The 288358-nt window shown below is 38.9% G+C and overlaps 3 protein-coding genes across 3 annotated transcripts in view; 1 reads left to right on the top strand and 2 right to left on the bottom strand.

Moving 5' to 3' along the window:
• LOC103161026 (transmembrane protein 64) overlaps positions 1-6269 on the bottom strand; it is a 21364-nt gene extending 15095 nt beyond the window's left edge. The window contains exon 1 of the mRNA XM_027403557.2: positions 5309-6269. Coding sequence (XP_027259358.1) covers positions 5309-6100 — 792 coding nt within the window. The 5' untranslated portion in view covers positions 6101-6269. The remainder of the gene's footprint in view (positions 1-5308) is intronic.
• A 99323-nt stretch (positions 6270-105592) lies between these two features.
• On the top strand, positions 105593-260198 carry LOC100751097 (N-terminal EF-hand calcium-binding protein 1). The gene is made up of 13 exons (XM_027403556.2): positions 105593-105691; positions 113219-113243; positions 139235-139343; positions 172041-172066; positions 179143-179240; positions 218165-218301; positions 232280-232401; positions 235608-235684; positions 243038-243091; positions 247707-247819; positions 254271-254348; positions 255692-255783; positions 259314-260198. The coding sequence occupies exons 1-13, from the start codon at positions 105593-105595 to the stop codon at positions 259340-259342; spliced, it is 1059 nt and encodes a 352-aa protein (XP_027259357.1). The 3' UTR covers positions 259343-260198.
• Positions 260199-262586: 2388 nt separating this feature from the next.
• CUNH8orf88 (chromosome unknown C8orf88 homolog) lies at positions 262587-280876 on the bottom strand. The gene is made up of 5 exons (XM_035439971.1): positions 280777-280876; positions 275529-275602; positions 271695-271770; positions 265622-265728; positions 262587-262997 (listed from the first exon to the last, which is right to left on the bottom strand). The coding sequence occupies exons 1-5, from the start codon at positions 280853-280855 to the stop codon at positions 262974-262976; spliced, it is 360 nt and encodes a 119-aa protein (XP_035295862.1). The 5' UTR covers positions 280856-280876; the 3' UTR covers positions 262587-262973.
• Positions 280877-288358: the final 7482 nt, after the last annotated feature.

Below are 288358 nucleotides of genomic sequence, written 5' to 3'. Positions count from 1 at the left end.
CACATATATGATGCACAAATGCTCCAAACTGAGTTTTATAGAATGTCCATGTGCATGAAATACTATGCACCAAACACACTGTGGTATAATTTGCTGACCCCTGGTCTGACAACTAACTCAGCTCTGCAGAGCCCTGTGCAACACATGACAGGTACAAGATGCTTGATGTGCAGGGTTCATAAGGACAGCAGACCTCAGAGAAAGCCAGTCCTTCTTGCACCAACACTTAAACAGGCACTAGCTAGGGGCAAGTTATTTTACCACTTTGTGCTTCAATGGTCTCAGCTCTAAGATGAAAACTAATGTGAATATGAAAAAAAGTAATGTGTACATGAGAGAATGGTGCCCAGTATTTCATATAGACAATGGAGAAATTGCTGAAACTTTACAAATAAGCTCCCATGTCCTAATTTTTGGATGTGGAGACCAGAAAGAAATAGCAAATAATGAGCAAACCATAGCATATCAGAGCTTTGTAGCAGATATTATTAAACAGGATTTACAACACAATGTCTCAAAAGAGTAACTATAACTTCCTCAGGATGACTAAGTGAATGTCAGAGCCAAGTCTGATTTAAGACTGGGACATCTGTCCTTTTCGAAACACTACCTCTTAAGGTGGACATGTCTCCAACAACTACTGTGATGGAAAACTAAGGGATATGGTGTATGTAAATCTGCTCTGTATGTGGGAAGTGGCACACAGCATGCAAGACAATCATGTACACTACAGTTTATGCTTTTTTTTATATTTAAGGTTAATGAGAATAAATTTCCCATGTACATGTGTTTGAGAGGAAGAATTTAAAGGAGTTTTTGACTTTTAGGAGCTCCAGTGGTTTTACATCAGGTGTCTTTGGTTTGGAAATACTATCATGAATTTCATTACTCATACAACCCACGATCATGGAGACTTTTGGAATCAAAAACATCTTTTAATGGAAGTAACCTTGAAATACAGGTCTCCAAAGCGGTCTCAGAGTGGATATTGCACAAACAGTTCAATGTTAATTAACTACAGGGTGAGACAGTCAGAATAGATTTCTCAAAGCATTTCTTCTAGATTTTCCTCAAGAATGCTATCTCCTATACTTATTAGCAACAGTCCCTTTCTCTTCTATACCTATTAGCAACAGTCTCATTCTCTCCTATACCTATTAGCAACAGTCCCTCTTTACTGATCTGAGTTCCTTTCGACTGGAAAACGAGAAAAGTAAAACCTGAGGTTTCTAGTAGAGGTAGGATTTCACTCGCTAAATTTAAATAGTGTCTACATCTAAGGGTGCCAAGGATTAAATAAATGAAGACATCAAAAGGTGCATAGCAACTAACTAACTGTAGATGGTAAAGAGAGGAATTAGTCCAAGGGTAGATCAAATTCATCCTTGGAGAAAAGGAAACTTACTGAGGAATCCACAAATAGCAATAACCAGATCACATTTGTACTACAGTTACTTTTTAGATAAAGATAGGAGAGTGTAAGTCTGAAGCAGGAAGCAGAGACACCTGGTTGAGGCAGAGGTTTCTGAATCAGAGCAGAGGTTGGACGGAAGCATCAGGAGGCAAAACCCAAAGGACTTAGACAGTTATGCCTGGGGGTGTGGAAGGTGTGCCATGTACCAGAGGTATTAAGATTTCACTCAGTGTTCCATAAATCTCTCCTACCACCACATCCGTCACTCCTGTAAAGTTAGTTATTAGCGCGCAACTCATTTCTCAGGGAAATGAGATCAACTACAATGGACACTTGGACGTCCAGAATTAATTCACTATTCTCAGCAACCATGTGCAAGGCAATGCAACTTGTATTTGGACCTAGTTATTCTTCAAAGTCCTGGTACAGCTATCATAAGGCTGGTCAAAATTTATGCTCATAGTTCACACTGTGAAGGGCTGAGTATCTGGGAATCTCAATGTGAATTCTAGTTTAGAATCAGATGTGGCAAACTCAGCCGTCCAGTCCCTTTAAAAGTCAAGTCAAAACTGGGTATGGGGACTCATGCAATGTGACTTGCTCATATCCATGACCATGCAACTTGTTCAGTCTAGGAAAAAGTAAAATCCACTACAAGAGACACTTTAAAGTACAAAATCCAGTTCCATATCCACAGCAACCAAGTGCAAGGTAATGGCTTTGCCAGACCAAACCCCAAAATCAAAACAATGTAAGGCTGTTGGTCCGCTCTCCCCAAAATGTAGTTCCTTCTATACCTGTATAAAGCAGAAGAAGTAAACCTTTCTTTTTAGCCTACTAAGAAATGGAGGTTGTCACTGCAGCCTAATTAGCCTAATATGAACAATCTAGTAAGAAAAGCATACAGTCATCTCAGATGTATGTCCAGTCAGGAACCTTACTTAGGAACAGGCAAACTGTTAAGTGCAGCTGAGACCTATAGATAGAAGATTTCACCAAAGAGCCTACGAGGAGGGAGACGTTTCACCTGTTTCCAAGAAGAAATGAGGGAAAGAAAAAGTAAATACAGACTTTAGGAATAATATTTCTAGCCAGGCATTGGTGGAGCATTCCCTTAATCCCAGCACTCGGGAGGCAGAGGCAGGAAGATCTCTGTGAGTTAGAGGCCAGCCTGGTCTCCAGAGCGAGTGCCAGGATAGACTCCAAAGCTACAAAGAGAAGAGAAACCCTGTCTCGAAAAACCAAAAAAAAAAAAATAATAATAATATTTCTTATATCTTAAGCACTGATACTATGAAGTGCTAGAATTTTGAATGTCAAATGTTATGTGTCACTTGCTAATCTCTTCCTAGCACATGAGGAGAATTAAAGAATCATGGTAAATAACTGAAAGCAAAGGGAGCCCCTTTTTGTATTCTATATACTCAACTTTTACAATTGGCTTCTGCCTCTATAATATAACAAGCTTGACCACCAACAATTGTATGTATCAGGTAAAATAATGCCTTCAAAGCATGGCTTAATAGACACTCAAGACTCTGTAGCATGTTATAAATGAGGAAGCATGGAATTCATACAGCAGGAAGCAAGCAAAGACTATTTTCAAAACCTGTGCTTTGCATGACCTTTATACCTAACTTCCTCTTTGAGCTAAATATTTTATTCGTGGTCATCAAGTAAATGAGAAGATAGCTTCAACTGGAGTGGGAAGGGTTACTTTCCAAGGATCAATAAGGAGAAAAGTAGAAAACAAAAGAAGTATGCCTGGGTAGATATGATGCATATGAAGCCAAGAGGGTGGAGGCGGAATGAAGTTCTAGAAGGCAAAAGGGAAATTGGGGTTAAAGCCAACATCACCCTATCCTTTGTATGTCTGAGCAAACACCACAAAAGGCCTCTCCCTAGAAACCAGCTTAGATGGTACAGATTGACAGACCTTGTGTAGTGGCTTCCAGACCCATCCATTGTGCGTGTTTGTGTTTGAGAATTTTATAGTAGCATGCATCACAACAGCTGATTGCATTTAAACTGAAGCTCTGCCTCTGGCAGTGACTCTTCAAGCTCCAGGATAAGTGAGGCTTTGTTTCTTTCTTCCTTCTTCCCTCTTTTCTTTTTTTCTTCCTTCCTTTCTGAAATGGTAATACCATCTTCGATAGAAATTTGTCTTTTCTCCTGATTCAGTAATGCCAAAACTACATATTGAGTAATCTTAAACTATTTCTAGTAGTAAAGTACTTCTAACAAATTTAATATGTAAGAGACATTAGGACAGGAAAAAGTAAAATATCTTCCTCAATATCCATGACTTTATTAGGGACTACATATTCCATAGAAAAACAGAGAGGGTCACAGGTTGAGGCTCTATCTAGATCATAGTTCAAAGTTTGACTCCACCACTTACTGCCAGGTGACCAGACAGTAACAGAAAAAAAAAAAAAAAAAAAAAAAAAAAAAGAGACAAAATTCAACTTGTGTTTCCAAGCCAGACTTTGTTGCATATACTTATCTTATGTAATCCCAGTGGTCTATCACACACGGTCCAATACTCTCCTCATTTACAAACAGAGATGGAGGTACAGAAAGAATAGACAACATAGCCCACGTGAGCAGACAAGATAGCAGTACTGTAGAATACCAGCCCAGTGTTCTCATCTCTTGTAGGCAAAACTATTAGATGTGTACAGTCACTTCTACGAGCTGAGGAACGGCAGATACCAGAAAGAGCCTAGACTAGCAGTTAGCACATTCTGTGTAGATAAGGAAGATGTAGGGTGTGCTGGAGATTGAGCAAACTATCAGAACGAAACTATACATGATCCTGAGATCCAGTCAGTTTTTAAAGTCTTGTATAAAAGGTTGATGAAAATCTATGTTCACAGTTCACATTGTGGAATGGTAAAAGTTGAAAGGCAGAGGCCAAATCATTGCTGGATCTCAATACTTCATGCAGTTCCCTTTTAGTTGAAGGGTTGAGTACCTGGGAATCTCAGGTGTGAACTCTAACTCAGAATCACCAAACATGGGAAAGTCAGTCTCTTTATGTAGAAGTAAGTCAAAGCTGGATATGGGGATTCACACTTCTACCCCAGCTCTCCTCAACTAAGGAGGTGGAGGCAGGAGAATCACAGCCAGTCTGAGGCCAGCCTGAGCTAGAGTTACACTCTTTCTCAAGACAAAACAAAGTCAGACAGGTTTAATAACTTGTTCTAAGCCATAAAGTTTCCCATCAAGTGGTCACTACCTCACACCAGGTGTGCAGAACGTATGACCACAAGGGCAAGAGTCTTTAGATGCAGTAAGAAAAGTGGATGTTCATTTTGTTTTACCCACCCGAATGACTTCAAAATAAATTCTAGAGAAAGACAAACAGGATACTTAGCTTTTACATAGTATTACAGCAAATTATAAATCTAGGAAACTCCAAGAACTGGAGTCTACTTCTGTCTCCTCCACTGTTAAAACAAAAGCAGCCCTCAGCCCCCATGTAATCAGATAAGTGAATCAAAACCCGGATGCATTTATGCAGGGCAGAGAGTAAGCTAGGGAAGTCAAGTGATAAAGCCTTATTGCCCAAGAGCTGCCAAAGCTGCTTCAGACGTGCAAAGGCCAAGGAACACTTACCTTTGTGAGATCCCCCGACCCAAGTTTAAAGGATACTTCATTTATCAAACTCAAACACAAACGCACGCAGCCAGAGAAATAGTTCTTTATCGGGTCTTCCAAGGGGCTGTGTTATATGCATTTGTAGGATAAATTTCTCAGGGTACCAAAAAAAAAAAAATGACAATGACTCCTCTGCTGGGTACATATTTAGTGGAGCAGCTCCCAGGGTGGTCACAAGGCTGCTAAAAGGCAGATTTCGGGAAAGGGGCAGGCCAAAGGGACCCCACTTACCGAAAACACTGCATTCTGAAGCCCAAAAGGTATGGGAGTCAGCCGGGCCAGCGCCACCACCTTCAGGCCGCTTCCTCCCTCCACGACACGGATAACGGCACTCAGTTTGTCACTGCTTTGGATCCTGGCGGCCACCCAGGCGGTGAGGAGCCGCTTGCAAACCACATGAGCGATGAAGGTGCCGATGAGGACGCCCACTACCATGAGCCCCATGCCTAGCACGAAGCCATACAGGTAGCCGGCCGCCACATTGAGCACGATGTAGCCCCAGCCGCAGGGGAAGGAGACCACGATGAAGCCCACGACGAAAAGCAGGACACCGAGCAGTGAGTCGAGGCTCTCCACCCAGAGCAGGAGGTGCTGCAGATAGCGGCGGACCAGGGCCAGGGAAGCGAAGCACAGGGCGGCCAGCACGCACACCAGCACGAGGCTCCGGCACCAACAGGTGCTGCCGAGGCAGCAGCACCGCCAGTTTCTCACCTCGGCCACCCCGACCACCACGCAGCCGCTCCCGGGGCCGCCCACCAACGCCCCGGCAGGCGCCGGCAAGTCCGAGGCCGCGGGCGGACCGTGGCGCTCCAAATAGGCGCCGAGCAGGGCGCCCGAGGCCGCCGCCGCCGCAGCAGCAGCCGCGCTGGCCCCGCCCCCGCGGGGAAGGCGGTCCTCGGGGCAGTCCCCGCCCGCCGTTCGCTCCGGTGCCCAGCGACCCGGCTGCTCCGCGACTCCCCGCCGATCCGAGTGCTGCAAGGCCCGGGGCAGGGTGTGGAGCAGGCTCCCGCCGGGACTCCGCATGCCTGGGCCTCAGCCGGCCAGTGTCTGCGCTCCCGCCGCGTTCGCCCACCAGCGGCCTTCCATGGCACCCCGCACGCCCAGCCTCAGCTCCCTACGTCCGCTCGCGGCGAGGGAACGGCCGGGGAAGGGCGGCGACTGGAGGTGGCGAAGCGGTCCCGCCGGGAGTCGGGCGACTCTGGACCCCGCGCCCGCAGAGCCCGCCCCTTTGGGCCCGAGGGGCGGGGCGCGCGCAGAGGGGCGGAGCCGTAGCTGGATGGCCGGCCACGCCTCCGTGACGCGTGTCCCGGGCCGCGATGAGTGGCGCGGTATCCAGGTCTCTGGGGCAACGGAGGCCTCCGGCTGCCCGGGCAGATGAATGGGGCGGAGGGAGGCCACGGGAAGCGGAAAGGGGACCCTGGACTGCGCGCTCCCCGCTCCCACGAGCGCGCGCGTGCTTGCGTGTCAAAGACCCTTGGCCGCAGCTGCTGGCACCTCTTGCCGAGTGCCTTCCTAGCGGTTTCCGAAGTGACCTCTCCAGTGAGCTGGCAGTGCTGTCGCTCACATCCGAGGCTGTCTGGCGATTTAAGGGGAGAACTTCTTGTTCAGTTTAGAGGGTAGAAGTGCCTTCCCAGAGAGCAAGGTCTCCCAATGTGCTCTAGACAACTGGACAGTTTAGGAGCCCAGGGAATTGATTGTGAAGTGTCACTCTTCAGAGAATGCCCCCTTCTCAGCCCCTAGTTCTTTACTGAGTGCCAAGCACTGTGCTAGGGACAGTGGAAACGATCCCTAGAAAAGGGATCCTTTTACGGAGGGGGGGGGGGTTCTCTGCCTATAGGCTGATGGCTGACGCAATGCTAAAACAAGGTAAGAAGTCAAGGATACTATCTAGAGTTCTTATTTGAGGTAGTAGATAGATGGGGATCCACTGATTAAAGGGAAGTATTACAACTGTGCAAAAAAAAAAAATGAGGGTTGATGCATGAGAGTTGAGCTGCCCATAATACCATCCAAATGTGGCATTCTAGTAGATGGTTGAAAAATACGGATATGGCATTGACATGAGTTATCACTCCTAGAAATGTTGACATTGACATACAGGCAGCAATTAAAACCATGGTTATGGGTGAGTGAGAATGGTAGTAGGTGTGCCAAATATTCTGTTTTCTTCTCTGTACAAGGTAGGCTGTCATGTCTATCCAGACCTTATGTTTGGGCCAATCTTCACGACATTTTGCCAGTGAATTGTGACTATCTTCTGGATGCTGATGAAAACTTTCCAAAATCCTTTCACTCTGTACCATGTCAATTATTAGTGTTGCAGAGACTGAGCTCTGTGAATCTTCATCTTGGGAAGGAAGATGGTGAAGAATAGAATCCCAATTACCTCGTAATGGAAACGTAGAGTGAGGAGAACAACCACTGATGTGAGAGTCTTATTACAAGGGCAGGTCTTTTTCATTTCCGACTGGTGTGAATAAGAGCAGGTCTAAAAAACGAAACTTTGAGACATTATTATGCTTCTTAGACCCTTGTGAGAAGAATCTGGAAGAATGCCTCAATATCATTTAATAATAATAATAGTATTACTATTGTTAGGAACCCCTACTTCCCACTGTGTTTCTGCTCTATCCCTGACTTACTCTCGCACCACCAACTCCATAAATTAGTCTTGAGTCAGTCTTCAGTTCCATTGCAGAAGACTATAATCCAGACACAGATCCCCTAGTTCTGAGCCAGCCCATGGTCTACCAGCCAGCCTGCATGGGCAATCTTGGATCATGAGTTCTTCCCTATCTACACAGTGCTGTGCCTATCCAAGATATTATCTGTCTCCAGGCTCCATAGTGCTTTGGCCACTGCAGTGTAAACTGCAATGGGGCATCTCCACTCTTGTCCCACTGTAATTTACTTTTCATAGAATTGTGAAAATTATATTTTACAACTGGAAATGAGGCATGCCTTGATCCACACACAGCAGCCCATCATGATCAGCCTAACCCCCTTATGAAAATACATCAAATCTTCACCTGACCTACAAAGGGGTTTGTGATGTCACCTTCTGCTGCCACTCCTACCTCATCACCCTTTGCCCTTTCACACACTAGCACCCTGGCCTCCTCTCTCACTCTCTTGTGTGGGCAAGTTTCCTCCTTCAGATTGTTCTCATTCTATTCCTGTGGTTCTCTCTTGGGTGAACAATCTTCCATTGTCTCTTAGAAAGCCCAGTCCCCGCCTTTTTTTAATTAATGTTAAGCTCTACTGGCGTCTACTCAGAGATTACATCCCTAATGACTTTTATATGAAGAACAAGTCTGCCTCCCAAAGACTTGGTTACTGCCTACATTCCTCCTAGCACAACCCCTACCTCACATTGCTTTGTGTGTTTAATTGTTCACCATCTGTCTCCCCCAAGTGAAGACACTGTGAAAGCTACCATTGTTACTGTCTTGTGATCCCCAATAACCCAGCTTTCAAGAATACCTGATAGAATTCGTGTCTTTAATGAGTTAATTTATTTTGTTTGTTTATCGCCATTGTTAACATCCAAAGGAATGTGTTTCGTTGTGGAATTTTAATAATGTGTTCTTATTTGCCACCTCCTATTATCGTCTGCCCCGTGACCCACTCATAATAGTCACCTTCCCTGTGACCCCTTAATAATTCTCTCTTGCATTCATATAACAATTCATATATTTTATAAGCATCTCTTCCACCCCTCACTGCTTCCCTCAGACTTGTTAACTGCCTAGTTTCAACACACACACACACACACACACACACACACACACACACACACACACACATTTTCATTTGTCAGTACATGCAGTATTTGTCTTTGAGTCTGGTTTGTTTTGCTTTACACAATGTGTTCCATCTTTCTTTTTGTGTGTTTTTTGCAATATCATAACTTCAGTTTTTGTTAGAGCTGAATAAAATTCCCTCCATATCCATACATATCCATCACATATGTATCACATCTTCTTTAGCCATTAATTTGCTGGTAAATATCCAAGGTGGTTCTATTTCTTAGCAGCCACAAACATGACTATGCAAATACCTTAAGGTCCTTTGGGTATGTACACCCAGGAATTTTTTAGGTTTTTTGTTTCTAGTATAAAGTTTTTTGGTTGGTTGTGTTTTTTGTTTGGTTTGGGGTTTGTTGTTGTTTGTTTTGCTTTGATTTGTGTTTATTTTTGGAGACCCTCCTTTCTGATTTCCATATTGACTTACAGCACTCTAGTAGCTCGCCTACCAGCAGTGAGTAAGGAGTCCATAAGGTTCCTCTTCCTACATCCTCACCAGCACTTGTTCCCCATTTCCTTGATGGTCGCCATTCTGCCTGCAGTGAAAGGAACTCTCACAGTGTTCTACTTTACATTTCATGAATGGCAAAGGAATTTATTGGCCACTTGTACTTCTTCCTTGGAGAATTGTCCATTCAAATCATTAATTCACTTATTGATCAAAAGATTTGGGGATGTTTAATTTTTCCGTTCTTTATATGTTCTAGAGATTAACCTTTGTTAATGAAATTTGGCAAAGAAATTTTTTCCTATTATGTAGGATTTCTTTTCATTCTGGTAACTGTTTTCTTTTCTATGTAGCAGCTTTTTACATTTTGCATAATCCCATTGTCAGTTCTTAGAGTTATTTCCTGTGTTTATGGGGTCCTTTTCAGAAAGTTCTGGCCTGTGGTTATATATTCAGATGTTTTTCCCTAGCAGTTTCAAAGCTTCTGATATTATGCGAAGATCTTTGATCCATTTTGAACTGATTTTTCTTCTGGGTAAGAAATATGGATATAATTTCATATTCAGTTTTCTTGACATCATTTATTGAAGAAGTTGTCATTTTTCCAATGTATGTTCTTGACACTTTTATTAAAACTAGGTAGATACAGCTGTGTATGTGTGTGCTTGCTTATAGGACCTCTATTCTGTTTTTTTTCAGCATATCTGGTGTGTTTTAATTGCCATCTGTCTACATCATAATTTGCTGTATTATTAGTTAGGTAGATATTGTGATACTCTCACTGGCAAATGGAACACATCGCCACACCACAGTACCAGCTAAGAAGTTTTTTGAAAACCTCTACCCATGCAAAACCTAGATTCATGGTTCAATAAAGAAACATATCTCAAGGCAATCAAAATATGAAGCAAAATTGATATTATTGAGGATAGAAAGGTTCTCCCAGACAGAAAGAGTAAGCACACCCAATAGGACAAGTATGGGCTTCTCTAAGAAAAAGTTACATTTGGCTTTTATACAATGGGTATATGTTCTAGGATATTTGATTGCACTGTGAAACTGAAGACTGTGTTAATAAAATCAGTTTTGGATCAGGTGGAAAAGCTAGCAACTAGTTGACAGGAATTAGTCATAGAGAGTATGGAGGAGCCAGGAAGATGGATAGAGAGACATTTAGGAAGGTGTAGAGGGGGACTTGGATTTCCATGGGCTTTGGGGCTTGGGCTGGCTGAAGAGACACTCATCATAATGAATAAAAGTCCATAATGAATGATAGGCTTATTTATTCATTCACTCATCCATAGGAATAGAGTCCTATTTTTGTTTTGACTCTCCTCTTCTACCAGGCCACACAGAGGCAACTTCTGATCTGCCATTTATGCAGAAGTGACATAGTAACTATTTTACATGCACCAAGGAGAAGTGAGCAGTGTGCTAGTCTGCTGCCAATTCTCTGCTGATGCTCCCAAGACAGCCAACCCTAGTTTGAAGTCAGTATCCATACAGGTTTGAGTAGTGATCAGCATCAGCACAGGATAGGATAAGAGGGGTGAAATACGTGTCTTCCTAATCAGTTTTCTCTGTGATTTGGCACTGGCTGTGTTCCTACCTGGATAGAATTCCTATTTCCTAAGTCTCTAGGTTTTCCCCAACTCTGGTCATAATTTCCTGGTGTTTCACCATTTCCATGTGATACTTCTTGATTGGCTTGTTGTATTTGTCAGGAGTTTCCATAGGAACAAAACCAATGGATATACAATTATGAATGTATCATATTAGTGTATGTAATTATGTAATTAGAGGTTAACTAGTCCTTGCCTGTGTGCCAGTGAAGACTAGAGAGAAAGGGACAGCAGTAGTTGCTCAGTCCAAGGAATTCTCCAAACAAGATGAATCAAATGATGCAGATCTAATCCAAGGGTTCTCAAATCTCATGTACTCATGGAAAAACAGCATCAAGGATAATACAAGTGAAAACAACATCAAAAACTCACCAACAGCAGACGATGAACCAGCATGAGTTCCTCCCTCTTTCTCCCCTTGTGGTACTTGCCAAATTCAGGGTGAGTCTTCCTCTTTTGTCTCCCCAACATGCCACTCTTCTCTGTAAACACCTTCATACCCCAAACATACCCCAAAATGTGCTTTACCAATTTTCTAGAGATCATTCAATCCACTCAAGCTAACAAAATAAAACTGTAAAGCTATACTGTTGTTTCTGTTCCAGGCAGAAAGCCCAGCTGACACAGAGAGGCAAATCAGAGGTGGACCAGTTCAGTACAGTCTGCACTTGTTTTTAATGTAACCTATCCAAGGCCACATAGGCAAAGTGGTAGAATCAGATTTCACAGTATAAATGAATTCAATGATTAAGAGGAATCAAGAGAACTTTTGTATACTAGAAATACAAGGAAAAGAGGGGAAAGAAAGGAGGGAAGGTCAATATTGCCCAAGGCAGCAAAAGACCATGATGAGAAAAGAACCAACGGGGATCTCTTAAAAGTATAAGAAGTGGGCATGAAGAAATAAATTTCAATAACTTTTCATAATCTTTAGGGAAGGGAAGGGAGCTAGAATTGAATGCAGAGCAAGAATTATATGGCTATTAAGGTACTCCAGTGTCCTTATAAATTTGGGTTATGGATCACAAGAGAGGAAGTAAGGGCTGAATGAGTTGAGAAGAAAATGGAAGAGAGTGGAAATAAGATATGGGGGAAGATTACAGGAGACAAGTCATCTCCTCTGAGAGTCACAGGAGAGCTGTTTCTCCTATTTTTCATTCTATATAACCCAGATGGACTGTCATTTGAGGTTTTATTTGACTGTGGTTGGGAGTTTACATGTAGTTTTGACTCTCCTTTGATGGGCTGGGGCAGTTCTCATAAACTTTCTTGAACATTAAGGAGAGCTAATTTATGCTCCCAGCCTTTTCACATGTCAGCCATACAACAGGCAAAGCTTTTCAAGTTCCTTGTAATATAGATGGAAGAACATTGTTAACTAACTTTGTTTTAAATGCCAAATGGTAGGTGCTATTAAAAACAAATTGAATGGCAAATTACGATGCACACTCCAGAGTATCTATAATTGTGGTTTTCTATATGCTGTATTTTCTATATACTTCCATAAAGATAGGTAAATTCACAATAATTTTGATGAGTGGATATTGGAACTCTTGATATCAGTTCACTATGCTTTGGTGTTCCTTAGCAAATCATCTCTCAAGTGGAATTTGGTGTCCCTTTGCTTTGGCTGATGGTCTGATGTGTATTTGCCTTCCTCTGCTGCCCTTTAAAATATTTGATTTGAGGAGATTTTAGGATTCTGAACTCAAATTAGGACTTGGTTTATTTTGCTAAAGGGTTCCAGAAGCCTCGAATTGTTTGCTCACCTTTTTATCAAGTAAACATATATATCAGACAAGACTGCAGCCAAGTGAGTATAAAGCTCTCCATCAACTGGTGGCTTTGTAGACTGGGGACATGGCTTGTTTGACAGGAGGCTTGCCTAGCATACACAAAGCACTGCCTTGATCCCCAGCAGCTCATAAACCAGGGCTGGCAGGGCATGTATAATCACAGCTCTTGAGGGATAAGAGCCAGAAGTTCAAGGTCTTACTTAGGTATATAGTAAGTAGAAAGCCAGTGTGGGATACATGAGACACAACACACACACACACACACACACACACACACACACACACACACGGATTTGGGATGACAGTATTATTCTTCAGTGGTTCTAGTGAGGAAAATAGTTTGGATGCATTTTATAGAAGACAAGTACCTTTCTTTTTAGGCTTACTGAAGCTATATAATTTAAATAAGTAAAAATATACCTGGATACTGCATAAAATTGCCTTTTCCCATTACCCACTAATTCTTTCTAAATGATGGATTTTCAGCTTATTTGTTCAACAGGAATATATTGAGGATATATGCGTGGCACACTCCTCTAAGAGCAGAAGGGTAGATTAAAGGCACATCTACCATTGGGGAATGCAATCCAATTATAAGAAAGAGAACAATAACTCCATCGAAAAGTCTGTGTGACAAGAGCATCAGAGTACCATTTAAGGGCTTAGGTAGCAGGCATATGGAGAATGTGCTGATAGGGTGCCTGTCTCAAATGGAGTTCCTTGGTCATTCTTAACTAGATACTTCAAACTGAAGGCTTTCTTCAGCACTTGAGCTGATTGGGAAAGCAGCCAACTTCAACTGTTTCTTCTCCTGTGGCCAAAAATACTGCAGTTTTATCCAGGCTTGACCTGGCATGATTATTTGCATGTCTGCCCATACTTGAGTAAGCACATAATTTTCTGAGTGTCTCCGGCCTCTTACACCTCACCCACTACACCTCACCATATATTTGTTTGGCCCTGAAGAAGAAGAATGTGAGGCGAGGACAGATTCACATCTGCCAAGTAAATGTTTACCTAATTGTTCACAATGAGAGAATGAAAACATACAGGCTTGACTGTGTGGATGGAACTTCTAGTCCAGAGTGGGCATATGACTTGATGTTTGCAGATGCTGTACTCTAAGCTCTGAGGGAAAGGTATTCCAGGATTCCAAAACTGTCGATCACTTATAATGAATGAAAATGCCAAATCTTTTATTTCTGTTATTATACAAGATCATGTACACAGGTACTGTTTGGTCTAACTTCCACACTAATGTTATATACTATATTAAGAAGACAAATGAACAGAGAATTCTTTTAAGTTCTTGTTTAAAGATGTACAAAAAGGAAAACTCAGAATATCCTATTTCCAATAAGACATTGTTTCCTAGTGTAGAAAAGACCGGTGTATAAAACTTCCACAAGACTAACGTATCACTATTTAAATAAAAATCTCTTTACTTTCATTTTGTATTTTTATTTCTATGTGTGTATGATGTGTGTGTGTCCCAACTGCTGGGACTAAAAGACATGCACAACCATTGCCTGGCTAAAAACTCTTCTACAAAGTAACAAATAATATCCAAGAGTAAAAAGTTTAAGAACTGGAACTTGAATTTACATTTATTTCAAAATTTTCAGTTTATTAGGTATTAATTTGGGAATTAATATTTACTGTTGACCTTTAGGTGTAATGTGATTAATTGACTGATAGTCAAACTATGCCCTCAATTGAGGAAGGGGAATTTTCTCTGGAAGATGATTTATCTCAGTGGGAAAACAAATGGGAAGAGAGTGGTAATAAGCAAAAATAACAGATGGAGTACCTACCACGATCCCAGGTCAGGCCTCAGGCCTCAATCTCCCATTGTGTTATATACTACATAAGGATTTAAGATTGACTGTGGGATCTGACCACACCATTGAAGAGTAGAGTACATTGTTCAGGCATAGAAAGTACCAGGTCATGTATGCACAAAAGGGCAAGACAAACTTGAGATGTGATGGGATATTCTGAGTAGATGCAGAGTATATCCTCGAGCCTGGAGCACAGGAGCAGCACCAATGTACATTTGATACACAAACTTGAGTGTGTATCACAGTTCCATGGGGAGCTTTTAAAAGCACACTTCACTGAACCTCATCTCCAGGGACCTTCATTTTGCAGGTCTGTGGCTGGGGAAAGTGGTGAAGAATTTGCATTTCTCACAAATTCCCAAGGGATGCAGGTGCAGCTGGTCCTTGAAGTACATTTTAAGAAACACTCCTCGGTTTTTGGATTTTATCCTACAGTAGTTAGTAGTACATGCAAATTTTGCAATCTGAGAAATAGATGAATAGATTTGAATTTAGATAATTTACTGGACACTAAGGATGAGAACCAGGGAAGGAAACTTCCTAGTGGATTATTCCACTTGTCCAGAAGAAAGAGTAAACGAATCTGATCCATTTGAGGAAATATAAAACTAGACTTATCTTTGCTCAATGGACTGAGATTCAGGATATGTAAGTCAAATAAATGCCTTTCTCCCAAATTTGCTTTTCTCCATCTTGTTTCATCACTGCAGCCTGACTAAGACAGTACAGAAAAAGAGCTATTTTTAAAGGTAGTGAATATCAAATGCAGCATTCAATTTTAAAAATCAAGAATATATCTTGTAGACTATGAAGATGAGCAGTGCTGTAATCAAATACACAATTGATACTGCTTTTTCCTAAGCTGTATTTAATCTTCAAGAGCTATTAAAGGAGAGCTCAAGTTTTAGGAAGTTATCATTTACTGTTATTTCTTCTCCAATACTAGTAGCATTTGAAGCTGCATTCACCTAGCTAGAGATGCTACTGCCCAGGCTCACCCAGAGCTAAAGAAGATATGCAAATGTGTTCTCACCAATATGCTAATGCTGCTGAGGTGATGTGTGCAACTCCAACCCACTGTGTTGAAAAAGAACCACCTGTTCTTTGCCATTTTTCTCGTTACTAAGCCAGGATACTGATGTGGTGGAGTTTTCTTGATATCTAGTTCTTTGGGTTTTTTATATATGCTCACTAGTAGCACTCTATCAGATGTGTGGTTAGTAAAAATCTTTTTCCATTTTGTAGGCCACTACTTTTTCTGAATAATGGTGTCCATACGAGTTTCCCAACCTCTGTTATTAGGACTGTAGCACACATATCAAAAGCTTCAAAGCTAATATCCACATATAAAACATGCTCTGTTTGTCTTTTTGTCTGGGTTACCTCACTCAGGGTGGTTGTTTCTAGCTCCGTCCATTTATTTGCAAACTTTATAATTTTAGTTTTCTTAACAGCTTAATAATATTCCACATGTAAACGTATCACATTTTCATCATCCATTTCTCAACTGAGGGACATCTAGGCTATTTCCAATTCCTGGCTATTAAGACTAGAGTGGTAAGGAACATGGATAAGCAAGTATCTCTGTGGTAGGTCAGGTACATGGCCAAGTGGTACAGCTGGATCTTGAGTTAGACTATTCCCAGCTTTTCAGTTTCATGAGGTCCCATTTATTAATTATTGATTTTAGTGCCTATGCTAATAATGTTCTCTTTAGAAAGTTGTTTCCTGTGTCAATGCATTGAAGGCTATTTTCCATTTTCTCTTCTATCAGGTTTGGCGTATCTAGTTTTTTGTTGAAGTCTTTGATCCATTTGCACTTGAATTTTGTTCAGCGTAATAGTATGAGTCTGTTTCCACTCCTCTACATGCAACCATCCAGTTTGACCAGCACCATTTGTTGAAGATGCTATTGTTTCCTAGTGTATATTTTCATTTTTTTAAATCAGTTGTTCAACAGGTTTCAGTGAGGAAATCTACAGGACCTCCTGTAGTAGTTCAGTACTTACCTTGCATAGGTGTGGACTCTGGGAGCCCATTCCACATAGAGGAATACTCCCTGAGCCAAGACACATGGGGGTGGGGGTTAGGCCCTATCCCAAAGGATACAATAGACTCTGATGACAACCTATGGAAGGCCTCACCATCCAGGGGGAGCAGAAAGTATATGTGATAGGTAGAGTTTTAGTGGGGGGGGGTGGTAGGGGAGGAGGGGAGGGAGAAGGAACTGGGTTTGTCATGTAAAACAATCTTGTTTCTAATTCAAATAAAAAATCTGCAAAAAAAAATCAGTTGTTCATCAGAATATAGACTAGGTCTAGGTCTTCAAGTTGACTCTGTTCATCAGCACATCTGCTTTTATGTTAATACCATGCTGTTTTTATTACTATAGCTCTGTAGTATGACTTGAAGGCTGGGATGGTGATACTTCTAGTAGTTATTTTTATTATTCAGAATTGTCTTGGGTATTTTGGGTTTTTGTGTTTCCATATAAAGTTGAAGATTGGTTTTTAAATTTCTGTGAAATTTTGATGGAGATTGCATTGAATCTGATTTTCCCTGATTTTCAGAGTCTCCATTGAAAACTCAGACTGTATTTTAATGGGCCTGCCTTTATATGTGACTTAGTATTTTTTTACAGCCTTTAATACCTTTCTTTTTTTCTGTACATTTAGTGTTTTGATTATTATGTGATACAGAGAATTTCTTTTCTGGTCTATATGATTTTTGTACCTTGATAGGCATCTCTTTCTTTAGGTTGGGGAAATTTTCTTCTGAGATTTTCTTTTGAAATATTTTCTGTGCTTTGACCTTGCCTTCTGTGTCTTGACTGATTCTCTTTTTCTTCCCCTATTGTTATATTATTTACACATTTGTTTCTTTTAATATCTCAGATGTCCTGGATGTTTTAAATATTTAACATTTTCTCGGACTGGGTTATCCATTCTTTTCTTTGTCTTCAATGCCTGAAGTTCACTCTTTTATGTCTCACACTCTGTTGGTGAGATTTACCTCTGAAGTTTTTTGTTTGACTTCCTAAATCTTTCACTTCCAGTTTTATTTCAGATTGGGGTTTCCTTTGGTGATTCTATTTAATTCTACTTTCTTAACATGAATTGTTTTCATTATTTCATTCTACTTTTTGTTTGTGTTTTCAAAGACTTCATTAAGGAATTTATTCTTGTCCTCTCCAAGGTCTTTGAACATAGTCATGGCTATTTTGAAGTCCTCGTCATATGCTTCCACTCAATTGATTCTCTCAGAGCCTTTTGCTGGCTTCAGGAAGAGGCATATTGGCTGGACAGTTCATGTTAGTGTTTTTGCAATGGGATGTAGGAATCTGGAGTTATGAGGTTTGGGTTGTTCCTCAGTGTAGAAAGCTGGTCTCATCTTTGTTGGCTGGAGGTTCTATTCTTTGGTTGTTGTTGCCAACTGTGGATCATAGTAAAGAATGGTGGTGTGTATCTTTGCCTTTCAGCCCAGTGTGACCACTGGGGCGGGGTTCCCTAGTAGAATGTGTTCCTTTGGATTGGGGGATGACACAAAGGAATTAGGATGGGCTATAAAGGTAGGCTGAGAAGGGTCCCTGGGAAAGTACTGGGGCAATCCTAGGTCTGAACCAAAAGGTGCGTTCTCAGGAAATGGAGTGGATTGGAGGGAAGAGTTCTTACAGACAGACAGGCTGTATGCAGCAGGACTAAAAGAAAGTCTGGAGAGAACAGAATCCTTGTCTTATTTTAAATGGAAATTCCTGTTTCTATATTCTACTTATCTTCTGACTTCAAGTTTTTGAGACTTGATTTTGTAAAAATCAGGGTGATCGCTTTTCTGTTGTCAAATTATCATGTCATGTTTGTTCTTACAAGGCTGCCTTACAAATATTATGTAAACATTTACAAAGGAGCAGATCCCCAGATAAACCCAGATCCTGTTTGGTCGATGTAGACATTTCAACTGTTGAAGGGCTATGTCTGTCATAGGTCAACCAACTTATACCTTGTGCCTGTCAGCTGGGATCAGCTCAGTGGTTTGCTTATTTGACAGGTTTTAGGTAGATGTTAAAGAACAAAAATAATTTGGAATTAAACCAAAATGTGTCACAGATACAGAAAAATGTGTTATAAAGAATAAAAGGAAACAGTTTTAACACTTCAGACTTGAGGGTGGCCATCTGCTTTTAGTCGCTGTATAGCTTGCCTTCTTTTAAGCCTATCTATATATGTGACTGAAGAAACTCCCTGTGGCATCAGGCCCATTCATACTTCACAAAGCAAGTTTATCTGGGTATTTTTTGAGGAGCTACTAAGCAAGCAAACATAGCAGTCAGAAGATAGGAGAAAAGTTCAGCCTAGAGATCAAATTTTGAAAGTGCCAGTGATATAATGAGTCACTAACCCATTGGAAGTTGGATGAGATTTGCTATGGAGAAAGAACACAAGCTATGTGTGTAGCTCATTGGCAATGTACTTGCCTAGTATACACTGGGTCCTCTAGATAGTCCCTGCTAGCAGGAAAACAAATAGGAGTGCAGCATCTTTTCCAGCTCTCTAAAAGCCATGCTCCTTTGAACAAATGCAAGACTCTCTCTCCTCCCTATCATTATGGAAATTTTTAACCATTGCTATGTTTCCCCCCTCTCTGTATTTCTCTATCCCTTTTCTCCATCCCTCTTCCACTCTCTAACAAGGTGTTTCTGTAAGCACTTATTACACTGCATGACTCCCCTGCATCCTTAATTCTGAACATAAAATATATACACTTACCCTGCACATGCCCTTAGGCCATTCAATGCCAACGAACACTGGCTGGAACCCATCTTTGATGAAAGACTATTTATTGCACGTTAAGAAAGTGTTTTTCCTGTATATACAAAAGTTTCAGTTTTAGATAAACAGTGCTTGAATATTGAAAAAAGACAATAGTTTTATACCACCATCCCTTGGCATCTATTATATAAGTATTATGTTTAGAATTTTTATCTTATTTTAAAGCTTGATGATTGAGTTGCTGAATTGGACATCATAAAAAAGTATTAAATGATTGTTGTTTGGAATTAAGATAATTTCTGAAGAGTTCCCAAACATAACTGTTATATTTTGCAAAGCAAACTTATAAAAGGTGATATTATTACACTGATGATGACAACACAAAAATATTGATCAACTCTGAGAAATTTTGAAAAAGATCTATTTCTTCCAGTATCAAATATTCTGGCAAGATTTAATTATGAAAAATAAAAAAGAACATCTTTTTTCAGTATGCAAATATTCTTTTATTGCTAATAATCGTTGAATTATACATACATATCAAAGAATTGCTTTAAAATAAAATTCTCTATGGTTTTTAATCAGTAAGTGTTTCATATGTGTTTAAATATGTTTATTCCCATGGTTGTATAAATGTTTCTTAGATAAAAGGAGTCACCTTAAAATAAGTGTAAGAAACCCTGATCCAAAATTGAAAATCAAAAATTTTGGCTTTATTTTCAAGTTATAGTCATATGCAGCATAATGAATTGTCAATGGTAGACTACCCAGGCAACAATGGCTTCCAAAGATTATAATGAAACAGACACATTTTTGTTCCCAAGTGACTGTGTTGAACAACTAATGATTCATGTGTCTGTGGTGATGCTTGAGTCAACACAGCTGCTGCATGGACAGTTATATAAGTAGAGCTCACACAATTATATACAGTACACTGCACTTGGTGATAATAAATAACAGTGTTCCTCACTGGTGTACTTACTGTATTGTACTGTCGAATAAGCATCTTAGCATGTGTTTGTTCTGCCAATAAGAGTTTTCTGTAAATCAGTATGGAGCAACCTCATTCTCTGTTTTCTGTATTGCCAAGTCCCTGCACAGTTTGGGTCCTGGAACCCTGACTCAACGTGAGTGAAGAAAGCACAGACAGACACACAGACACAAAACAGCTTTCTGATGGTCTGACCTCTCTGATGGAGAAGCTGCAGCACCCCAGGAGCTCTGTGTGTTTCTCATATACAGTTGAACATGGAGGTAAGGTTATTACATACAGATAACAAGGAAGAGGGGTTATTGTATACAGCTGATCAATGACTTGGGTAATCTCATCCTGAGTAGGCTCTGCAGGGGGGCAGTCTTCAGGCTGTAAACTTCTGGGAGGAGAAAAAGTGATGGTGAACATTTTCCTTTCATATTGTCAAGAGTTCACACTGGGACCTCATGGAGGTTTGTCATCCCTTTTGAGCCTCAACAGGCCAAGGTTGCCATTCCCATGGGGCTGAGGCACTGATGTCCCTGACATAGCTGTGTTCATGTCAACAATACACATCCACTCAGGACTTCACTCACTCCTTACACTGTATCTCCTGACCATGTCAAGAGGTCACACTGAGTGTTATACCACACCTGTATATCATTTAGACTTGTGCAAGGACACTATGTTGAAGACAGTCTGAGTTGTCTAATACCGCAAAGTAATACAGATGTTAAGCAACATGAGGCTGTACTCAACTTTAATGTGCACTTTAAACTATGCATGCAAAACCTCTAATGAATAATAAAGAGTACCGGGTGATCATGGGAACTCTATGAAGGGAAGATTCATTGCTGGTCCACCCCACTTACTGGTTGGTTCAGACTATCAAATAAAGGTATATAGGTGGAGATCTCTGAGACTCAGACAATCAGAATTTATATGATACCCTTGCTAGAAAGAGATAATACTTCTGTGCAATGGGAAGTCTTTATGTTTATTACAATCTGGTATATTACCATTCATGGCAGAACTTGAGTGCCTTGACTACAGTATGATTCATGGCAGATATATGATGCTCCTATGGTGGTTTGAAAGAAAATGGCCCCCAAAGGGAGTGGCACTATCAGGAAGTGTTGCCTTGTTGGAGTAGGTGTGGTCTTCTTGGAGGAAGTGTGTCACTGTGGGGGTGAGCTATGAGGTCTTTTTCTCAGGCATCACTCACTGTGACACTCAGTCAACTTCTTGCTGCCTTCTGATCAAGACACGGCTAGCACCAACCACATCTGCCTGCACATTGACATGCTCCCTGTCATGATGGTAAATGGGCTGAACCTGTGAAATCATAAGCCATTACCTCAATTAAATGTTTTCCTTGTGAGAGTTGCATGGTCATGGTGTCTCTTCACAGCAATAAGGAATCCTAAGACACTACTGGTGTTCATATCACTTGTCTCTGCATTTGGTTTTCTGGAAGTGGGAACCTAGTAAATCAGGTGAATAGCAGCAAGACCAGTGGTGTGAAGATGGACAGTCTTTGGTTCATGGTCAGGATGTTTTGTCCTCCACAACTCTTTTGTAAGTATCTTTTTTTCTGTTGTGTGCTGTACTGTTTACAGTGAAGGCCAGGGCTTTCCCTGATGCCTATATTAGTAAAATAGATTCTACAATGAAACAGCATTTTTGCTTTAAACGCGTGCGCGCGCGCACACACACCCACACCCACCCACCCCCCCCCCACACACACACAGGTCAAAGGACACCCTTGGGTGTTGTTTCTCAGTGGCTACCTTTGTTCTTGAGACAAGGTCCCTCACCAAGTAGGCCAGGCTGGCTGATCAGCCCTAGATACTTGTTTGTCTCTGTTTCTTCAGTGCTAGGGTTACAAATGAAAGCCACCATCCCAAGATTTTTCATAGGACCCAAGGGCACCAAACTCAGGACTGTGTCCTTTCCAAAAACAGTCATACCCTCAACCCTTAACCCTTTAGTCCTAAATTTTTATGCTTTTTTTCATAAACTTGTAAAGACTAAAATACTATTTTTCTCTTTTTCTTTTTTATTCTCTTATACAATACATACCAATCTCAGACTCCCATCTTTCCCAGATCCACTGCTCCTCTGTTTCCCTTCAGATAAGAGCTGGCCTCCCCTGGGATATCAACTGAACACAGCATAACAAGATGCAATGAGACTAAGCATAAACTTTTATATAAAGGCTGAGTAAGGCAACCCAATAGGAGGAAAAGGGTCCAAAAAGCAGGCAACAGAGTTAGAGATAGCCTCTACTCCACTGTAAGGAGTCCCACAATAAAACAAGCTAAAGAACTACAGCATGCACTCAGAGGGCCTAGGGTAGACCAATGCAGAAGCTGTGGTTGCTGCTTCAGTCTCTGTGAGCTCCTATGAGTCCTGCTGTGGCTGTGTTCTCCTGGTGTCCTAGACCCCTGTGGCTCCAACAAGCTCCTAAAATCCTTCCTACCCATCTTCTTCAGGGTTCTCTGAGCTCTGCCTACAATTTGACTGTGGGTCTCTGCATCTGCTCCCAACAGTTGTTGGATGAAGCCTCTTTGGATGATTGAGTAGGCTTTGATCGATGAGTACAACAGAATATCATTCAGAAACATTTCATTGGCTTTTCTTTTCTTTTTTGTCATGTTTGGTTCTTCCCTAGGTGTCTGAGTCATCCAGGCAGTATCAGACATGGGTTCTCTATTGTGTTATGGGCCTCAAGTTAAACCAGTCATTGTCTGGCCACCATTGTCCCAGTACATCTTGCAGGCAGACAAGTATGGGTCATAGGTTTTGTGGCCGGGTTGGTGTCACAGTCCCATCACTGGGAACCTTGCCTGGTTTCAGAAGACCACATCAGATCTCATCAAAAATATTATTGAACAGTGTTTTTCCCACGAGTATTAAGAATATTTCTTTACTTACCTATTTCCTCCCTTAATGCCTCTGAGAGATACAGTCTAACAAAGCGACTGAGCAGGAAAGAAAATAACAACAGTAAAAACTTTATTAGCTGGGAGTTGGCTTCTAGCCACAGTACAGAGCTCTAGTTAAAATGGCTGATCATATGAAAGACTTTTTTTTTTATGTTGAGTCTATTGGCCTCCGGCTAAAGGGCTAGCTTTTAGGATCCATCTGTCATCCTCTATTTAATTTTTCTCTGTGACTCCAGCAAGACCCTTAAGAAATGCAAAGAAAAGTCCATCATAGGAAACCTCTTTGGTTCTCCTGTGTTTGGATGAAGAGGCTAAGGTTGTGTTCCAAACTCAGCCAAGGGGTGGGAAGGAAGGAAGATCAGCATTTGGCCCCAGACTCTATCTACCCATGCTACCAGTTGGTTGCTGGGAAGCAGGGAAGGAAGCAAGCTTGTGGTGACCTATGCTTTGACCCAGATAATTAACCCCTGAGTTAGTGTGATCAAGTGATGCCGGAAACATACATGAACACAGTATATCTTTCCACAATGTCAGAATTTATTGAATAACAACAAATTTACAAGTTTAGCACTTTGCTCTAAAATCTGCTTACCTTGGCATCTTGTCCAAGGCAAATACAAATTCTTTATTTTAATTTTATTTATGAATATTCTCATACTATACTTCACTTAGAACACAACACACACATGCACACACACACACACACACACACACACACACACACACACACACACACGTATGCGTCACAGAATGAATACAATTTAAAAGGTATACACTAAAGTTCAAGAGGTTTCAGAAGTAGGCTGAGAAAAACTTTGTATAGATAAGGCACCGAGCCAGACCAGCTCTGGGAGGGACCTGCTGATGGAGTTATTATTGGAGGAGCCATTGGAGTCAGGTTTGAGAGCAAAGCTGCAGAATTCAGCTGTGTCATGAAAAGGCTGGAATCAGTTCAGAGCAGGTCATGGGACAGGTACAGGCAAGTGAACAGGTGGACAGATAGGCAGTTGAGAGCTACATCAGAAGCAGGGAACCTAGCCTGAGCCCAGGATCCTCATTCCTTGCTGCACCAACCCCCTTTCAGATGACAGGTTGGTGAGGGGCTATTTCATTGCTGTAGTAGGTGTCCATTATTTTCTGGCATCCAGGGAAGGGTACAACATCATTCCCTTGGTCTGGGTGCCTGATAACTTCTTGGCACTGGTTTCTCTGATTTTACTCATGTGCCCCTACAGTCTCAGTTCTAGCCAATTAATGTATAAGGAGCCTTCATTTTCTCAGGAATAAGTCAATTACCATTGTGTGCTGGACAGATGGTGAACCCAGGAGCTGTAGTCATCCATCTCTCTGAAAATGAAGTCAAAACTGCTTTGAAAATGGAGTTTCCTAAGGCAAGGCACAACATGATAAAATGCTGCTTTGTGAAATGTGGAGTAACAGAGTTGGACATGGACTGGCCTTGACCTTGATGCTAAGAGAACTCCCAACCACCCTCCCTAGAATGGGGATGTATGTGAATGTGGGGATCCACGTTTAAAAGAGCAGCAAAACACTTCAGATATTTGAGTGCACTCCCAAAGGAAAATGATATCTGATTTCTTAAATAGTCAGTGGGAAGAAAGCTTTGTTGAGACCTCTGAGTCCTTGAAAAGCAGTCAGTCCTTTGATTTCTCCAGACCAGTGCAAAGTTGGCCTGCACACACATTCTTCACCACAGGCCCCTGGCACTAAAGCAGAGGCCTAGGGAGCTCAGCTGACTGACAGTCTCTCCAACACTCCTCCCCTCTGTCCTTGGCCCAAAGCCCTAGTGAAAGGAAAGCAGACCTTTTGACTCCTCCTTAGGCCTGACTTTAGGTTTTTGCTTTTGGAATCTCACTGCTTTCATACTGACTGGAATGGAGATGGATCAAGTTTTAAATGGTTTCCATCAAAAGACATAAGCAAAACCTCTGTTCTCATTTAGGCTTAGAATTGACACGTGTTACAGTCTTAGGACATTTGACCTAAGTTTGTTGGGGACACAGGGGATGTTTCAATACAGAAACTGTGTGATGAGATAAGGTACAGCCAAATCAAGATTCCTGTGAAGTAGTTCCACGGTGCCAAAGGTTCACTTGCCTAGCCCCTTCTCTGTGGCCTTCCTCAGCATTCCGGGTTCTCCTCTGAGACACACATAGCCATTAATCACTCTTCAGCAGCTATCTCCTTACTAGATTGGCAGCTCTGCTAGATCCCAAGCATTCCTGTCTGGTTTAGAACTTAACTCAGTAGTTTTTTCTTCTTGGATGACATTTGATCTACCCCGGACTGGAACCTTTGTTCAAAACTTAGTCAGAGCACCTTCAATTCTCCTAAGGCCTAGTGTTCAGGCAGAATACACTCTAGAAATACTCAGTTTTATTTACTAATCATTCTGAGTGATGTGGAACATTCTTTTACTGGAAAATGGAAAGAATACAAAAATGTGTTAAAATACAACTTAGTGTCTCTTTTAAAAAGATGTCCCTTTTCATGTTGTTGCTTAATTAACCATATCAGACAAATAGGTTCTTTAGAAGTCAAAGAAATCCAAATTTGAATTTTTTCTGAGAAAAGTTTATTAATGTAAATACAGAATTCACTTCAGTTTTTCCAATAAGCATCTAAATAGAATTTGTTTCCATGACAGGGTGCTTGCATGGAGGAAGGCTAACATTTAGAGGAGGGAAAATGGGAAATTCAGAGGCAAATTAGTACATTTTTACAAAGAATTAGAGACAGGAGGACAAAAACTGAGGAATGAGTGAAATAGTCTTGTTACAGCATTTTAGTCACATGGGTCACAGTATGACTTTCAAAGTGCTAATCAGATGCTTAAGATCTTAACACTGACTCAGGAAGCCCTCTAAGCTTTCACTTATTCTATTCCTTATCCATGAGGCTTGAACTTTCCACACTAGAGATGCAGAGATGACTATTTCTTTCAGGGAACACCAAGTCAACAAGAGAAGACAGATAGCCATGGTCCTTAATGACAAACCATGTTTGGAAAGGAGTACAATAACTTTTTCACAGTCTCACCATCAAATGTTAACATGGCATGTCAGACTCCCTTTTCAAAACTGGTGTTGGTGGTTGATATGATTTTAATGTGATTCCCTATGTGTTGGGGTCTTTGTCCCTAGGACATTGGGACAGAGAGGTATTGGGAGAGAGAGGTCAACAGGAGAAGAATGTATCAAAATTCCCAGTATGATTGATAGTATTGTCACAGGAGTGTGTGCATCCTGACCAGAACAGTCTGTTCTAAAAACCTCTCTGTGTTTTCTTACCCTCTGTCAGTTGTGACATATGAAGTAGGTCCTGCCCAGAATTGAGCCCTCAAACTTAAACTTTCAAGCTTCAGGAATTGGATGAATAAATCTCAATTATTTATAAATTGGTCTCGGATATTCTGTTATAACAGCATACAACAGAACACTACAGTTATATTTACAATAAAATATGCATTCTATTGCAAAACTGCATAATAAAACAAATATTGATTTGCTTATATTTTATTTAAAAGTCAATGCATATATTCTCCCAGAGTTAGCATTTCATAGCTTTTATGTTAGAGCAAATTCGGAAGCATGGGAAGCCCTGAATTTGAAAGTTAAGTTCTGGCTTTATAATATTGTTAAGTAGTAACTTCCTTGATGTGGCCCCTGGCATTTTTAGAGTCTGGAGTATTACATGAAGTACACAAGCAGCAGACCAGTGCTACTGAAGATAGTTGTAGTACTAAATACTACATAGGTGCCTCTGTATATGTGAATAATCACATGGTGACTATTTTGTATCCAAAGTTCTGGATACTTCAAAATCTTCTTATCACTGTCAGCTAGTTAGGATTTCAACTGAGCAAAAAAGAGTCTAGGCAAAGGCCACTCCTAGAGATACCATTTATGGTTTCAATTTGGCAGATAATCAGAAGTGAATACCCCGAGACAGGTAGACATCCAGGAGCAAAATCATGAGGTATCTTTTATGTCATATTAAGGAAATCAGATTTTGTAGTGAACACAATGTTCTCTGTACAGTTTATATTTTTCAACCTAGTAGAGACTTGGACACAGATCCTGATGTCTAATTAAGTATTTTTATGGTTTGGGTATGAAATGTACCCCCAACTCATGTCTTGGTTTTCAATATAGTGATATTTAAAGATAGACCCTCTGGTAGGTTTTTGAATCATAGGGTGCCAACTTCATCAACAGATTGATCCATTGATGAATTTATAATTTAATTGGCTAATGAAAATTAATAAAGACTTTAGAAGGTAGTAGGTCACTAGGTGGTGTGTGTGCCCTGAAGGTTGTATTTTGTCTGGCCCCTTCTTCACATATGCTGTGTGCTTCCTGGGAAGAACAATGGGCCAAACATTCCAGGTAGATTCTGTCGGTGACAGGTGAAGATGGGGAAGGACGATGGCATGATTCTCCCCAGGGGCCCTAAGCAATTTCAGAGTGAAATAGGATATTTTTCTAAAGATTGTCTTTTGATACAATGATGTTCCTAGAAGAATCAGAAACAAATAGTTAAACAAAAGTATTATAGAGTGTTCACTGAATGATTTCTCATTGATGTCTGGTATTCAAGTTCACTGCCTCCAGTTTGTTAAGTTCAGAAAAACCATTCTGTCACTGGCATGACAGATCATGCCACTGTCAGTGGCATCCCTGTCAGAGATGAGGAATAACAGAGAAGGGAGTATGCATGAGCTATAGATGGAAAAGCTATGAAAGCAATTGATTTGAACACAACTTATGTATAGGATTGAATGAGTGGTTTGAAGAAGTAGAGAAAATAAAAAATGATTTCCAGTGACTGGGCATATTAATGTCCTTTTTAAGGTGGAAGATGATTAGTTTAGTTATCAATAGAACTTAATGGATACATCTATATGAATCCACTGAGTGCATATCTAGGCAAATATTATGTTCAGATAAACATTTATATTAGATTGTAATTTGAGATTCATCATGTATTGGTAATTTAAGTGCTTCCTCAAAGAGTGAAGACACTTCTTAAGGACATAAACCAGTGAGGGTTGTCATAGAAATCCCAATGAAAGGAGATTTTAAATATATAAAGAGTAAGGATGAGTATTAATCATTGTTGAGGGGTGGGAAAAGAAATGGGTGACTGAATAATCACTTGATTTTTGAATTAGTAAGAGCACTTTCCGGTAATGGAGATGACGGAAGTCAGTTTCAGTGGGCTGAAGAATAGAGAATGAAGACATGAATCTCTATGTCTTTTATGGGCCTGGCTTCCAAACAAAGATTGTGCTGTAGACAGTAGAGTGGGGGTCAAAGGAAGTGAGAGTCTCTTTAAGATGGAAAGATACAGTCATGTTTATCTGTGGAGATAAAGAGAGGAAAACCTCCCAGAAAAGGAAATGAGGAACATGAAAGCAGCTGAAATTAGTGTCAGAGAGACAACAAGATCATCTTCGGACCAAAGGAAGACTGCTGGAGAATTGGGCTCTAGAGATGCACTGGCATCTGCTGGCGGGATTACAGTCAAATATTGGATCTCCTCATTCTTGCTGTTAGGAAAGAGGATGTGCCAGGCTATCTCTGCCACCTCAATCACATCACCTCAGTAGAAATGGAACAAATGGCATGTTTTGTAAATTAGATTAGAATATTTGAACATAGTTGGCTGAGTCTCAACTATCCCTCATTTTGGGAACAATCTGCCAGCACAGAACAAGCATTTTGTTCCTCCAAGGGCAAGCTCTGTCCACCCACACAGAAAGGTTTACTTTGGTCCAACACTGCTGTGAATTTGACTGTGTCTGTCCTATTCTGAAACTTGGTATTATTATGCTGTTGGGGCAGACACACACAGCCTCTAACCTGGCTTATATTAGTTATAGAGATGATGTTTTCCTTTCTTTCTGTCATTCTTTTGTTTCTCTGCTAGATCCATACAGGATGAGAGAAATGTCAGTGTATGTCAAATCATTATTATTCAAATGTAGCACTGATTTCTTGAGCATGGAAGATTAATAGTGGGGCCCCCAGATCTCCACAGACATGAAGAGATTATTCATCAGACCCTTTGAACCAAGAAAATGACCACAAGTGATGAGTGGAAATTCTACCTCACTGGCCTCAAAGTAAGTTGCTTTCTCTTTTTCTCCTGTGTATGAGATCATAGCTCTGGCTACACAGAGGAGGGCTGAGTTCCAGGGTTTCCAGAGCAGAAATATGGATGGAATCTGAATTGTTGAAAGTCATGATAGAGAAGTCAGGACCCCTGAGCTACCTGTGTGTCATGACAGAGAGAACTCTTTATTTTACCTAAGCCATTGTGCACTTGGAGCTCCTTATTATAGAAATATAGTCTCTATTTGAGAAGCAAAGATCAAGTTGGCTTAATGTTAGATACTCAATATTATAAACCTAACAGGTAGATGGAATTTCACTAACTAAACTTTCCAGCTTAAACACTAGACTTACAGGGTAGAGGCAATATATTATTTCTTAGATAAATGAATGGTGCCATTTGTAATATAAAAAACATGACTACCATAGGCATATTTATTAATTCATTCCAAAGGTGGTGAGAGAGGCTCAGGAATGCTAAATAAATACAGGCTTGCCGTATTTTGTTATGTGAACCATACAGTTATCACATACATCAAGAAAACTTAACTGAGCAAGTTTTACAGGCTTTTCAGGAGGAAAGGACATAACAACTCTAAAGTCATCGTGCACTTGGTGTGTCTGGACTAAGGAGAGCAGGGTACCTGGTGCATAGTGTGCTAAAGAGCTGGCATGGCAAGTGAACTTGTAGAGATGGCAACAGTAGAATGAGATAAATCCTTATGAGTCTTATTCCAGACATGATGGGCAGCAATCACAAATATGAATGGCATGAACAAAGCTGACTTTTTACAGTGCTGTCCCATGCCAAAATGGAAGCAAGAAGACAAGAAGGCAGAGTTACTTAAGATCCATAGCAAAGCAAGCAAACCTCACAGTCCTTTTGAACAATTTGGGGATTTTGAAAACAAGCCCCTTAATCATCAGCAAAAATAAACATATTAGATGAAACTAAAAGAACACATTAAAACATCAAAGATTTTCTTTCATATGGAACTCATTAGCCAGAACATTTCTTCAATCTCAGGCTCTGATACTGCCCCTGGCTGTTCCAGACATGCCTTTGTTGTTAGAGAGTGAACGTCTTGTTTCAACTCAACCACACAGAGCAGGGGCAATCAAGTGCATCTGCTTGCTTTCGGGAATTAGTTGGCAAACCAAATATCTAGGTTTAAGTCAGTCAGATTAAGTGCTGGCCAGGATTTTTGGATTAGTGCTTTCAAAGTTGCTGCAAACAGCAGCCATCATTTCAAGTTGTTTGGACAGAGACTTGGGCAGCTTCTTGGTCCTCACAAGACATCTGGCAGTGAGGATACAGCCAATTCCCAGATGGGAGAGCATTCTGTTAGTTGATCCAATGTGCTGGAAGAAAGGAGATAACAAAATTGGCAAGTGATTAGCAAGGAAAGAAAGTACAGGAAACTAGAGTAGATGAGAAACTGGAGCAGGTGAATATGCCCTAAAAGAGTATTCCAAAATGGATAGTTAATAGTTTTCCCCCAATAGATTTAGTCTCCTCTCTTTACCCTTTACATCTTCTGTGAGTTGGCTGGTTCCTTTGGTATGTGAACTCTCCCTACTAGATGATGTTGCAGCAGTGTCAGAAGAGAACCACTGAGGAAGTTGGAGATCCTCCCAGTAATTTGAAAAGAACTGCCATGCAAGCCAAACCAGTAACTTTAAGATGAGGGAGAACTGTCTTATATTTGTGTTCTGACAGTCTCTGGAATAGGAAGGTGTACATATTATTTAGCTATAAAGTCCGTGTGTGTGTGTGTGTGTGTGTGTGTGTGTGTGTGTGTGTGTGTGTGTGTGTGTGTGTGTGTGTGTGTACATGCACACACGCAAGTGCCCACACATGCATTCATGTTTGGTAGCAAAGTTTGTTATCAGTTACAAATGAAGGCAGTCAAGGAGTGTCAAGGTTGTAGAAAAGAAGAGTGTGTTGCTGAGGTGATTCTTTATAGAACTGAAGAGACCACTTACCAAACATGAAAGAATTACTGAAGGCCTCAAGTGTCCAGGTGACACGAGCAAATACAAAAACACAGTAATACAAGCTATGCTGTTTTTTATAAACATTCTCCCACAGCGTCCTGCAGTCTTGCTTAATAAGGCAAGAGAAAGTAGATGTTTGTTGCTACAGTTTCAACCTGAAAAGTTCCTCATAGGCTGTTTTGAATTCTTTGTTGTCACTAGTGACATTGTTCTAAGGTTGAGGCCTGGATGATGAAAGCAGGTGAGTAGGGTTGGGACTCAGAATATAGCTCTCTGTGTCTCCTTCCTTCTCTGCCACAAGAACTCCCTGCCTTAGATGGAACCATCCCTACAATCACACCTTCCCAGAATAATGAACCGATGGATTGTGGCCTTCCAAGACATAAGGGAAGAATGACACTGGTGTGTGTGTGTTCAGAGCTAGAGGCAAAGCAGCTTAGACTAGGCAGCATGGAGATGAGATCAGAGAATTACAGGTATCAGTTGGCTTCATCACTGAGATCATGGTACGAAAGAACAGGTGGAGTGAGAGCAAGGGGGGGGCGGGTATTATGGAAGGACCAGTCATCTGCACATGCATGTTCACCTATTCAAGAAGGACTGGGTAAGATTTGATTTATCTGAAGGCTCTTCTCTTTCTGGTTTGTTTAAAAGTCAGAAAATGTCTCCAATCCTTCACACTAACAAAAACTTGTCATTTAATAGTTACTATTTTTATGAGCATGGCCTCATTTGATATCCCCACAGATGAGATTTTCCATACCACAGAATCACACATAATCTGAGTGACAGACCAGATATTTATATCCAGTAACATAACTTCAGCCCCTTCCTTCCCTAATTAGTACATTAATTATAATTAGTCTAAGTATTTTAGTTTTCTTCTATTATAGACTAGAACTATTGAATATTACAAACGCAAACTGTGATCTTCAAAATTATTGTGTTAACTTTCAACCACTGTAGCAAAGGGCCTGAGATAAATCAACTTATCAAGAGGAAAGGTTGCTTTTGGCTCAGGGTTTCAAGGCTTTCCATCCATGGTGACTTAGTCTTATTACTTAGGTCTAGGGTCTTGGTAGAAAGTGTATGTTGAGTAAAACTGTCATCCATGGTGCCAAGAAACAGAGAAGGGAAGCATGCAGTATGCCTTCAATAATTTAACTTATTTCCATCAGGCCCTGTCTCAGTTCCTTTTTTGTGCTCCAAAGAGACAACATGACCAAGGCAAGAATGGTGGGACCAGGCTGAACAGAAAACTCCATCTACAAAATGACAACCATACTTGGAGCAAGAATCTCCGTGTAAAACCTGACAAATGCTTAAAAAGGGATTTTAAAAACAAAGAACAAAGTCAAGCATGGCTTCTTGATAGCAGCGTTTTCTCAGGTGGGCTCTGTTTGCTAGAGACAAACAGAGGTGTGGCTCCTTTAAGAGAGGCTTCCTGATTCAGCATTAGTGGCATAAACCTCAGCTCTTTTAAGAGGCCAGGCTACCAAACAACTAAACGGTGTTTATGAGCAGCCAGTGGCTTGCTTCTTGATGGTAACGTGAACCTGGAAACTCTGCCATGAAACTTAGACTCTCAGAAAGCCAAGGAATAGAGCAGGACCAGCCACCGCTTTAATATTAGCCATGCAGATTAAAGACTTGTGTGGCTAGAAAAAGATATAGATATACAGTATTCAGATGAAGAAAAACCTCTAAATGTTTTACACTGTGTTAAAAAAAAAATACACGTAGGCTTGGAAGAGAAAAGAAAAAGGACAAAGTCCTTAAAATAGAGTAGCTCTGTATGGTGGCACTTTATTCCCAGCACTCCAAAGGCAGAGGCAAGCAGATCTCTATGAATTCAAGGCCAGCCTGGTTTACAGAGAGAGTTCAATGAAGAAAAGGAAAGAAAGAAACAGAGTAATAAAAAAGCCAGATGGAAAATACACAGAGAGTCTAGATACTGTATGTTATTGTGTTGTCTTTGAATTGTTTAACTGCTTAGGAAAGAGCAATAGCTGCTAAAAGACATTTGATTATAAATGTTGCTGGATTAATTCAATTTAGATATTTTAAAACTGCCTTGACTTCAAAATTTAAGTCTAAGGACATGTTACTTTGGAAAAGAGATTCTGTTTTGTTTCCACAGAAAATGAAAAGCTGTGGATTCCTTCCAGACTAATATGGTTTGATCAAACAAGACCCCCTGAAGCAGTGGCCCAGGTAATCCAACATCCAAAACAGCTGAAACAATGCAGCCTCAGACTACTACAGCCAGGATTTGGACAGGTTTCTGGGTTTTCTCTGAATCCCCTTAGGATTTACAGCACCCCCAAACAGCAGGAAGCAGTTTGGAGAATTCCCAAGTATTGTTTTTAAATGTTTGTTTTAATTTAAACAGGGTTAGTTATAAATGGTTAGTGATCACAGTCAATCTCCTAAGGAAAAAAGATGAATATGATATAAAAATGAATACTTTGTATTGGTATGGGTTTTGACTTATTGATACAAATTTGAGGTCAGTTTTATTATAGGTATATTTCTATTCTTGTTTAGATATTGTGTTTATACACCTCATTTAATTAAATATAGATGATATATAGTCACTTAAAACTTATAGTTATAATATTTAGGTTTTCTAGATATACAGATATATATTTGAGATGGATATATATTCTTCAAAACATTTTAAAGACCTTCAGAATATGGCATTTAAGATGGTTTATTAGGGTTTTCATGACAGTGAGACACAACTGCTTCTGGCAACACCAGTTATGTCAGAGAGGAAGATGGGCATCGAAGAAACTTGTTATGGAGTTTGCCTTCAACATGGCAGAAATAGCCATTTGGTCAAGAAACTGCAGTTGCCTGGATTGTTTGACTGTATGCTGTACAAACTGGAGATGTAGGACCCACAGGAGCAAGATTGCTAAATTTGCCAAAACAAGATGGGATGGTCCTTCGGGGGTCCTGCTTCATGAAAGAGTCTACCAGATATTCTGCAGTACATAGAGAAAAATGACTGGCAAACTGCCAATACAGGCAGTACAGTTTCAAATTTCCTGCTTCACTGAGAAGTCTGCCAGACTGAAGGCTGAAGATGAATGTCTCAAAATTATAGAAGAACTTTGGATGACTTTCCAGGCAGCGAGATTTCTCTGTCAATTCTAGAATTTATATGTTTTCTTTCTGAGGTTTTTGATGCAGTTGAAGACAGATAGTTATGGGTTATAGTTTTCCTTAGTTATGATAAAAGATAAGATACATATAAACCTTTAGACTCACAAAGATAAGATAGATGATAGAATATTTTCTATTAATTTTGCCAAATGTTAGTGGACTAAATGTTGTTAACTATAATTCTTGCTTGATAGCGGTTTTATTGTATATAATTTTACTATGTTAAATTTAAAATCTTTCTATTTAGACAGAAAAGAGGAGATGATAGGGGATGTTCTTCTGTGTATATGTTTCTCTTATTCGCTAATGAATAAAACACTGAATGGCCAGTAGCCAGGCAGTAAGAATTGGTGGGGTTTCCAGACCAGGAGAATTCTGTGAAGAGGAAGGAGAGAAGCCACCAGAGAGATGCCATGTAGCAGCCAAAAGGAGTAACATGCTGGAGCATTATAGGTAAGCCACAGCCTCATGGCAATACATAGTTTAATAGAAATGGGTTAATAATTAAAAAAGCTAGCCAATAAGAAGTCTGAGTCATTGGTCTAATAGTTTCTAATTAATATAAATCTCTGTGTGTTTTTTGGGGGCTAAATGGTTGTCGGACCAGGCAGGAAAGAAACTGTCTACAGAAGACTTTATTGAGGGCTTCCAGCTTCAGAGGATTAGTACATGATCATAATGGGGTTGGGGAGATCATGGCAGCAGGAAGGCAGGCATGGCATTGGAGCAGTAGCCAAGAGCTTTCATCTTATCAACAAGTGGCAGAGAGAACTAACTGGGCCTGGCATGGGCTTTTGAAACATCAAAGACCACCCCCAGTGACACACTTCCCTCAACAAGGCCATATCTGCCAATCCTTCCAAAACAGTTCCACTAACTGGGGACCAAGCATTCAAACATATGATTCTATGGGGCCAGTCTCCTTCAAGTCATCACAGGGCCTACCTCCTAGAGGTTCCACCACCACCTAATAGCACTGTCAAAGAGTGACCAAGCCTCCTAGCATATGGTCTTTAAGATACAAATCTCATTAGTACACACAGCATCCTTCACAGTTAAAACACAGGAATGAGCTATGAGTCCCAATTTACGTCTTCCCAACAACCTTGTATTACATACCTATAACATGTCAGCACACAGCCCCAACCTCTTACACACTATAAATTGTGAGTTTGTACTACTATCATCAAATGACACAGCAAGGAAAACATAAATTAGAAATTTATAATACTGGAGCTTATAATTAAGGTGACACATAAGATTTTGAGTTATTGTTCAGGAAAGGGCAAAATACATTTGTTGTTACAAAGATATTTAAATAAAACTCAAAATAATGTCCTAGGTTTTAAAAAAATAAGAAACCAACAGAAAACTTCTCATTAGTTAATCCATGAAATTATTTATTAAGACTTGATTTTTTTAGAACAGTTTTGTCCTAATAGCAAATTTACATTGCTGGGATTTTTCATATGTGCAGATTTTTACAGCCTACCATGACCAATATCCCTCACCAGGGGAGTGCATCTTTTACAGTTCGCTAATGCATGGACAGACAATACCCACTGTTCAGAGTCTACTGTTGTACTTCCCCTAAGTGCTGTGTGTTATATGGGCATGTGTGCCATGGCACATATCTGTCATTAAGTATAATTTTTACTGTCCCCCAAATATTCTATTCTCCCCTTGCTCCAATCTTGATCTTTTACCATCCCCATAGTTTTGCCTTATCTAGAATGTCACAGTCAAAGGTCATTCCTACAATATGGGACCTCTTCACTTCAGGTTGAATTCTCTCACTTAGTAACATATTTTAAGTTTTCTTCATGTTCTTTTCATAGGTTAATACTTCATATCAATTTAGTATTCAAAATATTCCATTATCTGTATCTATCACCATTTATCCATTCACCTGCAAAAGACATCTTTGTTACTTTAAATTTTGACAATTGTGAATAAAGTTGCTGTGAGTTTTTGTATGAACATATTTCAGCATCTTTGGGTAAATACGAAGGAATGCAGTTACTGGATCATATGGCAATAATAATCTCTAAGCAATTTAGGCATCATTAACACCTGCTATAGTATGTTACAAAAACTCTAGGAGACTACACCCTGCTTCTTCGTGTTGTAACCTTCACAAGAAGTGGAAAACCTTTGAATGTATACCCAGTGTTTCTGGCCTATGGAAACTAGGATGCCAGGTGAGGCTATGGGATCTCCTCTATGAATAATTAAGGGAAGACAGAAAAGAGGTACTTCTTGAGTTACTTTCATGCCTAAGTTTTGGGTCATCACTATTAGGTTGACTCTAAATGTCCTCCTCACCTGACAAAATTAGGTGATGCCAGGTTTTGTTTTATACAAACAGTACCATGTGGGGAACAGGTGAATTCCATGGTAGCATGGAGGCTTGGCACAAACTGTGCAGAGGAGGGAAATTGTTTCAAATAGAGTAAAAGGCAAGAATGGGGAAATCATTTTGCCAAACTTAAAGATGGGAATTCATTTGGAGATATAAAATAGGAATGTGCTTATATTGGCTGTATTGAATAGATATTGTAGTATGCTGTAGTACAATGATTAGACTTGGTGAAAGAAGAAAAGAATTACAAGTTGAGGCTCAGTAGTCTGTGAAGACAGAAAAAAATTACAGTTTTGTTTTTCTATTTGATTTTGTTGAAAGAGAGAAACAGGGTCTCACTCAATTTTTAAAATTAAATTCAAATTTTAGGAAATCTCTGAATGCTTGGGCAGAGTGATCTAAACAAAATGTGTTCATGTTTTTATTAGACTATCAAATAATGGTCTTCTGTCATCCAAATAAAATGGATAAGCTAGAAGCCACTGCATGTAAAAGAAATTTAAGGGTTACACCTCTGGTCCCATTTAGTGAGGGTTTCTTCATCCTTTGCCAAAGCGCTCTTGAGCACGGTGTAAGGTGTCAGCAGTCACACTCAGTGTCTCTATTGGAGACCAACTTTTATTTAAGTGAGGACAGTGACCTTTATCCAGTAGAAAATAAATGGGATGGAAGACAAAAGTAATTCTGGAGCCAAATTATACAGGAGGTGTATACTGAAACAAAGACAACCCTTTCTTCATTAACCCTTCAGACTGTAGTTCTCTTCAAAAGGAATCCTAGAAGAGCCTGGAGTCTTTGGGGGACAATTCCCGATGTTATGGGAACTGGTCCTGGGTCAGTATGCTTAGATTGAGAAGGTTTAGACGTGCTTTTTGTTTCTCTAACTTGACAAACTTAGTGAGAGTTTTAACACACGTAGCTGTTGTATTACTATTTACTGTTTCAGTGAGCAAGTAAGGAACATGTCTTTCTCTTCTAAGATTCTGACCTTATGTATGCACTTCCCTTTATAAATTTGTGTCTTTTGACTGTATTTTGCTATTTAATACCCACTATATAATTAATAGTTCCCAATATTCCTACAGCTATGCTTTTATATTAAAAGACTTCATAATATTTTTATTTGTATGCTATAGTTGAATAAAACTACTATGTAATGTCAGACACTCAGATTCTTTTTTCCCTTCCTTGGTGGAAAAGACAGAATATAATCAATTATATAATCCTTCACACCTATGTAATTATTTCATTTAAGCTTATTCTGCATTGCTTTTGAATGGAGATGTCAGAAGTAATTGGTTTGCATCAACTTCCCACATTTGAATAACTCTGAAATGATAGCTGAAAACAATCTTTCTTTTCAATTTAAACAAGAAAGTTCTTCTTCATTAGGTAACAACTAAACAAAGAAGGAGCTAAATTTGATCACTGGTGTGGTTTTGTCTGCTGTTCTGTCCCCTCAAACAAATCTCTAATTTTAGCTAAATCAGTACTATATTCTATTTTCTCCCTTTGAGAGTGTCTATTTTAGGTGTTGTGATGGCTTGCTTTGTTAGTACATATCAAATTATATGAAACATTAATTTTTAAAATTGGCATGGTCATAAATGGACCCTGACTAACATAGAGGGCTTCTTAATGCAAAGGGAAAGGGCTACCAAATCCCTGCCTCCCTCCACCACAGACCTCCCTAGCAAAGGCTTTGTGGTAAAAGAACCAAGCCAACATCCCTACTCTTGATTTTCCACTCTCATTCTCCTTCTTGCTCAATGTAGAACATCATGAAAGGTGGATATTCTTTGTTAGGACACAGTAGCTATGCTATGGGACAATGTCGGCCATCATATGGGAATTCTTAAACATGAGCACTTCAATATGTACTTCATGTCTATAAGGTGGGATTCTATCTAAACACTCCACTGGTCAAGGTAGTTTCTTCACATATGGATCCTCTAGCTGCTCTAGAATCCTCTAGGGCATTAGAGTCCCTTGTCCAGTCATGATAACATTCCCAGACTTAGGATCCTTCTGTCTGAATGGACCTGTTTCTGAGAAGCTCAAACCTCTGTTGTATAAGAATTGTGAGCATATTTCCCACTGGGATCATTACCCTGAAGATACAGGAGAATAGAGGCCAATTACCGTGCCCTTACTCAGAAGTATGAACTTGAAAGTAGAACACAGAAATTAGAATAAAGGTATGTTCAGTTCATACGTACCAGTGTGATATTATTTTTAGATGACAACAAACAGTTGGCATAAGCCAGTGATTAGACTACAAATTGCGCAGATTCTTTTTTTAATCTTCACAGTAAATTAGGGGGCTACTATCTTCATGCCAGTGTAACTCATGAGAAAAGTGAGAGATAGGAAATTAACTAACTTACCAGTCACACATATGGCAAAGAGTAGAACTAGAATCCAGGCTCAAGCCCATAATTTTAATCATTTTTGCACTCATGTTTTTTCCTAATTTGGGGAACATAATAAGGATTTTTAATAAATGGATGAATGGACAATGAACAAAGTGAATGAAGGAAACATTTCATGGGAGTCAAAACCATGAAGGAGGGCAGGCCTTCCATGAGCTGAAATTGACTAGGTTAATCAGGAAAAATTTCTTGTAGAGACAGAAACATATTTTAAGTGCCATTTTTAGTTTTAAATTGGGATTTTAAAAACTGTTTGAAAGGTTGTGAGAGGAAAGGATTATGCATGTGAATATAAAATATATAAATATATTGATGGAAATAAGGAAATGAGAAGTCCTAAACACATGTTTGAATAGAAAGTGCAGAGGCAGAAGGAAAGGGCTTGGGTATCTATTGTTTGGATACGTTCTTTAAGTGTAGTGCAAAAAGCAATAAGGAGTCAGTGGGTAAGGATAGCATTTTTTAAAAACAATAATGAAAGGGTTGTTGAACTTTTTATTATTGTTATTTTTAACTTAGCTGCAGCCTTTTGCACTGGTCAGGATGTAGAGAGGACCAAAATCAGGAAGTTGGAACAAGGAGGTTTCATTAGCCCACAGTCTGGGGGAAGTGATCAACCACAATGCAGAGCAGGAGGAAACCACCAACAGACTATTCCAGGGAAAGAAGGCGTCCTCCTCATTCAAAAGCTGTGTGGGATATGAAAAGAACAGAAGCATAATTAGCTTCTCTTCCTGGCTTTTATGATTCTCCCTTTTCATTTTATTTTCCTTCTTTTTATTACTAGACAAGAATTAGTTATTAATTCTTCTCAAGTAAGTATGAGGCAAAGAAAATTTTAAATGTGAATATTGTGGAATCTCAGATATCATGCAACCGAGGAGGAAATAACAGAAAGTTCAATGTCATGGTTTCTAAATATTAAAACATCATTTAGTATATTGGAACACATAAGAGTACAAGACTCTGTAATTTCATCATGCCAAGATTACCAGTGGCACATGCTTGTTTTCACAGAGCTCAGAGCAGGTGGTCAAGATAGACGTGAGAGTGATTTTAAAATAAAAAAGCTTGTAGGGGAGACCAAAAGAAATTTAAAATTTTTTCCTTGAGCCCAAGAACTGGATGCCTAGCAATAGTGCAAATAAGAAATAATTTTTAAAAATCAGAGTTCTGCCCTGAATTTTACTTTATGTACAAACACCATTAGATATTCTGATTCCAAAAAATAAAGAGGTGCAAATAAGTTAAATGACACATACTGACATTAACTTAAAAAACTATGAGTAGTGAACTTTTTGCTAAATAATGTTTCTTTACACTTAGGTGACATACCTGAGCCATGCATTTAGGAAATTGGTTTGAGATAATAAGGTATCCAAGATTTTTTGTTAACAACTCAGGTGTCTTTTATACCAATGACAAATTCAGTTGTAATTTTAAGTGGAAGAATGACATGATTCCCCTTTAGGGAATGAAGTTCTCCTGTGGTTCTTTCTCAGCCAGCTGTGGCCTCATATTTACCTTCCCCCTTCGCACAGTGAGAGCTCTGAAGTAGGAAGAACCAATTGAGACTAGAGTTCAGTCACATAGCACATAGAAAACCTCCATGAGAATTGTCTCAATGTCTCTCTTGCTTTGAGATTCCACTCCTATGGAAGCTATCAAATAACTCTCCTCTTCCAGAAAACTTTCCCCAGCTGTGTCAATAAAATTCCTGCCCCTCTCTTGCAAAATTTCCTCATATAAAATTCCAAATTTGTCTACATGCCACAAAAACAAAGTGGCACCAAGCCACCCACTGTCCCTGAAGCATGAGATAGCAGAGGTCCTACTTGTCAGGTATTAGAATGTGTGAATAACAATAAAAAACTAAGGGAAGATGTTCTTTTCTTCCCTCAGGCATAAGGAACAGAGTGAAGTATCCCTCTCATTTGTCCTTGCCCCATTCTGTGATCACTATTCCTTTCCTGGCCATATTCATTTCAGTCTTTGTCCTTCATGGCTGCATGTAAGGTCACATACCAAGCTATTTGCAACATTGATTTATATGGAAAATATTAGTCTGCAAGCTGTCTGATTACCCAAGAAGCTAACAGGTGCTGTGGAAAATAAGATCTTAGCTTTATAGGACACAATTCCAAGAACAAGTTTAACTAGGGGCCAGTGTTTTTTACAGGTTGGCCTTTTTATTATATTATTGAAATGTTTATTCAGCTGATAGTCAGGAGACACTTCAGCCCAGTGGGCTGCTTTGGGACAAGCTTTGATGTGTAGGGACTCTGGAATGAAAGAAAAGGAAGTCATTTAGTTTTGTTGTGGTGCCAGTTATCTGATACACCAAATCCCACTAAAATATTGTGTACAGTGATAAGCGCAGGGTGGAGTGTGTGAGGAAGAATCAGCACTTTGGAGTGCTTCCTCTCTGATGTTACAGAAGAATGAGTTTATCTTTAGAATATGAACATTAGAGGTATAACAAAAATGACATGAAGTCATGTCACATACAAAACAGTTCAAGCAAATTTAGTAGCCATGTTCAAATGTGAAGTTGTTTGTTAATGGCTTCTGTTCAAATAAGTAAATTAGGGAAAATCACTTAAAAGTTAAAATGCATTATCTTTCACAAAAGCAATCTATGACTTAGTCAACATTGCTATTTTTGGAAAAGAACTTTCTTGCCCTGATTGTTTAAGATTTGATCCTAAGAAGGAAACCAGTTCCCACCAGGCTGTAGACACAGGACGAGAATCTATTTGCTGTGTTTAAGAGCAGGTCATGCTTGGCATGCAACAGGCTCATAACAAATACTTGTTGAATAAGTAATGTGAAGCTAATAGTAGATGTGACCCCTCATCTGAAGGACTCTGCAAAATCATGATGATGTTGGTGGTGGTAAGTAGCTATAATTTATCCAATTCCTACTTTATATTAGAGACTGAACTGTAATTTATAGCACTTACATGACCTTCACAGTGCACTTCTCTTAGAAAATATAATTACTAAAAGCTTTTTACAGAGGAAAATGGACTTAACGAATTCAACTCCATTTTAAGAGTAGTGTGACTTCAAGGTCCTGTATTTTTACTGCCCTCACGATGAGCATATTTTATATGAACACTGTGAACAAAGAATGAAGTTGAGGACAGTGGGTTGGGTTGAGAAGAATATGTAACTTGTGCTGTTACAGACACAGTTAAAGTTCAAAAATAAGTAAGTAAGCTGCAGACAATGTGGGGACAGTTTGCCAAATAGTTTCTCTAGAAAAATCAATGCTACATATTCTGGAGGGGGAAAAGGGGCCTGAACTACAGATTTTGGAAGATGCTTCATGGGTAAAGAAAGCTAAGACTGGGCACTGAAACATGAACAGGATATGAAGATGAAAAATGGATGCCAGCTGGAAAGCAGGGACATGTACCCTGTGTAGGAAACAGAGGAGATTCTGTGGCTGCTGGTCTAGGGGACAGTGCCCACCTAAGACAGTCTTTGCTGATAGTGTCCCTTAAACAATAAAGTGCTGAATTAAAAAGGTTAAAACTATCCCATGACAAGCACACATTCTTAAAATAGCATTTAACTGAAAATGATCCTTTTGTGTTCCATCTTAAAGTCTCTTCTCACCATGAACATTTCAGTTATGTTTTTCTTTCTTTTTTTGGTAATTCACATATTTATTTCCATAAAATTGGGAAACAATTTTTAAAAAGAGATGACTAATGGATCATCAAATACTTAGTTTGAAAGTTAGTATATTTCTAAAATTTAACATCCGAAGGTTAGGAATTGTTTCCTTCTGTCTTCTTGAAGTAAATTTAAATATAAGATATTTTATTTAGTTATAATCTATCTTACAAAATTAATCCAACTTATTTAACTTCTTTTCTCAGACTTTCTATACTTTCTCAACTTTCTATGTTGTATTCTAATGTTATCAACATCTCTTTGCTCAAATATTAATTTTTCTCTTAGTTTCTTTCATAAAATCATATTGGCCATGGTGTTTTTTCTTTTTCCAAGAAGTAATTTTTTATTAGTTCAAATTAGAAACTAGCCTGCATCACATGTCAATCCCTTCTCGATCCCCTCCTTCTCCACCCCCACCAGACCCTCAACCCACCACCCACTGCCCAAGGAGGGTAAGGCCCTCCATGGGGGGTCCCCAAAGTCTGTCATATCATCCTGAGCAGGGCCTAGGCCCTCCCCCATGTGTCCAGGCTGTGAGAGCATCCCTCCACCTGGAATGGGCTCACAAAGTGATTTCTTAGGCCAGGAATAAATACTGAGCTACTACCAGAAGCCCTATAGAGTGTTGAGGCCTCCTCATTGACATCTACATTTAGGGGTCTGGATCAGTCCCATGCTGGCCTCCCAGACATCAATCTGGGGTCCATATGCTCCCCGCTGTTCGGGTCAGCTGATTCTGTGGGTTTTACCAGCCAGGTCTTGACCTCTTTGCTCTTCACTCCTCCCTCTCTGCAACTTAGTTCCAGAGTTCGGTTTAGTGTTTAGCTGTGGGTGTCTGCCTTTGCTTCCAACAGTCACTGGATGAAGGCTCTAGGATGGCATATAAGGTAGTCATCAGTCTCATTCTAGGGGAAGGACATTTAGGGTAGCCTCTTCACTATTGTTTAGATTGTCATTTGGTGTCATCCTTGTAGATCTCTGGAAATCTCGTTAGTGCTAGATCTCTCCTCAAACCTATAATGTCTCCCTCTGTTATGATACCTCTCATCCTGCTCTGTAGGGAGCTGCAGAAAACCGCACCCAAAAGATGGCGCCGGTTTCCACCTTCCGCCAGCCCGACGGCGAGCGCTCTCTGTGGTAAACAACTCCAAATAAGGTAAAGGTCATGTATCCTCTTAATTCTGCTTGGAGACAACCTATCCTGACGCGCCATGTAGGGTTAGGTGATTGGTAGATGTAGACTATATCAAGCCCCGTCTCCCTCGGCCCGGGGCCGCCGCCGCCGCCGCCATTATACACTGTACAAAGCAAAGAGGTTCCCGATTAAACTGTGTTTGAAGAAGATTCCTCGGTGTGGCGTCTTTCTTGCTGGTCAAGGGTGGACGCCGCACTGCTCTCCTATATTCTTCCCCTGAATCAACCTTCCTGCTCTACCATTTTCTCCTCTCCCCTCCTCTTCTCCCCCTCTCACTCTCCCAGCTCCCTCTCCCCTACCCTCATGCTCCCAATTAGCTCAGGAGATCCTGTCCCCTTCCCTTTCTCTGGGGTCCATGCATTTTTCTCTTCGAGTCCTCCTTGTTTCCTAGTTACTTTGGTGATGTGAATTATAGGCTGGTAATCCTTTGCTCTATGTCTAAAATTCATATATGAGTGAGTACATACAATGTTTGTCTTTTTGTGACTGGGTTACCTCAATCAGGATGGTTTTTTTCTAGTTCTATCCATTTGCCTGTGAATTTCAAGATTCCATTGCTTTTTTTCCCACTGAGTAGTAGTCCATTGTGTAAATGTACCACATTTTCTCTATCCATTCTTCAGTTGAGGGGCATCTAGGTTGCTTCCAGGTTCTGGCTATTACAAACAATGCTGCTATGAACATAGTTGAACATATGTCCTTATGACTGTGCATTCTCTGGGTATATGCCTGAGAGAGGAATTGCTGGATCTTGAGGTAGGCTGATTCCCATTTTCCTGAGAAACTGCCATACTGATTTCCAAAGTGGTCTTACAAGTTTGCACTCCCACAACCAATAGAGGAATGTTTTCTCCACATCCTCTCCAGCATAGACTGTCATTGGTGTTTTTGATTTTAGCCATTTTGGCTGGTGCAAGATGGCATCTCAGAGTTGTTTTGAGTTGCATTTACCTGATGGCTAAGGATTTTGAGCACATTCTTAAGTGTCTTTCCACCATTTTAGATTCCTCTGTTGAGAATTCTCTATTTAGTTCTGCACCCCACTTTTTAATTTCATTGTTTGGTGTTTTGGTGGCTAGCTTCTTGAGTTCATTGTCTTCTTTCTGTGGATAAATTAAATAACTTGGGTTAATTTTTCTGTATAATTGGTATGGACTTTATCCATCTTAAGATTGATTCCAGATCCCAGTGGCAAAAGGGACCTGCTTCAGACACTGATTGAGAGCCTGCACAGCTGTGTCAGAGGACACAGCTTCACAGCTATCTGTGGCTTGCACTGTTTTTCTATGAAGGTTCCATTATAGGGGTCCCACAAGTGAATTCTAGGACTTGCCCCAAATTTAATACTTCCATTTGCAAAATAATTCAATCTCTATTTGTATGATTAATTTTAGAGGGTTTTAAAATACGATATCAGCTGTGTTTCAATGACTTCCTTCACATTATTTTGTTCATGAGAGTATTCAGATCACTGCCTGTTTTGTACAAAATATCAAGCAGGTCCACGTTGGCTCATCTTTTCTCCAAATACATTCAATAATCAATTTTGGTGTTCCCAGCTTCCACCTCTACACTAGCACACACATTTTCAAGATTGTGTTTATAAAAACAATGAATTGTTTTGACGCATGCATAGAGGTTTGCTCTGGATGGGGAGAACTCTGTTAAGGGGTTGGGTCCATGAATCTGTTCTAGGAAAGCTTGCCAGTGTAGGGAGACAGTGATGAGGATCTCTGTAGTCCAAACATGGAGCAGCTTAGAATGAAAGTGGTCACAGTGACAGAAAACAGGCATCTTCTAGACCATGGTTCTCCACCTGAGGGTTGCAGCCCTTTATGGTTGCATATCTGATATCCTTCATAACAGATATTTACATTATGATTCATAACAATAGAAAAATTGCAGTTACAGTGTAGCAATGGCATAATCTTATGGCTGAGGGTCATCACTACATGAGGGTCGCAGCATTAGCAAGGTTGAGAACCACTGCTCTAGACCAAGAACAGAGCTGACAGCATTTGTTTTGGACTTGTTTCTTTTCAACTTGAGTTTGGAGACCTGAAAAAAACAACCACTCCAGAGTACAAATATAAAATTGAAGGTCTTTCCTTCCTAAAGAAAACACTTGTAGAAATGTCAGTTTGGTGGAATGTCTGGATTTACCATCCAAGTATCTACAAACAGATAATAATTTGTCACAGGAGAGGATCTGGACAACAGGTGTACCAAGTTAGAGCAGATGCCCTGAGGTGGCTGTCTCTGCAGCCAGCTCTGCCTCTCATAGGCTGTGAAGGTGACCTTGAACAGACAATCCGAGTTCTCCACACTGAGTATCATTAAATGCTCACAGATGTGCACTGGATGCAGTGACAGCCTACAGAGAGATGATGCCTTGGAATCAAGAAGCAGTTGGATGCTTCTCCAGTGGTGGGAGGGGTGCAGTGCATGAGAATATCAGACAGTAGACTCTGTCCCCTGGGAGCTAATGCCTTAAAGACAGTAGAAATAAGAGTAGCACAGGAATTGGAAATAACACCATTCTAGACTCACTATTCCATTCTCTTTCAGTTCCTTCCCACTCTGAGCTACAGCTCAGCACAGAATTTATTCTGTAAATGGTATCCCTGAATAGAGCACTGAGATTCTCTGATTGAAGTGGGAGTGGTGCCTGCGGGTCAAGCAAGAGTCTGGGCATTTGTCTCCTCCCTTGGCCTCTGCACACTGACTTTCACCTGTAGACATCTATCTTCCTGGAAGCTCTTGGTAGAACTCCCATGGGTAGGCCACATAACAGAGCCACATTCACTCTGCCTATGGTGTGACAAGCTGAAACCTATTGTATTTGAGCCTACTGTAACCTGTAAGAAATCTGAGTACTGACGAGAGCGTTTGAAGGGCAAATTTTGATGTCAGGTTTTTTGTTGGGGGGTATTATTGTAAGGTGTGCTACTTTTGTTTATATTGCATTTGTTTAACTTGTGAAGCTGTGTTTGTTACTGTGCCTGTCTAAAACACCTGATTGGTCTGATAAAGAGCAGAATGGCAAATAGTTAGGCAGGAGAAAGAAATAGGCTGGGCTGGCAGGCAGAGAGGATAAATATCACGAGAAATCTGGAGAGAGGGTGATCTGGGAATGAGAGAGGAAGGCAAAGAACTTCAGGGCCAGCCACCCAGCCACCCAGCCACCCAGCCACCCAGGTACCCAACCACCCAGCCACCCAGCTACACAGCCAGACATAGAGTAAGAAGGAAAGAATAGGTATGCAGGAATAGGGAAAGATAAAAGCTAGGCAGCCAAGGATAGATAGGATAATTTAGTTTTTTAAAAAGCTGACAAGACAATAAGGAGGCCTCTGTACTCCAGGGAGCCTCTGGTGGTGGATTAGTATTTTTCCCTCGTGCAAGAAGGGACTTTGAGAGCCCATCCCACATGAAGGGTTACACTCTGGCCCTGGACACATGAGGAAGGGCCCAGGACCAGCACAGGAAGATTTGGTAGACTTTGCAGAGCCTCCGTTGAGGGCCCTACCCTGCCTGAGGAGTGGTGGGTGGATGGGGTGGGGGGTAGACTGGGGAGAAGGGGAGGAAGGATAGGGGTGAGGGGAGAGAGAGGGAGAAGGGACTTACATGTGAAACAAACTTGTTCCCTAACTAGAACTAATAAATAAATTAAAAAATAAATAAAAAAGCTGACAAGAACAAGCCAAGCTAACGCCAGGCATTCGTAAGTAAAAATAAGCCTCCATGTGTGATTTATTTGGAAGCTGGGTGGAGGGCCCCCAAAACTCAAAAGACTGAAGAGCCAAAAGAGTAAAACCTCACACAAGTTTTCAGCTTGAAAGTTCTGCAGCCAGAAACTTCTTCCTATCTCCCCATCAGCAAAGGAATGAGTTTTAACTGATATAGTTTTTGACATTAATATTATGGCTCATCATGGATGTTCATGTAATTAAATGGATTTATTATTCCAGAACATTAGACAGCTGACAGTGAAGATCCTAGGGATAAATGCTCAGACAGCCGGAAAACTCTGGGAGTTCATCTTTAATGGTGTATTAAAACTTTTTCTCTTACCTAGTACAAAGAAAACAAATTCAAATTTTGAGTAATATGAATTTTAGCTACCTGCCAACAGGATTTCTATAGCCATTTTGAACATTAAACTCGGTTGTTGTTTACCCTCTGTGACTGCTACTCTTCTCAATTCTCCATACACAATGTTTCCCTCTGTTAAAAAATATAACAATGCAACTAATTAGTTTGCCTTTTAAGATCCATTCTGGCTTTTATATTCTGATCTTCGGAGAACTGAAATAAGACCACAAATTACTTTAATGAAGGACATTCAATTCTGCTGTACCAACTTCCTGTAATTTTCTGAGATCTAGACATCATGTTTCGGAACTGATAGAGAAGTTCAAAGCTATTCCTAGAAAAGTGAATCCATTTATAACTTGTAAATTTGGGGAGTAATTTGCTTTAATTACCCAGTTATGCTTCCCAAATATTTGAGTGGATAGCAACCACTCATCCTACCAATTAAAAAATTCCCAGAACCTACCCTCTAATAATCTGCTTTTCACAGATATCGGTTAGGGACCATAGTTCTGTCTATAAAAGAACTACTTGGATGGCTCTGATGCAGTCTCTCCACAGATTAAACTCAAAGAGATGCTGCAGCAGAGGGTAGACTTATGTCTCAGAATTTTTTCTGAGAACATTTAGTAGGTTTCCATGCAGTGGATAAGCCATGGGAAGTTTCCAATTCTCCCAGCACCCACGTGCTTACAGAAATGGAGAGATGAACAATGCTGGATACCAGGTTTTCACATTCAGATGGAAGCAAAGTGCACTTGAATCTGGAAATAAGGAATGAAAAACCCTTCCAGTTTGCCAGCTGTGCTGTCCTGTATGTTTGGGTTATCCTGCAGTCTTTCCTGATCATGACATCTTGTCTGTCTTCAGAGGATTGTTCACTCAGTTTTTAGAATCACAAACTTCTGTTTACAACAAATAATCAACTCTGAAGCCCAGAGTTCAGATATGACCTCTGAAAATCTGCCTTTTCAGACAACACCATACAACAGGTTTATCAAACACAATACAAACTAGCAAGTCTCCCTAATTTAATCATAGAAAAAATCTTTTCATCATAGGATCTTCTCTCAATATGTACTAGAAATGTCCCTCCTAAAGACACTGAAGAAAACAACCATTTGGATTTGAAACACCTTTATGAATTCAAGGAGTTGTCTTGTAATACACTAATAGAGACTTATTCAAGGAACAGTTAATTTTACAGGAAATCATAATAACTAGAAATTGGATAAGGTCCACCATTTTTCTGGGAGCTTTACCTGGTCAGGAATTCTGACATGGCTTCTGATTAGTGAAGTGGTGCTGAAGCCAGATGTTAGCAGAAACTTTAGGTGCGAGGCCTGAAGTTAGCATCTCTCAACTCAAAGACTTGAATAGTCAGCATATACCATCTTGAATTTCTAATATTCCATCCTTTTTGTTTTCTTTGGTCTTTTCAATATGTTTTGTTTCAGCTACCAAATACCACATTCAATACCTTGTATTTCATACCTGTGTTTCATGCCCACCACAGTACGTGTGGGCGGAGGGAAGAACACAAAGTGACAGTATGGTTCTATATACAATGGTAGTATTGATTTTTTGTATCAAGAAGCCTGTCTCTAAATCCTTTCTGAAACAAGTTCCCAGGTTGCTTTAAGAAAAACCATTTGCTTAAAATTCATCAATAATACAAAAAGCTCAGGAGGTGAATGGATATGGATATGAGAACAGGGTTTTCAATTCTTTCATTAGAACTTGGAACAATTATCCAATTTATAAAAATAAATCTTTGAAAACGATTAAAAGCAAATCCGGCAATGTTCTATTTGGAGTTGCGATTCTGAACAGGAACTTGTAGTACCTGGACTGGGAACAGTAACTTCTGTGAATGTGGCTTCAGAATTCATTTGGTTCCCAGGAGAGATACGGATCAGATATTTTCAACTCATCAAAGAGAAGTGGGTAAGCACCTGCCTAGCATGTGCAAGGCCCCAGGCCATGTCTATAATCACAAGCTATGTCCAAATTGGATCAAGGTGTCAGAGGCCAAGTAAAATTCCTTTTTTGACAAGAAGACATCGAAGGAGTGGAAAGGACATGAACAAGTTCAGGTCATAAATTGTGCTACCATTCCAAAAATTTCACTATGCTCCCTCTAAGATTATAATCCTATCCACTGTGTCTTACACAAACACTTACTTTAGGGGGGGTACACCTCCCCATTCTATTTTTATTAGGGCATGTCCAGTGACATATTTTAGTTATTAGAATACAACAGACATGCAAGAGATTTTTGAGTAGAGATTTAAGAGCAATCATCTAGTTTTAACGTGCTTATACAGTGGCATATGCCAAAGAGGAACTGTACTCAGGCTGGATTCTAGAATCAGACCTTGAAAATTTTCCATAGCTGATTTGGAGCATGAATGTGAAGTATGTCTTTGTTATTATAGCACTATGTTTGGGGAGATGCTTTCTACTTGGTAACAACTCAACAAAGGCTGACTGAGATGAAGTGGTAAGCTGAGTGGCTAGGCTTGCTGTGGGAAACCTCAAACTGAGAAAACAGGTAGCAAAGCAAACATGTTAGGTAGGTGGCTACTGTGAGCATCTTACCTCCAGGTGACTTGGTCTCTGCTCTCGGCCACTGAGTTCACACAGGTGAACATTTGCAGCTCAGAGTACGTTTTGCCCTCTGGCTGACAGCTGCTATGAGCATGTCCTTGAATTTCACAAGCAAGCCCTTGTGTAAAAGTAGACATATAAAGATTAATGGGAATGGTTTAGTAGGCTTACAGGTACCACATTTGACAATTGCCCCTCTTGTAAAAGAACTGATGAGAGCTGCAGGCTTAGAAACAAGTGGGGCTTTGATAGACATCAAACAACGATTGTAATGAACCAGACAGGAATAGTAAGGCTTTGTAAACCATTTCATATCTTTCACAATCATTCAACTACATCACTGTACCACTAATTGTAGATGTAAACAACATAAATGAATAATAGAGACTCTGTTCAAAGGAAACTTTAAAAATAAAACAATTGCCTGGATGGGCTCATCCTGTGAATTGCAGAACTTGTATGACTGTATGAATTGTATGTATTTGATGACTCTTGAATTTTGTTGTAGTCAAAAGTAAGGTATTTGTACATACTTCATCTAGAGAACTTACAAATGGCCAGCCTAACTTATGCAACCATCTAATTAGCCCAAAGAACTATTTAGAAAGTTCAATGGCAAATGCTGCATCATCAAACCCAGACATTTTGGATTCTGGGAAACTGCAAACTTAATGCACTGGTCTCATGGGAGACATTGGGTCTAAGCAAGTCAGGAAAGTGATTATGTGTCAATCAACCTATGAAACAGACACCACAGCAAGGAAACATTCCCTGCATTTCGATTCTTTTTTTCTTTTTTTTTAAAATTTATTTATTAGTTCTAGTTAGGGAACAAGCTTGTTTCACATGTAAGTCCTTTCTCCCTCTCCCTCCTCTCACCCCCATCCCTCCTCCCCAATACCCAGCCTATCCCCCACTCCATCCACCCACCACTCCTCAGGCAGGGTAGGGCCCTCAACGGGGGCTCTGCAAAGTCTACCAAATCTTCCTGTGCTGGTCCTGGGCCCTTCCCCATGTGTCCAGGGCCAGAGTGTAACCCTTCATGTGGGATGGGCTCTCAAAGACCCTTCTTGCACCAGGGAAAAATACTAATCCACTACCAGAGGCTCCCTGGAGTGCAGAGGCCTCCTTATTGACATCCATGTTCAGGGATCTGGATCAGTCTTGTACTGGCCTCCCTGACAGCATCTGGGGTCGATGTGCTCTCCCTTGTTCAGGCCAACTGTTCCTGTGGGTTTCTCCAACCTGGTACAGACTCCTTCGCTCTTCATTCCTCCCTCTCTTCAACTAAGTTCCCTATTTCAGCTCAATGTATATCTGTGGATGTCTGTCTCTGCTTCCATTAGCCACTAGATGAGGGCTCTAGGATGGCATAAAGAGAAGTCATCAATCTCATTTTAGGGGAAGGGCTTTTAGGTTATCCTCTCCATCATTGCCTGGATTGTCAGTTCGTGTCATCCTTGTAGGTCTCTGGAGATCTCCCTGGTTCCAGATCTCTTCTCAGACCTATAGTGGCTCCCTCTGATATGGTATCACTCATCCTGCTCTCTCTCCTCTATTCTTCCCCCAACTCAATATTTCTGCCCCTCCATTTCCTCTCCTGTACTCCTCTTCTCTTGCTCTTATTGTAGCAGCTCCCTCTCCCCTACCCTCATGCTCCCAATTAGTTCAGGAGTTCATGCCACTTCCATTCCTGGGGACCATTTATCCCTTAGAGTCCTTCATGTTTCCTAGTTTCATTGGTGAAGAGGATTATAGGCTGGTAATCCTTTGCTCTATGTCTAAAATTCATATATGAGTGAGTACATACCATGTTTGTCTTTTTGTGACTGGATTACCTCACTCAGGATGGTTTCTTCTAGTTGCATCCATTTGCCTGCGAATTTCAAGATTCCATTGCTTTTTTCTGCTGAGTAGTACTCCATTGTATAAATGTACCACATTTTCTCAATCCATTCTTCAGTTGAGGGGTATCTAGGTTGCTTCCAGGTTCTGGCTATTACAAACAATGCTGCTATGAACGTGGTTGAACACATGTCCTTGTTGTATGAACAGGCACTATTTGGGTATACACCCAAGAGAGGAATGGCTGGATCTTGAGGTAGATTGATTCCCATTTTTCTGAGCAACCGCCATACTGATTTCCAGAGTGGTGTTACAAGATCGCACTCCCACCAGCAATGGAGGAGTGTTCCTTTTTCTCCACATCCTCTCCAGCAAAGGTTGTCATTGGTATTTTTTATTTTAGCCATCCGGACAGGTGTGAGGTGGTATCTCAGAGTTGTTTTGAGTTGCATTTCTTTGATGGCCAATGATTTTGAGCACTTTCTTAAGTGCCTTTCAGCCATTTCAGATTCCTCTGTTGAGAATTCTCTATTTAGTTCTGCACCCCACTTTTTAATTTCATTGTTTGGTGTTTTGGTGGCTAGCTTCTTGAGCTCCTTATATATTTTGGAAATCAGTCCTCTGTCAGATGTGGGATCAGTGAAGATCTTTTCCCATTCTGTGGGGGGTCATTTTGTCCTACTGACTGTTTCCTTTGCCTTGCAGAAGCTTCTCAGTTTCAGGAGGTCCTATTTATTAATTACAGACCTCAATGTCTGTGCTACTGGCATAATGTTCAGGAAGCGGTCTCCTGTGCCAATTTGTTCAAGGGTAATTCCCACTTTCTCTTCTAGAAGATTCAGTGTGGCTGGATTTATGCTGAGATCTTTGATCCATTTGCAGTTAAGTTTTGTGCATGGTGACAGGTATGGATCTATCTGCAATTTTTTGCATGTCCGAATCCCATTGTACCAGCACCATTTGTTGAAGATGCTATTTTTTCCCATTGTATAGATTTAGCACCTTTGTCAAAAATAAAGTATTCATAGGTGTGTGGGTAAATATCAGGGTTTTCAATTCGATTCCATTGGTCTATCTGTCTACTTTTGTGCCAATACCAAGCTGTTTTCAGAACTATGGCTCTATAGTAGAGCTTGAAGTCAGGGATGGTGATGCCTCCAGAAGATCCTTTATTGTAAAGAGTTGTTTTGGCTATCTTGGGTTTTTTATTTTTCCATATAAAGTTGAGTATTGTTCTTTCAATGTCTGTGAAAAACTGTGTTGGGATTTTGATGGGGATTTTTTCTTTTAGGAAAATATTTTTGTTGTTCTTTGAATATTCTTTATGTTTTTTAAAGTAAATGTTAAATGAGTTTAAAAATTTTTGTTTCTTTTGTTTTTCAATACAGGGTTTCTCTGTAGCTTTGGAGCCTGTACTGGCACTCACTCTGTAGACCAGGCTGGCCTCAAATTTACAGAGATCTGCCTGCCTCTGCCTCTAGGACCAAAGTGCACTACTGCTTGGCTAATTTTTTTTAAATTATTTAAATGCACAAACAGTTGAATGACAACTTCTCAATAGTATTGAATATGAGTTTTATGAATTTTTCCTAAAGAATGCTAGCTAATCTTAGATTTAAACTTAGAGTGAGATATCAGATGACCTGAGAAGATTTTTGACATTGTAAAGCAAACTATAGGCTGCAGAATGTTTATTTATTCTTAAGACTTTAATTGCACATTTACAAAGAGTGCCATCATTATGATTTGCTGTCCTCAGATCCGGTAATGATAAACAAGAGGCCCCTGATTCCTTGCTGTGGGATGCAGGCATATTGAGATCCTCTGAACCATTTCTAAAAGCAGCCCTGGGATAAACTAGAAAGAATGCCTAATTCAGGACCAGAATTCCCACAGGAGTGTGCACCTCTAGTTTGCTTACTAGATTTTCTTATCTTCCAATGACCAAAGATGTGCTTTTAATTATATGTATACAAAAAGTTACACCTTGTACTCATTCTAAGTTTCTGAATAGAAAATAGGACATCACTTTTTAACACATGTTACAAGCAAACTATGTTTGTTGTTTCAAAGAAACATAGTACCTTGGTGATAAAAGGATTATTTGCTAAAGTCATATTTTGGGCCTGAGGTTTCTTCTCTATTAAAATTTTTGCCAAAGTTTGTGGGGGCCACTGGCAGTGGGACAAGCTATCCCTAATCAATGAACTGGCTTTTTGGAGCCCCTTTCCTATGGAGAGACACCTTGCTCAGCGTAGACTGGGGAATGGGGTGGTCATGCCTGAATGTGGTGATGGGCCAGAATTCTTTGACTCCCCATGGGAAGCCTTACCCTCTCTGAGGAGCAGATGTGATGTGAGATGAGAGGAAGCTGGGGAGAGTAGGAAGAGGGGAGGGAGGGGCAACTGGAATTAGTATATAAAAAGAAATCTTTTTCCAACAGGATAGACATGCACCCTGAATTCTACTGCCTTTCCTGTGCTCTTAATTCCTGATGCTACAACTTTGCTAGTGTTACCTCAGAGTACAGTGAAAATAAAGAGCTCATTTGCTGAGATACAATATTCAAAATTTGACATATGACCTAGGATTGTTTCTTTCTGCTATAGATGAATTATACTCAAATTAACAACAGATTCTGAAATAGATAACAGAGACAGATATAATATAACATACCTATCAGTATATATTTAATTTAAAAAGCTTTTTAGCTATTAATATAAATGCTTTAACTCTTGTTCAGGAAGGAAAATCCCCTTTTTTGCATTTAATCTATGAGAAAATCAGGAAAATAAGGAAGCATAGCAAAACCTGGAGTCAGGTAGGTTAGGTCTGCTTGCTGGTTTTGCTATGCACTGTCTCTATGAGCTTTCCCTAGACAACCATCATCTCTGATCTTCATTCTCCTCCCTCATATCATAGCAAAACAATCCACCATGCTGACTAAACCAGTCTATGTGGAATATTTTACAAAATGTTAAGCTTACAGTATTGAGAGAGAGAGAATGTCCATTATAGCACCTTGACAGAGTTTAACAGATACCATTCTTGAACTATCAACTTATTTTGTTTTCCTATGAGAATGTAATCATTTTATATTACTTTCATGTCTCTCCCAACCATATACTCATATACTTGTGGTAGTATATTCCTATTACAGTGCAATAAAATCTGGGAATAGAGAAAAGTCATATTGATTAAATAAAATTTCTTTACTATCTCAAGTCCTAACATTGAAATGTAAATGAGCTTTGTATTATACCACTTAAAGAAGTTTTTATTTCCACGTTAATTTAAATATCACTCTTAAGTGTTGCCTTGATTTCATAAATACAAGCACAGATGCAAATGTTTTCCTTGTATCTGCAGCATAGGCATAATCAAAGCACATTATTGATTTGCTTTTTCACATTGGGATAATTTTTTATATTAGTACCATATATCCACTGTATAAAAATGGCAAATACAGTATAAGTAGAAATAAAGATTATCCATGCAGCTGTATTTGCATTTAGGTATAGACTCACAGATATTTTAGTACTATAACTTTTTCTTATGTTTAATATAAATCATGTCTATTTCTCAATCAAATAAGTAATAAAATTTTTGCTGCATTGTATTTAGTGTTTACACATGTCATAATTTATGTAAAAACATGCATTTATTGAGTGTTCTGTTTATACAGTTACTTCTATTTTTATACAATGAGATTATTGGCATCCAACTTTATGGATGTGTTTTCTTAGTTTAAATTCCTATATGTAGAATTTAGCCTGACTCCAGGACTACATAATTTACCACTATTTTTTGTGTACAGCTTTATTGAAATTTGTCCACTAGAAGCCATTTTCTTTCTGTCTAGTTACAATGAAGGATAAAGAATTGCCTCTATGTGATTTAGTGAATGGGAAGAGGCAGAATAACAAAGACCACTTCAGATAGAGAAAGACTGGAGGAACATCTGAAGTCACAAAGAAGTAGGACAGCTAAAAGTGCAGTGATGCTATAGTTGTGTGATTGAGAAATGAGTTCAACACTCTTGTTTCCCAATGGGTCAAACTATTTGTAGAGGTTAGGGGTCCAGCCTTGCTAGAGGAAAACTTCACTGGGAGCAGGTTTGGAGATTAAATGGCTTCACCCCACTTCCATTCTCTACCCCACTTCATTCTTGTATTTGAAGATATGAGCTCTTAGCTTCATATGCTTTCTGCCATACCAAATGCTTCCAGATACGTCTCCTTGTCATGATGAACTCATCCCTCTGGAATAGTACACCAAAAAAAAAAAATGTTCTTTCTATAAGTTGTTTGGTCATGGTGTTTAATCAGAGTAACACTGAAGCTGCCACTAGAAAGTGGGTTGTTGCTATAAAGAACTTGACCATGTTGGGTTTTTTGTTTGTTTGTTTGTTTGTTTTGGGGTTTTTTTGGAGGAATGTAGAAAACGGAGTTTGAACTAGAAAATCAGTGATTGCAGCGTGCAGGGCTTAATAGACTGTCCTTGTAGGAACCTTAAAGAAAGGAATGCTGAGAAAAAAATCAGACTGTAGAAGCCCAGCTAAAGAGGCTTCAGGGGAAACAAGAACTTCAACAGCAACTGAATTATAGATCATTCCTGTTATTTTGGCAAAAAATCTGGCTCTTTCCTGCCCCTTTCCTGAAGTTACATTTGAAAGGAATGTACTAATTTCTTTGCTGGAGGAAATTTGGCAGTTGAGCGCTCTTTCGTGTAGATTCTGGGTCTTCTGTAAAAGCATTGTGTGTTTTTTACTGCTTATCCATCTCTCCAGTTCCCAGATGTGTGTGTGTGTGTGTGTGTGTGTGTGTGTGTGTGTGTGTGTGTGTGTGTGTGTGTGTGTGTTGAGATCTCACTGATCCATTTGCCCCTGCTTTCTCAGAGTGCTGGAAATTTTTATATTCCTATTCTTAGGCTTCTTCTTCCTTGGAACTTGGTCTTCATTTTTGTAAGCCAAACCTTTTATTTTTTTTAATCTAAGCTGCCAGATTCATTCTTACCAGATACCTGCAATGTGTAATTATCAGGTGAATAGTGTGGAGACAAGCAGACAGCGCTCTTGTCCTTTTCTTATAGCAGCCCATCTCCCAGGCATTTGCTAACAGATACTTTTTGAGCTTCCATGCTGTGTCACATGTCACAGGGTTATCACCAAAGAAGCATGGGGAGTCAGGTATGGTATCTCTTATGAAATAGGCCCCATTATGGTAGAGTGAGTACAGGGTCAGGAGGTGGAAGAAAGAGACATACAGCCAGGCGTTGGTGGCTCACGCCTTTAATCCCAGCACTCAGGAGGCAGAGGCAGGCAGATCTCTGTGAGTTCGAGGCCAGCCTGGTCTTCAGAGCGAGTTCCAGGATAGGCTCCAAAGTTACACAGAGAAACCCTGTCTCAACAAACAAAACAAAACAAAACAAAAAACAAGAAAGAGACATAAAGGTTCAGGAGTTGGGGAGAGAGAGAGAGATCTGAAGAGGTGAAGTTGCTAAGGAACAGGCTAACATGAATAGCCTGGCTGCATCCTGAGCTCAAGATGATGTTCAGGCCTGAGCTATTAGCCATGAGCCAAGTCTTGATCGGAGGCCATGAAGTAGCCCAGGGGACCCGAGATGAAGTCTATAGCCCCTGTTGCCACTGAAGGTGGAACAGGGGCCTGTAGTGTGGGCTATCACCTGGAGCCATGTTAGTATCCAAGGGCCACACTGACACAGGGGCCGTGCTGATCTGAGTGGCCAGCACTTTTCTTGGACCATGATAACATCTGGGCCTCGGCTATTGTTGAGTTCCATAACTGGGTCGGTGATTCTACCACAGTTGGGGTCTGTGTTAATGTCTAATGGCCCATGTTGCCACCAAAGGTCACACAGATGCACAGGGTCTAAACTGCAACCTGAGATTATGTTGGTGTCTCAGGAATGTCACATGGAGCCATGGTGTTTCCAGGGCCAGGGCTGCTGCAGAGGGTCATGTCTGGGTCCATGGCCCTGCCACAGTGAGGGTATGAATTGATATCCATGGCTCCTGATTCTGGAGATCTGTACCTGAGGCCTTGTTGGTATTGAGGGACACACTACCACAGGGGTCATGTGTATTTGAATGGCTAGCACTGCCACCTGGGGCCATAGTGGCATCCCATCCAACCCAGGCTGCTTCCTAAGACCATGTCTGGGTTCGTGGGCCTAACACAGCCTGGGTATATGTTTATGTCTGTAGCCCATATTGCCATCAAAGGCCACACAGATGCCATGGATCTAGGCCACAACCTATGGCCATGTGGGTGCCTAAGGGCCATGCCAATGCCAGGGCTAAGCTGATCTTAATGGCCAGCACTGTTGCCCAGAACCATGGTGTTGTCTGAGCTAAGGCTCTTGCTGAGGGCCATAGGGTCTGTGACCTACAGCAGCCAGGGTCTGAGTTGATGTTCATAGCTCCTGTTGGCATCAAGGGTAGATGCCCAGGGTGTGGTCAGCCACCCAAGACCATGTTGGTATCTGAGAGCCATGCTTCTGTTAAAGTCATACTGATCCAGGGAGCCTGTGCTTCTGGGGCCATGAAGACTCCGGGCCAGTGTTGCTGCTGAGGGCCATGTCTGGGTCCATGGCCCTGCAGTAGCTGGAGTCTAGAGTGATATTCCATGACTCCTGTCACCACAAAGGGTTCTGTGAATACCCAGGGTCTGGTCAGCCACCTGAAACCATGTTGGTGTCCAAGGGCCATTTTGCTGCCAGGACCATACTGATCTAGGTGGCCTGTGCTGCCACTGGAGCCATGGGGACATCTGGACCTGTGTTGCTGCTGAAGCCCATAGTCCTGCTGCAGCTGGGGTTTGTGTTGATGTCTATGACCCTTATTACCACTAGGAATCATAGCCCATGGTTGTATGTGTTGGAATCTAAGGGCCATGCTAAACTGGCCAGGCCCCTCACCAGCCCTGACATTTGCTGCACACTATAGCAGAAGAGCTAGTCCCACACACTCAAGAAAGATGGCCCCACTTTTCACCTCAGGTTTGTACCTCACCTGGGCAGAACACTAGAGCTGTAATTGGGAGAGAGAATCTCAATTCAGTGGGGCTGGCCCACTGAATTGGGCCAAGTATGGTGCAAGTGTGAGTGAACCAGACCAGAGAGCCTGAGAGGAGGAAGACTGGCCCCACTCCTTGCTGCAGGATGCTTTGGGTAGGCTGCCAGAGGCAGTGCTGGGGAGTGATGTTTGGTGGGGACAATGGGGGGAAGCTTGCAGGCTGACCAGTCCATCTGCCACCCAGGCCCAGGACTGAGGCTGTGAGTGGGCCCACCCCAACATCCACTTCATCTATGAACTGTTACAGCTTGAGAAGGGGATGAACCAACAGATCCAAAACTACAGAGTCCCCATGACACAGGACAAAAGCGGTATGTACTGGGGGAGCCTCTGTGAATTTGAGAGGAATTGGGGAAGGCATGGTGTAGGAAGCACAGCTTAGATTAAGCACTGGAAAAACCAAGATTGTCATCACAGGGGACCATTTTCTTCACCTAAGAAAAGGGATGAAGCCTGGTCACCTTGAATGTCAGTGAAAGTGGTCCAACACCAAGTGATCCTTTGCTGTCCTATTAGGAGCCAGCCTCCACCTGAATCTCCCAATATCCTGATTGTTGAGGCCCTAATCCTGAGCTTTGTCTCTGTGAATAGAACCCACCCCTATGGAAGAGGCCCCATGTACTCTGCATCCTCCATCAATAGAATCCATCCTTATGCTTATTACAAATTCTTCCTCTAGGCTCTAGCCCTGAGTTCTGTTTATCAGCCAATGGAATTCATTCTTATTGCAAAGGTCACAGGGACTTTGCTAGGGATTTTCTATGTAGCCTTGCTTAAAAGTTTCCAAAGTTTTAGTGTGTTTAAGTGTGTAAAAAGAATAAACCATGAGGTCAGACTCTGAAAGTTTTTTTGATGCAATGCCTGCAAAGATGGTACCACCTTGTTTGATTCTTCACCTCACATTGATCTTCTCCAGATAGCTTGTGGGGTTCCTGACTGTAGTGCCTTTCTCTGTCCTATCAGCCAGTCCTCAAATTATGACACAGAGACTTCTTATTAGTTATGAAAGCTCATCTTGTAGCTTAAACTTGTTTCTAACAAGCTCTTATAACTTAAATTAACCCATTTTTATTAATTTATGTGCTGCTGTTAGGCTCATGGCTTGTTGCATCACCCCCTATATGGCATGCTTCCTCGGAGTCTCCTCACAACTCCGCCCTTCTTCTTCCCAGCATCTTTTGTGCCTGGAAATTGTGCCAAGTTATCAGCCATTTAGCTTTTTATTGAAGCAATCAGAGTGGCACTTCTCCACAGTGTATGAAAAGATTATTCTACAATACCCGGTAGCATGGGAGTGGTGGAGGAGGGAGAAGGACTGGTAGACAAGACATGATACGACCCTCAAAGAACTCTTAAAAGAAAAGCAATCAGGCTGTCTGTGCTGGGTCTTGACAGAATTTATAGGCTTTCTGGATGAATATAATCTTTCAGTAGTATAGAATGATATCTCTAGTATACCATTTATCTGCTTTATCTTATTACTATAACCGTGCCTTTCTTAGACTTAATATTTCCCCACAATTCTTGAATATAATATCTATGTTTTTATAGTTAAACTGTTTCTTTTTAATAATCACGTATTTAGCCATTGTTCTTATTTTGTCCAAACAATCTCTACTTCTTTTCTGACCACCATTTTTTTTGTACTCCTATTTTTCTCCTTGTTTGAATTTTATTCACAGCCCCTTATTTTCAGCTATTATTGTTTATTATAATAAGTTCCCTTAACTCTCAGTATCTGTTTTAAATGAGTATTATAGCTCATCCCTATACTATAAGTATTTGCCAAACCATGCTTCATTTTGAGAAATTATTGTTTTATTTTTAACTTTTACATGTTTTAATGTTGGATATGGCATTGTTATCTTTTATGCTTTAAATAGCCTGTGTCTAAAATATCATTGGATGCATGTTGTTATATTGCCTGTTGTTTCTTTCCAGGTTTTGATAACATTGTTTTGTCTCTCTGTGTACCTAATCTTTAAAATTCAGTGCCAGCTGCTGCATTTGAAAAATTACTAAGGCAATTTGAGGTCTAAAATAAAGTTATCTTTTTCCAAAATAAAATTTACATTTGTGTCTGCCAGACAGCTGAGGCAAAAGGACTATTACCTAACCTTAATCCAATTGTATTGAAGTGATTTTAGAAGGAGCCTCAATCCTGATAAGGCCTAGGTTTTTCTGTACATGCTAACTCTTCACCCACAGCCATTGGGAACTTCAGTATAAATCCTGGGGCAGGGGCACCTCTCCTTGGACAGCTCTGTGTGCAAGAGTTCATCATCTTAAACTTACATTGTTGCTGGGAGCTCAGTTTACTTCATCAGCTGGTGAACTACTGCTGATGAACTAATGTTCCTAGAGGGGTAAAATACTGCTTGCTATACTGGATTTTTTTCTCTAGGAACCTTGCCTTTGTAGTTCTCTGCTCATATATTTTAAAACAATAACTTACAAAGGTTTTCTAGTAGTTCTTATCTGTAAAATTAGTTCAAATAACTTAACTGACAAAGCAAAGTACATATACATATTTTCATAATTTAAAATTGGTTTATATGTCTCCCTAGGTTATATTTTATAATTAATTTTATAACTGCCTAAGCTTATAGAATTATTAGTTTAATTTTTAGCTTTGAAATATGATTCTTTGTAAAGGTCATACATAGTATCCTTATTAGATTTTTGTTTTTGTTTTTTTCTGTTTACTGTTTTTTTCTCAATTTGGCACAACTGGGAAGAAGAATCTCAACTGAGAAAATTCCACCATTATTCTGGCCTGTATGCAAGGCAGTGGGGGGGTATTTCCTTGAGTAATGTGTGATATAGGAGTGTCCAGCCACTGTGGGCAGTGCCTCCCGTAGGATGCATAAACAAGGAAGCTGAATATGAGCAGACCTGAGTGGAGCATCCCCAGGTCTCTGCTTCAGTTCCTGCCTTCACATTCTTGCTTAAGTTTCCTCAGCAATGAACTATTTTGTGGAAATTAAGATGAAATAAAGCTTTACATATCACAGCAACAGAAAAAACTAAGACATAGGTTCAACAAATTATTATACATTGACTATGCAATACAATTATCAATAAGATAAAGAATTTTAAGAAAAATGTCCTACTTAAAAATGTTATAAATATTTTCAACAATGCTTTTTGTCATCCAGTAGAATACAGCCCTCTTGATTTCCATGGTAGACACACAGAAACTGAAGGCTATTTGTGTTGCATACAAAGCAGTGACACTACATTTATCTCAACACATTTAGTAATACCAAGTATAGTATAGATCTTTCTAGGAGACAGCAAAATAAGAATAATCAGTAATTAATTAACTGGTGAAGAATTAAAGTAAGCATGCATTATGAATAATTCAAGGAAATGAAAAAATGATTATATTATTCAAAAACATGTTCCCAAAAAATTAAGATATGACAGTTTGCATAGTATAACATGAACCATTTTGAGGTACTTGAGAAGTAAAAATTAAATAAACAAATATATTTTTAAAAACATTCTATAAAAAGATAAATTGATTTGAATACCCAATAAAAGACAAAGGAAACAATGAAACAAATTTACAATTCACATACAAGTCCTTGATGTAAGTTTCTGATAACTCTTTGGAGGCAGTCATGTATTAGACATTAAATTTCTTTAGTGTCAAAGCAAAGAACAAAGTAAATTCAGTTTCAAAATTCACAGTACCACAATTATTTTTAATTTGCCAACAAACCAACAGTTTAGGAGATGCACAGATAAGAAAAAATACCTGGTGTGGGTACTTATTCAGAAGCCACTTATACATGAATATATATGTAAAAATAAGACTAATTTATTCTTGAGCAAAAACAATAAGATACATGTGGTACAGAAAGTAAGTGCTAATGGACCCTGAAAACAAGCACATGACTATTTTGAGGTATTGATTGAGCAGATGCTCTCTGCCAGGTAGCACATGAAGCTAAATATTTCTGGTCTGGTGAGAAATACACAAGTAATCTTACAATAGTGTGACATCATAACAGAACTGCATAGATGGAATCATGTGACAATAAGAGGCCCATCTCTTCTCCCAATGTAGAAACTAAGCAATCTTAGCATATGCGCAACATTTCCCCAGAGCTTCAGGAGGACTGAACACAAAAGGAAGGAAGTCTATCAATAACAAGATGAGGAAATACAGATTGAGAAGGATTAGGAGGTAAGACTACAGTGAATGATCAAGACAAAATGATGTCCCACTTAGATGTTACCATATAGCTAATGGGAGCTGTTGGATGACTGACAGGAAGATAGTGATTAAACTACTTAGATTTTAGAAGGATCACTGTAGGGAGTTGAATTATAAATTGTTAACCCAAAAAGTAGATACAAGCATTAAAGATGGTATTGTAAAAGCCTAGGAATAAGGAGTACCTGAGTCAAAGTACTTTAAGAATAAAAAGATTAAATTTAGAAATATTTAGGAATCCTTTGAAAAGACTTAATGAGTGATTAGGTATCAAATGTGATGGAAACAAAAGTTATGGAATACAGTCAGGAAGGATGTCACTGGCCACATTGGAGCTTCTGAGGACCTGTTTCCTCAGCATTTGAATGTGTTTTATTTGCTGTGAGATGGGTATGTTAAGACAGGGCTGCCCAGAAAAGAGATACCATAATAGAGTGAGCCAATGTAAGTTTAAAGAAAAATCTGGCACTAGGGAAATGTCCAGAGTTCTACAAATCTGACCCCAACTAACAATCTAAGCATTAGTGGAGAGGCTACCTGAAATGCCCTTCTCTGATAATGAGATTGATGACTACCTTAAGTGCCATCCTAGAGCCTTCATCCAGTAGCTGAGGAAAGCAGAAGCAGACACCCACAACTAAACACTGAGCTGAACTCTGTAATTCAGTTGCAGAGAGGGAGGAGTGATGAGCAAAGGGGTCAAGACCAGGCTGGAGAAACCCACAGAAACAGCTGACTCGAACAAGGGAGAGCTCATGGACCCCAGAGCTCATGGACCCCAGTCCTATGCTGGGAAACAAGCATAGGACTGTCCCAGACCCTCTGAATGTGGATGTCAGTTTAGAGGTCTGCTTAATCTATGGGGCCTCTGGTAGTGGGTCAGTATTTATCCCTAGTACACAAATGGACTTTGGGAGCCCATTCCACATAGAGGGATACTCCTTCAGCCTAGACACACAGGGGAGGGTCTAGGCTCTGCTCCAAATGATATGACAGACTTTTAAGATTCCCCCATGGAATGCCTCACCATCCTTGTGGAGCGGATAGGGGGTGGGGTAGGGGGGTCGGTGAGGCGGGGCAGGAGAGGAAGGGAGGGAGAGGGAACTGGGATTGACATGTGAAACAAGCTTGTTTCTAATTTAAAATTAAAAAGAAAAGAAAAAAGACAGGGTTACCCAGTGGGCAGTGAGATAGAAAGGCCAGAGAAGCAAACGGTGATATATTAATGAAAATAAAATTAAAGGAGGACATGACCACTCTGAAGGAGTTGAATTTTTTTTTTTTTTTTTTTTTTTTTAGATGTAAGGGAGAACATGGGCAGAGACATCTGGAAGAGTCCAGAGTGAACATGACTGGCATACTGAGCCAGGCCATGGAGGAGAGAGGAGAGAGCAGGAGCCAAGAGCAGTAGCAAAGATGGACCCAGAAGGACCAGCGTGGCCAAAAAGGCTGGGTTATGCGTGGAAGTGTAACAGGAAGAAGAGAAGCCCAGCCCAGGCCGTGGGCTGGAGACTTTAGGGTAGTGAGCAGGGTTTGCCAGCCAGGATGACTCTAATAGGTACTGAGGGATGCTGGGAGAACTTGGTGGCCAGGGTCCGCTTTGATATGTTAATAGGCACCTCAGTTAGCCACTTGTCCCAGGTTTGAGACCTGACAATCTGAACCAAAGAAATTGGAACGATTACCAGGGAGTTTCACTAGTGACTAGATAAACTTGGATAAGAAGAGAATGTAAAAGGCTAAAGACAGATTATGGATAGTCAATGTAAAACAGTCAGAAGGGTGGTTGAAGAAACATTGAAAAGAAAGGCTAGGGATGGGTGGCCAGAGTGAAATTAATTCCTGTTTTTTAAATCTATTATTATTAAGTGCTTTCTATTGAAAAATGTTCCACAAAGTTGAATTTTTTGATTATTTCCTAAAGGTTCCAAAAACTACAGATAGTTAAAATAAGAGTAGTATGTTTGACTTGTTTTATTTCTTCAAAAAACTATCTGGTGACCCCATATATATTTGGAGCCAATTACAAAATAATTGTAGCCTTTTTGTAGCATGTCATATTGTGGTACATATTGTGAAAGAAATGTATAATCTGCAGAAAATGTCAGCACAGAATGCCAAGTGGGGTGCATGGAATAAACCACAACATGGTGTGTGAATGCAAATGAAATCACTTCTACTCCCTGCCAAGTGCTCAGAGGCTCCATTATGTGAGTGGACTAATTATAAGTATGAAAAGCAATGATGCTAAAGAAACATCCAATCCATAGAGTTGAACCAAAGAGAAGAGGAAGCTTCATGAGACTCAAGAAGTAGACAAGCTACCCTGTCTGGGAAAGCTGAAATAAGATTCCGAGGAGGCTCCCTCCCTAAGGTAATAAAGCAGTAATTAAGTGTTAGGAAGTCTTTCCAATCAGCCAAGCTTCCTGGAGGAGACTCTTCAGCATGCTGATCTGTCTGTACATTCTGCAGAAATTTTGGGACTGGAGAGTCTCATGTTTCATGAGTAGTGACACATGGTGGGTAATATTTTGCACTATGCACCTGCACTTGAGTCACCCATGCCCCTGTAGGGTAACTGCAATCTGGTAAGTAAGCCAAAAACACTCAGTGGTTCTTCAGGTACTTGGCTGAAACATTTGCTTCTATTGTCATTGGTTCTGTGTCTGGAGTGCAAATTTCCCCAGGAAAAGTCCCACACAGCATTATTTCGGTTGAATTCACACACACGTACATAGGTCTTATTTCTTTTTCTAATTACTGAAGAGCAATGTCAAACCCTCAGTTCAATTAAGTCACTTATTATCCTGTTTAACAAATAATTAGTAAGCATCAATACCATACTTGCAATATATATTTTAAGATAGTTCAAAGTTTAGTTTTTATTTTATGGAGACAAGATGTAACTGAAAATAGTATTTTCACAGAAAAAGGATAGAAAAATAAATGCATAATATGTTTATACCATTTTCCACCAATAGACCCAGGGCTCTGAAGCACAGTGTAGCTGTTTACTGGTTTACTTACCAATGAGTATCATATATTCTCTGGAATATCAAAGGAGCAACTACCATCTTATGAATCCTTTGAAGTTTTTAATTTTTAATTTTTTGTGTATTTGAATTACAAACAAGATTGAATTACATGACAATCCCAGTTCCCTTCTCCCTCCCTTCCTCCTCTACCACCCCCCCAACTAAAATCCTACCTATCATATGTCCTTTCTTCTAATCTACACCTGACTCAAAATTTCTGCTTCCTCATGACCTCAGGATCCTTCCTTTTCTTCCATTCTCACTCTCCTAGCTCCATCCCCCCTCTTCCCATGTTCTCAATTTGCTCAGGGGATGGTGACCCTTTCTACTTCTCCAGGGGACAAAGTTTGTCTCTTGTTGGGTCTTCCTTGTTTACTAGTTTCTTTGGCAGTATGGATTGTAGGACGGTAATCACTTACACTATGTCTAAAATGCACAGATGAGATAGTACATATCATGTTTGTCTTTTTGTGATTGGGTTACCTCGCTCAGAATGGTTTCTTCGAGTTCCATCCATTTTCCTGAAAATTTCAAGTTCCCATTGTTTTTTTCTACTGAGTAGTACTCCATTGTGTAAATGTACCACAATTTCTCCATCCATTCTTCTGTTGAGGTGCATCTAGGCTGCTTCCAGTTTCTGGCTATTACAGATAGTGCTGCTATGAACATCGTTGAACAGATGTCTTTGTTGTATGAATGTGCTTCTTTTGGGTATATGCCTAGGAGTGGAATTGCTGGATCATGTAGTAGACTCATTCCAATTTTCTTGAGGAGTCGCCATAATGATTTCCAAAGGGGCTGTACAAGTTGGCACTCCCACCAGAAGTGGAGGAGTGTTCCTCTTTCTCCACATCTTCTCCAGCATAAACTTTCATTGGTGTTTTTGATTTTAGCCATTCTGATAGGAGTAAGATGGTATCTCAGAGTTTTTTGATTTGCATTTCGCTGATGGCTAAGGATGTTGAACAGTTTCTTATGTGTCTTTCAGCCATTTTAGATTCCTCTATTGAGAATTGCCTATTTAGTTCTGTACCCCATTTTTTAATTGGATTGTTTGGTGAACAGCTTCTTGAGTTCTTTGTATATTTTGGAGATCAGCCCTCTGTCAGATGTGGAGTTGGTGAATATCTTTTCCCAGTCTGTGGGCTGCCATTTTGTCTTGCTGACTGTGTCCTTTGCCTTTCAGAAGCTTCTCAGTTTCAGGAGGTCCCATTGATTAATTGTTGATCTCAGTGTCTGTGCTACTGGTGTTAGGTTCAGGAAGCAGTCTCCTGTACCAATTAATTCAAGGGTATTTTCCACTTTATCATCTAATAGGTTCAGTATGGCTGGGTTTATATTGAGGTCTTTGATCCATTTTGTGCAGGGCAAAAGGTGTGGGTCTTTCTGTAGTCTTCTACATGTCCACATCCAGTTATGCCAGCACCATTTTTTGAAGATATTCTGTTTGTTCGAGCATATAAATTTGCATTTTTTTTATCAAAAATTGGGTATTCACAGGTGTGGGGGTTAATATCAGGATTTTCAATTCTATTCCATTGGTCTACCTGTCTATTTTTGTGCCAATACCAAGCTGTTTTCAGGACAATAGCTCTGTAATAGAGCTTGAAGTCAGGGGAGGTGATGCCTCCAAAAGTTCCTCTTTTGTACAGGGTTGTTTTGGCTATCCTGGGTCTTTTGTTTCTCCATATAAAGTTGAGAATTGTTCTTTGAAGGTCAGTGAAGAATTGTGTTGGGATGTTGATGGGGACTGCATTGAACCTGTAGATTGCTTTTGGCAAGATTGCCATTTTTACTATGTTGATCCTATCTATCCAAGAGCATGGGAGATCTTCCCATTTTCTGGTATCTTCTTTAATTTCTTTCTTCAGAGACTCAAAATTCTTACGGTACAGGTCTTTCACTTTTTTGGTTAGTGTTACTCCAAGGTATTTTATGTTGTTTGTGGAAATTGTAAAGGGTGATGTTTCTCTGATTTCTTTCTCCACCAATGTGTCATCCATATATAGTAGGGCTACAGATTTTTTTGGTTAATCTTGTATCCTGCCACTTTGCTGAAGATGTTTATCAGCTGTAGGAGTTCTCTGGTAGAGTTTTTCTGGTCAGTAATGTAGACTATAATATCATCTGCAAATAGTGAGAGTTTGACTTCTTCCTTTCTGATTTGTATTCCCTTGATCTCCTTTTGTTGTCGTATTGCTCTAGCTAGAACTTCAAGGACAATATTGAAGAGGTATGGAGAGAGAGTGGACAGCCTTGTCTTGTTCCTAATTTTAGAGGAATTGCATTGAGTGTCTTTCCATTTAATTTGATGTTGGCTGTCGTATTGCTGTGTATTGCTTTTATTATGTTGAAGTATGTTCCTGTTATCCCTGATTTCTCCAAGACCTTTATCATGAAAGGCTGTTGGATTTTGTCAAATGCTTTTTCGGCATCTAGTGAGATGATCATGTGATTTTTTTCCTCAGTCTGTTTATATGGTGGATTACATTGATGGATTTTCATATGCTGAACTATCCTTGCATCCCTGGGATGAAGCCTACTTGATCAGGATGAATGATTTCTCTGATGTGTTTTTGGATTCGATTTGGCAATATTTTATTGAGAATTTTTGCATCAATGTTCATGAGGGATATTGGTCTGTAGTTCTCTTTCTTAGTTGTGTCTTTGTGTGGCTTGGGTATCAAGGTTATTGAAGCCTCATCAAAAGAGTTTGGTAATGACCCTTCTGCTTCTATTTTGTGGATTACTTTGAGGAGAATTGGTATTAGTTGTGCTTTCAATTTCTGGTAGAATTCTGCACTGAAGTCATCTGGCCCTGGGCTTTTTTTGGTTGGGAGACTTCTAATGACTGCTTCAATTTCATTATAGGTTATAGGTCTATTTAAGTTACCTATCTGTTCTTGATTTAATTTTGGTAAGTGAAATCTGTCCAGAAAATTGTCCATTTCCTTTAGATTTTCAAATTTTGAGGAATATAGGTTTTCAAAGTATGACCTGATGATTCTCTGGATTTCCTCTGTGTCTGTTGTTATGACCCCCTTTTCATTCCTGATTTTATTAATTTGCATGTTCACTCTTTGTTGTTTGGTAAGTTTGGACAAAGGTTTGTCTATCTTGTTGATTTTCTCAAAGAACCAACTTTTTGTTATATTGATTTTTTGTATTGTTCTCCTAGTTTCCATTTTATTGATTTCAGCCCTCAATTTGATTATTTCCTGGTGTCTGCTTCTCCAAAGTGTATTGGCTTCTTTGTTTTCTAAAGCTTTCAGTTGTGCTGTTAATTCTCTAGGGTGATTTTTCTCCTGTTTCTTCATGTGGGCACTTAGCGCTATGAACTTGCCTCTTAGCATTGCTTTCAAAGTGTTCCATAGGTTTTGATATGTTGTGTCTGCATTCTCATTGAATTCTAGGAAATCTTTAATTTCTTTTTTGTTTCTTCCTGGACCCATGAATTGTGCAATTGGGTGTTACTTAATTTCCATGAGTTTGTAGGTTTTTTTGTAGTTCTTGTTGTTGTTGAATTCTAATTTTAAAGCATGGTGGTCTGATAAGACACAGGGGTTATTTCAATTTTTTGTACCTGTTGAGGTTTGCTATGTTGCCAAGTATATGTTCGATTTTGGAGAAGGCTCCATGTGGAGATGAGAAGAAGGTAAATTGTTTTGTATTTGGGTGGAATGTTCTATATATATATACATATCTGTTAAGTGCAATTGTGCCATAACTTCTATTAGTTCTTTTGTTTCTTTGTTGAGTTTCTGTCTGGTGTTCCTGTCCAGTGGTGAGAGTGGGGTGTTGAAATCTCCCACTATAAGTCTGTGCAGTTTTATGTGTGATTTGAGTTTTAGTAATGTTTCTTTTACAAACGAGGATGCCTTTATATTTGGGGCATAAATGTTCAGAATTGAGACTTCATCATGATGATTACTCCTGTGATGAGTAGGAAATGACTTTCTTCATCTCTTTTGACTGATTTTAGTTTAAAGTACAATTTGTTGGATATTAGGATTTCTACCCCCGCTTGTTTCTTGGGTCCATTTGATTGGAAGATCTTTCCCCAACCTTTAATTCTTAAGTACCGTCTGTCTTTGAAGTTGAGGTGAGTTTCTTGTATGCAGCAGAAGGAAGGATTCTGTCTTCTTATCCATTCTGCTAATCTGTGTCTTTAAGACCATTAATGTTGATGGATATTAATGACCATTCATTATTGTTCGTTCTTGTTTGTTTTTGATTTGGTGATGGTGGAGATTCTGTCCCTTTTTCCTTTTGGCTGTTGGTAAGTTGGGATTATCTATTGCTTATGTTTTTCTGGTTGTAGTTAACTTCCTTGGGTTACAGTTCCTTCCAGTACTTTCTGCAGGGCTGGATTGGTGGATATGTATTGTTCGATTCTGGTTCTGTCATGGAATATTTTGTTTTCTCCATCTATGATGATTGAAAGCTTTGCTGGGTATAGTATTCTGGACTGGCATCCATGGTCTCTTAGTGTAGGTAGAATATCTATCCAGGACCTTCTGGTTTTCAGAATTTCCATGGAAAAGTCAGGTGTGATTCTGATAGGTTTGCCTTATAGGTTACTTGACCTTTTTCCTTTGCTGCTCTTAATATTATCTCTTTGTTGTCTATGTTGGGTATTTTGATTATTATGTGGCAAGGAGACCTTTTTTTGGTTCAGTCAATTTGGTGTTCTGTAGGCTTCTTGTATTTTCTTTGGCATGTCTTTCTTTAGGTTGGGAAAGTTTTCTTCTATGATTTTGTTGAATATGTTTTCTGGGCCTTTGTGTTGGATTTCTTCACCTTCTTCTATACCTAATATTCTTAGGCTTGGTCCTTTCAAGGTATCCCATATTTCCTGGATATTTTGTGATAGGGATTTGTTGGACTTAAGATTTTCTTTGGTTGATGAATCTATTTCCTGCTCGTGTGTCTTCAACTCCTGAGATTCTCTCTTCCATCTCTTGTATTCTGTTGGTTATGCTTACATTTGTAGTTCCTGATTGTTTACCCAGCTTTTCTAATTCCAGCATTCCCTCAGATTGTGCTTTCTTTATTGTTTGTATTTCAGTTTTTAGGTCTTGAACTGTTTCCTTAAGAGATTTGTTGATATCTTGTATTTTTTGGTTTGTTTTTACTTCCATTTCTTTAAGGGATTTTCTTATGTCTTCTTTGAAGTCCTCTATCATTTTCATGAAGATGCTTTTAATGTCGTTCTCTTCTGGTTCATCTGCATCATGATGTTCAGGTCTTGCTGGTGTATGGTAGCAATATTGGTCCCTCTCACCCTTGTTTCCTTTCATCCATGTAACTCTTCAATACACACCAAGATACTATTCACCAAGAAGGAATGCAACTCAAGCACTCATTCCAGAGACATCTGCTGTTTGGGACTTTTGGTCTCCAAAATGATGAACTAATTAAATCTCTTCTATATTAGTGCTCAGTCACATTATTCAATGTAATAACTAAAATGGATTTAGACACTCATTTTACTTAAACCTACTTAGCCTCTGTTTCACTTTACTCTTTATATTCACTAAGTCGTTGATTCAGACTGTTAGTTCAAGACATAGTATGTTACATGCATTGAGGTAGTTTTGGGGTTCTAGCCAAAATTTGGTATCCACTCTGATACTAAGGAGAGCTGATGGTGTTTAAGCTGGTGAGAAGATACTAATAAATTGAAAAATACATGCCAAAATTAATGTAGAATGACAACTATTCCATCTGAGGCAGCAGGGAATGCTAGTAACAGGTGAAATACTTCAGCATTTCAAGGGAGTCAGGCTCTAGGTACAGAGGGAGATGATTCACTGAGCATGTTTCTAGGTTTTGAGCAGCAGAAATGAAATGTTGAGGTGTTGTCTATATGTGCATAAACTTTGATTTTGAAAACCATCCCCAGGAAATAAGAGTGATCTTCTATTTTGGTTAGAAAACTGAAACTTCAATATTTTGTCTTCTTAAACTCCCACAGTGTCCTTACACAATCTTGCCACTTTTGAAGAACTGTTTGTCACAGGTCTGTGATGCCTTTTCCGTTGCTCACTAGACAAGACAATTTTACTGTGCTAAATTACATGCTGTGTGTTAGAGTGTATGTAGTCACAGATTTTGTTTAAAATACAATGAAATATGGATTTTAAATTATCAAAGGACAACTATTTTATTTTCTTTCTTAGAAAAAATATCAGCTTATCTTTTCCTAAACTAACATATTTCCTTATACCCTTAGTGCATGGTCAATGATGTATAACAATATAGGATTTTAAAAGTTCAAAAGCAAGGAGTTTAAGGTAACTAATAAAGACAGGAGTCATAATTTTCAATGAGGAGGTGAATGAGAAGATAAACTCGCTAAGGAAGATCACAAAGTAAGTTAGTCATTGATCTGGTATTCTAATGAAGGTTTTAATTCCAAGCCCTGTGCATGTCTATAATGTACCTAAATCAGTATTTAGAACTGCATTAATATTTTCTGTTAGACTTATGGCTTGTTCATTAAAGGATTTTCTCCACTCTGTTAGACTTTGGCAAGATTTTCTGATGCTCTATCTGGTTAAGTTATAGTTATTTTTACAAGATAAGAAAGTATAAGTTTCCACCTTATGTGTTTACTCTGTATTTGATATGAAAAGAAATACTAGACTCATAAAGGGAAAAAGCAAGCTAACTGAGACAGCATTAAAGCACATACAGGCAATGCTAGGCAGCTTCAGCTAGGTGAATTATATTTAGACCAGAAGGTGGCATGAGAGTTATAGTAATGGGAGATTATTCACAATGGCTGTGACCTACCTTAAAGGATTGTATTGGAAACCAGGGTCTGTGTTCTTAGACATAATTCTCTGTTAGTCTAAGAAAAATAAGCATTATTTAAGATCAACTTTGAACTACTATATCAACTGCCACTCTCCTTTAGCAATGTATAATGGGCATTTTGAGTTAAAATGGTTTCATATGCCCACTGAGTGGCAGAGAAGGGCTCTGTTGAAACACGTGGCATGATTTACTTCATTATTCCCTTCCTAATAGATAAATAAACTGTGTCCAATGTTTTACTTGGATACAGAGGTTTTTAAGAAACATATATATATTCTACAAACAGAAAGTTTTAAAAATTGGAGTTTTGAAATCCTTTTTATTTATTATCAAATGTCCCTTTATGAAGACTTTACTTACTTTCTTTCACTGGTATACAAATGCAACCCTTTCTCAACCTCTGCATCAGCCTTACATTTTAAACTTTACCCTGGATATTAGTCCTTTTTTTAAATTAGTGTAATAAAACACCTGCATAAAACTCTATAAGTCAAAGTGCATTCACCAGCTCATAATTCTGGAGATTCAAATGCAATGACAAAGTGACATCTAGGCTCTGATGAGGGCCTCTTGGCTAATGGCCAGATCACAAATGAGAAGAGACTGAACACCACCAGACAGCAGGGGAGTCAGGCCGCAGCTTCATTCTCCCTATTAGCAACTTGTTCTGAGCTCTGAGGGCAGCACTTTTAGTGAGCTGAGGACCACCCAGTAGGCAGTACCCCTTAAAGGTTCTACCACCTTCTATATGGACACACGCAGGATCATATGAATCCTTGGTGGATACATTGCTAAATCATGTCTAAACCTGATAACAATTTCTAAAATATAATCTGCTAAGAAGTTTCTTACACAATTCTCATCTTTATGGGAAGACACAAAATTGGAAACGAGTATTCTTATTAAAGGTAATTGGAAGCTTTCTTTATACTCATTGATGGGGATTTTTGTTAAATAAAACAACAAATCTAGTGTCCTGACCATGTGTGCTAAATTCATCAATAATAATAGCTCCATCATCTAGCACTTTCTGAGTGCTTATCCTAAACCAGACTTGATCCTTCAATTTCTACTTAATTTTTTCATATGCATTTTAAAGCTATCATGCACATGATGGACTTCCTTATTACAATTTCATACATGTATGTCATTAAATTTTTCTCCTAGTTACTAGACTGGAACATTTTTCTAAAATTTCTCACATAATTTTGCCTACTAATGCTTACTGATTTCTTGATATCTCTGAGAATATACCTCTACAGAAAGAAATTTTCCATGTATTATAGTAACCTTTCTTAGCTCAAGTGCAAGCATTTCAACATTTAGTCCCAACTTTGTGTTGCTATCTTGGGAAGTCTTTGATATGTGCGGTCTAGCTGGAGGATGGGGCTCACTAGAAGGTGGGTCTTATGGGCCGTATCCCAGGCCCTGTACAAGAGGAATCTCTCTTGTCCACTGAGAAGTGAGCAAGTCACTGTATATTCCTGTAGCCATGTGGCCACCTACTACCCTGCCTTCCAGCCATAATGGACTGAGTGTCCTCAAACTGTAAGCCAAAAGAAATACCCCTCCCTTATATTGCTTTTTGTCAGGCATTTTGTTATAGTGGTGAGAAATGTAGTTAATACATTGTGGTGATATTTTGTTTTTGATCTAACAAAATAAAGCTTGCCTGAAGATCAGAGAATCAGAGCAGCCAGCCACTAGTTCTTATCATTACCGCAGAACAAAAGGGTGATCCTGGCTCTCGGAATTCTCAGACTGAATGCAATGAGCTCCTTTCTCCTCCTGCTTTACATTCCTCCCTACATCCATCCATACCACTCCTGTCTCCACCTCTTTAGTGCTGGGATTAAATGCATGTGACTATCAAGTACTGAGATTAAAGGTGTGAACCATCACCACCTCTCTCTGTTCCTCTTTTAGACTGGATCAATCTCGTGTAGCCCAGGGTGGCCTTGAACTCAAAGAGATCCATCTGCCTCTGCCTCCCAAGAACTGGGATTAAAGGTGTGTGCACTATTGCCTGGCCTCTATGGCTAACTAGTGGCTTAACTCTTCATTCTGATCTTTCAGCAAGCTTTAGGTGCTAGATCACAAACAAAATATCACCACAATACATTATATATTTAGGTTTTGCTTTCATGCAATAAAGGTAAGATATGTTAAAGATCATGTTTATACTTAGTTTAGTATTCAAAGCAATGTGGATATTTTCACAATTAAAGGCCAATTTGATCAGTTTTTATGTCTGGGAAAGACAACTTTATGACTTAAATGCTTGGAGAATTCTTAGAGTCCTTACATGACATGTAAGTCAGCAAAAGTCAAGGTACTAGTAAATCCAAGTTCAAGGCAAGCCTGAACTAGGTAGAAGACCTTGTCTCAAAGGAGAAATCTCTGAGACTGTAGCTTGGTGGTAGAACAATTGTATAACATACACCTGACACTAGGGTACGGGTACTATGAGACAGGGAGAAATCACCCCAGATACTGAATTTGCTAAGATCTTGATCTTGGACCTTTGAACTGTAACTATGAAAAATTAATTTCTCTTTGTTGTGATATTATACATCAGATTATGGCAGACTAAGTTAATGTCTAATAAAATCAGATTTCATATTTGGTAGGTCAGGATCCAATTATTTAGAATAGTGTTCCATATCTGCAGTTGAAATTCCTTATTCACAGAATCAAAGTCTTTGGGGCCAGCTTTCCTGTCCATAGTAAAGAAAAGTTCATTTAATGCCTACAGAGTCAGATTCCACACCTCAAAAACCAGTTTTCTATGAATGGAAACCCATCTCCAAACCTGAAGGTAGCTGAAGGCTGTGTTGTCTTGTTCCATGCTATAAAATCCAAGTCTATTCTTCAGAAGCAAGCAGAGAAACTACACTTATGCTGGAGGAGGGACAAATGATTCATTGCTAGAATTAGGAGATGTGTTATAGTTGCCACATTGAGACAACATTGCAACAGAAGTAACTCAAGAGCAGATGAAAAGTTTGGAGGCCTGTTGGGAGTTTTGTACAATAGAACATTAAAACATGTCTCCAATGAATAAAGTAGAGTTGAAAGTTGGAGACAAATAATATTTTTGCCTTACATCTCTGATAATTCTTGTTCAACTTAAGTACTGAGTGTTAACAAGAAGGCAGGTGCTTTGCTAAACCTGATTGTACATTTGATGGGGAATGTACTTCTTTGTATGTTTATCTTGTTGGTTATTGAATAAAATATTGTTTGGCCAATGAAACAGCAAGTTAGACAGGACTAGGAGTCAAAGAGGATTCTGGGAAGTGTAGTAGAGAAGTGGTGTTCAGGCAGGAAGTGACATAGTAAGGAGACTCATATTTAAAGAAGGAGAAACAGGAAGCGTCCTTCTTTTTCCCCTCTGCTCCAGTGGCATAATGCTATCCACCGGCAAGGAGGGATGCCAATAAGACGTCCGATAAGTCTTATAAAATATATAGATTTATGATAATTAAGACTGAGCTAGCAGATGAGGAATCCTAGTCATTGGCCAAGCAGCTTTGAACCTAATACAAGTCTCTCTGTGTATTAATTTGGGTCCTAACTTGGGCAGGTGGCTGGCGTAAAGAGCACACGTGGCTGTGGGGCTCGGGCAGCTTTTGGCAGAAAGATTTATGTAACATACATTATTTGATTTAATTTCATGAGCTGTGTCTTATTTGGTACATGAAATTTTTGCAAAGACTCCTGGAAGGTATATAAGTAAGGATATTAACTTCTACATTCTACAAGTTTTAAATGATAGAAGACTATGTCTGTATTGTTGAATGGACCCCAAATGAGAAGTTTGTGCAAACTGCTTGACTCTCTAACTAGATTCAAGTTGCCTCGGTGATCTACCATTACCCACAAAGTCTACATTTTGAACTGCAAAGTAATCTTAGTGGCATAAAAAGTAATGGCATGTCTAAGTATTCCTTATATAAATAAAAAAGCCAAGTTGTATTTAACTTCGGAGGTATGAATTTATAGCATGAACACAATGTGATATTTATAATTAGCTTGAGCAAAGAAATTTCATCCCTGAAGCCTTTTAAGAAATTAACTAATTAATCTTTACCATATCCTTTAGAGAGAGATAACTGTAGCCTTTCCGCCAAGAGCCTCTGTCAAGGGATTTTGAATGCTTTATGAATATTATATATGGTGATAAGCAGGCTCCAGGCATTTCAGATACACACTAGCTGACATTGGGGATATTAGAATTCATTCATGCATTGTGCAAATGTTTATTTAGTGTCATTACTGGAAATCTGTAATCATGGAGCTGATGCCCCAGGAGAAGAGACTGCCTCTGCCTGACTGAATGCAGTGGACTGTATAAGCAGGGAGGTCTTTAGGAAATACTGCTAATCCTTCTTGACTCCTTTACCCAGATACACAGTTTGTCTTATAAGGGCCATTTCTCCAAGTAAAAGGAGACACTTGGCTGCCTTGAAATTGTCACATAGCCCTCTCTCTGCAGTCCCGTATTCTCAAAATAGTGACACTTTCCGCTGTAAATCTTCCCATCATCTTCAGTCCTGCTCTAGCCTTCGCAAAGAATGAAGAATCTCACCAGACTCACTGGATTCTGAAAGGTTTTCTGGTACAAAGCACTAATTATTTGTTGAAAATCATGCTTGTGCCTTGTCTTTGCTGACATTCCCTAGTCTTCAAGGGGACATTTGTGCAAATGATTCATAAAGGGAATGCTCAGGTGATTTTAGCCTGTGATCATCTGGTTCAGGTGTTAGACAGAAGACAGAGGGTGTGGCAGAACAAAGTGATTCACTTACTTCATGTAACCACAAAGCAAAATCAAGCAAAGGAAGGGTCTGGGAGCAAGATGTGTCACCCGTGGGCATGCATCAATGGTATATTTCCTTCAAATAGACTGCACCTCCAGTTTTCCATCACCTCACAATAACCCCCTCAAATTGAATCCACTGGTAGATTATCCATTGGTAATTTTAAAAGTCCTCTGATCCAATCACACTTCAATGATCAAATTTATCAAAACTGCAACATGTGAATTTATATTAAAGAGCTTTATATACAGCCATAGCATAGATGTTACCTAGTATATGTCCACATATGTCAGTTATTGGGCTTGACTTACTTCCAATGAGAGACCATGTCCACATCAAGGCATCTACAGAAGGGGCTTACGTTTCTTTCTTTGGCAAAGCTTACTAGCAGTCAACAACTACAGTGCCTGAAGCAAGTTAAAGTGGTATGACAAGGGGCATTTAGGTACAGAATCAAGACTTCTATGGCTGACCTTGCACCACTTAAATGCCCTTGCTTCTTACACTGTTTCCAAGACATATACACAACTCATTCTGGTCTGTATTTAATCATAATTTGTGGGTAAACTTTCAATCAGAAAATCAGTAAGACAAACTTCAGCGTTGCTACTGCTATTGATCCCATAGAAGCAACTAAAACACACTGTCACTTTCTTCATCTACTATTGTTATTTTTCCCTCAGTGACGTTTTTAGCTGGTTTGCCTGCTGTTAAGTTTAGCCCCCCAACCTTAATGCTTCTGACCCTATAATCCCCTGGCCTCTACCAAGCCACTGTATCTACCATTTCAAATACAACTGAATGTGAAACTATGAATAGAGGTTTCCCTGGATGTGTATCTGAAGTGTACTTCTTTCTACTTCTGTTATAAGATATTAATCTTGTTTCCTCTTGATGATCTACATAGTATCTCCCTTTTGTCTGTTCTTTTATTAGAAGAATGATCCCAAAGTCAGCAGGTAGCAGCAATAGATTTATAATTAGTAAGACTTTTACTGACTCCACTGGTGGAAATTCTCCCTTTCTGGGGACTGGAATCATTATTCTATATAGCTTAATGTTACCAAGATGGAAAATATGAATTCCTAAGAAAGTCATTTACATTGACTGTTATTGGGGTTATTTTCACTTCTGTTCCTTAGTTCGTAAACTCATGTGCTCTATTATTGGGTACACAGTGTCATGTAAAGAACCTCAAAATACTGGATATAACATGTCTTGAAGAACAACATCTTACGCCAACAGGGTACTTTACAAACTGATATATTTCAGGAGTCCTGACGCCTGTCATCGTATGCCTCCTGCTGTGCTGCCTTGGCTCTGGGTCTTGTGATCCTAGGCCTTACTGGTTGAGGGATTGCAGTAAGCACAGGTAACCCCTACTTCTATCCTTGGACAAACTGCCATCCTTTCTAGGGTGGAAAACTTGCATGTACTTAATCTACTGCAAACTCTCCTCTTCACCCTTGAAAGGAGACACAAATACCAGGAGCTCAAAAAATGACTCTTTCTTATTACTTGAATATTTAGTGCAGCATTAAGCAGTTCAGGCTAAGGGAAGAGGCGCTTGTGCTTTCAGTTCATGCATACCCGCTATTCTATTTTTGAAGTTTTTAATATTTTTGCATTTATTTAGAGAGGGAAAGGATTGTGTGTGCATGCGTGTGTGTGTGTGTGTGTGTGTGTGTGTGTGTGTGTGTGTGTGTGTGTGTGTGTGTGTGTGTGTGTGTTGCATGCTCTTGCTGTGGCATGGAATTTAGAGGACAACTTATAGGAGTTTGTCCTTTCCTTCCACCATGTAGGTCATGAATATCAAAACCAAATGGCAAATGTATTTATCCACTGGACAATCTCACTAGCCCAGGAAGTTTAATTGCTATGCCTTTGACCTAGTGTATAAATATGAAAGTGGACAAGAACAGAATCCGAAGAAATCAATGGTAACTACACTAATTGTTATCATAGAACCTTCATCCAGCAAATGATGGAAGCAGATGCAGAATTCCATAGCCAAGCACTTCCTAGAGTCCAGCTGATGAGAGGGAGGAGGAATTATATGAGCAAGGGGGTTCCAGATCATAATAGGGAAAACCCACAGAGACAGCTCACAAGAGCTAGTAGGAATTCATGGACTCTGAACAGACAGCATGGACCAAACTAGGCTCTTTGAACATAAGCGACAGTTGGGTGGCTTGGTCTGTTTGTGGGTCCCCTGGCTGTGAGACCAGGATTTATTTGTGGTGCCTAAATTGGCTTTTTGGAGCCCATTCCCTATGGAGGGATACCTTGCTCAGCCTTGGTGCAGGGGACAGGGCCTTGGTCCTGCTTCAACTTGACAGGCCAGGCTTAGTTGGCTCCCCATGGGAGGTCTTACCTTCTCTGGGGAGTCAATGGGGGATGGGAAGTAAGGTGGGGGGAAAGAGGAGGAGAGGAAGGAAGAACTGTGATTGGTATGTAAAATGAGTAAAACAATTAATATAAAAACAAAAAAGAAGAAATCAAGGCTTTCTCATTTGTTGATGTCTTATCTTCAGTAGGTACTTTTATCCTTCAGTTTATTCTGTCCTCCGAAGTACCCCCAGTGAGATAAATAGAAATAGAAGGGAAGGGACCACTTTTGGCATGTCTCATGTTTTTGAGAGTATCGCCAATCCTTCTATTGGCTCATGTGATATTGCCTTTGGTTTTTTTTCCCCCTTTGTCCTCAAATGTCTTTCTTTTTTTTTTTTTTTCTTTTCTTTTTTTTCCAACTTTTTTTATTTGAATTAGAAACAGGACTGTTTTACATGACAATACCAGTTCCCTTCTCCCACCCATCCTCCCCTACTGCCCCCACTCCCAAGTAAAACCCTATCTGTCACATGTCCTTTCTGCTCCCCCTGGATGGTGAGGCCTTCCATAGGGTGTCATCAGTGTCTATTGTATCCTTTGGGATAGGGCCTAGGCCCACCTCCGTGTGTCTTGGCTCAGGGAGTATTCCTCTATATGGAATGGGCTCCCAAAGTCCACACCTATGCTAGGGAAAAGTACTGGACTTCTACAGGAGGTTCCATAGCTTTCTGAGGTTTCCTCACAGAAACCCATGTTCCTGGGATCTGGATCAGTCCCATGCTGGTATTCCAGCTATCAGACTGGGAAGCAAGAGTTCCCAAATGTTCAGGTCTGCTGTTCCTGTGGGTTTCACCAGCCTGGTCTGGACCTCTATGCTCTTCACTCCTCCTTTTCTGCATCTGGGTTCCAGTTCAGTTCGGTGATTAGTTGTGGGTGTCTGCTTCTACTTCCACGAGCTGCTGGATGAAGGATATAGAATGGCACATAAGTCAGTCATCAATCTTATAATCAGGGGAGTGCATTTAAGGTAGCCTCTTCTCCGTTGCTTAGATTGTTAGCAGGTGTCATCTTTGTAGATCTCCAGACATTTCCCTAGTGCCTAATTTCTCTGTAAACCAAAAATGTCTCCCTCTACTCTGATATCTCCATTCTTGTTATCATCTATTGTTCCCCTGACTCAAACTTTCTGCTCCCTCATGTCCTCCGCACCCCTCCTCTTCTCCCCTTCTCATTCTCTTAGCTCCCTCTCCCCTCTTCCCATGCTCCCAATTTGCTCAGCAGATCTTAAAACTCTCCCCTTCTCCAGGGGACCATGTATGTTTCTCTTAGGGTCCTCCTTGTTTATTAGCTTCTTTGGCAGTGTGGATTATAGGCTGGTAATCCTTTACTCTATGTCTCAAATCCACATATGAGTGAGTACATACCATGTTTGTCTTTTTGTGATTGGGTTACCTCGCTCAGAATGGTTTCTTCTAGATCCATCCATTTTCCTGCAAATTTCAAGATTCCATTGTTTTTTTCCGCTGAGTTGTAGTCCATTGTGTAAATGTACCACATTTTCTCTATCCATTCTGCAGTTAAGGGGCATCTAGGCTGCTTCTAGTTTCTGTCTATTACAAATAGAGCTGCTATGAACATCATTGAACAGATGTCCTTGTTGTATGAATATGCTTCTTTTGGGTATATGCCTAAGAGTGGAATTGCTGGATCATGTGGTAGACTCATTCCCATTTTTTTTGAGGAGTCGCCATACTGATTTCCAAAGGGGCTGCACAAATTGGCACTCCCACCAGCAGTGGAGAAGTGTTCCTATTTCTCCACATCCTCTCCAACATTAACTGTCATTGGTGTTTTTGATTTTGAACATTCTGAGAGGAGTAAGATGGTATCTCAGAGTTGTTTTGATTTGCATTTCCCTGATGGCTAAGGATGTTGAACAGTTTCTTATGTGTCTTTCAGCCATTTTAGATTCCTCTATTGAAAATTGCCTATTTAGTTCTGTACCCCACTTTTTAATTGGGTTGTTTGTTGTTTTGGAAACTAGCTTCTTGAGTTCTTTGTATATTTTGGAGATCAGCCCTCTGTCAGATGTGGGGTTGGTGAATATCTTTTCCCAGTCTGTGGGCTGCCATTTTGTCTTGCTGACTGTGTCTTTTGCCTTTCAGAAGCTTCTCAGTTTCAGGAGGTCCCATTTATTAATTGTCGACCTCAGTGTCTGTGCTACTGATGTAATGTTCAGGATGCAGTCTCCTGTACCAATTAATTCAAGGGTATTTCCCAATTTGTCTTCTAATAGGTTCAGTGTAGCTGGATTTATGTTGAGATCTTTGATCCATTTTGACTTAAGTTTTGTAAAAGGTGATAGGCTTGGGACTAACTGCAGTCTTCTACATGTCTGCAACAGTTATGCCAGCACCATTTGTTGAAGATGTTCTTTTTGTTCCGGCATATAAATTTGGATTGTTTATCAAAAGTGAGGTGTTCATAGGTGTGTGGGTTAAAATCAGGGTTTTCAATTCTATTCCATGGTCTACCTGTCTATTTTTGTGCCAATACCAAGATGTTTTCAGGACAATAGCTCTGTAACAGAGCTTAAAGTTAGGGACGGTGATGCCTCCAAATGTTCCTCTTTTGTACAGGGTTGTTTTGGCTATCCTGGGTCTTTTGTTTCTCCATATAAAGTTGAGAATTGTTCTTTGAAGGTCAGTGAAAAATTGTGTTGGGATGTTGATGGGGATTGCATTGAACCTGTAGATTGCTTTTGGCAAGATTGCCATTTTTACTATGTTGATCCTACCTATCCAAGAGCATGGGAGATCTTTCCATTTTCTGGTATCTTCTTAAATTTCTTTCTTTAGAGACTCAAAATTCTTATGGTACAGGTCTTTCACTTTTTTGGTTAGTGTTACTCCAAGGTATTTTATGTTGTTTGTGGAAATTGTAAAGGGTGATGTTTCTCTGATTTCTTTCTCCACCAATGTGTCATCCATATATAGTAGGGCTACAGATTTTTTTTTTGGTTAATCTTGTATCCTTCCACTTTGCTGAAGGTGTTTATCAGCTGTAGGAGTTCCCTGGTAGAGTTTTTTTGGGTCACTTATGTAAACTATCATATCATCTACAAATAGTGAGAGTTTGACTTCTTCCTTTCTGATTTGTATTCCCTTGATCTCCTTTTGTTGTTTGATTGCTCTAGCTAGAACTTCAAGGACAATATTGAAGAGATATGGAGAAAGTGGACTGCCTTGTCTTGTTCCTGATTTTAGAAGAATTGCATTGAATTTCTCTCCATTTAATTTGATGTTGGCTGTCAGCTTGCTGTATATTACTTTTATTATGTTGAGTTATGTTCCTGTTATCCCTGATTTCTCCAGGATCTTTATCATGAAAGGGTATTGGATTTTGTCAAATGCTTTTTCGGCATCTAGTGAGATGATCATGTGATTTTTTTCCTCAGTCTATTTATATGGTGGATTACATTGATGGATTTTCATATGCTGAACCATCCTTGCATCCCTGGGATGAAGCCTACTTGATCGGGATGAATGATTTCTCTGATGTGTTCTTGGATTCGATTTGACAATATTTTATTGAGAATTTTTACATCAATGTTCATGAGGGATATTGGTCTGTAGTTCTCTTTCTTAGTTGTGTCTTTGTGTGGCTTGGGTATCAAGGTTATTGTAGCCTCATAAAAAGAGTTTGGCAATGTCCCTTCTGCTTCTATTGTGTGGAACAATTTGAGGAGTATTGGTATTAGCACTTCTTTGAATTTCTGGTAGAATTCTGCAGTGAATCCATCTGGCCCAAGGCTTTTTTCGGTTGGGAGACTTTTGATGACTGCTTCTATTTCCTTAGAGGTTATAGGTCTGTTTAAGTTGCTTATCTGTTTTTGATTCAGTTTTGGTAAGTGATAACTGTCCATTTCTTTAAATTTTCAAATTTTGTGCAGTACAGGTTTTAAAAGTATGACCTGAAGATTCTCTGGATTTCCTCAGTGTCCGTTGTTATGTCCCCCTTTTCATTTCTGATTTTGTTAATTTGCATGATTTCTCTCTGCCTTTTGGTTAATTTGGATAAGGGTTTGTCTATTTTTTTGATTTTCTCCAAGAACCAACTCTTTTGTTATATTGATTTTTTGAATTGTTTTCTTTGTTTTGACTTTATTGATTTCTGCCCTCAGTTTGATTATTTCCTGGTGTCTGCTCCAACGGGGTGAATTTGCTTCCATTTTTTCTAGAGCTTTCAACTGTGATGTCAACTCTCTGGTGTGGGTATTCTCTAGTTTCTTCATGTGACCACTTAGAGCTATGAACTTTCCTGTTAGTACTGCTTTCAAAGTGTCCCATAAGTTTGGGTATGTTGTGCCAACATTTCACTGAATTCTAGGAAATCTTTAATTTATTTCTTTATTTCTTCATTGACTCGTGAATGTTGCAATTACATGTTCAATTTCCCTGAGTTGCTAGATTTTCTGCACTTTGATTTGCTTTTGATTTCTAACTTTAAAGCATGGTGGTCTGGTAAGACACAAGGGATTATTCCAATTTTTTTGTACCTGTTGAGGTTTGCTATGTTGCCGAGAATGTGGTCGATTAATGAGAAGGTTCCATATGATGCTGAAAAGAAGGTATATTCTTTTGTGTTTGGATAGAAAGTTCTATAAATGTCTGTCGATCACAATTAGGTCATAACTTCTGTTAGTTCCTTTGTCTCTTTGTTAAGTTTCTGTCTGGTGTTCCTGTCCAGTGGTGAGAGTGGGGTGTTGAAGTCTCTCACTAAAACTGTGTGAGGCCTTATTTGTGATTTGAGTTTTAATAATGTTTCTTTTATGAATGTTGGTGCCTTTGTATTGGGGGCATAGATGTTTAAAATTGAGACTTCTTCATGATGGATTTTTCCTGTGATGAGTATGAAATGACCTTCTTCATCTCTTTTGATTGATTTTAGTTTGAAGTCTAACTTGTTAGATACTAGGATAGCTACCCCAGCTGGTTTCTTGGGTCCATTTGATTGGAGTATCTAATCCCAACGCTTTACTCTGAGGTAATGTCTGTGCTTGAATGAGAGGTGTGTTTCTTGTATGCAGCAGAAGGATGGATTCTGTCTTCGTATCCAATCTTTTAGCCTGTGTCTTTTTATGGGCAAGTTAAGACCATTAATATTGAGGGAAATTAAGGTCCATTGAGTATTTATTCTTGTTTGTTTTTGATTTGTTGTTGGTACTGGTATTGTATGTGGATTTACCCTGCCTTTTTGGGGGTGTTTGTAGAGTGGAATTATCTATTGCCTATGTTTATGCGAGTGTAGTTAATTCCCTTAGGTTGGAGTTTTCCTTCCTGTACTTTCTGTAGGGTTGGATTAGTGGTTACATATTGTTTAAATCTGTTTTTGTCATGGAATATCTTGTTTTCTGTTTTTATAGTGATTGAAAGCTTTGCTGGGTATAGTAGTCTGGGCTGGCATCCATGTTCTCTCAGAGTTGGTAGAATATCTATCCAGGTCCTTCTGGCTTTCAGAGTTTTCATGGAGAAGTCTGGTGCAATTCTAATAGGTTTGCCTTTATATGTTACTTGGCCTTTTCCCCTTGCTGCTCTTAATATTTTTCTTTATTCTGTACGTTTGGTGTTTTAATTATTATGTGACGAGGGGACTTTCTTTTGTGGTCCACTCTATTTGGCATTCTGTAGGCTTCTTGTGCTTTGATTGGCATGTCTTTCTTTAGGTTGGGAAAGTTTTCTTCTATGATTTTGTTGAATATGTTTTCTGCACCTTTGAGTTGTGTTTCTTCACTGTCTTCTATACCTATTATCCTTAGGTTTGGTCTGTTCATGGTGTCCCATATTTCCTGGATATTTTGTGTTATGGATTTGTTGGACTTCAGATTTTCTTTGCTTGACGAGTTTATTTTCTCTAATTTGTCTTCAGTGTCTGAGATTCTGTCTTCCATCTCTTGTATTTTGTTGGATATGCTTGCATCTATGGTTCCTGATTGTTTACTTAGCTTTTCCACTTCCAGCATTCCCTCAGTTTGTGTTTTCTTTATTGTCTGTAATTCAGTTTTCAGGTCCTGAACTGTCCCTTCATCTGTTTAATTGTATTTTCTTGGCTTTTTTTGGCTTTCCTTGATTTCTTGTCTTTTCTTCCATTTCTCTGAAAGATTTTCTGATTTCCTCTCTTAGGTTTTCTATCATCTGCATGAAGTTGTTTTTAAGGTTGCTCTCTTCTGTTTCATCTGTGTTGGGATGTTCATGTCTTGCTGGTGTAGAGTCCCTAGACTCTGGTGGTGTCATATTGGTTTTCCTTTGTTGGATGTGTTCTTATATTGTCGTCTTCCCATCTCTTCTTCCAGTTGGTAGTTGATGTCACTTCCTTTCCTGGTGTGTATGGGTCCGGTGTTCTCTTCAGGTGTGTGCAATTGACTTTGATAGTCTGATGGGTTTCAAGTTGGGTGTGGGCAGTCTGAGGCACTGGCTCTCCAGGTGGGTGAGAGCAGCACTGGCTAAGAGATGTCTGAAGACTCTGGGTTGCTTGGTCCTCAGGGGTCGAGAGGTCCTGTCGCAGACCCTTGGGCAGGAGTTCCCAGAGTGGACAGGTGGAAGTTGGGCCCAAGTCAGGGGCTGAAGCAGCTCACCTCTGCACTCTGTGCACTCTGTGTGGGCCGGAATAGCTCAGCGATCTCAGCAGAGTTAGGATTCCAGGTTCCTCAGGGACTGATTCACTTGCTTTGTTTTTTTATATTTTATTTGAGAATTTCATGTATGAGTACTGTATTTATATAATTTACCTCTTTTCTCTTCTCCCTCCAACTTTTCTCATTATCCTAACTCCATCTCAGAATCATAGAATCTTAATTTTTAATTATTAATGTTTTATATACACACATACATGTATATACTCTGAGTCCCTTTAGTGTCACTAATATGTGTATCTAAGGCTCACCACTTGACACTAGATAACCTATCAAAGATATTTTCCCTGAAGAAAACTGATTCTCCCTCTCTCAGCTGCCGTTAATTGCCTATAACTCTCTATCTGGGGTGGGACCTTGTGAGATTTCCTCAGCCACATTGGAATGTCAACTGGTGTTATTATTTTGCAGGTTTGGTTGAGATGTAGTATGTGCAACTTCCCTGTCCTGTCTAGAAGACACTACCTCACAGATGTCCTGGTTCTCTGGCCCACACAATCTTTCTGTTCCCTCTTCTGTGATAGTCTTTGAGCCTTAGATATAGGGGTTGTGTTTTAGATGTATCAACTGATCTTGGGAACCTCACTGTCAATTATCTGCATTTTGACCAGTTGTGGTTTTCTGTGATGATCTCTGACTTCTGCAAAAAGAAACTCCTTTGATGAGATACACTTATCTGTGGGTTTAAGAATACATGTTCCAAATGTAGTTAGATTATTTTGGTTTAAAAAAGCAGTAGTAGGAAATTCTCCCCTAGTGTCCATGGCCTCATCAGCCAAGGCTAGGATGACATCACCAGGCATAAATTCCTTACTACTGAATGGCCTCAAGTACAATTAGATGGCTGGTTTTTTACCCCCAAGGCAAAACTGCCATTATTGCAAAGCCACCCATCGTTGTGATTCATAGACTATGGCTGTGCAGAGTTACTGGTTTTTCTCTCCCTTGGCAGGTTATATGGCACCTTTGAATATTATGAGAGATAGTCCTCAGGGAGGAAGCTTCCAGTCAGATCCAGCTTGATTCCTTCAAGTCCTATGTCTCAAGTATGTGGTGTTTTCAGCAGTAGGGTCTTGTCTTTGGTGACTAAGTGTCAACCAAAGGCCATAGCAATAAACTATATTACTTTGTGAGTCTCTTGGATTTCCCCAACCAATAACTTGAAAGGATATTTCTCATACCTTACACTGGGGTTTTGTTACATGGTTTATGGTTTGGGACGTGGTGGGGCAGCATTATTACCCAAGTGGTATATTTTTAATTTAAAATGGAAGTGTTCTCAAATTCCACTTAGCCTTTCTTGTCCTAGTAACACTTCTTCCATGGGCAAAGGGGAAAATATGTGAAAATTCTTTCAGCCATGAAATATGACTCTTTTTATTTTATTCTCAGGAATTGGAAAAATTGGGAGTACATGAGTCTATAAAGCCACAGCTCAACCGTGTGACTTTGCAACACAGTTCTCTGTTTATTTTCTGACCATCATTCATTGCATGTACAGTGTCAGTGGAGGAAATGTGATCAGTATAGAGGCTCCCTGTGTCAGAGCCAATGTCAAATAGCCTTCAAAACATATGAGCTCTTTTGTTTATGCCATAAGTATCTGCTGGTCTCCTTGGGAGTAGGACTACTACTTTCTATGGTATAGTTGAATTCTTTATTCTAGAGGATTTAGCCTTTCTTTTAATTAATGGGTGTGAGAATCATATCAGGTATAATAACTAGACTTGTTTTTTTTTTTCATTTGCAGCAGTGTGTGTGTGTGTGTGTGTGTGTGTGTGTGTGTGTGTGTGTGTGTCCTGTTGGCTAGATAGATGACATACACATTGTTCTGAATCTTTTGCAATCTAATTGGTTTGGTAGCCTTTAGTACTTTATCATCTCACCTCCTTAAAGTAGCACTTCAAACCAAGCATTGGCTTCCAGTACAACAGAGCTCTATTATATCATGTGTAGCATCCTAATTTCCCCAGGCAGGTTATTAAGCTTTCAAATCTACTCCACACAGCACTGGAATCAGGAGATCGGCTCTGGGACATCAGGTTCCCTTGATCAGGCTGTGTTATAGCTCTCCAGCTGCAGTGAGAGTTGGTGCTGGCTTTCCTTTCAGAGGATTACCATAGGCACAGGAAGCACTTGCCTACATTTCTTGTCCTCTGGCCTCATAATCAATGATTGGCTGTTATGGCAGCTTAATTTATGGGTCAATATCTATAGGGCTCACTGGAAAGGTTACAAAGGAAGGATGTGGTTGCATTGAAGAGAAGTTTTAGGGGTTCTGTCTGAAAAAAAAATGACCAACTGAATGCAGGATAATTTGTCAATATGGGGAACTCTTCCAATCGGCATATACAATGTCCTTGCAAAGGTCCTCAGGGCCAAACTAATGAGCTTCTGAGATGGAGTTAGGGGTTTGGAGAGAGCAGTGACCTACACTGACTCCAGTAGACATGACAGAATCACCATGGCTGGGGTTCATCTGTCTAAGATCAAGTCTTTTAAGCATTACACAAATTGCAGATTATTGAAATTTCTCTCAATTTCTTTCTGAAAAAATTAAGGATAATATCTGCCTCATAGTTGATGAATGTTCCATGAGTTCTGAGAAGTATAGTTTCTCAAGTGGTCTCCAACAGAAAGTCTCTAGTGAAAATATTAATTGCTAATAATTTTATCGCTATTGGTATATGCTGGTAGTCTCTGACTCTTGCCTCATTCAAGACTACACTGAGTTACTCAACTGGCAAGTTGGACCAAATTGCTCTCCTACCTCAACCCTACTTCACAATAGTCTCCCCTGACATGGACTGCTCCATGTTCCAGGGATGCCAAGAAGTGGAAGAAAGTTACTGTCTTCAACTCTCAAATTCTGGCCCCTCTGATCTGCTGTTCCTTCTATTCAGTCTTCCTGGTAGGAGGTGGCCTCTTACCTGGGAATGTTAGCAAGGAGTGTTTGGAATTGATATGCTTAGACTCTTCACTGATCCCCCAAAGGCATTTCTATTGAATGCATCAACAGCCGTGGTACTATCAGGAGATGGTGGATTCTTCCAGAGGAGAGTCTAGTAGAGAAACTCAGGACACAGGGAGCATGCCCTTGAGGGAATCTGTGGAGGAAGGGTATAGTCCTGACCTCTTCTTCCTGTCACTGTTCTTCTTGTCAATTGTGAGGCAATTCTTCCACTAACACTTCTGTCACAATGCACTGTGCTGCCAAAGACAGCAGGAACAAATGTCTAGGGAACCAAATCTTTGAAACTGGGAGCCAGTTGGTTTTCTCAATATTTTCTTACAGTGACAGAAAACTAACACCAAAATAGCTTCTGAGTCTGTCTTCAAAACGACTGTCATTTTATTTCTTCAATTTTGGTATTTTGGGATATATTTTTATTGTATAACCATCTTTATTTACAAATAAGTATCATTTTAAACATGATTTATTCCTGTCACAGAAGATGATAAATTTCAACATTTCAAACTGCAAGTATAGTTATTGATGTTTTATGTAGGCAAATCAAATTTTCTTTAGAATTACTGACAATATTTACTGATAAGAATTTTATTGGGGATATTGACAAAAGCATGGGAATTTCAATAATCATAATAAGTTGCAAAATTGATTCACATATCTGGGACAGTTTTTGGGTAGGGGACTGACTGTGAGCTGGAGATGCAATGATGATGCAAACCACAAATGAATATCAAGAGGGAGAGAGCAATTAAATACACTGGTGGAAGGATGTAGTTAGAAAAGTCTAAGAAAGGGAGAGAGCAGAGATAATGTGAGGTCTGTAGTAACTGACTTGAAGCAGAGATAAAATGGCTATGTAGGTAATGTTGGGCATACCTACAAATGTGTTTCAGCTTTGTAGCTTCAGAGTAAATTCTCTCTCTCCCTTGTATATATTCATAAAATATATATTTAACATATACATTATATATGATGTATGTATATATCCATTTGAGTTTAGATTGCAGTGGACCTAACAGAGTATGGCACACCCAGAAAGGGAAATTATCTTTTCTTAATTATGAAGAATACATTGCATTATTATTGAAACATCTCTCTTCGTGTGAAATAAGTTTCTAATATTTCAGATATTTAATAGTTCCCAGTCATTATATTTTTATACATAAGAAAATGTTTAACCAGGATGTAGTGGAAAATGCCTTTAATCCCATCACTCAGAAGACAGAGGCAGGCAGACCTCTGTGAGTTTGAGGCCAGCCTGGTCTACAAAGCAAATTCCAGGACAGCCAAGACTGTTACAGAGAGAAAAGAAACCCTGTCTTGAAAAACCAAGAAGATAAAAGAAAGAAAGGAGTGGGGAGAGAGAGAAAGAAAGGAAATGTTTATAAAGCAAACCATTTTAAATATTGCATTAAGATGAAATAGATAAACATATTTTTTTCATCTCATGACAAACATACTTTGGATTTCTTCTAGACACAACACACACTCACCCTGCAGGCAATCACATTCTCTTTACATAATTACTTATATCACTCTAGAAATATTGATTTTTTAAAATTAAATTTGAATTTATAAAAGTTTATTGACTTCATCCTCTATTCCTGGAAATTCCTTAAAAACATGGACTCCATAAACCACATTTAAATCAATGTGCAGTATGTGTCTGTGTGAGATCCAACTGGTATTCTCCAAATTCTTCTGGTTTTGTTGCCTTTCAGAATCTTGCTCAGTGGAGTTCAATAAAGGGCAGCAGCCACTTTTGCTAGTAGCCAATCTTCTGTCCTGAGGACCATCTCAGATTCCACAAAGGCAACAGTAAGTGGGAACAACTTGACAACGGAGCTACAGTGCAGATCAGATTCAAGGATCCATGGAGCTCCTGCCACCTGAAATACTTCTGGGCACACAGGGAGTACAGACCTGGGACTATGTGGTGGAGACAGGATCTGTCTTTCACAGGCTGTCTGGATAGTGAACCAATAGCACAACCTAAAACACAGGAAATGCTAATATGGGGAGAGCAGAACAGTGAAGGGAAATTGAGCAAGGATAGACACAGAATGGAAAAGAAACGACGGGAGAATTTTCTTTTACTTTCTCCACTGGAGAGCCACAGGCATACAAATAGCCAACAGGAGAAGGTTGAAGCAATGATCAGCTATATTTCATTGTAAATTTTGTAGCAATCTAGATAGTATTTTTCTCTCCTTCCTTTCCCATCTATACTCTTTCCCCTAAGTTTGTTGTTCTGGGACTACATTTACCATCTTAAGTTGCCCATGTAAACCTTGACTCAGAATCTACATCTTAAGTAAACTGGTTAAGATGACATCTTTGTGAAGTTGTCTATCATCTTCTTAGAAAGAGTTCTAGAAATCGCACTGTTCAGACAAAGGGTCTGCACATTTTAACATCAACACAAAGGGCTACACTAACTTCCTTAGACATTAATTTATCTCCTTCCCATTGACAGGAAGGAGATAAATTTATTTTTGTTGCTGTGAAATAAATTCTTCTTCATCATCATCTCTGTGTGCTCTCTGTTGCATCTGAGTTCAGTTGGGTTGAGGACATCACAATATTTTTATGTAGATATGAAAATGGGCAGTAGATAGTTATGCATAGAACTTGTGGGAAAGGGGAAGAGGGTGATCAACTATGCTCTGCATGTTGGTGGGAGTGTCAGGGCAGAGGACTGTCTGAAAAGAAAATGATAACTAAGTGATTGGCAGACTGGTTAAGGAAGATATGTGTTTCAGGCAGTCCTTATGAAGGGCAGCCTCCCAGGAGCATGGGGGAGTAAGTCAAATTTAGGAATCTGCACATAATGACAAATACCACATTTTTGCCATTATTTTTGTGCAAGTCACCATGCTTAAATTCAAAGTCTTGCAGGTACTATTTAACAGTATCCTCACCTAAACATCACATACTAGGTAACATTCTCATTTCTATTTGGGAGTTGATAAAACTAGACGCTAATTAACATACCTTGGTATTATCCAAAGACAGTAAGCCAGGCTGGGACTGGAGCCCAGCTCTTTAGGGTGTCATTTGACTTTATCACCCAAATGGACTACTGAAATTCTTGGTGGCCAGAATATTGCGTTTGGGAAGGAGATAGGCAGATAATGACAAAGACAATGCACTGAAGTAATTTTTCTTTTTCAGACTCTGATGAGCCTCTGGGAATTTTAAGTAGGTGTGTGTATGCTTAGATTTTGTTTAATGATTATTTTCTTTCTTAAAATAACAGAGGAAATTTCATCCAAGTAGGAAATAATTCAAACACATTTTTCTGTCTTTCAGAGTATTCAAAATATGGGATAGAAATCCAAATACCTCATATGTTCTCTCTCTCTCTCTCTCTCTCTCTCTCTCTCTCTCTCTCTCTCTCTCTCTCTCTTTGGATGCTTTTTACTCTTTACTCTTTGGAGGCCCACCACCCAGCCCCCAAATATATCACACACAGAGGCTTATTCTTACTTATAAATTCCTTGTCTTAGTTTGGCTTGTTTCTAGCAAGCTTTTCTTAAATTATCCCATCCACCTTTGCCTCTGGGATCCTATCTTTCTCTATTCCCTATGCCTTTCTTTAATTCTTACTCTGTGGCTTGATGTATAGATCGGTGGCTAGCCCCTGGAGTAGTCCTCTTCTCCTTTTCTCCACCCTAGATCTTTTCCTTCCAGATCTCTCCTCCTATTAATTCTCTCTGACTGCCAGTCCCACCTATCCTTTCTCCTGCCTTGCTATTGGCCATTCAGCTCTCTGTTAGACCAATCAGGTGTTTTAGACAGGCAAAGTAACACAACTTCACAGAGTTAAACAAATGCAGCATAAAAGAATGCAGCACATCTTTGCATCATTAAACAAATGTTCTATAGCATAAACAAATGTAACACATGTAAAATAACATTCTAAAACTCTCTCTCTCTCTCCTCTTTTTCTTGGGTGATTTTCTTCTTTTTTTTCTTATCTCATACATTACATCCCCACCAGTTTCCTCTCCCTCCAGTCTTCCCAGTCATTTCTGCCACCTCCCCTCTCCCTCAGATCAACTCTTCTATTTCCCCTCATACAAAAAAAGAGGTCTCCAAGGGATATCAACCAAGCACAGAATAACAAGTTACAATAAGACTAAGCACAAACCCTCATACCAAGGCTAGGTGAGGCAACCCAGTAGGAAAAAAAAATGTTCCCAAGAAAAAGAGTCAGAGACACCCCCACTCCCATTGTTAGGAGCCTGACAAGAACACCCAGCCACACAACTATACGGTATTTGCAGAGACCTAGCTCAGACCCATATAGGGTCCATGTTTTGTCACTTCAGTTTGTCTGATCCCCCATGAGCCCTGTTTAGTTGTTTCTGTGGTCCATATTCTTGTGGTATCCTGACCCCTCTGGATCATGCAATCCTTTTCCCCACCTCTTCTGTGATGTTCCCGGGCTCCACTTTGTGTTTGGCTGTGGGTCTCTGCATCTGTTTCCGTCAGTTGCTGGATGTCACCTCTCCAATGACATTTGGGCTAGGCACAGATCTATGAGTATAACAAAATAATAATTAGTACTCATTTCATTTAATTTTTTCCAGTTTTGTTTGGTTCTATTTTGGGTCTCTGGGCTGTCCAGGCTCTAGTTCCTAGACAACCTGGCAAGGTCAAGCATACATTATCTCTCCTGATGTGAGTCTCAAGTTGGACCAATCATTGGATGGGCACTCCCACAAGTTCTTCTGTTCCACCTTTACCCCCAACACTTCTTGGAGGCAAGACAAAGATTGTAGTTCAAAGGTTTTGTGGCTTGATTGGTGTCCAAGTCCCACTTCTAGAATCCTTGCTTGGTTGTAGAAGTTTAAGCTCCATAATAGAAGATGTTTAGGCTCCATATCCCTGTTTACTAGAATCTTTGCTAGTGTCACTCTCAAAGATTCTAGGGAGTTTCTACTGAACTAGGTTTCTACATCAGTCCCCAAATTAGAGTCTCCTATCCCACTACTCTCCCTTCACCAGCACCCCTGCCTGGTCCCTCCTCTTCCCATCCCCACCTACCCAAGTATTGTCACCCTTCCTAATGTGTCCAAAAGAGAAACCCAGGAATAATCTTAGATTATTTCTTCTACCCTTCCTCTGCTCTATCTTCATTCTTATCCAATCATTTGCAAGCATTTTCTTTGGACTCCACCTTGTCCTTTCCACTGAACAGTTGGGCCCTTCCTTATTCCTCCTGTATATCCCCTAGCTTCCTTTGAGTCAGACAGAAAACTCTATGATCCTCTCTGGCCAGCTTAATGTGGACTTTGCCCTCCAAACCAAGGTCTGACTCCACTGGCAGTCTTGGAGCAACAAAATAAATAAATCTCCCTCAACAGAGAAATTATGGTATTTTTTAGATGTTCTCAACTCAAAATGGTTAAGAAATATCTATAAAGAGATGTGCAGCAGCCAAGGTGAAAATCAAAATCCGTAGTCATCAGCCTACAAACCAGTAGACCTTGTTGCCTTAGATAATACTAACCTATAGAAAAGAGTAATAATGAGAGGTGAACCAGGACCACAATTCAGAGAACAACTTTTAGAAGACTATAATAACTAGAGAATTCCATGAAGAAGGCTGAGAAAAACAGAATTGTATTTAAAAAAAAAAGCCAGGCTCAGGGTTCAAGAAAGAGGGAACAATCATTAGTGTTTAGAATCATAATCAACACTGTCACTGTCTCAGTGACCAACACTGCTTCTTCATTCCATTGTGCAAACACTGCAGTGTAAGTTTCATGTGAAGATGCTTTGTCTTCACAAGGTTGGGACTGTCAATGACAATCTTTGTTGAGCACATTCCTCTTGTCTGAACCCTACACACTTAATGCCTCATTATTGCATTTACAAATGAGGAAGCCTGCCCAGTGTATTACTGACTTCTCATTGCTGTGACAAAATACCTCACAGAATAACATAAGGGAAGATTCATTTTGGTTTTGGAAATTTCACTGTGTGGCAGTTCTGTGACACATCAGAGCAGCTCAATTCATGGTGGACCAAGAGTATCAAGTGTGCCCATGATGCTGAAAATCAGGGAAGAAGGCTAGAATCAGGGATCAGTTAAACAGTTAAAGTCCGCTTCTGGTCACTACTTTTGTCAGCCAGACCTCACCGTCTAAAGGTTCCAGGACCACCAGAATAGTGCCACAAGCTGGGGACTGACCATTCAGAGCAACAAGGCTTGGGGGGGCAGGATTTCAGACTCAAACTGCAGTACCCATAGAGAAGTAAAATAAAGAAGAGTGTTCTCAACATAGCAGCATACAGAGTTAATGCTTAGAATTCTGGGATTTACTAAAGTAGAAGCAACCACTGAACAAGCCAACAAAATGTGAGCTTTAAATCTATTCACATAGTGGCAGGAAAGAAAACTTTATCCCCAGGACGAAATGGCTTATAACAGAGTAGTCTTCATTAGTTAATGCTTTAAAATGCTCATGGTACTTAGAGCTCCCAAGTCCTACTCTTGTCTTGTTGTTTACAGCTGCCCAGAGCAGGCACTGGGGGATGCCATGCCTTTCCCAGTCTTGTCTCTACCCTCACTACAACCATCCAGCAGTACTGTTGTATTACTGCGTTGAAATTATCTACTCCAAAAGTGTTCCTCTAACTTGTGGGTTTTGACAAGTACCAGCTTTTACCATTCTTCATCCATAGCTGTCAGCTGCCTGGAATAAAATGGGTATTCAATGTGTATTTGAATAGAACCAATTTTCCTACATTTTTAAATTTGCGGTTTAAGCTATGGCTCACTTTAGCAAGGGAAATTTAGACAGGGTTTATTATTCAGAGTTTAAATAGCAAAAATACTAAGTGACCAATTAAATATATCCAAAATATATATGAAATACCATAATGAAACTCTTAATTGTATTCATTCATTTGGTGTACATGCTCGTATGGGGGTGTGCATGTGTCTAGGTGTCTTCCTTATTCACTCTCTGCCTTAGTTTGGTTTGGGACAGGGAATTGTGCTAAGCTGATTCCAAGGATCTCCTAGTCTCTATTCCTCCTTGGAAATGGAACTATAGACTGCTGCTATGCCCAGCTTTGTTATGTGAGCCCTGGGGGATCTGAACAAAGTCCCCATGCTTGTGTAATAGACCCTTTACTAAGTCACCTGCATAGCCCATGTACAATTTTGCACAATTTTATTTTGTGCAATTAATGTACTCTATTAAAATGCTGCAAAAAAGCACAGCTGAGGGGCTGGAGAGAGGGCTCAGAGTTTGAGAGCATGAATTGCTTTTGCTAAGTTGTTGGGTTTTTTTGTTGGTTTTCAACACCCATGTCAGGAGACTCACAATCACCTGTAACTCCAGATCCAGGGAACCAACATCTTCTTTGTTCTCCATAGGCACTGCACTCATATGTATCCCCCAGACATACATGTAATTAAAATCTCTTTAAATAAAATCTTAATAAAAAAAACCTAAGTGACAAAAGTGAAATGAATAGAAAGTTTAGGAAAGGGACTAGGTTTTCTCAGGAAGTCTGTAGAGAGGATTGCTCAGAGGACAACTTAGAGACTGGACCGCTGAATTCATCGTTCCTGCTCTTTCTTTATGTCTTACATGAACAACTTCTTTGAATTAATTTTTCAGTTAGAATATAAAGCGTTGGGCTTTACTATGCACTTTCTCACATATGCATCATTATTCTTTGTCATCCTTCTCTCCCTTGCACTCCTCCAGCCCCTCTATTTTCTTGTTGCAGTTCCTCCTTCCCTGTAAATAGTCCTCTTTTCCACATTCATGCCACACGTATTCCATTCTCATCTCCCGTAAGATAGACCACTTCCTTCCATGTCATACACCTCACAACATTCACAAGCATATGCACACACCACACACACATACACACACACTACATACCACACACACCACACACACAGACACACACACACACTACACACCATACACCACACACATACTCACCCACCCACACACTCCATACCACACACACCCCCACACACACCACATACACACACCACACACACATATACACACACACCACAAATGCACACACACACACTGCACACCATATACCACACACACAAAAAAAATTCAGACTCCTGCTTTTCTGAGTCTGCTTTATTAAATCCTATTGTGTATATGCACCAGAGTTTCTTTATCCTACCATCAATCGATGAAAATCTGTTACATAGTTATTTGAATAGTTCATCAATGAACCTGAGTGTGCAAATATCTCCACGGCATGTTGGCTCAGAGTCTTTTCAATATATACTTAGCCTGTTTTTGCTGGGCTCATAATGCAATGGAATCAATCCTATTAGTCAAATCTTGGGGTTATTTCCTGCGATACTTAGGTAATTTTCAGAAAATCTCACTATGCTTCTATCTCAAAATGATTTCTGTGGGCAGTTTCAAAGTTTTAGGTTTTCTATTACATTCTTTGCTCAATTTTTACATTTTTGTTTATTTGCTTTTCATTAGTTTAAATCCAGGAGGGCTACAGTATCACATGGATTCTGTGGCTAATGACCTTTGTGGGAGGTCGCTTTGGAAGGAATTTGGCGTGAATGGATGCCTCAGTTTCCAAGGACCCTAGTTACCTTCCCCCAGATTATTTTGGTTTTGTTTGGTTTGCCTCTGTAAATCACTGTGTGGTTTCTTGTTTATTTGTTTGGTTTTTATTGTGTTTTGTTTGTTTGATTTTGCTTTATACATATAACACCTCTCCTGTCTAAGTAGATCTCAGGCATAAATATCTTCAATTTTAAGAATTGGGTGTTTTATTGTCCCCCGGAGAAGGGGTAAGGGTCATGATCCCCTGAGCAAATTGAGAGCATGGGAAGAGGGAGGAGGGAGCTACGAGAATGAGAAGGGAAGAAGAGGAAGGATGCAGAGGTTATGAGGGAGCAGAAAGTTTGAGTCAGGTGTAGATTAGAAGAAAGGATATGTGATAGTTAGGGTTTTAGTTGGGGGGTGGTAGGGGAGGGAGGGAGGCAGAAAGGAACTGGGATTGTCATGTAATTCAATCTTGTTTGTAATTCAAATAAAAATGATTTAAAAAAAGAATTGGGTCTTTTCTTTAGTTCTGGAGACCTCACTTACCCCAAAAATGCTCTTACAACACAACCTTCTAGACATATTTGCCTTTTAGAAGTCTTGCACCCAACAGGCTTCTCCAAGTGCCAAGATGGCAGAAAGAGCTATTCAAGTTTTGAATGGATGTTTGTTCACAATGAGAGATGCAGACTAGGTGTCTGTACCTCCATGCATCTATTTTGGGGTGTTCTGCTCGGTTTCATCAGTGTACACTTCTGTTTTGGGGCTGTACTACTATGTTTTTCTTAAGCATATATAAAAGTTATGAGACATGTTCAGTGTTGTTTTCTGCTTCTAACTGAATTGGCTGTTCAAGGCATTGTACTTCCCCATGAGTTTTAGAGTTGTTTTTCTTACTCTATGAATAATGTCATTGGAATTTTGACAAGGATTTCACTAAATCTATAGCCTGCATTCAGTAATGCATTCATTTTTTAAAATAATATTAAGTCTACTGATCTAGGAACATAGGAGTTCTTTCTTTGAGTATCTTCAATTTCTTTATTCATCATTTTAAAGTTTTTATTATAAGTAGATGTATTACCAGATATTTTATTTTGTTAAGCTATTATGGAATAATATTAACAATTCCTTAGCTAAAGCAGCCAACAAACAAACAAAAAAGAAGACTCAAGTTAATAAAATCGGGAGCTAAGGGGTGTATGCAAGGAAGAAGATTCAATTGAAATACAAAGGATCATCAGGAAATACTTTTAAAACACATATTCCAAAAATACAGAAATATTTTTAATTGAATAAATTCCTAAATGCAGGACTCACCAAAATTAAATTAAGAGGAGATGAAATAACTTAAACAGGCCTATAACAATCAGCAAGGTTAAAGCAATGGAAAATAAAAACAAAACAAAACAAAACAAAATCCAACCTCCCAATAAAGTAAAGCAGAGGACCAGTTAGAGTCACTGTTCAATTCAACACTGTGGTGGTTAAAAAGAAAATGGACCCCAAATGGAGTGGCACTATTAGGAGGTCTGGTCTTGTCTAAGTGTGTCACTATGGGGGTAGGCTTTGAGGTTTCATATGCTCAGGATATTGCCCAGGATGTCAGTAGACTTCCTGTTGCTTGCAAGCCAAAATGTAGAACTCTCAGCTCTAGCACCACATCTGCCTGAATGCTGCCATGCTCCTTGTCATGATGATAATGGACTGAACCTCTGAAATTGTAAGCTAGCCACCTCAATTAAATGTTTCCTTTATAGAAGTTGCCTTGGTCATGGTGTCTCCTCACAGCAATAAACACTTTAACTAAGAAACTCACCGAGGTTAACATCAATGTTCCTCAAACTGTTGCACAAATTAAAAAGGAAGGAACACTATCAAATACACTCTATTAGGCCAGTATTACCTTGATATCAAACAACAAGGAAAGAAAACTGTAGACCAATTTCCATGGTCAACATGGATGCAAAATTTCTCAATTAAGTTGTTTCAAACTGAATGAAACTAAGACTGTACAACATGCTCAAGTCAGTAAATATAGCATATACATGGACTCAGGGACAGGCCTGAGATGGTCATGTCAAGGAAAGGTCTTCATCAGAGTTAAGAAACCCTCCATGTTAAAAGCTCTGAAGAAACTAGGTATGTATTTCAGCACAAGAAAGATTGTATATGAGAAGCTATAGACCATATTATTCAAATTGTCTAAAACATTGAGAACATTTCCCCTAATAATAGCTAATATTAGGAACAAGATAGAGTGCCCATTCTCTCTACTCTTATTCAATACAGTGTTTGAAGTCTTAGATAGAGAAATAACACAAGATAAAGAAATGATAAGAATACAAAAAGGAAGAGAAGTCAAGTTATCCCTATTTGTAGATGGCATGATCATATATTCATAAGATCCTGATTCTTTTCCCAGAAACTCTTAGGTCTTATAAATAACTTAAGTAGCAGGATACTAAATCAGCACAGTAAAATCTGTGGGTTTTCTAAATACCAGTAATTCAATTGCCAGGAAAGAAATCAGGGGAAATCTTATTCACAAAATTCCTTCTTTAAACTGATTTAGTCGTCTGCAGGGCTCTTCCAGCACTGTGGACCCTACACACTTACTTCTGTGTAATCACTGTAATCAATAAATGTATTTTCCTACATGATATAAGGATTTAAGCGCCCTATGTTCTGAACCTACATTTCAATCTTTGCTCTAGATTCAGTCAGTGGAATCATCTTCTATTGTACAGAAGATGTGAGCCCTGCCTGTTTTCAGAATACACACCCTGAATTTAGGTCCCCAGATAAAAAGTGGGTTTGGATCTGAGGTTGCCAAAGCAACAGAATGTCCATTACCCAGACTAGAAGGATCCTGAGTCATTGCTCTAAAGGATAGCACTCCCTAGATTTAACGTATAAATAAAATAGATCCTGGCATTCTAAAATGGTTTAGATAATAGTTCCTCCATGAGGCAGAGATGGATTGAAATTCAATATGCTTGTACATGGCCATCATCTGCTGAAATGCTCCAAATATCTTCGTGTCAGTCTTATAGCAAGTCTGAGAGCTATAATCTAAAACTGCATTTCTTCCTCCTTTGTGTTCTTTCTTCTGAGGCCTTCACTACAGATAACTTGGAAAGAAGATACATTTCCTCCCTCCAGTCAGCTGTCTGCTGTTTGCAACTGATACTATGCACAGCAGTATAGCATCTGTGTTTCAGGAGAACGATGTGTGAAAACAGTTTTCAAAATGCTCGCTGTCTAGATAAAAAGAAAACTAAAAATATGTTTGGTTACCACTCTGTACAGCCTATTGAATTTGGCTGTGAATGAGAGTCTAATTGTCATCCATTCCTAGTGGAACATTCCATGAACATCACACCCATCATAAAAATAAGTCAGCTGCAGCATAATATAATTCATGTAGAAAGCATTAAAAGAAATAACGACCAACAGCTTGTTTAATAATTTACATGTCTTCTTTTAAAATCAAATGTGTGTGTGCATGTGTGTACGTGTGTGTGTGTGTGTGTGTGTGTGTGTGTGTGTGTGTGTGTGTATGTGTATGTTTGTGTGTTGTTTATGTTCAGGCACATGTGCTGTGAACTCCCTGTAGAGGTCAGAGGACAATTGTGAAATCTATTCTTTCCTCCACTCTACATGAATTATGGGGTTAAAGTCAGTCAGGATTTCATGGAAAGTCCCTTTACTGGATGAGCCACCACCCTAGCCCTATGTTTCCTATGCTTTTGATTTTATTTTATGTGTATGAGTGTTCTGTCTGAATGTACGCATGTACATCATGTGGGTAACTGGAGTTATGGACAATTTTGAGTCATCTTTTGGGTGCTTGGATCTGAACCCAGGTCCTCTCAAGAGCAGTTAAGGGCTCTTAGCCACTAAGTCATCTCTCCAGCCTGCCTATGTTCCTTCTTGATAGACCCTTAAGAGAAATAAAGAGAGCTTCAGGTAAATAAAATGTCATGCCTTGTAAGTAAAGGGAACAGGGATGTACAGAAGTGTTACAGCTAGCACTCTAGTTTTGGACAATGGTGACGGATTACTTTCCTGTTTTTCAGTAATAATCAAAGAAATTTTCTTTATCACCCATGCTTGTTACCATGGAATTAGCATATGCATATTATCACACTCACAAGACCGCATTTGAGGGCAGAGAAACCCATGCAACTTAGAGAGCCTGGTCTTAGGCTTCATTTATTGACCAAAAAGTAAGCAACAAATATGATGTTTTGTAAACTCAATAACATTCATCATCAGTATCCCACTTGCTTCTGTGTGGTGTGAATGAACAGGATTTTTTTGTTTGTTTGTTTTTGAAGGGTTGGCTAGACCTTTTAATGATTTTCAGTTTCTTTTTGATATGCAATTATCAAAGGAAAGAATCTATTCCAGTTGTTCAGCTGAGGAAATTTGCAGTTAATAAGGCATAAATACAGAAAGATGCAAGATTAGCAGTCCTCAAAGCACAGCTCCAATCAATATCTCCCCTAATAACGTCTCATGTTTCTGACCCTAGACTTAATGAAGCCCAGTGATGTATTCCTGAACCTCACAGTTCTGAGTTCACTAGTGTCTGCCTCATTTTGGCAGCTCTTCCTCTTTAGGGGATTATTAATCTGGGGCTCATCAGGATTACTGGAGAAGTATATATATATATACTTCTCGAGAGAGAGAGAGAGAGAGAGAGAGAGAGAGAGAGAGAGAGAGAGAGAGAGAGAGAACCACATGCTAGAGGAACTTGAATCTAAATGTGAAGCACAGGCCTTAATTTATGTTTTGATTTTGTGGAATGGGTACTTTTTTTATTTGCTACCTACCTCAGGCTGATACCCAAAAGTTAATTGTAAAATGCAATGAACAGTTCCTTGTGCTTCCAATTTCTGTGGGGAACAGCACTTACCATCTTGAAATTCATCTGTATATCTTCGATGGCTGGGATTTGGGATGGGATTACTAGGTGTGTCTCATGGAGCTGGAACTGGGGTAATCTGGAGGTGTCCTTACTGATCATTCTGATATTAATAATTAGGCTGGGGTGATGCCGAGGCCCTGCTCAGTTGGATCTCTCATTCAGACACTTAGGTACACATTCCTTTCCAGACAGCTTGGGCTTTCCTAGAGCATGGCACCTCAAAATGACCAAGTTTCCTCTGTAGATGTTCTAACTCCTGGAACAAATAAATACTCCATTGGAAAGGTGCAGCTGTACCGTTTCTGCACCCTGCCTCAGAAGCAGAATCTTTGAGGTCCAGGAATGAAGAGAACCCAAAAGAAAAATGACAATACATCTGTGGTGACATTTTGAAGTTCACACATACTCAGAGTGATTCCAACATGCAGCCAGAGTTGAGACCAGCTAAACTCATTCTTTGTAAACACTAAATACAGAGCAGGGCCGGAGTTGGGCTTTCTCTCTATATTTTGTCGGTGATGTGCCTGGCTTGCCTCACCCTACACCTGATAATGCCACTAAGGGTACGCATCAGAACTATGAGCTAGGTACCACCACGATAATTATTTTACCGATCAGTAAAACTGAAGTTTAGAGGTTTAGCCGTTCGCTAAACTAAGGCAGGTTGGGGCAGACCTCCAAACCCAGTACCTTAATTCGGAACTGAACTATTCATCCCTTCCTGAGAGGAATCCAGGAAATGGGGTGCGGGATGGGAGATGGGGGATGGGGTGGGAGTGTTCAAACAGAGTCCAGCTTCCACCACTTAGATTCCTTCTTTCTACTCCTGACTACACTCCCCGCCCCCCACCCACCCCGGTCACCCCAGCTTCTGACAGCTTCCCTTGCCTGTTCAGGACAAAGCCTTGTCTGTCTTGTCTGTTCTGTAAAGTGTCTTGTGGTGGGCAGGGTCCGAGAGGGTTACCTCTGGCTTGAAGCTAAGGGCGTGCCAGAGCCGGGAAATGCTCACAGGCAAGGGGAGCTACGTTGTTGCTAAGTGCAGGAAGGAGTCTGATCCCCAGTGAGGCGCAGTCAGCTCATGGGAAGGGGGCGGCGAGAGCCAGTGTGCTGAAGCCCAAGGGCGGGAGAGGGAGGAGAGTCCGCGCTGAGTGGAGGGAGGCGCGCGCCGAGCGAACACCCACTCGCATCGGAGCGCCAGGAGGCAGCTGCTGAGACAGCGCCAGGTCGGAGCCGCTGCATCCCGCCCAGTCCATCTCCGTCCGTCGGTTTAGGGGCTCCAGAGGATGGAGGATTCCCGGGAGACGTCTCCGTCCTCCAACAACTCCTCCGAAGAGCTCAGCTCTGCCCTGCAGCTGTCCAAGGGCATGTCCATCTTCCTCGACGTAAGTGTAGACGACTGAGTTAGGTGGGCGCCTTAGGTATCAGCCTTGTGAGAGAGGAGGGGTCGGGCGCAGCCTCTGGCTGCTGGTGTTGTGCTCTTAGACCTCCAAGCAAGCTATCTCCTGTCTGTTGTCCCCTGAGCCGACTCTAGACGAATGTCAGAGGAAGGACTGCCACCCAACTTGTAAAAAGAGCTGTCCCAGACTTGCAGCTTTGATTGCAAGCGTTAAGGAGACCAAAAAGTTCGACTCTCCATCAGCCTGGGCTTCTGCAGGGATAGAGTGGAAACAGGAGTCTCCATTGGTCAGTATAGGACTTGATTCCCGGCTCATCCCTGCTGCCGGGTTTGCTGATAGGCACCCCCACTTGTGCTGATGGAAGCCTTAGAAATTGTGATGCCCCTCCAGCCTCTCCCAGCTGCTCCAAAACAATTTCTTTGCACATGTTTGCTTTTCCACGGTAGCCACGGTCTCTTTTATGCTGATGATTCTTTTCCTTTTAGTGCCCCCCTCCCTTCCCTATTATTCTTGTCCCCTGAGCCTAAATTGTAATTGCTGTCATTGCCTTCTCTTTCAGTGTTTGACTGTTTCCCCCTTTGTCCCATTCCTTGCTTGGGAATTTTCTTCCTTCCTCCGCATCTCTAACATGACCATTTCTCTCTTTCTGTGCTATTTTTCTGCCCCCTGTGCTGTGATTTCTCTCTATATAGCAGTTTTAGGTCTTATTTGCTCCTCGATTCTGCTTTGCTTTTTCCTGTTTCATTTCTGTTTTTCACCCTGCTGCCTTGTTAGGTTCCCTGGCTTTCCTGTCCCTGGGTTGCATGCCTTCTGGGCTTTGGCTCTCCCCTCTGCTGCTCACTTGTCAAATTCACTCTGTTCCTGCAGGTAGTGTCTGGCTCAGTGGGGGCAGTCTAGCGGCTGCTTATTTAGCATGTGGGATAATGGACAAAGTACACGACAGAGCTCTATTTGACCCTGCCCTTGCCCTCTCCAAGCCATGGGCGAGAGACCAAAAACACTTGATAGTGCAAAATGAAAATATGAGGAATCAAATACTAGCATCATAAGGGCCAGTCAGAGATTTTGAAGATAATGGGTGGGGACAGAGAGGGGCAAGGAGTCCTCACTTTGTCTTGAATAACCTAGATTTTTTTTTTTATTGGTAGAGAAATACGTAACGATAATTAAAACTAGTGTAAGACACTTAACCGAAGGTTCAATCCCAGCTCCTGGCAGCCTTCTCCCTTCATCACCATGCAGTTCCAACACAAGATTTGGGCTTTGGGGATCAGCCATTTTCTTCCCTCGAAAATACAAATATCTGGTTTCCACTCTTTATGGCACCAAATTGTTACAGTTTATTTTTCTTGAAAAAACAAGAAAGAACTTCACATAGGTTGAGTCAATGCTTGAATTAGCTAGTATTATTTCTTCATGCCCTGCCATTCAGGACCTAGCCCTTGAGGAACTAAGCTGGATGAATGTAAAAACAAGACATGGGAAGGCAATCTCTAGGATCAGGAGGAAGTCAGAGTGTTATGAGGAGGAAAACTAATCAGACAAGAAGTGAATTCTGAGCTCAAGTGGGACCCACCCATTTGGGCCTGATTTCTGCTCTGTCCTCCACCAACACTGAGTGCTGCTTCGTGATTTTTTTTTTATCTTAGGTATCTAACAAATCCTGGTGACACTCTGGTGAGGAATGAATTGAAACTGTGTAAGAGGGGAGTCAGCTACCCTGACAGAATCACCATTTTCAGCTCAAGTCTTTAACTCCAGTTTTCTAATAAACAGGGTAAGGGCCCTGTCCTGAAGGAACTTTCATCTTTGGACAGAGCTCCCTGGCCTTCTTAAGTCTATTTCCAGAACTGAAAAAAAAAGCTCACTTGATTCCATAGGAGAGGCATGGACATGCTTGTTTTTCAGTGAAATGTAGTTCCTCCCCCCCCAAAAAAAAAAAACAAAAAAAGATTAACTGCAGTTGGATTTTTTTCTTGGAGAGAAAAATATGTTGTTTACACATTTCTGAGTTATTTTGTGAAGAAATCTAACACTCTGGTGAATTGTGTGACATGAAAAAGGATTGGTTATTTAGGGATCTCTGAATTATTCATTTCTGGATCATGTTGCTTTTAGCAAAAACAAAATGTGAGACATAAATACATCACTTGATTTGATTAGGTTTAGTATATTCTAGTAGCATTGCTAAGAATGATTGCTGTCTGAATTCTACTGAGATCACAAAGAAAAGGTGGTAGACACTATCTGTGCTAGAAGAGAAAGATATGACGCCACTGGAGGACTTCCGCACCTCACAGACTAATTTCCAAATTTGAGGGGAACTGAATCCTAGAATTTATATTCAAGTATCATTGACAGTCAATCTTCAGACTTATTAGAGAAATTACTTAAACATCATCTGAGGTATTGTTGATGATACGATTACACTTGGCAAGCTGCTTAGAAACTACAGATAAATGGTTGGCATAAACATGAAAATCAGATTTCTTAAGTCATTGTCTTTCATTTCATTTTTCAAATCTTATACTCAGCAGTAGCCATGAGTCTTATACTTAGCATCTAAGGTTGTTGTCATTATGGGATCTTGGTCTTGAAAGCAAAGGGAAAAAGGACACCTGCCATATACATTTGAAGTACTATGATATGTTAGTGTTTCATGTTAAATTCATAAACAGCTGTAGCTAAATTTGCAAACTAATAAGGAACTGCATAAATATAATCTGTATTGTTTTCTCCAAAGTGGCAGAATTTCATATCATTTTAAACTACTTCTGAATACCTAGTGAGGGTGAGACTTCTAAGACCTCTGTGGTGTGCTAGTACCCAAACACACCGGCACGGTACTGCTGGGCATATTTACACCGTGCACATCTGACAGGCATGGGACAGGACCAGAACTGACTCCAGTGTACAGCAACAGAGAAGGATCAGAAGGCTGACAGTTACTTTTCTTTTTGACTACTGTACTATACCTCCCCAAGTCCCCTTATTCCAGATAATGGAGAGTAAAGCCACATTTAAAATGTGAGCCCCTGGAGCAATTGGTGCTCTTGATTACACTGTCACTGTGCAGCGGGGAGAATCTTCTGCTCCTGACACAAGAGAAATTCCAAAAGGAATGAGTTGCATCTCCACTCTTCCAGTGGCACTGTCTTCAAATAGATTCCCTTTGACTCTTCTTTCCAGTGCTGGACACCTGGCCCAGAGCCTTGTGCATGCTAGGCAGTGTTGCACCTCTGAGCCACCCTCCATCTTTCATGACTTTTAATTGAGAAGTAAGAAGGCCTTCTCCATTTTTCTGGTGAAGTGGGATTGGATCTGGAAGTTCAGTGTATAAACCATGCAAGGCTCGTGGCCTGACAGAAGTTGATAAAAAAAAAAGAGTAATAGCTTCTCCTTCTAAACAGTGTTTGATTCTGAGGCTTGGCACATACTTGTTTGTGTAAGAGATATCATGGATGCATTGTCAGAGCACACAGGCTTTTCTGAGACCATGATCCTGTGACTGAATTCTACTGTAGCCACATGTCTCCTGCCTTGCCCAGTCACACATGCACACTGGATTACTTGAATGAGATTTCCCATTTTGGAAAATGCCAAGTGATAGCTAGATAAGCATGGCCTTTTCCATGCTTTTCCACATAGGATTTACCCTGGGCAAAACTGAGAAGAATGGAATAGAATGTACTAACTACATTTTAGTCCTGTGTTTCCCAGGGCCAACTTCCCTGCAACCTGAGGGCAACCAGTGGTGTGGTATCAAATGCTCTACTGTGCGCCCAGGTCTGTGCATTGTCACTCATCCCCTAACTCTTTATTTCCATACATCCTATTGATGCTTTGTATGAGCTCCCGTTTCCTACTGAACATTCCAGTTTCCTGGATCCTGTCAATTGACTGAGACCTCATCGTATCTTGAATCCTTGAATCTTAACCTGCATCCCGATCTGAGTCACTTGTCAATTCATTGAATGGTGACTTTTTTTGTGCTTTCGAGATAACATTTATGTCTAAAGTCTCTCCTCAATAACTTAAAGTGAGAAATAAGGAATTTTACTTATGGGCATCGAAGACTACCTTTGGAGGTTAAAAAAAAAAGGAATCTGTATAATAATCCTTAAGTTATAGCAAAGTGCAGTATCACTTGGATTCACATTTCCTGCCTGAACATATTTAAATTTATTTACTATGCCTCCAGTGAGAGCAGCTATTAAGATTAGCTGACTGTGGTAACACTGCATACTGAACTCCATTCTCATCTACAGTGCATTTTTTTCTTATTACTTTGTGAGCTCTGAGGCAAAATTTGCGGGAGAAGCAGTTCTATCCATACTTAATTACAAGAGTTTAATAACATGAGCTACTGTCTTAATTTCATCTCTGAGAGTCTGGATGCTACCTCTGGTTGTTATCTATGCAATGAAATAATGGAAGTCCTGGGTCCAACTCCTTGATGTGTGGTTGTTTCTGTTCTAGTCATTTCACACTCCTGAGGGCACAATAGGATTCAAAAGTCAAACCTTAGGGTCAATCAAAGATAAGAGATGTGCTTCCTGCTTCCCTGACTTGTCTGTAGCTTTTCAAGTTTGGAAGACAGGAAACAGCTGTCTGCTGCAAGAACTGATCATTGACATCTCCACGAGCAACTACTCCAAGCAGTAAAAAGAGTGTGTGTCAGTCTCCTATAAACATAGTTCTTTCTATGAAATCCTCTTGAAGTAATTCAGTTTATTCAATGAAATGGAGGCGCAGTTTACATCTGACAAAGTGGCACCCATCTATTGCTGGGAAAGTTCCATGGACCAGATTCGTTAGAAATAATATTGGTATTTTGTAATAGAAAACGTCTTAGTGAAGATTAGATTTATCTATATTTCACTCCCGTGAAGTCAGAAGAATGGAGGATTCTTTTCCTATGATAGAATGATGAAAAATTTAAAAGTACTAATAAAATAGTAGTAGAAAGAAAGCTGTGTTTTAAACTGTTCACCAGAAGTGCCAATCTAAAAGCAAGGATAATTCTGGTTGTTTAACTATAATGGAAGCTTACTCAGGGAAAACAAGATCCTCAAGGCTCTTTCCTTATAGTTAAGTTTGCATCTCAATAGTAGATGGTCTTTCTCTGTAGGTGTGTGTGAGATGCATTATGTCATCCAGTTGCTTTTCTGTGGGTACCTACATCACATGAGTTAATTTAAGTGCTCCAAATAGAAGGAAACATCCAAAAGCTGTTTAAGGTTTGACTGTATAACAGTGTATTGGCCCTTGTAACAAAAAGCTGGGGTTGTCTCCTTGGGGACTAGCCAGGGGCTCAGAGAGTGCCACTGGTTTTTCTGACCCTCTATACAGCTTTCAGAAGTGTTGATTTGTTTCAAGTTATAAATTATATTAATTGCAGAAAAGGGCCATAGCAAATACTACAGATGAGGTAGCTTGCATGTAGGAATTCATGAGAATTCAGAGTTGTGAGGCGAGAAGGGCATAGTGAATGTGTTGGTAGGAAATGTTTTCTCTGGAGACTACAGAGTGGTGCTGCTTTGTGCCACTATTCTAACTTTTGATGGCAGCCATTGGCCCCCATCATTCTAGAATTCCAGCACCTTGCTCTGTCATGAGCCTTCTTCCATGTCTGTATCTCTGAATCTCTGTCTCTTCATAAGGTCTTACATCAGGGCCCATGCCTCATGAAGGACCCAATTCCAAATAAGGTCACATCAACAGGTACTAAAATACTAGAATTTCAACACCTGTTTTCAGGGGGACAAAACACAAAAACAAAAAACAAAACAAAACAAACCAGTTCAACCCATAACATATATGATAACACAATGTCCAAGGGCAGCACCTTGCTTATATCATTCCAGGTTCAAATCCAGAAGCAAGCATTGAGTATCTTTCTTCTAACAGCTCAAGCATGGACTGTTATTCATTAGCATTAAGGTGCTCCCGACCTATCAATGGCAATGGCAGAGAGATGTAATACTCTGTCAGGCCTCATGCTTCACCTGACCCTTAAGCATAGAAACCAAGAGTAAAGACTAGTTTCCCAGGAAATAATTGGAAATCATTAACACTGAATAATGGATACCAGTTAGCCAAATAATCACTGTACATCGAAACACCTTAAAGAGGGTCCAAGATAACATTATTATATCCAAGTAAGACATAGTATAGATATGTGGGCTCCTATTTGCCAATCACTTACTGTTTTTCTTTTCTGTTTTTATTTCCTATTTTATTGAGATGACAATTCTTACATTAAAGTGCATACATTTAAGATATAAATGTGTTGGATTTTAACATATGAAGTGTGGGGGTCCCTGCAAGGATCATGGCTGGCAGCAAAACGATCTGCAGAGAGGCAAGAATGGAATCTCGGTTCAGCATGGCTTAGTTAGCCAAGGTGGTTTAACATCAGGCCAGCTTATTTTGGACATATTTAAGTACAGTGCAATTTCCGTGGTAACAGTTATCCCAATCCCATGTACATAATAAACCTTAAGGTGTGACTACAACAAAACTCTTTTGCAAAGTACCCATGACCGCTACCACAAAGATGGTTTCTATAACTTAAGGGCTGAGGCTCTGGTGTGGTGTCTGACAGAGATAGCATGGAGTTGAGCTGACTGTAAAGTACAAGTGACACCTCCCCAAAGGTCAATTCTATTGACTGAGCATTAAAGAAAAGGTCTAGGAGGGAGAGTCTGGGATAAACATTCTGGGGATTTGGGTGAGGTCTGGCTCTACAGATAGCAGAGGTCACCAGTTTGCTAACACCCACTCCCAGCCTTCTGGTAAGAAAAGAGCTATACATCTCCTCCACTGAGGTGACAACTTTTTTGTGATTAACACTCCTTGTTCCTCTAGTGTTAATCTGTGAGTACTTGTGCCCTCTACAGTGAAACAATTACAATTGAGATAATTTGATATTTATATTGTCCTCAACAGTTTTCTTATACACTTTTATAATCCATAGCTCTCAGCCTTGACAGATTTGATCTACTTTCTGTCACTAAATGTTATTATGCTTCTAAAAACTGTATACACCCACACTTATACCTAGGTATTTTTGTATTTTATACCTAGGTTTTCTATTCAGCCTGATTGTTTTTAGATACATCCAAATTTTGACAGGCAAAATCTATTTGATAGCTGATTATTTTTAAATTGCCCACTAGTTCTTTATTGTACTAAGGACACACTTGGTTCACCAGTTTACCTATTGATAGACATTTAGGCTGTTTCCAGGTAGGGGATATTTTAAAAAGAAGTTCTCAGTTGGAAAACATTCATTTACCATTGGGGTTTCATTTGTTTAATAATAGACTAATTATGTATGTAAATATAACATTCATTTCAATATTTAGGGTAAAAAGATGTCCTTTTTCCCCACTGCCAATCCTGGGGATTGAACCTAGGGCCTAACATATGCTAGGCAAGTCTTTAGCACTGAGCTACACTCCAGCACAGCAAAAAAAAAAATTATTATTTTTCTTCTTTTCTTTCCAGATACTGAGGAGAGCAGACAAAAATGGTAAGACCAAAATTCCATATTTTCTATTTATTAATTCATTATATTTTAGATTATCTTATAAAGAAACACAAAGTAGTGGAAAGTCCTAGAAATTGACCTATAAAATATTATTTTAGCAATAGTTACCATTATCATCAAGTTTTTGGCTCCAGATACTCATGAAAAGCTGGCAGATGAATTCAAATTTGACAGCAAGGTGTAATTTATGCCTTTGAAGTGAGGAATCCTGTCACACATGGGCTGTGACTTCTCCCTTTAATGCTTGAAAAAAATCTAGCAATAGCCTCTTTGATTCATTGGGTTTATTGAGCTGTGCATTTTGTCTGTAGTATGTCTTAGAGTTCTAAGCTAGAAAGTGTTTTGAATGTAAATATGTTTGGTCCCAGCTTCTAAGCGCACTAATTTCACAGTGGCCTAAGGAGTTCCAAAGGCTCTGTGGAATGGCTTCCTGGACACAGTACAACTTATTCTTCTATCTGAGGCATGGGAAACTCTTGTCCACAGAGACAGAGAAGTGAGAGGCAGCAAACCAAAAATAAAAATCTGCCCTGAAAATTTGGAGGTGGCTCCACAAAATCCAATTATGAATTCATCAGTATCTTTTACTCCTAGTTTCTGCTAGAAGTTTCCTTCCACAGAATCAGGGCTGTGCTTCACTACAGTTATATTATTGATAAGAGTGGCTTGACAATTTTAGGATACAAAGACTTCTTTCCAATTCTGGAAATCTCATTTTTTTATCTGCACGGAAAGATTGCAATCAGATATGACCATTGAGACTTGTTATTTGGTTTGTCCTTGAGCACTCAGGTCCAGGAGAGCATTCTGACACTGTACGCCTTACTCCCCAACACCTAATTGTCCATCCGGGGAACTCTGAGAAAGGATCCTGAATCTGGAAATATAAACCTCTGTCTGACCACCACAATATTTCCTTTCAGATTATGCTGCAGCCATTGTTAGATTACCAATTCAGGGGCACCCTTTATTCACTGTATCATTTCATTACTCTTGAGCACAGAAGTGAGGATGCTTTCAGATCTGATCCTTTAGCCCTGTGCCTAGTATCTAGCCACAGTAGTGTTGGGTTAGGACAGCACACGGGTCTTTATGTAGCCTCTGTATGTTTCAGCACCTGCTTTCTGTTCTGACAGACCTGGCCCCTCACACCTGAACCTCCTTGTTCTTTCAGGTTGTGCCTTTGTTTCCTTGGCTCTCAAGACTGATCAAGTCCTAATAATTACCTCTGTATCTATCACCCTGCTTTCTATCAAAACTACCATACTCCACTATCGTAGTAAAATCCAGTCATCACCACCCATATTCATGACAAAAACCATCTGACAATTCACATGAATGAATTTAGCGGCTGATCGTAACCCCATATTTTATGCTATGCAGAGTAGTCACCTGATCCACCGGCTCCAAAACCCCCTTAATACGATTGCCCACAATGCCCCCTTAATGTGATTGCCAACAACCCCCCCTTAATGTGATTGCCAGTCCCCTCCCCAATGGGATTCATTTCTGTTTCCTACAACCTTTCCTAATGTTTGGTTATACCACATGATCAAAACCATCCTCTCCCTGCTCTTACCTCTCACCCTCTTTGCCTGCATTTACCCTGCAGTCCTCTGAAATATATAGTTTCCTGAGCATTTGTCCTTTAGCCCAACTCCATGATACAATCCTGTCTTAACCATGGCTTATTATGATGTTCCACTCTTGGGAGCTTGAGAATGTCCACATCTTGCATACAGTCTTGCTGAAAAGGCATCCTGTTTCAGAAGTCTTCCCTATGCTGCAGGGCCACACCCTCTCTCTGACTAATTCTTCCACATTTACAATCATTACAGTGAAGAGTTGAAGTTGAACCCAAAAGATTCTAGTTCCCTTAGTCAAACTTGCTTTTCTAGGGCAGAAATCTGTCTTCTGCATTGACACTATGCCCACCAAGTACGTTTACACTAGTGGATATTTGTTTAATAAGTTACTAGTAAAGATACTCTGCTTATGATATATTGCTTTGATCTGTCCACTCCTCTCTGCCTTCTCTCTACCTTATTCTTCACTCTGACCTGTAGTGTAAAGTTGGGAGATGCTTGGAGTCTAGCAGGTCTTGGCTTAAATCACAGTTATTTTACTGTATGACTGCATGGATGCCAGGATCCACTGTAAGTAATACATGAGATGATGTAAAATATTTGGGGTAGTGCCTCATAACACTAGCAACTTAATTTCCAAGTTATGAATTCTTTTAGTGTCATGATACCTTGGCTACATGAAGCAACTGATGACATTTCAGTAATGTCTCCTGCAGCAGGAGTTGGTGGGGAGGAAACATAAGGCTATTTGCCACTCATGCTGAATTGAGAAAGAAAGTAGAGGGGGCTGACCTAGTGCAAATAAGAAGATAAAAAGTAGCTATCTTTCTGAACCATATGATTATTGTACTCTATTGTTGCAAATCAGCAGCATTGTGTGTGTTTGCTCTCTTGGTAACAGACTCTCATGTGATGGAGACCCTTGTGGAGAGTTTAAATGGTGCTGAAATAGTCAAAGAAACAAGAGAGCAGAATGAGAGGTAGCTGCCGGAGGACAGAATTAGCATCTGGACTCTATCTGACATAAAAGAGAAGCTGCAGGACGAAAGGGAGAAAGCACATGATTAAGGATTAGCTGTAATAATGGCATCTTGGAGAGAGAGTTTTTTGGTTTGGCTGTTGTTTTTAAATCACAGGCTAGGATTCTAAGCAGAAAGATAGACTTGAAAATAGTGCTGCTTAGGGGAGACGCCAGTGCTTTGATCTCCAAAGCCCGAAATTAAACCCAGAAATGCAGAGCTCTAGAGAAGCTTCCCTACACAGGGCCTGAATGACAATGGAAATAGTACATGGTCATTTTTCAAATTTGTAAAAAATATTTCACTTGTAATTTTTATTTAAGGATATTTAATTGGCAAACTAGGATTGTGTGTATTAATAGTATGTAACATGACGCTGGGGTGTATGTATTCATTGTTCAATGGTTACCACCAAATTGATTAACACATTCATCATCACTCATAGGTACTACACAGCAGGTTTCCAGAACTTGCTTTTTTTATGACTGGAAGTTTATATCCTTCTAACAATATCACCTCATTTCTCTTACACCCAGCACTTGGCAACTGCCACTCCACTCTGTGTTTCTATGGGTTTGACATTTTTCAGATTCTACATTTAACTAAGATCATACGGTGTTTATTGCTCTGTGTCTGGGCCAAAAGATTTTCTTTAGCTTAGTGAAAGGCAAAATGAAAAGGCTCCCAGTGGTGAATAGTGACATCCAACTCCTCTTGTTGATATACACTTGCTTAGATCCACTGCTGTGCATGTCAGCAAATAGTTAGGGTGGATAAATGGTGTTTGTGACCTCTGTGTAATGGCTAACCTCTGACTGAACTGGCCTGTGGCTTTCAGGCCAGTTTGAACTCCTCTGGCTTTTAGTTACTCTAGTGTGTGAGGGCAGAGCTGTCTGAGGTCCATGAGTCTGAGAAAAGTGCCTGCCATGACATAGGTGCTCAATAAATAATTATGAATATTGTAAGAAGGACATCATCAACAATTTGACCTTGAAATTGAAACATATGAATATATGTAATCAAACTTTACCCTGCTATGTAACTATTTTTACCAATTATTAATAATGACTAAAATTTACAGTTGAATATTATGACCTAGGACTGACCCTAAGTTCTTAATATGCATTGCCTTGAATCAATCTGAAAAGTCCCCAGAGTAGACAGTTTAAAGTCATTGGAAAAATAGAATTTGAGAAAATGAGCTCCAGTGCCCTGCCTCTTCATCTGTCCAGTTTCATGATATTGAGCAAGTCTTTCACCTTCCCTGTGTTTCATCATCTGTGAAATGGGTTAATGACAGTATTCTCTTACAAAGCTGTCATGAGAACTAAGTGAGATCATGCTTTTGAAGCATTTTACTTTTTATTACTGTATATTACCTATGCACAATAATGGATATCATTATGATACTTCATAATGAATAATATATTCGTACACACAACCTCTCCTCTCTCACTAATCCTTCATCTATCTCTTCCCAGTTTTCCCCTCCTCTTCTTTCCTGCCTTTTTCTTCTTCATCTTTTGCTTTAGGTGGTCTAATTAGTTTCATTAGGATTGCACACAGGAGCACTCTTTTGTGAAGAAAAGGGTTTTCCCCTCACCAGTTATTAACTGCTTACACATTCTCAAAAAGGTGAGAAGCCCCACCCTTCCCAATTCCATGACAGGGTATTGGCAGGTCCAATCATATGCAGACCTTGTATGTGTTGTCACTCCTGCTGTGAGGTCAGGAGTACAGTGGATGTATAACCTTCCAGTGTCAGAGTTCTATATTGCTCCTGCCATCTTCTTTGATTATTTTCATTGTTCTTTCCACTTCTTCTGCAATGTTCCCTGACCTTGGAGAGGAGTAGGGTAGAGGAGGAACATAATGTAGGTGTCTCGTTTATGAGTGGGCTTCAAAAGTCATTTATTCTCAGTACTTTGACCTGTTAAGAGTCACTGCTGACAAAAAAATACAAAGGTGCTTCTTGGACCAAAGTTGACAGTAAAACTCTTTTATATGTATAATATCGTTATTTGGAATGTAATTTGACAGACATATCATGTCCATTCAGCAACACAACAATAGTAGCTTCCTTACTGAGGCCTGTGCCTCCCACCCAGCTGCAGGCTGCTGATCTGTTTTCAGTACCATATGTGAAACTTTTCACGTAAAGCAGGCATCAGTGATAGGCTACCTCCATAATAGACTTGCCACTGTTTCACCCATCAGCTCATCTTGCTTGCCTCAGTGCTGTTTCATGCCAGGTCCATAGCTTAGTAAGGATACTAACAACAATTCACCCCCAGTAGTGCAGCATTAATTTCAATCTAGGTAATAGTAGCTCAGATTTGTAGCTCAGCTTTGTTTCTTTTATTAATGGAGCAAATGAAGCTAGAAGGGATAGATGACTGCCTTTGAGTTGCATTTTATGCTAACAGCAGAATGAGCATAGTGAATCAAGACTTTTCTTACTCAAAATTGACTTTTTCTGGTATATGTACATATGCATTTGAATATATTTAATGTGTGAACACATGACTTTTAGTTGTAGCTGTACCTCAAGTCTACAAAGGTCTGGTATTCTGATTTTGCAATACATAATAGTCACATTTATTTAATGTGTTAACTATTTGTTTGGGAAGCTGAAAAAGATATAAATGTATGTCTGGCAAATCTCCAGAAGATAGCATTAGCTAAGAAAAATCCTGGGCAAGCATTCACATACTATTTGTATATTTTCACAACTACACTGGATTATAGTCAGTGAATATTGAATTGATTATGTGACAATTAGTAAAAAAAAAAATCCTTTCAAATTCATCACCCAAAGCTTGGTTTATTCGATCCTCTCATAAAAATAAGATAAGTAGAGACTAAAACAAAGGTTCAGTAGGTAGGACTTCTTTACAGAGAGGTTTTCACATATTACCCTCAGAGCCTTAGAGACAAATCTACTGTCTTTGTAATGAGGCTGTTCTTTAATGTGAGCTTCACAGACAGTTATCCTTCAACCCTAAGGAGACCCCAAACCCTTTCTACTAGTAATCAGGGATGTAGCCCCAAATAAAATGGAAAGATTGAGATGTATGCCCAGAAATTAGTATTAGCACAAGGTGGATTTCTATTTGATATTTTGCCACTCATTTCTTAAGACGGATGTGAAACAGAATAAGACAACTTACCAGATGGGCTCTCTAATAACCCTGTAGCCCTGATTTTTCTTAAGTATAATGGAAAGTCAACTAGACACCTACCACCCTGGAAACCAAAGCCACATCTATTAGCAATGAGTCACTTAATCTGTGCCCTAAGAAGGACCCTGTTAGGAGTGGCTCACAGTACTGAGAGTGTGGGAAGAACTCAAGAGTGCAGATTCTGACTCTAATGATTTATTTTTAGCAAAATAGGGGAAAACAAATTGTCTATTTCCATAGTACCTTTTTTCCTGATATGTAAAGCAGTTTCACACTCACAAGTGTGTTACTTTTCTTCCAGAAGTAGAAATCATGAAAATTCTCATCTTCACATAGAAAGGCTTATCAGAGATCACAGAACAAAGTCTAGATTCAAACTTCTGAGCCCAATAAATGGCCACTAAAAGTTTGAAAGTCAGGACAGCAGGCCCTGGAATATACAAAGCATAGCATTTACCCCCAAACCTGAATCCAACCATATATGTACATGCAGTTTACCTTTAGTCATTTCCTCCATTCCTACTAGATCCCAGGTATAGTGAGATACCCACCCTGCCCTGTAGTGCTGACCATGCCCGCTTGGGTGTGGTCACAAATGAGGACATTGATGGGGAGTGAGTTTAGGTCCGGGGTCCGGGCAGGTGGCTCTCTCTTGTGTCCGGTGGGGTCACAAAGAGAAGCATTTGCAGATCCTTAGAGTGGGAACCTGTGGCGGCCAATCTGCTTCTTATGTAAGTGACTTCTTCCTGAAATAAATTAACCTGTATTTGAACCTAGTCCCATGAATCATTATCTGTGCCTCCACACACAGGGATGTAGCCATTGGCTCTATTCCTCTTAGACCCCAGGGATGTGGCCATTGGCTCTATTCCTCTTAGATCCCAGGGATGTGGCCATTGGCTCTATTCCTCTTAGATCCCAGGGATGTGGTCATTGGCTCTATTCCTCCTAGATCCCAGAGGGATGCAGCCTGGTGTTAAGCTCATGACATACAAATTAACTGGATTCCAGTCTCTGTCCCACTTTCTTATGTGACCTGGATAGCTTACTTAGCAAAGGTAGTGGCTCTACTATATGCATGTGAAAGCCTGACATAATACTTAGAAGCTGTCAGGATGGTGTCTGAACCTTAGGAAGTCTTTAGTAAATGCTACCTAATTTTTGTCTTTATCCTTAGCCCTGTTCTTATTCTTGGGACTGTCCATCTCAACATCTTACCTACTCTCCATCTGATGGGGGTAGTTATCACCACAGCACACAGAGGTTCTGTCAAAGATGACCTTATCACCACAGAGCTGCTGTGATAAATTGGCCTGCTTTTGCCCTGGCCATAGGTTTTCCTATTGTTTGAAAACCAATAATCTTACTTTAAGTTGAGTGCTGGCAATGGTGTGTTACACATTTTAAAAAGCTGGATATTTTTATTGTAGTTGTTGTTCCATATTGAAAACTAAAAGAAAAAAAACCACTGAATTGACCTTTATTTGTAGCTTTTGAAAGAACTAAAGGAATATGTGATGTGTCACATGTGTAAGACTTTCCTTTTCATTAACAAATGTATGCCATGCAATTTCTTAATGGTGTCAAACTAGCCTGTGTTCAATGTATTTCTTTAAAGGTAATGATACCTTTTCATAATATGAGTCTACATTTTGCATATGCAGATCTTTTAAGAATTATTATTAAAGGGCTAGAGAGATGGCTCAACCATTAAAAGCTAGGCTCACAGCCAAAAATATAAAAAAAAATGGTTATTAAAGCTGATGAGAGATGTGTGTAGTTAGGGTTTAGAGTGAAAGTTCTTGAGTGCTAGTCTCAGGCTTCCATCTCTTCTTCCTTTTTACGTTCATTCATTCATTCAGTTGCTACTGTGCATTGGTCCTGTCTGCCACCCTATATAGGCACTAAATTCAATTCAATAAAACACAAAAACACACAGAGAGAGACGGCCATGGGGGGAGAGGAGAGGAGAGAGACAGACAGACAGAGACAGAGACAGAGACAGAGACAGAGACAGAGACTGACAGACAGACATACAGAGAGAGAAACACCAGGGAACAGAACAGAATTTAGTTGAAATAAAGTTCTTTTTTTCCAGTGAAGAAATAAAGGTTTTTCTTAGGGCAGAGAAGACAGATACAACAGGAGGCATACAGAAGAACAGGAAGAAAAGGCTGTCTGCAAAGCAAGGGTGGGAGGCACTGAGCTCAACTTTTCCTTGTGGTCTGGGGATTTTTAAAGTCTCTGAGGGGTGGGTCCCCCATAATTTAGGGTTGGTCACTTTGGAGAAAGACTGGATAGTTCCCAACTGTTATGTAGACATGCTCTGATCCAGCCTTGAACTTGTTGAGCCAGTCCTCAAGCAGGGGCCTATTGACAGGAGATGATGGCCACAAGGTCTTTGTTTTAAACTGTCAGACTCTTATCTCAGATTAGGAGGCTGAGGGAGAAGCCCACCATCTTGTAAATTCACCACCTTTATTACCTAATTCTGTCCACTCTCCTTGTCTGTCTGCCTACCAAAAATCTAACCCCCATCCCCCCCAGAGGTCATCCTAACTCCTGTTAGTTAGTTGGGGCACAGACTTCTCTAACTGCCTAACAGGACAAGGGATGAGTTAGAAAGAGTAGCAGTTTGAGTGACTCAGGCCAGTCTGCATAAGAGACCATAAAAACAAATGCGTAACAGATTTCAAAGATACAGAACATTATGATGGCCATTAGATGACAGTGCACATCCTTGGAGCATGCCGTTCCAGTGAGATACCCAGCTGTGAAGTTCACAGGTTTGGGGAACTTATTCACCAAGTGGTGTCACTGAGTCATTGCTGGACAATCACATATATATATATATGACCTGATGGGATTATATTTCTCCTTTATATTGTTAATTAGATCTTTATGTCTGATATTGGTTTCAGCAAATGGACTCTAGAGTTTAATCAGGTTTGGCCCATAGTGTCAACTCCCACTGGACATTACACCTGATCCATGGGCAGAGGCTTCTGCTGCTGGGAAGGCAGTGCCAATGTGACAGCTACTTCAACTGACTTCTACAGTTTCTAGACATTTGATCCCTAGGCAGGAGTCAGGTGACAAACAGTTGATTGAACAGTTAAAGTTCATATTTTGGAGGGGAAAATCAGTTTAAGCTAGACATGGATTATACGTTAGAATGAATGCCATGGTAGAAGTCTTCACTGGGGGCCATTCTGGAGTAATCTTTCTGTTTGTGTGTTCAAAATCCTACATTTGCTACTCATTGTCCACAGGATAAAGCAAAAGCTCTTTAGTAGGGCATTGCCTACCTACCTATCTACCTACCCCCATTTGTGTCTTTAGGACAGGAAACTCCAGATAACCCATTTCTCTGCTTATGTATAAGCAAAGCTTTGTCTGCTTGAAATTACTTTCAGGCAATTGGTTTCTAATAAAGTCTATCCTTCCCATTCACCTTTCTCTGAATTCTGTTTGGCAGATTATGCTGGACAGTTTTATGCCAACTTGACACAAGCTAGAGTTATCTGAAAGGAGGGAATCTCAATTGAGAAAATGCCTCCATGTAAATCATTTTCTTAATTAGGGGTTGATGGGAGAGGGCCAGTCTATTGTGGATGGTGCCATCCCTTGGTTGGTAGTCCTGGGTCCTATAAGAAAGCAGACTAAGCCATGGGGAGCAAACCAGTAAGCAGCACCCCCCCTGCATTATCTCCTGTCTCCAGGTTCTGAGTTACTGTCCTGACTTCCTCCAATGACAGACTTATGATCTGGAGGTGTAAGTCAAATAAACACTTTCCTCCCTAATTTATTTTGGTCATTGTGTTTTATCACAGCAATGGCAACCCTAAAACAGCAGAAGAATTTTTTTCTTCTCTTTTTTTAAAATTTAAATTAGAAACAATATTATTTTACATATCAATCCCAGTTCCCTCACCCTCCCATCCTCCCATGCCCCCCACCAACCTCCATCCCATCCCTCTTCTGCTCCATCAAAAGGGTGAGGCCTTCCATGAGGGATCATCAAGGTTTGTCACATCATTTGGGGCAGGGCCTAGGCTGAGAGAGTATCCCTCTATGGGGAATGGGCTCCCAAAATCCACTCCTACACTAGGGATAAATACCGTTTCACTACCAGAGGCCCCAAGGACTACCCAGGCCTCCTAACTGACACACACATTCAGGGGGCAAGGTTCTGTCCTATGCTGCTTTCCTAGCTGTCATTCTGAGGTCCATGAGCCTCCCCCTTGTTCAGGTCAGCTGTTACTGTGGGTTTCCCCAGCTTGGTCTTCACCGCTTTGCTCATCACTCCTCTCTCTCTGCAACTGGATTCCAGAGTTCTGCTCAGTGCTTAGCTGTGCGTCTCTTCTTCTGCCTCCATCAGCTACTGGATAAAGGCTCTAAGATGTCACATAAGGTGACATCATTATTGGAGAAGGGCATTTAAGGTAGCCTCTCCACTATTGCTTAGATTCTTAGTTGGGATCATCCTTGTAGATCTCTGGACATGTCCCTAGTGCCAGATTTGTCTTTAAATCTATAATGGCTCCCTCTATTAAGGTATCTCTTTTCTTGCTCTACTTTATTCTTCCACCAACTCGATCTTCCTGGTCCCTCATGTCCTCCTCATCCCTCCTCTTCTCCCCTTCTCATTCTCCTCACTCCCTCTCCCCCACTCCCACCTGTGCTCCCAATTGGCTCAAGAGAACTTGTCCCTTTTGCCTTCTGGGAGGGACTATGTATGTCTCTTTTAGGGTTCTCCTTGTTTCCTAGCTTCTCTGGAGGTGTGGGTGGTAGGCTGGTAATCCTTTGCTCTATGTCTAATATCTGTATATGAGTGAGTACATACCATGTTTGTATTTCTGTGACTGGGATTTTCTTTATCCATTCTTCAGTTGAGGGGCATGTGGGTTGCTTCCAGGTTCTGGCTATTACAAATAATGCTGCTTTGAACAGATGTCCTTGGGGTATGAATGTGTATCCTTTGGGTATATGCTTCAGAGTGGAATTACTGTATCTTGAGGTAGACCGATTCCCATTTTCCTGAGGAACTGCCATATTGATTTCTGTACAAGTAACTGTACAAGTTTGCACCCCCACCAGCAGTGGAGGAGTGGTCTCCTTTCTCCACATCCTCTCCAGCATAAACTGTCATTGGTATTTTTGATTTTAGCCATTCTGATAGGTGTAAGATGGTATCTCAGAGTTGTTTTGATTTGCATTTCCCTGATGGCTAAGAATGTTGAGCACTTTCTTAAGTGTCTTTCTCCATTTTAGATTCCTCTATTGAGAATTCTCATTTAGTCTGTACCCCACTTTTTAATTGGATTATTTGGTGTTTTGGTAACTAGCTTCTTGAGTTCTTTGTATATTTTGGAAATCAGCTCTCTTTCAGATGTGGGGTTGGTGAAGGAAATATTTTTAAATAAGGGTCAATTTGTCAAATCCTTTTGATACCATAAACATAGATAGTTATACCCATATGCTTTGCTCATGGGAATGTTGAAGTTGAAATCACATGAAGATACCATAACTAAGAAATGTAAACTTAGTAAATATAATACTTTACCCAACTGTCTTATAGTCTTCCATCTTTAGCATCATATACCTAATATACTTGTGACATTGTACAGATAGTCTATGAATGTGTTCCTTTGGCCTCTATGAAGTTATATAGTTATGTAAAAGTTTATATGTGTGTATAAAGTTCTATAAACATTGTATGTAAAGTTATATTATGTATAAAGTTATGTAAATGTGTACATATAAAGTTATATATGTGTATATATACATAATGTGTGTGCATATATATACAGTTATATTCCATTTTAAAACAGAGATTTTACAACTCATCATGCTTAGTAACATATGTACTCCAGATTTGTGGTAGTTATGTCATGAACATCATGAAATAGTTGGGATTCTATGAAGGGAAATAAGGCTGATTTTGCCCAAGTTGATGAAGAAAATTCAATTCATCCTATTGAGGGTTTAGGATAACAAGTGATTCCAGGGAAGTGAAGAAGCCAGAGCTGTCATAAAAGTTGAGAATAAGGAAGAAAAATTCTCAGGTTGTAAAAGTATATATTGGACTGTTCCCACACTGATGTCTAAAACTTAACATCTGATCTAGCTGCCTGCCCTGCTCCTCAGAAGCCTCTCATGTGTGAGGATGGAGCCACCAAACATCATTGAGTCCAGCCAGAAGCTTCAACTTCTTCTATGTTCCCCCTCTTCTAGTAACTATGCCTGAAGTTCATTCACAGGCCTGTCAGTTTCACTCTCACTACCCAATCACTTCTGTCTCCACACGTCCCATGCTAGTCCAGTGCCTCTGCAATCTTCTACTTAGCGCACCAGAAAACCCACCAGTGATGGGTAAAATCTTTTACCACCAAATCAGTGGTAAAAGAGCAGTGATGACAAAGTGAATGTAACACTTTTGACTTATAATTAGCAAAGAATTATTAATTAATTAAAAGGTTAGTGATAAAGAGGAAGGAGTTCAACAGCACATACTTGTGCTTGGCAGTTGGAGTGGCAAGCACATTTCTGTTTTCTGGTTTGGGTACCCAGGTTGGTCATGAGAGCCTCAATAAGAGCTTAGTTCTCTGCAATATTCGCATCACTTTTATTTATGAAAGTTTCTACAAACATTTGTGATGTTTCTGTGTTTCTCCTGATATTCTAAATCTAAATTATAAATGGCTTTATAAAACTCAGAAATTTAATAGTCTGTATATTACCAAGTTTTATATAATCTTGAGAATATTAGTTCAGGCATCAAATAAAATTGTTGTACTAATAATAGCATATAAATTAATAAAGCATTTCTTCATACAAGATGTTAGACAATCTTCATGCGATTCCACAGAGGTACCTAACTAGGGTACCTCATTTGCTACAAGTCATCTCTGCAGAGTGTTGCTATGTTCAGAGTAGAAATGTTGATCTTCTATAACAGACAAATAATAGAGAGTAATTCAAAGTAATTTAAAAACAAAAGACAGAAAGTGTGGAATTATCCTGACTAATACCATGTTTGAAGATACATGGTATAATGGAAATATGGACCTACAAAGATCAAATGTTAACCATGAGTTTTCTGTTTTTTCATTTGCATATCCAACACACATTTTGATCCAGGTTCTTTGTGTGACAGAGAGTAACCTAGTTTTTTGAGAATACAAAGAAAAAGTGGTAGCATAGGCCTTTAATCCAAGCACTTGGAAAGCAGAGGCAGGTGGATCTCTGTGAGTTCCAGGCCAACCTGGTCTACAGAGTGAGTTCCAGGACAACCTCCAAAGCTGCAGAGAACCCTGTCTTGAAAAACAAAAACCAAAACAAACAAACAAAAGAACAAAAAGGATATATAAACTTTAGGATACCCTTATTAGACTGTGATGTTGGAGAATTAATCTCTCTGAGTTTATTTCCTTGCTTTTTAGGTAGAAATCATAAGACTTAATTTGTGGGGTAATTGGAAAGAATAAGAAAGGTAAATCACCATGGTTGGTGTTTAATATTGTGAATAATCAAAACACATTGGCTTCCTTCATTAATTCCCTGCAGGTCCTAAAGATACGATTCAGCAGTTGTAGATTCACCATGAGAAGTAGACTAGACCAATACTGAGCCCCTGGTAGACTTCATAGTCATAGGGCTCACTATGTATTTGTGAAATGAAAGGGATGCCCCCTTAATTTTGTACATGGATTTGAGAAAATTTAGATAATCAATAAACCTTTAGTGGTGTGAGAAATGGATAACTGCTGGATGATGGTGCCCTGTGGGAACTAAGTGTCTTATTGTGAGTGAGTCATAAGCATGTGGAAGACTGAATAACAATGTCTTCAATAACGCAAAAGATCCAGAAGCCAAGTGACTAATAAGCCTCGGGTTATAAAATTTCAGAGAAGAAAGGTCCCCAAGTATAGAGTGGCCTAGGAGGGCTTATGTAATAATTGTTCTGCACTAATTCTCCGAGGAAGGGTAAAGGTTCAGAAAACCGAAGAAGAAGAAGAATGGATATTCAATTAGGACGAATTCAGTTTAAATTTTTAAAAAATTTGAATATTTTAACTAAAGTTGGGAAATTGCCAGTTTTTAACATTGAGACACCCAGGAACTAGTATAGCTTCAGGCTCTGCCATATCCAAGTGTTCAGAAACTATTCTGTCTCTCTTTATCTCTTCTTCCCAGTTGCGGTTTTCCTCTGACTAGTCTTCTGGTAGGAAGGCTTTCTTAGCAGCAGTGGCAAGCAAGCTCCTGAACTGTGTGCCACCAGTTAAGTAAGACAGAAAGGAGAAGACTTTGTCCTATGATGACATTGTAAAAATCTGGACATTTTCTCTGATTGGCCAACCAGTCACATGTCCACATGTGACACCACCACACATAAACATCACACACCCCACACACAAATATCACACATACTTGACACACCACACACACAACACAACACACATCATACATGCATATCACATACACACCACACACACACACACCCTCCACACACACACATCTCTCTCTCTCTCTCTCTCTCTCTCTCTCTCTCTCTCTCTCTCTCTCTCTCTCTCTCTCAAGCGCGCGCACACACACACACACACACACACACACACACACACACACACACACACACACCACATATACATCACATACTCACAGCCCCCCACACACCATACACTCACACTCGCACATAACGAGGCAGGTTGTATAAAGCTTCATTCTAGTGAGAGAGTCCTAGTGATCTCCCATGTGAAAATCACTGTCTTGGCCAAAGAAGGGAGGATGGCTTCTGATAAAAAAAATGACAGTTTTTCTTCTCTTAAAGAAAAGACAGAACTGAGTAACTATGGATGAAGATGAGGTGGGTGTTGGAGGTAGGCAAGCTGTGGACTGAACTGTGGACTGAACCCTCCTGTTTTATGTCTGTATGAAAATATTTTTCACTTGTGAGTAAAATTTGCCTATAAATGGAGTATACTTTACGCTGTTAATTTTGAGTCTATGTCCTCTACAAATAATTAAATGTTCCTCTAACAAATGCTTTACTTGTCATTGTCTGAAAGCCTCAGTAACTGGGGTTGTATTTGGTTTCTTCTAATGTCACATAAAACATTATTGTTAGTTCTCAATAGAAGTGACATTAAATGTCTTCTTATTTTTCCAGTAATTTACACTCATTCTCTCAGTTTAGTTTTTAATATTCCCAGCACAATTGCAAAATAATTAAAGTATTCTTATGTAACAGATACATTTCCTGGTAAGTGTCTAAATATTTGTTAGCTTTTCTCATTTGCTTTTCGTTGCTATGATAAACACCAAGAGCAACTTGGGAAGGAAAGGGTTTATTTTATCTCACACTTTCAGGTTGTAGTCAGGGAAGTCAGATAGGAACTGGAGCAGGATCAGAGGCAAGGACCATGGAGGAATATTTGCTTACTTCCTCTTTTGGTCTCTGCTAGATTTCTTATATAGCCCATGCCTACCTGCTTATGGGTGACACCATCCTCATTGGGCTGGGCCCTCCCACATCAATCAAGAAAATTCCCCACAGACATGCCCACTGGCTAATTTGATGAGGCAACCCTTAATTAAACACTTTTCAGCTGACTCTAACCGTGTGAAGGTGACAGCCACTTAAAATTAACTAGGACAGGACATCTTGAACACATAAGGACCCACGTTTAATCCTCAGAACCCATGTAAAAAAGATCTGGGCATGGAGATTTATGCTTATAATTCCACCAGTGGGAGGCAGAGAAAGGTATAGTTTCTTGGGTCTCAAGAACCACAGAGCCTAGCCTATTTGTTGAGTTTCACACCAGGGAGACATGTCATATCAAGTATGTCATACCATGTCATATAAGTAAGGTTAATATTGGAGACATGATGTCCAACATACTTGACCCCCCTCCCCCTCCATGCAATTCTTTACATCGTAGCTGGAAAACATGTTTTAAAAATTCACGATACCAATACTATGTAGAAAGTTCCCATGTACTCAACACCTAACTTCTCATACTACTACTAACTTACATTACTATGACATATCTGTTATAACTAATGAACCAGAGTTAATACATTTTTAGCTAGAGACCATGCTTCATTCTGACTTCTTTAGTTTCTTCCCATCCCATCCCAGGAAGTTAGCCTGATGGGGGAGTGACCTTTTGTATGCTGTGAACATATGTTTCTCTTATTGTTTTAATAAAATGCTGATTGGCCAGTAGTCAGACAGGAAGTATAGGTGAAGCTACCAGACTAGGAGAAATCCGAGAAGAGGAAGGCAGAGAGAAGCCACTGGAGAGACACCATGTAGCTACTGGGACGATAGGATGCTTACTTTACTATATGGTAAAGTAAGGCCATATAGAAATACATAGATTAATAGCTATGGATTAACAATTAGGAGAGAGCTAGCCAGTAAGAAACTGAGCCATTGACCAAAGAATTTATCATTAATATAAGCCTTTGTGTGTTTATTTGGGGCTAAATGGCTTTGGGACCAGATGGAATAGAAACTCTGTCTTCAGTAGCCTATTCCATTCAGGTACCCTTAAGCTTCTCTTAGCTGGAAGTTTATCCGACTTTCCTTGATAGTGGTAATCTTAATAGTTTATGGAATACTCAGTCTGATGTTTTGGAAGAAGCCCTCCCTTGGGATTTGACCATGACTGGATGAGTGTTTGTTAGGGGTAAGAGGGTCCACAGGGCACAGTACCATCATGTCATTTCAAGACGTTACCTTATGCTTTGGATTATGATCCAAAGATACTGAATTTATTTCACTGTTATTCTATTGAAATTACTTCTGCTTTATTCACTGGATCCTTTGTGCTGTATTTTTTGTAGTTGTTCTTTCTCATCTTTTATGCACTTTGTAGTTTTAATCAGTATTTTGTATAATTTTATGAATTTCTATTTTATCTCGTCCTTTAACAAATCTATTGTATTGTATTTCTTTTCTCACAATTTTATTGAGATCATAAATATTTTAAACTAATGTAAGTTTACAATATGCATTTTTGTTTATTTTTGACTCTTAAGACACTTACATATAATGTGTTTTGACTAACTCCACTCTATATCCCACCCACTGTTCCCTCCCTTCTGACGCCTACTATTTTTTCTCCCCTCCTCTCTTATTCTTTGGGTGGTCATACTTTTTTGGTTTTGTTTTTTGTTTTTTGAGACAGGGTTTCTCTGTTTAGCTTTGGAGACCAGGCTGGCCTCGAACTCACAGAGATCTGCCTAACTCTGCCTCCCGAGTGCTGGCATAAAGGCATGTACCACCACCACCCAGCTGGTCTTACATTTTTAAGCAACGCATCCACTATACCCCCTCATAGGTAACACGGGTGTCTTTTAACCAGCATGTCCAATTCTTCCTGATGCTCCTTATGAAACTGATGCAATTCATTTCACTTATCAATCTGCTGTGGTCATGGACATGCTTTAGGTATCATGCTTCATGCGGTCATCCCTGAGCATCATTCAGAACAAGAAGTATAAGACATTGTGTTTCACTCCCATTGTTTCTTTCTCTGACCCTGCTTTCCGTGGATCCAAGTTTATTACTAATCTTTCTTTCCTTCTCTCTAAAGAACATATCTGGCAGGGCAGTTCCAGTGGCAATGAATTTGCTTTTTTAATTTAATTTAATTTAATTTAATTTATTTTTTTGCTTATGAAAAATCTTGATTTCACTTTCACTGTTGAAGCATAGTGCACTGAATATAAAATCCTATGTCATGGTGTTTTCCTTAAACACTTTAAATATTTCCATACATACTATTTTACTACTTCTCTGGTTTCTAGTAAGTCCATTATTCTGTATTCTCACCCATGGTTTTCAATTAATGTTTATCTTGCTGCTTTCTCCAAGATAAACTTCCTCCTTGTCCTTGGCATTCTTCAGTTTCAGTCTGATATGCTTCCATATGAATTGCATGTGAGATGGATATTCTCTGATCTTCTCGGAGACCCTGCAAAGCATAATCAGTCCTTTTGGTGTGACTCAGCAGTTCTCTCCAGATGTTCACTTTGTACCACAGATTCTACTGTTGTTGTTGATGGGTGATCATGTTTTGTTGTTTTGATTTGGATAAACTACAATATTTAAAGCTTTCAAAACTGTTCAACTCACACACGAATGGAAATCTTTAAAAAATTACAGAACTGTTTCCAGTGATCAGAAAAGTAGATTTAAATTTCCAGGGAGGAAGTACAAGGCAGAGCTCAGGTTCCATTTGTTGGTGTGTTTGTGGCTGTGACCTGGAGGAGACATTGAACAACTATGTGAAGAACTAGCTGGCTTTCCTACTTTCTTTCTCTCTTTGTCCTCTTCTCCCCAGCCTCCATCCTTATTTTTTTATGTTTGGAAAAAAAGCAGCAGTTTTGGTTATTTAGGAAAATAAATTAAGATGTCATTACATAGCCATTTGCAAGTGTTTCCATCTCTGGCATGTGGGGGGAGAGTAATCATGGAATGCCTACCCCTTATATTGTTTTTTACATTTTGAAACATTTCACAATTCAAAATTTATCCATCTTACCCTTAAACATAATTGTAAACTTCTGCACAGAATTCCATGCTACAAGCAATTTTCCTCCTCAAAATCTGATAGCATTTTGCCATTGTCTCTTTGATCCAGATGTTGCTGTTAGTTTGAATTGATTTAGATTATTCTACTTAGTGTATATTATCTCCCGAACCCCTAGAAAACTTTAAAGTCTTCCAGTAAGTACTTTTTGAAGAAAAACAAAAAATAAGAATTAAAAATCACATGAATGGTCTCTGTTTATTGTGCTATGTTAAATTTGCCTCTTCCATTACTGAGGGCTAGTGTGTGCTAGGTTCTGCATGAAGAATTCTCTCCTGGCCTCACATTAATCCTCACAATGGTCCAGCATTTCTGAAACTTGGAACTGAAAATATCTTCCTTCTGAAGTCTGTTCTGGACTCTTGGATTTTCCACTGCTGTCCTTCCTGGGGTGACAGACTCAGTTCTGGAACCCCAATTATTTTGTGTTGGTAATTCCTAAACACACATCTGAAGCTTCTATCTCCATTTGCCTTCCTGGAACCACATGAACCTTTTACTGATGCGTCTACTCCATCCATGGGTAACTTAATGGCAGAAAACAACTTTTGGAGTCTCCTATTGTTTTTGTCCAGTGTCTACCTTTGTCTATCATTTAATGACTGGCAATGTGACATCCATCTCTTTCTATGTTCTGCAAATCACCTATAACCACTGAGTTATTTCTTTTCTCACCTTAAGTGTTCTGTAGTACATGTTCTCAGTCTTTCCCAAACAGATTACAAAAAAAAAAAAAACCTGTGCTTCTGTGTTTTCACTGTCATCACCAAAGTCTTGTCATCTTTGATTTTTTTTGTCCTGGCATTGTGCAACATCCTAACAGGTCTTCACACCTGTGGTGCACCTTTTAGCTCCATTCCCTTTACTGCAAATGTATCTGGCTTTCTAAAATATGGCAGACTCTCAAATGCTCTTGGCATGAATGCAAATCCATTTGCCATGATCTTTATGGCATTTTCTATTTTCCCCTCTCTGTATCTAACTCTGTGTTCTCCTTCCCTTCAGACAGATACTCTGAGCATTCTGGTTTCTCTTTGTAGGTTCCTTGGCTCTTCATCAGAGTAGTTCCCTTTCTAAATGCTTCACATCCTTCTTCCTCCCTGGGATTGTCCTTGTCATAAGATGGCTGCTATTCATTTGTTATACCTCTTGTCATAGGATCCATAAGGGCTTGTCTATATTCTTAGCACAAAACACTGTGTCTGTCACAAAGTAGGATCTTGATAAATAGTGGATCAAGTGGAATGAATGAAGGTGCTCTGCTAATAAGTAGCAATTCAAGTTTAAAACTCAAGATAACCTTTAAGACTGTTCTCTCTCAATGCAGTAATTTACCAAGACAAGAATAGTATTAATTGATGAATTAAAAGCTATGGGCAAGAGTAAATGTTCCCAATGTTAAAACCTTAGAAATGCAAGTGAAATATAAGGTTAACTGTAATATCCCCTCAGGTTTCTCAATATTTTTAAAAAAATCTTCAAAATAAAGACTAAACAGTGACTATTCATATACCATAATGTTTTCTGTAAAATAAATAAAAATGTGAACTTGGGGTATTTCTTTCATAATAGAAATAAAGAGATACAAGAATTTTTTCCTATAGATTTTTTTCCTAAGAAATCATAGACACAATTTCTTATTTTTTATAATTGTAACTAGACCAATTTTGAATTAGAAACAAGATTCTTTTACATGTCAATCCCAGTTCCCGCTCCCTCCCCTCCTTCCTGCCCTCCCCCATCCCAACCCCTTTCTGCTCCCCAGGGACGGTGAGGCCTTCCATGAGGGATCTTCAAAGTCTGTTGTATCATTTAGAGCAGGGACTAAACCCTGCCCCATTTTTCTAGGCTGAGAGAGTATCCCTCTATGTGGAGTGGGCTCCCAAACTCCATTTGTGTACTAGGGATAAATATTGATCCCCTATCAGAGGCCCTGTAGATTGCCCAGACCTTCAAACTGACATCCTGGTTCAGGGGGTCTGGGACAGTCCTATGCTGGTTTCCCAGCTATCAGTCTGGGGTCCATGAGCAACCCCTAGTTCAGGTCAGCTGTTTCTGTGGGTTTCTCCAGCCTGGTCTTGACTCCTTTGCTTATCACTCCTCCCTCTCTGCAACTGGATTCCAGAGTTCAGCTCAGTGTTTAGCTATGGGTGTCTGCTTCTGCTTTCCTCAGCTACTGGATGAAGGCTCTAGGATGGCACTTAAGGTAGTCATCAATCTCATTATCAGAGAAGGGCATTTAAGGTAGCCTCTCTCTCCACTATTGCTTAGATTGTTGGTTGGGGTCAGACTTGTAGATCTCTGGACATTTCCCTAGTGCCAGATTTCTCTTTAAACCTATAATGGCTCCCTCTATTATGTTATCTCTTTTCTTGCTCTCCTCTATTCTTCCCCTGACTAAATCTTCCTGCTTTCTCATGTCCTCTTCTCCCCTTCTCTTTCTTCTATATCCCTCTCTTTTTCCTCCATGCTCCCAATTAGCTCAGGAGATCTTGTCCCTTTCTCCTTCTCCAGGGGACCATGTATGTTTCACTTATATCAACACAATTTTTTTAATTAAACAAAGTATTTTAAATAGAAAACAAAGAATGGGGAATTCACAGTATATACATTTTAAACTGCTTTGCTTCTTTAGATATGTGAATATAATATTTACTTAGTGATACAAAACTATGTTTAAATGCAATGATATGTAAAAGTAGGAACACTTTTAAAAGTCTGTGTTCTTAGCAACAACACTCTACTGCCTTCCACTCAAAAGAGTTACTGCAATTTGGACTACAAGGCCAAAATAATATAAACTAAGGCAGAATTCTCCCTCTATACAAGGGTTTTACAGGGAGTAGGGGAAGGGGATGAGGGAGCTGAGAGGATGAGGGAGAGGAGTGTTAACAAAAATCAGGGGTGGGAATGATGGGCCCAGTATATGAAAGGAGATATTTCTAAGTAAAGCTGTTTCAAGAAACAAGATACTAAACAAGAACCCCAGTGCCAGATGTAGGAATCCTCCATAGGAGTTTGTTGGTCAGGATAGCCCCCAGAGCCCTCAAAATACAAGCTTTTGCTTTTTTGGCATGGCTGTCTACTATAACTCTATTGTTGAAGATATCACATGTCATGGATGCAAGGAATTGAGGAAATTATCCAGAATTGAGGTACTAGCTAACTTCCAAAGTATCAGAAAGTACTATGTAGGCTTCTAGTATTACCCAGGAAAAAACTCTATAAACTGCAACACAAATCTACTGGGCAAAAATGTACCTACTTGTACAGTGATGGCAGACCATTGTAGGGGTAACCAGCTACTCTTGACTTAGATACAAGCCTTGCTCCACAGAAGAATCCTATGCCGGGTGCCGTAAGCTAGGCTTAAAAAATCTATGTGTTACACACTCCTACACCCATAGATAAATGCATCAGTCAACCCTCATTAGAGAAGCTTCTTCTTGCAGTAGATAGGAATTAACATGGAGACCCACAACCGGAAAATGTGCAGAGAGTAAGGGACTTTGGAACTACCAGTTCTAAAGAACATGGCTTCATCAACTTCCCACTCTTGCCCTCATGGCTCAGGGAGCTATGAGGAAGAGGTGACAAGGCCTGTGATAATCAGAGGTTATGGGTGACTCCAATGAAACAGTGTATACCAGAAACAACGAAACTGTACATATGAACTCACGGACATTACACAGGCACAAGACAGATGGGTCATAGCACTGAGGGGGAAATGGACTTAGGGTGTGACCCCTAACCCAGAAGCTATTTGCAAACAATACCCATTGACAAAGGGAAAATCAGTTTTGTCCTATGGATAACACACACATGTGTGCCACCACCCACCACCACCAACAACAACAACAAAATACCCAAGAAACAACAACAAAACCCTCTACATTTTTTGAGGAGTTTTTGTTTTATTTTGTTTTGATATTTTGTTTTATTTTCATTTTTCTGTGTGGGTAGGGGTAAAGAGGTTCTATGAAGAGTTGGGGGAGGAGAAAGTATGATCAAAATATATTGCATAAGAAACTTTAATAAGTAAAGACATCCTTAGAGTTTCCTAGAACATATGAAGGAAATTACTGTTGATTGTTAGCTAAGTAGACAAAATGTCAATGTACCTTTTAAATATCTGTTTATACTCTTACACTAAGGCTATTCACAACCCTAATAAGAGAAGCATATTTGCAGTGAATGCATAGACTCATGGCCAGCCAAGATGCTGAGAATAGAAAGAGGGCTTGGCCCTAAGCAAGTCATTTATCCTAATCCTTGTGAGCCTCAGGGAACAATGCAGAAGATGGGGATGAAAGGCGTGTAAGAGCTGAAAGCTAGGGAAGGGCAAGCATAATTCCATCCTCTAGACACAGTATTCACAATGTGTTCATAACTCCAAGCAGTTGATATTACATGCACAAGACAATGCTCAACTGTCAGTCATGGACTGGGGAGGGGTTTCAGGGGTTGTATTACTTACTGCTGAATTGTGAGCCGCTGACAGCCTGCCTTCAGTTGAGTAACCACTGGTGTACTCACCACACTCAGTTGGATAGTTCCAATCCCAAAGTTACACAGAAAGCCCTGGCAAAAACCCAGAGGAACACAAACAAATGCGAAGACATAAACATGGGAAAGAAATTACCCAGAAGGAGTTTTGCAGGGAAGAGAGAATGATGGGAAACAGTAGGAGTGAGAACAATCAGAATTCATTATATACATGTGTGAAGATGCCAAAGAACAAATTCAATTAAAAAATAAAATGTGGGTGGGAGTGGCACATGCCTCTTATCCCAGCACTCAGCAGGCAGAGGTAGAGTCAGGCGGATCTCTGTGAGTTCAAGGCCAGCCTGATCTACAAAGCTACACAGAGAAACCCTGTCTCGAAACCGTCCCCCAAAAATAAAAGAATAAAAATGCATGAAGCTTAGAATGTCAAAATGTTCAGGACAAACTGAGATAAAGACCACAATTTTGAAAGAAAAGTTAAAAAGCCTGTGTACATTGGGGATAAAAGTGAAGCTTTGTCATTGAAGGAAGGTGGGTCTCAGAAGGCATGCCTGTTATGTGAGCCAAACCAATTTAAGCCAAGTTCTTAATGTTTTGTTCCATTTCAAAAGAATATTTCAGTAAGAATACTGAAGTTGAAATAAAATATATTAATCAAAATATAATTGTCATATTAATACTGAATCGCAGAAGGGGATTTTTCACCCTTTCTATTTAGCTTTTGTTTAACATTTTAGTACTAGTCCAGAACTAGTTGAAAGAAATTCTTTGCAATTGATTGTTTTGCAATGTGGCAGCCTGTCATGAAGACTTTCAAGAATCCTGCATGTGATAAAAACAGCTTTCAGCAAGTACTTTCCACTCTTCAAACCATTTGCCAATAGATTTTTTGTCTTTTTCTTTCTTTTGGTCTTTTTTTTTTTAAATCAGGGTACTTGCTGGCCAAAGCCTTTATTTTATATAATGTGCATTACTACTTGAAATCGTTTCCCTTAGTTGTAATGAAGCATACCTCAGAGGCCTGCCCCACCCATCGGAAGCACAGGAAACCAGTTCCAAGGCCTGGTTCAACTCACCTGAGAATATTAATGGTTCACCATAGGAAACATCCCATAATCAGTTTGTAAGGTTGTGTTTACTGCACAGCACAGTGGCAATGAAGAAAGTAGTATGTTCATTTATAGTTCCTCCTCTTTAATTAATCTGTTTGTTAGTTTGCTTGGTTATAGGCAGGGCCTTACGTTGTAGCTATAGAATCCAGGTTTTTCTGCCCTAACCTCCTGAGTGCTGGCCTTGCAGTGTACACCACTACAGCTGACGCTAGACCTAGTTTATGAACAATTTCTCCATCTAGTGGCTTATTTATTTCCTTATCAAAATGAGAAGTTTCACACTGAGCTCTATAATAGGCTCTATGGGGCTGAATTCCCATAACTCACTGAAAACCAAGCATGGATTAGACAATAGAGAAGCTAGTACATTGGCCTTCTCACTGCAGCTACTCTGGGATTGCCTGGCTGAGAGTGACTGGCCCAGGAGGTCACTCAGGTCAAGGAATCTCTGCAAACTTGATCCAGGTCTAGATTTTTTAATAACTCAGATACGTCATCTCTCTGCTAACTGTTAGCAAGAGTGAAGTGGATAAATAAAAAAGCAAAATGAAATGAAAATGAAAATCTCTGTATTTCACAAACCAGGATCTTTAAAAATACCCCAGACTTTAAGTCTTTACTGAAGAATTGAGTAATTCAGGCCTGATGTGTCTTTTAGAGTAAGACCTCCTGGGTGTAATGCAAGGAGAAGCTATTGAGGCTGTTAAAAACCATCCATCTTGCCGGTCCATGGTCTGGGCTCTTGTACAATTCTGATGCTTGGGTAGCACCCAGGAACCAGCATTTAGACAGTACTTCTGGCTTTCTGGGACCATCTGTTGGAAAAGTACTCTAAATAATCTTGATCAAATAGTCCTATTAAATCAGACTTTTTACTCAATGATAGTACTCTATGTTGTTTCTTCCAGTATTGCTGGTTGATCTATTTGAGGAGTTTTTCGATCCTGGGCAACTTCTTTCTCTGATCTTAGTTGCTGTGTTATAAATGCAAAGGCTTATTCCATCACTTAGAGTCATTTAGCAGTTTCTCTGAAAAGTCTGACAAATGACTGAATAGAAAATGATGCTCCCTCTCCCTTGATGCCTTCAGATTTGTTGTTACTGTACCCTGCATAGATATTTTGCATGTTGATATGTGTATTTTTCCATCTATGCTTATCCAGAGCTTTTATTCAAAGTCAAGTATAAATGATACTAACCCTGCTCTTGGAAGTGAAAAGAGTCTATCACCCAAATTCCCACATATTTAAAATGCATCTCTCTCTTACTGAATTTACTGCTACCAGCTGTGCAAAAATACTTATGCTTATGCCTGTACATTTTACCTTTTATTAGACTCTGATTGTGTTTTGCTGTTGTGTCTCATATACGAAAAATGTGTTTGGCTTTAAAAGCACTCACTAGTTTAATGGGAACAACAATAAACACAGTTTGTTGCATTATAGTAACTCATATCCTTGTGTATATATTAATTCACAGCATATTTGTTAGGCATCTAGTACTTGTCCTGTGGTCTGCTAGATTCTGTGTAGGCTTGGTGTCATGAAAGTGAAATGTCTGCTTGGCCCTTCATTTTGCTGTACAGATTATTTTCTATAGCTAGGTAAATGTTTCCTTAAATGTTAAATTTTTGTGGTGGCAATAAACCAACCAAAAAGACTCAAAACCAGGAAGATATACATCAGTGCATTTATTGGTGTTCTTTATCCAGTGAAGAAATATTATGTTTTTCTTTTTAATGCTTCAAACTTTTCTGCCTTTTTCTTTCTTTCTTTCTTTCTTTCTTTCTTTCTTTCCTTCCTTCCTTCCTTCCATCCTTCCTTCCTTCCTTCCTTTCTCTCTTTCTTTCTTAATGTCTATGTGTCATGCATAAATAAACAAGCACAGACACTAGGACTAAGTTTTGAAAACCAAGAGTAGACCAGCACATGGGTTGAAGTGATTTGCTTCTCTTCTGTTTCAGATGATGGGAAATTGTCCTTTGAGGAATTTAAAGCATATTTTGCAGATGGAGTTCTCAGTGGAGAAGAACTACATGAGCTCTTCCACACCATTGACACTCACAATACCAAGTAAGGAATATTTCTTACCAGTGGACTCTGTAAATGAGGTGGAGAAGAGTGTGAATGAGTCACTCAAAGACATGTAGAGGGTACATTCTGTAAAGGTTAATTCTGAAATATCCTTTACTAAAAATGCAAATGATCTAAAAATTCAATATCTTTCAAATAAAACTTCTATATTAGTTTTATGTTGTACCCTCTTCATAGAATATAAAAACAAAGGATACATGATAAATAGACCATCATTAATAAATAAGTAAAATCTTGTTGTCCATCTTTGGCATAATCTAAAATTTCTTTGTTTGAAAATTGCCCATCTGGGTATTATATTGGTATGTTGAGAAGAAATTATTGAAGTTATAAACTGAAAATCATTGCTACTTGAGAGCTACAGGTAATGTAAGGCACAGTATAGCTCTGTAAAGTTGATATATAGGGTGCTCCATTAACATCATTTATTTGGCATATGGGCCTCTCTTTTGGAGTAGGAACATTCTGTTCATATTTCCCCATGCTGAAAATATAAGGTAATGATAAGGTAATGAGGACTTTAGGATGTAGATCAACAGAAATATACTGCTTGTTTAAGGTTTCTGAACCAAATCATATTATTTTTCACAGTAACAATTATAGAAGTCTAATACAAAAGATCATGGATTCACACATGCCTGGAGACCTGCCACGATGCCTGCTGCCTGAACAATCACATTTTGCTTTAGGCAAAGCACTGACATGGTTCCAGGCAGTAAGCCAGTCTGCTAAGACAATGCTCTGCAGCTCTGTCTATGAACAAACATTTTCTTGAGGCAAACTATTTAAAAATTTAAAAGATTAAATTCACTTTACTCCAGTGGTTGAATATTTTTAAAACAATCAGTTAGTAAGTTTCTACAATTCAACAAGACTTTTAAGTTGCCTTGGCAATGCCTTCAGTATTTTGTTGTCAGAAATAGTATTAGACTCGGTAACTGATAATTTCATTATATTATCAAAAATTCTGTGTTTGATGTATTCATAGTACACTTGGGAATTGCAAAGAATGGATAGGTCAGTGTTTCTCAAGAACTGGAATATGATAAGAAAATAGAAACTGATTAGGTAAAGAAATGCAGGTAAGTGGGGAGAACATTTCAATTTAGAAAAGTTGTGGTTCAGGGGGTGGGCCTAGGCACTATCCCAAAGGACATGACAGACTCTGAAGACCCCCTAAAGAAGGCCTTACCCTCCCTGGGGAGCAGAAAAGATATGGGATATGTGGGGTGTTATTGGGGGGGCAAGGAGGAGGGAAGGCAGAGGGAACTGGCATTGACATGTAGAATAATCTTGTTTCTAATTGAAATAAAAAATGGAGAGAAAGAAAACAAAGAAAAGTTGTGGTCCAATGAATATATAGGAGACAGAGATTGGATTTGGTGTATTTTTTCGCCTTTTTTTCAGAGGGAGGGAGGACATAAGAGTTGGGGGACTGGGCCTCAAAAGACTGGAAAGGTAGTGTGATTGAGTGATTGGGGTGAATTTCCCAAATAATCAATATAAATATTATGTTGGAAATAAAATAGATATACACAAAATAAAAAAGAAAAGGCATGGAGAAAGTTCCGTATGCATGAGATGAGGGAGAGTCACTCTGCTGAAGTATTAACTATACAGTTAAACATGTAGGGGCATTAACAGAGTAAAGAACGGTCTGGATGAGAAATTATTTGTATTCTGAGTTTTTAAAAGTACTTCAACTTTATGCAAGGCAAAAGTGACATGGGCAAGAACTCCAGCAACATCTTCTAGGTCACTTTATTCTATTGAGGGACCAGCTAAAATGACAGAGGTGGAGGAAGACTGCACATCTTAGGTAAACCTTAAATGGATCCTGAGGAAATAGAACCTCCATGCACAGAAGGAAACCATTGGGAGAGAGGATGCTGAGGAGGCAGAAGCTCCCCTTGTATCTTGGGTATCCTGGTGGAAGTTGGTATACTAACACTCCATCAAGCATACTGATGAGTTCCTCCTTATTATGTCAAGTTTTAAAAGTATCTGGATTTGGAACATTTATTGAGATTTCTAGTTTTAGAATCTGGTGTCATGAATATTTTTCAATGCATATTTACTCAAGTTAAGGAGAAAGTTTTCCCTTGGTTTTATGTGTTTGATTTTGCCATTTTATTTACATTTTTCATAGTTCATATTACTTTGTATGCATCTAAGATTACTTGGTACCCAAAACTGAGATGTGTAATGATTTGGACAAGTCCAAAGAAATGTATATTACTATTGCTTGCTATCATATGCATTAGCAACAACCATGTTTTCTACCATAATTATAATCAAGTTAAAATTAAAAATATTAGAGACCTCTGAATTTATTCATGAAATTCCTCCTTAAAACAGGTTGTCAGTGTCAAGCTTTGATCTTTTGCAAAGATTAATTCAACCTTCAACATAGACATTCCAGAGATTTATTTTAAGCTTTAAAAAGAATACTTTTATATTTCCTGATCCAAGTTTGTGTTCTATATGTCAATTAGTTTTCATTTTCTAATCACTTTCTTGGGGCATAGGTTATCTTCCCAAATACTGATGCTGCCCAACAACCAAAGCTGATCTACTTTAACCATGAGCACAGCCTGAACCACAAGAAGCCAATTAATATTGGTGGGGTGGAACCAAGCCAATTAACTCTCTCCATTTACAGCAGCTCCCTGATCCTTCTCCCTTTCAATGTCTGGTAGTTGAATATTTACTTGCCCATAAGAGCAGTCTTTTAATTATCAGCCAGGTGTTGGTGGCTCACTCCTTTAATCCCAGCACTTGGGAGGCAGGCAGATCTTTGTAAGTTCAAGGCCAGCCTGGTCTACAGAGTGAGTTCCAGGACAGCCTCCAAATCAATACAGAGAAACCTTGTCTCAGAAAACCAAAAAAAGTTTAAATTCAGAGAGAAGTTTAATTATAACTTATATCTAAAGTACAGTAAAATTAATGTGTATTAAGTATCAAAGTCAGGTAAATTATTTCTTATAAAAGGGATGCCCTAGTTGAGAGAATTTTTTAATTCATTTTCAAGTCAACCTATTTACCACTGGCCCTTGTTTTTAAGGAAAGTGCCTCACATTCAACTCTATGATATAACATAAGCTTGAGCTCAGTGCTCAGAAAAAGCTCATGCTAAGGTGAATCCCACACAGCATTCTGTTTGCTTGGTGCTGTGTGAGACTTCAAGTATGGTGAATGGTTTCCCAGAAGTTGCATTCCTCATGCACCTATCATTTTGCTCAATGTAGAGATTTTAAAAGTGAAAAGAACCCTCAGTGGAAGAAGAGAAATGTGAAGGCATCATATGTTCAACTCTCTATCACTTTTTATTAATATTTTTAATTGATAGGGTTTTTATGAGGTATGAATACTCTGAATGTTTTTCTTTCTGGATTATTGTTGCATAGAGTGATTCATGGAGTATATAAAAACTGATATTTGAATTAGATTGTCTGATCAAGTGAAGATGGTAAAATTAAAAGCATTGTTAACAAAAAATGGCATTACTGAATACTAACTTCTAAAAGGAACAGTGAACAAGCTAGTATTTCAAAATAAATTAAAATTTTCTCTTCCATCTTATTAAAACCTATAATTTCAATCTCCATAATTAACTACCTTCTTTGTCGAATCTTTCTTCTTTAAGAAAAGAAAAAAATGTACTCCCCTAATGATTTCTGTTAGCCTTCTTTAATACAACCCTCTCAGCCTCAGTATATGTTTTCTAGTCACATGCTTGTTCTCTCACCTTGTCAGAAAATAAGACTTATTCAGAAAAGAATAAAGAATATTGACAATGCTATGGATACTTAAGTTTGATATAAAATAATTCTAACAGAAACTAAATCTATAGTTAGGTTCTCAGAAATGAGGGCTAGCACCCCAATGATAAACAGGAATAGAGGTAAGATTGTGAGGTCAGGGAGAGACTTTCACAGCTCACAGAGTACTTTCACTCACTAGAAAGCCAGCATAGCTGGATTTTGCCATCAGTTGGATGAAAATGAGAAAATTTAGCATAAATCCTTGAGGTATTAGTCATAGCAGAAGCATGGGAGAAAGTCTCCCTAGAGACCTAAAGCAATTCTGCCAGTGAACTGCACTTAGGAGCACCAGATTGTCAGGGTAGACCAAATGGTAGACCAGATGGAAGTTTTGCTCATGATGCAGAAAGTGAACACAAAGAAAAGTAACACAAAGAAAGGCTCTCAGAAAGGGGCTCATGACTAGAAACTCATACGTTCAAATAGAAGATTCTTTGTTCCAGACTAAAATAGTTTTTTGGATGCTGAGCACTGATATTTCAACCCTGTGCTTGTTAACTCACTGATGCTCACCAGAGTGACAGAAATATCACCAAGTACTAAAATGAGTTAGCTCTGGAAACGAAAACACTCTTTCCTATACTAAACTGATTTTTCTCTTTCTTTCTCTCTCTCTGATTTCCACTTAGTGTGCTCCTTAGGGCCATCCAGAATATGAATATTTTATGACATGTCTCTACAAAATTGGAAAGCAGTTTTTATGAACCAATGATGAGATTAAAATCCCATAATAATTAGAGAGTAATTATATCAATGGGTTTGTTTCAGATGGCAGAGTTATGCTTTTTCTGAAATAGAAAAAGTTCTTTAGCCTATATTTATGCATGATGTTAATTCCTAAAGTATGATGAGTTGGTTGATAATGTTACTGTCTTGAGTTAGTAATGACACTGCTTAAAGGGAGACATTTGTTGTGAGGAGCAAGAAAAGAAGGTGGAGGTCAATATCATGAGGTAAACACTGGGCCATTCATTCTGAAGTATATGCAATATAGTTGTGCATGGTACTGTGGTTAGAAAGTTCATTGTTATTGTAATTACAACTGAAACCAATCTCCTTGTTAGTGTAGCCTATATCACCTTCAACCAGAATTGAGGGTGTAGGAGGAACAACCACAAATTTAGTAGAGTCCACAATCCCAGATGTTAGTTACAAGTATTGGGGTGGCTAAAAGTACATTAGCAAGAAGCCAGAAAGTGGAAGGTGGTAGAGCTATGTGCCAAAGGAACAAATGATCATGAAAGTCCATAATAGAGTGGTCATCCTGGGCAAGCCAGGGTTGAGTTTCAATATTTAAGACCTTGCCTAGGGAGTCTTGGCAGAACAATATTCATAACTCAAAGTGGCCAAGAGAAGCCAGCATCAAACACAGTCTGTTTCTGTGCATGACTAAGGCTTACCTGTAGAAACTAGGTAAAGAGTTAATCCTGTGTCCATACCCAAAGAGGTTTTGAGACAGCAGCTGTGTGAACTGCTTTTAAGAGATATGGTATTTAGAATGCTTTGGGTGCAGAATGGAGTCAAAGGATTCTCAAGGTTGTGGAGCTAGGGAAAATCATTTTTTGAACAGATATTCCTCAATTTCTCCCTTGTTCAACTTGGAAAAAAAGTCACAATAAGGAAAATGATAGTATTTAAAAAAGGACTTCATTGTTTGTGAGTGACAGAAGCCTAATTTAAAATAACTTAAGGAAAGTATAATCTTGCTCATGTGCTAGATGAACCCAAAGGTGACTTTTAAGCCTGTGGGCACCAGGTACTGGAATGGGGTACTAGGACTTACCGATCATTATCTACCTCTTCCTTTATCTCTATCAGCTCTTCTCTCAGAAGGACGGAGAGGTCAGGATGGCTATAAGACAGATTGGAAAACTATCAGAGACTGCTGTTCTTTACCAACAGCTATAGGAAAATCCTGGTTTCCAATTATTAACCTACTTTGATATCATGAACGTATGTCAACAATTTATCATTGTTTCAGGGTGAAAAGAATGTGAACTGAAACCAGGATACTGCATCTGAATATAGGCATATACATTCTGGGCAGATACAACTTGGGTATCCTACAGATCAAAGAATTGCTTACTTGGCCTCAAAAATCTTCATCATCTCATAATTTAGAGAAATAACCCCCCACCCCTTTGAAGAGCAAAAGATTCTTAGAGAAGTTAAAAATTCTAACCATGGGGTCAGCTGAAAACCTGAAGTTGCTTATCCTGAAGTCAGGAAAATCTCTGTGCTCTAACAGGCATCCTGGTCTCAATAAGGTACCATGGCCCTGCCCTTCCCACTACTCCTTAATTTCATACCAGTTTAATTCCTTGAGAATTTAAAGAGTAGAAAGAGTTATGTTCATGTTGATAGAAACACTACTTCATTATATCATTTGCAGGCATGCTTTTGCCCACAGAAGCTGAAAGCCACAGCTCATTTTAATTTATTATTAAATCTCCAGTTATTTGTTCAATTTGTCCTGAGGCTAACCCATGACAACAGATTTCTTTATTATTTATCCTTTTTTATTTTAGTTTTTCAAACTAGGTTTTCTCTGTGTAGCTCTGGCTGTCCCAGAACTCATTCTGTAGACCACATTGGCTTCAAACTCACAGATACCTGCCTACCCCTGCCTCCCTGAGTTCTGGGATTAAAGGCATGTGCCACCATGCTCGGCTCTACATCCTTTATTAAGATTTGTTTTCCCTTCGGTAATTGCTAAGCTTAATTACTTAACTGGAGCATCATTGTCTCTAACAAAGAAATGAAGAAAAATAAATATATGCATTTTTGAGAGTTGGTTTGAAAACTCTGTTCTTTCTTGTGAAGGTGTTTTATCAATATTATCTTGATTTCTTCCTAAATCAAGTCATTACATAGCCTCTAATGTGGATAGGGACAGAGGTATCCCCAACCTACATGGGAGAGTATGAAATTAATAAACCAAATTCTACTTTACAATCAAAAAGATTATCATACCTTGGGAGACTTACAACAGATATAATTTTAAGACAATTTTATGTGAAAATGATTTATCCTTAGTTATAATTTGAGAAATAAATTGGCTCTAATTTTCTCTGAAAAAGATGGTAGTGAAGTCAAATTTCGTGTCAAGGCATCTCACTTATTTCTTAAAAAATTAATTTCTAAGGGAAATGTGTAATTAATAACTGAATAGGATACTCAGTTATTAGACAGCTACAATCTAGGCACTTACTTGTAACATTTTGCTTAATCTCCACAAAAACTTTATAAGAATGCATTACAATTCACAGCCTGCAGTTAACACTGACAGTTAACTGATGTGCCAAAGTTGCTTGAATAGCTTGTACAGAGGCATAGGATTTCCCAATGTCTAGTTAAAAACAAAACTTAAATCTCTTCTTTGTCATGCCATCTCAAGACCATTTCTTATTTTAGCTATTTTGGATATCAGAAATGAAAATATTTCAAGGCCTTTCTTAAAAATTGCTTTAAATGCTTTATTCTGATGAGAAAAGATGGCTAGTTCCCCAGCCATAGAATATATTTGGATGTACAGTATAGAGGCAATTATTTTAATTACTGCCTTTATCTCTTCTCTTTTAATGTCTATTGTGTTGGGTTTTTAAAGTGTGGGAGTTGCTACACTGTAGAAAAGTTATTCCTTTCTTTTTCTGTGGACATTAATTCCATTCTTCTCCCATTTTCCCTCCTTCATACCTGGAAGTCAGCTTCTACTTTTAGCCTTCTCACCGCCTCCTTTGCTCACAATAGCTTTGCTTTATTTTCTCATTGTTCTTCAGAATGTTCAGAGTTTCACTATTTTCTTAAATCTTCTGTATTAGAGGCTGCAATTTCAAAATTTTTCAGTATTTTGATATCGCCTTCTGGTTGTCATCTACTTTTCCCCACGAAAAACTTGAACTTTCCCTTAGCCTTAACTGAACTACCTCATTGAGAAGATGAGAAGCCATGGGCAGGGACCAATGGTGTAATGAAGTCAATTACTACTCAAAATAAAGTTTTCTAGGGTAAATTATTTATACCTAAGTATAATCTTCTTTCTACCTTTACTATTACCGACCAAGTGGATGAAATAAATTCAGTAAAAGTGGAACAGCAATCTCTTTAAAGTACCTTGTACTCACCTCTTGTATTGTTTCTTCCCACATACCCAATGCACCAACAAAATTTGCTCTGATAAAGTCTTTACCACTACAACCATCTCAATACAAAGTTTCTATATTTAAATCACATTATGCTTTTAAAAATTGTTATCTAGGCAGGAGTTATTTTAATAACCTGAAATCACTATTTTTGAAGTGAAAAGTTTTCAAAACAAAATTCTTTGGAAAACATTTCTCCAAGTGTCTGAGACTCTCTACATTCAAATCTCTGAGGCGATGTCATGAGTAGTGAGGTCTTAGAAAGGTGATTCTGTCAGAAACCTTTTTGAATGGGATGAGAGCCTTTATAAGAAATACCCTAGGGGGCTTGTTACCCCTTCCAAACTGCTGGTGTATTGATCTTGCACTTCAAAGCCTCAAGAAATAGGATAATAAATTTCTGTCTTTTATTAATTATTCAGACCAGCATATTCTTTTAGATCACTGAGAAAGAACAAGTCACCCATGATTAAGAGAATAAAAATAGCATGGCTGTGGTAAAATGAACTGAAACAATACAGAAAATCTCAGGTCAGAGCATAGAACACCTGGAACACTGTCACTTTGACATAATCACAGTAGTGTGTACTTAAATTGACTTCCAATTATATATTCTAGTTGATAATGGAAAACCACTTTCTTTTGTCTTTCTTTTCTTCTCCTATTTACTCTTATTGTACTCCATAGCCAATCTTTACCACCTAAAATATATATATATATATATATATATATATATATATATATATATATATCTTGAAAGTATATTCCCAGCAAGTTTATATTGTTACATACACCTGGTCATATTTCATGAAATTTTATTCTTAAAGTTTTGTTTTCAGATTATGTTTTCTGTTTTGCATTCTCATGGAAACATATACTTTTCTCTGCAATAACTATCTATATCAATTGCAATTTTAGATCAATTGTACTCATTCATTGTTTAATGCTCTCTTCCCCACGTCTGAGCTTCCTGAAGGCATACGTCGTGACTACTTTGCTTTTCATTGATTTTTTTCTAGCATAATATTCAGCACATATTGTGAGTTCAAAAAATATTTGAGATGAGAAGGAAAATACATTCCTGCTCTCTTGTGTCTCCTGCTGTGCCCTTTGCTTGAGCACCCTTGCTTCTCCATGTAGTAAAGTTGTCAGTCATAAAGTCCACCAAACACACTATGCAGCACCACCACAATGTGTAAAAGACTCACAAAATCACCAGCATCAGGCTTGAATCACTTCATTGTCTAGTGTTGGAATGTTGACATATTTTCTTCATTGGATCTTAATTTCTTTGCCAAGAGAGGGAAGCCAAAATAAGAACCCATTTTTACAAAACTTATTAACAGTATATAAATAGCTGCCCAAAATAACAATAAAATGAAGATAATTAAGATGTATTCATTAACCTTCCCAGCTTTCTTGAATCATCTTTCTTTAAAGTCTTACAATTATAATTTATGCCTTCTTAAAGCACCATCTAATTATATAATGTCTTTTAAAATAATTGTTTCATTAGCTTATTAATTTTATCTCCAAATCTAATTATTATCTCTGAAACAAGAACCATTGTTTTCTATTTCTTGTAATCACTGTGCTAAACTTATAGTTGATTGATTGACACATAAACATAATATATTGATTAGATGTAAGATATTTTCTCATAGGTATATTTATGACAATTTAAGCATGTATACCCTGTAGATTGTATAAAAGGAGTCTATCTTATAAATTCTTTAATTGGCTCTTTTATTTGGAGCCCAGTACAGGATTAATTTGGCTTAAGCCTGAATGAAAATTAGTTTCAAAGGATGTTTCTCTTAAAAATAATACTCTATTCTTGTGAATTAAAACCTTGAAATATTATTTAAAATATAAATGTGAATTAATTCCTTATTCTAACAGACACAGATATGTACAAATGAATAATTTATTTTTCCAATATTAATGGTTCTTCATTTATATGTAAAAATGGTTTCTATTGCTTAGGAAGAAGTGCTTACTTCATAGAATATTATACTCTTCTCTGGCCTTAAAAGGTTTCTCAGTAAGAAGAAGTTAGACTAAATAACAAAAGCTTTTAGCACTCATCTCAAAATCTAATGGGATGAAAGCTGAGCACAAGCCTCAGATGAACATTATTGTTCTTATCTCATTCACTAATGGCTTTGGGGGTTTAATTTTATTTTTATGATTTCCAAGGATTCTATTTTTAATCAACTTTAGATTAAACATAGTGATTCAGCATAATTAGAAATCTACCTCTATCAGACCATCAGGTTTGAGGATTTGCACAACTAATTTTCTCTATCTTCCCATCCTGTATATATATATATACTTGAGACCACAATGAAGAATGTCCTTTGGCTGAGTTTTTTTTTTCCTTTTCATTGTGAAAATTCAGACTTTCCATTTTGATAACAGTTATTCTTGCTGAGTTTGCAAATTCCATGAAATTATTTATTCCCTACTAATTCATTTATTTATTCAGAAAGTACTTATTCATCACCTATAATGGATAACACATGCCATGTGTTATATATCAGTAATTACTTCATATTTACGGGAAGCTGACATATTCAAGGATGGGAATTTTTTCTAAATAACTCACAGGAGACTGACTTTTGTTACAGCATATCTTCTACTTCCTATGACTGAGAAGTCAAGGCAAGACACCCTTAATATTTCCACCCATGTTTGACTTTAACCCACAATCTTCACAGTGTTTGATTTTGATGATAAAATATAAAATTTACCATGGCTGTGAATTACTTCCTTATAAAGAATTACTACATTCAAATAACCTGTCCTTTAAAATTTTTATTGTCTGGAAGTTATTTACAGGCAAGTAACTGTTAAGGAATGTTTTCAGGCAGCCAGAGATACTTGTATAATGCATTGATCTCAGGGAGGTCACCTGTCTTACTGTGTTCAAAGGTCAGTTCTTTGAGGAAAGACTAGAAACAGGGAAATAGAATTTACTTGAAAAATAATCAAACTTTCCTATGAACTAGTAAATAAACAGAGAGAATTACTATTTATCATCCTTTTACATCTGTTCAAAACTATAAATAAGAATAGTAAAACTGTGTATAGTATATTTAATTCCCTCCTGTAACACACCCAATCCTTTTCCACTTCATGGTAAGAAATTGTATGTGTATGGAAATTATATGTGTGTTTGTTTAAATGAAAAAAGTCAAAGAGGTGTCCAGAATCAAATTTGTTGCTTGTTATTTAATCTAATTCCTGTGAATTTCTACTTGTGTTCTGCATTCTTAGTCTTGGATTTGAGGCCGTTATATTGTATATTTCAATTTTCTCCTATTGTCCATTAATTGTACCTATACCTTGAATGATTAACAAAAAGGCATAGAGATAATGTATTTAAAAAGGTTATCTCCAGAGAGATATATTCCAATGAAAAGACTAGGGTATGTTGCCTACCTTCCCTGAGCAAACACAGGAGTGCATTCAACATTGCCCATGTTTGTATAGATAAAGGACCATCTACCGGAGCATGGGTAACCTCATCCTTGAAGAAAATTGGCCCTGCCTCTTCTATCCACTATCAGTTGTCAGTAGCTCATCATATAGCACTGGGACTTTGAGCTCTTTCCCCTCCTCTAGCATTTTGTCTGGCTTGATCTTATTGGTCTTGTGCATGTTGCCACAGCCGCTGTGAATTCACATGTGCAAATACCATGTTGTGTCTTGGAAACCCTGCTTCACTATAGTCATCTATCTTCTGTGTCTCTTATAATCTTTCTTCTGCCTTTTCCATTATGGTTTCTGAGTCTAGGGAAAAGCTATGATTCAGATATTGAATCATATCTGTTTTTGAATCAAACTTGTTTTTGTGGGATTTTCTTCATTCCATTCTATTGTATTTTTTTTCTGTGAAATGAAAAAAGTAATCTGAATCTTAAAGCCTGAGGCAGGAATAGTCTTTCCACGGGAACAGACCACACAGAAAATGTTTGCCTGATTTATTATTTACAATCATCGAAACAAATAAACACATTTTTAATTTAAAAAAATTATTTTTCATTTTACATACCAACTCCAGTTCCCCCTCCTTCCCCTTCTCCCATTCCCTGCCATCCTTCCCATCCCACAAATTTTTTAACCTAAGAAACATTAATCCTGGACATCTACTACAAAATATCATAAACATCGCTGTTTTCATTTTTGTGGGAACTGAAAAATAATGGTTAAATTGTTGTATAAAACTTTCATGTCTTTGTGCAAACATCAAAGAACCATTATTTGTTTATCTTCCTTTTAGCTCACAAGTCATCAGTGTTTTGTGAATCCTGCTATAGAAAAACTAGTTTGATGTTATAAGCGTGTACCTAAAAGGCCCAGTAAAAATTCTACAGGATTCCTGAGAGAAGACTAAGGGGATTAAGGAAATAAGAAACATTTAATTTGAACTCAAGGTTCTCCTTTGTCTAACACAATCATGAAATCAGATCTGTCTTGCCCATCGAAACAGAGCTTGCCATATTTCATCAATGAGTTGCTGGGTGTTTATTAAGTGCTATGTGTTTTGTTTAGTCCTAGGAATGTAGGATGTTACCCTTTAGCAGAGAAAGTAGGCATATAAAATGGTTTCTCAAAACAACATCCCAGAATGGAGAAGGAGAATTGGACACAAAGTGCCACTCCTAACTTGCAAGCTACATGCAATTGATGTCTTCTGGAAAGGAGAAAGTCAGTTTTCTCTAATGGAGTGATACTGAGTATATCAACCACACTTCAGGGAAAGCCCTGTGCCAAGGAATAGTTGACCAATACAAAATGCACTCCATGGTTTTTTTCTGCATTTTTTGTTGTTTTTTTTTTTTGGTTTAGTTTTTTTGTCTTATTAGTTTTTGTTTGTTTAATTTACATTTTTGTTTGAGAAAGAGAGAGGGAGGGAGAACATGAAGTTAGGTAGATGAGTAGGTGGGGTGTGTTGGGGGTGAGAAGTTGGAAAGAGGAAAGAATAAGACCAAAATATATCAAATTTTTATTAAAACAAAACAAAAATGGTTTCTTATAACATGGCAACATAAAAATGCAGTGTTTTAAACAGGGTTGGTACACTGATCCGGTCTAAAGAGTCTTCAAAATCTCAGCCTCATGGCCGAGTTCTCATGGCGTATTAACAAAGAAAGTCAGAGAAATGGGTGTGGCAGAAGATGGGAGGAGCCTTCAGTCAAATAGAAAGGCACATGTGAAAGCCCTTGGATGAAAGAATGTAGCATGTTGAAGATGGGACATGAGGCATGTCTGAAGCATCAAGTTCAAAATGATGAGAGATGCTTGGCAGGCAAACCTTGGTTGTGGAAGAGTTTAGGAACCAGCATGACATACAGATTTCTATCCTTTGTTCAATGCAGAGACAGGTGAGAGTCTCAAACCTAAAGCTGGCTGGAATGAAAGTCAGCTATACCAAACTAAAGAGATTTGATGAAATCTGCTAAGTCTTGGGGTAGCATACCAGTTGAGCTTCCTGAGGCTGTGCTTGGTCAAATGCTGTCTGTAGCACTCTCTTGAAGGACCTATACCCCTTGTCTTCCTGGGTTAGTTTAAACATTTCTGATCTAGAAAGATCATTATAATCATCCTGGATTGCAAAAAATGTTAATGGTTAGTATTTATGGATTATTTACAATGTTCAGGTCTAAGCAGTTTTTACTCATTAATCTTGAAAGCCAGGTGTGGTGGTTCATACCTTTAATCTCAGCACATGGGAGGCAGAGGCAGACAGATCTCTGTGAGTTCAAGGCCATTCTGGTCTACATATGGAATTTCAGGCCAGCCAGAGATACATAGTGAGAAACTGTATCAAAAAAAATTAATTCATTCTTGAAAGCACATTCCTGGTGGATCCCATTTTGTATAGGAGGAAACTGTGAGTCACAATGAAGTGGAAAACTATCCCAAAGTCCCATCATATTCTGCACAACTGCTCAGTGAATCTGCCTTGCACACTGCCCTGTTGTCTGGCAGAGCAGCAATCTCCATTCTGTTTCTGGCCAAGAAAACTTTCCAATGCTTTACTCTCTTTGAATATTAAGTGGAGCTAATAATATGTTCTGGAAGGAAAATTGTGAAAACTTAGGAACAAATGTTAAGCAGTTTATTCTACCAGCCAAGGAAGGTGCTACATAAATAGATGAAGTTTGTTTAACTAGAGTCAGTAGTACTTGTAAATACAGAACTACATGGTATGTGGATTAATTAATTGCTTAGTGTTGCCTCCTGAGTTCAGGACAAGGGAAAGTGTGTGCTATGAAATCAAGCCATTGACTTAGTTCTGCACACTAACTCCCCTTTTCGGGATATGGATGATATTTGGGAGTTCACAGCTATGTCTAATCAATAGAAATCTAATGTTTCAAGAGGTATTATAAAGGACAATAGCCCAGTGGTGGTCGCAAATGCCTTTAATCCCAGCACTTGGGAGGCAGAGGCAGGTGGATCTCTGTGAGCTTGAGACCACCCTGGTCTACAAGAGCTAGTTCCAGGACAGCCTCCAAACCCTGTCTCGAAACTGCCCCCCCCCAAAAAAAGAACAATAAAAATAAAACTGTCCAACAACCTAGCTTAAGCAGAGAACCCTGTAGGATTAATCTCTTCTTTTACAAAGAACTTTACATATGAGAGGCAGTTGACAGACATTGACGCCACCACCACTCCCATTATGTCATTGGGATGCAACAATTTCTTGTAAAATGGGCTTTCTTCAAGAACATAGATTTGCATAGTAGAGAGGTAGATGGGATTAGAATAATGTTGGAGAATACTTAAACTATTTCACTCAACTCCTTTGAAATGGGAGTTAAGAACTTGTTTTCCTGTTTGAGACTCTGCCTCCCTGTCTACTCCTAGTGTTTGATTGAGCGACAATGTGACAGCCTGAGACTTATTTTCAAGGACATCATGGGAGGAAAGTAGCTGAGCATGCTGGCTTTCAGTCTTGGGAGAAAAGATCTTTTCTGGTTGTTAGTGGGGAGTGAGAAGGTCTGAGAATGGAGAAAAGAATTCTGAATCTGGGTGGTGGAGGTCTGCCTGCCTGAGCAGGGAGCTGTGGTAGTGTACAGTCAGGAGTGCCTGTGTTCCCATGAGTTAGACAGGGAGTTCTACACACCGATTCCAACCCATTAAAAGGTTTATTGATCTCCAACTTCAAAGGACAACCTTGTCCTGGGGCTTAAAGTTGTATTTAATACAAAATCTATATGTGTAACAAATAAATGTGATGTTCTTTGTTTTTGAACATTTCCTTGCTTCTCATCCCTAAGAGAGAAGTACAGGAGGGAAGGGGAGATTGGTTTAGCTACACCTTAACATCATGGAAAATAGAGGAAAACTCTCAGCAGCCCTCAAGGGACTGTGTGGGAAGGCTTACTGGTTGCTGTTCCCTGTTTGTTTTCTGGGGGCTGGAACAGCTTGTCTCCTAGAGCTTTTTGCTCATCAAATAAGTACTGGGCTTTCTCTTCTCTGTGGACTGTGGACACCTTTTAACCATACCCAGAGGCTTTTCCAACACAAGGAATTTCCCATAACACCAAATAGTGCAAAGACAAAATTGCCGTTTAGGTGGCCAGAGGATTTTTCATTGTCTGTCTTGATAGATCCTGGGACATTTACCCATTTTGTTTTTATGAATTGTTTGGTATTCGAGTTTTTTTAAAGTGAGCATAAATGATTGTGAGCAGTTATTGTAGATGCCAGGAAAGTAGCCTTGGCAGTGGGGAATAAAGGTCTGCATTCTGAAAAGTGTGCCTTGCTGTTCAGTGCCCCTCCACTGTCATTTCTTTGATGGATGTGATTATTAATTCTGTTCCCCTTGATATCCAATAGGGATGTGGGCAAACACTTTCCTTAGCAAAGAGGGGTCTCTTCACACTTTCTCCTTTTATCCTTTACTTTAAGTTCCAAAACAGCTGTGTGGAGCAAGATCATAAACAAGAGATTTTTCAATATTGCTTAGCATGTAGCAGAGAAATGTGTTTGCTGATTTCTCACAGGCCCAGCCGTGTGTTATAGAACTGGCTGTTACATGCTTCAACACTGTGCTGAGACATGGGCAGAGGGCTAGACCACAGGGATAGTGTCCACACTGAACTCTGGGATTGGCTTCATTTCACTTAACCAAGTATCTGTTTAACCCTGTCATTAGTTTTCAGCTAGGAAGGACCAGATGTGAAATCCAGGACCTGTGCACAGCACTGCCAACTTCTAAGATGAATACTTGCTTTGTGGTTTTAGGTAACTGACTGTAATAATTAGCTTTAATTGTCAACTGAACACAACTGGGAAAAGGGAACTTCCCCTGAGGAATTGCCTCCATTAGGTAGCTTGTGAGCATGCCTGTGGGGGCACTGTCTTGATGGATAATTGTTGTATGGGGTTCAGCCCACTGCACCTGGGACCACTCTGGACAGGTGGCCAGACTGCAGAAGAAAGAAAGAAAGCCAGAGACCAGCATTCTTCTATGGTCTCTGCTTCAGTACTTGCCACCTCATTCCTGCCTTGATTCCCTCGATGATAAACTATTCCCTTCAAGCTAAAGCAAACCCTTTCTTCCCGGAGTTGCTTTTGGCCACGGTGTTTATCACAGCAGCAGAGAAGCAAACTAAGATACTGACAGAGTATACTAAGATAAAAGCCTTGCTTTGGGAGGGAATTTCCATTCCAGCTCTTCTATGTTATATTAAATAAACCGAGTTTAAAGGGGTTAGGTGATTTCGGACAACCATGATTGACAGAGCATAGGCTGGAAACCTATGTTTTCTGAATCCCTGCTGCCTTCTCTCCACTACACCGAAATGCTTTTCAGCAAAGGGTAGAGTAGGCCACAGCACCTGGGTGTAAATGGAACATTTTCCTTCTACAATTTAACTTGCTTTCTTTTTTGAGCTTTCATTCTAGCAGAGAGTGGAAATTTATTACCTCAATTCAGGGTCACTGTCACTCCCCCTTGTAGATTTTGTATAAATCTGCAGTATATAAATCATACTCTTAAAATACTTCATATATATAGTAGAATGTAGTTGTAGTATATCTCTCTCTCTTTCTCTCTCTCTCTCTCTCTCTCTCTCTCTCTCTCTCTCTCTCTCTCTCTCTCTGTGTGTGTGTGTGTGTGTGTGTGTGTGTGTGTGTGTGTCCTTGTGAAGGCATCAGTTCATGTTCCACAGAATACATGGTTCTGTACAATTAGCCCACACAGTCTGTTAATTGAGAAGATTAATTTTTAGGCCAGAAGATGTAGCACTACATATCTAAATCAAAGCCTTATAATTCAAAAGGACTATTTGACACTTCCTGTTTCTGTAATAAAAATACCCTGAAAAGCCACTTAAGAAGAGAAATGGTTTATTTTAGCTCACAAATTGTTTTAGTCCATTGTGGCACTGTATCCACTATCAAGAGCAGAGTGCAGTGAATTAACAAACTCATGCATTATACAGTCAGGATTCCCTACCCAGGAAATGATGCTAACCTGGGGGTCTTCACACTTCAGTCAGTGTGATCAAGGGAATCTCCAGCAGACAATCTCCTAGTTCAGGTCTGTCTGAACTAGGCAATCATTCATTGAGATTCTTCATAGGTGTCTCTAGATTGCTTCTAGTTGACAATTAAAACTAACCATCAGAGTTGCCAAGAAAACATTGGTCACCAAGTAAACACACAATAGTTATACTTATACAACATGATTTTTAATATTATTTCTGTTGTTTTTTGAGAGTATAATATAATTACATGACTTCTCTCTTCCCTTTATTCTCTCCATGCCTCCCAATATACCCCTCCGAGCTCTCTTTCAAATTCATAACCTCTCTTTCAATGAAATGTTCTTACATACATAAAAAACATTTTTCTTTAAACTGTATAGTTTGTCTTTCTATAAAATCAACAGTCCCTAGTTTCATAAGTGAGCAATGGGCATTTCTCTGAACATCTGGCTATTTTTGTTTTTTTGAGTATCATCCATTTTCTTAATTTTTGAAGTGGGTTTTTCTTTAAGTAGTTTTTGAAAGCAAGCAAAGCAACACTTGCATATTCCTTTGAGTTGCTGTGATACCTCCGGGCTTTCCAGAATGGAATGCCACCTGGTACATCCTAAATTCTGTGAAGCAGAGAGCAAGCTGGGCTAAGTGAATAAAAGTGGCATATCCTTAATTACCACAGAATGGCACCTAATTACCTTCCTGCCAGCTTTAATGTACAATGGACCAGGAGAGATGGTGTTTGATTTTTCAAGTTAGTTACATAAGCCGGACTTTCGGCTCTGGAATGACGCCCCCTATGTTGCCAGTCTGCATTTTGAAGGAGACCTTTCAAGCTGTCGTGCTCTTAGTGTAGCCATCTGTATTTTGGCCACTGGCATGCAGTGTCTTCCCTGGCCTGATGTTCCAACACAGCTGTTATTAGTATTAAAATGGCAGGAACAATCGATCCCCATGATTGTCCTTAAACTTGATTCTTCAGGAGGAGACAAAAATAACAGACACAGCATTGTCATCAAAATGGAAAGTGCAGTAATTATGTCATAATAGTTTTAATCTGTGAACTTAACTTGATCTCTGATTTATTAAAATTCGATAGTTCTACCAGCCTCAAAAACTGCCTCAGTAGGGGTTTTGAAATTCACTCTTTGTTAACAAAAGTGTCAAGAAAGAAAATTTAGTTTTAAACAATTTGGAAACAGGACTGCACCATGGGTGGGGGCAAGTTGTAGAGGTTTTTTGTTTTGTCTTGTTAGTTTTTACTATCTTCACTCATTTCTTCTCTAGTTATTGAGTGTTTTCCCTGTGCCGCACTGGAAAGAAAACAGCAGACAAAGAGTTTGAAGTTATAGTACTGCTTATTTTTCTAATTTAGCACTGGCAAAATAGAAGATTTTAAAATACATATATTTTTATCTTAAAAACCTCCAGAATTGCTTCTAATAGAATTACTAATGAAATCGCTACGGTAGATGATTATGTTGAGTGATACTTTCTGTTTTTATATTACATCAATTTGCTTTTGTACTTGGACTCTCCAAGTTAGAAAGAGAAAGACTATGTAAAAGCACTAACTTAATGTGCCAAAAATCATCAGAGGCAAGAATAACTAAATATAATCTGTCAGAATGGTTGTCAATTAACTCTTGGAAACACTTAAACTTCTAGTTCTCCTCATGAAACAAAGGGCAAAAAATAACAATAGGGATGTGGAAAAATGAAATTACATGGATTCTCTCTCTTTCTCTCTCTCTCTCTCTCTCTCTCTCTCTCTCTCTCTCTCTCTCTTTCTCTCTCTCTCTCTGTGAAAGAGTGCTATGTTAAGAAGGAGGAAGGTAGGATACTGAGCCTGTATCTAATTAATGGGTTCACTAAACTCAATATGATATTGCAGAAAAACAAGAAGTTAATATGTGTTCATCATTCTTGGTCCCTGACCCATAGCTCTTAAGTGTTCTGAGAGGCAATATCCAGAGGCCCATCTTTTGCTATTCATAATAAGTCACTTTCAACCATACTAGTGTTCATACAAAATAATATTTCTGAGAAAATTGGGACTAGATAGCAATGGAACCCACCCTGTGATGAGATTAAAACTTTTAACTTTGTGGCTCATCATCCTGGTAGGGAGAAAGGATTGGATATTAAAATAATCACTAGTGATCAACGATATCATCTGGCATGCCTAAAGGTGAGATCTCCATAAAATCCCGAAATAGAACTTGCAGATTGATGACTACATGCTGCTTCTGTGCTTTCCATAGAAGCAGACACCTGCTTAAGAATTCACTACTTATAATTGGCATCTAACGTAAAAGGCATTCATTGGGATTAAGTCCTTTTTTCATGGATTCATACTAGCTTCTCATGATTAGTATCATAGCTAAATTGCAGAATGCCAGTTGTATCCAGACCAATGGAGAATTAATTTGTGGGAGAAAAGTTCCTGTAATCAGTGAAGAGGAGACAGGACCAGAGTTGAGTAGGAGCTAAGTTTTAGGGGTAAAAAAGATGCTCATTAATATTAAAGAAGAAAAGTTTAGCCTTTAGGTGCTTGGGGAAATCATCTTGTTCTTTTAAGAACAAGTAGCCTACTGGCCTCAAACTCTTTATGTAGCCAGAATGAGATTTTTATGTAGCCAGAACGAGATTAAACTCTTGATGACCTATACTCTTCCGTGCACTCCCCAAATGCAGGGAATTTAGCAGAGCTGCCTTCCTTGGAAAACATTCTTTCATTGAACATCAAAGGTAAATTTTTCTTCATTCCCATCATCAGACTAATTAATACATTGCTTTTATAAGCTAGTAGGTGACATGTTTGATATTCTTAGAAAATGTCATTCATCAGTCTGAAGGTATTTTGCCAGATTCCTTTAGTTTGGTTTAAGTTATAACATTCAATAACAGTCAAAGTTTATTTCTATTGTCTTCCTAGATTTTGGGGATATAAAATCTTAGTCAGAGCTGTTTCTGAAGTCAGAAAACTTGAAATACGCATCATGAAAAGCCTATGTAGTCTTGGGAGGGAAACCATGGCAAAGTTGCTCTACTGGAACACTCTGTAAGCAGCAACTCCTGGCCCATTAGGTAACCAACACTGATGAGCAAAATGATATACAACTCCATTTTCTATTGGAGCTCCTTGGAAAGGGGGAGGCACGGAAAATTTTTGCGAGGTGGGATAAGATATAAAGACTATAATCACCTCATACTTTTATCCTCTTTCCCTGTCATACATATAAATTATCAGATAGAAATAGAATGGCGTAGGCCTTGCTATACCAGCCCCTCCTGATGAGAGATAACTGTTCCATAAGTTTAAGAGGCTGTCACATGACAATTGACTAAGAATCCTCACCTTCTATGACTGCTAAGGCATAATTTTCTATGTATCTTTTAGAAAAGATACATAGAATTTTCTATGTATCTTTTGGTCAGGGCAGAGAAGGTGGGGGAGTATTCTTTCCACTGAAGCTGACTTCATCTGTAGATGGCATACCATTCAGGAAAACATTCTTTCCACTGAAGGTGACTTCACTTGTGGATGTCATGCCATGCACACCCACTATCTATTCTGCAGACGTCAACTGCATAGTGACAAACCAGTTATACCAATGGCAACAGGAAATAGAAACCTCACATAATAGTCTTAGAAGTCTTAGTAACATAGGACATTTTGACAGCAAAACAGCGAGTCAGATCCCTCATGAGTTAGTAGTGTATAGGACCATATTGTTCAGCATATGCATCAGACATATGTACTTATGTTTTTCCTTGAGAAAGTTTTTTAATATGAAATTACAATCCAAAGGTATCTTAAGCAGATAATTTAATTAGTAAAGGAAAATTCTATTTAACATTGTAAAGTCTACAATATGGGATTTTCTTCAGCCTTTCACTTACATCCCACATACAAGATACAAGCTATGTGAATATTTGCTAATTAGTCTATGAGAAAACTGAGGAAAATACAACATGTCTTGGTTCCCTGTAATAACTTCCCTTCCATTCATTTGTAATTAACATTTTGTGCTTTTTAGCTTAACTTTGTGCTTTAATTCTGTCACTTTGACCTTGACTAATAACATCAAAATTTATATAAGAAATTCAATTCCCCCTGTGTCTATCTCAAAATCTTGAATGCATTTTGATACAAATATGTTACCAGTTTTAAGAAAAATTGAAAGGTAAAATCCATTCCTTGTTCCTTATACTGTCTTTCTCTGTCATGCTGAACAGCTTTTTCTGAAACATTTATACTTGACTTTCTTGTACTGTCTTCCTGATGACAAAGACTGAATACTCAAAAGGAAATTGGTATTTTTCAATAAACCCAGAAGATTAGATTTTTGAAATATTAGGAAAAATAGAGATCAAGCATTTTATGAGATATGCCAGGCTCAGAATTACGCATGACAATTTTTGTCACATAAAAAGGTATTTAAGTGCTCCTAACACATAATTTTCCTACTCACCAAAGCAACTTTTTTTATTTCTCTTAGTTCTTTTTATTTTTTGAAAAGATTTGAACATTCCCAGTCACAGCAAATTAGGACAATTTTCTCAAGCTTTGTGTATATTCACAAAACTGTGTATATGAGTTTTCTGACATTTAATTCCTAGACTTACTCATTTTGTTGAACCTTCTTATTAGTGAAATATTTCATGATATAAATACTGATGATATTGTACAATAATTATGACTGGTAAAAAGACTGATGAATATTAATAGGATAGATACTGTCTTGATATTATTCTTTTGGTCTTTAATATCTAGAGTTACATGCTTCTCATTTTTTGTTAAAATTGGACTTCTTAAATATATATTTAGTTTAGGAAATTAAACAGTAGAGACTTGACTTATTCATTACAGTCCCCAAAACAGGAACAGGTTTTTATTCCACAATGTGCTAATACAAACCAATTTCTTAAACATAATTTAGAGCAGGGGTATTAAAACCCAGCCGAACTGCAGCAGCTACCCATGTGGGTGCCACCTGAGGCAGGGGCCGTAGGCTGACTAATGCCAATCCACAAACTGTTATTTGTCCATGTGGAAACAAGCAGAGAGCCTAAGAGCTCTGTGAACATCTTGTAGCAATTTGTCATTCTCATGACATCTAAGTACATGATCTAGTCATTCATTCTTGTAGTTTTCTACAAAGATACCAGTCTGGCAGGAATTGGAAATGCAAGCATCACACACTTCACCAGAGAGCATGGACAGCTCCTCTCTGGAGCTGTGTGCAGCTTCTGAAGAGTACTGGGGCAGAGGGTACTAGTGGATGCTCTGGTGGAGAGGAAAATGAAGAAATGAAAGAGGGAGACAGAACTTAAACACTAAGCAACAGATAAAGCTAAACAAACAGAAGACTCCAAACTAACATTCCTAAGAAATATTAACTTAGCTGTTGGTCATCCCCAGTAGTTTTGAATTTTTGGCTTTAGTCAGTCTTCTTTTAGATACAGATGAGAGAAGCCCAACTCAAAATAGCTTGGATAGAATAGAGGATTATGAGTGAGGGGTGGTGGTAAATATTTCCTGGACTCAGCACTCTTAATGTGAAACTGGTCACATAGATTCAGAGAATCTGATGTCAACCTTTCTTTTGTATCCACTCATACTGTGCCACTCCCTTTCTCAGATCTCACATGGTCTTAGGATTCTTTTATTCAACTACAAAGATGGCTGTGCCATGTGGTTCAGAGGGAAATTGACTTTATACAGTGTGGAGTTGTACAGGAGCTACTTTACCGATCCTCCTCTGACAGTCATGCATAAAATCCTAAAGGAGTAGTCAGTGGGCTAATATTGTGCAATCTAGGGACACTTATCACAACCAAGGAGACAGAAGACTTTGTTTGGTGCATGTGCCTATGGCTAGGGTGTATTGAGTTGAAGTAGGGTAAAATGGAGTTAAATGGGGGTAAGTATTAATTCTTAATTTGATTGGATTGAGAAATGCCTAGTATGAGATGTAGTTCAGTTGGTAGAGTACTTGCCTAGCAAGCATAAGTTCTGGATTCCATTCCCAGAACAAAGAAACTAGATGTGGTGCACACTGCCATCTAAGTACTCTAAAGGTTGAGGCAGATATATCAGGAGAAATTGATGGTCATATCAACTGCAAAGTGAGTTCAGGGTTAACCTGGCACACAGGAGACACTGATTTTGGTGGCACATATCTTTAATCCCAACACTCCAGGTGGGCCTCTGAGTTTGAGGCCAGCCCTTGTCTCTAGAGTGAGTTCCAGGACAGCCAGAGCTACACAGAGAAACCCTGTTGAAATGAATGCCTCAACAATTAATAAAATATACTCCTGAATGTATCAGTGGGGGCATTTCTAAAGAGCATTAACTAATTGAAAGTGAGCTAATACGACTGTGGGCAGGATCATCCCTTGTGCTGGTGGCCAGGATGAAATAAAGGAGATGAAAGAAAAGCTTGCAAACTCAGGTGTTTTTTTTTTCCCCTTTGCTCCTAACTTGCTGTGCTTATGTGCTTCTACACTTTACCTTGCGATTGTAGTCTGAAAGTGAAATGCCCCTGTGAGTTCATATACTGACAGTGTTCTGCAGCTGACAGTGAAATCTGAAGGATCAGTAGGAGGTGGGTTCTCGTGGAAGAAGCAGGGATACCTGGAACATATCTTGAGTTTTTAAACACAGCCCACATTCTTCTTCACTCTCTGCCTCCAGGCTGTGGATGAAACATGGCCAGTCAACCTGAGTTTCATTCACATGTTTTTCTACCTCCCTTCATGTCTTTATGCCATGATGGAATGTATCCTTCCACACTGTATTGAAGCCATGATAGACTGTATCCTTCCACACTGTCTTGATGCAGTGATACACTGTATCCTTCCACACTGTAAGACAAAGTAAGCATTTCATCCTTTAAGTTAATTCTTACCAGGTATTTTATCAGCAAAAGTGCCTAATACACATGCTTTTCCACCAGTGATGGGTTGAAATCTCTGAGCCAATACAAATCTTCTCTCTTTTTAAGTTGCTGATATCAGACATCCCATCACAGTAGCAAGAAAGTTAACTAAGACAGTATGACCAGCAGCCCCGCCAGGAATATTTAGTTGAGTGCAAATTCCCTCAAAGATAGAGAAGTCTGTTTCAGACTAGATGGGATAAGTAGAATTAGTAAGAGATATTTATTGCATCTTACACATCTTATGGATGAGTCTTTTCCATTGAAAACCATGATGTATAGGAAGTGGCAGGAGGTGGAAGAGTTAATAAAGGAGACAGAAAATTAAAAGGGGAGTTGAGGTCCCATGAGAGTCTGGAAGCTGATGCAGGTTGGATGTGGGAAGCATTGAGCACCATGGAAAAAGAAGTGAAACAAGACAGATAAGAGAAATGGAGAGTGGGTGGAGAGAGCTGAGTGTTGTGTGTCCTCTGAAGACATCAGGATGGGACAGCTCTGTCAGTCTGGAAGACAATAACTGTCAATCAGCCAATTAGAACTCAAGCTTCCTCAAGCAGTTAAGAGTCCAGTGTTGAGGCTTAGCTTGTCAGTTAGTGTATGCTTTAGAGCTTGGACAGCACATTTTAATAAAAACAATGCCTGGCATTTTTTAATCATCTCTTTCCCTTTGCTTCCTCTCCATTGTTACCTTGTTGTACAACTGTAAATTCAGACTGTTTTTTTTTTTTTTTAATATGATCTACTACTACAGAAGAAATCTTTAAATGCCAGGCCCATTATATTGGCCCCATTCACAACTTTTAAATGACAGTCAAGACACAACTTTAAACGTTGTGCTGTTCAGAAATCATAGTCTTAAAGAAAAATGTGTTGATTTCTCTTCTGAATGTTTTAAAGGTAGGGTCTAAAGTCTATCTATACATAATTGACTAAGATGAGAAAACTTGCTGATATTCTGAGAATAAGTTAGTGACACAGGGACTGTGCAGTCTGACAGGAGGCACTGTGGTTCAGAGAGCCTGGCTCTTTAGAGCATCCAAATTGGACCAAGGAAAAGAGACACTGAGCTCAAATGCACCTGTTGGCATCAATCACTGCTGCTTAAATTGTGACCTCAGAATCAGCAGCACAACTCTGGGAAGCTTGAGATCAACTGCTTAGTGGGGCGGGGGAGGGGGGGAGTTCTGGGAATAGGGCCAAAGAACTTCCACTTTAACAAGGTCTTTGAGTGACTCTTGTATTAACAGAAGTTTGGGGCACGGCGGGGGGTGGGGGGGTGAGAGAACACATGTAGTAGTAGAATGTTTAAGTGAAAAAGCCCAGAAGGTAGCTACAGAAACTGAGAAAAGAGAACCCAAGGAAGTAAGTTATTACTGGCTGTGATACCCAAGAAACGAAGATAATTAGCCCTATGCAAAAAAAGATAAGAAAGGACTGTAACAGGCGTCCTCAGTCCTCCAGAGAATACCCAGGAAAGCCAGGTGTCTCCATCAGGCATAGAGGCTTTAAGAGAGAGCAATGTCAAATGGTCTGTTGACAATTGGGTGACCTCTTAAATGATCAGGTCTCACCCCCTGCTGGATGTAAATGAGTTCTCCATGAAGCTGAACAAAGGAGTAGCAGAGTATATTGCTGTGTATATAATTATTGAGCTCAGATTAACAGAGTACGTAATTGTAATAAATTTAAGCCCTGTTTGCAGAGCAAGGAATATTCTTTGCGGATAACGTTCAATGATTGGGAACTGTTTCATTTGTTTTGTGAGGGTTTTAAGAGGTGGAGCCTTGTAACAAAACATCACTTTGGCAGGTTGCTAAAGGAGAAATCCCTGTGCACACCTTAAGTCCCTGAAACACACACTGGGAGATCTGGCCTGGATTCTGTATTTCTGAAAATTCCCCAGGAAGTTCTTAGGTTCACTCAGACTGATGAACCTCTAAGCTAAGAAGTGGGCTGGAGCAAAAACCAATTAGATTTCTGCCCTAAGATAAACAAATTCAGAAGAAAAATGCCTCCCACTCCCCAAGCTCTATCTGCCTTCACTGCTCCAACTCTCTGGTCTCTGCTGTGCCTCCTCCACTTACCTCATCTTTCCTCATTTTTCACATTATAATTCTAGGCTTTTGTGAATATAACTGCTATCCTATCTCTGTACCCTCCTGCCTCAGTCACCTTAGCCGCACCTTATTTCCTGCTTTTGTTACCTTAAAAATACCAACCACCTTTCAGGGCAAACTTTATTAATGTAACTGCAAAGTACTCTTCTCCTTTTCAGATGAACTTTATGTTGCAGGCTGAGTACACCTAGAAACATGCCTGCCCAGTATTTGGATCTCTGAAAAATGCATTCCATGCATGATCTTGAGCTATGTGTGCCCTGAAATACGTCTACCGTCACTGCTTATAAATGACGACTTTAAACTGAGCAATCTCAATCCCTATGTGAGTGAATATAGCCTCCTTGGGAAAAAAATCCTTGGGTTTCCTTTGTTTGGAGATAAGCCTGGCGAATACATCTTTCTTCACTCTTTGCGGTATCTATGTACTTCTTTGGGATCTGCGCTCATCGAGATACAAAGACATTGTTCCCGGGTTACACTTCCATGCCACATTTCTCAGGGTTGTAGTTCTGTTATTTATATGACTCCAGATTTCAGAGAAGGATTAAAACTCCAGTTCTATGTGTTACCAAAATCCCTAAGTGTGAATTGCAAACTGGCCCTCTCCAGTCCTCCCTGTACCTGCTCTTCAGTATCTGAATTTAATGGCTCTCTACTTCTTGTCTTCTGAACTACTGGTTCTTCCTGGCTGTTCTTCCAACTTGTCATGTCCTATGCAGCCCCTTTTCCTCCATTTGAGTCTTAAATGATAGATTCTGTCCAGAAACCATCATTTAGATCTCCATAGAGTTCCACAGAGCAACAAGAGTCTGCACAGTGGAAGTTACTCTGTTCAGTGTTTGTATATTCAGTAACTAGTACCCATTCCTTGCTGTGGGGTAGCATAGAGCCCCATGAGGAAGACAAAATTTGGAGAGATCCCTAGTGTCTCCTGGGTAAGTCCGAAGAGTGCTCCATTTGCATGAAGTGCCCCAGTGAGTACTCTTAAAGAGCCCCTCAGGTCCTTACCTTCTTTCCTTACTGTAGCTGACTATTCTGTATGCAGCAGACTCCAAATGCCTAACCTAGAGTCCAGATTCCCACATGAGAAGACAAGAACTCTCAAGTTAGATGTGCCTGAGTTTGAATCTAGGCTCCACTGCTTACTCATTGGATAGGATGAGTATTTCCAACAAGAAACTTAGCATTGCTTGTACAACAAGAAATTAGCATGTGGGTCAGAGTCCTTGTGTGGAGTGAAGTGCCCTGGAAGGTGCTCAGTATGTAGACAGGTCATGCTCAGTACTCCATGCTTATTAGACACGGTTTACCAGCTCTATCTGTTCACATTTCTCACCATAATGCAGTGTGGGAACTCATAAATTTTAAACTAGCTCTTGAGTTCAGGGAGTGCTCAAAGGACAATGAAGTGACACAGAGACCAAAACATGATGTTACTTGATATGCATGGCTACTTGAACCCTACATAGGATATTAGAGCAGGCTTACCAGTTTCCTGGAGCTACTATGGAAAATGTCATAAGCTGAATGGCTTAAAGCAACAAGAATGTATTCTCTCACAGTTCTGAAGGCTGGAAGTCCAGCACACAGGCTCAGCAAGACCTTGTTCTCTCCAGTCTTAAATAGAGAACCTTTCCTAAGTTCCTTCAGCTTCTTGTGGTAGCTGGCAAATGCTGACATTTCTTGGCTTGTGATAGAACCATTCCAATTTCTGCCCAACTCCACAAGTTCTCTCTGTCTATGTCTTGATATGCAGTTTTTTCTTCCTTTTCTCAACTAAAGAGGAATCACTTAGCATACACACTAATGTGATATTACCCTATCTTAACTTCCTTGTATCTACAAAGACCTTATTTCACACACCAAGTATAAGTATGTTGAGGACACAAACAGCACACTGTAAGGCCCAGAGGAAATAGTATGTCACGGCTGAGTAAATCAATAACCTGTAGCTTCAGAAAAATGTGCTTTTCTAACTCTAACCTATCTCCCATAAATGATGTGTTTATGTGTGAAAAACAATCTAATTTTAGTTGGCCTCTACATCGGGAGAGTTCAGATTCTTGCATGAACCTGGGGTTTAATGATTGCAGCAAAGACACATAGGATATGGAAATTGTACTTTTGGAAAGGAGGAGACTGTAAAGGAAGGAATATAATCAGAAACAGCAAAGGAGGAGTTTAGAATTGTGATTTTTCATTGAGAAATTCACGATCCTTTGTTCATATTTTCAAGCTAAAAGTCAGATAAATCTGTAGGAAAATACTTAAGAGAGACAATAAGAATGCTGATCTGAACATAAAATTTTTGAGGTGTAACCTAAGCTGTGACGAGGAGATCTTCAGTTATCAGACCACAGAGCCCTGGTATTCTCTCTTTTACTGAGTGGCAAACCTCCTCCTTTTTGGTTTTTCAGTACAGGGTTTCTCTGTGTAAATTTGGAGCCTCTCCTAGCACTTGCTCTGTAGACTAGGCTAGCCTTGAACTCATGGAGATAATCCTGCCTCTGCCTCCCAAGTTCTGGAATTAAACATACTTCTTAAGCATAGTTTGGTTTCATCTGAGTTTAGAGAACGCAGCACAGCACAGTACCTTCCAGGGCCTTCAAGGTTGTACTTGAATGCTCTTAAATGGCGTTTTGCCCTGGTGTGTGTGGGGGACTTCGAGAGCCCATCCCACTTGAAGGGATGCACTCTGTCTCTGGACACATGGGGAGGGACCTAGGCCCAGCACAGGAAGATTTGGTGGACTTGGTGGAGCCCTGGTTGCCTGGGGAGTGGTGGGTGGATGGGGTGGGGGGTAGGTTGGAGGTGGGAGAGAAGGAATGGGGGTGAGGGGAGGGAGAGGAAGAGGGGAATTACATGTGAAACAAGCCTGTTCCCTAACTTGAATTAATAATAATAATAATAATAATAATAATAATAATAATAATAAAAAGAAAAAATGTTGCTTACAAAACTGTTTCTTATACACAGAATGTCAAATGGTAGCATTTGCAAAACTGAGTGTTGGGTCCAAACGGACAGACCAAATGCAATCTCTACTAAACAAACACATAGGCAGTTGCATAGAATGTGCAGAGAAACTATGAACCTCGTCTGTTAATCTTAATACCTTACTTTTCCTTGTTTCTTTCAATACAACTACAAAATTCATTATTTCCACTAAAGAGGAAAAGTAATGATTACAGAAAAAATATTTTAGAAGAATACAAAGGAAGAAGCAAACCTCCCTGATATCCTATATCCAGGAGCAGTGGGCTCACTATGGGCATATTCATTCATTTCTTCCAAGCCTTTAAAAATAATTATAATATATATATATTATATATATATATATATATATATATATATATTACTTCTTATTTGATATTTGTATAAAATTGAATATGTATACATATATTCATACACACATACATACATATATTCAATGTAGTGAGAACGCTTCTATTACATTTAGTGATTCTACGATAACACGCAATTCATATAGCTATTCATCTACTGTACATTTGCTTTCTTTGTCTTTGTTTTCCTCATTGTCAATCAGTTGGCTATGAGTAGTTTTGTGTTTGGTTTCTACCCCTTTCCGACAGCAAGATAAGAGAGGATTCTTCTGTTAAAAACCCCTCTTGTTCTCTTTCTATAGGAATGTGAACTGTTTAATCAGCATTCACTCTTTTCATTTGGCTTTCTTTCCCTTCCCCTAACCATCTCTCTCTCTCATTTTAATATAATGCCATTGGTAAAAATACCATTGGTCTTTTTGCTATAAACATGGAAAGAAGAAGAAAACTCCTGCATGTTATCAGATACATTCTGGACTCTTCTATAGCTGATGTATCCTTTAAAATCTTGAATTACTACATGATGGAATAGGTCACAGTATGAAATGAGTCCTAATACAATTCATCCATGTAAGCCTGCTGTAAAGAGAACCATGGCTTCCTACCCACTACTAACAGCATGGAACAAAAACAACTGAATATAGGCATATCAGAGCCAGGAACACTGCAGCACCTGACAAGCATCATTTTGTAGTCATGAGCAGGCAGGCTCCTGTGTTCATTATTCCTAACTGTTCTACTTTATGCTGTATTCCAAGTAATTTAACTTTCAATAATAGATTGGATCTGTTTATTCTCTTAGAAATCCAAAATAAATCCCATTATGAACCTGTGAACCATTAAAGAAAACAAGTATAAAACCAGTGCCTTTTAATGTCCCTTTCAAGTCTGAAGCTCTATAAAAACAGTAAGACTTAGAAAAAAACCATATATCTTACAATGATACTACAAAATGCCTGAGTTAGCTAACCCTGAATTCTATATGTTTTTAAATGTTCTGTTGGTTTCCCAACCATTTACAAATATCAGTTTTTTCCAACCCATATCCTCATCTCTATCTATCACTAGTGGACAGAACTGATCCTGACGACATTCTCTTATTAGTAAATATAGGGAAAGTTAAGTCCCAGAAAGTGGTATAGAGAAGCATCTTAAAGAATACTGTGTTATTAGATTATAAACCAATTATAGATCTATAAACATACTTGTTTATATGTTATATAAGAATATACAAAAAAGAAAGTAAAGGTTAGGACTAAGTGTACATACAAAGATATCCTCTTGTCCTACCCCATGAATGAGGCTGCGTACCCACTGGGTTGTATGTGCCACCCAGGTCAGTGAGACCTTGCTACTTCAGTAACCTGCAAATGCAGCTCTGCACTTTGCTTTTCTTCTGCCATTACTTAATCGAACTGATTTGTCAATATCTAGTCAAGCTACTCACCTTTAGATTTTTCTGTGATTCCAAACAGATAAGAAAGCAAGGAGGAACTTCTTACACTGTTAAGTCAGGCCTTTCATTTGTTCAGCTCCATTTTCTCAACTGATGATCTACATTTCAATCAAAGGAATAGCTTAGCTATGAGTTATTTTTAATAAGAATATCCCTTGTTCATCTACTTTTTCTACTCGTACTTAACCTTTAAACTTTAGCTTAAGTATATTACCCAGAGATACACTCTTTGGTACCTCAGAAAAGTTCTCTAGTTCTCCCACATCAACTGATTTATTGTAATTTATTTATTTGCTATATGAGTCTACCTCTTTGTGTGTGTTTGAAACAAGGTCTCACTATATAGCTCCGACTGTCCTGGAACTCTCTATGTATACCAGGCTGGCCCTGAATGTACAGCGATCTGGCTGTCTGTACCTCCTGAGTACTGGGATTAACGGCATATTCCAACATATCTGGCCTGAGTCTACTTTTGAACTGAGCTCCAAGAGCCTAGAAATCTAACATATTCATTTTGATGTCTCTTGCAGCCTTGGGTGTCAATTGCAGTTAGAATAATGCATGATATATAGCAATACATGTCTGTGGAATAAACAAATGAATGACGAGGATCCCACAGCAAAACTAGCACAACAGACCTTGCATAGTCTGTCTGGTGGCAAATCAATTTACAAAACTATGCATTGGTGTATCAAAATATTCAAATGCAATATGGAATATTCAGTGTCTTACAATGAAATCTTGAGTTTAATTACATAACAAAGAATGACAGGGCTGAGTTTAATTACATAACAAAGAATGATAGGGCTGATGACAGAATGCTATGACAGTGTCTCTTCTGTCTGGCAAACTTCCTATAACTTAAAGGAAGACTTGTCTATGAAGGCTTACATTGAACTTTGACATGTGACAAGTGCATATTCTAAGATTTTTCAAACTCATATTCCTAGTTGATCCTCATATACTTTAGATCTCTAAGTGGTATGTCTCTAGTCCTTGTATTTTAATTTTAAAACTGTGAATTATAAGTAAAATATTGTTAATTTCTTATTTACTATTGCTTATATTTTATGCTTCTCTTTTCCCTCATAATGTGATTAGTTATGATTTATTGACTAATACTGAAGTATATTTTCATTCCTGTATACCCACCCTCCCTTGGGAGCAGAAAGGGTATGGGTAGGTAGGGTGTTAGTTGGGAGGTCAGGGGAGGAGGGTTGGGAGAGGGACCTGGGATGGACATGTAAAACAATCTGCTTTCTAATTAAAATAAAAAGTTTTAAAAACAAAATTAAATTTTTTTTAAAAAAGAAATAACATCTTTCTTTCTCTCTTTTCAGCAATCTTGACACAGAAGAGCTGTGTGGTGAGTATCTTTAAGACCAATCAAACAAACAAAAAAAAGACCAATCAAACTGTTGTCAATTTGACTCAGAAAAGGGAGAGTGTAAAGTTGGAGTTTAAAGTCTGGAAGTGTGAAGCAAACCATTGGGCAGAGTGGTCGGAGTTTTCTTATCCTTGAATTTGGCCCCAGTGTGTTACTTAAGCAGTTGGGCTTAGTTTATTTGCTCATGAAAAGAGAGCTGGGATTGTGCAATGGTTTTACAGAAGGGAATTCTTAATGAGCCTAATGCAGCTTCTCCATTTGCTTCATAATTACTGTGCAGCCTTTCCAAAGCTGTATTCTTGAAATATAAAAATAACTTTGTTCCATATCTGTGCAGTTATTCTAGAAACTTAAATGCCTTTTTGAAAAATGTACAAGTCGGAAAAGAGAAGTATTTCCAAATGCCTAGTCTGCCAGCTTCTTCATTTATTTCTGTTGCATTTGTGGACGTAACAGAGGTCAGAGATTAAACATGTGGAAAAGTAAATAATCTGAAATTTATTCTTTGTTATGAAATTGGAACATTATGAAACTACTAGACTTGAAACATATATATGTCTGCATATGGGAAGGCTTCATATTTTTCATTTTAAGACGAATGTATCAAATAACACTTTTCTCAAGTATGATTTTATCCTTTAGGCAGCCTGAAACATTTAGATAGCTAAAAGAAGGTTTTCTAGGACTTCTCATTGAAATCACAAACATTTCCTAGATACTGTAGCCATTTTACAATTTTAGAGCTCTCCACAATCATCCAAATGGACATTTTTCTGTCATTAGAGGTTGGTAACCTTTCAGCAATCGGGCAGATCAGCACTGTGAGATGTCACCAGGATAGTGTGTCACAGTGCAGTTTCAGGGCAGTGAGGGAACAAAACAAATGCTAATCCCTGAACAGGAGCTTTCACATGTTTCAGTAGCCTTAAATTCTAGGCTCCCTGCATAATACCTGCACAATATCCCTCCTGGTTCAGGGACAAGAATCCAACTAAGAAACAAGATCTGGTTCAGGAGCAAGGCATTTTTGGAGTACAGGGAATTAGGTTTTTGGAGTTATGGGGAAATCCTGCCATGCCTTCACACACAGTCACAGGCCACTTCAGCTACACATGACAATTACTGTGTTAAACAGACAAAAGACCATGACACCAAAATGTGCGGTGAAAAGCAAAGCCCACAAAGGTTAAGTTGTAGTCCATTGGAAACCCAACCCCTGCCAGTGAACAGCGAGGTAATGGGAAGAACTGAGACAACCATCTTGTTCATTTCATGCAATTGGAGAGACCCATTTCTTTTGGATCTCTAGGTATGGCAGACCAAATTATCAATTTCCTCCAATTGTTCAGAAAATTCCTTTTATATTCAACTAACATTGCCTGAGTAAGAAAAGCTGATTGAAAAATAACTTACTACTATATTTAAAACAAAAAACATTTAGTTGCTATTGTCTGTTTGCTCTGTTGTATGTGTGTCCTTCAGGAGTATCTTACAAATCTATCTTCTAAAACTACTAAATTTTTAAGCATAACTGAGTCTTCACTTAATTGTCCACATGGAACTTGGTTTGCTTTTCCCTATAATAATGAAGCTAGATTAGTCATCTACTTCCCCTACCCCAAAGTTTTAGAAAGGAAAGTGATTGGGCTTTAATTCAACAGAATTTCTTTATATTTTGAAAATCCAGTGATCATATTCACTATCTTGTTATAATCCTCTTCTCTGCTGCAGAATATGCATTTTTATTTCTAGATTGAAGCTTCATTTCACATCATTTTTTAATATAAAATAAATATTTAAGTTGGATTTTAATCAGAGCCAGGGCTTCAGTGCCAGCAAGTGAAATATGTGGAGTCACATCTCATACAAATTCCCTGTAGGCGTTGGAGGGATGGGGTTTGATTGACATAGAATGGAGATTTCATGCACTTTCTCTTAGAAACCAATTACAGATTCTAGGCATACATCTCTTAGCTTCATTAAGCTTTTTCTTAATTCATCAGTTAATTCAATTAGGGACCTAAACTCAAAATCTACTCAAATAGGACTTTAAAATACCTTGTCATTTTAACTCATGAGATTAATGTATAAGTAATATTTTAGTTAATAACATTGCATCATCTGTATATAAGCTGAAGTATATAAGCTGAAGCAGCTTTGGTGAATGTGGATGGTACCATTGAGATGGACAAGGGAATTTTGATAATGTGTGGTTCTTCAAGGTGCATCTTTCTGTTAATGTTTTTCTGGGCTGATCACCCACATTTATCAACCCCTCAGAATAAACTTTATGGAAATTTCTATGTGATTGTGTTCTTCAGATTACAGGGGATAAAGACCTGTCTCTCATCTCATTTAGTTGCTTTTCTTGCCTCATTTACAAGGTGCTAACAAGGTGCATGTGGTGGAAGTCATTTAGACTCATGAGAATGCTTTCTGAGACAGTTTCCTACTCTGACACAGTAGCTATGGACCCTTTTGTTCTGACTTGATCTTCTTTAAGCCAGACTTGGAATTCAACTTGAAAGATTAAATTGCAGAATAAAGTCCCAGTCTAGCGCTGCTAATTCTGTACTGTGGGGAAGAGAGAAACCAGTCCCTTGCTAGCATTTTATTAGTGAAGGTGTGGTAAATGTGTATGAGAAGACAACTTGTTTCCTGGAAGGTTGTGTGCTCAATGTACCTGTTTATGAATTGCATCCTATTCTTCCATTACATCCACTGTCAAGACTACTTTTCAAAAGTCCTTCTCATCAACTGAGAAAGACTGCTTTCTATAAGTGTTTTCTACAAATTCTGTGTGACTGTTTTTTTTTTCCAAAATGGTGGACCTCATTTGTGTATTTACTTTTCCAGAAAATAATTCTTGGCACCCAAAGACAGTTTCAAGGGACCAATATCTGCTTCAAATCTTTATTTTTCTCCAGTGACATGATTTATTAGCAAGAAAAGCAATTTCCTAGATCATACTGACATTGTTATTTAATTAACAAATATGAGTTATAGTGACAAGAATATGAAATTACTCCAAGCTCAGCCATTTCCTCCTTTATCCTGCTTTACTCCACACCTTGGCCTGATTTGTGGTCCTTAGTCTATGAGGAAATACCTCCTCACACTTACTGTTGCCTTGGCTCTTGACAATTTCACATCACTCCCAGATCATGTACTTCACTTCCAGGTAAAGTCTATGAGGAAAACTGTAAGGTATCACTCTTCCTTTCAAAATGTTTCACCTACCTGTTGCACATAGACATCTTAAATTTAATTTTCATGTCCAAGTTTATAGAATCTGTAAGAAATGTTGACTTCTGGGCCTTAACTCAAAGATTCTGATTTAGCAGATGAAACTTAAATAATATTCTGAATTTGTAGTAAGTCCCCTAGATTTATGCATCCCAAACTTAAATGTAACCATAAATTACCTCGTGTCTTATTAAATCACATATGTGAATGAGCAGGCCCGTGGGCCTGAGATGATGTATTGTAACAAGTTCCAACTGCTGTTGCACAGAGAAGCAAAACCAGTGAGGTTCTCGTGGATTCTGACACAGACAATCAAGAATACCAACCTAAACTTGAGGATAAATGGTAGACTATGAAACAAGGGATGTTTAAGGTTTGTCTGCTTCCTCTCTCACCAGCAATCTTAGGACACAGAGCTTCTCCACCTCTCTTAGCTTCTCAGCTCAAACTGTTAGTCAGGGATGGCATTGTAGTTAGTCCCAGTCCCCCCATTCTCAAAATTACAGTCATTGCTAGCTAGTTATCACTTACTGTGTGGTGTGGCCATTCCCCCTCTATGTGGGGACTTGAGATGAACAAATGCATCAATGAGGAAGGAGAGAAATGAGTGAAACTCTGAGAGGTTCCAATCTGAAGCCTCAAGACATAATTTTTTCATGTGCTATACTGGCTTCTGCATGCATGTGCTAGCACACATGATTTAAAAGCGAAAGAAAACGGAATTTCTCTTCACCACATTTTGCTGGCTAAGCCAAACGTCTTGACTATGGAAGATACTTTTAGTTTGAAAGGTCAGCTCTGGACATATGTACATATAAGAAATGCTGAATGGACTCAACATGTTACATATATACACATGTGTATGTGTAACAATAATAATTTAGAGAAGATCAAAAATTTTGAAGAGAGGGGTGGGGATACAGGAGGAGTTGAAGGAAGAGGGTGGGGCAAAAGTGATATAGATTCGATGTGTGCATGAAGTTCTTAAAACAATAAAGAAAAAAGTGAGTGGGGGAAAAGGGTGGCCTTTACCACTAGTTTTATTTTATGAAAACTCCTGGGCTCTCTCTCTCTCTGTAGGTCTATTTAACCAGGACCATCATGAAGACAAAATAATCACTCTACAAATTAAGCTATATCCATGGCCTCTTTGTTTTTTCTTTTGTTTTGTTTTCAGTCATAATACCAGAGATCTCAATTTTAAAATTCAAGAATAGCAATGCAAAACAAAATAAGCCAGTAAATACATATGATATTTTGTGTTGTTAGTAATACAGTACCTTCTAGAGAACTTGGCTGTTTCTAAATACAAATCCAGGGAGAAAAACTCCATCAACCTTCTCATTTTCACATTGTAAAATACTTCACCTAATTTTGTCCATTAGTGAATCAGCTCTGGTCTGGGGGAAAAACAGGGGAAAGACTGTCTTCAAGCCAAGTCACAAATCTCACCTGACCTCTGGTGCCACCCCTGCATTTCCATTTATTTTCTTTTCTCTAGAAGCCAAAAGTCTCTCAACTCAAATTACTGCACTCAGATTAACCTTTCACATTTTCTATATATTTGATATAATTTTGACATTTAACTTTTACTTCTTTCTGTTAGCACCTTTAGTCGTTGTCTGTACAATTTCGATGCCTGTGTTCACATCACCTGGCCTTATTCTTTTCTTCATTTCAATTTGAATAATCTAATGTCTAGTGGGCCTTTATCACAATGAGTTCTCCTTATTTCTCTGGCTTCCTGGAATATATGCCTGCAAAGAATATGGAAAGAAAAATTTTACTTTAAATGTGCACATAAATCCAGAATTACCTTTCACATATTTACATTTAAAATAGTATGTATCAAATTTATCAATAATCTGATCAGCTCTTCCCATTTTCATTGCTACCATCTTGGTCCAAGACATTGCTGGACTCCAGAATTATTAAAATAGTTCTATGATAGGTTTTTTAAATTGAAAATACATCCTCTCATCATAGCTCCTTTGTGTAAAACCTTTACACATGATCTTAGCCAAAAGGCCAAGAAGCAATATGTAAAACCTTTAAAATACTTCATTTTTTTTGTATTTTCACTATATGTATTTTTACTACTTACATGAAAAACTCCTTCATAGTCTTCTTTGAGGCTTGGTATATGTTGAAGTAAAAATGAAAAAACTTATCTTTTCTTCATGTTTCTTTGCATATTTTGCTTATTTTAACATAATATTGCTTCTATCTTGATATGCATTCTTTTCCCTCTTTTGAAATTCTACAGCAATATTAACTAACTGCATATTGATTCATAAAATGTAATGTCCACATGGATTTCATTTATTAGAATCACTACACAGAGAAAGCAAATATCTTAGCCAATCCTATCAGAAAATTAATAGCATAACCAAGACTTAAAATGTTACTTTTTAATTCTTTAAAGAGTGTTTGCTCATTTATTATTTCACTAATCCTTCCCTAAAAGGATCTCTATAGAGGATGTATCACAGTGTTTTAGAGACTACAGAATCAAGAATGTATTTTTCTTTTAGGAAAAATATTACATTCGTTTTTAATCTATGTATGCATATGGCTGCATTATGACAAGAATCTAGAATGTTTATGCTTCATTGACTTTTGTTCTCAGAGAAGCTTATACATTGGATATAAATCAGTGAACTGTCCAGTACTTTGACACAAAGTCCAGGCAGGACTTGAACTTTCTATGCATCTGGCAATGACATTGACTATCTGATCCTACTGTTTCCAACTCCAGAGTGCTGGCAGTACAGACATGCACCACTGCACACAGCTTATGTGGTACTGTGTGGAAACGAAGGCTTTGTGCATGTTGAACAAGCGGACTAGCCAGCTGATTCATATCTCCAGCCTCCACTTTTGTTAATACCAATATCAACAAATGTTCTGTATGGAGTATTAGATTAACAAAAGCAGTTTTATCAAACATATTACAGTATAGCCCAGAATTAAGTCTGCATGTGAGTTTATATCATTTTAATGTAATTTTAAAATGTGATGCATTACAGAAATATAATAATAAATAATAGTTTGTCAATAGATGGTTAACAGCAATGGTAAGAGCTCTTCATTTTTCAGTACATAGTACCTGAAAAATCTGCTTTTTGTAATATATGAACATTTGTTAAGATTGGACATTTCTGATTTTAGAAATAGGGTTCTGTAAAAAAAGTTTTCCTTATCTGTATTACATTTCAACTAATTTGAAATTATTTTCTGTACCATGTTTTCATTTTAATCATAATTTTCCAAGCATTACTTATTCCCAGCAATGGAAAAATACGGTAAACATGACTTTTGCTCCATTGAAATAAATGGCTTAAATTATTAAAAACAACTCCTGACAGAAATGTATCCATAAGTAGAGCCACAGCAGGATCTCCCATGTAATTTGCAGAATAAAACTTTGAGGGAAAGCTACCCTTCATAAGTGTTTCCTAGAAGAAATGATAACATTTTAAATGCTATCCTATTCTGATCTATAATCATATATTGTTTAGAATAACTTTTTACCAAATAAACCTTGTCATCACACCCAGACTTATGTTTTCCTTTTGTAAGAAAGAACATTTTTGTGGATAATTATAATCAGTTAGACTATTTTTCTTTTTCTGTTTTACTTTTCTAATGAAATTAGTATACTGATGCCTTAGTCTCATTTGAAAGATTTCCAGTTTTCATTTACAGCCAACATTTTGCTTACTGATTTATGAAGTAAGTTATCAATTTTTTGTCTTATGATTATCTAGACTCCAACATAAATTGATTTTATTTATTTTACTTTCCAGAATATTTTTCTCAGCACTTGGGTGAATATGAGAATGTACTGGCTGCACTTGAAGACCTGAATCTCTCCATCCTGAAGGCAATGGGCAAAACAAAGAAAGTAAGGAAGTGTCAATGATTATTCTCCAAAACAATATCTTCCTTGAGAAATATTTTCTTTAAAATTGTATGCATTTTTCAATGTACAATTTAAATACAGATTGTTTTATCTGTGATGGTTCATTTTTTAATATTGGCTGCATTGTTCATTCACAGGACAATTACAAGCATCAACTATGAGCCAGAGACTGTTTTTTGCTAAGAATACAAAGATACCCAAAACTATTCTAGCAATTCGTAATATGGTAGGAACACAAGTTGTGTAAATAAATGTGTAATTATGTAAAAGTGAGGAACCCAAGATGGAATACACAGTTTGTACTGAAAGAAGTAACACCCAAGGATATAAAAATCAAGATAATAGTCATTAGACAAAGGAGAGGTAACAGCATGTATAGGAGTTCTCTATCAGAAAGGTCCCAGGATCTCAAGGAAGAGATGAAGCTAAATTAGGGAAGGGCTACTTCTTTCATGGTGCCACCAAAGCTAAGGATGTAAGCTGACATACAAAATGCAAATAAAACAGTATTTCAAGCAGAAATATGAAGTCTTCCAGAAATAGCATGTGAGAACTAGGCTGTGGTTGAGATGAGTACAAGGGAATGGAATCAGGAAGATGAGTAAGGAGGCTAGTTAGCTAGTTCTGGTGAGAGATACCTGTATGTGGAGAACTAACGGGGCGGGGGCACAGAGAACAAAAAGTGAAGTGTATTGGTGTTTGGCACAGTAGCTGCGGAATTTGGAGAAAGATTGAATTCAGGGGATGAAATGAGGGTGTGTTCAGGGTAAACCTAATCTTTCACTTAAATACTTTGGTGATGACTTTACCTAGACAGAATGCTGGAAGAGGACCAGGTGTGAGGATGAGCATAACCTTTTACGAATCTAAAGTGCCTTAGTGGTGTCTAATGGAGACAATTAAACCACTGTTAGAAGAAATATACTCTTCAAAGGTGACATCTAGAGTTGGAGTTGCAATAAAGAGCTTGAGTGATGTCATCTAGACACAGGAATAACTAAAGTAAGGTGAGAAGCTCACACTTCAGTAAGACATTACAGCTTTTTATGGTGATAGGAAGAGAAGGATCCAGGATTGGGGATTGAAGTTAAGAAAAGTATTTGAAGGTGTGGGGAGCAGTTAAATGTTGACAGCTATGTAGAAGTTGAGAGGTGAGAATAAAATTCTTCATTATCAGCAAATCAAGTGGCATATTAACATTTAAGATGCTTGACAGGTAAAACATTTTTGAAGCACACATGAAATGCCTGGATATAGACAACAAATCCATACCACCAGGGAATCCTGATATTCCTACCACCACATGAACAACGTTAATTGAGATGCTTTGAAATGAGAACTTTTACAGCAACACAATTTGGAAACAGCGAAGCAGGTGGACATGAGGACAAGGTGCTGACAGGAGAGACACTATACTACTTGACACATTGGGGAAAACAGCTGTAGGTTTAAGTATGTAAAGAGACAATAAAGGGTCAGTTGCAATAGCTGCCACCACAATGTGGAGGGTAATTAGTGGTAGGGCTGAAGCAGAGTGACATTACTAGAAATGTATGTAAGAAGCACTTGGGTTCTCAAATCCCATGCTCTGCTCAACAATGACTTCTTGTCAACCAAGATTGAAATTTTTAGATATTTCAAGGGTACGAAACTATATCTGGTCTGAGGCAGTATTAGACATAAGTGAGAGATTAAGTAAAAGCTTGCACCTGTAAGTGAAAAGGCATCCAGTTTTCTTCTCACTAAACTCCAAGAATTTTGACAATATATCCTTGAGGCAGATAGGGAGATTCTTCTTTCAAAATTCCCTAGAGTATGAAAATAACAAAACTAAGTATTCATGAGGAGGTATAGTCTGGCAAGACCTCCTCCCCTCTGGTCAACATGCACCTAACCTACCTACTACCAGATACTAAATATGCAAGCTGTCAAGATAAGTCACCTAGCCGGGCAGTGGTGATGCACGCCTTTAATCCCAGCACTTGGGAGGCAGAGGCAGATGGATCTCTGTGAGTTTGAGACCAGCCTGGTCTACAAGAGCTAGTTCCAGGACAGGCTCCAAAGCCACAGAGAAACCTTGTCTCAAAAAACTAAAAAAAAAATACAAAAAAAAATGAGTCACCGGACTTCTTATAGAGAGGGCAGAGATACAAATAGAAGAGAAAGAAAAGAAGAACAAAGGGAGACAGAAAAGAGTTAACATAGGAATTATGCAGGAAAATTAAATTTTCAAAAATATTATCTTTAGCCTCCTTACAAAAATAGGAGATAATGTTACACTTATAAAGAAATAGCAAAAAACTCAAAGAATGAAAATGAAAAAGAAAGCACAAATAATACTTTACTTTTTAGAAAGTAAAGTTTAGGAAGTCTCCCCAAATGCAAAACAAAATAGAAAATTGAAGTATCAATCAAATGGCATTTTTTACTCACAACAAATGGCAGAGATGGTAAGCAAAAAGGAAAAAAGTGGAACCTGAGAGCATTTGGCTTGCCTTTCTTGGGAGACCCTTGAGAACTGTAACTAACTTTGGCTCTTGATAATTTCTCTCCAGAAGTGGTCATTTTAAAATCTATGCTGAACCTCCTAGGTTGGCTACTTGGAAGGTGGTGACAAGAAGTTGGTAAAGTCAGTGCTTGCCTGGGATACACATTACATCAGCCTGAGCAACACAGCAAGACCTTATGTCATAAAAAGTAAAACAAGAAAGAATAAAAGGGCAATTGTAGGGGAAGCTGTAGCCACGCCTTCTTAGGGGCTGGCTACAGGAGTACCTGGGCAGGCTTGTGAGGGCATGGTGAGAGTGAGTAGGGGGTCTGCGTTTCCCTTTCGGTTTCTCTTTGCTTCTTGCTGTACAGACTACGACTGGCTGGCTGGTTCGCTCTGTAAGTAAGGCTTTTCCCTATTAAATACCCTTATATTTCTACCTGACTCCGTATTGGTAATTTCCTACTATAGGCAATGGCTTGGGTAACTCTTTCTAAAGCACTTGCTTGGTAGTGGTGAGGTCGTAAGTTAAACTCCCAATATTACAGTTCAGTGAACAAAAGTTGGTTTGGTATGTACTGTGATTTGAATGTGAAATGCACCCTACAAAGTTATGTTCAAACATTTAGTTCCCAGCTCATTTCCTTGCTTTGGGAAGTTGAAGAAGTTTTTAAGAGGTAAAGACTACCTGAAGATATTGGTGACTAGAGGAAGACCTTGAGGCTTTATAGCCTGTCCCACTTCCTATCTGCTCTTTACCTCGGTTATGCCAAGATATATGAAGGTAAAGTGTTCCAGCTGCCCACTCTGACACCATGAAGTGACCCACCACTGTGCCTTCTCCTGCATGGCAGACTGTGTTACTTCAAACTGTGAGCCAAAACAGAACCATTCCCTCTTGAGTTTTCCCTTGTTAGGTATGTGGAAACAGCAATGAGAAAAATCAGCTAGCACAACATGGTCTCCTCTTCAGTCTTTAGGTCTTATCTTCATTGGCCTCATACAGAACTTGCCCTGTTGCTCTATCTACCAAGTCTCATTTGTTACAAAATCACTTGTTTGTTGCTATTGACTATCATGATGAGTAGCTATGAGTAACTATGTAATGAAAAAATAGTTCTGTAGGAAATAAAAGTAATGTATTATTTGTTTATTTTATTTATTTTACCTGCTACACTTACCCAATAAAAGGAGTTGGAGAGATGGTTCAAAGGTTAAGGACCTCTTCCAGAGGTCCTGAGTTCAATTCCCAACAACCACATGGTAGCTCACAACCATCTACAATAAAACTAAGCCCTGAACTGATCCTCACAATTTAAATTTTATTGCTGTATTAAATAAATATTTTAATTAAAGGGGCATTCTTATGCTAACATAGCTAAAAACTTCAATTCCTAAACTTCCACAAGCTTTTGAATTTCTTTGAATAGGAAGGTAAACCAGGTACATAATCTTTCACATTTTCATACATATACACACTAAAATCCTGTTCTTTCTCCTATGTCAATACAATAAAACTTTTTGGCATTTAAACCATGGCCAATCTTTTATTTTTATTAAGTTGCATTTTTTTCTTGGCATTGAACTTTAAAATGTATTTGATTTATGTAATACAGCTTAATATATAGAAGCATTTTTATAAAGGAAAAAGTGAAATGGTAAAAAATAAAATTAGAAGCCACATTTTAGTATGATAGCTTAAATATGGATAAAATTCAGCTTTCTAACACTTTTCAAGCCACTGGTGACCTGGTATCCTCTCTGTACTGCCAGCATGAGGAAGTATACTGACAGGCAGCCAGCATTTCTCTCTTAGAAACTTGATATATTTTTATCCAGATGAAAAGTGCAGTCTCAGTAGGAAGGGCTGACATTCCAGGCTATTTGTGATATCTTAACTGGCAGCATATCTGTTTGCCTTATCAGAGAATAGATAAATGGTTCTAACTGTTTAACTCAAATCCCAAAAAGTGACTCTGGGCAGATGCAGTATAGTGTGGACACTGCTCTTTTTCTGTCCTTAGCCCATTCTTCACATAGATCCTCAGGTCCTGCATTAATTGACTGTGCATACTTATCTGGAACAAAACAAAGACGATGAAATCCCACATGGTCATTTGATAGGTATCAACATAGGGAAAACCAGAGCCCTCATCCAATACTGACAAACTTTGTCAATTAATTTTTCTTCTGTAACATCAGTTTGTAGTGTGATTGTAACTTCAAAATGAAAATGCAGAATTCTGATGCATCCAAAGTTTATTGTGTGCTGTTATGCAAATATGTGATATTCCCTGCTTGTTGATTATTAAGGCTTAGAAGGTTATTATAAACTAAAATGAAAGAATAGTGTTTTGAAATGATATTTAGGATGTTGTAGTTACCATATTGAATGTTTTTATGGGAATTTTCAAAATTAAAATATGCTTATATAGTTTTGAATTTAGAATTCAGTTTTAAGCAAGAGCATCTTAGAGTATATCTTCAATATTTAAGAAAAATAGTATTGATTTCTAGAACAGTTGGGCCTCTGTTATTCTTGGTTCTTATCTGCCTTTGAGGTCACTATTGCTTCTCTCTCTGGCAACTCTAGACACCTTCACCGCAAACTTTCCTTATCTCCAGTATCCCCATTTCCCTAGTACTTAGCATCTAAGCTTCTCTGAGGCCCATATTACAATAGTTTTACTATTAATACAAAAATGAATAAACAGTCATGATTTTCTTTTCACTATGGGAAAAATACGATAATAGCTAAAACAGTGCTAGGAATTATCAGGAAAAAATACTCCTTCTTTCAGTCAAAATGGGGAGTGAAGTGATATGTCATATATTCAAGTGCCCTCATAGAAAACAGGCATTTCCATCCTTTGTTGTTCCATTATAATCCTTTACATGTTCTTTGAAATAAAGTGGAAGTTAACTCTTGGACTTCATGATAAAATATTTTCCAAGCAGCTTATCTGATGTTTCATTTGTCCCTTGCCACTTTGTAGGTGAGTGTGTGTAATGAGGACAAAGACAGCACAGGCCTGGGAGATGTGAGTGTGTAGTGAGGAGGCTATGGATAGAACGGGCATGGGAAATGTGGATGTATGTAGTGAGGATACGGATAGCATGGGCATGGGCTATATGACTGTGTAGTGAGGAGGCCACAGATAGCACAGGCATGGGAAATATGAGTTTGCGATGAGGAGGACACAGATAGCATGGGCAGAGAAAATTGAGTGTGTAGTGAGGAGGCTATGTATAGCAATGGCATGGCCTATATGAGTGTCTGCAGTAAGGGGACCATGGAAAGTACAGTCATGGAAAATGTGGTTATATATAGGGAGGCCACAGACAGCATGGACTTGGGAATATGAGTGTGTAGTGAGAAGGCCATGGATAGCACAGGCATGGGAAGTGTGTATAGTAAGGAGGCCACAAATAGCAATGGCATGGGAAATGTGGGTGTGTGTAATGAGGAGGCCATGGTTGGCACAGGCATGGAAAATGGGATAATAGGGTCTTGAGGCCACAGATGTAAGCCAGCAGGAGAGAAGCTCTGACCCAGGTCTAAGCTTCAGAACATTCTATAGACTTCTCCCCAGTACTTGGCAAAGGGAGATCACTGAATTAAATCAGAGAATAGTCCTCTCATTGGGGGGGGCTTTGAAAAAACCCTGTGTAACTGCTGACCCAAAAAAATCAGAGTATAGTCCTCTCATTGGGGGGCTTTGAAAAACCCTGTGTAACTGCTAACCCAAAAACTAAGCTGTCCTAGACAGAAAACCCCACCACCCCTGCCTGGACAAAGATGGACAGAATTGAGGTAAGCAACAAATGAGTTGACTTTTGAGGTGATGTGAAGGGCATTGAGTTTACTGATATCATTCATGAGGTGATGTGGGTAATGAATTCATGCAAGGATATGCATGAATTCACAGAGCTCACAGCAAAGACTGGGCTGGCTCAGGACTGGGATCACCTTTCCCTTGACAACCATGGCATCTGTGCTTTCTTGCCATTGTCAAAGCCTCACCCCATTCCTGGTAGGCGATATGACTTCCTATACCAAGCTGGTAGATGAGGACTACTTGCTCTTCTTTGCTGCCAGAACAGTGCTTGAGAACATGTGAGCAAAATGGAGATGAGGACCCTGGAGAGATGACTCCATGCCTAAGAGCACTTGCCACTCTTGAGAGAACCCAGGTTCAGTTCCCAGCACCCAGGTGATGCAGTTCACAACCACATATAATTCCAGTTCCAGGGGTCCCAGCACCCTCTTCTACAGCCTCCATGGGCATCTTAACAGAGACAGTGCACAGACAAACAAGCAGACACACAAGCATATACCTAAAGACACTTAGAAACTAAGATGAGGAATAGAGGCTAGAATAACAGGAATAACAATCTATATCAATTAGCACTTACATAATTATTTGGAGTTTTCAGTATTCTTTATAATTAACATTTTTAGTGTAAAAAATAATGATTTTATATATGCTCTATCCTTCATGAGTTCCTCTCTGTCTTCCCCATCATTCCTGCCATGCTGTTGATGCTGTCCACCCTCCCACAAGTGGTCATCCCATCTGTTTTCATATGACATGTATTCAATGACCTTCTCTTTTCTCTCATCCCATAAGATCTCTTCCTTGCCTCTCATACTCATCTTTTATGAGATATATATAGATACAGAGACATGCATAAATTAAAAATAGATTCTGCACAGGAGTGAAAACATGTTTGTTTTTCTGAATTCAGATTTTTTGGGTTTTGCTTAACCTTATTATCTCCAGTTGCATCTATTTTCCTGCAAATGTCATAATTTCATTTTTCTTTATTTCTGGATATAATTCCATTATATATACATAGCACATTTTCCTCATAAATTCATCTGTTGATGGACATGTAGGCTGGTTCATTTCTTATCTGTTGTGCAATAGTAAACATGAATGTACAAGTATTTTAGTGTTGTGTTGATTTAGAGTCTTTTACTTATATACCAAGAGTTGTATAGGCTTGGTTATATGTTAGTTCTATCTTTAGGTTTCTTAGGAAACTCCACAAGGACTTTATAGTGGTTTACAAGTTTACATTGTCACCAACAATGAACAATGGCTCCTTTTCCCACACATCCTTGTCAACATTTGTTGTCATTCATGTCATTCAATGTCTTGATCTAAGGAATTCCAACTTGGATAAGACTATCTCAAAGCCATTTTAATTTGCATTTTCCTGATGGCTAAGAATATTATATATCTTTTCAAATATTTATTGGCCATTTCCATATCTTCTTTTAAGAGATGCCTAGCTAGTTCCTTAGCACATTCATTGATTGGATAATTTGCTATTCTTGTGCTTAACTATTGCAATACTTTGTGTAGTTTATATAGTAATTCTTTGTCTGATGCACAGTTGACTAAGATTATTTTCCCATTCTTTAGATTGTTTCTTCACTATGGTGAATGTTTCCTTTGTGATACAGAAGCATTCTAATGTTATTGAATCCTATTTGTCAATTGTTGTGTTGTTTCATATACTGGAGTCCTTTCCAGGAAGTCCATTACTATACCTATATCTTGGAGTATTTTTTCATATTTTTCCTATGCCAGTTTCAAGGCCTGGGGTCTTATATTAAAGATCATTGATCTGTTTTGAATTATTTTTTGTGCAGGGTGATCTGAAAAGATACACCAAATGTTTTGATGCATTTGTATCATATAAATCTAGCTCTGTGGTTAAGAATATGGCCTGATTTAGAAAATCTACCCTAACTAGGTGTACATTATCCTTAATGTCAACAGTGGAGAAAGAGGGCATAGTATTCTCAGAGTTACTTCCTGTTGAAATGGGATGATGATAGTCTCATGGGGTCCTGTAGGAAGAAAATGTTAGAGTAGTGAAAGTCTTGAGTGAACTACCTACATTTGTATCCAGTCTGTGTTTGGCAGGAGATGCTTGATTGAAGTTCTTGATTGGAGTCCTTATCTTGATTGAAGTCCTTGTTTTGACTGAAGTTCTTATCTGAAGCTCTGGCCACAGTGTAATTAGAACATGTACCATCTCAGCTAGCTGCTCAGGAGTTGTCTAGAGCAACGTAGTTCAAACTAATTTTAGAGTGGTTGATTGTCACTTCAAACGCATTAAGTTGGATCCAGTGGAATCGATGAGTTGGGGCTCCATTTTCTTTCCAGCGAGTTCAAAGATTGCTGTTAGGAAGTTCTTTATTCGCTGTGGGAAACTCTAACATTAATGTCAACAGAGAAATTTCAACTTTAAATGTATATATACCAGGAAGGGCAACAATAGGGAGGATAATAATTATGAGGGAATTTAGACTTTCAGAGAAAGAACCGAGAATAGACAAATAGCAACCCCTAAGTTTTTTTCTTTTTCTGTCTTACATCAATTGGCTTCTTGATACAATACAGATACTCTGAATTTTGTTTTAACAACACGCTTGGATTTAGAGGAGGAGAGCTAAATCCAACTCTAAAGCCTTCATTGGTTTAATTGAATAGGGACTAGGAAGTAAAGCGAAATAGATTTTCTATAGAGATTGTTTTAGAGTTTACAGATTAAGGTACACAGGACTAGGATAATACAGGTTAATTTTATTAGGGGAGAGGTCACTTACACGAGAAGCCGAAAACCCCAAGTTACAGTTCCGAGGAGCAAGCTCAGCTGTTCTCTGTGACCTGACAGGAACCAAGAGAGCTTGTGCTGTCTCTCAGCCCTTTATTCCACATGCCTTCTACATACCTGTGACCATGCCCAACAGGTACAGGGTATCTCCCTACAGGGCAGGGTACCTGGGTTTACCTTCACTTGTTTTCCTTGTGGTTTATGCTGATATTGAGCCCGGATTAGACAACTGTCCAATGCCTGTCTGAGCTGTCTCCACTTCAGTGACTAACTCCTGTGCATACCAGTGGGCTAAGTGATTTTCCTACATTCCTGTCACTCCAAATTGTACCGCCATGGAGTGGCTGATATTCTAGCTGTAAAGTGTCTCCCAAGAGCATTGGAAGTGGGAAGAGAAAAAAAGCACCACAAGCTAGATGGGTGGAAGACTTACCTGTTCATCTTCCTCCTGGAGGGATGCAGCTGTGAGTGGCCAGTAATTCACTGGGGCTTCAGAGTTTTCAGACTCTACTGCAGTGAGTGACGGTTGGCCCAAGGGCCTGTCACCACTGACCTCCAATTCAAGCCTATTAAAGTCAGGGTTGGTCTCAGTTGATGAGGTCTGCTCTGGGCCACTGCAGGAAGAATTACCTTTCCAGAGCACTTTGCTGCCTCTGCCTCATCCTGGGACTATAGCAGGTAAAGCTCAGACTCCCTAATGTGGGGTTATGGTGTGTTCTCCCTCCAGTGGAATCACTGTCTCAGTAAAACCTGCAGCTTTGGATGAGTTTCCTACCCCATCTTCTCCACGAGGGGAGTGTGGAGTGTGTTAGGATCATTTGTCTTCTTGTCACCTAGCTTGTCCTCTCTTGGCAGTTTTCCAATGTGCTATCACTAACTGATTTTGTGGGTTTCTGGAGACTTCCTCCTTCTCGATGTGGAAATGGGTCTCTTCCTCTTTTACTCTTTCACTGACTCTTCTCCTCAGCCTGATCGCTTGGAGGCCACCTTTGTTCCACCGCCCTACTCCCAAGTTTTAGTTATTCTTGTGTAGCATGTAGCGTGCTACACAAATGATAATATCCCCATTTCAGGAGTGAGGAAACAGAGTCATTAGGTTTTTAGTTGGTTTACTGAGGCCAAAAAGGTAGAATTAAACCAGGAAATTTTTGTTTAGCTTTTGTACACTTTTTTACATTTGTTTATTTGTGTGTAGGTGTGTGGGCACATACATGTGTGGTACATGTGTATGGATGGATCTGTGGACAATTTGAGAGAGTTGGTTCTCGATGGAACTCAGGTGTAGAAGCAAGTGCCTTGACCCAATGAGCCATCTAATCAGCCCCTAATTATTTTGTTGTTTAATTTAAGGTTTATATAACTACACATTGTTTTGTTTTTGTTATTCAAGATAGGGTTCTCTGTATTGCTTTGGAACCTGTCCTGGAAACTGTCCTGATCTGTAGACCAGAGGCTGGCCTCGAACTCACAGAGATCTGCCTGCCTCTGCCTCCCGAGTGCCGGGATTAAAGTCATGCACTACCAATGCCTGACTCTATAACTACAAATTTAAATTATAAATATAAAACCCTAACTTATTTCATGGGGAAAATTTTCTAGCATTAGATACTTCAGATCTTTTAAGCAATTGACCTCTTGAATGTTCAGCTGTGGAAGTATTTAGAGATACATGATCTATTTCTTGTAATATTTTCAGGCATACATTTTAAACAATTGAACAAGTAGGTGTACAGAGTTCAATGCAAAAAATTATGGAGAGAAGCAAATTATTTTTGACTGCATAAATAATAATTAAATACTGAAACCAAAAGAAAAAGTATATAGGCAAAGGAAATTATATATTTCTATAGTTTGTTGTCTTCAGAGAGGACTGAACTTTAACTGGAAAATGGGTCAAGTTACATTTCATGTCAGGTGGGGAATGTTTAACCCTGGTGTGGTGCACAGGCCTGTAATTTCAGAAGTAAGGAGCTGATGCAGGAGGAGCAGGAGTTCAAGGCCAGCCTGGCCTACAAAGTAAGATGAGTCTAAAAGTTAAAGGTGTTCTGAGCTTACAGCTTGCTATAATATGAAATACACACCTCCCAAGTGTAATTCAGCCAAGAACAATAGGCAAACATTGGTGACCTTCCAAGATCTGGATGGACTCACAGGGATCCAAAAAGAGTCCAGTTAACATTCCAAACAGCCAGGAAATCCACTGCTATTTCTGGACTAATTTGTTCATTCACCCTTTCACATCAAATACCATCTATACCATTTGCTAAATGTTTGCAACATACTAGCTTTGCATCAGAGTTGACAATCTTGTCCCCGGACAAATTCTACCTTCTAATATCTCTGAACAGCAAGTTAACTTCTGGATACTTAACACATTCTAAAATGTGAAAGTGAGGCTCCTCCTTTGCTTTTCTATTCCTAAGATTCTCCCCTTCGTTTTGCCATTTTGTTTATAAATTTTCTAATTGCTTTTTCTTCTCTACAAATACAATTCATTAAAGTTGTTATATTTTTATTGAATTTGTCATTTTGAGAGAACTATGTAGAGTTTATTCCCCTTCTCTTTAAAGTACATGGGTTATTTTTTATTTGGAACCTTCCTTTCATCTCTTAGTAAATTTTTTATAATATTTAATACAGGTTCAGTCATTTTCTCGTCAATCGATCCAGTGATTTTATATTTTGATCTCTTTTGTGAATGACGTTTTTCTCCATCTTTACTACTTAGGATTACTGTAATATTGGGAAGTGACTGATTTCTATAGATGTCCTTACCTCCACTAGCCACTCTGTTCAGTAGCTAGTGATGTGGTGTTCACTTCATCTGTTGCTGCTCTAGGCTTGAACCCTGAGATCTGTTGCCACTATAAGGCTTGTGTATCTTCCACGAAAACCAACCAGTGTAGATGCACAGATTAAGATACATGGGACTTGGTTAAATACAGGTCAAATTTATTCGGGGAGAAGTCACTTACATAAGAAACCGATGACCCGCAAGTTCCTGCTCCGAGTATCCACACCCAGGCTGCTCTCTGTAACCTGACCAGAACAAAGAGAGAGCGAGTCTGTCTCAGACCCCAGACCAAATACCACATGCTCATGTACCCACCTGTGACCACACCCACAGGTGAGGCTATGTGGATCTCTCACTACATACCAGTCTCTCACAAACCATGATCTTCACTGCTTTTCACATCTTCCCCCATGTTTCTACTCAGAAACTTTGAAGTTTACATTCATTGTTACTGTTTAAGGTTCGAGTCCTACTTCAGTGCCACATTGCAATCTCCCTCTCCCCTTTAGAATAGTGTACAATACAGGCACAGTTTTTTTAAAGTTAAGCAACTAAATATTACATGCACAAACATCCTGAAAACTTCAGTGGATTAAATAAGAAAACATGAACAAAAATAAAATATTCATTAAATTACTTAGTAATGCATCTATGAAAACAATAAATATAGTTGTTGTTAAATAGAGACCAGTGACAGCTGAGTATTCATGAATGAATACGTCTGACTCCAGCATCCAGGAATGTGTAGAACTTTAATCAAGAAAGGATAGACAACCCCATGAGTGATGACATTTCTCTGACCTTTTAAAGAGACACTTTTCAAGACTGATTCTGCTAGAAGCACTCTTTCATGAACAGAAAAGTTGTCATTTTGAATGGATGGAATCAGAGCACACAAAGGTGCAATTTACAAAGTTCCATTCTATTTACTGTTTCTTCAATGAGTACATAGATGGCAAGCAGTGAGCTTGGAAACCGTCTTGAGTTGAAATGATTTCAAATAATTAAACTGAGTCCTAGCAGTATAGCTCAGTGTCAGAGCTTTCTAAGGATTCAAAATCTGATCCCTAGCCTGTAAAAGACAAAGAGAAACATCAGAAAATCGCTAGATATGTGACAGAAGCCCCACCACATCTCCCAAAGCAGAGGTTCCCATTAATAATCACATTTTTGTGATTGCATTCTATTTGTTGACACTCTTCCCAGATTTTCAAACCCTTTGCGTCCTCCTTCCACCTCAGGCAGTAGCAGGAAACTATAAGAAACAATTTTTATCTCATATCACGTACTTACAGTTTTTTAATAACCGTTTCCTTTATGTGGATTTTTAAAAATCTGTTTTAAACCACTAGCTAGAAAACATATGGTACTAGTGGACAGTAAGTTAATTTGCTGCTCAGTAAGGTGGTACATAGAGAGGAACTACTTTAACACAAAATCTGGTTTGTTTTCCTAAGGATGTAGTTCTGAACTACAGTTGTTGGAGTGAATTTATATAGACCTTTTTCTAAAGAACAGATCTTTGAACGGAAAGTGAACAGAACTGTCATGGAGCAACACAACACAACATACTACTCCTCTGTCAAGATAGTCACATTTGACGTGATTCATTTCTTTTGCCTGAAGAGGAAAAATGCAGGGAGAGAGATTCAAAATTGCTCAGCACTGTATTTCTCAGACCTGACAGGCATCAATTATTATCACAAGAAAGATATTCTGTTTTAATTTTAGAAAATTGCATTTATTTAATTTTTCATTTTGTGTGTGTATAAGTATGCATACTTTTCCTCCTCTCATGGGTACTTATTTGTCTCCTGTCATATCTACAAATGAGGGTGTTTACACAAATCATAATATTTCTCCCTTTTCTTCTCAGGAACACTTATTATGCACGGTATAGCATATTCTTATGTTTACATATATGTTATTCTAGATATGCCTATAAATGCTAGAAAGGTGGGTTTTTCACTATTTCCAGTAAGAATTATTTATTCCTATGTAGAAAAATTTTAATGAAAACTACCATTCTTGATATGATTTACTTTAGGTTATTAGCAGTCCTAAGTAAATCATGAAGCATGAAGCCAACATGTAAGGAATGAGTGTTTTCCTCCTTGAGTATATTTTCACATGATCCAAGCACAGTGGTTAGATAAAACCCAAAAGGTCTTGCTGTAAACAAACAGAAACAATTTTGTTAAATGTTTGAGACGATCTCTCTTTGTTTATTCAGGAACATCAGCTTAACTATTTTATCACCCTTTTTTCCTCACACAGTCATATGCTTGTCTGTATTATTTTGGTTACTAATATTTCAACTGAAGAGAATTCAGCTGGGTGGGAGGGCTAATGCCCATGTGTTGTCTCTGTTGTAGTAGAAAAACATGTTACCCTCTTCTGTGATTTGAATCTGAAATGTTCCTAAGGATTCATAGTTCCAGTAGGTGTTGCTAATTGGATAAATTCTAGAATCTTTGGATATAGAAGCTAGATGTAAGGATGTCAGTGGGCATGGGTCTTTAGTGGTACATTATTCTTTCTTGTGACATTCTCTGAGCTTCCTTCCCAGTCTGGCTGTGATGTAAACTGCTCTACTGTGCCATGCCATCCCCACCATGATATACTGGAACTTAAGAACCCTTTTCTCCCTCAGATTTCTTTCGGGTTTTGGTTTTTTGACTCCCTCAGATTTCTATACCACATATTTTTATCACAGCAGTGCGAAAGCTAATATTCAAAGTTAGTGCCAGAGAAGTGAAGTCATTGCTGTGACTATACCTGGCTTTGTGAATCTTAGGACTTTAGAACTGCATTGTGGAAGAACCGTGAAGAAGTTTGGGGATGTAAGTTGAAGAAGCCTTAGAATTCTGTAAGCTCAATTTAATAGGTGACTTTGATGGATGCTCAAGACAATGATGCTGATAGTAGCACCTGCTATGAGGTTTCTGATGGGAATAAGCACTGTATTTGAAATTGGCTATGGGCCATTCACCTTACATTTGGTCAACAGTTCATCTGTATCTTGCCCACAGCCTGAGAATTTGAATGAGGTTGAATTAGAAAGCAAATTTCAAGACAGCATTTGGGCCATGTGTAGTTATTGCTGACTGCTTTTGTCTAGGGTTGCCGTGAAAACTGCAGGGAGCAAAGTTCAGAGAAGGACATAAAAAATATGCAGTGAGTTGAATGCTAAGGACAAAGTGCTTGTGGTTATTAAATAAACTAACTCAGTGAATAAGAAGCTTAGCACTTTGCACTGAAATAATAGGGAGGTTGCCTCTGAATAACGTGTCAAGACCCCTCCCCTTACAGGCTGCAGGGTAAAAATTATAGACATTTTAAATATTTTAAAATAAACAACTTTAAAGAGTCCTCCTTGAGAAAAGAGTGGGTCTTAGGTATCTTACTTTCAAAGAACTACACAAGTATTTTCAGTTCATTCACCTGGATACTAGAAGGCCACTAGAGCTCTGGTCCAAGAAGGACCACAGACTGTGAAGTTGTTCATGCAGTGCTGGTTTTGCACACGTGCAGAATGCAAGTGTTACAATACTCTAGAGGCTGCCAGCAGGATCTTTAATGGATCTTGTGAAGCTAGTCAATCTCTGTCAGGATGGGGTCCCTCTGGGTAACCCCCAATGTGATGTATGAAGCAGTGAAAGTAAAGTGTAAGCAGAAACAGAGACCCCAAAAGGTTGTAGATAATAAGAATGTGGAATTTTGGCCAAGAAGGTTCTAGGCAACAAGTAGTCTCTCAAGAGAGAAGCTCTGTGTTCTAACGAGAGTAAAGCCTTGTGTCCTAACAAGAGTAAAGTAATGTGTCTAAACACATTAGAAGTCACACTATACCACTGAATGCTCTGGACCCTGGGATTGAGATTCTTAATTCAGTATTTGTTGCTCTCAAATCAAGTCCTTTTTTATTGTACTTCTTTGTTTGCCTCCATTCCTCAATTTTGCAATATGAATATATATGCCATTGTATCTTGGAAATATATAACTATTTTAATTAATTTCTTAGTGCTTGTACAAAATAGTTAACCTTGAGTCTCAGAGGAAACTTTGAGTTTAGAATTTTAAATAATGATGAAACTAAGAAGACTTTGGGGGAACTCTGAAAGATAAACTAGGTGAAGGGTCTCTGGGAACTAGGGACAGACTATTATGGTCTAAGTATGAAATGTCCACCACAGCTTAAATCCCAGCTGGTAGAACTATTTAAGATGGTTCTCCAAACCAGAACTACAGCAGAAATGGAGGAAGTAAGTCACAGGGAAGATGGGTTGCTGGTAATATTCTCTCTCTCTTTTTTCTCAGTCTTCTCTCTCTGTGTCTCTCTCTGTGTGTCTCTCTCTGTGTCTCTCTCTGTCTCTCTCTGTCTCTCTGTCTCTGTCTCTGTCTCTCTCGCGCGCGTGCGCGCGTGCACACGCCGTCTTCCTCTTCCCCCTCCCTCCTTTCTGGTCCACAGTGATATAAATTTCTCTACTATGTCATACCTTCCCTGTCATGATGAACTGAAGCTCTTTCTTTCTTTAGTTGTTTGTGTTGGGTATTTTTGGTCATACCAATGCAAAATCTAACTAAGCACATTCTGAGTCATTTACCTATGGGCAATAATAACTATCTAGAATAAATATTTGAGATTATAATTTCTATCTTTCAGAAACATCTGGACAATAAATATCCCACCTACCAAATTTTTTCCTGTAACTTACTGTGCATAAATCTATAATACATAACTACTTCAATTCTAGAAGTAACTCATGAACAGCACTCAAATAAAATTTTTATGTTTGTATTCACTTCAGATCTTTGTCACATTCTTTTATCCCTTGAAGTTGAATAAGCCATTCAGAACTAATGATCTGTGAACTAACTAATCTTTTTAAAATTGACTCCTCTCCATCTTCTGCCCTCTTAACCTACTACATAGGCTTTGTTTCACAGAACCAATCCAACTGTCATTAGATTCCTGCAACAGACATTAATACATTACTTTTCTTCCAGCATTGCACATGCACTATTGGAATGAGAAATCCTTCCAAAAGTAGGAATTACATTCATGTGTGTAAATTCTTGCAGTGGCTCTCCAGTACCCACAGGAAAGAGTCTTTTCTTGGAGCACACAGTGAGCACTAACAATCCTGAGCTCTCCACTTACATCTGGTACCCTGATTTTATGTCTAGTCCCACTCTTGCCCATCATTTCTGTGTTATTTCAGCTTCAGTTCCTTTGTAATTCAATGAACCTTCTTTGTGGATGACATTCCTCTGTCTTACAAAGAACCTTCCTCAGAATTTCACTTGTTTCTCTTCTGCCTGGTCCTGTAATAAATAGTTTTGGCAATACTATAAAACAGTGTAAATCTCTCTCTCTCTCTCTCTCTCTCTCTCTCTCTCTCTCTCTCTCTCTCTCTCTCTGTGTGTGTGTGTGTGTGTGTGTGTGTGTGTGTGTGTGTGTGTGTGCGCGCGCGCATGTGTGTTTCATTAGAGTGGTTTACAGGCTGTGATCTGGTTTACCAATGGAAAATCCAAGAAGCCAAGAATCCATTAGTTGTTCAGTCCTTGAGGCTAGATGTCTCAGTTGGTGGTCAGTATATGCAGGGATCCCAAAGAAGTAGGCTCTAACACCAGTGAAGGAATGAACTTAGCAGCAACAGTGAGAACAAGCTGGCAAAGAGCTAAGACTTTCTTTTTCCATGTTCTTTAAATAGGCTATCACCAGAAGGTGTGATACAGATTAAAGGTGGATCTTCCCACCTCAATATGACCAGATTAAAAGTAGGACTTCTCGCTTCAAATAATTTATTTAAGAAAAGTCTCTCGTAGGCATGTCTAGCCACTTGGGTTTTTGTTAATTCCAGATGCAATCCAGTTGACAACAAAGAATAGTTGTCACATCTGGGAAATCTTTTTTTGTCTTTTAAAAGAGGCTGATTTATTATCAAAGTTCCTCTCACATTTTCCCATTATTGTTTCTTAATCTTTCTTTGTCCTTTCAACTGAAGTGCACCATAATTAAGACATAGAATGCTCCCCAAAGGCCTAGATATGAAAGGTTTGATACCCAACCTACTAGAATGTAGTGGAAAGAACCTTACTGAGGGGGACTCATGACAGTCATTTTTTTTTTTTGCTTTTTTTATTATATTAGAAATACGATTGTTTTAAATGTCAATCCCAGTTCCTTCTTCCTCCCCCCTCCCCTACCACACCCCCCAACTAAAACTCTACCTATCACATACCCTTTCTGCTCCCCAGGGAGGGTGAGACCTTCCATAGGGGGTCTTCAGAGTCTGCTCATGACAGTCTTTAGGGGTGTGCCTTTCAGGGAATACTGGGATTCCAGCCCCTCCCTCTTCCTGTCTTTTGTCTCTCAGCCACCAGTTTGCTGGCTTTGTTCTTACAGGTGCTCCTGTCATGATATCTCCCCTCTACTTAGAGAACGGTCTAGATTCATCTGTCCAGTCAGACAGGGGCTTTAAACCTGTAAGACAAAATTAACTTTTTCTACTCATTGGCTGATTATCGTGTGTTTATTATGCCACTAACACAGTGTTATATCTCATTGTATCATCAATGATTACTGCTAGGGTTGGTAAGGTGTTCATGTAATCTAAAAAATATGCATTGGCTCCTACAAGCACAAAGTATATGTTGAAGTTCACTGCTAGTTATGAATAAGCTGGGAGAAAAGAGTTGTTCTGTGACCATATTCCAATTCTGGGAAGTCTGGGGAACCAAATGGATGTGAATTCCAAGGGACAAGGGAAAGGGTAAGAAGGGAACAAAGTCAAGCATTTTCACCCAAAACTGCTTGAAATCTTTGGAATAATTGTTCTCCTGAAGCAAAAAAATTACTTTTTCTTAATTTAACAACTCATGAAGTAAAAACTGTTCTCGTCATCTATCTGGATTTCACTGATTCAGGACACAATCAGTACATCTGCAAGGGGCCAGGTGCATTTTCAGAGAGCTTAGGGGACCTGGATTTCACAGTTTTAATCATAGCACTCATACAATTTAGTGGTTTTTTATTTTTTTGTAAGGGATGCTATTTTTAAAAATTGTAGGTCAGCATCAAGTTTTCTCCCAGTTGGACTTTTTTTCCTTAGTCCATTGTGTTGAACTTGCCTTTGAGCAGATTTTGACTCTGACACATCTTCAGTTTGTGATCTTCTGTTCTGACATTTTTAGAGCTATAACTGATATTGTAATGTGGCAGAATATAGTAGGCGCAGGTGAAAAGTATTTTTAGATTCCTCATTCTCATGCTGATCATCCAAAGAGTAAAAGTGAAAAAAGAGAAGCATGCATAGCTCATGCAATATGTTTAGTTACATATTCTTAAGAGTTTTGTCTCCCCTCCCCCCATGCTAAACAGGGCCCAGTCTTTTAGTGTATAAGGAAGTAGGTGTCATTAGACAGGATGAAATCTACTTCTCAGTCCTCTGATCTTCCTTTGAGTTCTACATAGCTTACTATTCCTATACAGTAACATATGGGAAAGTATTTCCACACTGTCTATATAAATAGTAAAACAGGACACACACATAGTAATGCCACAGGAAAAAAATTTTTTTTAATTTCTACATTAAAAAAATTGATTTGATTCCTAGTTCTGATACTTGTTTATATATGCCTATGTTAAATTCCTAGTCTCCATTTCTTCCTTTACTACATATGGACAATTCTGCTTCCTTCTCAAAGATAATGGGGAGATAAAATGAGACAGTGTATGTAAGAAGTCTGTGACTACATGTTCCCATACTAGAACCAACACAGATGAGTTATCTTTCTCCTGTTAAGATCATTCCCAAGTTCCAACCTCAGTTACTGAAAACATTTGGGAAACACAAATATTGGTGTTTTATAAAGATACCACTATTTCTTTTTATTAATGGAGAATTTCATACATGTGTATAATGTGCCTTGGGTCAAGTTCATCCCTCATTCTCTCCCTTCCAATTCTTCCCCTCTCCCCACCACTACTACTTCATTCTCTTTCATGGGCTCTCTTTTTTTTTAAATGTGAAATCCATTTGGTACTACCAGCATGCACATGGTGTAGGGTCGTCTAAGGAAATATGAGTAGCTCCTTGGGAGCTTATACAAGAAGAAAACTGGCTTCCTCTTCCCATCAGCCATCATTTGTCCCACCCCTCATCCAGGAGTTGGACTTCCTGTCCTTCTCCCCGTTTCGTGCTAAAAATTTTGTCTGGCTTGATCATGTGCAGGTCTTGTGCATTCAGTCACAGCCATTGTCAGTTCATATGTGCAACTGCCCTGCTATGTCTAAAAAATACTGTTTTGTTGTAGTCATCCATACCTCTGGCTCTTACCATCTTTCAACATCTTTTACAATGAGCCCTGAGACTTGGGAGAAAAAGGTATGACATAGATGTCCTATCTAGGAGTAATCACTCTGCAGTCTCTTATTTTCTGTACATGATCAGTTGTGTTCTTTGTACTAATCACCATCTAATGCAAATAGAAGCTTCTATGATAAACACTGAGAATTTTCCCTGAATGATTGGCCAACCTGTTGTTTACAGGCAGAGACATAGAGAATTGTGTGGAGGCACAGACGTCTGTCAGTAACAAAATTATCAAACTCAACCGAAATTAATTTACAAAAATATAGGGAATTTTTGATGAAAGCACAACTTCTATTCAGCCACTTTCTTATTAAGGTGATCAAAACAGATCATCTGAATGACAGAACATATACTCCTACAACTCACTCAGAAGCACAAAGGCTGTACCCAAGTTATAAATAACTTCTTAAGCAGAATCCTATGCCTCCAAAAAGCAAACAGCAAAACCAGGTTCAACCCAGAGGACACATAGATGTCTTCTGAAGAGTAATAATCAAACAACTAAAAGTCTTGTATGTAGTGGCTGAGAGCTTCCTTAACCCAAATTGTTTAGCTCACAAGAAGCAACTCCTATGTTCTAAATGTTGCCTGATGCTAGCCCTCAAAAGGCATGTAATGGTGAGCAAACTATTTTTCTAGTCAAGTGTATATAATAGCAAATGTATTTTAAATACCTCTGTCTTCATCGTTTGTGTCAGGATTCTTTTTTCAGGTTTATATAACAAGCAATTACCAATTTAATGAAAAGAAATTCAAGTATGTATATATGGACCCTCCACAGGCCTACAAGATCTGATAAAACATTGCCATTTCAGAGTGCAGCTCTGTGTGGAGTAAGTACGTGGCAATGGTTGAAAGGAGCTGCTGTCTCCCTTGAATTCATGTTCTCCACTCCAGGTGTACTTTTCTCCTTCAAATCAGGCACACAACAAAATCTCAGTGAGCTAATCGCTCTCTGGCAGGAGGATAATTCCTCTGCTGTTCATTTTAGACAAAGCTCTGTACATTCTATCGTTTATAGAGCTTGAAAGGTACTTTGCCGATGGATTCATCTATATATCTAACAGATAGAAAGCAGCAATAAAATTCCCCTGTGGCAATTTTAGGCTACATTTTTTGCTTCTCTACCCCTCTCATTATCTTGGTAGGGGTTCTTCAAGAAAATATTTAGAATGGCATTCACTCCAGTCCCATCACTTCTTGTCCAGAACTTCTAAAAATAGATGCTTTAATTTTGTTGATGCTTGATAAACAGACTCCAAGTCCATCTGGAAGCAAAACCTGTATTAATGTGGAGAACTTCAATGGGAAAATATTAATATTGTAATTACATCATGAGTCTCCACATCTTGTATTAAAGAATACCTGGTATGTTTTAGGTATTACCTCTGTAGAATCTGAAAATTTCTGAACTTTGGCATACAATTGCCCTCAGTGGTGTTTTGTTAATGTTAAATTTTAATGGCTACCTCATTGTATATGATATTCTAATAATATCAGTAATAGATATTCTGGCAAATGTTTAGCTATCAGATTATGTTACTCAGCAGTACAGAAAGGCATACTCTGATGTTAAAAAGTAATAGGCAAATAAAAGAAAACCACTAATTCTTTGGGAATTGTATTGTATTTCAAAGAACATTGGAATTACATTATGTACAGTCAAGCAAAAATTAACCCTTAGGGCTGTGGAGGAAATGTGGATGGATTTACTAACCTCTCAAAAATGTCAGCCTTAGGATACAACTCATTATGTTCCTGCTAAGTGTACTGACACACGTACAAGTCATGGATTCTGGATGTTTCCTTTTGATGGCTTAGTACACTAAAAGAAATCGGTAGCTGCTTCCCCTGAGCTATGGTGACACATGGTTTGGATAGCTTTGGGAATAACCAGATAGCTTAAAGAATATGTCTACTGTTGTTGTTGGATGAGATTAGTTATCATCTCATTACAATTTATGGTGTTCTTTTGTTTGGCTTGGTTTGGTTTGGTTTTTCAAAATCCTGTTTGGCAGAATTTCACTGTGTAGTCCTTGCTGTCCTGGAAGTGACCCTGAGACCACGCTGGCCTTGAAAGTCAGAGATGTGCCTGCCCCTGCCTCCCAAACACTGGAATTAAAAGTGTGCCACCCACTCCCAGCTTTTAATCTCATAGCATTAAATTCTTATCTTTCTGTAAATTTCCTGGTTTCAGCCTGTTTCTTCATAGCAAGTACATGTTGTGGCCTCAGTACTGTGTCATATGTACAGATAGTTTCTAATCCAATGAAGAAACTCTCATTATCACACAACTCATTACATAGGAAAGCTAACTGCCAAGCCTAGTTTTTCCATGTGAGAATAACTTTAAATTAGAAGGAATGCAAGATACCACTCCAGAGCTTTTATCATTCTTGCCACCCATCTTAATCCACCATCACTTGGACCCTATATACAAATGAAAAACGGAGCCTATATTTAGAGTTTAAGATGAATAGATATCAAATTCTCCCATTTCATTGAAACCAGAAGTTATATTAACCATTTAGATATCTATAAAACCACAGGGAGTAAAAGAATGAACGAATTCAACATTTAACACCACCCAGGACTAAAAATCCCCAGAAGTCCTATAACTTCAAAAGAAATAGCAGCTCCCAGGGGCTTCTTGACTGAGAAGGATGAGTGAACCATGCCCCTGGTCCAAAACCCCTGACCTCTTTTCTTGCCTTATTCTTTGCATCTGCTGTGGCTTCCATATCTCGTACCTAAATGCGCAAAATCAAGTGTACTCAATAAAAATAACTGCCCTTTATTAAGTATTTAACACATAAATTATCTTCATCAATCTTTCAGCCCAACCCTACCAAGACACTCCCTCAGTCAAGAACTGGGTACAACCTAGTTTGTTCACCTTCCACATATTTCATTTCTTTCACTCCAACTGGGATTCCTTCACCTGATGTAGCAAATGTCCATGGAGTACTAGGTCTGCCCCAATCTTATAGGAAAGTAAATCCAAGAGAGAATTATGAGTGTGAAAAACTTGTAGAAAGAAAAGCCTGAACTAAGGAAAGGAAAGAGGAGAGGAAACAGGTACCATGGTCAGGATAGGGGATTCAAACTGGAGTACATGCCTGCCCCCTGGGAATGACAAGGGTATGAGTGCTGTGCAGGAAGGAAGGACCTCAGGGGAAATTCAACTAGACCACAAGAGAGAGCACATCAGGCAGAAGTAACCCTGGGCAGGAGCTTCACCCCACCTCAGCTATGGTTGAGAGATATCTCTGAGAATGTGGTTTCAGTGTGGCATCTAGAGACTATTAAGGGAACTCTTCTAGCATCTTCTCTCTTGAAGTATATGGATGGCTGCTACAGTGCCTGTAACATATCAGAATGTGATTGGAGAGGAGTATGAGCTAGTTGTCTTGTTGCTATGATAAAATACCTGACAAAAGTAACCTAAAAAACTAAAAAGTTTATTTTGTTTCATGGCTTGAGAGTACAGTCCATTAAGCCAGAGGAAATTGAGGCAACAGCTTGCATGAAATGCACAATTGGGAAAACAGAGAGTGAGAAATGCCAGAAATCAGCTCACTTCTCCTTTTGACTCAGTCCAGGACCATGTACATGTGGTGTTCACATTCAAGATGGCTCTTCCCAACTCTGCTAACACAGCCAAGAATTTCCCATGAGTCTAAATCCTACCCAACAGACAGCCAAGTTTAGCCATCACAAGATTCAAGAATCCTTGGAACTCAACCTTAAAGATCCATTTCTTTTCCTCTAAAGTTTTATATCCTTAACACTCTATTCTTCAAGTCTTTAAGGAAATAAATAACCCTGAAAAGAAAAAGACCTGAAGTGCTGGCTATAGTATGATTTATCATAGTCTTTCTTCATTTTTTTATAACAAGGTACCCACACCTGAGTAACTTATAAAGAACAGAAGTTTGTTTGGCATGCATTCTTCTAGAGACTAGGACAGTCAAGAGCACAGTGCATTGTGTCTGACAAGGAAGGGCCTTCTGGCTATGCCCTAACACGACAGAGGGAACAAATGCATGACAGAAAGCATGCTTGCCTTTCCTACTACGACACTAATGACATCATGGAAGTCTCACCTTCTCCATCCCTTCTAATCCCAATCACCTTCCAAAGTCCACACCTCCAAGTACAACTGACATAAGACTCTGGAAATGAAATTTTTAATATATGAGCCTCTAGGGAATTCATCCCTGGCTAAGTGTGAGAGAATGAGACTTGGGGTTTATCTGAGCTGGGGAAAGGTGAGAAATGCTGAAACAGAGAAGGGCACAGAAAGGGACAGAGATATACACAAACCAACACCAAGATGTGGGCCTGTGTGGTCTATGAGATGATCAAGTCTTATCCTTGATGCTTATATTATTTGAGACGTTTGATTTTTATATGGGTTTCTTGCACCCTGCTATGGTCCAGGAAGTCCCCCTTCTTCATGTAGTCACAATTCGTTATGATAAGGCTAAATATGAGTGCTCTCAAAGTGTTCTTGAACCAAAGATGAGAAGCATGTAACTCAGACACACCATGAGTGTAATAGCAAGCATTGTTCATGGCTGGGCAGATAGGTCCATATAAGGATAAAGACATGGGTTCAGAGTCCCAACGCCCACATGAAAAGCTGAATACAGGGGCCTTTACCTGTAATTACATCTCTGGGGCAGCAGAGGCAGAAGGATCCCTAGGGCTTGCAGGCTATCCAGTCTAGCTGAATCAGTGAGCTACAGTCTTAGAAAGAGACCATGCCCCTACCGTAAAAATAATTAGATGCAATTGAGGAAGATACCCAGCATCATCCACTGGCTTTCACATTCATACACATCTATGCAGATACACATGCATGTACATGTATGACTGTACACAAACATGTACACATACACACTTATGAACACACACACACACACACACACACACACACACACACAATGTTGCTAAACATGCACTGAAGATTCAGTGGTGTTTAGTGCGATGTTCTGAGACTACCTTCTTCTCTGAGCACAATAATTAAACCTTTCACTTGTCTTTTTCCAGAAGTTTGTTTACTGTTGCTGCATTTTCAATATTAGAATTATTATCTTCATTTCACTAAAGAAATGAGTAGTTTTTCAAACGTAGAAATAAGAAGATTCAAGTGCATGTGACATGGTAGTGTGCCAAATTAAAATGGCCATACCCTGTATGACACATGCCCTTTGCTGACTTCTGTTGAGGGCTTATAAAGAGAGAAAACAGGCTGGACAAGGGTAAGTGCATTGTGTAGTGGGATGAAAATAAAAGTGATTCCCTTTCCCTACCTATATATAGGGAAACTCGTGCTGGATTAAAAAAAAAAAAAAAAAACAAATGTTCCCATTTCATAGATTTGAGAAACCAATATGGTCAAGCCTGCTCTCTGCTTAACATCCTATCCTCCTATAGGGTCAGAAATATTACTCAGACCTGAATGAAAAGACTCAAGTTAGTTCATTGCATTCTAATCACTGAAGTGCAGCTGCAGGGCCTCTTCTGAGCATAGTGAACACATCACTGTCACCTTCTGGGTAAGGGATTCTCTACCTGTTGCCATGGCAAAAGAGCAAGATGTAAGCCTCTGATTTAAAATGAACAGTTGTGTAAGAAATAATCAAGTTACCTGTGAGATTTTCTCATTGTCTCATCAGTTGTCCTATAATTCTCTGAGCCTGCACCTCAAAGTACAAACTTGAAATGTGGTCTTTGTTGTTTATATAACTGAATTAATTTTGTGTCATCAGTTTCTTGAGTTTTTTTTCAATAATACAAATGTGCTTTAATAATTCTAAGTATTTTTAACATTTGATTTCTATGATGAAAACAGACTGGTAGGCAGTAGGGGCATGAATTCCACTTGTCCGTTTCAGAGTCTGAGGTTTGTCTTTTAGCAGTAACATCTTTGGTTGCTTGCTTCAACTCAGAAGCCTGTGTCAAATATGAAAATTATTAAACAAATGCATGATGGCCTGGAAACACTTGCCATAGGAAAGACTTTGATAAACCCTTGCCTAAAAGCTGTAATTTCTGAGATAAAAAAACAAGCTCCAAGACTGATATGACTTAAGTCTCTTCATAGAAGAGCAATGTGTTTAGGAAATTGTGCGGGCTTCATGCACCCCTCTGCTTAAACAGAAATTCCACTGCAGTCTAGAAAATGTTTCAATTTTAATTGCTTGTTTACAGCCCCACAAGGCTTTCCTTACAGTGATGCCCTTACTGGTGGTGTGACAATCAAGACCCTTTGCCTTGCATTGGTTCCTGAGCCTGGAGCCCAATTCTTGACTATTTATCATTTGAAGAAACTAATCATTCTTGGGGCTATTATTTTGTGAATAAAAACTTAATGGAATACATGAGTATTCATTCCACAGATGGGCCATAGGAGTAAGAAGAATTCAAAACTTGGCAGGTGCTCATATGTTTAAAATGCATCTACTATCCCCCATACAGCATGGTATTGGAGAATTTCCACAATATTTTAATATTCAATTATTTGTTCTGCCTCAAAACTTATTCAGATCAAAGAGAAGGATAACTTGTCTTGAAGGCAAAAAGATTAAATATGGCGTTTTGAAAATGCATTTCTTTCTGGAAACTCAGTGACTTAGAGATGTTAACTGAAGACATTATAGCAGCATGATTAAAATAGCAGGGGTCAAATCTGAGGCTGTCGCCTTGGGGTTGTGTTTGCTTCAGCACTGTCTTATGCCTTTTTTGTGAGCTTAAAATGATATTGAAAACAAAATGTGCAAGCAGTAAAGTGGAAAGCACTGTATTTACCGGGGGGGAGGAGGTAATATTTTATAACCAACAAATATAAGTTGAGCATAATTTATGTATGAATGTAGGCCAGCAGTCTTCATACTGAAAAATGCACCATTTGGTACTATGTTACACTTCAAAGAAATGCAGGCTAGCCATCGAAGGGATAGCATATGAGGGTAATAGAGATTGCTGATTGGAAGTGTTTACACACTTTCTGGTCCCGCTGCCTGCCAAGGAGTACCATATTTTAGAGCCTATATCTGTCTATTCCCACAGCTGTTCAAATATATGAAGATAGCTTATCTCAACCAGACTGGTTCTTACACACATCTTGACCTTTTTATTGTCCAATGAAGCAACAAAAGGAAAGCAGCAGTAATAAGTGGAGAGCCTGGTGATTTTAAGACAAACATTCTGGAAATAATTTCTCACCTCCCCGATCAAAAAAAAAACAAAAAGCAACCAGTGACTCTGGGAGACTTTTGACATGCTCTAGCAAAGCCGTGATCCTTCAAACTGCTTGCCACAGTCATCTCATCCTTGCCTTTCATTGTGGCTTTATCACGTGGGGCAGGTGTTCAGTCCAGGAAACCAAAATTGTGCTGAATTTTCTATCTGTTACATCACTCTTACAGTGCAGATTGCCCCAGTCTACTTTATTTACTTAGGTTTCAATGTATCTATAGCAGATCAGCTAAACTGTGCTCACAGTTCAGGCATCACTGTTTACCTAGCTATGGTAGCAAGGTCCTCAGAACTCAGTGTTTGCTTCAAATTCTCAGCCACGCCCAGCTTTTACTTGATAAGACTGGGGCTTTGAGCTCCCTTTCATCAACAGTCACAGGCTGTGAGTCACATGTTTTGATAGTGGTAGCCTTTGACACTGAATGTCCAAATCAGAGTGAGCAGATTCTGCCAACTAATTATTTTATGTGGTCTGTGAACACAGCCAGACTTTTCATTTGAAAATGTTCTTTGGCTGCTTGCATACTCCAGTGGCAGGATACACGACCCCCTGTTCACAGAGCCTAAAATCTACACTGCCTAAAACCAGTGTCTTACCTATACAATCAGTTCACCTATATTTACAACCTAAAGCATCACTATTTGAAGATCTCTAGTCATTCTGGCTGTCTCTAGGTGTGGTCTAATGGATTCCTGAGAAAGTGTAACAGTAATGTTACTATACTGGAGTTCTCAAATGTTGACAATTTGTTGGGTCATGGGGCACAAGAAGATTTTCATCATGGAAGTCAAATTTTTCTGAAATTCTTAGATCACTTTATTTTAAAAACAAATATCTTGTTTTATTTTTCTAACATAAGAGTATGACCTTTTTTGCCCCCCTCTGCCCTCCACCCTCTGCTTGAAGTGAGTGTGGGCTCTGCTTGGGCCCAGCTCCCCCCAAAGTCCCTTAGAACTTCCTGGTCCTTCCCTGAGTGTGGTGGACCTGCCCAGGCAGGATTGATCACCCAGAGTCTGGCTGCACCTCAGTCTTGCCCCCTCCCCACCCTCTGCCCTCTGCTTGAGTTGAGTGGGGATAACACCAAGAGAGGCAGGACCATCCAAACTTGCAGACACTGAAGTCTTGACCCACCTACACCACCAGGAGATGAGAGGAAAGGAAGGAGTTATGGGAAGATGACAGTATAAGAACACACTCAAAACAGAAAGACCAATTTGATGACATCAGAATCTAGGGACTCTACACCAGCAAAACCTGGACATCCCAACACAGATTAAGCAGAAGGGACAGATTTATGAAGATATTGGAGACCCTCAAAGAGGAAACAAGAAAATTCCTTAAAGAAATGGAAGAAAAATACAGGAAATAGAGGAAAATACAAACCAAAAAATTCAAGAAATAAACAAATCCTTTAAAGAATGCAAAGAACTCCAAGAAGAAACAACCAAACAAGTGAAGAAAACAATTCAAACAGTACAAGGCTTGAAAGCTGAAATAGAAACCATAAAGAAAATAGAGAGCCAGGCGTTGGTGGCACACGCCTTTAATCCCAGCACTCGGGAGGCAGAGGCAGGTGGATCTCTGTGAGTTCGAGGCCAGCATGGTCTCCAGAGTGAGTGCCAGGATAGGCTCCAAAGCTACACAGAGAAACCCTGTCTCGAAAAAAAAAAGAAAGAAAGAAAGAAAATAAAGAATGAGCGGATGCTGGAAATAGAAAAGCTGGATAAACAATCAGGAACTACAGATGTAAGTATAACCAATAGAATACAAGAGATGGAAGAGAGAATCTCAGATGTTGAAGACTCACTAGAGGAAATACAGTCATCCACCAAAGAAAATCTCAAGTCCAAAAAATCCCTAACACAAAATTTGCAGGAAACATTGGACACTGTGAAAAGACCAAACCTAAGAATAATAGGTATAGAAGAAGGTGAAGAAATACAATCCAAGTGTACAGAAAACATATTCAACAAAATAATAGAAGAAAACTTCCCCAACCTAAAGAAGGATATGCCTATGAAAGTACAAAAAGCTTACAGAATACTAAATAGAAAGGACCAGAAAAAAAGCCCCTTGCCACACAATAATCAAAACACCAAACTTATAGAATAAAGAAAAAATATTAAGAGCAGCAAAGGAAAAAAGCAGACATATCAGAATTACAACTTCTCCATGGAAACTCTAAAACCAAGAAGGTCCTGGGTAGATGTTCTACAAACACTAAGGGAACATGGATGCCAGCCCAAACTACTGTACAGAAAAGCTTTCAATCACTATAGATGGAGAAAACAAGATATTCCATGGCAAAACCAGGTTTAAACAATACATATGCACAAATACAGCCCTACAGAAATTACTGGAATTAACACTCCAACTCAAGGACCATAACTACACTCACAAAAACATAGGCAATAGAGAATCGCATTTTACCAAACTCCAAAAGAAAAAAGAGGGGAATCCACACAGAATACCAACAACAATAACAACAAACACAAACAAGAATTAACAATCAAAGGTCATTAATATCCCTCAATGTCAATGGTCTTAACTTGCCAAGAAAAAGACACAGGCTAACAGAACAAATATGAAGAAAGAATCGATCCTCTGCATTCAAGAAACACATCTCAATATCAAAGACAGACGTTATCTCAGAGTAAAGGGATGGGAAAAGATTTTCCAATCAAATGGACCCAAACAGTATCTAACAAATTAGATTTCAAACTAAAATCAAAAGAGATGAGGAAGATCATTTCATATTCATCATAGGAAAAGTCCATCAAGATGAGTCTCAATTCTGAACACCTATGCCCCAAATAGGAAGGGACACACATTCAACCTTGGTTGCCATTCTAGAGCTGTCATACAATTGCTGATCAAAGAAGAAGTAGGCACCCACAGTAAACACTGAACCATACTCCTGCAATCCAGTTGCAGAGAGGGAGGAGGGATGAGTAAAGGAGCAAAGACTGTGCTGGAGAAACCCACATAAACAGTTGACCTGATCTAGTGAGGGCACAGAGACCCTAGTCGTAAAGCTGGGGAACCAGCATTGGACCAAACTAAGCCCTCTGAATTTTGGTTCCAGCTAGGAGGCCAGGGCAGTCTATGGGACCTCTTACAGTGGACCCAGTGTTTATCCCTAGTGCACAAATGAACTTTGGGAGCCCATTCCTTATGGAGGGATACTATTGCAGCCCATATACATGTAGGAGGGCCTAAGCCCTCCCCCAAAGTATGTGACAGACTTTGATGATCCCCTGTGGAAGGGGTGGGGGTGGGTTGGGGGTGTCAGTGGGGGGAATGGGAGGGTAGGAGGGAGGGAGAGGGAACTGGTATTGATATGTAAAATAAGATTGTTTCTAAAATTTGAAAAATTGGAAAAAATGTATGATCTTTTGAAAGTCATAATTTTTGTTTGATATGTAGTTTACCTCTTAAGTTGCATGATATCTTTTGTGTCTATGTCCACAAAGAAATTTTACCTCTTTTGGGGAGGTCAGGATCTTGCTATGTGGCCCTCTCTGTGTTAGAACTCACTATCCTCCTGCCTCAGCCTCACCGGTATGTACCACCACATCTGGCTTTTGCTTTGTCTTTTGAGTCAAGTACTGTGTTGTTTTGTAATTGCAGCATGCAGGTGTTTAATGGGGAATCTCTTTTATTTCAGGAATATATTCTTAAATATTTGATCCTGGTACTCCATTCCTCTACTGGATTCAGATTTTCTCCTTTTGAATTGCATTGACAGTCCATAACTGTCACTTCCACTCATATCCCTTTGTTTTTTTCTTGGCTACTTTCTATTTATAAAGTATTTCTCCATCCCTCTTTCATATCAAGGTATTATATATGGCCATTTGTTTCCTATTCCTTTCTTACTGAGACTTGCCTTCTTTGCCAGTCCTGGTAGTCATTTGTTTTGCTTTCTAGCTTCTGTGATACTGAACAGGGGACTGAGCCTCGATGGTGAAAGTCAGGCCCACAGAAGCTTAAGAAGGCAAAAGAAGTTTAACCACACAACTAACAATCTGGAAAAAAACGAAGAGAACACAGTTAAGTCAGAGACAGAAAAGGAACTGAAGAAAGATCCTGGTCAATAGGGCATTTGCTAGAAGGAAGTAAGACAATGTTCAGATGAGGCAAAGGAAATACTGGAAGCATGGCTGTATTGATCAGTATTTAGCCTTAGTGTGAAGACTCTGCTGCAAAACTCTGCATTTTAAACTTGGTAGTCCTTAAAGACATTCCGTGAAGCAAAGCTTAAACACAGCAACACATCTGTACACAAAATGTGTGTATGTTAGAGAAAGCAAGCTAGCAGGTAAAGGGTAGGAAATACAAGTATTTCCTAAAAACATGTACACAACTAATAGTAAGCTAATATACAGACTGAAAGACTGTGCCAGAATTGTTTAGGAGAGAGAGAGAGAGAGAGAGAGAGAGAGAGAGAGAGAGAGAGAGAAGTGTAACAAAAAGCAATTGAAAAAAATGGCCATGAATTTAAAAACAGCAAGGAGGGATAAATGGGAGGGTCTCCAAGGAGGAAAGGGGAAGAAATTATATAATTATATCTCAAAAGACTTTTGAAAATTAAACTTTTAAAATGAAAAGACAGGTATAAATAATTCTAAAAAAATAATTATATAGGGAACCCATAGCAAACCAAATGCCAGATATGCATTTTTCTGGGCAGAAATTCTGGTATACCCTATTGTTGTGGCAGTAAGTTTATGTCTTTTTTATTCTGAGCTACTGGCATCCTCTTTCATAACATTAATAAAGATAATAAACATTTATAAAAATCTATGAGCTAGACAACTTACCATGCATTTCACCTGTCTTTCTTCAATTGACCCCTGAAACAACCTAGAGATAAATACCCTTAACAGTTGTGAGAACTTTGAAAAATAGAACACTTTTGTAAATTCTCAAAGCTGTCAAATGGCAAAAACACAAAGCAGAACTCATGTGGCCATCTTCAGAGAGGATTTTTGGGTTTTTAATTTTATTTTTAAGATTGTCATATAATGACATCATTTCTCATTTCCCTTTCCTCTCTTTGAAGGCATATGGATGGCTAACAATTTCCACCCAGTGATTCAATATATGTGTCATTTATCAAGGAATTGAGTGAACATTATTTAGATGTGAGAAATAGTGTCAGCTAGTATTTCTCCATAACCTTTGTAATAGACAGGAAGATTGAACAATGTTTGAAAATAGAGGAGCTATCTCACACCAGAGCAATGTGGGCTATGGAGGCTTGTATCAGAGGCCAATAGAAGCATTAGCCTTGCCAAATGTGATAGTGGCTGATGTCCTCAGCAAGAAGACACTGTGACTGGATTCCACTGACTTAATTACATTTCAAATATTGCAAATACGAACAAACAAGTCTGATGCTCTAACTTTCTGATAAATTGAGATGACTCATATTGGGTTACTACCCAAGTTTTCCACTCTTCCATCATGCAGATGTGCTGTGCTCACTTGCTGAGAAATGATCTTTCAATTAAGATGCACAGGCAGTCCCGTAAGACACACAATTTTCAGGTGAACTTCAAATGCTGGGATTTTTACTTGAATGAATGCATGCCCTGTTGCAGTTTCTTACACACACACACACACACACACACACACACACACACACACACACACACACACACCTAGAATTCAGATGCTGGCATTTTGGCTCTCCAAAAGCATGCATATATATATGCATGATTTAAAATTTCAACCTAATGATTCAATTACCAATGACTTAAGTAAATATCATATGGATTTGAGAAATAGCATCAGCTCTCACTTCCCTATTACATTTCTAATAGACAGGAAGACTGAGCAATGTCTGAAAAAAAAAAGAATCTAGACACCCAGCACCATTCATGAATTTGCTATCCCATGCTTTATAGATTCTTGGAAGTTCTTCCCTCCATTCTCCTAACACTGAGCTTTGCTCAAATAAACATGTGTCAAATACCAACACTCCAGTCTTCCCTGGAGACAAGAATGAAAAAGATCACTTTTTGTTCTTCTCCATCAATACATTTGTTGAGGATAAAAGGTCCAGGCTTTGACATTTCCCAGCTTGCTATCTATTTAATTTTCCATCTGCTTCTTTGCCACTGCCTTCCAAAGGAACATCTGCGTGTGTGTGGGAGAAGGGAAGGAGGTTGGATCTATGCCACCTGGGTCTTCAGTCTCAAAGTATGGGATCCAAAGGAAATAAAGAAGAGAAGCTAACAAATGGTCCAAAAAAAATGAAATGAGGACAGTCTGCTGAGAGCAAAGCTGTACTTCCTTTTATAGCAGAGCCACATGGTCAGGCAGTGGCATGTGCAAACAGCAAGAGCCACACACAGGAGGCAGCTGGTGACTGCAAGCATCTAGAGCACCCGGGGCTCAGACATTCCTTCGGGTTCCCAAGGTCTTTATATAGTGTTCTGTTCCTCATATCTCTTTAACCATTTTGGGAGCAGCTGGTGTGGGCCAGACACTATTCTGAACACAAAGGAAACAGAGATGAAAAATATATAATCTTTACACCTAAGGACTTAACACAAGATTACAATATAAAATACCAAGCCATATTCTCCAAGTAAAGAAAGATGTTCCAGGAACACAGACAAGGGGAAGCAACTGTGTGAAATTAAATGTTGGTTCCAGGTCAGTAAAGGCTATGAAGACAGTGCTGTGAGGTCAAGCTGGGAGGATGAACAGGAGTTTTCGAAATCAAGGACTTCTTTCACTTAGAGTAATAATTTCCGTTCCATCTATCATAATTTCATTTTCTCTCATGACTGAATAAAATCCCATTGTGTATGTATATTGTATTCTCTGTCGGTTCATCTGTTGATGAGTACCTCAACCAGTTCTGTGTCCTGACTATTGTGATAGTCAACATCATGTCAGGACTCAGAATCCTTTGGCTACATGCCCAGGAGTGGTCACAAGGTAGCCATATTTTAAGACAAATACTGCATATTCTATGCCATATACATAACATAGGTTTAAATGTGTGAGTGTGTGTGAGTGTGTGTGTGTGTGTGTGTGTGTGTGTGTGTGTGTGTGTGTGTGTGTGATGAGACTACAAAAGGAACCATCGAGGGGAGGGTGAAATATCAAGGGGATGATAGGGTGAAGAAGAGTGGACAATAGAATCGTGTATGACGTGAAATCATAAGGAAGGGTACTGAAAGGGACTAGCAGAGAGGGTTCTGAAAACGCCATCACAAAATGCATTTCTTTGTAAGATAACAAAAAAAATAGTTTAAATGTTTTTAGAGAAGACAAGTTATTTATTCTCCTTGTACCTATGAGCAGCACATGACAGCAACCCTTTGTAAAGCCTCATCTCACTTCCTATCTTTGTCAATGTCAGGCTCTCAACATTTCTATCCAACATTCTCTCCCAAGTGGGGTGGAACATTTCATAATGTTACCCCAAACTCTCCATAATGCCGTAGAAGAGGGAGTATAAAATAACACCTGTTTTTACTATGGTAGAGCAATGATAGAAGAACCAGGCTGATTTTAATTTTCCTTAAATGTCTAACTTTGTGATAAGCATTACATGGGACATCCATACCATACCTCTCCACTAAGGCTCAGGGAACATCAGGGAAGGCGGGGCAGAAAGAATGTAGGAGCTGGGAAACAGGGAGAAGGTCTCTGAAACTTTATCTTCTGGACATGACATGGCTATTGCACTCATTCATAATAAGTTCAGGTGCCTGCATAAGATCCAGCCTGTTGACATTCATGCACCATGGCAGAGGGGCATGTAAGGCCCCATCCCTGGTGAAAGAGACATTAGCTGTTAATGTATGTTAATGTAGAGGAGGGGCAGTCATTTTTCTTCAGAGGATGTAGCCACCAGCAAGATGATCATAATCCAGTAATAACTCCATACCTATGCACACAAAATTCAGCAGCTGATGGAAGCAGAAGCAGAGATCCACAGCTAAGCACTGAGCCGAACTCCTGGAATCCAGTTTTAGAGAGGGAGGAGGGATGAGCAAAGGTGTCAAGACCATACTGGGGAAACCCACAGAAACAGCTGACCTGAGCAAGTGGGAGCTCATGGACCCCAGATTGACAGCTGGGGGCGGGGCCTGCACAGGACTGAACCAGGACACCTAAATGTGGGTGTCAGTTGGGAGGCCTGGGTAGTCTATGGGACCTCTGGCAATGGAACCAGTATTTATCCCTAGTGCATGAATGAACTTTGAGAGCACATTCTCCCATGGATAGATACTCTCTCGGCCTATATACACGAGGGAGGGCCTAGGCCCTGCCCCAAATGATGTGACAGACTTCAATGATCCGCCATAGAAGGCCTCACTCTCCCTGAGGAGTGGAAGGGTGTAGGATGGGGGCTGGTGGGGGGATGGGAGGGAGAGGGAACAGGAATTGATATGTAAAATAAAATTGTTTCTAATTTAAATTTAAAAAACAAAAATAAATAAATGCAATGGAGTGTTTTAAAGGCATCAAAGTAGAAGGTAGAAGCATTGGTCCAAATGAGGATGTCAGGCAAATAAAAGAGGGAAGTGTATATGTGTGTGCGGGGGGGGGGGGGAGGGTTTGAACTGATGAAGACATATCATATGTGTATGAAATTGAAATTGTCAAAGAAAAAATATTTTTAGAGTATCTAAGTTCACTGAAGTCTTTATATAGAGAAACACAGTATCAACACAATAAAAAGTTTAAGGTAGACATTTATCTGCAAAACAAGCCACTTAAACATCAAGTGAATATTTACCTTAGTCATATATATGCAAATACATATATGCATATATATATATATATATATATATATATATATATGTCTAAGAAACTAAAGTCAAAAAAGCTATGAATGGAGTGTTGCCATTGGATAACAAAAAAGAAAGAAAGAAAAAAAAACCTTTGTCTAGTCTGATATAATAGTGACAAATATTTATCATTTAAATGAGAAAAAGTAAGGCCAGCCCTGGAGTCATTGCTCACTGAATGTATTGTCTCTTGACTGTTCAAGGCTGTCTGCAAACAAGTACAAAACTTGCCATCTTGTTTGGGATTAGTCATAGTTTACCCTGGGATGCAGATGAGCTGGCACAGTCTCTGGCTATGCAATTGTGTCTTGTGTGCATTTTAATAAATTTTATTTTTAAAATATGTGTTGGTAAAATGAGAACAGCTGCAGGGTAAGAATCAAGTGCAGCCTTTGTTCTGTCAATGCACTTGTGCTCAATGGGAATCTTCCCTTGGTGTAAAATAATTATTGAGAAATAATTTTGCGAAGCTTTGACTGCCAAAACTTAGTAACCTCTAAAATCAAATGAGGTGTTTTGTGTATTTCAACTCGATTTAACTTCTCCAAAGCTCTTATGTCTACTATAAGCACAGATATCGTATTTTATGATTATTTTTTAAGTAGAGTTTAAGGACAGTTTTGAATTGTCAAAGTAGAGCTGCTAGGTTTGTGAATAAGAAAATTTCCTAGGTTTTGAACTCTAAGGAATGGGCTCTTTTAAAGGCCGATGACTGAAATTTTTTCTAAATGAAATTTTCTATGATGTCTTTCTGTGGATGAGGAAAAGATAATTGATATCAGAAGGACACCAGAAAATATTTTACAACTTAGAATTGATGGAAGCACAGTATATGTTCAGTTTGTAATGCATGCTGGAGTTTCTTAGCCTAATTTGCAAGTGAGAAAGGTGATGTGGCAAAAGGTTAAATAACTATATTTGAATTGTTTGAATTTGCAACCATACCTTCTAGTTTCCCAGAACATCGTGGTTCATGGCAGCATCATTCCTTTTGGTTTTGTGTTTTCCATCATGAAAAATAGCATTTTCTTTAGGGACAGAGACAAATACATCTTTTCATTGACTGAAGTGAATTTCCCACCTGAATAAGTTACTTCTCTATCACTGTGACCAGACTGTCTCACAAACACAATTTAAGCGGGAAAGGTTTATTTGGGCTCATGACAGAGTGGAGAAGACACAGCCTAGAAGCAAGTCTGTGACACTGTGAGCACCTTCAGGGCCCATGACTAGGGACCTGCTTCCCCTGGTTCTGACTGACTCAGCCCTCATCTCAAAAAGGTTGCACAGCCTCTGAAAATAACCCCACCAGCTGGGAAACAGACATTCAAAATGCGCCTATAAGGGACATTTGAGGTTCAAACCATAGCACTACTGGATGCAGAAAAAGTCAGATTTCGTTGGCGTCTTGTAACTTGAAAGGGAGATTCTTCTGCCATTTCCTTCTTACTAACCTAGCTTTCTTCCTTGGTTCTCCCTAAGGTATTACAGGGTGGCAGCTCATAGCGTTAGAGCAGTGATTCTCAACCTGTAGGTAGACACCCCTTTGGGGTTAAACACCCCTTTCATAGGGTTTACCTAAGACCATCAGAAAACACAGATATTTATATTACGATTTATAACAGTAGCAAAATTATATTTATGAAATATTAATGAAAATAATTTGATAATTGAGATCACCACAATATGAGGAACTGTATTAAAGGGTGGCAGCATAAGGCAGGTTGAAAGCCACTACTCCAGAGCTTACTCACTTGCCATGAGAAGCTGGGTAAGTGCCACTGTTAGCTCCAAGTCAACCTGTGGCTGGTGAAATCAAATTTTTGTGATATAAGTTGTTAGTCTTTAAAATGGCTGAGCAGAACATGAACACATTAAGTAAACTCTTTTTGTTTGTTTGTTTGTTTACATGTATAGCCCAGGCTGGCTTGTAACTCATAATCATCCTGCTTCTGCCTCCTTTAGCAAATCCTACCAGTGTAGGATTTAGCCTCACAACTGGCTAAACTGGTTAAATATTCCATTCCTAACATTTTCCAGATCCTAAAATAACTATACCTAATTTTTCTGCCTTCTCTGGAATGCAGATAAATCATGATAAATGCATCAAGAATGAATTAAAGCACTTGTTGAAACATGACTATATTTTGTTGGTGAAAGAGAAAATATATGATGCCATGGTTATCATTTACATGAAACAGAACAAAGGACGTCAGTTACACTCTAACATTTTTCTCCAGAATTTTTTTCTTTTCCCACATATATATATTACTTAATTTCTAGGGTTGGTCCTTTTTTACTAAACTTTAGGAAGGTGTAATGATTCATGATATAATCAAGTCTGTTTTTAAATTCAGCCTCTGACAGGTAGACAGAGACCTAGCAGAGATTTCTGAGCCAACACCTCTTATCTCTCTCCACTTTCCCTTCCAAAGATTGGTCTCAAGATGATGGGTAGTTGGGGGAAAAATCTGTCCCGGATGTTTGTCTCTACTGAAGTTCTAATTACATTTTTTGTAACCTATAGGACTACCAAGAAGCCTCCAACTTGGAACAATTTGTCACTCGATTTTTGTTGAAGGAGACTTTAAATCAATTGCAGTCTCTCCAGAACTCTCTGGAATGTGCCATGGAAACTACTGAGGAGCAAACCCGTCAAGAAAGGCAACTAATGTTTTTCTATATCTCTGATTGTGCTATATTTTATTATTATTCCCTCATACATTACATTCTGACTGCAACCTTTCCTCCCTTCACTCTTTCCAGTTTCCTTCCCTCCTCCCCCAAATCCACCTCTTCTTTTTTTATTTGAATTACAAACAAGATTGAATTACATGACAATCCCAGTTCCCATCTCCCTCCCTTCCTCCCCTACCAACCCCCCAACTAAAGCCCTACCTATCACATATCCTTTCTTCTAATCTACACCTGACTCAACCTTTCTGCTCCCTCATGACCTCTGCAGCCTTCCTCTTCTTCCCTTCTCATTCCCATAGCTCCCTCCCCCATCTTCCCATGATCTCAGGGTTTTCAACTCTATTCCATTGATCTACCTGTCTATTTTTGTGTCAATACCAAGGTGGTTTCAGAACTATAGCTCTGTAATAGAGCTTCAAGTCAGGGATGGTGATGCCTCCAGAAGTTCCTCTATTGTACAGGGTTGTTTGGCTATCCTGGGTCTTTTGTTTCTCCATATAAAGTTGAGAATTGTTCTTTGAAGGTCAGTGAAGAATTGTATTGGGATTTTGATGGGGATTGCATTGAGTCTGTAGATTGCTTTTGGCAAGATTGCCATTTTTACTGTGTTGATCCTGCCTATCCAAGAGCATGGGAGATCTTTCCATTTTCTGGTATCTTCTTTAATTTCTTCCTTTAGAGACTCAAAATTCTTATGGTACAGGTCTTTCACTTTTTGGTCAGTGTTGCCCCAAGGTATTTTATGTTGTTTGTGGCAATTGTAAAGGGTGATGTTTCTCTGCCAAATCCACCTCTTCTTTCTCCTCAGAAAAAAAGAGCAGATCTCCCAGTGATGTCACTGTACACAGCATAACAAGACACAATAAGACTAGGCACAAACCCTCATATTAAGGCTGGGCAAGGCAACCCAGTAGAATAAAAATGGTCCCAGGAGCAGGCAAAATAATCAGAGTTCCCCCCCTCCTATTCCCACCATTACGAGTTACACAACCATAACATACACACAGAGGACCTAGTGCAGACCCATGTAGACTTCCTACTTGTCCCTTCAGCCTCTGTGAGCCCCTATGAACCCTGCTTAGTTGATTCTTTGGACCATGTTCTCAGAGTGTCCTCAATCCCTCTGGCTTCTACAATCCTTCCTTCTCCTCTTCTACGAGGTTCCTCTGGCTCCACCTAGTGTTTGGATGATACACTTATGAAAAAAGGCAGTTGAGGGGTTATTATGCTTATTCTAGAGAAAAGTAATTACATCAATTAATAGATTTTAAGGCAATGCCAAGGACCTTTCTAAGTTATTTTCTTTGGGGAAAACATCTTACCTTCTATTATGTTGTCTGTCATATACTGAACATATGTGAATTGAGAATTTAGTAGGTAGAGTTTAAAAGACAATATAGATGATACTAATATACATTTAACAAGATATTAATCCTTAAGGAGATAAAACCTATTACATACATAAAACACGGTTACTAAAACTAAACCACAAGATAAATGGAAAGGGAAATTGCATGTAGATGGGTTTCTGAAGAGTGGAATACTAAATGTAGCAGAGTGGAATTTAAAGCCATGGCCTAATCTTCAAAATTGGTGTAATTTGAAAAAGTTTCTGCTGCCTCAGAAGGAAGCATTCATAAGCCTTAACCTAGAATATTGTTTCCTTGCCTACCTGCACCCCCAAAGGCCAACATGAGCAGAGACACCAGTACCAGCACCAGTGACAGAATCATAGTAAGACAAAGGCTGTCCTTTCCTAAGATATCTATCAAAACAGTATTGGAAAAGCTTCCAAGGTTGAGGATGTTGAACTGGATCATGGGAGGACTTTAAGAGGCAGATTAATATTCTCTACTGTGCTCTGGGCCACCTCATTTTGGATACCTGTCATCTGGCTAGCTTTTCTAAGCTTGTTTTCTCACTCCACAATTCTTTGCTGATAAAGTCTTCATGCAGAATAGGCTCTCACATTCCACATCCCTACCAAGTGTTCTATTTATACCCTGTATTCCCACTCAGTCAACTCAACTTTGGAATTACTCATTCTCTCCATTGGTCTTTGCCTTTCTAGATAGCAGGGTCTTTCATTTCTCTCCTCTGCACGCTGCATGAGTGGGACTGAATGAATGGAAGTGAACCCTGAGGAAGAGCAGGGCATTAGGGACAGTGAGGAGGCCAATTTGTCTTGCAACTGTATATAGTACATATTTGAGAGAGAGAATAAGTGAGGGGGAGAAGTCAGAACAGGATTTATAGAACTCCTCCATTTTTAATATCACAAAGGAGGATTCCATAGTGCCCTACAAAGTCAAGAGTTATAAGCTGGAGGTTTCATTAAAATTTCCAGAGTCATAATAATTTTCTTCCCCTTTGGCATCAACATTCCTTTAGAATTTAGTGGTTGTGAAAGCAAGGGACACAGACTTGTTGGGAGGAGGAAATCCAGAGAAAACATCTCCTCCTTCTAGCAGCCCCAGGCAGAATCACACAGCATCGTTCATCCTGCAATAATGAGTCAGACATGCTGGGCTGGGCCTAATGTCTGTGCCCATTCATGTGAAAACGGCAGTTTCAGAGAGGAAGATAAGCACAGCTGGAACATCACTGAGGTGAGATCCTCAGATGGCATAAAATGTGTGTGCTCTGGCACACGGGCTAAGTGGGAGCCACTTTAATTCCCTGTCTTTTGAAAGAACCTAATAGCCAGAGGCAAGAATAATTATTATGTGATGTGGAAGCCTCCCTCGAGGGGACTCCTGTTCTATTACATAAACCCTCCTCTTCACAATCTACATTTCCTGAGCACAGTTCAATTACATGTGGATTTCCTTTGTCTAATGGGATCTCTGAGTTTGATCTGTTTTCCAAGTTTCTTTGGTAGGCAGGGATAAAAATGAGTCCCTGGGCTTGGAAGTCTTTTTTTTTTTTTTTTGAAAGTTGTCTATTACAGAAGAAAGGAAAGGCTTTCATTTCACTGACAAGTGATTACAAATCCTCCCATGGCTTATGATCAGAGAAAAGTGGCTCTGATTGCCTGTGTCACCAAAGCATGGGGCTTATGCTGTGTGGAAATTCATAGGGAAATTAGATTTTGCAGACTAGATATATGTGGATTTTTGTTGTTGTTGTTCTTTGCCTAATCTTTCAAAATTGACATTTTAAAAATGCCTCGATAAAATAGTCATTAACACACAAACAGTCAAGGGGAAGAAACCCCACCACAAAGCCAACCAGAAACTAGAAACAGGAAATGTGAAAAGAAGGATGTAGAATGATTTAAAAGCTCCAGGGAAGCAGCTCACACAGGCTGTGTGAAAGGGAGATGTGTTCACAGTGATGAACATGAAGAACCATGGGATGCTAAAGAATCCACAGAGCCACATAGAACTGACAGTGGCATGAAAGAAAGACTGGTGATTGTGGAAATTCCCAACAGGGATTTTTAGGAACTGCCCCTTCCCAGTCTTAAGAACCTTAGAGGTAAACAAGTGTATACAAAGCACAATAGGGGTGAGGCACAAAGTTGAAGATGAGACACCAAATGAAGGCCTTCATCCTGACCAGTGCACCCAAAACCCCCTTTGTATCTCATGTTTCCAGATCACTGACAGCAGGGCTCAAAGTTTCCAGTTAGGGAACACTGGGGTGGAAGATCTGATTAATCTAATAGAGAGTCCTAGACAGACCCATGAATAGGATTACAGACTCCAGTTTGGAAGACATGATGTGGCTCATGTGCAGGGCACACAAAAATGCCATCCTGCCTTGTGAGTCCTTCCCTGGAATGGAGAGGAAGGGGAGGAGCAACAGAAAGAGTAAAGCAAACACAAACCAAAACTAGAAGAAACAGACACTGTTATGGAATTTGAGACCACCAGGGAAAGACCTTTAGACTCAATTCAGATAATAATTAGCCAGATTTATTAAAACTGCTAGCAGGGTCACACAGTCTTTAATCCAAATCAACAACAAGCAGTACAGATGCTGGGAGAACAACAACTCTTTCCTTTTTTTTCTTGTATTTTTTTTTCCTTTTCCAGGATAGGGTTTCTCTGTGTAATAGTTCTGGATGTTCTGGAACTCACTCTGTAGACCAGGCCGGCCAGGAACTTTAGAATCTGCCTGCCTCTGCTGGGATTAAATGTGTGCATCACCACCACCAGATTTAAAGAAAGGACTTTTAAATGCAAAAACCACAAGAGTCTTGCTTTGCCAAGACTAGATGGTGACAGTAACCTCAAACTAGTCCTTGAGCATCTGCATAAGCAAAATAACAGAAGCCAAAACCAGCAGTTAGTCATATCATAAGAAGCAGATGGTCATGACTGCACATTTTTGGGTAGGGATCAAGGAGTCAGGATTGTCAGGAACTTATCTTCCAGGAATTTGAGTCAGAGACAAACAGCTATCAGCTACCAAGATAGATCTCTAGCACAAAATGGATTTTCTTTAGCTATCACAAAATGATTCAGATAGAAGAAAAATATGTATCAAAAGAAGCAAAACCATCAAATGGTAAAGATAATGCTGAAGGAAAAGGAATCCATAGCAGACAAGAGAGCTCTTGTCTCATATGTCCAAGTATATGATTAAATATTAAAATTCTCTGAGGAATATTTTAATGCAAAATCTCTAAGAAGTAACAAAAAGGAAATATATAATAAGAAAACTAGAGAATAAGTCTAAAAGATCTTATATTTGTGAAACATAAGTTCCAGAAAAAGAACAAGGGAAGATGACTATCAAAAGAATAATTCAAGAAATCTTTCAGAACAAGAGTAAAAGTTTTCAACTTGATAGATTAAACTAAGAACTCATTATAATGTTTGCAATCTAACACAGAAAGTGCAGTTATGACATTTTAGAATATTACAGGCAAGTTGTGTCCAGATATTCAAAGGGAGAAGTCGGGACATTTGGAAAGGACAAAAGGATCTACTCTGGGAACTGGAATGAGAGGAATCTGCCTCCCCTCCTTCCCTCTCTCTCTTTATATCTCTCCCTTCACCTCCCTCTCTCCATCTCTCTCTCTCTGTCTCTCTGTCTCTCTCTCTGTCTCTCTCTCTCTCTCTCTCTCTCTCTCACTTTTTTTTTAATGGAGTGTGCTGGATGTCTCTACAATTTTGTCTAAATGACTGCAGAACCTGGAAAAGCTGTTGCTGCTATTGATGCATAACATACTGCATATATATATATATATATATATATATATATATATATATATAATATATATATTTTTGGAAACTTTAGCTGTGCTGTCAACTTTGGAAAAAAGTATCCCAGTTTACCGCGTTCAGTTGGCATTGTACAAAAATTAACAGCCATATTGTTCTAGAAATGTTGAACTTAATTTTTCCATTTGTACAGGGGTAACGCACTGTATTAAATATGTAAGGTCTTAAAAAAAAAGGGATTTTGAGAGCCCATCCCATATGAAGGGATGCTCTCTTGACCTGGACACATGGGGAAGGGCCTAGGCCTGGCCCAGGGTGATGTGGTAGACTTTGGGGAGCCCCTTTTGAGGGCCTTACCCTGCCTGGGGAGTGGAGGGGGGATGGCTAGGGGCAGGTGGGATGTTGGGGGGGGAGGGAAAGGGAGAAGGGATTGACATCTGAAGCAAGCTTGTTCCTAACTTGAACTAATAAAATAAAATAAAATAAAAATTAAAAAACAAAACAAAAACTAACACATTGGAATTCAACAAAACATGCAAACAGAAGGAAAAGATCCCAAGAGAAGGCACAAGAAACCTAGATCACTTGTTTGCACCCTCAGGAATCCCATAAAAACACTAAACTGGAAGCCATGATATATACACAGATGACTTGGTTCAGACCTATGCAGACCCTGTACATGCTACCACAGTCTATATGAGTTCATATGAGCTTTGATCATGTTGTTTCAGAGGGCCTTTTTTTTTTTTTTTTTGGTGTCCTCCATCCCATCTGGCTCTTAAATTCTTTTTGCCTCTTCTTACCCAGGATTCCCTGGGATCCGAGGGGAGAGATTTGAAGGAGATATCCCATTTAAGCTTCACTGTACAAAGATCTCCAAATGTCTACATAATATCAACTGTGGGTCCATTTGTTCCTATTTGATTAAGGAGGAAGCTTATCTGATGATGGCTAAGCAAAACAAAGATCTTTGAGTATAGCAACATGACATTAGAAGTCATTTTATTGCTATGTTTAAAAATATTGTATTTGGTTTTACCATAGGGACCTGGGCTATCTAATGTTCTTTGTCCCCTAAGCAGTGTCAGGAATTGGTTCCATCTCATGCAGTGGGCCTTTAGTCAATCAGATATTGGTTGGATACTCCCACAAGCTTTGTGCCACTGTTGCCTTAGTATATCTTATAGGCAGGACACCATTTTAAATCAAAGGGTTTGTAACTGGGTTGATATTTCTTTTTTGGTAGTGTTCAGAGTATCTTCTATACCAAAGACAGTAGGACATGTGGGTCAGGGCTCTATGTGTGTAGCATATTGATGTATCTGTATTCAATGGGTTGTTTATGTGTTGTCTTCATTAGTGGGGACCTGCCATCAGATTATGGAGAACAACCAATAGTCTCTTTCAGCTGCCTGGGTGGTCTGGGGATTCCCTGGAACCCCTTTGGCCAACAACTCAAATTAGACTCAATGCAATCCCAGTACTGGAAGCTTCAATTGGTGACAAGAGATATCCAGAGGATGCTATGTTGCCTCCATCATTTGACAAATTCATTTAGACCCCCTTCCTATATGTACATACTTTAGGAAGCTTCTGCTATTTTAACTATCTATTCTACCCCCCAATAGTCCTTAATTTTAGCTGCCTCTCTCCATATTCTCTCTCTTGTCATTCTCTTTACCCCCTCACTCTCCCTTCCCACTCAATCCTCCAATTCCTCCAACCTCCACCCATCCATAACTGTCTATTCTATTTCCATATCCTAGGAAGAGCTATCTGCCCCTGCACCCCAAGTCCCTTACTCTATACCAGTGTGGTTTTATGGACTATAGAATGGTTAGCATTGAGTTAATAGCAATTATCCACATATAAGCAAACATGTACCATATTTGTCTTTCTAGGTTTGAGTTACTCATTCGGAATGATTTTTTTTCTAGTTCCATCAATTTTCCTGAAAATTCATAATTTCTTTTTAACAGCTGAACAACACTTCATTATGTAAGCTTTATTCATACTTCTATTGAGGGATATCTAGGGTTGTTTCCAATTTCTGGCTATTATGAGAAAAGCAGCATTGAATATGGTTGAGCATGTGTCTCTGTGGTAGGACGGAGTATCCTTTGGGTATATGTCCAAGAGTGGTACAGTTGGATCTTGAGGTAGATCAATTCCCATTTTTCTGAAGAACCACAACAATGATCTCTCTGGTGTCTGCACAAGTTTGTACTCCAACCAGCAATGGAGGGGTACCCTCTTACACCACATCCTTGCCAACACAGGCTGTCATATTAGGATCCTGTGAGCAGTCCCTGGGCATCAGGTGTCCCTAAGCAGGGCAGAGAAAGTAGGGCAGGAAAGGGCAGAGAAAGCAGGGCAGAGAAAGTAGGGCAGGAAAGGGCAGAGAAAGCAGGGCAGGAAACAGCCCCGAGCCAAACTAGTTGGGTGGATGGATGCGGGAATGGTACTGGGGCCTTGGCAGTCTCTGGGTGTGTTGGATCCCATTGAATTGCGATCCCGTGAACAGTCCCTTGTTGTCATTTTCTTCATTGGTCTTAGCCACTCTGGCTGGTGTAACATGAAATATCAAAGTCTTTCTGATGTGCATTTTCTTGATGACTAAGGCTGTTAACATTTCTTTAAGGTTTTCTCAGCCATTTGAGTTTCCTCTTCTGAGAATTCTGTTTAGATCTGTGTCCCATTTTTTAGTTGGATTATTTGGGGTTTTGGCATCTAGTTTCTTGAGCCCTTTATATATTTTGGATATCAGTCCTCCATTGGATGTGGAGTTAGTAGAAATCTTTTCCCATTCTTCAGGCTGCCACTTTGTCCTATTGGCAGTGTCTTTTGCCTTACAGAAGCTTGTCAGTTTCATGAGATCCCATTTGTTAATCGTTGATATTAGTGCTTGTGCTATAGGTGTTTTGTTTGGAAACTTGTCTTCTGTGCCAATGGATTAAAGGCTATTTCCCACTTCTCTTTATCAGGTTCAATGTCTCTGGTTTTATGTTGAGGTCTTTGATACAATTGACATTGAGCTTTGTGCAGGGTGATAAGTATGGATCTATTATATTCTTCTACATATAGCTATCCAGTTTGAATAGTGCCACTTTATTGAAAATACTGTCTTTTTTCAGTGTCTATTTCTAGCCTCTTTATCAAAAATCAGTTGTCCTTTGGTGTGTGGATTTATGTCTAGGTCTTCAATTTGATCCCGCTGATCAACTTGTCTTATCATCTGCAAATGATAATACTATATTATCATTATATATTTATATACATATAATATTTATATATATTAACAACATGCGTATAATATATTAAATATATAATATATTTTCACATATATTTGTATTTATTAAATGGATATGTATGATTTTATTTATATGTGAGTGTGTTCGTGTGTGTATACATATAAAATTTGACTTCAGCCTTTCCAATTTGTATTCCCTGGTTTACTTTAGTTGTTGCTCTAGCTAAGAATGCAAGTAATATATTGAATAGATATGGAGAGACTGGACAGCCTTATTTTATTCCTGATTTTGGTGGTATTGCTTTGTATTTCTCTTCATATAAGTTGATGTTGGCTATGAGCCTGCTATAAAATGTTTAAGTATGTCCTTTGTATCCCTGATGTTTCCAGAACTTTTGTCATGAAAGGATGTTGTATTTTGTTGAAGGCTTTTACTGCATCTGATGAGATGATCATGTCTGGTTTTTGTCTTTCAGTTTGTTTATGTAGTGGATTACATTTATCGACTTATGTGTGTTAAACCATCCCTGCATCTCTGGGAAGAAACCTACTTAATCATAGTGGGTGATAATTTTGCTGCTCTTGAATTTGGTTTACAGGTACTTTATTGTGATTTTTGCACCTATATTCATAAGGAAAATTGATCTGCAATCCTCTGTTGTGTTTCTTAGGTATTAATGTAGTTTGGGTATCATGGTAACTGTGGCATAATAAAACAATATGGGCCATGTGCCTTCTGTTTTCACTTTGTGGAATAATTTAAGGTGTATTAGTATTAATTAATTCTTCTCTAAAATCATCTGGCCTGGGCTTTTTTTCTTGGCTTGGGAGACTTTTAACTATTGTTTCTATTTCATTAGGGGTTATAGGCCTGTTTAAATTGCTTACCTGATCTTGATTTAACTTTAGTAAGTGGTACCTATCAAGAAAATTATCCATTTCTTTCATATTTTCCAATTTTGTAGTCTTGGTTTTTAAAATATGTCTTTAGGATTCTCTGGATTTCCCTAGTATCTGTTGCTGTGTCCCCTTTTCATTTCTGATTTTGTTCATTCTGTCTTTACCTCTTAGTTAGTTTGGATAAGAGTTTGTCAGTCTTACTGATTTTCTCAGAGAACCAACTCTTTTCTTCATTGATTCTTTGTATTATTTTCCTTTTTGTTTGCTTGCTTGCTTCTAGCTTATTGATTTTAATCCTGAGTTTGATTATTTCTTTCCAACTACTCTGCATGTTTATAATTTTTTCTTTTTGTTCTAGAGCTTTCAGGTGTGCTGTTAAGTTACTACTATGAAATCTCTCCAATGGTTTGTGGTATGTTTTCATGGTATGGACTTTCCTCTTACAACTGCCTTCATTGTGTCCCATAAGTTTGTGTTTGATGTATGTTCTTTTTCATTCAATTCTAGAAAATCTTTAATGTCTTTTCATTCACTAGTGAGTTATTCAGTTACTATGAGTTTGTAAGCTTTCTGTTGTTTCTTTTTGTTGATATTCAGCTTTAATGTATCCATTGAGGCCAGATAAAATGTAGGGTGTTGTTACAGTTTTCTTGCATATGTTGAAACTTGGTTGGTGACTAAGTATGTGGTAAATTTTGGAGAATGTTACATGAGGTGCTAAGAAAGAGGTATATTCTTTTATGCTTAGATAGAATGTTCTGTAAATATATAATATGATTTGTTTTGGTTTATAATGTCAGTCAGCTGTATCATTTCTCTCTTTAGTTTCTTGTCTGAATGACCTGTCTATTGGTAAGAGTTGGTTATGGAAGTCACCCTATCGGTGTGTAAGTATCAATGTGTGAGTTTAGCTGTAGTGGTGTTTCTTTTACTAACTTGGGTGCCCTTGTGTTGAGGGTATAGATGTTAAGAATTGAAATATCATCTTGGTATATTTTTTTTCTTTGATGAACATGTAATATACTTTCCTATCTCTTTTGATTAGATTTGGTTGAAGTCTATTTTGTCAGATATTAAAATGATTACACTAGTTTGCGTCCCAGGTCCATTTGCTTGGAATATCTTTTCCTATCCTCTCACCCAATGATGTCTGTTCTTGATGTTAAGGTGTGTTTCTCGGTTGTAGAAGGATAGATTCTTGTTTTGAATACATTCTTCTAGATTGTGTCTTTTTATTGGAAGATTGAGACCATTTTATATTGAGGGATATTAAACATTCTTTGGTTATTTCTGTTATTTTGCAGTTGTGCTCTCTCTCTCTCTCTCTCTCTCTCTCTCTCTCTCTCTCTCTCTCTCTCTGTGTGTGTGTGTGTGTGTGTGTGTGTGTGTGTGTGTGTGTGTGTGTTGTGTGTTGTGTTTCTCCCTCTTTGATTTGCTGGTCTGGGATTATTCATTCTTGTGTTTTCTTGGGTGTGACCTCTTTAAGCTGGAATTAACCTCTTTAAATTCAAATTTTTCTTCTAGTACTTTCTGTAGGGCTGGAGTAGTAGATACTGCTTAATATTGCTTAAATTAGGTTTTATCATGGAATGTCTTTTTTATTTTCTCTATCTGTGGTGATTGAAAGTTTTGCTGGGTATAGTAGTCTGGGCTAGAATCCATGGTCTTTTGGAGTCTGCAACACATCTGTCCAAGCCCTTCTGGCTCTACTCAGAAGTCAGGTGTTATTGTAATAGGTCTGCCTTTAAATGTTACCCTTGCAGCTTTTTTATCTTTTTCTTTGTTCTGTATATTCAATGTTTTGATTATTATATGGGAAGGGGACTTTCTTTTCTGGTCCAGTCTATTTGGTGTTCGGTATAATTCTTGTACCTTGGTGGTATCACATTCATCTGTTTAGGAAATTTTTATTCTATGATTTTGTTGAAAATATTTTCTGGGCCTATAATCTGGGTTTTTCTCCTTCCTCTATTCCAATTATTCTTAGATCTGGTCTTTTCATAAAGTCCAAGATTTTCTATATGTATTGTGCCCAGGTTACTTTTAGATTTAACATTTTATTTGACTGAGGTATCCATTTCTTCCATTATGTCTTTAATGTCTGATAGTCTGTCTTCCATCTCTTGTATTCTATTGGTGAGGCTTGTCTCTGAGGATAGTGTTCAAATTCCTAAATTTTTCATTGCCAGATTTCCTTCCATTTGAGGTTTTTTTTTTTATTGATTCTGATTTCATTTTCAGGTCTTTGACTGTTTATATTTATTTCCTTCCTCTGTTTCTTTTTTTGTGTTTTCATAGATTTCTTTAGGGATTTATTCCTTTTTTTCCTTCATAAGCCTCTATCAAATTCATAAAGGCTATTTTAAGGTCTTTGTCTTGTGTTTAAGTGATGTTGCAATGCTGCTGTGGTAGGGTTTCTGGGTTGTAGTGGACAGTGTCCTGGCTGTTACTGAGTTTTTACGCTGGCACCTAAGCATCTGGGACTAGGAAGGTTGCAATTCTTGGTGCTGATATCTGATCTTGTCTTTGTTGGATGCGTGCTTTGTGCCTTGGTTTCCATTGTTCTCTCTGGCTCTTTGAAGAGTATTATGGAAATTCTTCTAGGATCCTGATGTATGTGACCACTGGGGATTCCATGTAAATTGTGTTTCTAAGCATTAAGAACTGACTCTTAGGAACAGGAATAGGAATGCAGGGGAGATTGAGGGTGTCCATAGTAAATCAGGTCGTTCCACCAGGATCTGCTTAGTCCCCTGGCAATGGAGGCAGAGATTACGGAGAGGCTGCAGCAGATGGTTTGCTAGAGAACTGGAAGTGAGACTGGGGAATTGGACTTAGAGAAAGGGAGGAAAGATGAAGATCTGCAGTTAGTCTAGCTATTTGGTTGGCCAGAGTGGCCTGTGGAATTCCAGAGAGTACCTGATGGAGTCAAAGACTGAGATAAAGCAGTTAGTCAGGGAAGGACCTTTGGAAGGGTAAGGACTGTGTAAAGTGGAGGTGGCAAAGGGAAGCTGCAGCAGGTAGTCTGCTATGAAGCTGGGGATCAGACTGAAGGACTGGATTTGGAGGAAAGGAGGGAGAGATAAAGATCTGCAGTTAGCCAGAGGCAGGGGATGCTGCCTTTAAGATGACTGACTGCCTTAAAGTCATCGAAGCATAAAACTAATGCCATGGGAAGCATTTCACACAGAAATTTGTGTGAAATCCACCTTAGGAAGCAATTTGGGGCTTATTTATCATCAAACAAAGGAAACAACACAGAAAAATAGAATCCAGTTACACAAGATAAAAGCAAAATGAATCTATCTTAGAAAGCAATTTGGGGTTCATTTATTACCAAACAAAGAAAACCACAACAAGAAAAATGGAATACAGTATCACAGGATAAAAACTAAAGGAATCTTCACTAGTGAAAGATAGTTAAAAACTGATTCTCACAAGAGCAAATGAGTGCTATAGTTGACTGCCTATAATGGAAAATATGGAAAGTGACTCAGATACTTAAGGGATTTCTCTAGCCGGAGACATCTATGTGCCAGCTTAAGGCCAATGCAACATCTTTAGATACTGCTCAGTCTTTCTTTATCACATCTTAAGCACTTGTCTTCCATTCTTAAGTAGGTCACAATTGAAGACAGTTGAAGTTCCAGCTACCATGTTCTGTGTGCCAACAAAGAAACAAGAAAGACAAACTTGCTTTTTGCTAAGCCCACCTTTTTAATAAAGCTTCTTTCTTAGAGGTTCCTCACAACTTTCCCATGTAGTTATCACTGGTTTGTGTATTTCCCATTGGGAAGCTAACAGGAAAACTTAATAAGATAAAAATACAGACATAGTGGCCAGGTGTTGGTGGCGCACGCCTTTAATCCCAGCACTCCGGAGGCAGAGGCAAGCGGATCTCTGTGAGTTCAAGGTCAGCCTGGTCTCCATAGCGAGTGCCAGGACAGTCTCCAAAGCTACACAGAGAAACCCTGTCTCAAAAAACCAAAAAAAAAAAAAAAAAGACATAGTGATTTAACCAAGCTGAGTTTTAATAGGATGGTAAATGGAACAATAAGCACTTGCCAAGAAATGTCTGTGGAAAGGGAGTGGAGACACATCTGGACATAGGAGGAGAGGAGTGGAGGCACATCTGGACATGGAAGGAGGGGGGACATATCTGGGCATGGGAGGAGGGGGTGAAGGCACATCTGGACATGGGAGGAGGGAGCTTCAGTTTGGTGAAGTAAGAATTATGGAATTAATTGCCATTTAAAATACATGAAATTTTACTAGATTGGGACAAAAATTTAAAACATCAAGCAAAGAAAACTCCATAGGTATTCTCAGGCAAAACACAATACATCATATACAGAAATTTTGTTTGTATTAAGGACTTGGCCAGTGATGGAAATAAGGGTTAGTTTGCAGATTAAGTTTTACTTGGGCTTAATTTTAAGACTAATGAAAGCCTAGAACATTCCTATCTTTGCGTTTGTATGCTGTAGTAACAAACAGGTTGGCTCTCTAGGGCATGTTTAACTATCCCAGAAACACCTGGTGGGTGAAACCTTAGGATCACATCCTAGGAGCAGCATACTGAAGGTCTGACAAGAAAGATCAATGTTGTCTCTTATTTCAGGCAAGGCCCAGCCAAACCAGAAGTCCTGTCTATCCAGTGGCCAGGAAAGCGATCCAGCCGCCGAGTCCAGAGACACAATAGCTTCTCCCCCAACAGCCCGCAGTTCAATGTCAGCAGTCCAGGTAAGGCAGACTCCGAGGCAGGCTTCATCAGCGGCTTGAAACGCTTTCCTCTTATCAAATGCATGTGACACTGAAGAGGTCAGAGTATTTATTAGGAAGTGAGGGTGAGATCACCTGCCAATCCTGTCAGATCCTGGACAGCTCACAGAGGGATGGACTCAGAGGAAAACACTCCCGAAGTCAATTCCTGAGAGACCGGCCCTGTTGTGCACCCTAGACCTGAAACTGCTCCTCCACCCAGTACCTTCTTCTCGCCAAGTTCCTGAAGTGTGTATCATAAGCTCACCCAGGAAAGTCTTTGGATTAGCCCTAGCTGTCTTATCCTAACCCAAATTCTTACAAAGTGGACATGTGTTTCCACATTATCCCAGCTCACTCAGAAGAAACCAATGCCCAGAATATGGAACTATTAGTCTAAAATCATCTGGAATACCAGTCCATTATTATTGCCAAAGAAACCCAAAAATCTCTATAATTACAACTACAAATAATTATTTTCTCCCTCATTCATGTGTGGTTAGCACTGGTTTGGGCAGCATCAGCCAGGTGTGGTTCTAGGCTATAACATGAGTTCTCTGCTCCTAGTAGCTTCATTGAAACAAGTGACAAACAGAGCACTTGTGCCTCCTGGTAAGTGGCAGAAGCACAAGCAGCCAGGTCACATTTATATAAATACATTTAAACTGCAATTTTATTCCTGCCCCCTAACTTTCCATTTGCCAAATAAGTCACATTCCAAGACCACTAGCCATGGTGAAGAAAATACTGGCCCTCACTGTAGCAAGAGGTATACAGTTCCCCCACCCCCACCCCCAGGGCTTGCACAGGAACCATGCCAAAGGAACAAGCAAGGAAGCAGCAAGCAAATTACAGACTGCTCTCATTGCTCCAGAATGGCAGTGCTGAGTTCCCAAAGCCAAGCATAAATTATACTATTTCCATTTTAACCAGTTAGAAAACACAGAGCCGGGGAGACAGCCCCACGAGTAAATGATCTTGCTGCCAAGTCTGGCAGTCCAAAATTGATCCCCCCAAACCCATATGGTAGAAAGCCAGACTCCATGTTAAACCAGCGCCCACAGGTTGTCAGCTGACTTTTACACACATGCCTTGGAATGCATGAATTTTCCCTGAGTGTGCATGCACACATATGCACACATACACACAAGAAATAAATAAAATATAAATGTGATACAACCGGGGTGGGGGATATAGAAAATTGACAGTTATGGTCATGCTACCTGAGTGTGTTGATCAGATTTAATCTTAGAATCCTGACTAGTACTAATCGAAAAGCAGAGTCAAAACAGTTCTCAAGGACTTTGATTTTCCTTAAATCCTCGTAGGGAACAACCCAGCTTAGAAATATGCTACTTAATTTGTGAATTAAACATGAATATTTGTTTCTACGTTTATTTTCTTAAACTCTCATTTCTGGTAGCACTTATTTGTTGCAGTGATAATGTTTGTTTTTACTTTGTAATTTGTTGGTGCATGTCTTCTTCCAAAAGACAGGTACAGAAGTACATTTCAATATAAATCACTATGCTTTATTTTTGCAGTCTTAAAGATGAATGGTTTTCCTGTGCTGTTTCCATATTTGAATAGATCCTCTTTACAACTTAGGTCTTGATTCCATCTCTTTCTATGATAAAGTAAGATCTATAGTTGTGAATTCAATTTTGCCCTCATTTCAAGAAAAATTAACTAATATAACTTCAACAATCACTTGTAAGACATCTTAAGTGAGTTGTTATCAGCACACAGGAAGCTAGGATTATCAATCAAGCTTTCAGACCATAATGCCCTCCTTTTCATCATAACCTAGTAATAGTTAAGCAATAAAACCAGCAGTTAATGTCATGTTTAATGTGGTATGTTCTGTACAGTCCAGAGAATGATCTATAACAGCCATATTTTAGATTTTGAATGAATGAGCTTATCAAGTAGATAACAAGCCAAAGTAAATGAATAAATAGAGAGAGAAAGAGAGAGAGAATGTTCCAAACAACCTCTAAAGACATCCCACAGAAAGTGACTGAGAAATCCCTGTTAAGGCAGCTGAAGTATGATAGTCCCAGAAGAGTAGGCACCTTTGCCAAGGCTTGCAAGTAAAAGAATAAATAGTAACACCTAAAGATGACATCATCAGATTAGGAGTCAAGTGAATTTACAATTGAACTCTTTCTTCATGGGTGAGCTTCCTGGTTCTGAAATCCCTGGCTTCTCCTTCCCACGACAGACTCTCTTATATCATGGGAAAAACAATAGTAACATTAATTGGAAATGGTTTACCTGCTAGTTCCTCAGGGGAATAATGTGTTTACTCTTGAGTTGTTTGGCTGTTCACTTCCTCCCTTCTGTAAAGTTAGGGAGCCAGCTCATCCCCGACAAGGAGCTTTGGAGGACATTAAGAAACAAACATGCTTGGGTCTGAAATGAGGAGGGAGGGCAATCCTACTCCTAAAGACAGCTTCCAGTGAGCTCAAACAGCACAGGACACTTGCCAATGTCATATGTATTACATGGTACCAGATTGGCAGGTTGATATTTGATACATATATGTACACACACACACACACACACACACAAACACACACACACACACACACACACACATATATATATATATATATACAAATTTATACATGCATCCAAATTAGTACCTGCTATATCCACATATATACATGAGTATTATTTTATATACATGAATACAGCACAACAGGTTCTAGTTTGCATTCTTCTCCTCTAAGCCATGACTAAAGGGTCATGGCTAGGTTAGTTGGTGGGTAAGGCAACACCAACTACCTATTACACTTATTTTGCGTCACAGCTTCACATCAAGGTTCTGATTTTATCTGTTCCTGCCCCTGCCTTATAAGTGAGTTTAGAATCAGTGTTTTCCTTCTTTTTCAAGAACTATCTTATAGAAAGGTAAAAGAGGCTCAGCAGGGATCTGTCCTTTGAGCTTCACAGGCTAGTACAGAAAACAATATACAATTAAAAAAAAAAAACAGGTTTGTGAAAAAGTCAGTGATGCAGGGGTCTCTGGGAATCAGATACTAAGACATCACTCATGGGTACATTTTTAGGAATCTGTTTAAAAGTCAGTGATCCTGCGTCCTTCCTTCAGGTGGAAGGAGAGATAACTAAGCATCCTGCATTGTTAAAAATTTAATATTCTGCCTTTGTGATTTCCTCCCCAGCGTTGTTAGAAGAAGACAACCAGTGGATGACCCAGATAAACAGACTCCAGAAATTAATTGATAGACTGGAAAAGAAGGTAGGTACTCCCTTTTCTTTCCTCTGTCTCCTTTGCAAAATCTTCTGACCCAGTTTCCTCGATGCCTGGATATCCGTCCATGGCTGCCTCACAAATACAGGAATGTCCAATATTCAACTGGCTCTTTGAATGGATGGTTGGTAGCTATGAGGGCTTGCTTTCTGATCGGTTGGTTGTGTGTTAGTTAAATCAAATATGAAAGCTCAGAGTTATGTTTAAAATAAGGCCCAGAGCTGAGAATTAAATGAACCCTTAAGTTATGCTTGGATGATGGTAATGGCATCTAATATAATGATACAAGTGAGGTCTTAAAAATTTTCCAGTTTAATGAGAATTATTTTATGCTCAGCTTCTAGAGATTAACATATTAACTGATAATTTTAGCCTTTTAAGCCTGCCTAGTAAGCAGACAAGAAGGGATATGATGAAGACCTATTTGGAGCTACATTGTTTCTTCTTAATTAATATATCTATATGGAGTGATTCAGCTTGTACATAGTGTCCTAACACTATACTGGTACTATGCTTATAGAGCTTGGATGGTTAAAAGTAACCTTTGTCAGTCAGTAAGAAGACTTGTTTTCTGTGACTTCTAGATAACAAAAAATGATTATTTTCTTTTTATTTGATATTTTTGTAATTTTTTATTAGTTCAAATGAGGAACAAGCTTGCTTCAGAAGTCAATTCCTTCTCTCTCTCTCCCTCTCCCTCCCCTCCCTCCAGCCCTCCCCCAACCCCCCACTTGCCCCACCCCAACCACCGCCACTCTCCAGGCAGGGCCCTCAACGGGGGCTCCCCAAAGTCCACCACATCATCCTGGTCAGGGCCTAGGCCTTCCCCCATGTGTCCAGGCTGAGAGTGCATCCCTTCATGTGGGATGGGCTCTCAAAGTCCCTTCTTACACCAGGGAAAAATACTAATCCACAACCAGGGGCCCCCTAGAGTGCAGAGACCTCCTAATTGACATCCATGTTCAGAGGTCTGGATCAGTCCTGTGCTGGACTCCCAGACAGCAGTCTGCGGTGCAGGTGCTCCCCTTTGTTCAGGCCAGCTGTTTCTGTGGGTTTCACCAGCCTGGTACTGACTCCTTTGATCTTCATTCCTCCCTCTCTGCAACTAGGTTCCAGAGTTCAGTTCAGTGTATATCTGTGGATGTCTGCCTCTGCTTCCATCAGCCACTGGATGAGGGCTCTAGGATGACATAAACAGTAGTCATCAGTCTCATCATAGGCGCAGGGCATTTAGGTAATCCTCTCCACCATTGCCTAGATTGTCAGTTCGTGTCATCCTTGTAGATCTCTGGAAATCTCCCTAGTGCCAGATCTCTCCTTGGACCTATAATAGCTCCCTCTGATATGGTATCTCTCATCCTGCTCTCCTCTATTCTTCCCCTGACTCAATATTTCTGCTCCTCCATTTCCTCCTCTCCCCTCCTCTTCTTCTCCTCTCATTCTGGCAGCTCCCTCTCCCCTACCCTCATGGTCCCAATTAGCTCAGGAGATCCTGCCCCTTTCCACTCTCAGGGGTCCATGCATTTTTCCCTGAGAGTCTTTCTTGTTTCCTACTTTCTTTGGTGATGAGGATTGTAGGCTGGTAATCCTTTGCTCTATGTCTACAATTCATATATGATTGAGTACATACCATGTTTGTCTTTTTGTGACTGGGTTACCTCATTCATTATGGTTTCTTCTAGTTCCATCCATTTGCCTGCAAATTTCAGGAATCCATTGCTTTTTTCTGCTGAGTAGTACTCCATTGTATAAATGTACCACATTTTCTCTATCCATTCTTCAGTTGAGGGGCATCTAGGTTGCTTCCAGGTTCTGGCTATTACAAACAATGCTGCTATGAACATGGTTGAACATATGTCCTTGTTGTATGAACGTGTATTATCTGGGTATATGCCCAAGAGAGGAATTGCTGGATCTTGAGATAGACTGATTCCCATTTTTCTGAGAAACAGCCATACTGATTTCCAAAGTGGTCTTACAAGTTTGCACTCCCAGCAGCAATGGAGGGGTATTCCTTTTTCTCTACATCCTCTCCAGCATAGTTTGTCATTGGTGTTATTTATTTTAGCCATTCTGACAGGTGTGAGGTAGTATCTCAGAGTTGTTTTGAGTTGCATTTCTCTGATGGCCAAGGACTTTGAGCACTTTCTTAAGTGTCTTTCAGCCATTTCAGATTCCTCTGTTGAAAATTCTCTGTTTAGTTCTGCACCCCCCACTTTTTAATTTCATTGTTTGTTGTTTTGGTGACTAGCTTCTTGAGTTCGTTGTATATTTTGGAAATCAGCCCTCTGTCAGATGTGGGTCTGGTGAAGATCTTTTCCCATTCGGTGGGCTGTAGTTTTGTTTTACTGACTGTGTCCTTTGCCTTAAAGAATCTTCTCAGTTTCAGGAGGTCCCATTTATTAATTGCAGATCTCAATGTCTGTGCTACTGGTGTAATGTTCAGGAAGCGGTCTCCTGTGCCAATTCGTTCAAGGGTATCTCCCACTTTCTCTTTTAGAACATTCAGTGTGGATGGATTGATGTTAAGATCTTTTATCCATTTGCACTAAAGTTTTGTGCATGGTGACAGTATGGATCTATCTGCAATCTTCTACATGTCCGAATCCAGTTGTGCCAGCACCATTTGTTGATGATGTTATCTTTTTCCATTGTATAGATTTAGCATCTTTGCCAAAAATAAGGTGCTCGTAGGTGTGTGGGTTAATATCAGGGTTTTCATTTTGATTCCACTGGTCTGTCTGTCTATTTTTGTGCCAATACCAATCTGTTTTCAGAACTATGGCTCTATAATAGAGCTTGAAGTCAGGGATGGTGATGCCTCCAGAAGATCCTTTATTGTACAGAGTTGTTTTTGCTATCCTGGGTTTTTTGTTTTTCCATATAGAGTTGAGTATTGTTCTTTCAAGGTCTGTGAAGAACTGTGTTGGGATTTTAATGGGGATTGTGTTGAATCTGTAGATTACTTTTGGTAAGATTGCCATTTTTACTATGTTGATCCTACCTATCCAAGAGCATGGGAGATCTTTCCATTTTCTGGTATCTTCTTTAATTTCTTTCTTTAAAGACTCAAAGTTATTACTGTACAGGTCTTTCACTTTTTTGGTAAAAGTGAACATTTTTGTTTGGCAGAAAAACCGAGTCTTAAAGAATCCATGTATAATTGCACAAATAAACAAGGATTGGTAGAAGAAGGGTTGTTTGTTGTTTACATGACTGATTGTCAGAACTGAATTCATAGCTAATGTTCAGTAGGTGCTGATATTTGCCAAAAAACTGGAATGTGCAGATGTTTATCTAAAGGAATGGTCTCTGTGAGCTGGGTACTTGGAAGGATTTTACATTCAGAAAGTGTGTAAGTTATATTTTAAAACTGATGGTGACTCAAATAAAGAATTTGGTTACAATAAATATAAGTCATCTTTGTAATTTAATAAATTTGAGAAATTTCTGGAAGGGTACGGAAATGGTCATGAAGTCAACAGATATTCTAAGACAAGAATTCAGGAGCTTGGGAGATATGATTACTCCAGATATCTAGCTAGCAAGAGCTATAGTCTCTGGAGCTATGTCCACTAGAATTAATGAATTCAATACATTTCCAGTATATTTGGGATGTACTCACGATTCCATTTCCAGGTGGGAAGACAGACGTGGTGCTAGCTTCTTAGAGAAAGAGAGGAGAACATTCTAACAGTCTCAGACCACTTCAGTGAAGGGAGAATAGGTAATTCATGGAAAAGAAAATGTGTTGGCATTCAAGTTGACATAAATGCTGACTAACTAGCAAACTGAAGAAGTAATGTTTTAGTAAACAAAGAAGACATTAATTGGATAGTACAGTGAAGTCATGAAAGTGGGGTGGCTTTGTCTTTCCTTTAGGAAAGCAGTGAGGTCTAAGCTTACATGGTGAATTGCCATCTGATCATGAGGGGCTTTTGTAACAGAGTAAGGGGATGCAGGCTTGGTCTTGAGAACACCAGGCACATTTATTATTTTTAAAACTGTTAATTTGAAACATAATATCTTTTGCTAGAAAACCAGGAAGTAAGATACAAATTGCATTAAACCAAGATCAAAATGAATTAAAACAAGAATAGACTAGACTGTGAGCTGAAGAAGCCATCTCCAGCCATTTCAAGTGTGTGTACCAGAACCCAGAGATGGGTCCAGACTAAGTGAGGCAATAGAAATGAAAGACTTCCAAGATTAGAAGTAGAAGTGACAGCACCACCAGATGGAAATGCTGGGAACTCACAAGTCTGAGAATTTCAGCCTATCAGAGTCCACTCATAGTAATGGGGGAAACAGGTGGTAGTCTACTTTGAGGTGCAATGAGAAAAGAAACTGGCTTTCTAGATGCATCAATTTCAGGGTACAAAAGGCAAAGGTACCCCTTTAAGGGTCAGTAATGAGGTCTGGCTGACAGGCCAGGTCTTATACATAGCCTGACTGAAGTGAAACCTTAATGCCTGAATATGGACAAAGATGCTGAAAACAAGGTCAGAGGGAAATAACCCTGGATAACTCCAGTCTTTCAGCCAAGGCATCTTCATTGACACTGGTCTCCTACTGGAGCAAACACATGAACTATAAGCATGTTACAAATCAACTTTCTTCTTTCATTTTCTGATAACTGGATTTTCAGCTAGGACTAAAGGAAAATGAAAATTTTCCTTTCTAAATGAAAATTAGTTTTCTGATGTTGAAAGGCTTGGGAATATGAGACCCTGTTTTGAAAAGAAAACCTAATGGAAACATAAGGTTCCTGTGTTAAATAAGTTTAGATTCTTTTAAAGAACAATATACCTCTTTTTGAAGTGGTTTTGAAGTTCCTATGGAAACTCTCTCTTAGGTGTATGAAATATGTACAGTTCTTTTTTTCTGCATGGCTTAAACTTTAGTAATACCTTTCTGACCTGTTTTAAATCAAAATATTCTCACATCCCTTTCTTTCCTGGACTTTTGTCTCCCTCCCTTCCTATGAGATGGTTTTATTGTCAGAGCAGCATCCAAGAGGCTTGCTGGAAGTACAGCGTGAAGGCCTTCAGCCTGGGCCTCCAGCTATGTGCTGCTCAGCATGAGCTGTCATAATGAGTATTGGAGCAGTATGGGTTAGGTTTTCTTATGACTTTTTTCCATACTGTGCTGAATTAGGTTTCCAGAGGTAAACTACCCAATTGCCAAACAATGGCTAAGTGCATGTCATTTCACTGCTGACCCCCTTGTTTCCTGTGGCTGTTAGTATTAGATTTGATCTCCCTGATAAAATTACATATACTTGAGGAAGAACATAGACTATTTTTCTACCTTATTAAATATTCATGATAATCCTTCCTAGACTGTAAATTAACATGATTCCAATCCAAGTAGTTGGTGGTTAATAACATATGATTCCTACAAGTTTTTCAGTTTTTTTTTCCTGTACTTTCCAGTCTCCATGGGTAATAACAGATGTGTACTGAAGTTAATAACTATGCTTATTTGAATTTATACAAAATACCTTCAGGGCTGAGGAGATAGCTCCAGGTGTAAAATGTTCACCTTGAAAGCAAGAGAACCTTGGTTCAAATATTCAGAATGATGTAAAAATTGGGTGCAATAGCACCCATCGACAATCCTTGTGCTTCTCTAGGGAGACACATGGGAGGTAGAGACCAGAGAATTCCTGGAAGCTCACAGCCATCTATTCTGTTGTATGAAGCAAGAAACAATAAAGAGACACTAGCTCAAAAAAGTTAGAAGATGAAGTCTGATGTTCAGTGTTGTCCTCTGACCTCCACACATACACTATGGTATACCACACACACACACACACACACACACACACACTATAATAAAGTTCGTTCACTACCCAGTGTAACATAGGTCACCAGAAGAGGAATAATGAGGATGATACACTCATATAATCAAAGCTTTTCTTCCCTTATGTCTGATAATGTAGAACTGAAAGGTGAAAGAAGCATAGTAAGAGATCACTAGGTCACAGCTGTCAGTGTTGTACTTCCAATATTCCACTCACTTCTCATTCATTACATGATTTTACCTTTTTGGAAAGCCATGATTTAATGGGACCTTCATCCAGCCACATGTTGATTCTGTAATGCTTATGTGCCTAGCAGCATTCTAGTAATATCAGTACAGAAATACTCAAGACAGATAAAATATTTTTCTCTACAAAGACAGAAATAAGTGAAAGAATCTAAGAAAGAACATGAAATCAAATCATGAACTCCAGCTGAGCTCCTGAAGTCAGCAATGTGAGTGAATGGAGGGTCACTTACTTGCAGAGAGTGATCAGGGAAGGCCTCTGTAAAGGATGCTGTGTTAAAACTGGATGTGGAAGACAAGAAGGAGCCATCTAGAGGAAGGCTGATGGAGAAAGGAAAATACCGCAGAAGGAACCCTGAAAGTGAATCCAGAGACGATAAATAACTTTCCCAAAGCTCTGTCACACACAGCGGAGCCAAAGCAGACCTGCTCTGCTCACCTTAACACTTTTTAGCATAAACTCTACAACCACCAATTTTTTCTTAGTTATTTGAGGGAAATATTTCACATATTTCTTACTTGGGATATATGTTTCTTCACAAGGTTTAGATGCTTGGTTTTACTGGGCACATCAGTGTGACTCACTGATATCATCAAAGACCAGAAAGGATGTCTTTATAAAAGAAGTATTTCATTCATAAAGATTGATATTCAAAGGTTCTCATCTAAATGCCACACATACACTGAGGTGTACACATGCCTACACAGAGAGACAGAGAGAGAGAGAGAGAGACAGACAGACAGACAGACAGACAGACAGACAGAAAGATTTTTAAAAACTTTTAAATCTTTATTTTAACAAATATTAATTTTTTCCTTTATTTTTCAATTCACTAATTTTATTTAAAAAATTGTGCTGCAGCACAAAAGCATTATAACAATAGACAACCCTCTATGATGACCTCCCAAGGACAGGAAAGACATGACAATAGTCACAACAAAGGCAATCTGCCTGATAGGCTGGTCATTCCAACTTTATTCTTCTTCTGAATGCATTTCTGGTCTCTCCACTGTTCTCTTTTGGCATCAGTGAAGTGAACATCAGTAACAACTTAAACATATTGTAAATCACTTCTTAACTTTGATTTTTAATAATGATACAGTATCTCTTTATTGGAACAGTTCAATTTTTAAAATGAGAATTAGTTCATCTTCTTTCACATGATAAAGTACTTCGGGCTCAATATTAGCCATGGAAACAAAACTACAATATGGTTTTATGCTTATCGTTTTAATTATGTAACTTGGCATCTTTTTGTTTTTCTCTGCCTTTGCTTCCTCTTACTAAAGGACCTGAAACTTGAGCCCCTGGAAGAAGAAGTTGTTGAAGAGAGTACTAAACCCGTGAGTGATTTCCATATCAGAAATACATACTTTGAAGGCAAGACTTAAACTACCCTCAAAAGCTAGTAACCCAATGATAAGTTGAAAACTTAAGTAATGAATGAACACTTTTACTCCCCGACACCATAGCATTTATTGTCATATGTATTATTTCTTGCTTTCAATAACAATAAAAATTTCATGGCATGCAAAAAAGCAAGATAAACCCATCATAAAAGTTACTAATTACTAAACCCAGAAACACAGTATATAGAAAGATTTCATAAAACAATCAGAATTTCTGCAATTTTCCAGTTATTTTGCACTTTGTTTAAAGGTCTTACTCATTTTGCTTGGCGAACGTGGATTTGTGAGTACCTAGGACTTCACGTTAAGCATTAGTTGCTTGTGTGAATGAACTTTTCATGTACAAGATGCAAAATGAAGTTTTTATACACTTATGAGACAGTGAGTTATTGTATAATTGAATATGACGGGCAGAGAAGGATACCATCCAGATGTTATCATAAACACCAGTAGGTTGAATATTGTAAAGGCATAAGCTGAAACCTAGTCCTGTGTATCACTGTACCTCTAGTGTTTAGCTTAAATCTGGGGACTGTTACATACTAAGAGATTAAGTCATTAGTCTTCAAGATAGCTAAATGGGGGTGTAGCAGCATAACTTATTTTCACAGAAGGAAAAAGTAAGGTGCATAGAGATTTACATTTACAGCCAAACTTCCGAAGTCCAACGCTGACCTTACACTCACACTCAACAGTCTGGTGACGCTGTCAACACAGTGTCTCGTGGATTTCTCACCACTGCAGTAGAGGTGCTTGCTGCTAGCAAGGTTGTGGATTAACAGTCGTTTTTGTCCATGATATTTTTTTTCCATCATGAAAACAGATTAGGTTAATTTGTGGGCTTATTGAAACACAGCAAATCTAGACATTTTTGCATGTAACTTTCTGAGCACTGGACCATTACATTGTCATGAATCTAAGCTATGGTTTATTTCCTAAGACCCATTTCCCCATCATCCCAAAGTCATGGAAGTAAGATACATAGACAAATATTTTATAAAGCATTTCCCACTTCAGTTGGCAGTGTGAACCTGGGAGCTTGAGTAGGGCCTAAAACTGAGGTAGACTAAATCCTCATAGATTAGCCAACTTTATTCAGAGCATCAACTTTATTCAGGCAGTTTATACTCTGAGAGTTAAGAAGAGTCACCTGTATAAGGTGTTCAATCACAAGGACAAGCCACACGTGGCAAAAACATGTTTTTCCATAGAGGCATATGAATATTAACAGCTGAAGTACACTCACTCCTTCCACTACACCTGGGAGAATCAGGAAAGCATATTTCAAGAATAATTTTGTGCTTTTGGAGAAATTGAGGTCACAAGACTCTTGTCTTGTTTTCTTGGAGTTTTTCTTACAAGCACCGAGAATTTTCACATGACTCCATTCTTGAACCATGTTCTGACAAGAAGACTATTTGCTCTACCTCAATTTTGTGATACAAGTACCCACTGTTTAAATTTTATGTATTCAAACTTAAGCAAAAACAAATACCTTGTAAGAGTGAAGCCAATTTATTTGCAAAAGAAGCAGACAGAAGAGCTCTCAGAGTACTTCAAATCTGCAATGAGTAAATACATGGAATGCGCTAAAGGAAATTAATAGTCACTTGCTAAAAGCAGTGCATCTTTTGTTTTAATCACCTCACCAAACCAAAGAACTTAAGGACCATCGATGTATCAGTCGATGAAAAGATCTAGAGATAAGTTTGTGAATACTATTCATCAGAAAACAGGTGAAGGAAACTAGAATCAGTAATAAAATGTGATAACGAATATTATAGATTAATATACATTTTCACAAAGGGACATGATCTAATATAGGGGAACAGAGAATGCACCCGGAATTATTTATTTAAGACAAAACCACAAAGGAGGGAGTGTAAGAGCCATAGGGGATGGACGACACCAAGAAAACAAGGCCCTCTAAATCAACACGTTCAAAGCTCTTATGAACTCACAGAGACTGAGGCAGCATGCACAGGGCCTGCACAGGTCTGCACCAGGTCCTCTGTGCTTGTATTATGAGTCCCAGTTTAGTGGTTTTTATGGAATTCCTGAGTAGGGAATGAGTGGGTCTCTGATTCTTGTGCCTTCCTTTGGGCTCTTTTCCTTCTTTGTCTTTTCCAATTCCTATATGACAGTTTTTGTTTTGTCTTATTATATTTTATTTTCTCATTATCTCTTAGAAGACTGTTTGTTTTCTGATGAGAGACAGAAAAGGAGTGGATCCAGACAGGACAGGAGGTGGTGAGGGACTGGAAGGAGTAGAGGTAGGGGAAACTATAATCAGGATATATTATGTGATTTTTAAAAATCTATTTTCAAAGGAAAAAGAGAAGGTGAAAACAAAGATGTAGTTACAATGTACAAGAAAAGATACTTTACTTCTGGGGACATACTCGGGATAGAATTGTAGTAAGCAGGACATATAGTAAATAGAATAAGACAATAGTAGAAGATGTTTACTCTGGATACAGTCTAAGTAAGTATGCATGATGCACTAGGTTGATGCTTAGCAACCCAACCCCAAACTTCAAGAACTTGGAAAAATAGTCTATGGGGCCTCAGGTAGTGGATCAGTACTTATCCCTAGTACACGAATGGACTTCGGAAGCCCACTCCACATAGAGGACTACTCTCTCAGCCTAGACACATGAGGGAGGGTCTAGGCCTTGCTCCAAATGATGAGACGGACTTTGACTTTGATGATCCCCCATGGAAGGCCTCACCTCTGGGGAGCAGAAAGGGGTTGGGATGGGGGAGACTGGGGGGGGATTAGGATTGACATGTAAAAGAAGCTTGTTTCTAATTTAAAATTGGTCTAATTACAATTATAAAAATAAAATAAAAAGGAAAGAAATCTACATCCTGATCTACAGGCAGAGATGGGGGAGAGGGAAGGAGAGAGAGACTGGGTCTAGCTTGGGCTTTTGAAACTTCAAAACCCACCCCTCAGTGACACAGTTCTGTCAAAAAAGGCTACACCTACTTCAGCAAAAATGAACTTCCTAATCATTCTGTTACTCTGAAGTAGTGTCCCTCCTTTGGTGACTCCGTAGGAGCCTATAGGGGCAATTCTTATTCAAACCACCACAACTGGATATACTTAGTGCCTCTCATAGTTCTTACAATGCAATCAGTGTTTGACAAATAACAGCTATTTAACAAGCACTGAGAAACTGGATAGAATATGGAACAGAAGATCGGGGGTTTAACTGTAGTCGCTATGCTACATGACTAGCAATACTGGGCAAGTTTCGTTGGTATTCCAATAATTCTTGTGAGTTGTATTTTAAATTTGCTTTTTCACTTTTTTTGTTTGGTTTTTTTGGTTTTTTGAGACAGGGTTTAGAGAAACCCTGGCTTTGGAGACTGTCCTGGAACTAGCTCTTGTAGACCAGGCTAGTCTCGAACTCACAGACATCCACCTGCCTCTGCCTCCTGAGTGCTGGGACTACAGGCGTGAGCCACCACCGCCAGTTCGCTTTTTCACTTTTATGAGGCTTATTTTCATACTTCCTAATTTTTCTCCTCAATGCTTGCAGAAGAAGAAAAATTAATATTGAGACCTATACTTGCATGAGGCACACAGGCAGATCTCTAGGCAATTGTCTAGGAAATTGAAACCACAATTATAATGGTAATAAGGTTTTTTTTTTTTTTTTTCAGGAAAAGCAGTTATTAGCAAACCCACTGTGAGCCATTAAACAGGGTGTAGTAGCAACTTTTCTTGTTGCTATGGTAAAATATTTGACAAAAGCAACTTAAGGAAGACCTGACTATTTATTTGGCCTTATTGTTTTGAGAGTGCACTCCATCGTGACAGAGAAGTAACAGAAGCAGGCTCAGCAGGCAGCTGGTGCTATTATGTCCACAGTCTGGAAGTAGAGACAGAGAAGTTCTGGTGCCTGGCTTGCTGTTTCCTTAGACTAGGACTACAGCTCCAGGAATGGTGGGTCACAGTTAAGCTGGGTCTTACTTGCTAAATTAGCCCAATACAGAAACCCCCTCACAGACCATACCCAGAGGTTTGTCCCTTAGGTGATTCTGGATGTGGTCAAGTTGACAGTACAGAGCATAACACAAGTGTTAGAGAATCCTGAATAGCACATATTGTAAATGGGTAATGTTTGATAGCCCTTTAATCGCCAATACAGCATTGGAAACGCAACTGTAAAAGCACATTTTTAAAAGCAAATTTGATTGTAATGACTGTCACAGTATCTGCTATCGGAAAAATATCCAAGAAGCTATGCGATGACTCAGCAGCATATCAGAGGCACTCGGGAAGTTTTTAGGATACCAGTGCCTGGGTCAGCCACCTCTGCCTCACAGAGACTTACTCTTGAAAGCTCCTCCGCGATTCTAATTGCAGCTCTTGCTTAATTTTAAAGAAAAAACCGCCTCGGTGCAGAGCGTTTCTTTAGCTTCTGTTGCTGTGTATTTGGGGGCTTTTGTGTGACTTGGGATAAGGAATAGTCACGGCTTTCCCTGGTCAGTTTCTGGCTGGCAGTCGTGATTGCAAGCTCCCTTTCCTCCTACGCAGCACATCATGCTCGTGCAACGCCAGATGTCCGTGTCAGAAGACGATCTGGAAGAGTTCCAGCTTGCTCTGAAACACTACGTGGAGAGCGCCTCAGCCCAAAGCGGGTGCCTGCGGTAAGCGCTCTACACAGGTGTTGAACATGGGAGTTTAGGTGAGGGTACAGGTGCCAGAGCACAGGCATCTCCAAATCTTCTTGTTGAGTTCTGCAGAGCAGTCCAGCCCTGGCATTTGCAGAGTTTAGCAGGATATTTTCTGTTTGATCTTTGAACCAGAGTTGATTTAATCATTAGGCATACAGAGGGAAATAAAGCAGAGAGCCATCTGAATGGAAAGGGTTTCAAATAGATTGCACTCTCTCTTTTGCACACAGGCCACCAGCACGCATTGAGAATCATCTGTGTAGACTCATGGGTGCCTGACCTCCATTACCCGGGGGACTAATGACCATTTCCACTATTGTGAGAACAGCAGGGCTCTCCAAAACTAAGATTTCAGACCTTGTTTCAAAAAAGCAGCAGCAACATCTTTCTCCCTTCACCCATGGCTTTCTCTCTGTTGTATAAAGACTCATAAAGTAGGCTACACCACGTCTGTAGTTTTTCACTACCGTTAGTTCAGTAAACCATTTCTAGCATAGTTGTCCACAAACAATGGTAGAATTCCTATCACAAGGACTCTGCAGTACCTCTCCAAGGAGAACCCTTTCAAATGCTGGATATTTGCCTAGACTTTATGAGTTTGCTGCCCTCAGACCCAGACGCCCTCAGACACAGCCATCTAGCAATAAGCCAGCATTGTCTTCCTTATTACCATGACACCAGGCTTTTCCATAAATACATGCCCAGTTAGTCTCTCATGCCAAGTCAGAAGTCACAGCACAGACCCTGGCTTATCTGTGTTGAGAAAACTTCCACAGGAATCTCCCTCTACCTGCGAGCTCATTTCTACTGCATTCCCTAATGTTCTTTCAACATTCATGGAAAGTGATTTAGCAGATGTGTGGTTGTGAGGTATGTGTGCATAAAAACATGTTATGTCTTTGTTTTGCTCTTCTGTCTGGTGGGTAATTGATTTTTATTTATGCTCAAGCCTAACTTTAGGTCTTTGAAGTAAACTATAATTAAACTTGGGTTAAAGCTAGGATTGCATAGCTCTGTGTCTTAGGGATTCTCATTGTTTGTAAACCTCACTTTTCACTGTCTAGAACTTCATGGAGGCAGGCCTGTGATCCCAGCTACCTGAGGCAGGAAGATAATTAGTTCAGGGATTGCCTAACCGGGCAATTTTACTGAGACCTTGTCCCAAACACAGTAAATATTAGGAAAGAACCTCAGAAGTAGAACACTTGCCTAGCATGAATAAGGCCCTGGTTCAATCCCTACACACATACACACATACACACACACACACACACACACACACACACACACACACACACACACACACACTACCTCATGGAATGTTTATGTGTGAACTGCCCAGTATAGTATCTTCCATTCACTGAAGACCATGAAACCTGAGCTGGACTCACCCACTCCTTCTTCCTGGCTGACCTCCCAGCTCTGCAGCATGAATATCATTAACTCCCCACAACCTCCCAGTGCAGCCTTTTTGACAGACACTAGGAAATGCTGCACTTCCATGACTGCTACTCTACTTCATAGCAGCATCAAAAGAGCACAAATAAAAGCGCTATCACCCTTGGATGAATTAGAGATTTGCTAAGGCAGAAATGCATGTAGTTTCTAAAAGCCCACTCATTTTAAAATAAAAATACTTGGAAAATGCAAAAGGAACCTATGCAACCGAAGAACATTGATCTCAGTAAATTATTTTTGAAATAGCAAGCATAGAAAGAAGAAAAGTTTGTGCCAAATTCCCGGGGATTGGTTAGATGCTTCATATTTATTTAAAAGGACACAAAACTTTTAAGATTCTGAAACTGCTTTGGGTGCCAGAATAGCCCCAGAAAGGAGTAACCTGCTGTGGGCAGGTCAGAGAGATGCTTGCTGCAAACCATGCAGAATCATGAAGAACTGCCCCTGCTAAAGGAGAGGAGCATTTCCTGAAGGTTGGATTCCCAGCCTTGCCTTTTCCTTCGCACACTTCTTAGCAGTTCTTCATCTGCTTATTGCTGATTCTTCAGTTCATTTCTGTTGCAGAATGGTCAGAATGTCTATTTTATCAGATATAATGAGTATGAGAAAATGACCACACAGGTGGAGCATCCTGTGGAAGGAAGAGACAACTCTAGTCTAAATTCAATGTTTCAGATGTACCAGCTAATCAGCTCCAGTTCTCTACTTATGGGCAAATCACCAAATGCCACTCATGTCAGCAGTTGTGATCTTGAGTACCCTCCACAGCTGCCTAGTGCTGTGACACTCTGTGAATTAGCAAACGTTTTAGATTTGTTTCCCACAATGCTTAGCTAATTGTCCCCATGCAAGACACAGAGTGCTATCATGAGTGATGCCTTAGAAGATTGGCAATTCTCATATTTAGTTTCCACCAGAATCGATGCAGGCATATATTACATATATTACCTGATCAAGCTTCACTCAAAACCATGTTTAATCTCCTTTGTTAGGATTTAATCATAGTTGAATTAAAGATTCCTGAACGTTTTGTGGTTAACTAGGGGTGGGACACATACACAAGATCCTTCCTGTTCCAGTTATACCAGAAATAATCTTGTTAAATTCAAGCAACTGAATTAGAACTTTTGCTTTGAGTATTCATTTAGAAATGTGTAAGTCTCTGAGCTGAACCCTGGAATCCAGTTGCAGAGAGGGAGGAGTGATGAGCAAAGGGGTCAACACCAGGCTGCTGAAACCCACAAAAACAGCTGATCTGAACAAGGGGAGCTCATGACCCCAGACCTATAGCTGGGAAAACAGCATAGCACTGATCCAGAACCCCCCCAAATGAGGATGTCAGTTTGGAGGTCTGGGCAATCTATGAAGCCTCTGGTAGTGGATCAGTATTTATCCCTAGTACACGAATGGACTTTGTGAGCTCACTCCACATAAAGGGATACTCTCTCATCCTAGACACATAGGGGAGGGTCTAGGCCCTGCTCCAAATGATATGACAGACTTTGAAGATCCCCCATCGAAGGCCTCACACTCCCTGGGGAGCAGAAAGGGGTTGGGATGGGGGGGCGGGCAGAGAGGAGGGGAGGAAGAGGGAACTGGGATTGACATGTAAAAGAAATTTGTTTCTAATTTAAAATTGGTCTAATTACAATTATAAAAATAAAAAATAGGGGCTGGAGAGATGGCTCAGTGGTTAAGAGCACTGGCTGCTCTTCCAGAGGTCCTGAGTTCAATTCCCAGCAACCACATGGAGGCTCACAACCATCCATTATGAGATCTGGTGTCCTCTTCTGGTGTGCAGATATACATGAAAGCAGAATGTTGTATATATAATAAATAAATAAAATCTTTAACATAAATAAATAAATAATAAATTAAAAATGTCTAAGTCTGAGGACTCACAGAGGTTTGGTGACAGTATTCTGTTAATGGTGCTTTAAAGACCATGGGGAGGGCTGACAAGATGGCTCAGTGGGTAAAGGTGCTTGCCACCAAGCCTAATGTCCTGGTGTGTGTACTTAAACGCACAAACACATTGATGTGAGTGGGTATATAATGGTATATTAATATATGCTGCTAATTTCCTCTGCAATTACAAATGCTCAGTACCATTTGTGAGAGAGTCACCAGCTGAGTAAATGATGTAACAGTGTGCTCATAGAATCTCCCTTGATGCCAGACAGGAAATAGCTTCTGCCTTCGATGATTTTATCATCTAGCTTTAAAAACAGGCTCCTTACTCATAAAGGTAGAAAGCAATTCCAATCATATTCTTGTCCTAAAATTCTAGGTTTTTAATAGAATAAAGTGATCTCTGAGGCTACTCTCTGCTACAAAGCTTGAGAAATATAATATGTTCATATTTCCAATGTCAAGGACCCAGGAAACATGACTGTGGATTATATTGCAAAACTCACTCTTGAGACACCCTTAAGAATTAATGGGGTGCATTGAGACATCAATCATCAATCTGTATGGATAAGATAAAATATGGTGGCCAAACCTAGACCTTGGTGTAGAGAAATGTGGGGAGTGTGTCCCTCCTGTTACATCTTTTTCTCATTCGTTTGGCCCTGTGGAAAGGCAGGGCAGGCACTTGGAAAGGGAAGGAAGCTAAGAAAAAGGGAGTCCTCTGCATCCTCATAGAACCATTTCAGAGAAGGGGAAACTGAGGTTGAGTAATGGGCCAAAGGTGGCACACTTAATAGTACGGTAGTTCTATTGGGACAGTCTTTGGCCCACTATCCTATCACACCATGATATCCCTCCTCTTTAGTTCTCTACCCAGGTCTTTCACAAGCTTGGGTATTGTGCTGACATGTGACTTTCATTGGGAGGGCAATGCTGGAGATCAAACACAGGATCTCTCACCTGCTACACAAGTGTTCCACCAATGAGTACATCTCCAAGGCTTGATGGCTTGAAGGATGTCTCACCACTTACCCAAAGCTGGTCTCAAACTCAAGATCCTGCTGCATCTATCTAACAAATGCTGAAATTGCAGCTTTACAGGCCTTTCTGTGTTAGTCCAGAAGATGTAACACTCTCACAGTACAATAACTGGGCATTTAATATAACAAGTAATATTAATAACCCATTTCAGGAGGCAATGAATGAGAGGCCTGAGATGCTAGGCTGAGTGTTTTAATCTTTATTCTAAAGAAAATAGAGCTGTAATTTGCAATATAATTGAGCATTAGGGAATCCTTCAAGACACTAAATAAGCTATAGATTCTCATCCCAGGAAAAAGTATACATGCAATTTAATTTGCAGACCATTATGGAGGTTTATGGAGAAAGTCACAAAGCTTACCTATGAACTCATGGGGTAAGAAATACAAACTCCTTATTGCATAATTATCATACAGTAAATATTTATTCAGAAAAATCTTAAGTTGAGCTAGTAACATTAGTACATCATGCATAACGAAGCAAATTATATTTTAAAAACTATGAAAAATACCGTACTCCAAAAATAAGCAAAATGCTCTCTATTCATGCTCCACACTGCCATGAGCAGCATCTTTTAAAACAAAATTAAAAAAAAAAAAAAAAAAAAATCCTTTGTGTAGTTACTGCCACCTGCTGGTCACAAATAGATCCTCAATCCTAAATCTTCATTATTTCACTGCTAAATCCTTATTTTTTTGATCCTTCATTTTGCTTCCTAATTTAAATATAAAAGATTAGACTAAAAAGATATCCCTTATGCAGAGGTCATGAGGGAGCACAAAGGTTGAATCAGGGGAAGAATAGAAGAAAGGATATGTGATAGGTCGGGTTTTAGTTGGGAGGTGGTAGGGGAGGACAGGAGGGAGAAGGAAACTGGGATTGTCATGTAATTCAATCTTGTTTCTAGTTCAAATAAAAATTATTTAAAAAAGATATCCTTTAAGAATTGTTTTTAACATGCATCACTCTTTTTTCTTTTCTTACACAAGCTCATAAATGCCATGAGTGTCCCTCTGTTCTTGTTTCAGTGTTGATTTGGATCTTTATCTATTGTGCTGCCTGTTCAACTTTCCTCTGTGCTTTACATGACTGTCCTCTCTAATGCTCCACACTGCTGTGAGCAGGATATTTTATTTGTTTGTTTGGTTTGGCTTGGTTTTTCCAGACAGGGTTTCTCTGTACCTATGGAGACTGTCCTGGAACTCGCTCTGTAGACCAGGCTGGCCTCAAACTCAAAGAGCTCCACCTGCCTCTGCCTCCTGAGTGCTGGGATTAAAGGTATGCAACACCACTGCCTGGCTGAGCAGGATATTTTAAAACAAATAATTATTAACAAATTTTGGCACAAAAGATTCTTAGTAAAACTTTTGAATGGGAACTGGGGAGATCTGGCTCAGCGGTTACGAGTACTGACTGCTCTTTCAGAGGACCCAGGTCTGATTTCAAGTATGGTGGTCCACAACCGTAACCTTAGTTTCAGGGGAATACGATACCCTTTCCTGGCCTTCAAGGGCACTAGGCATGTAAGTGGTGCACAGGCATACATACAAGCCAAACACAATCAACAAAATAATAAACTAAGAACTTTTTAAAGAAAAGTTTTCAAAGATGATATTATACTAAAAATTATATGCCAAAATAGATGCACTGGGCTACTTGGCTCTTGATAAATCAATTTGGTAGTCTGACCAGCTTAAATTACTTTGTTTCCTAGACATACAGGTAACATTGTTGCATACTACATAGAGATTGGAAAATTTGGTTCACTTTTGTCTGTGTGTGCACTGTGAGTGGTTATGGATATGTGTGCCAACATATGTGTGTGCACACAGGTACACAGACAAAGGCTTGAGGCTATTAAGGGTCTTCCTTGGCTGCTCTCCACATTATTCATTGAGGCAACTTAGCCAACCTGCAATGAGGATAGTGCAACTTATCATTTATGCTTTGCTTTCTGAGTCATATCCCTTTGCTTCTTTAATTTCCAGGCCAAATAATGTTTTTTCTATTTCAGTATTTCTATACAGAAGCTTTCAAATGAATCTCGCTACATGATTTATGAGTTCTGGGAGAATAGCAGTGTGTGGAATCGGTAAGTTGCAAAGAAAAAATTACTTGTTCTATTAAATGTGGTTGTGGCAATGTACATTTCTGTACCATGTATTTTTGCCTACTTTTGTGATGCTAGAGATTGAACCATGGCTTCTAGCATGCTGGGTAAGCACTCTGTCACTGATACATCCCAGCTTCCTTCTAAGTTTGCACTTTGAAAATAGGATGGATTAGTTGTCCAGGATGATCTTGAACTTACTCTGTAGCCCAGTCAGGCCTTGAATTTGAAATACTGTTGCTTCAGCCTCAAGTATCTAGGATTCCAGACCTGTGCCACCTGATCTGAGTTATTTACATCATCTTAAAACTTGTCTTCCTGTTAAACTGAACCCTAAACTCTTTGGAACTTATTTCATAGCTTTAGATAATGATCCTACTTTGAGTTTTTGCATTTTACTGATGCTCTTAGTAAAGCAGAATTAGATAAGGGTCATGGGTACCCCAGGAAGGAGACATGATGAGAGTATGAAGTTTCATAAGATATAAACAATGTGGATATCATTTTATTTTATTTAAATTTAAAACTATACACAATGGCTAATATAACTTTTTAAATATCCTTAAACATTAGAAATAAAGGAATAAAAGACATTGGAAAAGCTGAAAAACTTTGAAAGTAAAAATAATTACTGACAAATATGCAATTTTAAAATATGTGATGAGGGCTATTTTTGTTATTCTATCTCACAAACAGTTCCTGATGGTTTGGGGTAGTACAGAAAACATCAGTGTTTTAGGGTACTAAATACAGAAATAAAGGAATGCTGGGATATTCAACTGATTTGTATTTCACCTTAATTGTCATTTTTATGGCTTCGATGAGCAGTCTTGGGAGGTAGCTCAATGGTAGAGTGCTTGCTCAGTGACAAATAATTGGTGCATTCTGTGCTATAATCAAGACGCAATAGCAACAATATTATTTCAGGAAGAATCCTGGAAGGCACCTTATCTCCAAGCTTATTGGTCTTTTTATTCTCTATTGATAGAAAATTTACAGTTCTTGTTTTCAGATAGTCTGTTCTTTAAACATGCAGATATTAAAATTCTTTCATTTGTACATTTCTCCTGGAATTTACCCTAACCTCCTATTGTTGAGTGTTTTGTATGCTTATCTTAAATGCCCTTTCTTCCAAATTTCTGATGACAATTATTACTGTTCAGGCTCTATTAAAATTAAATAAGCATCTAGAGCAAACTGTATCTGGCAAATTAGTTTAAACCACCCCAAATCTTGACATCTTGGTTGAATTTGACTGCTATTGTACTCTACTTAGGAAGCCTTTAAACAAAAATGCACAACTTTAACCTGCCATCATTTCACAGCCACCTCCAGACAAATTACAGCAAGACCTTCCAAAGAAGCAATGTGGATTTCTTGGAAACTCCAGAGCTCACATCTACTATGCTAGTTCCTGGTAACTACCCTGGAGCATGTGCCATGCTTCTGTGTGCTTCTCCACCCCCCTTTTTTTTAAGATAGCATGATCTCCCACATTTCTTTACTGTTACTTTATTCAAAATGTTGAGAGAGGGAGGAAATATTTGATTGTCTTTTGTCCTTAATGACTGCTTGTTTCTAGCTACATTAAACCTAGTACTGGTAGCTGCTTGGTCACCACAATTTTAGGAAAATTTAGGTGTAAGTCAACTCATATACTTCAAAAATCATTTAAATGCTTTACTATATCCCAATTAGTATGCTGAATGTACTTTGAAATAAGTGATCACAGAGGGGTTGTTAGAGTGTTAGAAACGTTCATTACAATAACTGCTAAAATGATTTTTATAACTGGGAGAAAAAAGAACAAGAAGAGATTTAGAATGAAATTGTCTAAGATGTCTGAACAAAGCTTAAGATTACTGAGAAAACTCCCTTACTATCTATCCATCCACCCAGCTATCTACTCACTGTACGTATGTTTACTGTGTAATAACGTTGTCCTGGGTACAGGGGTTCCTGAGATGCTATTTACTGATTACCAGCTGGGATCCTGCTCTGACCAAGCATATTGCTAGGTGCTAACTGATGTACAAAGTAAAAACATAGGGTAAAGTGTTGTCTATCCTGTGTGACATAAAAAAAAAAAGTTTACAAAGGGCACACATTTACATAAAAAAACACAGTTCAAGGCACAAACTAGTAGTTACCATTAGAGATAATACATGCTTTGTAGACTTAAAGAAGTTATCTTACTCAACTTTAAAGTGGGGACTATCTTAATTAGGTATGTAAACAACAATTTGGAGTCCTTGGATGACAACATGGTCCAATCAATAATAATGGACATGATGGACAAAGGTAGTCTTCATGGAGTGGAGACTAACCAAGCAGGGCAATGGCCTAGGTCAAGGGAGAAAAGGACCTACACCAAGAGCCTGCTGGGATTCCAGCTGCAGATGCAGTGTCCAGCCACAGAAGCACAGTAAGACCAATTCTAAGTGAAGACATGAGCAGGTAAGAATAAAACATCTGAGAGAGGCCTGGAGAAATGCCTTTCTGTAAAGATCTGCTGAGGAAGAAGAGCCTGCTTTATTAAGGAGAACAAGGGGCACCATCCAGGGGAGAAAAACCAAAACAGGCAGGATAATATCAGAGTGGAATGCAAGGATACCATGCTCCTTGGGGCATTCATGGTGAAATGATTGGAAAAAATAACACAGAAAATGAGATTTGACAAGATCACTACTAAAGAGAAGAGTCTTAATGGAATGGTAGGGCTCTGATGCACTGAGGACCAGACTGGAGATGAGGCAATGAATTCCAGAACTGCAGCTGGTTGAAGAGACAAGAGGCCAGGTGGGATAGCTTTCAATTTACCTAATCCTCACAGTCTAAGGCAGAGTTTTGGTGTGCCAGTAGACCTCCTGGGGGAGATGTATACAGAACTTCTCTCACTGGACAGCTGGTTTAATCCTCAAGCCAAAAAAAAAAAAAAAAAAAAAAAAAAAAAAAAAAAAAAAAAGCCATGGACATGGCTGAGTTTCTCGGGCCTTGCAGTTTGACTCAGTTTGTATTGCAAGGTGCTATATAGTTAGGGAAGGCCAGGAAGGTGTGGTGACAAGTTATGAAGGAAGAGACTGAGGCAGCCACATTCTATTTATCTAGCAAGGTTTTGGCTTCACTATTATAGCAAGCTTGAACTTGCTGTTCTAAGCGGGTTCAGCCTACTATACAAATAAATGATATAAATAATGACTGGCTACAGCCTTTGTTGATAGAAGGTAGGAAAACATTGCTAGCATTTATCTGCTCATCTTCTTTAAGGATGTACTGCTACTTTATTACACAAAACAGTAAAATTTTCCTGATATATGAAGACCTTCTGTAGGTTTAATGTAGCTAAAAACAAGCAGTCATTAAGGACAAAAGACAATCAAATATTTCCTCCCTCTCCCCAAGGTCTGATTTTAATATTTTTGTGTTTGCTATCAGATCCATTTTCAATTCTCCAAAAACTAAGCCCATTGGTTCAAAAGGGTGAAAGTACTGTTTGTTCTTATTGGGGATTTGAGTCTGTCTAAGTCAGAAAACATATGGGCAAAAATAGAGTAGAAAAATAATACAGAAAGGGGCTCATGAGTTAAGAAGGGTGGAAGAAATGCTATTGTAAGCATTGTAAATATAAAATAACCTAGTATATTTTATGATCCAGTTTCATCGTTATTTTGGATGAACTTTTGATGTGATACACCACTGCATCACTGACACATGCATTCATTACTCTGCTTCACTGTCTTTCAGTGTTCCCGAATGGACAGAGAAAAAAAAATGGCCACAAATAAAACTGAATCAACTCTCATCCTCAGAGGCTAAACGTCATGCAATTTAATTTCTGTACAACTTGAATTGATTTCCATATCACACCTAATCTCAACAATGATAAATGGAACTTAACAGAACATAATAAAAAGTTAGTCTTGGCTTCTAAAACAAATTAAAACCTACCACAAACAAAATTTTAACATCCATTGGAGCATCCTATTTTAAAGTTTCCTAGGTGTGACTGCAGGAACACAATGCTGAACAAAAATCTGGAATTTAGACATTGTATATAGTTTTAACATCCATACCACTTCTAATACTAATTTTAATGACCAGTTTTGTGCATTTTGTATGTTATACCACAATGAAATGAAAACAAAACCATAGTCACTGAATAAATTTTAGTCTAAAAACTGAAAATGGCACCTGTGATATTTAGAAACACTGAAGAAGATACATCTCAAGTAAGCTGAACATCATCTAGATATAAGTATACAAACCAAATTATATCCCTCTAAGCATTTAAATATAAATACCAACTGAAGCATACAGGAATACAGCAATATAGGCCCACTGACCATCATAAACCATGCAGACAGCAGGAGTTAGATACTCAGCTCGGGAGCCAGAATATCTTTACCATAAGGGAAGAAAGTACACAAGAAAGTAAGGTATAAGCCCAAGCCAGTAAACAGCTTCAAAACACAGATTACTCATCTGCCTTCACCACAGCATGCCAGAAACCATACTTCTTTGCCATGGGTTATGTTCACGTATTTATATGCATTGGAGAACACATTTCTAGTACTGGAATATAAACATATTAAAATATTGTTTATATTACATGTATCTGTTTAGACTCAAACTTCCTGAAGCATGTATGTATGAGTACCTTGTGTTATTTTCTAAGAACTGCTAGTATTGGGTAGATTGTAACATGACTCATCATTATAGTGTTGATAATCTTGCTACAACAAACATTATTCATCTATAACAGAAAAGTCTTAGATGACAACGAACAAAAACCTATAGTATAATTACACAGGAATAAGTCAATATCCCAAAGAGTCTAGAACCTAGAAAAGCAATTATGCAGACAGAAGATGAAGGGAATGATCTCTTTACAGTTTTGACTTTCTCTGCCCTAAAAACAAGTTTCATTATTTCTTCTTCTTCTTTCAGCTTCATGGTGGATCCTGAACAACAATTAGATGTCCCTACACATTGTCTTTATTGTTTGAAGTACAAGTGTTCTCATCTAAAATGCAACCTGAAAAGTTCTCTGTAGTTGTCAATTGGCTGCACACTTTCGTTCAATGTGTTTATGATAAGTACACTATTCTGAAGTATATTCTGTAACTATTTTCAAAGTTTATCATTACTCTTGGTAATTGATGCTAATTTATACATTGTAATCAATCATTATAGCAAAATCCTTAATATATAAAATGGTATATAAATAATAAAATTGTGATAATTATGGTAAAAATGCTGAGAACTTCTAAAGCATCATATATCATAGAGCAGGGGTTGTAAACAGGCATATGCTCCAAAGGATTACATCTGTGCTTTGTGATTTTTTTAGTAATACATTTTTCTGTGAGAGAAAAATTCTTCAATAAGGTCCACGTGTTCATCACATAGTCCTCCAACTATTCCCTTTATAATTCCTTTAATATTAACATATATGCAGAAAACAAACTTGGTTGTAGCCTGTAGAAGCTCTGTCCATGTGTTATGTTGTAAACTGGTGTTTTTCAAGTGAACACTCTGTAGTAATTTAGGGCATTTTCTAATGTGACACCTTTGTTAGTATCACGATTCTCATATATAAGCTAAACATTATTGAGCAAACTTTGGAGATATTAAAGTTTATGGCAGAAGTCTCTAGTATATAATCCAAATAGCTGACTATTCTTATGAAAAAAGGACATTTGCATATAAATGAAGATGTTTAAAATCAGTACTTTTAATCTAAAATTTCAACTCAACTGATTAAAGAAATTAAAACAAGAACAAAACTTTAATACTGAATAAACCTATTTTATGGACTTTCCTGATAAACTATGCAGCTTATCTATTCTCCTCTAAAAACTCTGGTTATAGACTCTGCTATGAAAATACACATAGAAATATTACCATGTTATTCTCTCATGCAAATGCCTTCAAAACTCTGGTCTTAAGGGGAAAAACATGTAAAATATTATGGGTTTTTTTCCTTTTTGCTTTTCTTTGTTTTTGCTTGTTTTTTGGAGACAGGGTTTCTCTGTGTAACAGCCCTGGCTGTCCTGGAACTCACTTTGTAGACCAGGCTGGGCTCAAACTCACAGGGATCCAGCTGCCTCTGCCTCCTGAGTGCTGAAATTAAAAGTGTGCTCCACCACTGCCCAGCCATACTATGGTATTTTTAACAAGTGGAAAATTTAGAAAAAGACAAAGCTTGAATGAAAGTTTAATTTCATAAATATGGGACTCAATCTAGAATATTATCTCAAATAATTTATGGGACATTAATTTATTGAATCTTTCTATATAATTTCAGTACTTATTTATGTAAATTTTCATAGTTTGTTAGACCAGATGAGCACATTTTTACACACACACACACACACACACACACACACACACACACACACACACTGTGTATATGTATATTCAAATCTTAAGATGACAAGCATTAAGAAACAATGCCTGGCTCAACTCTTTTGATATAGACATGCAAGGCAAAAACCTTAATGGAGTTTTTTTATACAATGATTGTTGAGACAAACCATACATTTGTGTGAAAGGCAAAGAGATAGCAAAGCAGTCTTTGTGGTCCCACTGTGATTACACATCAAAAAGTTCTGAAACCCAGGAATCTTTCAACATACACATGCTTCTTGGAAATTCTGGTTATAAATGATTTCAAAATATAAGCTACAACCAATAGAAACATTTTCTTAACTGGCCCTCTTCATATCCAACCCAAAAATCCTACCATGTGTTTTGCATACTGGGTAGTTCCCAAAGTAGCATAGTTGTCTAACTGAAAAGAATCTCTACCTAGCAACAGAGTTTGGAGAATGGCCCTCTGGCTACAAATTGTAATGGGTTTTATAAATATATTAAGCTAGAATCAAAAGGACTTAAGAAAAAAAGCAAATAATTAACCAATTAAGTATGGCCAATCTTATCTCAGCTATTATGCATGTATTTATGTGTTTAAGTGTGCGTGTGTAAATATGTATGAAAATACGTACATAGACATACTGGATCCTATAATGAAAAGGAAAACCAACCATAGGAGGCAACACACACACAACGATGCCATCCATAGTACACACATCTCATTTCAAACAAACAATACATTTATGCCTAAAGAACAAGTTTTGTGTTTTTTGTTTTCTATTAAAAATATCCTTTCTTTGAGAAGCAAACCAATGAAAAATAAGCTACTAAAATTCCAAGCTGGTAAAATTACTGTTGCAGAGGTGCCAGGTTTGGTACTTCACACACAGGAGAAACAAGGTTGCTGTTACTGGTGACCTCGAGTGACTTCCCAGTGGCCCCAGAACACAAGAGTAAAGGAGTGGGTTTGTGCTTACCTTTCTGTCTGCAGTATTTCTGACACATTACATGTATTTTAGTGCATTAACTTTCTAGGAATTAAAAGTTTAGTCCTCAAAATTCTTTATCCATATATATTCTTATGAGAAATTAAAGAACTGAAACTTAATGTACATCAATTATTTGCAAATGCCTGAATTTGTCCTCTTTTGAAAACAATCTTAATTTGACTTTCCAACTGTTTGACTCTCGGTCATATGGTCTGATGAGTGACATTAAGTATCAGCTACTTTTCAATTTCAATTTCACTACCTACCATTTCAAATGTTTATCTCTGCTCAGATTTATGAATCTAAGACCATGTTGTTCTTAAGAACCTAGAGAACAATATTTGAAGTGTCTATCAGAAAGTCTTCTCCCTGCCATTGTGTCTGTCAGAAAGTCTTCTCCCTGCCATTGTGTCTGTCAGAAAGTCTTCTCCCTGCCATTGTGTCTGTCAGAAAGTCTTCTCCCTGCCATTGTGTCTGTCAGAAAGTCTTCTCCCTGCCATTGTATCTGTCAGAAAGTCTTCTCCCTGCCATTGTGTCTATCAAAAAGTTTTGTCCCTGCCATTGTGTCTATCAGAAAGTCTTTCCCCTGCCATTGTGTTTATCAGAAAGTCTTCCCCTTGCCATTGTGTCTATCAGAAAGTCTTTCCCCTGACATTGTGTTTATCAGAAAGTCTTTCCCCTGACATTGTGTTTATCAGAAAGTCTTCCCCCTGTCACTGACAACTGTGCTTTAGGCACCCTGAATCATTCCAAGCCTCTGGAGACATCATAATCTATTCAAGTGCTGGTGTGAAATCAGTCAGAAAAAGAACAAGTGACATTGACTTTATGGGCAACAAAAATTATGTACCATATATACATCGTAGCAAATACTTTATATTTGAGAATCTTTACAGCTTACATTTCCATTCCATTATTACAAGTGATGAAAAACAAGAATTGCAAGTAGCATGCAAATTATAATACAGTCTTCCCACTTCGCCAACAACATCCCCACTTTCGAGTGTTACTTCCCAATTTTTGCAGGAACTACCTGCAAAGTTGAAACTGATTAGAAAAATTCTTTATAGTTTAAAATATCTCTTTCTCATTTTATGAGAAGCCAAATAGCCAACCATCAAAAGTAAAAATAAATTGAATCGTCACAGTCCATTAGTTATTATTACTAGGTCCACTTCATTTGCAGGTGTCCAAAATATAAAATGAATAATTCTTTATCTTCAAATTCATCTGTTCTTAAATGCTACTTAAAACTTTGGTTGTTTTCCTGTAATATAGAAGAAAGATAATTTGTCAATTAGACTTACTGAATACAGTTTTCACAAATTAGCTTATTCAACCAAATACTATGAATCTACTTCTATGTAAATGCATGTTACTATAGAAACTATTAAAGTAACTGGAACTATCAAATACATTGTGTTTCAGTAAACCTAGGTAATCTATTTTTAAATACAGTAAATTGTATTCTAAGTCTGTTGTTCTGTTTCTGTGGTACCTAGTTTTATAAATGCTGTTAAGGCATAAAGCAAAATAAGCAATTCTAATGAACATTTAAGTTTGTCAAGCTTTTATTAACAAAATAAAGCATTAATGAATTATTTAATCCTGAAAATAAAAAGTGGTTGTGTTTTATGTAGAACTGAAATTTATATTTATTCTTATAGACCATAAAATTTTATGTTCCCTTAATCTTCAAACAGTGAGAAAATGCAAATATTTAATACCTTTTCCTTTACCAAATATTCCTTTCTTAAGAGTATTATTAAAAAATGTATTTCCTGATTTAATTTGAAAAAATGGCTAGTGAGATGATGCAGTGAATAAAGGTGCTTGCTGCTGACCTTGGCAACCTGAGTTTGCCTCTAGGACCTCTACAGTGGGAAGAATATTAACTCCTGCAAAGTAATTTTCTGACCTCTGTACATATGCAGTGTCAGGCATGCACACACATACACACACATGTACAATAGATAAAATAAAATGTAATAAAGGTGTTTAACTAGCTGGAGGCACCTAAGTTGTTAGGAAGCTTCAATTATGGAATACTGATAGAAACAATGAATATAAACAGTATTAACTTATAGCCAAGGAAATATATTTATTTATAATGGGGAGGTTGTATGTGTGTCCCAACTAAAGTACAGGAGATGAAATGTGGATGTCAAGTTTCTTGTTCTATGACTTTCACCTTATTCTCTTGAGAAAGGTTGTATCACTGAACTTGGAACTTGGCTGACAATCAGCAAGCCCCAATGACCCTCCTATTTCCATAGGCACCCATACCCAGCTTTTTATATAGATTCTGGGGATTCAAACTCAGGTCCTTATGCCTATGAACCAAGTGCTCCTGCCCAGTAAACCATCATCCCATCCCCAGACTGTGAAAATGGCATTGATTTCTAAAACTTAAAATTCCAAATAGAGGTCTGGAGAGATAGCTTACTGGTTAAGAGCACTTGACTGCTCTTCCCAGAGGTTCTGAGTTCAATTTCCAGCAACACATGGTGGCTCCACAACCATCTTTAATGAGATCAGGTTCTGTCTTCTGGTGTGCATGAAGACAGAGCACTCATATAGTTAAAATGCATGAATAAATAAATCTTTTTAAAATTCACAAAAAGGAAAAGGAGCTAGTTAGTATTCTATACCCCATGGTGGAGTTTTTCTCAGCAAACTTACAGTCCTTTTAAAGTTATAATAAGACAACTTAAGGAGATCAAGAGGATACAGATTGGAAAGGAAGAAGTCAAAGTATCCCTGTTTGCAGATGACATGATAGTATACATAAGTGACTCTAAAAATTCTACCAGTGAACTACTACAGCTGATAAACATCTTTAGTGAAAGGACTACATAAAAGATTAATTTTTTAAAAATCAGTAGCCGTCCTATGAAAAACAGCTGAGAAAGAAATCAGGCAAACAACACCCATCACAAAAGCCACAAATAATATAAAATACCTCAGAGAAACTCTACCCAAGGAAGTGAGAGACTTGTATGACAAAAATTTGAAGTCTTTGAAGAAGATATCAGAAGATGAGAACAAGAAAAAAAGCCAAAAGTTAGTAGAGACCAAAAGGAACAAAGTTACTGAATGCAGAGTAACTGATAGGCATATTACTTGTATTTTTATATGCTATTTGATTTAACACTAGCCACACAGAAGTCATCGTCCTCATCTTAAATTACAAAATTGGGTTCAAGGTAAGTTACTGCCCAAGTTTGAACTAGTAATATACAGAATTTGAAGAATTGTCTCTATCATAGGTGTGATAGGAAAACCCATGTCCTTTCCTATAAGCACCCAGCAGGGTGTGTTATATACTACTGTGTGTATTTTGATATATTTGGTGGTTTAGCATGGAAATGGAAGGGGCTTCTAAGTAGCAAATTTAAGAGATAACATGAATGGTCTGTATAAAAAAAGAATACTAATTGAACAGAATAAAAACCCACAAACTGGCCAGGCACACATTCCACAAGGTGTCAGGGCACTACCCTTTCTTTAAATATTGCTAGCATGGCTAGATATGTACACATGGAAAAAAAAACAACTCCCACTTCACATTGCTATAAAATAAATTTCAAGAAGATTATAGGATGTAATTGAATAGTAAGCTAGAACTTTTAGGCTGCAAGATGATATTTTCATAATCCTTCAGGTGAAGAGTTTTAACATACAGAGAAATCAAAATTATTTTGTTCTATCTCTTAAGTAGACTAGTGACTATTTTATGATTGGTTATAATGGGTTCATTTAGATTATTGCGCCTTTTGTACTACCATTTCCTTACAATACATAATGTTAAAATTCTTAATCTATAGCAATCAAATGAAAAACCAACACCTGGAAACAAAATTGTGCAATAAAGATCAGCAAGTGACTCACTGGTTTTTGAAGCACAATGGGATGATCAGGCAGAAAGTCTGGTTTTTTTCTGCAGATGGAAACACTTGAAAGCTTCAACAAGAAATCTCTGCTGTATTTAATTCTCTCTGTGGACAGTAAAATTTAAACATAATTATAAAGCAATACCATTCTAGGTAACGTTTCAACTCCATTTTGGATGTCTCTAAACTATTTTATTAAGTGGCATGCAATATCTGCTGAAAAGATAGGGGGAAAAAGCTCATCAAATCTTCAACATGGGAAGAAAGACAAGAAAAGAAAAAGAAGAATAATCATATAAAAATAGATAATATAGCACTTACTCAGGTATATCAATATGGCCTATATTATAAAGTATAACAGCATCGATATCTATTGTCAATATTATTATATCTATTGTAATATTCAGATCATACCAAAATGGAAGCACAGTGAGCCTATCTAACCTCAATCAATACTGTAATTTTAATACAATCAAACTAATCAAAAGCATTTATTATATGCCTATTGTATATCAAGAATTATGCTAAGTAATGATAAGGAGTTCTACAACAGGCTCCCCATGTTCAAGGCAACCAACTACTCAAATATCTGCCAATTTCTCATCAGAAACTATCATCAATAGTGACCATATACTGATGTTGAAAACAATGGTCATAATATTCTAAAAGAACCAAAAGAAAAGAACTGACAGATTTCTTACCAGTGCTATGGAGAGAAAATCCTACTGGAATCCTACTGACACTCTCATAACAGAGAGCTAAAAAAATCAGTAGCAGACCTGGTCAGCAAGAAATGCTCAGAGGAGGTCATTCAAGCTGAAGCAAAATGATCCTACATGGAAACTTTCCTCTTCAAAATGGATGAGTAAAAGAAATGATAAGCTGGCCATGTACAGTAGACTCCTGCTCTTCCCTCTAAGTTTGTATCAAAATGTGTGTCACTGCTAAAAGCTAAAGTTCTAATGGTCTCATGTATTTCTAAGGTATAGATGTATACTGTGGCCTCCATATATGTCCAGAAATGTATCATCACTATATGCTTGAAATAGTACAATATTAAAAATCAGTAACAATGTTAATAAGGTTAGATATTATAACCTCTAGATTATGGCTAAAAAAGAAAAAGTAACCAAAAACAGATCAATAAATAAAAATGAAATAAAAAACACAAAACCATCTAAAAGTAGACAAGAAAAGTAAAATAAAATAAAACATTATCAATAGAAACAAATAAAACAATAGGCCTAAATGCAACTATATCAACAATCACTTTAAATGGGAATGCTCTAAAAATAAGAACGTCTCTTATGAAGGGTTAGCTAGCAAATATTTGAGAATCATGGAATCACAAATCTGTTACAACTATTCAGTTTTGTGTCATAGCACAAAGTAGCCATTGATGATACATACATAAGATACAAAAGTAGGGGAATTAAAAATACTTTAAAGAGAACAATTCAAACATAGCAATTAAAACTTATAAAGAAGGGTTAGAGTGGTGGCTCAAAAGTTAAAAGCCTTGCTGCTCTTGCAAAGGACTTGGGTTCAGTTCCCAGAATCCACTTGGTGGTACACAATTGTCTGTAACTCCAGTTGCAGGGGATCTGACATCCTCTTGCCTCAACAGGCATCAAGCACAAATTTGATGCATATATATATATATATACTTGGAAAAATTCACACACATAAACTTAAAACACATATTTCTCAAATATGTAGAATGTGGCTGAAATGTAGTTTCAATGGGAACAAATTCTTATTTCATCAAAGGTTTTGGGAAACCCTATTGCTGAAGATATCACATATCTAGGTCATAGAACATGGAGAAATCAAGGTGTTACTGACTTAGAAGCTCCACCTATTGGCTATCCGTCCACCATACTGGAAGGTACTATGAACACTACCAGAGGAGAAAAATAATTATCAGTCTTACCCTACTTATCTCAAACCTTGGAAGCTACAGTAATGACTACGATGGCCAGCCATGCCCACTGTGACAGTAGTATCATAAACATAACAGATGGCATCAATTACTTTGAGATTTAATTTAAGGCCTGTTTCACAACATGAAACCCACACCTATCACCACTATTAGGCCAATGACCTATTGTTGGAGAAGTCATGGGCCATAAGGAAGAAGTTACTACGTTAAAACAATTGTTGTTTTTAAAGAATAATACCAAGACATGTTAACATCAGCAGAGGAAAAAGAACAGGGCTTTGACCCTAGACAAAGAACTACTGGTAACTATGGAATTCAAAAAGCTGGAAAAGTAGTCTTTCCAGAGAAGAACATTCCAATTAGTTATGCAATACCAAGTGGCCATCCCTAAAGTAACTAGTTTTATTCTGCTAAGTGAACACAGTATTAAAGTGACTGCTAATGACTTAGATTAATGTATCTTGCAACCTTTATCAGAGAAGATTCTATTCACAGTAAATGATGATGAACACAGAGTCTCACAACTGGCCGTGCAGAGAATAAGACACTGCAGAGTGATCAGCCCTAAATGGAACAGACATATTCCACCCTCTCCTCCAAAAGCTCAAGAGATCACTGAAGAAAAAGAAGCAGAAAGAGTGTAAAAGCCAGAAGTTGTAGATGACTAAGGAAAGTGACTTCTGGGCAGAAGGGCAGAAGGCCTCATATGAACTAACGATGGTTATGACAGCATGCATAAGATCAATACAAGTCCAAGTCATATGAAATCCTAACCTGCAGAAGGGGGTTGTGCATGAAGTCCCTTCTCCAGCTAAGGAACTCTTGGCAATTGTTACTTCTAGGAGAGGGAAGGTCAGTTTTCTCCAAGATTATAGCTCCTGATAAACTGACATCAGTCCAGTGGAATACCACACATCTAAGAGCAATTTGGGTAGCAGAAATTTGTTTAATGGGTTTCTAAAGGTAAAAACACACAGAATTGGATTGGTAGGGAAGTGGGGTGGGGCTGGGCCATCTGGAAGGAGATGTGAGAGAATGGTAAGTATGATTAAAGCACATTGTACAAAATTCTCAACTAATAAAACATGTATATAAAGAAATGTCTAGGTAATGTAGAAAGAAAAGAAGCTTATAATTCTGGTGGCTAGAAAATCCAGACACCATGGCATCTGGGAAGGATGACTTCATCTTAATATGTAAGGAGGCATCTTAGCATAGGAGACAGGAACATGTCAGAGAGAGAGAGACTGAAATTAATGTAGCTTAAAGACTTGGTCTCTATTATTGCCATTATAATGGGGATTGAGCCTCACTAAGAGGTTTGTGGAGACAAATCACATGAGACTTATCATGAACCATATCAAGCACAAAAAATATATACAAGTAATGACCTAATAAGCTGTATTAAAATGCTAGGGTGGGGGTGGGGACAAACTAAACCCAAAATAACAGAAAGGAATTTACAATCACCAACAATAATTAAAGATGAAACAATTAAAGACAAAGCTGACTCTTTGAAGAATAAAAACAAAAGTTATTAATATCTAAGTAACAAAAAAAGACTACAAATAACCACCATTTGGAAGAATAGTAGGGTCCTTATCATACATTAATTATAAAATGAAAGATAGAATGAGAAACTTCCTACCAATATTACACAGATATTTTAACATGGATTTTAAATTTCTTTGATATGGCCACTTGAAAATAAGAGTCTATTAGAATTACTGCAACTGAAATAATGATGAACTAGGAATGCCAAGTGCTGTCAAGCAACTAGATTCACAGATACATCTAGCTACAGGATCACTCTGAAACAGTATAATGAAATTATGTATTTACCTATTTAGGGTACATCAATCCAACTTCTACTTCAGAGAAATAAAAAATCCAAACAATAACTTTTTACATGATCAATCATTATCAACAATAATCAAAGTCATAATGCAAAAGGATAAATGAAATGCTGTGTAGCCAGCCACACAGTGGAATTCCTATCAAGCACTTTTCAAAAAAAAGTAAAGCACAATAGAGAAAGACTGCCATTAATATTAGCTGCTTGGGTGTGGGAATAGGAAAAAAGGGAAATGTGCAATAAATGAGTGTGTTTTGTGATGGAAATGTAGCAATAATTACACAATTCTGCCTCACAAGCAATGGTGACTTCTACAATGTCCTCATTGTATCTCTCAGCAAAGCTCCTAAGGAAAGGATCTATTTGAGACAGAGGCTTTTAAATTTGGGTAATAAAATGGGGTGGAAAAGACTAATCAGTGCTGCTGTAAACAGTGCTATATAAAAGAAGTTAATAAGAAGGGCTGTTTTCCCTGATGGGAATGGCCAGTGACTAAAAACTACGAATTTGTAACTCCAGATTGGAGTGTGCTGCCATAGTAGAAACACAAGAAAAGCTATGAACAAGGTGAGCATGTGTGCACAGGAGGGTAGATGGGTGTTCAGAGGGTAAAGAATAACTAAGGAAATATTAAAAAAAAACAAAAACTTGCAAGCCAATGTTATTAATATCAGACTCAAATGGGGGCTTTAGAATAGGAACAAAAAAAAATGGAGTGGGGAAAAACTACCAAAGAAATGCACAAAGAATATTTCACATCAAATGCCCTACATCTTCATATTGAGAAAGATCACTTTCATCTTGTTTCTACAGACTGTCATTTCTAGTTTCATGTAATTGAGAACTTAAAATAGCTCAGATTTTGTTGTGTCTACACATGCATGTTTGAAAGTTTGTCTTCATTTGATACTTTATCTATCCAGAATATCAATCTAGTGTGAACGAGGAATAAAGCCATTTTCAAACAGATAAGACTCAAAAGAGTCACCTATTCAACACCCTTCTTCCTAAATTTTGCAAAAAAAAAAAAAATGTGCTTGTGCAAAGAAAGGTGGTGAATGAAGACAATGTGACAATCAAGGAAAAACATGTATGGCATCATAGAAAAGAGCCAAGTTGGGGACTTGAAAGCCCCCCCCCATCAGAATGACAGGTAAGCTGGTAAATAACTGGAAGAGTCAGCTTTCCCTGAACTCTATAATTACATCAAAAGCTTAGTCTGCATGGCAACATTCACAGGACAAGAGAGAGCAGCTGGAATAAACATGTGTCTTGTTCACTGGTTTGAAGACATGGTATTTCAAAATGGTAATATTCCTCCCAAATGACCTGTAGATTCAATATTATCACTATCAAAATTTTAATGTCCTCTATTACATACATGGAAAATATGATCCTAAAAAACATGGAATTTCAATGAACCCAAATGGCTTAAACTATCTTGAAAAAGACCAGCATTGGAGGGTTTATACTTCAAAATATCAAAACTTTCTACAAAGCTACAGTACTCAAACAGTGTGGCACCAGCATAGGGTAAAAATACAGGATACAGGTTTAGAACTGAACGTTCATAGATAAACAACAATGTCCACATCATCTAATTCCCATGAAGGTTCCAAGGATATTCAATGAGGAAAATGTGTCTTTAATACTGAACAGCCACATGGAAAAAGAATGAAGCTGAACTCTAATTTCACAATAGATCCATAAATTAATTCAAAATGGATAAAAAGCCCAAAAGTTAATAAAGTATCAAATCCTGAAGGGAACAAGGGTAAATATTCATAAAAGCTGACACTCATTTTTTACATCTAATCCTAAATTACAGCAACAAAAATAAACACTCAAGTCAGGAGTCATCTAATTTAAATTCTCACCACTGAAAGAAGGAACTGGGAAAATTTCTGCCAGCACAGAGGAAACTCTTGAGAATCAGGTATCTGGTATCTGACAGGGGTTAAACATTCAAAATGAAGAGAGGGAGGAAAAGGAGGAGAGGAGAGAGCAAGGGCTGAGACTATATATGAAGGTATGTATGATGTAGATATGCATATTACAAATCAAACAAACAAACCAGTGAAAAAATTTAATAAAATGTATAATCTTCCATCTCGTTGAAATCATTGATATTCTGGTGTTTCTTTGAGAACAGAAAAATCAATATAATTACTAATATAAAGAAATCAACCTAAAGGCAAATAACAAAGAAAATTGGCCTTATATGAATACTGACATACTGTGTGATTAAAGTTTAGAATTTTGGCAAAAGTGTACCTTTTTTAACTGGAGACTGATGTTGCTGTTGCTCATTAAGACCTTGAGAAAAGGCTTGCATTCCATTCGTCTTACACTGTTGAGTAAGAAAATGTACATTTAAACATGGGTCTGAAATGTTTATGTAACATGTTTTTAACCACTCGGAGATATTTTGTATGGCCAAAAATATTAATCAAGGAATACTTGGAGTTAACTAACAAACCCTGACTATAAGTTTGTTTTGTAAAGTGAACAACAGAAAGCTGGCATTCTGCAGCACTCAGATAGCAGAGATGGGAGGGTTGTGAATTCAAGGGCAACCTGAATTACAGAGGGAAACAGCATTCCAAGTCAATCTCAGTTCATACCTCCCTATGAGCTGCTGCATGGGGGGTGGGGGGGGGCAGGTGTCAGAATTCCCCAAAGCAATATGGTTATTGTCATTGTCTTTGGTTACCCAACACAACCAGATGGTAAGACTTTAATTCTGAAACCACACATTTGGTTGTAGAACACCAAGATATCAAACTTGAACTGACCTGAAAACTTCCTCCCCTCTGGCTAGCTTTTATAGTGCCAAGAGATACTACACAGGCCAACATGGAGCAAATCATCAATGATCTTACCCACTGATATACCCTGTATGCTGTATAATAGTCGTTTGCCAGACAAGATGTAACCAGCAGTGAATGAAACAGTGGCATGCATGTTACACAGTTAACTACCACATTCTATTAAGGTTTCAGGCCCACTTCACAAAAGGGAACTCATGACTGGTGCTGTAAACCTGGTCAAATGCTCATGGTTGGTAAGGAAATATACTCTAAGGGGATAATTCACTACTGTTGCTTTGCTAAATGGACATGTCTAAGTGCTTTCTAAGTATTTATGCCTACACTCCACCTAATAATGCTCTCATCCTTTGCCATAGAAGTATTGCTTTCATCCTGATGATACAGTAAGAAACCCTTTTCTATGTAATACTGACTTGCCAGTCGAGATGTGACCAGTAATGAAACAGTGGCAGACATGTTATGCAATAACTTACCACATTCTGTTAGGATGGGGAGTAGTTAGTTCAAAGATTCCTAACTAGTTAAATGAATGCTGACTTCTCAGTCCTAAATGGAACACCAGTATCTCTTTCAGCCCTCAAGACTCAGGGAATATCCACAAAGTGGGAGTGAAAAGAATATAAAATAGGAAGGGGTGTTGTGAAATGCTTTCTTCTGGATATGGCATGGCCACTATACACATGAACTCACAGAAGCTATGGTTTTCTGCACAAGACCTGCACACAATTGAGCCCTTCAACATTTTAGCATGGGAGGCAGAGGGGCACATGAGGTCATAGACCAGATGGGGATTATTGGCATTAATAGCAGCTGGAAGAGAGGAAGTTATTTTCCTTCAGAGGTGCAGCCACTGGTAAGGTGTTCATGACCCACGAAGCATCCCCACATGCACACACATGCCAGCAAGACTAACTACACTCAGTGAGTTGTAAAACACACACTTTGCACAAATAAATACATGTAAAAAATGTATTTCTCACATCTAAAATTTTAGTAGATGGTCATTAACTCTAAAACAGCAACTTCAAAGCAAGGTCAAACATCAAAGGTAAAATTATACTTTTTCATGCCTGTGCATATTAAAATAACTATTATCTAAAATATTTCATACATGTAGAAAGTATACTTACTAAAAGTTTTACAAAGTGATTATATGTTCTGTGGCTTAACTGTCATAGAGAACCCTTCACCATACTGATATTAACTTTTAATAAATAGGAACAAAAATATAACAAAGCTGTAATTTTTCAATGATATTTTTGTTTTCTTCTAACTCTTACAAAGATGTTAGTTAGTTAGCAATGGCTCCAATGAACACAGGGTACCCATGAAACAGGAACACTGTGGTTTCAATTGGAATACAAAGAAAAACATGATGTCTCTTATTGAAAACTCGCTAATTCCTAAATACGAGACAACTAGCTCACAGACCATGTTCTTAAAATATTTGTTGTGTTTATAAGAATAATAATCAAAACCCAAAATATATTTCAAGGGACCATTTAAAAAAGAAGGCAACATGAGAAAATATGAGCAATGATATGAATTGACAATCTCTCTACACATATAAACACCATATCTAACCAAATACATGAAAAGATAGGCCAATTCTCAAGCCACAGAGAATAAAAATTAAAAGCAACGCAAGAGTTTACAACCACTTAGCAAGAAAAACAAAAAAACATTATGTCTGATAACAACAAGATAAGGTTAGGCACAGAGTTCCATGCACTACACATGGATAATTTGCCTCGGTGAATAATCTGAGTAGCTAACAGAGCTGAAGGTGGCAACACTGTTTTCTGTCTTGTTTTCATTTGTTCTGGTTTTTGTTTTGTTTGAGACAGGGTTTCTCTGTGTGGTCCTGGCTTTACTGGAACTCACTCTGAAGACCAAGCTGGCCTCCAACTCACAGGGATCCACCTGCCTCTACCTCCTGAGTGCTGGGAGAATGTTGTTGAACATAGCAGTTCTCTCCTGGTTTTGTTTGTTTGTTGTTGTTTATCATAGGGAACCTTCCAAACTTGAAAACCTGAACATTGTTATAAAATTGAAACACCTGTCAATCAAAAAAAAAGGACCCCAAATGAGGTATGTTCATGTATGAAGTATTTTTCTCCATCAGCACCCACAGAGCTGCTCTATTTGTTAAGCAGTTGCCTAGCTTTCCAGTTATGTTAATGCTTGTGTTCCCACAGCTTGACTCTAGAATATCTGCATCAAACTATCTACTTATGTTAGTATGAAAAGGACCAGGAGGGAAGGGGCATAGGCCAGAAGGAAACCTTCACTACTAATCATAGTATTTATGTTTTTAACATAAGCATTAATGTGAAAGAAAACTTTAAAAATAAAGCAGTTAAAATAATTCCATTATACTAAAAATTCAAAATACATTCACGGAAAAATAACAATCAGGATAGTTCTGGGGAGGGCAGCAAGAAAAGGGAATTAATTTTAGAAAGACACAAATGGAGTTTTGAATTGTCAGGTTATCTTTTTAATTTTTAAGCAAATATAGGAAACCTTTTTTACATTTGAAAATGCTGAGAAGTATATGGGTGGGCATGCAATCCTTAATGTATGCATAAAATATATCTTAATGTTTTCTTAAAAAGAAAGCAATACTCTTAATGTGGTGATATATTATTTATGATTTATTAAAGCTTGTCTGAGGATTCAGAAAGCAAAGCCAGCCTCAAGCTATAGAAGTCAGGCAGACACCTTTAATCCCAGCAGCCAGAAGTTAGGAGGTGGTGGTACACACCTTTAAATCCTTTAAACTCAGGAGAAAGGCAGATGGATCTCTGAATCAGAGGCCTCCCTGGGTTAATGGAGAGTGAATTAGAGTTCATGCCTTTAATCCCAGGATTCATGAGAGGTATTTAAGACAGGAACAGGGTCTTGGTATCAGGCATTCATTCTCCAGCCACATTGAGGATTCTCTAGCCACACTGAGGAGAGGCAGCAGGGTCAGCCCATTTACCCTGAGGTAGTAGTAAGAGCTAGTGGTCCATTGCTTTTCTGTCCTTCAGCTTGAAGTTTAACCCCAACATCAGTCTCTGAGTCTTTTATTTTTCTGGTTACATCTTAACATAAGAGCTGGCATACAGCCACTTAGCAATGTCATTTTACCATCTATAATGGGTGTATACATATTACACACACACACACACACACACACACACACACACACACACACACACACACAAATTCTGAATAAGCATGCACTGTGCCACTGAGCCCAGCCCAATCTGCTATAATTTCTAAGACTTACTCTGCCAACTCCACTTTGTAAGCACTGAGTGTTACATGGATATTCATTCTGAAAGTTAAAAGGGAACACTGGTCCTATAAGAAAAGGGAAAAACTATTTAAAATATTCATATGTTCAATAAATTATATACCATAGTCTAAAAAGCAAGCATGTTTGTGAAATCTTTCAGATTGTTACAAAATGTTTTTAATGATTCATTATCCAACAAATATTTATTTCACCTTCTGATGTCATGGCTTGTTAGGAGATAGATAACAAAGCATGAGTCTAAAACACACTCATAAGTTATGGTTACCATATAATTTCATACACAGTAAATTATACTCTTACTGTGAGCTTTAGAGAAATCACAGAGTGCCATTGCTAGTAACAGGAAGGCTTTACAAAGAAAGTAATTTAATCTGCATTTGAGGAAAAAGAAAATTCTTCTGAGGACCTGAACTGTGCAAAGTATGAAAATGTGTTGAGAAAGCTGCAGGCTGATTTTCATTTTAATTTAGCTTTCTATCCAATAAGCCTCTGATTCACTGTATCTTCGATGTATTATACTTCAGTTGGAGATCAGGATCACCCAGCATTCCTTTCCATTCACCTATGTCACATACTTAGAGGGAAGCGGTTAGTGAGAACTGGACCTGCAAAATCAACATGGGGAAGGGTGCTGGCAAAAGGTTATCACAGGGACAAGATCAATGGACTCAAATCAAAGAGCCAGATTTGACTCCACACACCCATGAACACAAGATTTTTGACAAAGAATATTTTTGACAAAGCCAACATTATACAATGGAAAAAAGAAAGTATCTTCAACAAATGGTGCTAGCACGACTACATGTTGGCATGTAGAAGACTGTAAATACATCTATATCTATCACCCTGCATAAAACTCAAGACCAAGTGAATCAAAGGCCCTAACATAAATCCAGTTACACTGAACCTGACAGAAGAGAAAGTGGGGGATATCCTTGAATGCATTGGCACAGGAGACAACTTCCTGAACAGAACACCAGTAGCACAGATACTAAGATCAACAATTGATAAATGACACCTCATGAAACTGAGAAGCTTCTATTAGGCAAATGAAACAGTTAGTAGGACAAAATAGCAGCCTGCAGAATGGGAAAAGGCGTGAGGAAAAGCCCCACATCTGACAGAAGGATAAACTCCAAAATATATAAGGAATTCAAGAAACTAGGTATAAAAAACCAAATAATCCAATTTAAAAATGGGGCATAGACCTAAACTGAATTCTCAAATGGCAGAATAATCTCAAATGACAGAGAAACACTTAGAGAGATGTTAAACATCCTTAGCCATTAGGAAAAATTCAAACCAAAACAACTGTAAGATTCCATCCTTTTAAACCTACAATGGTTTCTTCCAAGAAGAAATCTGGCACTAGGGAAATGTCCAGGGACCCACAAGAATGATCCCAACTAAGAATCTAAGCAATAGTGGAGAGGCCACCTTAAATGCCTTTCCCCTATAATGAGATTGATGACTACCTTAAATGACATCCTAGAGCCTTCATCCAGTAGCTGATGGAAGCAGAAGCAGAGATTAACAGCTAAGCACTGAGCCGAATTCCTGGAATCCAGTTGTAGAGAGGGAGGAGTAATGAGCAAAGGGGTCAAGACCGTGCTGGGAAAACCCACAGAAACAGCAGACCTCAGTAAATAGGAGCTCACGGACCCCAGTATGACAGCTGCAGAACCAGCATAGGACAGAACTAGGCCCCCTGAATGTGGGTTGTCAGTTAGGAGGCCTGGGCAGTCTATGGGGGCTCTGGCAGTGGAAGCAGTATTTATCTTTAGTGCACAAATGGACTTTGGGAGTCCATTCCTCTTTGAGTGATACTCTCTCAGCCTAGATACATGGGGGAGGGCCTAGGTCTTGTCCCAAATGATGTGACAGACTTTGATGATCCCCCATGGGGGGGCTCACCCTCCTTGGGGAGTATATGAGGGGTGGGATGGGGGTGATAGAGGGCATGGGAAGATGGGAGGGAGAGGGAACTGGGATTGGTATGTAAAATAAGATTGTTTTTAATTTAGACAAAAAAATTATTTTAAAAAATTCCATCTTACACCTGTCAGAAATGGCTAAGATCAAAAACTAAATGACAGTTCATACTGGAGAGGATTTGGAACAAGGAGAACAATCTTCCATTGCTTGTGGGAGTGCAAACTTGCACTGCTACTTTAGAAATCAAAATAGCAGTTCCTTAGAAGATTAGGAATCAATCTACCTCAAGACAGATATACTACTCTTGGGCATATAGCTAAAGGATGCCCAATCATACATCAAGGACACCTGCCCATCTATGTTCATAGCAGCTTTATTTGTAATAACCAGAACCTGGAAACAACCTAGATGCCCCTCAACCAAAGAATGGATAAAGAAAATGGAGTATTACTCAGATGTTAAAAACAATGATATCAGGAAATTTGACAGCAAACGGATGGACCTAGATAAAAATCATGCTGAGTGAGGTAACTCAGACACAGAAAGACAAACATGCACTCACTTATAAGTAGATATTAGCTATAAAGTTAAGGATAACCATGCTACAATCCACAGACCCAGAGAGACTAGGTAACAAGGAGGCTCAAAGGAGAACACAGGGATATCCCTGGGAAGGAGAAATAGAAGAAATCTCTTGAGTGATCTTAGGGGCAGGTGGTAATGGGAACTTGAGGGATCAGATTGGTAGATGAATGGAGGGGAAGAATACTAAAAGAGATGTCTTGATCGAAGTGGGGGTGGGTATTGCAGGGTCAGGTAGAAACCTAACGCAAGGGAAACTCCTACAAATCTACAAGGATGACCCCAGCTAAGACTCCTAGCAATAGTGGATACATAGCCATCTCTTGTGATCAGATTGGTGACTAACCCAATTGTCATCAAAGAGACTTAATCTAATAACTGTTGGAAACAGGTGCAGAGACCCACAGCCAAGCATTGGCCCAAGCTCAGGGAATACTGCTAAAGAGGGAGGAACATTGTAGGAGCCAGAGGGGTTCAAGGACATCACAAGAAACCCCACAGAAACAATTAACCTGGCTCATAGGAGCTCAGAGATTCTGAACCAACAACCAAGGAGCCTGCATGGGACAAACCTAAACCCTAAACATATATGTGACAGTTGTGAAGCTTGGTCTATTTGTAGAGCTCCTAATAATGAGAGCAAGGACTATCCTTCATGCTTTGGCTGGCTCTTGGGAACCTATTCCTCATACTGGGTTGCCTTGTCTAGCCTGAATACAAGTTGAGGAACTTAGTCTTATTCCGACTTGATATACCATGCTTTGTGGATACCCATAGGAGGACTGCCCCTTTCTGAACAGAAATAGATGAGAACACTGGGGGAAGGGGTCAGGGGACAGGATGGGAGGAGAGTAGGGAAGGGAAACTGCTGTAGGATGTAAAATAAATAAATTTATTTTGTATTTTTTTATTTTAGAAGCACTCTTATTTACATATCAATCCCCCTGTCCCTCGACCTCCCATCTTCCCATGCTCCACACCAACCCCCACAACCAACTCCCTACCCACTCCACAAGGATACTGAGACTCTCCACGGGGGACCATCAAAGTCCATACATAATTTGGGGGAGGGCTTAGGTCCCCTTTCCTGTATCTGGGCTGCAATAGTTCCTCTCCATAGGGAATGGGCCCCCAAAGTCCATTTGGGCTCTCTGGATAAACACTGGCTCCACTGTTAGAGGTCCCGTAGACTGCCCTGGTCTCCTATCTGGAACCCACATTCAGAGGGCATGGTTCAGTCCAATGCTGATTCCCCAGCTTTACGACCACAGTCTCCATGCTCTCACTGGGTCAGGTCATAAATTTAAAAATTTTTAAAAAGCTGGAAGGAACAGTTGCCATTCACTCTATGATAAACTGAAAATCTCACCCTATTCAATAGCTTCCAGTACAGAGGATATGGGATCCACACCCCAATGCTGTGGTCCAGGAAGATCCATTAAGTTACTTGTCTGTGCTAAGGCACAACTCTCTTGAAAGGGAGCATGACTATGTACTGGCCATTTTCCTTGGAGGAACCAAGGATAGGAGCAGTCAGGTTGCATGTCTACATTTCCTGCTTCACTTTTATAGAAATAAAAGGAGCATATTTTCCTCTATTAAGTAGTCCATTAAGTTGGTAGAACAATTAGACTAAAGAAATTTTGAAGTAGTTTATATGTGTGCCATTTAATTTAGACCACAGAAGCCATTCTAACAGCAAGGAATCACATATTTCAAGGTTGTGTCCAAAGAACACTTTTGTGGGCAAGGAAGAAAAATATTTAAGATTGGGAGGAGGGTGCCCCCAGCACCTTGCATACTCTAGGCAAGCATTCTATGAATCAGTTATATCTCTAGCCAGTTTTGTATTTTTTATTACATGCATTTATTTATTCTGTGTGTGTGAGCATGCGCACATGTGCCATAGTACACATGAATAGGTCAGAGGACAACTTGCAGGAGTTACTTTTCCCTTCTACCATGTTGATCCTAGGGACCAAAGTTGGATCTTCAGGGTTGAAGGCAAGCACCTTTACCTACTGTACCAATCTGCTAGCTCCCTTGTTTTTGTTTTTAAATAGGTTATCACTAAGCTGTCCAATGAGATCTCAGTTTCCTGTCTCTGTGGCCCAAGTAAGCTTTGACTTTGCAATTTTTTTCCCTTAATCTCTCAGGTAGCTGCATTGAAGGCCAGAACAATGAGGCCTGTCTTAATTTTACATCGTTATTTTTGTTTGACTTATGAACTTAGATATGTGACAATTCAAGCATGTCCCCAACTCCTATTGGCATTACATGCAGAATATAACATCAGCCCCTAAGCATTGTTTGCCACAAAAATGGTTGTTTTATTTCATGTGTTTTTAAAAGACATTCCACAACATGACTTATGCACTAACAATAATCACAAGGCACAAATAATTTATAAAGACACTATTTAAAAAGAACATTAAAATAAATTAGTAAACCAGCTACTTTCAGGCCAAGTGCTTATCTTCCCTTCCATGGCTGATCTGGAAGACTCAGGGTTGGTAGATACTAATAATTTCTTTACCATTAAATAGCATTTGTAAACTCTTCCAACAGAAGGAATCATTAGTTTTTATTACTTCCATTAAAATCCACCACAAATAATTACTTTATAAATGACTTAACCTTCCAAATACTAATTAACCATTAGCAAATTAATACTTAAAGGATTGAATACTCCATTACTCACCTGGAGGAGAAGAGAGATGACGAACAGGTCTCGCTGGTTGAAGCGGTTTGCCAATCAATTTTTTGGTTTCCATTGTCATAAAGTCCTTGAGGTTCCATACTTTAATAGGGAAAAACATATTTTTATCTTTTAGACAAAATAATAAAAACCACAATACTCATTTGAAAACATTAAAGTGGAATCAGTCTACCACAAGATCCAGCAATTCCACTCTTAGGCACATACCCAAAAGATGTGCATTCATACAACAAGGACATCTGTTCAACTATGTTCACAGCAGCATTATTTGTAATAGCCAGAACCTGGAAGCAACCTAGATGCCCCTCAACTGAAGAATGGATTTATACAATAGACTACTACTCAGCAGAAAAAAAAAAACATGGAATCTTGAAATTTGCAGGAAAATAGATGAAATTAGAAGAAACCATCATGATTGAGGTAACCCAGTCACAAAAAGACAAGCATCCTATGTGCCCACTCACATATGGATTTTAGACATAGAGCAAAGGATTACCAGCCTACAATCCACACCACCAGAGAAGCTAGGAAACAAGGAGGACCCTAAGAGAGACATACATGGTCCCCCAGAGAAGGGGAAAAGGAAAAGATCTCCTGAGCTAATTGGGAGCATGGGGAAGGGAAGACGGAGCTAGGAGAAAGAGAAGGGGAGAAGAAGAGGGATGAGGAGAACATGAGGGAGCAGGAAGGTTGAGTCGGAGGAAGAATAGAGGAGAACAAGATAAGAGATCCCAAAATAGAGGAAGCCATTATAGGTTTAAAGAGAAATCTGGCACTAGGGAAATGTCCAGAGATCTACAAGGATGACATCAACTAACAATCTAAGCAATAGCGGAGAGGCTACCTTAAATGCCCTTCCCCAATAATGAGATTGATGACTACCTTATATGCCATCCTAGAGCCTTCATCCAGTAGCTGATGGAAGCAGAAGCAGACACCCACAGCTAAACACTGAACTGAACCCCTGGAATCCAGTTGCAGAGAGGGAGGAGTGATGAGCAAAGGGGTCAACACCAGGCTGGTGAAACCCACAAAAACAGCTGATCTGAACAAGGGGAGCTCATGGACCCCAGACTCATAGCTGGGAAACATAGGACTGATCCAGACCCCCTGAATGTGGGTGTCAATGAGGAGGCCTCAGCAATCTATGGGGGCTCTGGTAGTAGATCAGTATTCATCCCTAGCATATGAATGGACTTTGGGAGCCCATTCCACACAAAGGCATACTCCCTCAGCCTTGACACACAGGGGAGGGTCTAGGCCCTGCTCCAAATGATATGATAGACTTTGAAGATCCCCATGGAAGGCCTCAGCCTCCCTGGGGAGCAGAAAGGGGATGATATAGGGGGCTAGTGGAGTCTGGGGAGGAGGGGAGGGAGTGGGAACTGGGATTGACATGTAAAACAAGTTTGTTTCTAATTTAAATTTTAAAGGGGGGAGAGAAAACATTAAAGTGGAAACACACATGAAACCTATTTAAAATATCCAACAACTAGACCTCTATACAGTCTTTGCCACAGTTACACAATCCCTCTTTAAGATATTTTCCTCCTATGGAGGGATACTATTTCAGTTCACATACACGGAGACTTTGACAGACTTTGATGATTCCCCCATGGAAGGCTTCACTATCCTTGAGGAGTGGGTGGGAGTGGATTGGGGGGCTGGTGTGGGGCATGGGAAGATGGGAGGAAGAGGGAATGTGGATTGATATGTAAAATAAGATTGTTTCTAAATAATAAAATTATAAAAAATAAAATTAAAAAAGATACTTTCCTTCTATTTGCGTAACTCTATTGTCTTTTATTGTTTCCTGTTTCTCTGGCTGCCTCTTCTAACTACTTTAACTGATCCCTCTTCTGCTCTTCAATTATAAACTTAAGGATGATGAAATTTAGCTTTAGTCCTTTTAGCTAACTCATCGGCATTCATATTTACAGCTATCCACATACACATGAAAATAGGATGTATACATTAGCCCTTATGTGTTTATGAAATAAATGCCAGCCCCACCTTTCTCATTGTCCACTGTTATTTCTATTTCTACATTATCATTTTAAACATCTCCGAACTGGAATTAATGCTCTGGTATCAAAAGTGTTCTGAATTCTTTAATCACCAACTCCCTTAAATACCCCTTTACCACACACACTAAACCATCAATTTGATGGTTTTAGTCACCCTGATTCCTGTCCATTTTTCTGTCCAAAGATACCTTATATATCTTCATCAACTCTCCACTAGTCTTAATTTCATAGCCTTGGTTGGCCTTGAACTCTCTCTGTAGACCAGGCTGGCCTCAAACTGCCACTGCTTCCTGAGTGCTGGGATTAAAGGTGTGCATTGTAACTGTCCAGCCACAGAAGTTCTTAATTCATCTCTCTGACCACCTTTTAAATAAATGTAAATGACCCCCACTTGTGACACCAAGAATATGTCCACATTGTGACATTTAGAAGACATTATAACATACTTTTTCTTCCATACTAAACAAAGTGGAAAACAGGTTCTTCTTAATGAAGAAACATTAATTCACCCAATATCCCCTGAAAAATACAAAGTATGGATAAAGCAAGGAATTGTTTGAGCAGCTAGATCAATACTGCCATCTTTAGAACCATGGTCCTTTTGTATACATCTAACCTTTAAAAATGTGAACATGACTGTAACCACTACTGCTTCGATGATAGAACAGAACAATTGCAAGGCCAGCCTAAGCAACTTAGCAAGATCCTGTCGAAAAAAATAAAAAAGTTAAAAATACTTTGAAATATATCTCATCTCAAGGGTAGATATATTGCCTACCATGTATGTGTAAGGATCTAGATTAACTCTCCAACTACTAAAACAAGATAAATAGACTGCCCACCAGTTCAAAATCGTCTGCACTAATAACAGAAGCAGATTATATCCATGGCATGCACAACAAACCATTTGTGTATACATTATTTTTATAAATAACTCTGTACCATTCATATAACTCAGGAATTATAGTGTGCCCTGTAGTTCCACCACTCAGAAAGCTGAGGCAGGAGGAATACAAGCTAGCGGCCACACTGGGCCACCTAGTTAAATCCAAAGCCATCCTGGGCTACTCGACCCTGTCTCAAAATTAATCATTTTTATGTAAGCATGCCTATGTTCATATCATGCCTCCAACACCTACCTATAGGACAGCAGATAACAACCACTTTAGTTCCTAGGCCTGATGTAAATACTAAATAATATAACTTAAATAAATCACTTAGAAACACATCTGTTACATAATTCAGTAGAAGTTCATATGGCATTCTCATTTTGTAGTTCAGGTATAGAGACATAATGTAATCATCCAAGGCCAGCAGACTAGAGAATGATGGCTTGGCTCATGCTGGGGGACAAGCTTCTATCCTTCCCACACTTAGGCTAAACTTCACAAGCTCTCAATAAGAAGCCTTTTTATGTTTTCACAAAAAACAATTCTGTAACCTCTTCCAACCCAGTACTTACTACACACATTGCAACTACCAACTAATCAATGTTTAAATTTGTTGAGATTTTCATATACATAATCAATGTATTTGATCATATCATTCCTCTACTCCCTTCCAACCCCCCTCTATCCCCAGTTTTCCACCAAATATTAAATTCCGGTTCTCTCTTTCAGGAATTCATCTAATGTGAGCAACCCTTCTGTGATGGTGGATATTCCCTAAGTTGAATGAATGTTATTCTGTTTCACAGTGGATAGAAATCCAACTGTGTCTCTAGACTTGTCACTCTACTTCCTACTCTTCAACCAAATGGCTATGAATCTTTCTAGAACAAGTTGTTATTTTCTTGCAGAATATCTTCAAGTCTTAATGCATAGCTTCAAGCACAGCAGTTTTCAATGTTCTTATAGTCAAAAGTAAAATAATTCTGCTTTCCTTGCCTTCCATCTCCATTGGTTCCCACTTTATTTCATCTATTCTTTTTACTAAAATATGGCATGCTAAATGTATTGCATGCTTGCTTGAATATACCAAATTTGCTGAGGCCACACAAACTAGATTTCAATTATCTTTTCCTCCTATTGGCTACAACATAATTAGTTTTAGTAGGTTAACCAAAAAGGCCTTCCTCACTATAACTAAAATCTCCCAACATCTCCATGACACACGACTTCCTAAATTCTTCTTTGCATGACTTGCTTAGCTTTATACTGATCACCAAAAAGTAATGATCATAAGCAAATGGTAAGCCCTACTTACATTTCCTCAAGTATAAGATATGATTACTAATTATTATTTTGTTCTAAGAGATGCTTTCTATTATTTAAAAGTCTGAAGATACCTAATTCCAGTATTACAAGAATAAGTATACTCCCTCTAAGTTAACCATGCTAACTCATCCAATAGTCAATTTTTCCTGAAGTGTGGGGATAAGCCAAGCAGCAACCCTGTCAGTACCTATCTTGCTTTCTTATGTTAGCTAGTGCTGTCTTAACATAACAAGCTTTCTAAACAAATCAATACTACATTTGTTCATGATACAAATGATAACAGAAAGCAAAAAATAAAAACACTCAAGTTTCTATTGACTATTTTCTATATGGAATATTTAAAATATGGGTCAAAAGCTGTTTAATGTCTAATGTGAATTATTAGTTATAATACGTGTTTCTTTACTTAATGTTTATCCTAACAATTCTGATGAGGATTCTAATACCACACAGCAACTGTCCTTCCTGCTTTCTGTATGAAACTAGTGAATCAGAACACAAAAGAATAGAAGACCTTGGCACACAGTTCCTTGTTTTCCATTGCTCAGCTGAAACTGAGCTGTAGACTGGGATGTCTCTTCCAGCTGCTGAGCAAGGCAAACCCATAGTATTCAAACTGGGGAATTTCAAGAGTTGGGAGTTACAGATTTTGCAAAACAATAAACAGAAAATGAAAGCCCTTTTGGTGCCACCTACCTTCCAGTTGGCAGTAGGAAAAAAAAAACACCTAGAACTTCCCATATATTAAAGTCACATTAGTCAAGAAATTGGAAAATACGGTTGCACACAAGCTTTTTAATATGTTTTCTTACTCTGCTTGCACAGAAATACTGACATGATACAACATGGGTTAGAAATCACGATGCATAGTACACACTATCAAGATTACCACCACAGACATCTGAGCTACAGATGCTAATCAAGACAGAACTCTGAAAACCACAATCCTAATTTTCATTTGGCTAAAAGTAATCCAAGTTTAGCAGAACTACTAAATTGGTATATAAAATAACTTCAGTTTTTAATGCCTGTTTCATCCAAGAGCTTTTGTTTCATCGATGCTGCCAGGGCTACCCAGAGTAGGCATTTATGTCATCAATTTTTACAAAGGACAGTAGTTGCAAAAGAAACAGTCTCATTGATAATGCTGAGTAGCAAAAGGCAGAACCAAAGAAAGTTCTCTTTTTAAAATGTATATACAGTTTGTGACCTAGATCTTATTTTTTAGATGTCATTTGGCATCTCTCTCAAAAATATTCATTCTATTAATATAGTTCTCAGAATGGTTTCTAAATAAGGTTTCTTTCAAGTTTTGAAAGTGTATCATCTTGAAGGAGAAGTTGCCTATGAGTGAAATCAGTAGATTCCTAGTATTAGTCAAGAACCTTGGAGCTGCTATTCTCCACTTGCCAACACTAACTATAGCCTAGGTTCCTTTTCTAATTTGCAAAAGCTGTTCTCAAATTCTGAAGCTACAAATTAACTAGAATTTTCTAGAATATAGTAGAATATGCACATAAACTGATACATTTGGATGCAATCTGTATCCAGTATAGATGTTTTAAATTCAAACACCATTTTAGATATTACTACATCCTAAATACCTTACAAATGTTACTTCATTTAACACTGGGCTATATATTAACTGTTGAAATGATTAGTTCCACCTTACAGATGAGAAAGAAGAGGTTTAGAAACCCCAATCTACATTGGTAGCCAAGAAGTGTAGATTTAACTACAAAATTCATCAGTCTCTATGATTGCTTATTTGTTCAGACAGCTGACTCCAATGTTACAAGTAAGTATTCTATGTACTGATGAAACAACTTAATAGAAGGCACATTTATGTATATAAAGCCTTGGTGAATAAATAAATTGTACATGCTAACACTTTCCATTTCCTCAATTTATAATTTTCTCTTAAATATTTAATTATGACATGTTTTCTTGACACTAATCATAATTCAGAGTTTAAGATACCTAGGGCTGGTTTAGCTCAGGTGGCACAGGACTTGCCTACCACATATGAAGCACTGGGTTTGATCCCCAGCACTGAATATCAGCACTTGGGACTGGAATTCAACTTCATCCTGGGCGTCAGAGTGAATTATAGGCCAGCCAGGACTAAACAAGATACGCACTAAAATTAAATCTCCCTTTTAAATTCTGGGCTTCTTGGGACTAAAGATGTCTCTCAGTGGGAAAGTGCTACCCTGAGATGCGTGAGGCCTTGGACTCTCTAGTCCCAGCACCACCAAAATAAAGGACCAGAGTTCTAGTATAATTTAAAAACGAGATCACTTTCTATTTATTTTTCGCATATTTCCTATGAGAAAACTCGCTGTTTTAAATTCAATATCCTACTTTAAGATTCTACACTTCAAAGTATTCCTTAAAACCAAATGCTGCTTGTTAAAAAAGACAAACCGGTCCTGATAAAAATAATAAACGAAAAGTAACAACAACAACAACAACAAAATAAAAATACGAACGGGAGATAGGATCTAGTAATAGGTAGTTAAAAGAATTTGTATTCCATAGATCTAGGTAGCCTATTTGGTTCTTCAAAAATCAAAAATTACAAATCAAATCCAACAGCTACACGTAGCATCGTATTTTTCACACCTCTAAAAAGCCCGGGAAGTGGGGGACTAAAAGGTTTTGGGGAGGTTGGTTTTGTCCGTCTTAGTATCTTTCAATAAAGACACAGTTTAACGATTCGCTGAGACAAGCTGACCAGGCAACAGGTGTTTGGCGAGCAGTCCACTAGTAGGCACCTGCCGGCAGGCGGGCGGGCGGGCGAGCGCCCAGGCCCCTGGGAGTTTCGGTGCCTCCGCTCCCGCTGCCCGCTCCTCCGCGGTGCCCGCTGCCCACCCGACGCCCGGGCTGTGCGGGCAGCCTCCCCTCACCTACCGCCTCAAGACCCGGGAGGGTTTCCGGCGCGGCGTCGCGGCGCTCAGCCCAGACACGGCGGCCGAGCGCCGGCTGCCGTCGGGGAACGGCTCCCGCCGCGCGTCGGCTCGCGGCCTGGGGTCGCCGCGGCAGCGGGCAGGGGGCGGGCGTGGGGCGCGGACCCGGGCGGGGGCGGGGCCCGGGGCCAGGACCGTTAAACCGGCGGCGCGCGGGTCCCGGGCAGGGCTTGGGGGCGGTCCGCGGCGCGCGCAGGGCGAGCCAGCAGGTGCGGATGGACGGGAGGACGAGATGGCCCTCGACTGAGCGCGCCCGCTTAGACCGCTCGGGGACCCAAGTCCTCAGCACCATGGGCGCGGGACCGTTAAGCAGGCCATCCGCGCTGCGTGGAGCCAGAGGGTGCGAGCTGGG

The sequence above is a fragment of the Cricetulus griseus genome, chromosome 2 (genome assembly GCF_003668045.3).
Source record: "Cricetulus griseus strain 17A/GY chromosome 2, alternate assembly CriGri-PICRH-1.0, whole genome shotgun sequence".
NCBI lineage: Eukaryota > Metazoa > Chordata > Mammalia > Rodentia > Cricetidae > Cricetulus > Cricetulus griseus.
The sequence above is the reverse complement of the archived record's forward strand: the minus strand, read 5'-3'. Positions and strand labels throughout refer to the sequence as shown.

Bases quoted from the DNA above. Each gene is read 5' to 3' on its own strand.
- LOC100751097 (XM_027403556.2), top strand. From the start codon at position 105,593: ATGGAGGATTCCCGGGAGACGTCTCCGTCCTCCAACAACTCCTCCGAA. The intron at 232,402-235,607 runs GTAAGGCAGACT...TTTCCTCCCCAG, and splicing joins GTTCAATGTCAGCAGTCCAG to CGTTGTTAGAAGAAGACAAC. The intron at 255,784-259,313 runs GTAACTACCCTG...TTCTTCTTTCAG, and splicing joins ATCTACTATGCTAGTTCCTG to CTTCATGGTGGATCCTGAAC.
- CUNH8orf88 (XM_035439971.1), bottom strand. From the start codon at position 280,855: ATGACAATGGAAACCAAAAAATTGATTGGCAAACCGCTTCAACCAGCG. The intron at 275,603-280,776 runs GTGAGTAATGGA...CTTTTCTTATAG, and splicing joins TCATCTCTCTTCTCCTCCAG to GACCAGTGTTCCCTTTTAAC. The intron at 271,771-275,528 runs GTAAGTCTTAGA...CTTACTCAACAG, and splicing joins TACAAAGTGGAGTTGGCAGA to TGTAAGACGAATGGAATGCA.